This window comes from Helicoverpa zea, chromosome 18 (genome assembly GCF_022581195.2).
Source record: "Helicoverpa zea isolate HzStark_Cry1AcR chromosome 18, ilHelZeax1.1, whole genome shotgun sequence".
NCBI lineage: Eukaryota > Metazoa > Arthropoda > Insecta > Lepidoptera > Noctuidae > Helicoverpa > Helicoverpa zea.
Genome location: NC_061469.1, coordinates 4088921 through 4377278, shown reverse-complemented (window position 1 = coordinate 4377278; position 288358 = coordinate 4088921). Strand labels below are relative to the sequence as shown.

Here is a 288358-nt window from a genome sequence, read left to right as displayed (position 1 = left end):
ACTTACATTTGTAGGAACTTTTCTACTTTCCCACCTATATCTATGCCATTCATTATAATCGGGTTAGCCATTTAAGAGTCACAGACAAGTTTATAGTTTCATTTATAGCTATAGTTATCGGCACGGATATTGAGCTCTCGGCGGACGAGTGAGCCGTTTTAGTTAGGTTGATCGCTGTGATGTGTCATAACGAATATTTTTCTTTCTACTCTCTTTTCATTTAACTATATTTTTTCATGAACCAAAAAGCCTCCTTGATCAAAAAAATTCTAATTCACCTACACAACGTTCCATTCAACTAATAACAAATATTTTATTCGTCTGTCAGGAGTTACAATCGATATATCTAACCCGTCCGCGATGGATTACTAACGCAATGTAGTTTAAGTCGCTCTTGATAGATGAGCCTATTTCCTTTCTGAACGATATATACTTACTAAGTTAGGTATTTACTATCTGGAGTAATATAAGTTTGTATTTGAAATATAGTATTCCGATTATAGCATATTTTGATATCCTGCTAATGTGGAGTATTATAAATGCGAAAGTTTGTTTGTGACGATATTTATTTCTCTTTCTATATGGCTTTTTGTATCCTTGTGTAGGCAGTCATTCCATCGAGATGAAGCCGCGTTATGCTAGTAGACTATATTTTATATGGTCGTAGTTTCTACGGGATATACGTAAAATCGTGGAAAACCACAACTAATTCACATTTAAAGTTTAACTATTTTATCATATTGACACACCCTGTTAAGAAAACGCAAATTTTTAACGAGACCTACATCAAAACTTGGTCCCTGTTCATTTCCCAAAAAGCGAAGTTTCCTCATAACTTGACATTGTGCATCATGATAACGCAATCCCACCAAAAACATTAAATGTAAAAAAAAGCCAATCCTCTACGCAATTCCTCCACCGTAAAAAGTTTTGAGATCGCAGAAGCCAAGTCCTGTTCTACTTTATTTGTAATAATAAATCAATATTTTGTGACTATATCAATAGTTTCGTTCACTTTACAATAATATTGACTTGGCCATGAGCACAATAAACTACAAATATAATACAGCATATCTTGGAGAGGTGAAAGTCAAACATGAAGTTTAATATCACAGAATTAAATACTTTTAGTTTATTCAATTGTTACTAAATGACCGACAGTCAGTATCATCCAACATCAATGAACTGCACATGTACTATGGCGCATGTTTAGTCCATGGTGATCTCAAATTCCAATCAGTCCATAATCAGTCCAGTCGTAAAATCATGTCCATATAGAATTTATCAATTCAATGGTATTTACACATTATTACAAGGAGCGACTTTTAACTTGTGCTCATGGCCAAGACAGTATTATTGTAATGTGAACAAAACTATTGATATAGTCACAAAATATTGATTTATTATTACAAATAAAGTAGAACAGGACTTGGCTTCTGCGATCTCAAAACTTTTTACGGTGGAGGAATTGCGTAGAGGATTGGCTTTTTTTTACATTTAATGTTTTTGGTGGGATCTAATTTATTTTTTGTAGGTCTCTTTCTTCTCTAAGTATATAGAAAATTAAATTAACTTACATGCAACTAACTAAATATATAACAAACTAAATATGTACACCTAAAGTAGCACGTAAACAATATTTTTTTTAACCTAAAAAATTTCGAAATTGTCGATTTTTTTAATCGAATATCTTTTAGAATAAAAGAGATTTATTTCAGAGGTAGATGACGCTATCACATCAAATTATTTGATTTTTTTAAGTACTACTTATACTAAGCTATGTAACGAAACCATAGCGCGATTTAGACCAGGACAACGCCATCTATCGAGCGAGCATGCAGTGTTTATCGCACTGCATTAATATGAAAGATTTTATCATTATTCATTTCATTTAAACCTAGCTTTTTTATTCATATGTTGTATATTTAATACATAATAACAATATACCACTACGTAACAATAAGACAAATAGTAACATTTTGTACATAAATAAATAACAAAGTTATCAATGCAGTCAAGATTCATACACAATGTTCTTGAAAAACCGCAAATATAAATTTGTTTCCTATTTTTTTATTAAGTTTTAAGTTTTTTATAATTTTCCCTTTATGTGTAGCTAATAACCTATCTGGGTGCCAAATTTGAAGGTTCTAAGTTTGCTAGAAGTACCTTAGACTTTTGATGATCGGTCAGTGAGTGAGTCAGTGACAAAATGGTGTAACTTTGATCGCTCATAACTCGTAAACTATTTATTCAAATGTCTTGTAATTTTGAGACTGAGCTTGTTCTAATACTTACTCTTGGTCATCGAAAACCTAAACTCCTAGCTTTGTTCACATGGAAGATACAGGGAGCTGAAATAGCCGCGAAACGCTTCGAGAAAAGATGGTACGGCCGTGCCCGCTTTGCTCGAGTCTTGGCTGGGGCACTGCCGTGCCCTCAGATTTCTGATACATTTTTTCTCGAAGTTTCGATGGCAAATTAAACTTTCTTACGTAAAGCAACCTTAATATTGGGTGAAGAATATCAGTCTCATGGGACCATATATTTTTACCGTGTAATTAATTTTCTGCTAGAGTAATTTACGTGGGTTTTCCCTTTCAACATAATTGTGGTAATATACCTTCTTAGAAAAATGTGACTGCTATTAATACAAGCTGTTGATTTGCATCCGTGCCATATTCAAGGAGGTAATTATGCTAATGATTCTCGACCCAAATCAATAAAAAAATTGGTACGTAAATTTTTTTCTTTAATTTTTTTTCGGAATTCCGTAAATGTCATCTAGCCTTATTTAAACTTGGCGCGTATGTTACTGGCGTTAAAACCGTGCTGCACCCTCACACAAACGCAAACACAAAGCATACGCAACGATCACTCATAAATTTCATTCATAAAATTGGATTACTTCGGAAATACCATGACATTACAATGACAAAAAAAGCAGTGCATATTAGTTATTTCCCATCTACTGTAATTCCAATCGATTATTTACGTATTGTATGTCCTCCTCCTGAACTATGGCACGAATGCAAATCAACACCTTGTATAAACAAGGAAGAGAATTTTATTAAGTGAAGGTAACTGAAAAAATACATAGATATGTGTAAGATAAGATAAAATAATACATACATATGTGTAAGATAAAATATCTGTGATTGTGTTTCTGAAAATTTGTATCCCACAAAGTTTCTTTTATAATGGCGTCCACGGCCGATTTCGGCCACGGCGGCTGTTCTCATTTAAGGAGATCAGCCAGCTGCGCAGGACATATTATAGTGCACGAGCATTTGGGCAGACACAAGTGCACTCCCTATTCCTTCACTCTCATAGCCCGATGGGACGGCAATCCGACACGACCGGAAAGAGATCAGGCGCAGGACCGATATTTACGTGCTCTCCGATGCACGGGTGAATCAATCACCAACTTCCAGACTACGGGCTGCTTTGTGAAAGTTCAAGAAAACCCACAAAGCGATTTCGGCCCGACTCGGGAATCGAACCCGAGACCTCGGGAACAGCAGCCGCGCTTGCGACCACTAGACCAACGAGGCAGTTAACAGCCTGAACTTATCAACTTCTTTTATATTCAGGACCTTATAAGTAGGGTATGTAAAATTCAAGGCAATAATATATGTAAAACTAATTATGCACACTCTTATAATCTTTCTCAAACTGTCAAAATAGTCTATGTAGCTTTGTTTAACAGCAGTTAAGCGAAAATAATATACAACGACATTTTAGGGATACTTTGGTTTCTTAGAAATTATCTTGTATTTTTTTTCTAATCAAATATTGTGTTTTGTCTTGTTACTGTAGCTACTCAAATACATGAGTTGTTCAATTAGGACTAGCCCGGGGCTAGTTTCATGTTCAGTTAATACCAAACATGTTCTTGAAATCAATGTTCTAAATACTAATACTGTTAGAAACCCACACCTACATGACTCTTGGGATTCTTTAATATAATAGGAAAAAAGTTTCAAAGTGGCTTCAGTAACAGAAAAGATACTAGGCTATATAGGCGTGTAAAGAGGAGAGATGACAAAGGTAAGTATATGTCACCAGGATATCAAATTATATGTTCAGATATGGAGAAAGTCACGTTAACTGTTACCTATACCATCATTCCTTTTGCATTCCCGGAACGCGATCACTCTTCCGTTCATCTTCCCTTCCTTAACAGATCCTAGTAGAGCATTGACCCCAATTGTAACGAACGAAAATGCTATTTATAACAGGCTTTCGTCTTAAACCAGCATTGTAAATCCAATGTTTTATAAATTTTGAATCTGGTTTAATTAAAACTGTGCCGTAACAAACGAGGTGCAAGGTAAGGTAGCCGTCCGTTAATTCATTCTATTTTAATCTAATAATTACTCACTAAGCGGCTTTGTGAACTTCAGAAGTAAGGTAAGTTGGATTTCACTCATTTATCATTCTCCGTTTTCGTATCAAAACGACTTATTTAACTTTTTCTTTTGACTGCGAAATCTCCTGAGCATTTACTTTTCTATCTTTACGGGTTTTATTGAAAAAATGATAAGTACTATCTTTAGGTACCTAATAGATTAATTTGGTATTCTATTTGAATACAGGATATTTTTGTTTTTTTCATTAAAAGATTACCTGTCTTTTTTGTTACATGTGAAGGTTTCGTACTATATGGATACACTACATTTATCAAAGCTTTGTTAACTCGCTATCTGATAAAAAATGATAGCAACATGTATAATTATTTAAAGAAAGAATGTCAACAAAATCTGACATTCACTAACAAACAAACAGTTTTATTGAAAAAAGTACTTGAAAATTCGTCGTATTTTTTTTATGCAATTCTGAGTTTCAATACTAAATCACCGTTGACGTCAGTGATAATAATAGGAACAAACCTTTTTCTATGATTTTATTTATTTATGGATCTTTATTTTTCATTCTAATTTTAGCGCCCCTTTCCGAAGATCGTTCAAACATGATTATCTTAATCTATACTAATATTATAAAGCTGAAGAGTTTGTTTGTTTGAACGCGCTAATCTCAGGAACTACTGGTCCGATTTGAAAAATTCTTTCAGTGTTAGATAGCCCATTTATCGAGGAAGGCTATAGGCTACTTTTTATCCGGGTTCGTGCAGAGGTTTCCACTGGCAGAAGCTAGTTGTATATAAAAATTAAACAGACTTCATTGATCACTTAATATTTTTACAAAAGAGTGCGAAAATATAAAACATTTTCATAAGTTTTATTACTTTTTGGGTCGGAAAACAAACTCGAGAAAACTAATGTTCTCGGCCTATACCAACACTGCTTAAACAACTTCATAAACTCTGAATAAAGAAATGTTACGAAAATAGAAACGACGTGGGCGGTAGACCGATATAATCCAATTATATTCTCTCTTAGGTATTCTATTTTAGTAATACAATCTGAAGTTCTGGTAACTAGGCCCCAAATTACTTCATAGTCAAAAGTTTTACCTAAGTGTGTCAGCAAATCCAATTATCACACCATTGCTTAAAAAGCTAGCCTGAATATTGCCTTGCCAAGCAGCAGGATTCTTCGAAAGAGACACAGATGCTTCAAAAATTACCAAAGGTGGGTTTTACAGACTAAATTCAATAAAATCAACTTAGCAAAACCATCTAGCTGGAACAAAATAAAATCACCATTAAGTAAATACTATTAAACACGATTATACCTATATATTTCTGGTACATATAGGTAGTATGCGTACCTATATAAGAAGGCGACTCAGTAAACCAAGCAATTTATTTACCCATATCATACCCTAGGAAATCTAACATAGCTACTACAACATTACCAATAACCTTCGGAAAACCCGATAAATCCAACCCACCCCACAAAGATAACTACTATTATCGATAAAAAAAACAGCCACAACATCAAATCGAAACTCATATTGTATCGATATCGAAATGTAGAGACGTAATCGCTTTGAACTTATCTGTCAGACGGTATATAAGAAAAATCTGGGATATGTAGGTCAACCAGCGTATGAGGAACGAACCCGAGATAAACCCTTAGGGCTTGTTTACGGGGTATTTATAATATACTTTTTATAAGATAACTAGATTTTGCCAGCGGTTTTACTCGCTCCCTGAGGGAATCATCAGCTGGACCCAGATAAAAATACCAAAAGTTTCATAAAAATCCGTTCAGACGTTTGCGATTGAAGAATTTACACACATACCTAAACACAATTATAAACTTCCGCCTTCGTAATATACTAATATTTTAGCTACACTATTTCCAAGTTTCATAAAAATCCGTTGAGCCGTAACACGCAATTAATTTGTCGCTTTTATTATAATAGCGTGATGATTTTTTGGGAATAAGTTTGCAACAGTTGGTATCTTCATTGAATCTGTTCACGTATTTTTTACTCTAAATGAAGATTTCATTATAAGAGCTCATTCTTCAACAACAACAAAAAAAATAAAGATACCTACGAAACAGACACCTAAAATTGGGATAAAGCTCGGGAGATGAATTACTTTAATGTCCTTATTAACAGTTTATAAGGAGACCCGTAACTTTTAAGATTAGATTTTTGAAGCATACGCCATTATGATCGTAGCTTTACGTGTACAGATACCACAATATTGGAACAAAAAGTTGGGATTCAAGGGTTGTGTATAATGTTATTGATCTTCTGAGCAGTAGATAACTGTCAATTATAATCTGGAATATAATAATATCTGTACTTTATTAGCAAATTCCGTTTATTAAGGTTAAAATTTACAAACCTTAGCAAGTTTAATACAGAAGATATGAAAGCTTTATTGGCTTTATTGGTTAGTAAATAATCCAAATATTTGATATTCTAACTTTCTTTACCTATGTTAACAAATAAATAAATGATTATGATTGATTGATTATGAAAATTAAGATCAACAATTCCTACAATCATATCTTTTTTTGTGTGCTGGCTGTTATTACCTCATTATTATCAAACATGAAATATCACAATTAGGTTCGATTTTCGATGTTAAAATTCATATGGCTTAGCCATTTTACCTAGCATCACACTTTTCCCGTCTAAAACCCACCTATTTGTTACACCTAGAGCACCTGTGTACCGCAGTAACTCTTTCGGACAATCCCGCAGTCCAGACAGGAATATGGCCACCCTACAGTACACAGCAACAAAGCACAACATTGCATGACGATTCACATCACGTCCTTCCTATAGAATACAAATTGTTTTGCCGCTAACAATATCAGTGTTGACGCGAGAACTTTCAGTCTGTGTACGTTGATGTATTTTATGCAGAACTTTTTGTACCTCTACATACAATCCAATTGGTATGTTATCAACTTCATATTTTTGGAAAGAATGACGTTGACGTAAAATATTCTCCTTGGTCTTTATTACTATACCCATTATACCTCTAGGCAATGACAATTGGGTGGCCCGGGTAACTGGGTTGAGGAAGTCAGATAGGCAGTCGCTCTTTGTAAAACACTGGTACTCAGCTGCTTAGACTGGGAGCCGAAACCAACGTGGTTGAGAAAAGGCTAGGCAGATTACGATGTAAACAATGTCAATATAGGCAATAGGTCTCTAAGATTACGAGAACATTGTCAATCAAAATATAATTAATGTCTATTCCGTAACCGTTCTCCAGCAGTATATTACTTCTAGTACAATATTTTCAACAACTAATCAAACTTGTTTTAATTTACATAGATTCACGTACATGTAGGTACAACCATTTGTAATATTAGTAATATTTCTATATAACCCCAATCGCGAATTTAGCTCATAAATCAATACACAACACATCAAACACTGCCCTAAATAAACAGAACAGTTCTAAACACTTTAGATTCTACTAATCACCTAGTTCCGAACTCCACCAATAGAGATTAGGGTCAATATTATAAGTGATACATATTAAAACTTCGACCATTTACCAGCTTTACGGTCTCAGCTGACAATAAGGACCTTTAAGTCGACTTAGTGAGTCACAAATCTATGGGCATCCTTTAAGTTGTTTGTTTGTTTGTTTGTCAACAACTTGTTATTGAATTTAAAGAGTAAAAATAATTTATTTATTAACTGTAATACTATGTATTACATGACCTAAAAATAAACTTATTTATATACATATACAACTAAAAATGTTTATTACGTGGCATCAAAAAACTTCTCATCGTTGCCCACCGGGAGTGTACTCAAGAGGCTGGCAGGATTACCTACCTTTTAAAAAGAGGTGGTGGTGGTTTCATTATTTTACTGTGATTGAGAACAAAAACAATTTTAGTATAACTCTCGTTAAAAATATCGTTGTTTTCACAGCCTCCAAATGAAATTACACAATATGTATTTACCGGTCAGAATACACAGAAAATTATTACGTAACTACAAAAATCCAGTTCTATTGAGATCCAGTTTATGAAAAATAATTGACATTGTCAATATCTACGAAGATCTCTTCCGGGACAAACAAAGCGAACATTTTGCTTTTATTCTGTTAATTAATTCAAGATTCTTGCAACCCGTGGTACTGTTAATTATTTATTTTCCATTTCCCAGTATACGGTTAGCCATTCAGGAAAGATTGTAATAGCTCTCACCAAACTTTTTGTCCTCACGGTTCCGTAGAAACCATTTTTAGGTATCAAAGAGTGGAGTTGGTGCCAACTTTCGACCACAATAAATGCTGAAAGATAGCCTAATCTTTCTCGCATTGAAATACTTTTTGAAGACCCTAGATCCCAATCACATTCATTTCAGCTAAACTAAGTAAGAACTATTTACAAGAATACCAGACTTAGATAGTTTTCTGTCTGCCCTCTAAATAGTGCCTTTGTCTAAACACATGTGCTACTGAAGCACGTTTGCGGACCACTAAAGGTCAAAAATAAATTACTGGTTCCCTTTTCTTTGTTTTTTCGTTAGGGGAGAAAAAAATAAATATCTGCAAGTTTCCGTTCTTATCTCATTAAGTAGAAGTGTTTCAAAAATGTTGATGGGACAATAATGGTGTTTGGATTTCGAGTGGAATGGTGGGCTAGGAAAATTATTTTGTAATACTTTTTGATACATTTATGGTGTATACGGATATAGGTATATTTTTAAATGAACTCAGATACGGGTGAATGAAAAACTGATTACTATGAGTTCTTCAATAAGTTTTCCTTATAATAAAAATCAATTTACACTGAAATCCAATATTTGAGGACGCTTCAAAGAGAATCGTCCACCACAATCAGACCTCTTGAAATATAGAACTACTTTAAATAAGAATTGATAACGAATCTTGATTGTGAAAATGCAGAAATGAATTGAAGGCGAATGTCATAGCTGTCTTTTGTTGACTCTCAAAGATACTCTTTTTAAAGCATTTTAGAGATCCACCGAGCAATCTGCTTAGATCAGCACTGACTTTGATTTTGATGTTGCCATTTTAAGACATTTGCTGCGAACGAGGGTGAAAATCAAGGAATTGTTTTTAAGTGTGTCTTCAATACTCCTCAAGTTATGGCACATCCACAGATTTGTTACTTTTTGTGGCACAGCGTAGGAATTTAACAAAATGTTAGGCATATATATGTATATATATTTTTTTAATGAATAAAACCTCTCTTTAACTATGAGTGATTGAATTTCCCGCAGAAAATGTTAAGTTTGTTTAGCCTAGCTTCTCTTGTACATTATTCAAAACAAACAATAAGTACGTAGATCGAATCCTCATTTTCAAATTCTGTCTAATAACCAAAAAATAATGATATTCTTCTAATAATTGCAAACTTTGATCACATTACTGAACTTTGCTCCTGAAAGTGGCTGATAACTAGTTAAAAGTTTTCTTATCTTGTTCTGCGTGATCGATATTGCGTGAAACTTTCACATCTTGCGTATTTACCTGAAACAAAATAAAACAACATTAGTAAGAGATAGATAGATATATAATTTATTATGCACACCAATTAAAAATCAACAAGAACAAAACAAAAAAATTAAGTCGATGACACAATGGGCGGTCTTATCGCTAAAAGTGATCTCTTACAGACAACTTTTCAAGAGTGTCGTTTAAATATACAAACATATTTATTTTATTGCCCTTAACTATATCTCGCAGTTTCATCTGTAAAATCTAGGAAAAAACATCTAAGAATTGTATTTATTTCGATACCCGAACACACCTTACACCGAAACAACAAGATATCAACAGAATTTTTAAGTCCAAAAAAGGTAACCTACTCACACTATGACCACAAAATCAAAACAACATGCAAGCAAAATAACATAAGCCATACTTTGTCACAAACTGCTGACAAAGCCAACTTCCATTGTTACGCCAAGAAAAGAATCTTCAACATCATAACCGAAGTATAGAGTAACACAAAATGCAGAGTTACAAAGCTTCACAGGTGACCCAGAGAGCGTGTGAAATCGTTAAACCGCCCTACATATCACAGAAGGCACTTCAAAATGGCCAATTCGGGTCCCGGCCGAATAGATCCTTAAAGTCCTGGGAGCTATACGTATGTAGATAGTCAAATCCAAATTGAATCCCTTCTGTTGTTAAAGTTGAAAGCTTGAAAATCAAATTGATAGGATATGTTTTGTTTTAAAAACAAAACGCGATATCTTTATCATTAATGTATGTGTTTATGTAAGATTTTTTTTTTTCATTTTACAATTATGTTTACATTTACATATTTACAAAAAAAGGGGGGAGAAATTAAAGCTAAGTATCAAAATATTCATCCACATCGCTATCAGTGGGGATCGCGCCCGAAAGGTAAGAGCCATCAGACTATGATTTCAAAGTGTAATTCTATGCTTAATAATTGCTGAAATGTTGCAGACAATTGGCAATTTGTTGGCTCTCTAGCAATTTAAATATAATTGGCCTATTATAAGTACACTTCAATATTCATGATACTGAATTCAATCATTTAGTAACTCAAACAGCTGTTAACAATACCGAAGTCGTTTTTTTAAATTCAGCACTAAAAATTATACCTTTAATTTCAATTGATACAAAATGAAATATTTGTGCAATTAATTACGCATGACAATACACAATTAGTCGTAAAATTTTCGATTAAGAGTACCAAAATAAAGGTAACAAATTAACGTTTTAATTTCGTGCGTGATGTTTTAATTATGTGTCAATTATGATGGACTTGCCACTCAACTGACGTGTCGACTGGTTGAGCGACTGGTACAATTATTGTTCAATACAATATACATACATATAGCAACCTGGCATGCAGCAGTCTAACACCAAAAATCTTTGTCATTTCGCAAGCTTAATCATATACTGCCATAACTAAAAAAAGATGTTTTTCAAGAAATCGCTAAAAACGATTTAGCAAACCTGACTTACCTTACAAAATGGCTTATTACTCATAGAAAATAACTTTATATAATGAAATAATGTATTATAGGGATAGTTGATAAAGTGAGTTATTGTATTTGAATATAATTTTAAAGAAATATAGATTTTTTTACTATAAATTAATCGGTTAAAAAAATTGTTCCTCAAGATGCGTCAGTTTAATATAAAATATATAGTTACATTGATTTAATACTGGTGACACATTTTGAAATGAGTCCGTGTTTTATTTAATACATAACTAAAGAATATTCATTCTTAAGGTATGGGTCCTTATACTATGAAGTATGATTTGATACTGGTGACATATTTTGAAATGAGTCCGTGTTTTGTTCAATGTATGTTCTTATTATTATGATAATGAGTCATAAACTGATATCTGTCTCTGTCTCGTAAAAAAGTTTTCCGAAACGATTGAGTGTGAAAGGGACAGATATGGGTTTAACTCCGCCTAGAAAATAGATATCGAAAAAATTCCGTGATCGGCCGAAAGAAGGCGTTAAAATAAACTTCTTGGTACACTTATTTAAACTTTGACCGAAACACTAATCGGTCACTATATGATTAAGCGTGCGATTTATTAACTGCAAAAAAGCGTTATTTAGTTAACACTTCGTAACAATTTTAATAAATAAATTACATAATATGCCATCATATATACGTGATGTCAGCTTAAATATCTAATCAATAAAGCTGCATCTGATAGTTTCAAGAATTTCTTGTTATGTACACTTTGTCAGTACTCAATTATCGTCGTTAGGTTTCGCTACACAAACCACACTAATTCGATCTATCGGCATCGAAAACAACACCAAAAAGGTGACCTCATCACTTTTTCTAAGTGCCAGTATCTTTTGTCAGCTACTCCAAAGAGCCGCCATAAAACAGATTTAAATTTTGAATGCAGTGTGAATTCAAAATGGCGTAGTGAACACGAGGTGTTGTGGTGAGTGCACGGGTTGAGAATCAGAAGCATCCTTCGAATGCAGAAAGGCTTGTACAATAGATAAATCGGTATTGTACTTTGGGTGTTGGCTTAGAAATGTTGCAGACTGTTAGCTTCTAGTGCACTGGCAGTAAAAGTATTTTACATTTACATGTTACCTACGTACTTAAACATTCGTGGCTTCTCTGCTATTTTAAAGATGAATTTTGGCTTACTTTTCACTGATTCTTTGTCTGTATTTCTTCTGAAAATGCAAACAAACAAGCTATTACTTATCGATGACGGTGAAAACCTATCACTATCGGGTTTCAAATCCAGACATTGCGTTCTAAAGCTGAGCTCAAACAAAATACCTTATACCTCACCTAGGTGACACTTGCTTCTTGAAGAAAGTCATTTTTTGATTGATTTCATTCATCGCCTTAATACCTTAGTCTCAAAGTCACATCAGGACTAACACGATACTTTCCTTCACCCACAATGTCCATGACACTACTCAAGTTTATGATCCGCTATAATCTTCGATCAGAATAAATTATAGGTTAGTGAGATGACATAAAGGGTCATACGGGGTCGTTTGGTCCCCGCTGTCCCTAAATCCGGGGTTGACCACATCTGGGCTAGCGGGCTTGCGGTTAAGTGTCGCACTGCGTAATTATGTGTGCCTACCGTCAAATTCTAAATTTCATGTACTTTGTTATTAATTTTTGAGTAATGAGGGTAGTTGGCGATGTTTTGTAGTTTGAATCTGGTACGGTAGTAAGCGAAAATTTGTTTTTTTTGTGAATGAAAGTAGGGGTACTTAAAATTCTTGCTGTTACATCATCAGTTTTACGTAGATTAAAAACTAACGTGCTCATGCTACATAATCAGCCGTAAAAATATTATTTTATATCAATACTAGCCGTTTTCCCGCGGTTTCACCCGCGTCCCGTGGGAACTACTGCCCGCGTCGCAGCATTACTCGCAGATAATATAGCTTTCTAATGGTGAAAGAATATTTAAAATCGGTCCAGTAGTTTTTGAGTTTATCCATTACAACCAAACAAACAAACAAAGTTTTCCTCTTTATAAGATTAGTATAGATTTTCATCCCAATTTATGCCAACACAATATTATAGAAAACTATACATTTAAATCTGAGCCTGAGCAACACTATATGGACTAAACAGGAGTCATATTAAGTACCTTATCCAGTATACAAGCGTATACGTAGGACCTATATATACGTGGTATGTACGTAACTTATGTAAACAAGTAGTCATCAAATAATTATTAGGTAAATGCTTCTACAATAAGCCTCAAATACAGACGGTACAATGTTACATTTATGTAGCTTTAACCCTATAATATAATGAGAAAAACGTGTTGTGTAAACTTTGACGCAAACGACGTGAGCGTGTTGGAATAGAATAATAGACGACTTATAACGGCCTGAGAGACCGACGTCAGTTTGAAAAAGTTGTTTTGACTTTACAATTTTGGGAGTAGGTACCAACACTCATAGGAGACTTAGCTCATTGTGTACGTAGGAGATGACAATGTATTATATAGTTAATGCTTCATAGTTTCCGTTCTTTAATTTCATTTTTTATCAGAACCTTAACTGTCGGAAGGATTATTTTTATTCAAGCTTTAACGTGGAAGTAGATTTTCAAGTGATTCCTGTGAAATAATGATTATTTTCCAGTCACCACGATCACGATGAAACTAAAAATACATTGTAATTTTTAACTTAAAAATACCAAATTAAATATTTCCTCTCAGAATTCATCCGACTATATCAAGAACTCGACTTACTTCAACATTTAAACTACCAAATTCTATCGAAAGTAAGGAAATAGACAGAAATTTCCCGAAACGGCTGCCAGAAATGTCCAAACCTTTATATAGGAGAAACTACCCACTGGAACTACCTTCTGGTCCAAATTGGTGTTACGAACCAGCATAACATAGTTTTATGTTCATAGAGAACCAAATGACTAGCGGAGGTGCCATAACGGAAAATCTCCTAGAGAAAGTAACGCACCAAAATGTGAGTGAGCGGGGGACTAGGAACGTTACTGTTTCCACCTTTATGCGCCTTCTTTGGATCCGACTATTTTTTATACTACCAAAAATCGTTGACAGATATCGCAAAGAACCCGAACCCCTCGTGAGTTCACTCTTAACTAATCGTTTTGGTCATGCGTCACCGTACGTTTTTGACCTAGAAGAAGGCGTCTGACCTACCTGCATTATGGGATCTCCGGTCATCTTTCACTACTCCATGGTTATACTATATCTGTGCTCTTCTAGCACGTGGACGGTGTCCCTCTCGCACGGTCTAGTTCCAAATTTAAATTCGTTATGCTAACGTAGTTAGCACTTTATAGTCAGATTAATTTGAAAGTCAGTTGATATTTTTGATGTTTAAGTGCTCGTTGATTTGTTCTAAATTGAGTTAAAATCCTTGTTTCATTTGTCTTTGTACTTAGTTTAGTAACGTGGTTTAAGTGAATTGTAAGTTGTGGTGTGAAACCTCGGCAGCGGTGGTTTCAAGACAATACACCCATCAAATCTTAAAGAAAAGGGTGTTAACGCAGTTGCAAATGCCCTAGGTATAGGTTGGCGATAGTCATTTTCTGTTGAAAAGGGCTCTATTAGCTCTTTTGCCTTTAACACCAAGAAAACTGATTTTATTTTAGTAGTTTGAAATTGAAAGAATTTTCCAAAACGGTTCACTAGTTCCTGAGAATACCACGTTAAAATAAACAAACACTTCTGCTACTCTTTTCACGGCCATAAAACTTGATACCCCAACAAAATAATATTCAAAGCCAAAAAATAAGATAAAACAAGGAACTTTGTTTGTTATAATAATATTTTCGAGAGAACCTTACACGTGCGAAGTATTAACATCACCGCGACGGCATTATAGGATTAAAACGAATCCACTCGGTAATTGATTCGATATAAGCATGGAAAACAAAATGACTAGCGGAGGTGTCATAACGGAAAATCTCCTAAGAAAGTAGCCCGCTTAAATGCAGGCCTGCTGGAGACGAGGAACGTCTTCGCTCTTCTTTGAACCCGACCATTAGTCAACTATTTTTGTAACACCAAAAATAGTTGGCAGATGTCCCAAACAATCCGAACGTAACTGAAGATTGTAGTCATGCCCACCGTACCTAGTACCGTCGACCTAGAATCCACCTGACCTACCTGCATTATGGCACCTCCGCTCATCTTTCCTTACTCCGTGGATATAATATTATTATATTTATCAACACGAAAATGAGTGTATATGTATGGTTGGTTTTCACCACTTGTGTTACAAATCGAGTTTGTTTTTATGCAGGAAAAAATATAACTGTAATTACTAGTACCTGAATACTTATGATATGTAGTCAATATTATTCAAATACAATACCTTATTCTGGTGAATAAGCTTCTTCATAAGGTCTTTTATGTGCCAGGGCCGCGGTATCTCTTTCGAACAACCCGCAGCCCCGGCAGACAGAAATATACCTGACATTCAGTTTTATAAAATAACGGTAACTATACATCGATATTTCAACTGTAACAAAGAATACACATCTCAAAGGTTAGTAAATCTCAAACCTACCTAAAATATGTTAGAAAACGCGTAATAAACACAGAAATAACACTACTATAATCGTAGCACATTCGTAGGTAATGTTGGTAGGGTATTTATGTGCTACGTGCGTAGCAATCTAGCGTAGCCGTAGGATTGAGTAATGGTGCTCAGATTGTCTTAACTGTTGCTATATTATTGAGCGGAAAGTTCAATACTGGCATGAGTATGATTAAAAATGTTTAGGTTTCAGTTTATAGTACTTATCCTGCAAAATGACAATAAAACTAACAGGTTTTTTTTTCTAACAAAGTAACTGATAGAAAATTACAAACATTGATCGTTCGAACAATTTTCAATCAAATTCTGGCTACTGATAAAGAACTATCAAGTATCCTTAGCACGTAGCAGTCCTTTTCTCAACAAAATTTTTAAATGGCACATGCTACCTCAAACCTCTATTCAATTTCAGCTAGCTTGTAAGAGCAACAATAGAATATTTTGTAAACATTACTTGATTTGGCCGAACATTCTTCTTATTGAAAATAATTTTGAAGTAATATACAACAACTATACATCTTGCGTTAGATAGACAGGAAATACTTAAATTATATATTTTTCTTGGGTAAATGGTTAGCAAAATTTCTTTGACTAACTATTTATTTAGATTTAAAATTCCCTTTTCTTTGTTTCGCAACTTTTCTTTGACGGCTTAGAGGTCTTTTTTGAGAATACAACACGCCTGTAAAAATCTAATTATGAACTTCTAACACATCATTAATAACTACCTAAGTTATTACCTACTTATTACCAACCAACCCGTGACCTCTATGTAACTTAAACTCGGATCAAATAGGGTCCAATCAATGAACCGACACCCGCAACGGAATATAATAATTGTATTACTGATTATAACCGACACTGTGGCACTTGTGTGGTTATCTGGTTGAGTTACTGGTTTTCGGTAAACTGTGTACGTCGGTAAATTGTATTAGGTAAATAGGAAGTTTGGGCGATTAATACATAAATTAAATTACAATATATTAGAATAAAAAAGGATGGATTTTTAAATGTCAATTTCATATAATTTAAGATTAAAATGAGTTGATTTTCTGCTCGATTTTAGGTTCATATTTTTAAGATATAATTTTGTCCTGATTATTAAGAAATGCGTGGATCAAAAAAAGATCATCATTAATTTAAGAGCCCAGCTTTTGTCGGTGCAGCTCCTTCCATTTACACCTATCTAGCGCCAACTCCTGAACTTCCTTATACGTCACGACCTTCACCTTTTCTTTAATTTGCTTGATGTAGCTATATCTTGGACGACCCCCTTCCTCTCTTTCCTTCGACCTTCCCTTCCACGATGTTTTTTATAAAATCGTCGTGACGTATAAGGTGTCCTATCATTCTTCCTCTCCTATTCTCTATATTTTGCAATAGTTGCCTCTTAGTTCCTACTCTGTTTAGTACTTCCTCGTTAGTAACTCTTTCCGTCCAGCTAATTCTCTCCATCCTCCTCCAGCACCACATCTCAAAAGCCTCCAGTCTGCTAATATCCTGCTTAGTTAGCGTCCAAGTTTCACAACCATATAACGCAATGCTCCAGATGTATGTCCTTATGAAATTTTTGCGAAAATCTCAAAAAAAGATAAGATCAATGAAATTGTAGTTACCGAGGTCAGTAATTATTTTATTTTTATTTTTCATTCTTAAATAATATAATCTTTGGCAATCATCGAGATATTAAAATTATCGCGCCTCTGTTCGTATTATCCACATTTAGAACAAGCTATGTTCAAATTGCATTTTCCACAGTAGGTACTAATTGTATCACAGTACAATTAAACGTATTAATTGTCACGAACTAATATGCGAACGTAGAACATAATGCTATTGTTTCACGAATGTATCTATTATTCTGCAAACTGGTAGCTTTGAACGGAATTGCTTTCGTCATTGAATTAATCTATACATATAATAAAATGATAGGAAAGTCAAAACTGTACATTGAATATTTTTTTAAAAGAATACTTGCGGGGTGATCTATTATCGATTCTGAACCCAAATATATAGTTTTTAGAATTTTTGTCTGTTTGTCTGTTTGTCTGTATGTTTGGTCTCACTGAACTCGAAAAGTACTGCATAGATTTAAATCAAATTTTGCATGAATATTACCTGGGAACCGGTTCAACATATAGGATATATATTATCACGCTATCACCTACGGGGGATGAGCAATGAACGATAATTTCTGTTAACGTTTCTGCAACAGCGGGTGCAATAATGACACATATTTGAATGTTGAACTTTGTAAGTTTATCGGCCTATTATCAATCTTTACATAGAAAATAACGCATTTATAAGTAACTTGAGCAAAAAACTGAATTTAAAGAAATGATATCCTAAAATTATAGATGAAGAAAATCATGCAGAAACAGATGTGCCATAAAACAGGTAGTAGGTAAAATATCAATGAAAACAGACTTCACTTTGTCATGGTATGTTCTTACTTTCAAGAAAAAATTATATGACAACGTGTGTATTTCGCTACTATAAAAACACTACAAGAAATATCAGCGCATCATCAGGGACATTTTTATAATTCTTTCACCATTAGAAAGCTACATTATCTGCGAGTAACATAGGGTATATTTTATACCGGTGCGGGCAGTAGTTCCCATGGGAAGTGGCACCCACGTTCCGAAGAAATTATGAACTTCCCCACATTCTTAAAAAGTCTACATATGTTGTTCTGACATAATATAAGCAATACCTCTCATAAACATGAATATCCATTGATTTCATCCAATAACAAACATGCATCACACTGAAAGTGCATTGCGAGTCTAAGATTTTATTATTATAAAAAAAACATTGTAATTAATATTCAAACATCCTTAAAAATAAGTTCCTGGTTTTAATATATTACATTATTTTGAATTCACTTACATATAAATAGAAGGTCCTTATTAATATACTTTTTGAGTAATGAAGAATGTAGGCAAAATACGACCGAAAACATTGTGTCACTTCTAAAATTAACATCAATGGGAATAACTACCTGTCACAATACGTCAACAAGATGTCAACAGAAGACAAGAGTTCGTTCGTTCTGAAAACGTACAAATTACGCGTCGCAGGCCAGATACATACTTGCTTTCAACTTCTGATCACAAATCATCGAGCTAAGAATTATATCACAAATACACCGTTTACAATTACGAACAGTCACAGTCAGACCCACGGACTGAGTAAAAAAAAACATCTTTTATATAGCTACGTTTATATCATTTATATTATTCAGTTACTAAGACAGAATTACTATCAAACGTGTTTTTGCTAAATGTTCTATTAGTTTTTGCAAACTTACATTGCCAACTCTGATCTCATGGAGGTGGCGCCTGGGTGTCACCACTGTGCGGACTGTGCGACCTATCGCACCCGGCCCCGGTTTAAACCATGATCTGAAGCGAGAAGAAATGGGATGACAAAGAATGAGGCGGCGGAGCGACTGAAAATTCCCAACTCTCATCCCAGCCACTGCGGTAAGACACCACGAAAGCCGGATGTCGAGAGACGACTCCCGGCCACCGTAGGCGTGAGCGATTAGTTTTGAGTGGGTCATCGACCTTCCGGCTTCTGGGAGACCCGTTATTTCACGCGCCCCTCAAGGAGATTCAGTAAACCCCTGTGAGGCCCACTAGGGCCAAAGCCTGGCACTCCCTCACGCTGCTCAAACTGATGGCTGAGAATTACGTAACTTTCCAGGATGCCATGCAACGTGTTGCAAATGCCCAGGCCTTTGGGAGCTTGGTAATCCTTTTCTCCACCTTAACTTGAGTTTTGTGGTACATGAACAAATTAGAATAGTAATGAATTAGGTCATCTTCATCACGTATTTACCAACTCTTAATGTTCATCATGCACACCCGCTTCTCTAACTTTATTGAAGGATCACTAAAATTGTTTCAGTTAGTTTAACTACGCTACTATAGCCCGTTGTCAAACCTTTTAATATCAATTCTGTAGAAGTGTGAATATCGAATGTGTAATGTATAGAATTTCCGTTTGTGCATTGCACAAAAACCAACGTTATGATTTTCGAAAAGTCAAAAGAGTCGGCCGGCTAAGAATTATATTCATCGTTGGTTAATTGAATACATTTTCAGAAACCACAATAACAGTAGGAACCAAAGCGAATGATCGCTTCATAGAGCTCTGATTTTCTCGAGGCGATCAAGTCAGTTCTGGTCTGTTCGCTCATCAGATCTTTGAAAGCGGTTCGATGATAATATACTGTTGTCCTGTTTACCTACGTGTGACACATAATATGGTATTTAAATGTCCTCCGCAAGAGAGCGAACCTTTGTGCTATTTATAAAGACGAAATTTTACCGTTGTGCAGTAGTGACGCACAGTATACACAGCACTTATGTTTCTTCTGATCTGCTGGCTCCACCAAGAAATGACAATTTGCGAGCGTACATTTTGAAAATCTTGGAAGAACTGCAGGCTTCAAGTGCCAACACACGAATTGGACTTACTCTCTCGGACGTATACTTTACCTGATCGTGAACTAATGCAAACATTTCGGTGGAATTCCAACATAACATAGTGAGTGAGTGCACAGAAAATCACCGAAATACAAGTAGTGAAACTATGCGCTTGCCTGATGACTCAGTCATCATCCACCCAGCTCCTCAATTGTGTGGGTGTTGGCTTCCAGTCAAACCGAATCTTTTTGAGTACCATATTTACTTGGAGTGCCTATCTGATCTCTTCAACCCAGTGAACTAGACACCGCGTTATCCGTAGTAAGTAAAACTGTTTGACAGACTTTCTTTCTGGCTCCTGATTTGTCGCAGCTGCTGCAGAAAATGTACAAATGACAACTTTGTCAGACCTTTGTTTTATGTGAGAATTACGTAATAATTTTCCAAATCGGTTGATTAGATCCAGAGATTTCCTCAACGTCACAAACTTTACTTCTTTTGTTTAGATAAATAGTCACACGTCGTCAACACCACCTTGATTGATCAACCCGTGCTGCTGCTAAGTGGTAATCCTAATTATATTGTTATGTAAAAGAATACACCTACGCTACGGCATAAGTAGTATTTTGACAATTCCAAATTGCCCACGCAGACGAAGTCGCGGGCAACAGCTAGTATGTTATATTGATTTTGGTCTCAGTCTTCAATAGTAAATTGTTTTATTTAAAATTAAAATCTTTATCATCATCTGTCTAGCAATTACCCTACACTAGACAGATAGAGAGATAGGTATTATTTATTGTGCACTAAGATAAATTAACAACACAGGAAATAACAAGACACAAAAAAGTAGTTAATAGTCGCTAAACAGCTATTTCTTTCAGACAACCTTTGGATGGAATTTATCTGTAGAATATGTTGAAAACGGGCAGTGTAGGGCGTTCCTACATCTAGATTATTTATCAGTGATAAGCATACAATAAATACCAAAAATATATATTAAAAAAAATATTCTTCAATGTTCTTGTCCGAACAGATGCAACTAGGACCACATACTACCCAGAATATTATTAAGAACTTACAACTTTACAGGCCGAGGAGATCAGACAGGTAACAAATAGGTAGCTCGTTTAAGAGGAAATAACGCGCTCCATTACTGCAGTTATGCATTGCTTGTGTGCATAAATGGTGTGTCACAGTTTAAGGAGGGAATTATTTACACAGACAACATAATAGTAGGAATATAGGCAGGCTATGGCTAAGGCATAAAACGTTTACTTCCTTATACCTGTTGTTTCCGCAGAAGGAACTACCTATCTAACAAATCACTAAATTTCAATAACATTTCCAAATTCAAACGAACCTTCAACTAGAACCTACCCCAACAAGCTTTAAACTAGTACCAACACATCCAACTAGTGCCAACAGTTTTTCAAAAAAGGAACCTTGACAGGCGGAGAGGCTCTGGGCATCTACATCAGACAGATCAATGAATGCTGACGTCAGCTGTCTGGCAAGCATTGAACAGCGCTAGTTGGAAATCCTGGATGTTAGAAGAGAGGTAGTTCCTGGATATGGGAAAATGTTCTTAGGTAGGGTTCACGCCAGTTAACTATGGATTTCTGAAATAATTTGACCCCTCACAAACAAATCCCTAATGCAGACTTGCAGTAGGGATTTGTTGATACATTTTTGATAATTATATTGTGAAGTAAATAGTTACCTTCTTCAGACAAACACAGATTTGACAAGATTTGTACTAACAATGCGCAAGGTTTCAAATGGCAATGTTAACTCCTACAAAACATCGCACATAGTCTTCTCTAATTTCTAATTGTATATAAAACTAATTTTTATAATGTAAATAAACTTAGTTTTTCACAGTTAGACTATCACTCATGCTATCGCTGTTCTATTAAGACATTTACAAACTCCCATTATTCGTGTAACGCAAATGTCTAGTCCAAAAAGTAACACAATAATTCCTTCTATGCTCCGAAACAGTTTTCTGCACGCCTGTACAGGCAAACGTGACGTGCTTCGTATGAAGAATCAGAGTGAATAGTAGATTCTCTTTTGTTAGCGCAAGAAATTTATTCTCTGTATTTTTGTAAGACACTGTTGTAATGAGGTGGCAAAGTTATAGTGTATAGGTTTATTTTATGAACAGAGTAGGTATATTTAAAGTTATAAATATACAGAATTAATGTTATATTGTGCTATTGATTTTGTAATTTGGATATAACAAAATCAATTACCCTATTTAAAGATTGCTCTAAGCGGCCGGTTGACGCTTATCGTGACCAAAAGCCTGGCTATTACCTCGGACAAAGGATTCAGCATGGCCATCCAACAAGGTAATGCCAACCTCTTGGGCACACTCCCAGTCTACAGTGATGGGGATGATTTTTTAATGCTTTTTAGTTTTTGTTGCTTTTGTTTTTATTACTAGGATAGTTTTTTACCTTCACTGTAAATATGTAAATAAAAAATACATCACACATTTAAAATGTTAATATTAGTAAAGAAAATATGGTCTTTATAACAGAGAACTTAAATGTATAATAAGAAACACGTCGTGAGGAAGGACATAGGTAAAGGGATGGATAAGATGAAGGGGACGACTAAGGGACAACCAATGGACTGTGTGAAAAGCAATATAGCTACTTAGATCTTTCTTAACTGACTATAAATTAACCTCTTCAAATATGTTCATCTAGCGATAATATTAGCAAATTCCATTTTGAATTTCGGCAGAAATCTAATACTATTATCCCCAGATTTCATAGTGAGCTTAAATAATTCCAGCACCTCTATATTGGTGCTCATGTTTAATATAGAAACGATTAATTTTAGTCTCTTGCGATAACCTCAGTTTTATAGGTCAAGTTACGTATTATCTTGTTTAGTTTATAGACTTTTGTTGCCTGCAGATTTTAGTGGTAAAATGACTTTCTATTAGACCTGTATTTTTTTGGTCATTGTTTTTGTTATTAAGAGTTTTGATATTGCTTCATTCTTTTCTGGCTTTTTATCTACTGTTTTTGTAATAAAGAGTATATATTGCTTCATTTTTTTTGCAAAACTAATGTTGTCATCGTTCATGAGCCTTGACCAATATAGAAATTGTAAAAATATACATTAAACAATTATACATATATTTTTTCCAAAAACTATTTTTTGTCTATAGCCCATACTGTCTTAATATAGCCTAAAGGCCTCTTTTCATCTATCTCTATCCCTATTAAATCGGCCTAAAACTGTAACTATTACTGACAAAGTATTTCGTCCCTAGTTAACGGCAGTGCTACAATAATAAGACAGAATCCCCTTTGTAATTTACGTCAAATGAAACATATTCCGGAATTGGAATATAAATAAATTGCATTTCGTCTGGCGTTCGTTTTAACTACGAGGATTCTTACAAAGATTTGAGTTCCAGAGAGTCTCTCTCTCTTTCTAGCTATTTATCCCACATGGTGGTGGGGTCAGCTTTCCTAATTTTTCTTCTCCACTTCGCTCTATCTACGACATCGTTCTCGGACACCTGGCACTCCTTCATATCTTTTGACACCACGTCCCGCCATCTGGTCTTTGGGCGGCCTCGTGATCTTCGACCGGGGACAGAAAGTTGCAGCGCCAAATTTCCCACGTAGTCTGGTGGTCTTCTCTTTACGTGGCCATACCACCGTAATCGGCTCTCCTGCAACTTATCCGCTACATCCCGAGTTCCAGAGTTCCAGAGAGTTCCAGAGAGTGGCAATACGAAATACTGATATTAATTTTAATATTGTGCCTTGCTGTGAGAGATAAAATAGGTGAAGTATACATACAGACTATAATATTATGTATGCTAGGGAAATCTTCAAAGGTCATATCTTCTTTGTATCATTTCTTATCAGGTAAACTATAGTCTAATACAAAAATCCAATTTCTTAGCAATACCTGTCCTTGTGGCCCACAAAACGTCCTCATTTTTATTCAAACTACCCTACTTGAACCAACAAAGGACCACAAAGATAAATAAAAGTAATCGAATCTTTCCATCCCTCTGAGCTCTTTACCTTTACTCAAAAGATGTTAAAAGGTTCTTTCTAGACAGAAAATAAGGGCGCTTTATTCAGAAATTTTGGAACAATATTTTCATTGAAATTCGAATTGAATCAAAACTGAAAGTTGAACCCTTTGTCAATCCGCTAAATGCAGAGAAAAGATAAGAAAACTAAGGGGATTTGTCACTTCAAGAAACTGCTTTGATTTTCTTAGAAAACTTTTTTCAGAATAGCTTGTGACTAAAACATGATCAATACCACCACATTTTATAATAATATAGGCGAACTCGGTGACTTGGAATTGCCTAAGAGCTCGCAACATGGCGGTTTTAAGCGACAAATAAAAATATAATTCTATGAAAATTAAGTTTATAACTGTCTGAAGTACAAAAAAAAATTGACATAGTCTATTTATCTATTAGGAACACTTCATCTTCAAATAACATTGTTTTGTTTTAACTCAAAAATATTAACTAGAAAATAAACAAATTCTGTTTCAAAACTTCTTCAGTTTGCTGCAACAAACAATTATGTAAGTTTCAGAATAACTTAACACAATTAAGTTCTGACCGCTAACTTAAGCAACATTCCTGCTACGGACAGCTTTCAGCAAGAAACATCAACGAATTTACAAGAAACATCCATATTCAACGAAGCTAGATTTTGGGAAAGCGCTGTAAAGGTGCTTGCTCAAAACACCAATAGGTACCTAACATTTTCTTTTAAAGAATCGACTTTCTCCTAACTATGGGTAGTAAAAAGACCGCTAATCAAAAAAGCCTCGATATTCACATGTGGTGTCAAGGTGAAGGACAGAAGAAAGCCCGTTTCAATATGGCCAAGGTGAGTATGTCACCCATGCCAACATTGGCGAATAAATTCACTTACAAGTCTACAGATGACGCTGCTACATCTTCCAACAAATAAATATTATGCAACAAATTGTTTTATATTACATATTAACTGCAGATGACGGATACATCATCAGAGATTGTTTGACATAATGTATATGAGGCTAATCAAAGTTCAATCTCCAGTCACAAAACAGCGGAAGTATCAGTTATTGTAATCTACAATTAGTAACCAAAAACTGTCCACTGCTCGTTTCCTAGTTCAAATCTCTAACGATACATTACGTCTAAATGTTCCCAGTGTGACAGCAACCCAACGCAAAGACACTGCATACATAAATTTTGTCACGTCACTCGCACCGTTTGCGAACAACACTTAAACGTCCAGTTAGACCATTAACCTCGACCTTAACTGCTTTGCCGAATATTCCTGTACTGTAACCTACATATTTAATACACGATATGAACAGAAGACAGAAATTCTCGCCTTTTTCTAGAGGTAGAAAGTAAAGGACTTCTGATACTATTGTTATACATAATAAGTGCTTACATTCATTTGTTTTGCCAAAGTTTTATACAAGGTATTCGTCATTTGTTTAAGGAGCCAATTATTTGATCTTTTATTTTGGTGCTTTTTCGGTGAGGTTGGTAAAATGTAGCCATATACAAAACTCCGTGTAAGTATCATACTGATTATAATTATCACAATTTGTTTCGAATCTCATGATTGCACTGGTAAAACGGAAAAAAAAGTGTCATTTACAATTTATTTATATAACTAGTGATCTCAATATGTCTTCAGTTTCGTAACTTACTTCACTAGAGCACCACAACATTCATAGTATAACTTGTTTCAAGCTACCTTAGTAAACAGCCGCGGTCTATAGACACAACAATAGATACATAGGGACTTGCGACTGATGACATGTAGGCGTTCTATTGCACATCTGTCAACACTAGATGCAGCAAACAGGCTAGATGCACGCTACTAATGAGGACAAAGCAATCGAAACAAAACTTCATCGGCCAACTCCCACACATTTTCAATCATTTCCTTGGTGACAATCAATCAAGCTTGATACAATGCATTCAAGTGACTTTCAAAAAGTAAGTACCCCAAACCCGGAAAGGGACCGTATTTTCTTATATTACTTTTCAAAGGCAAATTATTTTATATTCAGGCCTTCACAAGTACAACAAGTACTTAAGAATGACAATAGTCAATAATGTAAATTAGTTTGATTCTAGTTGCCCATGCCAAAAGTAGTTTCTTATAAAGAAGAACGGTCAAGAAATTCCATGGTTACTCTCATGGATATTTAAAAGTGCTGACGTGCCCTACATCCATGACTAACTTTCAAGCAGGTTAGAAATACTATAAGTAGTATTACTACTACTACAGGCTCACACAATAACAAGATATGAAATCTATACGCTAAAATATCAAAGACTGGAACAATAGAATGGATATTCTTACGAGTGTTGTTGTTGTTAATGCACTAAAGAATGTAGCTACTACGCTTTCTCCAGACGAAGATGAGTCTATTGTACTAAAATCAGTCAGAAAACAACAAACAACTTGTTTTGTTCTTCGATTCGCATGGAGTTATGAACACAAGGAGATATCAGTATCGTATTAACTTACTACGATAGAGAGTGAACGCGAACGATAAATCTTAAGGTGATCTTGCCTCAAAAGCTACAAAACTAATAATATAATTTCATTTCTGATTTCCCTTCGTTTTCTACCATAAATTCAAATTCAAATATTTTATTTCGGATTTCTCCATATATTTAGTGTTAGCAATAAAGCAAACGTCTCGAGAATTTCATTACTATTGTTATATTATTGTTTAGCTTAATAGCTAAACAATTGCATTTTATTCACCTTACACACAGGGAATGTATTTAATTATTTTTGCAACAAATGTTTTTGTTCTGGATTTCCAAGATCGTCTCTCATTGATACGCTGGCCTTAATTGTATGCACTCCATTTGTTGCAACAGCCGTGTCTATTGGGTTTTAGTCAGTTTGCATCAAATAGACGTATTGTGCACATTGTCGATCTCGGATTTGTCCAACAACTAGCAGAAACGAATCGCGGAATTCAATAACGATTGTTTTAGTATGGTTGATATCATTAATATGTGCGCACGAAGAGTTTGGATTGTCAAAATTGTGATTATATTTTTTGGTGAGCATTTTTTTATACTTCTGTAATTTTTTTTTCGTGTTTTAAACATCATCATCAAATTTTGTTCTCAAAACAACGAGTGGCAATATGTGCAGTTGATAAGTGCAGTTAAATTACAGAAAGTGTGATTACCAGTTTTGCATTGATATCGGTTCACCCAGTTCACCGGGATAACAGGATTAAGGAAGTCAGATAGGCAGTCGATCTATGTAAAACAATTGTACTCAGTTACATGTGAGTAAGACTGGAAGCCGACCCGTAACAAAAGGAAAAGGCTATTCAGATGATGTTAGACTTTTTTTTTTTCAGAGCGTTCGTTGGCAACCAATGTGTGTGACATGGAGACAGGCATATTCCTGGATGAGGGGAACATGGGCCAAAGTGAGGACTTTAACTGGCTCGGAATACTGAAAGTTTATTTAGGTCAGTTGTGCTTATTATATAATAGTGTAATCGTTAAGAATATTTTCAAAACCTCTCAGGTTCTAATTTTCATGTTTTAGTGCTCTTGAGTTGTGAAAACCTGACTTTCGAAATTGTTTTTCGTAATGGTTGTGGTTTTTTAGTGTTCTATCTCAATTCCTATATATTTACTGTGTTCTCCGCAGACGACGGTGATGGAGTGCAAGTAGCAGTCACAGGTATTGTGCTGGTCAAGCCTAAGTATGCCGTCGCCAGCGCCGACGATGTTGTCAGGATACCTCGCAGTGTCTTCCAGTGAGTACACTTTCTTGTACCTTTGCCTCTGTTGTGGCGTTGCGGTAATGGAATATTTTTGGCGGTTGAATAGGAACAGAGAGGTTTTTTGACAGTTCGAAAATCTTTGAGAGATGATCAACAAAGATTTCAGCCCAAAGCTTGGCAAGCACGTTAGTGATATCCCCATGGTCCACGCTGATGTATAGGGCAGGCTACGATAGATACAATAACGATGGCATAGAGAGAGAGTAATTCTGAGTACTTCCTAAACAGTGATTCAAAACTCCAAACTCTAACTAGGTAACTACTAAAGGTGTTATTTCTTTAAATTCTTCTAGAACTGAGACACAGGCGATGTTCATCGCGTCAGGCGATACAATTGTACACTTTACGCCTCTGCAGTATATTACACATCCAGAGTATGAGCTAGCTACGTACAACACCATCGCCCTTGTAGAGCTTGATGTTGGAGAAAAGAGTGAGTATATTTTATCATTGTTATAAGGGTGCGTCTAGCTAGAGCAAGTTAACATGCGCAAGTGACCCGAACGCACGCAACAGAGCACGCGGGATTTTATGTACTCTGGTGCAAACGCGACCGCTGGACCCGCACGTTTTTAAAATGCACTGTGTAGATGCACCCTAAGCTTTTGTAACTTGCCTTCTTAGTTTTTTAACCATGAAGGAACCTCTGCCTCTCTGTTTTGTTTTATCTGTTGTTGTCTCATACTTCGATTGCTTTTGAACTACATAGTCCTACTTCCTACTTATATTATAAATGTGAAAGTTTGTGAGAATGTATCGATGTATGTTTGTTATTCAATCACGCAAAAACGGCTGGACCGATTTGATTGAAATTTGGTATGTAGATAGCTGATACCCTGGATTAACACATAAGCTACTTTTCATCAACACACCACGCGGGCGAAGCCGCTGGCGGAAGCTAGTTATAAATAAAGATAGGATTGGCAGATTTACTTCAATGTAAATGATCTGAAACGCCACCCACACTCTAAAAGACTTCTCTTCCACTGCTTCAGGGTAGTTCATAGAGGTGACTAAGGACTAGGTACTCTCAGAAATAGAAAGCTTCAAAAAGCAAAGGCATGAGAACAACATTACTTTGTACTGGACTTCTTTTTCAGATCCATTAATTCCAATATGCTTCCCGGCCAGCGCGTATGACTCAAGTTACCTTTATTTTGTCGGGTACACAGATGGTAATATTTTTTTCTATAAATTAACCTTATTTAAAAATAATGCATAAAATATGTAACAATTATTTCTGTTTTTCCAGAAAACAAAATTGTGGAAAAAGTTATTTACCGAATAGAATACGTAGGAAAACCAGATTGTGAGGACTTTTATGCAAGAGAAGGTGTAAGTATTAAACTAGAACTGAAATCGCTTATTTTTATTGAAAATATATAAAATGCTCAAGACAAGAAAGCGTAACATTCGCTCAGGAACGACAAACATTTATTAGAGGGAAGTCTATTATACTTCGGCCGTTCAGAGAATGCGTTCCTGACACCTATCAGTTAGTCACGACTAGTGATGGGCACAACATAACACTGAGTTCGTTACCGTTCCTTCAAAATGAACCGCCGCATTATTTTAAGATTATTTTCGTTTTAAATTGGCGGAATCATTTGTTTTATATTTTAGTTATTTAAGTGGAAACCAAAAAAAGGTAATATTCATATAATAAAATTGTTTTATTTATTCTTTGTTACAAGTACATTGAATTGAATGTGCGAACAGAATATTAATCAGACTCCGATTTGCTTGAGGAGGTGGTGTCTTCATCATCATCTTCGCCTACATGTATAATTATATTATTATCAATAACAGAATCAATCCTGATATCTCGGTCTAACAAAAGCCGGGTAATCAAATAAAAACAGATCGAAAACACTTGAAAAACGTGGTCTATGCGCACGAAACGACAACGGACGACTGTTTTAGCGTCACAAAATGGCGGCCCATAACGCCATTTGGGGTTACCATTTTTAATCTAAGTATAAAAATGCGGTTTGGTCATAGTTTTATTTTTATATTTCATAAAAGTTATAATTAAGTCTTATAGTCCATTATTTTCCAATTCTTAAAAAGAAAATCAAAACGTATTATTTTATATTATAACTGTATAAGAACAGATTACGATACTTGCCTGTTATTTTTAGCACAGCACTACAAAATATAAACCGCTGACATAACCTTGTAATAGCGCAGTATAGATTTAGAAAAATATTGTTTACCAAGTTATTTGACACTCAGTTTGGCACAAAATTATAACATTCATTGATTATTGATATAATAATGTTGTTTTAATGCTCCTCAATTGTTAAAACGGTAAACAACCAGCAAAAATATTTTTATCGTAACTGCAACGCCATTGCAAAGTTACGTCGTCAGTTCAATCGCGACGTGTTAGGAACGCATTCTCTGAATGGCCGAACTATAGGCTCACTAATTTGGTAGTGTCAGACGGGGCTTGGTCCATATAAAACACCGACACTCAACAGCATGCAGTTAGATTGGAACCCGATTCCAACACACATGGGAAAATACTAGGCAGATGATGATGTGTTCTGGTTTCCAGCTGCGCGACGTGTCCCGGGAGCCAACGTCCTACGTATGCGGTGCATGGCGTAACGCGAGCGAAAACTGCGTTTGGGACACAGGCATGGCTCTTGTATCCAACAACTCCGGCTGGTTCACTTTGGTACACTTGTTCTTCTTTATTTGGCAGTGGCTTCATTGCTTGATCTATGAAATTATGTAGATGACTTTCTCACAAACTAAGTATCAACTGCCAGAATTTGCTTGGTTGGTCCCATGTGACAGGTTACATCAATCAATCAATCAATCAATCCTACTTCCTACTAATATTATAAATGTGAATGTTTGTGAATGAATGTATGGATGTTATGTCTGTTATTCTTTCACGCAAAAACCACTTGGCTGGACCAATTTAGTTGAAATTTGGTATGTAGATAGGCAACACCCTGGATTAACACATGGGCTACTTTTTACCAACACACCAAGCGGGCGAAGCCGCGAGCGGAAGCTAGTAGGTGTATAAATTACTCATGTGATGAAACTGGTGCGTCTGTACTAAACCTTCTAACAAACTACAAGGCTCACCAAGTCAGATTTTTTATAACATACTTTTTCAGTAATAATCCCGCTATTAATTCAACTTTGCTACATAAATAGTCCAGACTACCCACATTCTCACTCAAAATTCTTCGATTTTGGACATGACATGGCCATCTTTACTTAGTGCTCTTTTAATGTTCAGATTGGTCTAAGTGTCCATGGGCCAGGCTGCGCTGCCCCAGCTCGCTTCATCAACATACCGAACTATATCACCTGGATCAATCAAGTCACTAAAGAAAAAAATGAGGAAGATGAAATGGAAGACAGCCACTACGATCTAAGAAGTGAATGGGATATGGACAATATTCCTATGCACAAGACATTTACGTAAGTTTTGTAATGTATTATTTTTGAAGCTGAACTCAAAGATGGTGATTGATACACCCGTGAGTCTGATCTCACTCCAGCTATCGCCTCCAGCCATCCAATTGGGCTATGAGAGTGAAAGAATAGAGAGTAGCACCTGTGTCCTACGCAAATGCTTGTGCACCATATGTCCTGCCATATGAAAACAGCTGCCGGGGCCGACAATCGAACGCCATTACATATTTATTATATTATTTCTTCGATAAAATTATTCTGCATCTTTGTACAGTTTCTAACGTGTGATAATTTCTAGAGGAAGAAAAGCCCTACCAAAGACATGGCCGATTGGTGGCGTAACAAAACACGACTACATAATGTATCCCTTCGATACGTCGGGGGCGAGACAAATATCTCACTTCAACATTGAACCCCACTGGGATGAGGAAGGGGTCATAGCTATCTTCCCTTGTAAGTTGTGATTCCCTTGTAATTTGTACCTGGCACGTAAAGTCTGTCCCGATACTCTAATCTGTTCCGATACTCAGTAGTAGTAATTCTTATATTTTCACGTGAGAGGTCGTCAGGCAGTTTAGAGAAAACTCTGACACCAGAGTTCGTTAGGTTAAACCTGCAGTTCATTCAGTAAGAAGAAGTTATCATTGCAATTTAGATATTTTGAGTCTTGAATTATTTTTCACTGAAAATAAAATATGTGACTGTTGTAATAATAGGGAGAATAAGGCATTTTAAGAGTAACTCGGGCGAGTTAGATTAATAATGGGATAATGTTTTTAACCTCTACTGTAATTTTAATTTTATTAGTATCAATTTAAGTTGTGAATAAAGAGAATGTATTTAAGTTCCTAAATTAACAATGTAGTAAAAGGCATCAAGGAATAGGACAAGAATTTATATAGAAATTATGTCATTCGTATTTTTCAGTCAACCAGACAAAAGAGATGTTCTTGCACGCATGCAAGAAAGCAAGAGTACTAATGTACCGAGAGTACTTGGAATTAAATGCGCAGCATGTCTTTGGATCAGCGACTTATAAGGTAACACTTTATCACAGCTGATAAAAAGGTGAAGGAAAACATCTTGAAGAAACCTGGACTATAAAGTCTGAAATCACCAACCCGCATTGAGCAAGCGTAGTGATTAACGCTCAATCCTTCTCCGTGTGAGAGAAGGCCTGTGCCCAGTAGTGGGATCAGAGAAAGGCTGTAACTGTAGCTTATCGTACGAATCGTATTGCTAAATCAGCATTTGTTTATCGTTATCAATGCATGTGTTATGAAAGATTGTTTGATTTCAGATTTCAATGTACGACTTGCTTTTAATAGCATGCTCCTGTGTTACCATTGAGGTAAATTCCATTTTAACAGAGAGCAATCTTTGCACGTAAATTGGTACAGTTATAGGAGCTGACAAAACTAGAACTATAGTAGCATTATTAAACAACTAGCTTCCGCCCGCGGCTTCGCCCGCGTAGAGTTCGGTTATATCGCGTTTCCAAGAAAATTCTTCAAATGTCCGTGATAAAAACTATCCTATGTTCTTCCTCAAGGTCAACTCTATCTCTGTACCACTTTTTATTAAAATCAGTTCAGTGATTTAGACGTGAAAACGTAACAGACAGACAGATAGAGTTACTTTCGCATTTATAATACTAAGTAGGGATTTCCAATGGGATTGCTGATTTTAATGCTATTTATTTCCAGGTAGAATGTGTCGACCGCTCAGAAGCATTACTTTCATTTAAAGAAACATTTGCGTTCTCTGGAGATGGAAAAGAATCAGTCACGACACCTCCAGATTTATTGAGATACTACCGTCTTAACGAAAGAGCTGAGGAACCATCTAACCGAACAACTCCAGATCTAAAGCCTTCAATAATATCACTACATCACACAAAAGGAAGCGTGTTAAACTACGATTTGTACATCAAATTCACTTTTCGCAACACTGCCAAATTAAAAGTTAAAATGTTTGGGGAGCCCAGACAGCATACTAGCCCAACAATGCCATTACATAGGCTGCCGGAAGCTGCTCGGAAGCAATTTGAAAAGACTAGGAAAAGCAGACGTCGTAAGCCTCAGGGACCATACTGGGGATTGTCGCAAAATGTCGTGGACAAGTCTATCAAAGGAGTTACTTTAGAAGCTGAACATACGATGGCCGCTGAAATAGAAGACGCTGAGGTAGTACAACTGACTGTCAGTAAAGGAAACCATGTCAAGCCTACTTATATACCTATGTTCCTCTTTGTAATGTTAACTTCTATACTTTTATTGTCTAGTGGTAAATGTATGATTCCTAAACGTAGGAGTCTCAGATAGGTGCGTTAGTCGAGATAAGGGTTATTATACAGAGTACCATAGATAAATTGATGAGTATTGGTCCATTTCTACATATTATTTGATGCTCAAGTGTACTTTTGTTTGTGTAACATGATTCGAGCAACAATAGCGCTAAAATCTATGTTTATTTTAAAAGGCGTTTGTTTGAATGTATAAACTTCTAACATTTTAAATTCTCATACAAAGATAGATAGTAAGATTTGGTTTACTCACAATAGGAATTGTTGATACATGTTTTGCATAATAAAAGGCGTATTTAACTAGTCTTTTTATTTTACCATTAGGTAGCACCCAGTATTTGGCACAACAAACTAGTGTAGGTACAACTATCCTTTTAAAGTAAATATGTCTCGAAGAAACATGAACGTTCAAAATATTTGGGAATTAGCAGTGTGCAAAAATTCATCATCAATTTAAGAGCCTGACTTTTGTCGGTGCAGCTCCTCCTAGTCTTAGTTTTTACACTTTTTACCCACATTGCTAGCCATAGCCCATGTCGGTGTATATTTTGTACGTTCAAACAGCAAAGTCACAATAACTTCAGTATTTTTCTTACTAACCTGGGCTCAAAGCAACCAATTCAACAATAGCTAATTCACTAGAGGCAATAACTAACATTCTCGAATCGAAAAGATAAACGAAAGCAATTTATAACGACAATACATCATGCCACGATATCCCTCCCTCTTTATTATCATGAAATATGGCAGAGAAATCGAACCTACGCCGTAATATGGGCATTTCAAACAATGGAAGGAATTCCTAATTCTTCTTTTATATAAGAAAAACTCCAGTTAATCATGTGGGTGCGCAACATATTTCATTTGAGGAACTTAATATAAACTGCTGAAAACTACTAGTTCAAGATAGGTATAACTTAACTTGCTACGATCCCTCCTATTTGAGCATGATGATCATTTCACTCGAAGAACCTTCAATGGCCACAGCTTGATTCAATCCAACGACTTCGTCATGCGACTTTGTTAGGGTCGGTTTCCAGTGTAACTGGCTGCAGCTGAGTACCAGTGTTTTACATGGAGCAATCGCCTACCTAAATACCTCAACCTAGTTACCGGAGCATCCACGACGTATTTAGTAATATTGGTTTTCAGACTTTCTGACTTTTGACTACGCGTAACGACTGCCAAAGATTTATATAGAATCCTTTACACACTCGAGTTCCTTAGAAAACGATAACAATATCTTAGACCCAAAATTTATCTTTCCAGCTACAGACTTCAGATAAATACTCCAAGTGACACTAAGTCATTATTTTAAAGTTTCTTATCCACTACTGAAGCCGTGAAATGGACCGAAATGTTTATTGTTTCAGTCTAGACTAGATTTAGATCGCTATTTAGATGATAATAAAATTCTAACTGCGTAATTTGAGCAGCCGACTTTGTTTATCGCTCGTTATTTTTACTGTGATGACCATTTAAACGGAAAATACTGAATATTTTTTTGAGAAAATTAAGTTAGGTAAAAAAACTGTTGATCAAAGTTTATTTAACAAGCTTTCTGTATACAGACTATCAAAGCATTCCCTTTATTTAACTGCTTCAAAAATGTACTTTATCACTGTAGATATAAAAGTCATTATGAATAAATGTGCCCAGCAATTTAGATGGCACGTACGACGTTTTAAAAGCGTCACTATGCGCCATCTCGGTAATGTGCTATCGTTTCAACTAATGTTGGTTAGGTATGCATGTATACCTACTACCTATGTATATACAATACTATGTATTGTAAACTAACGTACCTGTATTGACCAAATTCTAATGTTCTTAACGAAATAGAAATCTTAGAAAGCCACCGCCTTCAGAATACATATTTATTGAGTAGCCAAGCCAGTTTCGTTTAAATTATGAAATCATCTGTACGAAATCAAAGAAAGCGTAAATCCTGGACTACTATTTTCTGGCTACATTTTATGTAGCTTATCATAAAACACAAATAACAAAGTACAAAGATTGTAAAGAACACCTCCTACCCTTACACAGTTATTTCCACGAAAAAGATGCTGAAATTCGATATAAATATGCACGGCTGTAATTCAGAACTCACGTACGCCTTAAGAGCGCTATTACGAGTCATCTTGCTAATGTCTACCATTATTCTGTATGCCTTTTTATTTTATCTTACGTCTACTGTAATCATAAGGAATGACTTTTATATTCTACGTGAAGATATTTTAAAATTTCCGTGGTTTTATGAAAGGCGTTTGTACTTTAAGAAAGTTAGGTATCTTGTAACAAAATCGTCATAGAAACTATCATATTATCGAAGATTGACGATGACGTCGGGAAGTCACTATGTAAGGACGTAATAACGATGGCCTTAATAATTTTATAGAGGTAAAGTGGAAATAGCCCTATTTGTCAGTTCAGCTTTATCGAAAAACTACTGAACTGATTTATCTGAAACTCAGTAACACCGATATTCTGGAACTTGAAAATGGATATGAGCTGCTTTATATCTAGGTATACCTACATAGGACGCAGGTGGCACTGGGGGAGTAAATAGTATAGTTAAATAAGTTTCATAGGTACGTATATTTTTATTTTGTCGTGTTTTAGTGCAAAAAAGAAGAGTTATTGATATCGAAAGATGTTTATTTTGTAACCGATTGTACGGTCACAGTCGTCATAGTAGGCACGGTGGCAACGCGAAACCGGTTTACTGACGCGAGCGCTGCTCCAAGCGCGTAAGAATAGTTGGTATGCATATTTTGCTGATTTTAGGGCGGACAAAAGAATGAAATATTTTTTTTTGCTGATCATGCAGATATGTTCTGTTAATGACTGGTCTACCAGTTTTTTTTGTGCACTACTTAAAATTCATTCCTGTATCTTATTTTGTAAAAGATTAAAGGCAAATTTGAAGAACAATTTCAGGTCTATTTCGATTTTTTGTGTATCTAGACCGCTAACGAAAGGGTCAGACCGTAACTAAACCCTTTTGTGGGTTGGAGTGTACGTAACGGGACACTGAAGAAAATTTTTGCAAAAATTTATTTTTTTGTATTTTGTTTATTTTCTCGATTCTATCGTATAGAACACCAAAAAATAAGGCGAAACGCATCTGGGTGATTTTTGTCTCCGACCAACCGTTTGTCGTAAAAACGATGGCGAAAAGCATCTGGGTGATTTTTATTTTTTTGAGTCGCTGCAAATCCGACCCCACGTGGTCTAGTTTGTCCCAACCCTAGAGAGCAATTCAAAAGCGCGTAGGCGCGTAGGGGCGAGGCGGCCCGCGAGCTGAGGAGCAGGTGGTTATCACGCTTGTGGCCGCAGCTAAGGCTGGCCGGCGGAGCCGGCCAGCAAGCCAAAGCTGCGGCGGTAAGCGTAGTAACCATCTGCGACGACAAGCTCGCGTGGGACCGCCGGAGCACCGCAGCGCCGGAGCCGTCACAGAAAACCTTTGGATTGCATGTCCCTTTTTTGACATATACAATTTTTTTAACCCTCGACTACGCTTACGTATGTATGGCTTTCACAGGGGAAGACACACACACACACGCTTCCTTGTCTATTCAAGGAAATCACGGATCTTGCTTTTCGGAATTTCAACCTTGTCTCAAGGTCAATGACTATGAGGACAAGGTCAGTGACATAATTAGAATCGCGGATGTTACTTAAAAAATTTTGACCTTGACTTCAAGGTCATTGATCTTGACCTCAAGATCAAGGACTATGAAGACAAGGTCAGTGACCTTAATAGAATCGTGGATTTTACTTAAAAATTTTGTCCTTGACCTCAAGGTCAAGGACCACGAGGACAAGGTCAGTTACCTTACTAGAATCGCGGATTATACATAAAAAATGACCTTGACCTCAAGTCATTGACCTTGACCTCAAGGTCAAGGACCATAAGGACAAGGTCAGTGACCTAACTAGAATCGGGGATTTTACATAAAAAATTGACCTTGATGTCAAGGTCACTGACCTTGAATGACCTTGAGGTGCACCATGGTGTTTCCCCACCCTTCTACTCCCACATCCCACCGGGTCCCGAAGGCTTGATTAGGCGATAGATTTTGGTGACATTTTTCTAAGTCTTTTTTTCATAGTGTCCCGTTTCGTATCCACTGACCCTTTTGTGTGTAAACCCCATAGACATAATATTAGTAAACAGGACTGCGCATATAAACCCAAAAAACGAGCCGAGTGAAACAGTTAGTACGGAGGCTGTCTGTCCCTTTCTAATAGGGTGACTATGAGATTAAGCTATGTGAGACAAATCCGAATTTGCTAAGATTATTAAACACAGATTAGTATTGAAGTTTTAACTTACGCAGTTTGTGACCTTAAGATACTAATAAAGGCTTTTAATAATTAGCGGAAATTAGCAGTATAAAAGCAGGAAGATTCGAAGTGAAGACTGTTTTTTTTGTATTTCTACTTCATATATAGACTGCTGAGCCATTTATGTCGCCTTTCTTCATTTTTTGGGAAGCTATAACAATAGTACAACAGTTTTAAAATCCATCACCCATATTTTGACTCATTACAAGAATTCATGGGCACCCTAGTTGTTTGATTTACGAAAATGTTATTATTAGCTAACCTGTGGAACGATATATTGCAACCACCATAGGATTCACTTTTGCAAGTAGAAACGCAACACCTTTTCACCATTTTAATAGTTTAAATTGATTTAATACAAAAAAATATAAACAAAATTTTAAATGCTGATTACGCGCCAAGAATGTTCAGGGTTACCGCTAGAAAATAAAAAAAAAGCAAAATAAAAATTTATGTTGTTTATGTTTTAATAATAAATACGAATAAATTAATGCGATTGTTATTTATTTGTTGACTTACAATTGTTAAAATAAGATAAAAATATAAGTGATTCAATTGTTTTTGGGAAGACAAAACTTTTGATCACAACATTTTTTTATGCTGGCAAGGTGTTAGAAAGAGACAAACAGCCTCCGTTCGAACTATCCCTCTCGGCTCGGATTTGCCTCTGTGTATTATGCAACCAATTTAGTACCTTATTGCGTTAGAATAGAGTTCATTTTCGTAAATATATATTTTGAGCGTGCGCAATCTTGTTTAGTAATATTATATCTATGGTAAACCCTTAATTTTTACCTATTGTTCAGAAAACATTTTATTTTTATTTTCATATACCTAAGGTTTTAGTCTAAAAGGATAAACCAGAGCTAGTAAGGTTAACCTGCTTGCACTCTGTAAAAACGTAGGGAACTTTTTTCCAAGAAAAAATAATTGTTAGGTAAGTAAACAAGTAAAACCAAATTTCAGTTATAACACAATTTTGTCCCGGTCTTACTTTGTACATTTGCAATAAAAGGAGCAACCTTTCTCGATAAAGTAAATGGGCTATCCGAATTGCAATAATTCTTCAAAGCACACCAGTAGTTCTTGAGATACGCATATTCAACCTAACAAACTTTCAGCATTAAAATATTGGTATCGCTAACTCTAGCTTTATTTGTCTAAAAGGGTTTTTTTATCTCAGCCATGTTTTAAAAGTAGGCTCACCAACCCTTAACTTACCTGAAAAAATATTCTGTATCCCGAGTAGGTTTAATTTATTTATATTAGTTTGTAATTATATTTTTCTATACATGCATCACTGGTTATCTTAATAAAAAGTTTTAGTATTTTTATAATATTTTTTCGATCCAAACACTATATAAAAAGCTCCTTATTTCATTGAAACAGGGCAGCTGAAATCGACAGGCGAGAAAGCGAATCGGAGTCTTTGTAATATTTCACGACAGTAACACAAAAAAAACTTTTTTTCTTATTTATTGCCTGACCAGGGAAATAAAGTGCTTCAGCATTTGAAACCGAAGGTTTTCACAAGTTATGGTGATAGGATATTTTTTTGGAAGTGAAATAATGAAATAACTTCCATGTGTTATTGGAAAGAGACTTTCTTTGACGACCTCGATGACGCAATGCCGGACTGCCGAACCTTTTTTTTTTTTTTTTTTTTTCCGACGTTAAAAATCATCAAATGACCCCTCCCACTGTGGGTGAGCAGCGGTGAGGGAGTGTCAGACTCTTACTGACTAAAAACTGTCGTGTTCCGTCATAGGCCTTTTATGTACCAGGGCCGCGGTATCTCTTTCGAACAACCCGCAGCCCCGGCAGGCCTTGGCCCTGCTGGGCCCCGCTGGGGTTGCTGACATCTCTTTGAGGAGCGCGTGGAACAACGCGCGCCGTCGACACGGGTCTGTCGTCTAAGTAGACAGAGGGACGATGAGCCACCCGAACTCACCGCCCACAGACCCACGCCTACGGTGGCCGGGAGTCATCTCGCGACACCCGGCGCCCATGGTGTCTACCTGGTCCAGCGCGGCGGCCGGGATGAGAGGTGCGAACTCTCTGGCGTTCCGCCTCCTCCTTCTCGAGCATGACCGCTTCTCAGAAGGAGGCGACGGCATCCCATTCCCTCTCGCCCCGGACCATGGCCTGAACCAGGGCCGGACGCGAGAGGTCGCCGCCGCCCAAAGCCTCGACGAGGACCCGGCGGTGCCCTTCCCATGCGGGGCACACCTGGACTGTGTGGTCCACCGTGTCCTCGGGGCTGTTCGCACAATGGTGACACCCGGGCGCCTCCTCACGACCGATGCGGTGCAGGTACCTCCCGAAACAACCGTGTCCGGTGAGGACCTGCGTCATGCGGTACGTGAGGGCGCCGTGACTCCTACCGAGCCACTCCTCAAAGAGGGGACTTACCGCCACGATGGTGGCGTGCCCTGGACTGCCGAACCTGAGGTCCCAGGTTCGATTCCCGGTTCGGTCGACATTTGTGTGATGAGCATGCTTGTTGCCCGTGGTCTGGGTGTTACAATATGTATTTATAAATATGTACTAGCTTTCGCCCGTGGTTTCACCCGCGTCCCGTAGCCGGATGGTGACAAAAAGTATCCTAAAACCTTTTCCCGGGTCTAAGTTACCTCTCCTCTAATTCTCAGCCAAATCGGTCAAGCCGTTTTCATGTTATGTCGTGACAACGGAAAGCGGGTTTCATTTTTATATATTTTTTTTATTTTAGATATGTGTATCTATATGTAGTTTATCAGTTGTGTTGGCACTCATAACACAAGTTAAAAACTTACCATGGGGCTAACCGACAGTGTGTCCTAACATTATTTATTTGTCCTAACATTATCTTTGAGCCGATGTAAAATAAACTATCAAAGTACCCAATAATTTAGTATATATAAGCTCGTAATCCTCAAAGTTATTCTAATTAACACAAACATTGCTCAAGTAAACATGATAAGGTATTAATTAGTTATATTAGAAACTAAATGGAATTATGTACATTCCAATTTCTATAACTAGTTCAAAATCTGAATTTAACTATTAAAACAAGAGATTTCAAACAAAATGTAATTTGCAATTTAATGGAATATTTATTTTTGATTGTGACTGATTTTGCATAAGAAAATATCGTTCGGTTTGTATGAAAACAACCGAAAATTCTCCATGTTTTGAATTTTGAGTTAATTTGCGATGCAATTTAATGCGGATGCATAATGTTGAATATTATATCAGACGTACGTTATTTTATGCGTGGCAATACAGCAATTTCTGATTTATATTTTTTGGGTGAATATATTTTAAGCCGACCCCAACATAGTTGGTAAAAGGCTCGGAAGATGATGGGTGAATACATTTTAAATAATACCTACTTTTTCAATTACTTCACTTATTTTTAGGGTTCCGTACCTCGAAAGGAAAAAACTTCGACGATCACTTTGTTGTCCGTCTGTCTGTCTGTCTGTCTGTCTGTCTGTCTGTCTGTCTGTCAAGACCCTTTATCTTAAGAACGCGTGAACGTATCAAGCTGAAATTCACATGAAATACTCGGGTCTATTGTCCCTTTAAGCTGTGAAAATATCAAACTTCTAAGCCAAGCCAATCAAAAGATACAACCGATTATGTCGGTATTTTCAACAAATTTTCGACACTCGCAAAGGAATCAAAACCTACAGGGTACTTCCCGTAAACTCAGAATCTTGAAATTTGGCATGAAGCATTGTCATATAATGCAAATATAGGAAAAATTGCGAAAATCACATTTCTTTTGTTATATAATATAATAAAAATATTTTAATAAAATGAAACTTACTACCTTATTTCTCACGACCGAATAAAGGTACCAAATTGAAATTTATACCAAATACCTAGGTCTATTGTCCCTTTAAGCAATGAAAAAATCAAACTTCTAAGTTAACGCGATCAAGATACAGCAGTTTTACCGACACCTTAGACGAATTTCCGTCACACGCTAGGGAATCAAAACCTACAAGGTACTTCCCGTGAACTCAGAATCTTAAAATTCGGCACGAAGCAACGTTATATAGTACAGATAAAGGAAAAATTGCGAAAATGATAAATTTGAAGTTACATAAAATATTAAAATATTATTTTTGCTTACATTACATAAAATATTTTTTTAATAATTATAAACTTACTACCTACCCTTTTTCACATGAACGCGTAGAGATATTAAAGTTTTGAATAAAAAGTGAAATTCATATCAAATACTTCTTAAATATAATGGCCTCTAAACTGTGAAAAATTTTAAATCATTCAAAGGTTACGGCCGGTTCACACATGTCTCCGTTTTACTGTCCCGTTTTATCGTGTACGTTTTTTTTTCGTCGATGGCGTATGCAGTTGTATACAGAATACTGTGCCATGTGTGAAGTCACTCATATAACTACATACGCCATCGACGTAAAAAAAACGTACACGATAAAACGGAACAGTAAAACGGAGACATGTGTGAACCGGCCGTCATTAGGCACCTCAGTATGAAAACCATACCCACGGCGGATACGAACGAAATATAGCACAGTATAATGATAAAGGCTCTGATTTACTATGGCATTAGTCGCATCAATGTGAACCATGGGAATCTAGTGAAAATCAGGTGTAAACATCAAATATTTTCCTCATTTCAACGGGGAATTTAAACGACCACGTTTGACGGATTTGAGAAATCATTTCTTTGTAGTGAAAGAGTATACTCGCCGTTTATTTCCATTGTCATCAGGTCAGGATCTGATGATGGAAATCCTGAGAAATCGAGGGCAACTATCAGAAATTGTAGGCATGCATAGGATTTAAACTTGATTCTCAGATGTATGTCTGGTGATACTATCAAACAGTGAAGGTTTAGAGCTTACCTGATGATGGAGACGTGAGAAAGTCGAGAGAACTCCTTAACGGTATGTTTTTAGTTACGTCGTGTTTATATTATTCGTATTGACGAGAACTTTTTACAAAAGTTAAAAATAAAAACTTTTTACAAAAAAAAAAAAAACAACTTCTAAAAACAACAAGAAAACTGTTTATATGCATCGGTCTAGATCTCGGTGGTTAAATAAATATAGATGCATCCTCTAGACACCGACTTCTAGACCGATGCACCTAACATCTTTTTCATTTCTTTCTTGCTTTTGTTTTCTTGTTGCTTTTTTATATGTTTGAAGTTGGATTTGTTTGTAAAATGCTACAAAATAAAATAATGCCGACTTTATAAAACAAAGAAAGAGACAGAATTACACTTTTGTCAAGGCTCTAGAAACGTAAAGCCAGCAGCCCCGAATCCTACTCTCTAGAGGGCGTTGTTACAATTCGACAGCTACAAGTCGTCAGGCGGTTTCGAAAAAAACCTGAAACTGGGGCTCGTTAGGTGATTAATCCCTCAAAAATAAAAGATCCCATTCCTGCAATGGCTGCTTTAACCCAAGTTAGTAGTGAATTCTCGTCACCTAAAATAAAATAAGCTCCAACACAAGGTTACGTTATAAATTGTAAAGGAGTTCCCATAACTATATCCGATCTTTGCTATCGATCCCACAATGGCAGTCAAACCTATCTATGTGGAAAGTCTTCGCCAATACGAATAAAATAAACCTAAACACGTGGTAGTTGCAACATACCGTTCAGGAGTTCCCTCGACTCTCTGTAGTCTCCATAATCAAATCAGCTCCAAACCTTCACTGTTTACCAGTACCCTCAAAAATACACTCACATGTCTGGTTATGACTCGATGCGTGCCTACAATATTCAAGAGTTGCCCTCGATTTCTCAGGGTTTCCAGATCCTCATCAGATCCTGGTCATCCGAACACTTTTTTCAAAGCGGGTCAGATATGCCCAATGACCTTTAAGACATAATTAGTTATTTTCAATCAAATTTCTGAATGATGACTATAAAATGTTGTATATAAATAACTTTAATAAAATAACTTTTACAAGGTACTGGCCTACTATTTTAGTTATATTATAAAATAAAAAATATTAACTACTTGACTCTCACGAAATTACCATAACTAAGATTGTTCTAAACTTAACGGTTGGCGCGAAACTCACTTTTTATCTATACAGGATTTGTACGGAACCCTCGCTGCGCGAGTCCGACTCGCACTTGGCCGGTTTTTTAAATTGAGCAACAAAATGAGCAGACAAATACTTGACCTACCAAAATGTAATCATATTCAAAGGTCAAGACCGAAATTAACTCATAATAATTTAAATCTTAAACCTATTTTTTGTTTGAAACTAACCGTAATAACTCTTCTTGAGTTGATAATCTTTTTAACATAAAACTTTTTGTGAAAACGCAATTAAGAAATTATATTTCTTTTTCTGAGTCAAAATGCCTATTTACATCTATTACGTAAAATACAAAAAATATAACGAAAAAGTATAACTCATCAAGTTTTTACTCTGCTTTTAGAAAATAGAAAAGCTAGACTACAAGAAAATATATGTAAACTGTCAAATAAACAAAACTACAAGATGACCACATTTCTTGAGAAAATCCCGCCATCCATTGTTGTAACTTACAGAATTCATGTACATCCTAGTTTAAATTAAAGGATAAACTAAACGCAACTTCACCGACAGTTAATCAACCTACGTTTAGGTACCTATACCTCTAGAGGTATCTTTGTTAGGGTGGTACTACTTAAAACTTAACGGACTTATACACTGATCTTAGGTCCAAGGAAACTTTATTTTTTTTTTACGAGCATTTGTTAATCATTTAGGTCTAAGCATGTACCTACACTGACTACAGAAACGTCAGTTTTCTGATTACTACGGATTTTCACGTCATATTTTCAAAGAGAACGATTTTTGTTTAAAGAAAAACGCACGTTTTTGCTCTCGGTGAACTTATTTGAATTTATTATTCATTTTTATCAGTATTTTTGTGGATCGATCAAATGTATAAGGTAGTGGATCAAGGAATATAATAAATGCTAATCCACCTTAAGGCCCTAGTCACACCGGAATGGCAGCGGCCAGCAGTGACACGGCGAGCACTTTCAGTGTGAAATAATTTTAAACTTAACTTTATTTCACTCTGAATGTGCTCGCTTCGTCGCTGCCGGCGGCTGCCATTCCGATGTGACTCGGGCCTTAGATGCAATACATATCTAGGTATTTGCTAAATAAACTAGTTTAACTAGGTAGACAGTAACTACATGTGGTTTCCGTGGAATGCCTATGTTAGCCTAGGAAATACCTCGGTGGTAGGGTTGAATGCATAGTGATGCTCAGTTATTTCAAGGTTAGATTATATGCAACATCTTGGTCATTATTCTGTACAAATAAATGTTTTTTTCTCTCTTACACTTTTGAGTGTGCTCTTTTGAAACCTTATATGATATGAAGGAAAAATAAAAAAAACACATAAAATTTCAATAAACAACAATATTTTTAACAATAGGTATTCAGTTTAGAGGAGATTATCATAGAGATAACGAGTAAAAGACGAGTTAAATACTACCTTAATCCGAAATAAAATGTTACAAGGCAGAAAATTCAAACATTCAACAATATTTACACCTTCTAATCTGTAACACTTCATTAAGAGGCTCTCTTAGACGAAGCTAATTTTAAACCACAGTTCAACAGCAATAAGAAAACATCATAACAATTTGGGCTCAACAATAATCCTCTCTTTGTCAAGATCTACTTAATGAGCGTTACATAAACTTTACTTACGAAACGACTTAAAATCCTCTAAAGTATGCTCACTTCGAAACGTCAGTTTATTACGCACCATAAAAGTGACTTAAGGGATGTCTGAAAGCCTCTTACGCCTATTTTGAACTGCGACGATCAATTTCGAGATCAACATTTAATCAAATGAATTCACGCTGTTTTGTAAGAGAAGGTAATTCGATATTTGCAGTGTTTATTTATGTATTGGTTCAACAACAACGTTAACACTTTTCGAGTAAAAAACGGTATAAAAAGAATTAGCGTGTGTGACGGGCGCTTATAAATATCTTCTTTTTGGAGCACTTTGTGTCTTGTCAAGTGTGGGCGATAATTGGTAATTAAGTATTTTATTGTCAATCATAATTAAAGCAAAACAAACAATGCGGCACCTTCCAGGCTGCCCAATGTGCCCCAACACGTGCATAGCAAAGATCTACATACCGCCATTGACAATACAGCGTGCGTTCGGAACCACTAAAATATGTGTGATTGCCATCGACTCGCCAAGAAGAATACATAAAAAATAAGCAATTTGTGTATTTTTTATAACTTCAAATTGCATGTTCTGGATACTTTGGCGAACGGACGGGCTTTCCTCTTTGACGAAGGAATACATAGGTTAGCATAATCTCTTGGGAAATTATAGCAGCCTATAGTCTGTTTTTTAATCTCGTAGACTAAACTGACGTTACAAGTGTGGTCAGTTTAACCGTCAAATCCGTAGCGGACCCCAATCGGGGTCTGAACATCAATGTCACCGTAAGCTCGGTTTAGACCCCAATTGGGGTCTGCGAATCAGTCATACACTTTCCTAATTATTTACGCTCATATTTATTTTCTTTCCAATCAAACCACATTTGTGAGTACTAAATAAAATAACTAAATAAATTTAAATTATTATTACGCATTCAAACCTTTCATATTTAGCATCCCGTTAGAAATATACCTTTTTAAAATTCAATCGTAATTACCGGGAATTCTGATCGAACTCGCCATGTTTGTTTACATTAGTTGTTTTTTTAAATTTGAAGACGCATAGACAAGATGGCGACGGTGATAGAAGTTTTGCATCGAATGATCCGATTCGTTAAAATAAAGAATCGATTTAATAATTTTATATTATTTTATATTACTAAATTGCACTTTTGTATACTTACCATAATCTGAAAATAAATTAGGAAAAGTAAAATGACTTAATTTATTTTGAAAAAAATGCTAGAAAATCAGTGGTAGAAAATACGTTGTAGCCGGAATAAAAAAAAAATCTTCGGTTTTTAGGGTTTCTGAAGACGGCAAATGAAGACTTATTCTTCGGGTGTTTTATGTGCAGGATTCCTGTAGATCTGCCAAACTTAATGGCGATTCGTTACTTCCAACTTTTTAACTGAGCGGCAAAGCTATTTGACGAGAGCCGTAGTTAGGTGTAGTTATCGCAAAATTTTATGACGATTTTATTGTTTGAAGGGGCAAATAGTTCGCTGTTCATCGAAAGCTGGTCCAAGATGGAAAGATGGCCGCCGCCGACTTATTTTTAACCGACTTCCCAAAAAGCGGAGGTTCTCAATTCGACCGTTTTTTTTTGCATGTTTGTTACGCGATTACTCAGCCATTTATTTATCGATTTTGATGATTCTTTTTTTGTTTGATAGCGTGTACTTCCGAGGTGGTCCCATTATCATTAGGTCAGGATCTGATGATGGAACCTTGAGAAATCGAGGGCGACTTTCGAAAGTTGCAGAAATACATAGGTTGAAATCTTATCACTCAGGTGTTTGCCTGGTAGCACTATTCAACAGTGAAGGCTTTGAGCTGACCTGATGATGGAGACCAGTGAAGGTCGAGGGAACTCGACAACTGAATATTTAAACTTTCTCGTGTTTGTGCTTATATTATTCGTATTTACGAGGCCTCTGCAACAGTGAAGGAGATGGAGACGAGAGAAGTACGGTTGTCGAGTTCCCTCGACCTTCTCTGGTCTCCATCATCAGGTCAGCTCCAAACCTTTACTGTCTCATAGTGTTATCAGATATACATCTGAGTGTCAAGTTATAACCTTATCTATGCTTACAATTTTCGAGAGCTGCCCTCGATTTCTCAAGGTTTCCATCATCAGATCCTGGACCTAATAACAAATATGGGGAATATACCCTTTCGACCAAAAACAAACATCCAAATTGAGAACCACCTCCTTTTTGGGATTCGGTTAAAAATATTTGGTGACTTTAAAATCAATCAATTATTATGTCTCTAACCGACCACGGGACTACAGAGTCCCGGATTTTTGGAAGGCGAACGTGGGGCCGAAGCCAACACGCTGAAGCCCTTTTGAGACAACTTTAATGAAATGGTGACACAAAACCGACGATTATCCCTGTATACACTATAGAAATGTACCCAAGGACAATGCCCGGTTCTGTGCTAAACTATTGCTAACTATGGATGAAAACTACTTGGGTTATTGTGATGGGATGCTAGTGGACTAGGAATGGGGAAACTACGGGAACTATGGCACCTGCCGATAACAATGTAATAAATACACGTAAAAATGGCAGGTGGAGACTCGCCAACTCACTTATTGGGCCCCCGGGAATCAGTCGCTAAATCGCAACAAGAGGGCAACAGGTACATGAGCGGCTGAAGGGTAAGGATACCTCGGCGGACTTTAAACGCAGATCACGCGCTCCCTGTGGGTCCAGCATCACCGGCCCACTCGCCACTTACCACGAGGCACCTACCCTCCGAGCGGGCTGCTAACCCTACTCTAGCGACTGCACTCTGACCGGCCGGTGAAGGCAAGCCAAGAGGCGGGAGACCTTTTTTTTTTTTTTAGCGACGTATAATCATCAAATGACCCCTCCCGCTGTGGGTTAGCAGCGGTGAGGGAGTGTCAGACTCTTACTGACTAAAATCGTCGTGTTCCGTCATAGGCCTTTTATGTACCAGGGCCGCGGTATCTCTTTCGAACAACCCGCAGCCCCGGAGAGGCGGGAGACCTCTCCCCCGTCATGCTTCACTCAACAAGCCGGAGATGGGGGACAGTATACTCTCCCTGGAGCACTCGGATATATAGCCCCGCGGGGTCGCTACTCCCCGTCATCCGCCTCAGATGCCCTGCGGGGCAAATCAATCAATTATTATTATTGTTTCTCATCATCAAATAAGTACATACCTTTGGTAGTTACAAATTGCATTATATTTCAGAACACCCGCATACCCTCCGCCGAAACAAAAATGTTAGAATTGTTGAGAAATAATATAAGAATAAATTAAAATTCCGTAATAGGTAATAAAAATTCAATTAAAGTTAAAAATTATTACGAATGACGCAACACCAAAATAAATAATACATATAAAAATTTAATGCTAAAAACTTAAATATCTTTTTTCTTAACAACAAAAACAAATTGAACCTATAATTTAAAATTAATAAATAAAATTGAAATAAGTTGCTATTAAAAAATAGGTATATATAAAATTGGTATTCGATTATTTATAATAAATTTCCGATTTAGGTATCGAATGCACACCGCTGATTGAAAAAAAAAAATACTCCATTCCAAACTCTACTTGTCTGTGACTTGACTGATCTTGTAAATTGTTCATTTTTATTGTGTATTTTATGTGCTGATTTTTTAGTTATTGAACATAAATAAGTGCACGAAATGTATTGCAACGGATTGAAAATGTTATAAATATGACGTTTGTGTTGTGTTTGAGAAAGTGATGCGATTACTTATTGGTAAGTTTTCACCAAATTTGAAATGCCTAACTTTTCGATAGACTTATAAACACCGTAATTATTATCTTTTTCTGAATTAACTGACCCCATTTGACCTTTGCACGTTGTTGTCAAATAAGTGAGCTCTAAAGTTATAGTTAAAATACTTCTGATCAGGCATTACGGACTTAGAATTCATGTGTTGAAAGTTAGTACAAATTTTTGACTTCCATGTCGCGATTCAAAATATCCCGCCGAATCAACGGTAAAGTCATATGTCAAAATCTTGTCGAGCAGAGGGGTTAATGCAAATTCTTAAATAGTGATGTGGCACGACCGAAACTTTGCGTTAATAAAATCAAGTATCATTTTTTTACAATAAGTCATCCTGAAATAATGGGCTTATTCTTATATATAGATAAAAAGTTACGATTCAACAAACCGGTATTGTAAGTACAACACTGCACAAAAAAGCTAGCAACATTATTTGTAAGTTTGACATTTTGCAAGTGTCAATTTAGTCTACGAGATTAAAAAACAGGCTATAGTCTTTTTAGAGATGTGACAACAAAATATAGTTTGTCTGAACAAGATGCGCAAGTCATCACTCCACCGTGCCTGAGGACGACGTCCTACACTACGTTTGCCGAGGCGTGGTCTCCACTCTAGAACTCGTTTACCCCAACGGTTATCGGTTCTTCGGCTAATATGGCCAGCCCACTGCCACTTCAGCTTGCTGATTCGGTAGGCTATGTCGATGACCTTGGTTCTCTGACGGATTACCTCATTTCTGATGCGATCCCTCAGAGAAATGCCGACCATAGCCCGCTGAGCGACTTTAAACTTGTGAACCAGCCGTACCGACAGTGTCCACGTTTCGGCTCCGTAAGTCATGACAGGTAGGACGCACTGATTGAAGACTTTTATCTTCAATCATTGTTCATCATCATCATCCCTTCAATCAGCTATAGGCTGATGATGATGATGATGATGATGAACAAGATGCGTTTGACAGCTTTTTTAAAGAAAGAACAAAGGATGTTAGTTGTATCCTGGTTTACCACTTGCCATTTTTAGAATTATTCGTTCAACGTTTCATTAAAATCGACTCAGCTCTTTTAAAATTGTTAGGTATATATTTATATATGAAGGTTTTAACACCCATTTTGTATGATTAATCTTCACACGCATTTAACCATCAAATCAAGTTTTCATGGACCTATAAAAACATCGTGAATATAAAGATTTTAATGTGGTAAGGTTAACTCGTATTATGTTCTATCTGGATTATGGGAGTTTGTAATAATGTTAAAGCTTATAAACTAAGGGTTAATGGTTCAGTGTAATGTGTGCCATAAAAAGTTCCTTACTTAGTATTGTAAATGCCTAAGTTAGTCTGTTCACTACGCTCTTCTAGTTTAATCACTATTGAGGATGACAAGAACTTCGAAGATATCCTGATGGCCTAGTGGGTAAAGGACCAACCTCTCAAGTATGAGGGCGCGGGTTCGATCCCAGGTCAGGCAGTACCAATGCAACTTTTCTAAGTTTGTATGTACTTTCTCAGTGTATCTTAGACACCATGGACTGTGTTTCAAATGGCACGTTAAACTGTAGGTCCCGGCTGTCATTGAACATCCTTGGCAGTCGTTACGGGTAGTCAGAATCCAATAAGTCAGACACCAGTCTAACTAAAGGCTATTTGGGTTGCCCGGGTAACTGGGTTGAGGAGGTTAGGTCTGTATCACTGGTACTCAGCTGAATCCGGTTAGAGTGGAAGCCGACCCCAACATGGTTGGGAAAAAGGCTCGGAGGATGGATGAGGATGACAAAAACTTCTTTCCTTCTTATTAAGTGAGCTGCAGTTTTAATCACTTAATAAGGGATACAGCTTTTTCTTATCTCCTGACGTATAATTTGTCACGACCCAGGAATCGAAGCCCAGATCCTGCGCTCAATAGTTGCGTTTGTAATTTAACTAAACCTCGGTCGGTCCTTTAATTACCTTAGTTATCCAGTTTCTGGGGACCTTTCCTTTTGAGGATTTTTGAAGAAAACTGAATAGAAATTGGCGCGAAAACTGGTAATTGATAACAATCTTTTTAAAACAATTAATTAAAACGAAACATTTAACTTAGTAATTAAATAACTTTAACAATAGTTACTCAATTCCTCAGTCAAGAACCACTTCAAATTCATAATTATTTTTCAATCAAATTATGAATAATACGATATACATTTCAGTACCCTAAATATTTATACAAAACATTTCAAACTGAAGACGTAAACAAATTTTCATCTCAAAATTTCATTTGAAATACAATAGAAGCTTAGAAATATTAGGCTATTAAAATTATGATATAACTGTAAGTAAGAAGAGTCAAAGGTATCACAATTATAATTGTTATTATTATAAATGCCTGTTTATATATCGCGAGTTTATGACAAAACTGCTGAACCAATATTGCCAAAATTTACTTACATAGGTAAGTACACAGATAGTCCAGCTAGAGCCTGAGCAAAGACATGGCAAGGCTACATTTTATCCAAGGTAGGCATGGGGATAAAACAGTGGGGAGCAGACAATTCAGAATACTTAAGATCACACTGCAAACTTTACTTTAGTCGGCCGATAGTTTATTTATGCTCGTAAATCAGTTAGAGATGGATGGCAGAATACACGATGTGGACCCGTGCACCCAACTCTTAGACTTAGCGATTTTTAATACTCATGGATTAATGAAACACAATTCAATCTTGCTTAAACACTAACACAACTTTTTTTAAATAAATAAATATTAATGGATAAGAAAAGCCTTTAATCTTATCAACGTTTCATTATCTCTTGTACAAAAAATCTGAATTGAAAAAATCCATTGCATTGAGAATTGAGAGCTATCAGAATATTAATTCTACAATGTGAGCATTAAAGATGTTCAATTGGGCTGTCATTGTATGCCCGATTCACCCTCTATGGGTCAAATGAGACGTTCTATCCAAAAGTTTACCTACTAATATTATATACGTGATTGTGGACTTGTCTGTTAATAATAGACAGTGTTTAAATGGCTATAGCGTCTTTATGTAGGTAAGTTAAGCTCTTGCGATTTCACGTGCGTTTTGAGGAGACTAATTTATGAACCAAGACAGACAGAGTTATATGTCACGATTTTACATGTTATACGGCGATGCTAGGATATTTGGCTCTATTTTCAACATTTTATATCGATTAGTTTATGCGTTTTCTCTTCAGAACATTACGAACATAGACACGAATAAACAAAGTAACATGTAGATATTATGATTGAATATTAATGAATATAAAAGGATTGGATATTGATGGGACCCTGGTTAAGCATTTTAATTGTTTTTTTTATTTCGTTAGCACAATTTTATAACGAATAATTTTACTAAACACTGCCAGCGGTTTCACCCGCATCCCGTGGAAACCTCTGCACGAACCCGGATAAAAAGTAGCCTATACCCTTCCTCGATAAATGGGCTATCTAACACCGAAATAATTGTTCAAATCGCACCAGTAGTTCCTGAGATTAGCGCGTTCAAACAAACAAACAAACTCTTCAGCTTTATAATATTAGTATAGATTTATGAGCACATTCATTGAAAGTAAGATCTTTATACGATTTCTATACAGCAGCACAAGTTAGGCAGAGCCACGAGAAAAAGCTAGCTACCAGATGAATTTATGCTAGATGGCGAAGTTTGATAGTTTTATGTAAAAAACTTGTTTTGTTCTAAGCGATGAACGTTACATATCGGTTAATTCTCATGCGAGGAAAGTTCTATTATTTGAACGTGTTTCGAATTAAATTATATTGTTCAGCTAAAACTCTTAGTGAAAGCAATTTCAGTAATTTCAGTTTCATTTTATGTTACAAGCATGTTTATTTTACAAGCTGTATCTAGATAATCTTCTAAATGAATGCTTGCTAATAAAACTAGATAAGTATATATTTATGCATGAATAACTTTGTATGTACGTACGTATTTAAATTGGTGTAGCGATTTGGAAAACATAGGTGCTGATAAAATGTTTTAATCCGATTGTACTAAATTGTTTTCTCACATCACCTCTACTTATATAGGTTTATCAGCGTATATATAACACGTTCATAAGTGCTTGTAAATGCCTAAATGAAATAGATAAATGATTTGACTTTGACTTTAACATAGGCATTGTATAGATTTGTGTATTATTCATTACTTTTTGTACACTCTAGAATTCTGTTTCAAAACTTACTTTAACGCATAATACACAGAAGATTATCTAGACATACCTTTCTTTAACTATATTCTAGAAAGCCAACTCAGCGATCCCTGTAAGAACTCCTGGAACCAGTCGTCTGATGAAGCGAAAGTTAAACTCGCCGAAGAAAAATCAACATTGCACTCCTTTATTTTAAGTCGAAAGTAAATAAACTTGACTGGTAACTTTCTACTTTGAGGCTTCCTTAGACTGTGACGAAGTTAGAGTTAAAATATATTCTAGTAGCACACGTACGTATGTTTTATTCGGAACTAGCTTTCGCCCGCGGTTTCACCCATGTTCAGAGCTAACTGCTTCACGTAGCCGGATGGTGACGAAAACTATCCTTTGTACGTCTCCCGGGACTAAGCAACCTTCCTGATTTTCAGCATATAAGGTTCAGCCATTCTTGAGTTATAAGTAGTGTAACTAACACGACTTTCTTTTACCTATATAAAAGATTTATTGTGCCTAAAAGATAAAGAAAACGTCCTAATAATTTACTCACCCATCGATTTCTGAAGCCCTATATCAAGATCAACCCAAAAAATATTGGTAAATCGCACCACTACCCAAATCACAATTCATACGGGCGTTCAACCCAAAATACGATAACAGGCTTCCATTCCATGAAATGTTTCCCAAATTTATATTCGTTTCGGACCGAATGTGCCCTAAATCGTAATGACTTAGAACCGTTTGGGGATTGCCGTGTGGTGTTCATGAAACATGAGTCTATTGTCACTGCTAACAAATCCTTTAGTTAGACGTTCGTTTTGGATAGGTATTGCTATCTATATTATATTTTTGTCCTTCTCCGTGTGAGAGGAGGCCTGTGCCCATCAGTGGGACGGAAAAAAGGCTGTTACAGTACAGTATCACTTAGTGGATTTTTTATGTAGGTAGTAGCTTCCACCAGCGGTTTCACTCGTATACTGATCTAAGTAAATAGCCTTCGTCAATAAATAGGCTACACTATTATTAATTTTTAAATTGGTCCATAACCTAGATCCAGAGATTCCAGAGAAAGGATACAAGCAAAGTAAGCAAGTAGGCATAAATTAAAGATCTATATTTACAATCTACCTAAGGTAATGCTTATAAGTACAAACTCCGTGACATTTATTCAAAAACTCAATCCCATAGACAGAGCAGATATATTGAGAAGGTTAATTTTTTTCAACACTAAAAGCAAAAGTTGAACTTAGGATGTGCAGTATTTTTTGAAAAAACAAAAAAAAATGGTTTTTGAAGAAAGTGTGTAGTAATGACTGTGTAGTTGCTCTGTTCATTTTTTATTGTTAATATTTGTTATAATAAAAAACTAGCTATGAATAATTGTATTATCACTTGATACTTCTCTAATATCTTCAACCTACGACAAATATTTACATTGAATCCCTAGACGCTCGGTCTAGACGCAATTCAGCTAATACACAAATTACTACTATTTAAATCAGTTAGCCTTCTATTTTACCTACTCAGTGATTTCAACTCATCGTGCTGAACTTTATACCTTCACTATTTGGCAAGCTATGCCGATAGGGACGAACTTCATACAAGTTATATTGACTTTAAAAGGTGGTATTTACTTAAGTTACCTATGGTTTACGTTCAGAGTTTGCTTTGCTATGTTCACTCAAAGTTACTTAGTCCTATGAATAAGTTACAGTTTTGGAGTCCCCTAGGTACGAGAATAAGCTATAGAGGAGCTCGTGGTTACCAAGCCTAAGTTATCAAGCAGTTCAATTGATGAAATAGTTGAACAACGCTTGGCATGGTTCGAATAGTGGATCAATGACCATTCGTGCCATAATGAGTTCAGCCGTTGTTTGGAGGTCTCGTTAAATTGTGGGGCCCAGTTGTCCTTTATACATCTTTAAGTTGACCACAAAGTCAGATAGACAGTCATTGGTTGTACCATGTAAAATACTGATAGTGCTCGGGTACTAGAGTGGTAACTATTTTTTTTAAGCATTCTACCTCATAATCAAACTAAACTAAGTACCTATTAATAAACCTAATCAGAAAATCTACCAGAGACTCCATTCTATTTTCTTCTACACAATAGCTAAACCTTTATTGTCGTCTCCTGTGTGGAAACCTACATTTACTTGTTCCAAAATAGTCGGCCTTCGCAACTATAACCCGCTTAATTCCCTTTGTCCCCTTAAAGCACGTTAAGCCAACTAATACTAAGGGCTCCCATTTTCATCGTACGACTCTATTTTCGTTGGGCACCCCACGGAGGAAGAAAAGATGGGCGGAGAAGCCACAAGGACAGTGGGTCAGGCGCCTTCTTGTAGGTCACGTACAGTCTGTCAAAGATTGGTCTTGATTGATGGGTGATTTTATTTTCTAAATAATGGGCGGGTCCCAAAGAAGGCGTGTAAGGTCCTAGGAACGTTCCTCATTCCCCGAACATCCGCATTTTGGCACGCTACTTTCTGAGGAGATTTTGCGAAATGACATATCTGTAGTCATTTTGTTCTCCATGGAGCACCCCTACTTCCCGGGATTCAAAGATCCGAATCCCGTGGGTCGTCGAATTTCTCGAATTTTCGATTCCAACTGTCAGTGCCTCTCAACTACATTGCTTCCAATTTAATAAACATTAAATTGAGGCGTGCTGTGCTGGAAAATCGAACTATTACCTAGGAATAGGAAAAGTTTTGTGTAGTTAACTTTACAACCAACTTAAATATATTTACTTACATTAACTCTTCAACAAATTAAACGTATCATATGAAACTACACAAAAAATATTCATCATCATCCTCTGAGCCTTTTCCCAACTATGTTGGGGTCGGCTTCCAGTCTAACCGGATTCAACTGAGTACCAGTGCTTTATAAGAAGCGACTGCCTATTTGACCTCCTCAACCCAGTTACCCAGGCAACCCGATACCCCTTGATTAGACTGGTGTCAGACTTACTGGCTTCTGACTACCCGTAACGACTGCCAAGGATGTTCAATGACAGCCGGACCTACAGTTTAACGTGCCATCCGAAACACAGTCATTTGGTGTCTAAGATATACTTAGAAAGTACATACAAACTTAGAAAAGTTGCATTGGTACTTGCCTGACTTGGAATCGAACCCGCGCCCTCATACTCGAGAGGTTGGTTCTTTGCCCACTAGGCCACCACGACACAAAAAATATTAAAGATATAAATTACATTAACACACACTAGTGACATAAGCCACACAAAATTACCAAAAAGATCTTTCAACTCCATTTAATCGAAACCTCAAAACTCCTTTCCTTCTACAGAATGCAGGATTTTAAGTTCTCAAACCTAACCCTTTCAGCCAATATTAACCTAGAATTTTGCAAATTGACCTAGATTAGTGTTAATACAAAGAATATTCCAACGCTCAAAGTTTCCCGTGGAGCGTGGAACTTGCCTGTAAATAGGTCAATTGGTCAGTCAAAGGACACATTCCCTAACAGGCAGTGATGTGATTGACCTCACTGGCCATAGGGGATACTGGGGAGAGCTTGTGTGTGTACTAGGTAGTTATACTTGTGTTGTAGTGGGAAAAGTATTGGGTAGTCACTAATTAATTGTTAAAGTAAGTAGTATAGTTTTTAGTTAATCAAATAAACATACAAACATCGTAATTGAGTATCTCCTGCTTTTTGGGTAGTCGGTCAAAAAGTAAAACAATTGTGCACACGAAATACGAGCAAAATGTAAAAAACTAATTAGGTAATGTAAGAAGTACCTATCGAAAACTTTTATTTTACCGATAGTCGTATTATTGCGTTTGAAAATGTTATTTTAAAATATTTAACAGTAAATTAGGAATGCAGTACACTAAAACTTCATTACCTACATTATAAACAATGATTAACAGCCGTACTAAAAACAATTGACTACCATTTATAAACAACCCAATACGTGGTTTGTGGCAACGGAAATCTGAACAGGCTACAATACTATTTTAATTGATTAAATTCTCTGTGGAAGCACGCACTGGGTGACCTAATTAAATAATAAACATGCAATTAGTTTGCATTGTGTTACAAATAAATCAGATTCTAAAATGTTAATGTAAAATATAATAAACTGCACTCGCCATATTAAATTTGTTGTTGGCAAATGGTAGTTAGATTCGCATTCCTAGTTTTTAGGATTCTGTATATAAAGAATTAAGACCCTCCGTACGTTCACCAATACCCATGAATTGTTCACAGATGATGAATTTCTATTGCCGCTTTATGCTCATTATTATGGAACCCGAAACCCACGCCTTTTCACAAGTCCATAGGTATTGTTTTGTTCTAACTTCTGTGCTTGTAAAACATGAAAAACAAATACCAACAAAACTACACGCAGTTTACAAACTCTAAGTAAGTATACACTTATCTAAATAAGTATTCTTCGTTATAAAATGTACACAGCCTACACGTTACGCAAAACTGAAAGCAAACAAAATAAATAGAAAACCCAAAACAAATGTTACCCTTTAAGTAAACACATATGCATAAAAGTTAGTTATGGGTAATTTTACTAGTTTAATTAATACTGCTTTCACAAGTACATACAAGCTGTTGATTTGCATCCGTGCCATATTCAAGGAGGTAATTATGCTATTTTTTTTCTTTAATTTTTTTTTGGAATTCCGTAAATGTCATCTAGCCTTATTTAAACTTGGCGCGTGTGTTACTGGCGTTAAAACCGTGCTGCACCCTCACACAAACGCAAACACAAAGCATACGCAACGATCACTCATAAAGAAGACGGATCACAATCCATACAAAATTGCCCCACGTCCTATAACAATGTGACGTATCTCAAAAAAAAGATAAAAATGTTTAAAAAAATATGGCATACTCTCTAATTCATTTTTTTTACACCTTCATACGAAAAAAATGCTTTAAAAATTGTTCAGGCGCTGTTATGAAAACATCGTTCATAGAACTATTAATGGACTATTTTATTAAATTATTTTTTTGTTTGATAGGGTATACCTCACAGGTGGTCCCATAGTCATCAGGTCAGGATCTGATGATGGAAACCCTGAGAAATTCAGGGCAACTTTTGAAAGTTGTAGGCATGCGCAGGATAAAAACTTGACTATAAGATGTATGTCTCATAACACTATGCAACAGTGAAGATTCGGAGCTAACCTGATGATGGAGACGAAAGAAGGTCGAGGGAACTCGACAACTGAATATGTAAACTACCTCGTGTTTGGGCTTGTATTATTTGTATTGAATAGACCTTTGCAACAGTGAAGGTTTGGAGCTGATCCGATGATGAAGACCAGAGAAGGTCGGGGGGACTCGACAACAAAATATGTAAACTACCTCAGAAGTCGGTGTCTAATGGACGTGCCTAAGTTTATATCCCCACCGACTTCTAGGCCGATGCTCCTAAGAATAGTTTTTTTTGGGAGTCTGTTTTATTTTATTGTAAAAAGTTTTTTTTTTATTTTTGGCTTTTCAGTGACAAGCACAGTTGTCACTATCCGCATAAGTGGAAAGTTCTCATCAATACGAATAATTTAAGCCCAAACACGAGGTAGTTCACATATTCAGTTGTCGAGTTCCCTCGCCCTTCTCTGGTCTCCATCATCAGATCAGCTCCAAACCTTCACTGTTGCAAAGGTCTATTCAATACAAATAATACAAGCCCAAATACGAGGTAGTTTACATATTCAGTTGTCGAGTTCCCTCGACCTTCTTTCGTCTCCATCATCAGGTTAGCTCCGAATCTTCACTGTTGCATAGTGTTATGAGACATACATCTTATAGTCAAGTTTTTATCCTGCGCATGCCTACAACTTTCAAAAGTTGCCCTGAATTTCTCAGGGTTTCCATCATCAGATCCTGACCTGATGATTATGGGACCACCTGTGAGGTATACTCTATCAAACAAAAAAACAATTTAATAAAATAGTCCATTAATAGTTCTATGAACGACGTTTTCATAACAGCGCCTGAACAATTTTTAAAGCATTTTTTTCGTGTGAAGGTGTAAAAAAAATGAATTAGAGAGTATGCCATATTTTTTAAAACATTTTTATCTTTTTTTTGAGATACGTCACATTGTTATAGGACGTGGGGCAATTTTGATCCATCTTCTTTAATTCATAAAATTGGATTACTTCGGAAATAAAACGACATTACAATGACAAAAAAAGCAGTGCATATTAGTTATTTCCCATCTACTGTAATTAAAATCGATTATTTATGTATTGTATGTCCTCCTCCTGAACTATGGCACAAATGCAAATCAACACCTTGTATAAATTTTGTAAGTAGGTATTTCTGCTTCTATCTATCCTATAATATCCTAAAGCACAGATAACTAGTTGCTCAGTAACCTAAAGGCTCCGAAATTACTTTAAAAAATATTTCACTATTCAGAACCTACACTTCCCTTAAATCTATATTTTATCTGGGTACGGGAAATTGTTTCAAAGGAACACTACATGAAAATATATTAAAATCTTTCTTGTTCAAACAAGACAACGAACTCATTCAAAGGTTTTTAATATTCTGAGCCAAAACTTAATTACTTGAGCGTCGCGGCGACATACCTTACTGACGCCATCTAGTGAAGGGCGCTCGAATTAGGTACTAAGGGAAAATAAAGAGTACCATGTTCTTTTTTCTAGGAATAAGTTTTATAAGATTATCGTGAAAAAGGTCTTATCCTTTCATATTAGGTAGGTATTATGACCAGCAGAATAACTATGTAAAGTTTCGTATCCATACTTCTAACCGTCGCATCGTTGAGGAGTGTTCCTATAAGGAACCACTTCTGGCTACAGTATTAGATTATTTCTGAATTACTCATGTATTTTTATCGGGACTGTACCTATGCCTATGAAAAATTTCAAAGTCCTAAGTCGAGAGGAAATGGTTTAAATGAAGCTGACAAGATTGTCCCCTCACTAACAAAAGAAGTTAAACTAAAGATTTTTTAAATAATTTATTATTATTAAACAAGAAGCCTCCAATATACTCACGTCGGTATTTATATTTATTAACGCAAAATATACAGCACGAGTTTTCAGTATGTTTGAAAAAGCAATTAAAACAAAGTTTGTTTTTATACACCAGTATATTTTGCCTTGTTCATAAATGCTTGCAAAAGGTCATTTTCTGACACGAGGCGGCTTCGAAACTGAGTTTTCGCACGAGTATATTTTCGTGCATATCACTAAAGGACTGAATTTCACTATGTTATTTTGAGACATGCTGTTTCTCATGGTTTCGCCGGAATCCCGAGGGAATTTCTTCACGTACCTGGATAAAATATAGCCCATCTCATCGAGGGATACTACAGCTTCCTAATAGCGATAGAATAAAATGTTTCAAACGCGTTCAGTAGTTCCGAAGCCTCGCGCTTTGGGACAAACAAACAAAAAATATTTTATTATTAATTTAGAACTTTGAAAGTGTTTATTTGCAAACCAAACAATCTATCTTACAGTCAATAAATACAATTTTGATAGAACATTATTGCACCAATTTTTATAAACTGTGACGTCACAACCAAGCAATGGCCTGATTTTTTAAGCTCTGAATCTCTATCCTGCTTCCTAAGCCTTCATTAGTTCATCCAAGTTCCAATAAATAATAAGTCCCATCGGGCTACAATAAAAAGGTAACCTTAAGCGATTGAATTAAGGCATCAAATTGCGCGGACATGATTTATTATTATTGCACTTCAGTAACATAAGCCCGGCCTTGTTTTTACGTGATGTAATTTATCTTCATTTTTTGCTTCAGTATTTCATAAATTATTTAACGATTGCCTTCTTTGAAGTCTATTGTGATGCTTAAGACTTCATTTGGCTAACAAAGTTCTAGTATTTTCTAAACATACTGTATATCCTAATATAACCTTTGAAATAATTTGTATGTAAAGTTTCATTTGCTTGATTGCAATGATTAATTAATGTCTTCTTATATGACCAAACTCCTTTAATAGTGTCATTCCTAGTGTCATTCCTTTGATAAGTTTTGGTTTCCAAACGACCCTGGTTTTTAACGTTGATTCTACTAAAAACAAAAGCGTCAGTTGTTCAAAATTGGTTGCAAACCAAATACCTATTTGTACCTCTTTATCTTTGTCTAACGAAACCAAAGAAAATTGATACAAGTTGAAGCGGTAAGCTCTTTCCATTTGTAAACAGGACAAATTGGCCGCCCCGTTTTGTTTCTTATCTTTCACTAGGCTTACGACGGAGTATGAATAAGGCAAGTTATAAATGATACGTTTTCAGATTATATACTCTGTAATACAGTATAGAATTATGAAATAAATCATGAGGTTGTGAAAGTATATGGTGACATTTACAATTTTATCAATATTATAAAAATGTTTTTTTTTTGGTTTGCTTGCAGGCAAAAACCTCAGAAACTTCTGCACCAAATTGAATTGTTTTTAGTGTGTGATAGCCCATTTATTGAGAAAGGCTTTACTTTCTATTCAATAGGCATGATGACAAATTTTTAAATTCCTTTGCATGATGTAGGTATACGTCTATTTTATATGAAAAATTATTAATTTTAAGAAAATGCGAAGTTTTTTTATCAAATAATTGCATTTTTCTCTGTCCACTTTGAATCCGGCGCGAAAACGCTTGTCAGTGTCATGTCGTCACGACTGAAATTACAAGACGCAAGTAAACAACGCTCGTGCAATAATTAAGTTTTTTGTGTTATTAAATATGAATTCGAAAGTGCATAGGTGTTGTGGGGTCCCCCAGTGTAAGAACACATCCAAAACAACTCTTGATAAGTTATTTGTGTACGTTCCTCACAATAAAAAAATACGAAACAAGTGGCTTAAGCTTGCAAGGCGAGATTCAAAAGCAATATTGCCCAGGGTACAACTTTTTTTTTGTGAAGATCACTTTGATGTAAGTTATTACATAGTTCTCTAGATTCTAGCATAGTTTATAATGTAAATAACTATTTCGAGGTTAGGTTTCATCTCTCATTGTTTTTTAATTAAACTAGTATACTTACATGGAAGTTTTAACATTTCTAAATTCAGCTGAACAAAAATCTTTATTTGATGCCAAAAACTTTCCCAGCATTATGATATCAATTCTAGGCAAATTAGCGCTGTTTGCCTTGATAAATCCGGGCTCCATAACTCGTGTTATAAACAATTAATTAATTAAAAACAAAGATCGCAGTGGAAGTTCACAATAACGAAATGTGACGTTCGCGCGCTTTCGCGCGAGTTGTTTTGAGAAATGACGTCACGAGCTCTGATTGGTGTTCAAGATATCATGGCGGATTGCCTTATTTCGTAATTTTATTTTATAAAAATACATATTAATCACATTATTAACAAAGAAAACAATGCGCGTTTTATATTCCAAGCTTCAAGTTTAATTTAATAAATATATTATTTTAATGATTTTTGATTAGTGTCATCATGCCTATTCCGAGGTGTAGTTCCCACGGTACGCGGGTGAAACCGCTGTTGTACGCTTCAAAAATATGAAGTAGAATCGAAGTTCTTGGTTTAGCTTGTGACATTAGATAAATTGCAACAATACCACAAAATTGCCACCGATAAATGTGCGTTCACCGTTCTCACGTTAACGTGTCTTAGGGTGCGTTTAAACCAAACAATTAAAATCTTGAGGTACCAATTCGATATTCTACTACTATAGGTACATAGAATTTAGGAAACTAGTGAACAATGTTCTTTAACAACAAAATTCTCCGCGTCCTCTAACATTAAAATAATTGATAGGGTACGGATAGAATAAACATTCGCGCCGTAACAGAATTACTACGAGCAACTAAGGGAAAGTTTTTATTGTGTACTATAAAATGTAGGTAGTACTTTATAGAGTGTAAACGAGCCATTGCGTTAAGAATTTATATTGGTTACCTTCATGAGGAGGTCTGATTGAGCTTTATCGACGTTTTTATAGTGTATGGTAAAGTGTGTGATTGGAATGTGTACTATGTAGCAAAACTATTTTTATACAAAATAATAAGAGTTTATTTTCTTTATTAGTTCCACCTTCTTTGATGTGTAATTCTTGTTTTACTTGTAACAATAACTATATTATAACTTCTACTTCTATCTTATGAGTTTGTTATGTATATAGACATTGTATGTTACATACTTTTTTATGAACCTTCGGAAGTTTACTATAAAGGAAAATATCTTTAGGTAACCGTATCAAGCTCGTTTCACATATTTCACTTTCGGACTAATATTTTTAAATAGTATAAACACCATGTTTGTACACACCATAGAATGAAATAAAATGCTCTTCAAGAGTGTTTATTGCTGTTGAACAATATTAAAAATGGGTCCAAAATTACACTTTCTCCTTTCAGATGAACACATAGCTAGCACATATATCTTCTAAATAAAAGCACACAACCTGTACATATCTACACAAAAGACTTCTCGTCAGACGTATCTTTATAATAATATTAGATTTAAAAGTCGATGACCGCGTCTAGTCTAGGAATAACATCGGGGTACAGAGTTATTTTCAAACTTGAGAAGGGTTCGCATATTTTTACAGCAAAAATAAAAAGATAAATGTCATGTTTTACTTTTGCAATTTTACGAATTTTTCACTAAGTACGTTGACGTCCGACCGAAAATAAAATGCAAAATATAATCTGCGTTTTTTTACCTTTTATAGGATGGTGTTTCATTTCGCTTACAGTTTTCGTCGCTTACCTGAAACAAAAAATGAAATTGATTAGAAAACTGCTACTTAGCTGCTAGTGCTCAGTTTGACAGGAAGCCAACCCTAGCATAGTTAGGAAAGGGCTAGGCATATAAAACGTTAGGTTAAATTAGGACCAGTTTCTGTTGAGATAATATCAAAATATCTTGTTATTAATCTGTCTAGTGCCATAAGCAATAAGTTGTCTTAATAGTAACTCTATGAAAATAAATATTTAGTCTATGGAAAACGCCACTGTGTCTATCATTTACAGGTTATGGGCGTGCGCGAAAAATAATTAGTTTTTTCGATAGATTCTAACGCATAGTACTGTTTGGTTTCATTAAAAATGACGACGAACTATATCGCTAACATTCCAAAGTTAAAAGGGCGCGAGAACTATGAGGATTGGTGTTTTGCGGTGAAAAATGGGTTGGTGTTAGAAAACATGGCGTCCGCCATCGCCGAAAAGCTGCCGGCTACACCTACAGCAACCCAAATAAATGACGATGATAAAGCTAAGGCGAAGTTGGTGTTGACGATAGATCCTTCACTTTATGTCCATATTAAGCAACATGAAAAAAAAACTTCACAATTACACATATCTCCACTTAGATAAATAATTTCATACCATTAACGTAGACTGATCTCAATACTACAACTTTCATGTTACCGTGAACTCATTTCTCCTTTTCCCTACCACACACGAGGTAGCTACCTCGCAACCTCATCAACAACAACGCACCATCAACAAACAACAATTCAATGTACATCAACAACAATTTCGAAAAAAGAAAACGCCACAAAAGCAAAACTGAAAACGAAATTCACGAACCGTAAAACAAATTACATTGTTCAAATTGTAATAACTTTTTTTATTTACTTTTAACGCGCACCGAATATGGCCGAATTGTTTGTGAGTCGACCCTTTTTTTTCTTTATCCAGTCAATCCAAATAAATACGAAAAAATACGTCGGTAAACCTGAATCATCGGCTGAAAACCTTTTAGTGGTTATTGAGGTTAGGACAATTGGACAAAGGCGATCATATTAAATAAAACAAGATTAAAATCGTCTAGGGTTGCAAGTACATAGAACCACTACAAAAAGGCCAGTTTTACTTAGATTATTTTCATGTTAAAGTAATTAAACTAATCATGATGTTATAAGATCAAAAAGCTTGAATATCAATCAAAGAAGAATTTTATTTTATCACAGCGCAAGTCATAGAATTATCACAAAAATCTGTCACTAAAATGGACCCCTATCATCATTCACGGCATACTTTATCAGAACAAAAAATATTTCCAGCGCCCACAGGCCGAAATACCGTGCGAAATTTGGGACAAGCGTGCAAAAAGGCCTACGGTATAGCGACGCATAAAAGGTTTCAGCTGACCGCACTAAGTACCCGAATCCGACGGTCTGATAGCCAGGCCTACGTATCGCCATCTGTGGCTAACCGGCCCTTTCAAGGAGACAATGACGATATCTTAAACCCTTTAATGTGCGATATCATTTAGGAAAATCCTTGGAAAAGCACCGAATAATACGTATGTGATGTTTAGCTTTCGATGTTTATAGGGACGTGGTACTTTTTAGTGCCTTAGTTATAGTCAACAACTTTTCTTAATGAAGGCGATGTTTAAAATCTATAATTACTTGGGACGTTCTGGCTGAGAAGAAAGTAAAATGTATTTATTAATTGATATAAATAGCTTTCCCGGTGAGACCCTGAATCTATTATTATGAAGAAGGTTATTTGGAAATAGTTAACGCTACATTTTACCTGTGTTTATAGTCGTTTTGCAATAAATAGATTATTATTTAAATTGTTTTATTCATTTATATTTTTATTTATTCTCAAAATTGAAACGTCTCAAATAGTCCCCAGGCCGGCGAACAAATTTTTTTTTTGATACATACACATTTAAGACTTTGTGAGTGTCTTCCTTACGATGAGTTCGACAAACTTTTAGAATGCGCAAATTTTGGTGCCGCTGCGTTTTTTAATGCTTGACTCCTGAAATTGTCGATATGACGTCACTATGGCTCTTCGTACATACACGTTTCATTTTTTGAGATTCGTTTAATAAAATTAACTAGAGAATGGTGGTCAACTTGTCCGATAAAGATCGTGCTGCGTTTGGAGTGTCCACCATCCTGAAAATGTCGATATGACGTCACTACGACTCTTCGTACATACACGTTTCATTTTTTGAGGTTTGTTTAATAAAGTTAACTAGAAAATTGTGGTCAACTTGTCCGATAAAGATCATGCTGCGTTTGGAGTGTCCACCATCCGAAACATGTCGATATGACGTCACTGTGTCTCCCCATACATACATGTCGGTCAAATACAACAACGATAGATAATACTATTCTTATTGCAAATATCGACTTGTCCGACAAATGTAGTAAGGCAAATAGTCAGTTCGACAAGAAAATGAGAAAAAAATATTACAATTGGAAGAAGTTTATTCTTTTTGTCAATTTCTGACTTAAATATTCACGTGCATTATTTAAGTATATTAAATTGGCATACTACTTACCAATTTTAATTACTATTTTAGAAAAAGTAGCCTGACTAAGACGTATTGTTGATAGTTTATATTATGTTAAGGAATAATATCCCACATCTATTAATGGACTATATATCAATCAAAAGGTTTTTTTAAGTGCAACATTTTGTCTCAACATACCACTTATCAATTCTTAGTATTTTAGAAGATATAGCCCAAATAAGGCGTATTATCGATAGGTTTTACTATGTTAGGGAATAATGTCCCACCTCTAGGTATGAACCATATGTCAATCGAAAGATCTTTTTAAGCGCTATATTCCGTCTTAACGTACCACTTACCGATTCTTAGTATTTTGGAAGACATAACTGACCTAAGGCATATTATTGATACTTTACATTGTGTTAAGGAATAACTTCTCACTTGAAGTTATGAGCCATATTTCAATCAAAAGATCTTTTTAAGCGCAAGGTTGTATTAGCATAACTCCGACAAATTGTTAGTACTTTAAAAGCTAGAGCTTTTCTAAGAATATATTATCGGTAGGTTCTGTCAAGCTAATCCATTACTTCTTTAGTAACAAATTATAATTATATTATTTGAAAAACCTTTCCAAATGAAACATTTCGTGTTAACATACTTCCGACAATTTGTTAGTAGTTTAGAAGCTAGAGCTTATTTAAAATTATAATTATTGATAGATGTTTTCAATTAAATAAATCCCATCTCTAGTAATGAGTTATACATCATTCAAAAGACGTTTTTAAATGCAACATTTCATATTAAAAAAACTTCGGCGAATTGTTAGTATTTCAGAAGCTAGAGCTTACATAAGATTATTTTATCGATAGGTGTTTTCGAGTTAATAAATCCTTCCTGTAGTAATGATACATCATTTGAAACGACTTTCTAAATGCAACATTTACTATTAACATACTTTACACCAATTGTCAGTACTTTATACCAAATCTTAAAATATATCTATATTTTCCGGACGGTGGACACTCCATATGCAGCATGATCTTTGTCGGACAAGCTTACCACAATTTTCTAGTTAACTTTATTAAACAAATCTCAAAAAATGAAACTTGTATGTACGAAGAGTCGTAGTGACGTCATACCGACATTTTCAGGATGGTGGACACTCCAAACGCAGCACGATCTTTATCGGACAAGTTGACCACCATTTTCTAGTTAACTTTGTTAAACGAATCTCAAAAAATGAAACAGGTATGTACGAAGAGTCATAGTGACGTCATATCGACATTTTCAGGATGGTGGACACTCCAAACGCAGCACGATCTTTATCGGGCAAGTTGACCACCATTCTCTAGTTAACTTTATTAAACGAATCTCAAAAGATGAAACGTGTATGTACGAAGAGCCATAGTGACGTCATATCGACAATTTCAGGAGTCAAGCATTAAAAAACGCAGCGGCACCAAAATTTGCGCATTCGAAAAGTTTGTCGGACTCATCGTAAGGAAGGCACTCACAAAGTCTTAAATATATATGTATCAAAAAAAAATTTGTTCGCCGGCCTGGGGACTAAAAACCCTATTTCGCAGTCACAAAGCGACCATTCAAACATACAAGACTTATATTTATAGGCATACACCTATTTGATCCCTCAACAAACAGCAAATAGGAATGGGGTATTCTTACACATCAATGGGAAAGGTGGCACCAAAATGGGAAAATCCGAAAAAAGTACCACCCGACCTGAACAAATACCGCCAATGTAAATAAATCCTAGGTATTGGCATTTAATCTAGGTCAAACCGATATTTGGGTATTTGCGGGCCAATAGATATTTGGGCCATCCAGAATTTATAAATTGGGAATTATTTGTTCATTCCTATTTCGATTTAATTGGTTCTCTATTGTATTTTATTTGCTGTTGTCTGTTATAAAATTGTGGATGTTTGAGTGCTTTGGGGTGAGAAATTGTTCTTGGTCGTTTATACGACTTGTCTTATGGTTTCCTTATGGAATAAATAAATTGAGAATGATTGGTAATATTCTTCTTCGTCTTGTTTACTATATAATTAAGGTTCTCCTTAGTTATAGCAGAATAGTTCTTGATCTCATCCATCAACAGTTTTTAAGTAATACTTTTACTATATTTAATTGGTCGTAGGTAATAAGGATTACCCTCAAATATTGTAAAAAGTTCGATATTCCATTGTTTTTCTTTCATTCCATTTAGGACTATGACAAATCAATTTTGTAAGAGTAAATGATATTAGGACGCAGCGTAGGACGTCCACCAACAAGATGGACAAACGACCTTATAAAGGTCGCCGGAAGACGCTGGATGCAGGTCGCCTCCAACAGGTATCAGGGGAGATCTAAGGGGGAGGCCTCTGTTCAGCAGTGGACATCCTATGGCTGACATGATGATGATGATGAAATGATATAACATATGACAAGCATAATATCTAAGTTGTTTCATAAAATGTAGTAACATTCTCTACTTTTACCTCGCTAACACATGTTCCACAAACAAAATATACATCATTATGTACCAGTATCACGTATAATTTCAACTAAGTTGTTTTTGTATCTATCTCACGTCTATGCCCTAGGCTCCGTAACTCGCGAACAGTGTTCAGACCAGACGCTTCTCAAGTACGTACAAAGTTTTGTTGTGGAAATAAAATATACTTGATGTAATGTATGGTAAGATATCTACATTCTATATACAGAATCTAAAGTGCTTTTATTATACATAAAATATGTACTACTTTGCGAGTGTTAGACTCTGATATCATCAGTTTCTTACCGTCGTAAAACATGTTTCCTTCTCTGTCTGATCATTATCTACACTAATGTATTAGAGAGGAAACGTTTGTTTGTTTGTGTACCCTAAAGGCTCCGAAACTACTGAACCGACACTTTTCCGGAGTAACGTAGCCTATATTTAATCACGATATGGACAGTAGTTTTCACTGAATAGGATGAAAGTTAACAATAAAATAAATGATTCATAATAAAGGGCCTCCTTATATACTGAGAAGGTACAATACCCCAAAATGCATCAAAAACTTAATCGCGAACTTATCGTCATCAATGTCAATTCATTTGTTCATAAATTTCCTTCGTTGCTATGGCAACCAGTAACATGAACCTAGTACAAATAGATACCGAATACGAGGACAGTTACCTAACACACAGCAATTAAGAAACAATGTCCACACCGTGAAGGAACGAAAGATAGCGGAGATACCATAAAGAAGGTAGGTCAAGCGACCTCTTGTAAGTCAAGCAACGTATGGTAGGCGTGATCAGTTTGGAGAACTAGCCAGGCGTTCGAGTTCCTTGCCAAATCAAAACCAATCTGTCAAATATAGGTCTTGATTGATTGGTTATTTTATTTTGAAAGTAATGGGCATGTAAAGGCGGAGCTAGTAACGTTCCTCGTCCCTCAAAACTGGCATTTTGGCGCGCTACTATCTTAGGAGATTTTGCGTTATGACATCTCCGTTAGTCATTTTGTTCTCCATGGTACAAACTGTATCCACGAAATGGACCATAGTAGAAAGTATAGGCTTTCACTCGCCCCCGCAAAAACCCGGTAACTGGCTTCAAGGATCGGGAATCGCTAAAAACATTGAACGCCAGTTTTTCAAGTGTTGAGGTCACTTCGTTTTCGCGATTGACAGTGATGAAGTGGTTTAGGGTTTTTGGTGAATGTGTTCACTTACAGCCTTTCAGTGGAAGTATCGCTTTTAGGTTTACTAATATAATATGTAACTTCAGACTGGGTTTCAATAGTCAAGATTTCTGTGTCGATGACCTTACTTACCTACATAATTTTTAACTGGACAGATATTTACGCTAAATATTTTAGCGATCCTCATACTCAACATTAACAAGACTGCAATGAATCCCTACTTCATTTAATTATCACCAACATTGAATTGTGCATTTAAAATGAACATACTCATTCTAAAATTAGTACCACTCCCGACAATATAACTCCACTACAATAATTTATCTCCGAAAAGGTGTATAATAACACGTGCATTTATCACAGCGTAGCGCGTAGCACGCTACGCGGCTACGGGCTACGCCGCTACGGTCCACTGATCAGTGGCAATTAATAACGTAGCAACCGTCTGGACGGCAACCATTTTGTAACGCTGTGAGTCGCGTTACGTATCATTAATTTAATGGAGAAAAATGTTGTAATTAGCTAGGAAATATTAGGCGGAGTTGTGGAAGGGTGGGTACATAAAAATAATGATTAGAATGTAGATTTTGAAACCTGGCAACAATATATTACGTGTTCAATTTTTTTGCAGCCATAACATGATTGATTAGTACTTAGTAAAGATCATATAATATATACCAGCACCAAGATTAAGCAGGGTGGTGAATGTCCATACTTAGTATAAAAGACATCCTTTTATACCATGCAAAAACATTTTTTCAATTTTGATCGCTATTGAAAACCAAAACAAAAGTGGTTTTCGATAATTATGCTGACAATGATAATAAATGTCTGTATTTATTCATAAAATTCTTTCTCGGAATAATATGGTTGTACTATAGGCGTAGAAAATGTTTATTTTATTTTCTACTTTGACATTTCCGTGACGAATACAATGCTGACAAGAAAGAAGAAGTAAGCTATATTAAATAACTTACACCGTCACAATTTTCCTCATAGCTAATATAAACTAAAGCACAAGCATGGCTGGTAAAATGAAAGTTTATTTCCTAACCGTAGATACTTCATTTAAGTTTGAAACATTTCGAAACACCTGCTAGGAAAATTATAAGACATATGTTTCCATATAAAATATGTGAAATAATCTTTCTCTGGTTTAGGTTCTTATCTTTGCCTAAAGGTGTAACCTTATAGTGAGTAATTTTCATACAATTTTGAGAACCTTATAAAACATTTGAATAACGTAGGTTTCTGAATACCTATAGTCTTTTTAATTCAATCAATCAACCAAATTTTTCTCTTTACCAATAAAACCATTTTACGATAATTAGGTATATGTAAATCAGTACATACACATATTTGTGCGTCATAAGGAATCTAATTCGGATAAACGGGACATAAGTTTCATTCTGGCAACATAAAACAGTGATTGACATGATTAAAATTGTAGAACAAAACGAAAAATCTATTCACATTTAACTAGTCATAGTTACAACAATAACTCATATCAAACAAACAATAATTATATCCCACAAAATATTGACATTGAGCAGAGCGCTAATACAATTTCATTGCAAAATTCTCGCTAATATTTACTTTCCAATTAATTGTTTGTTCGCTAGAACAGAGCTAATAAACAATTATGTGAATTCCAATAACTAATATTCACAAATAATGAGTAATGACACAAATAATGAAGTTTGTTTGTTTGTTAAGCTAACAATACTCGAAGTCGCTGAACAGGCTTGTTTGGTTTTAACAGAGAGAAGAGTTATTGGGTATTTATGTACGTTTATTTTTTCCATTATGTTCCATTTAATATTTTGTTTAAACCATTATTTTATTTGTATGTCACATTTTTACGATACAACGGAAATAGTTTTACTGTGATAAAGAATTTTAAATGAGTAATAAATTCATATTCGCATATTTAGAATCCTGAATCGTACAAATACATAAACATTTTCTCGTTTCCAATATGAGGTAAGAAGTTCCTTCACATGTTTTCAAAGCTGAAAGACATCTTTCTCACTAACACTTAAAAAAACAATTATTAGATAAAAAAAACTGCTATTTTATTTTATTAGGGAAAACAAACAGTAGTATATTATTGGTACACAAAATCTTTTTAAAACTAAACTTAAAAAAATATACTACCCACTACATTTTCCACAAATTACAAAAAAAAGTGATACTAAACAAAAAAAGTGATACTAAACCTATGGCTATAGTAACTTATAGAAAATTATTTTGGAATACTCGCCTTAGAAGAAAATTACTCATGGCTTGGTCAACGCGTCAACTTATCGTATGATAAGTGTTACCAGATTACTTTTAACGAGTAGAAGGAATGCTTTAGGTTCTACATAATATATTACCTAAAACAAAGTTGTCCCAAATTGGTTGCAATTATGTTGCAACTTTGACTACATATGCATATTATATGCAGGGTTAGTATCGCAATAAAGACAAGTAATACCACGTAGGACGTAAACGTTACGTTTATTGCTTACGGTTTGCACAGCAATTATTTTTTTAATTTGAATTGAAATTAAAATGGTGAGAGAAATATTCAAAAATGCACCCTTGTTTTGTACAGTTATAGGTATTATAAAATTGGTCTGGAAAGTAAAGAACAATTAAATGATCATGGATAGTTACAAAGCAGTAGAAGAGTAGTGAAAGTATTTGCAGCTTAAAATATATGATATTATACGTAGGAATATTATACAAACTAAGATCAGAAATTACTGGTCTGCTACATTATATCGCCAATGTAGAGTATACAATGACAAAAAAAGCAGTGCATATTAGCTATTTCCCGTCTACTGTAATTCCAATCGATTATTAACGTATTGTATGTCCTCATCCTGAAGTATGGCACAAATGCAAATCAACAGCTTGTATTTAAAGAGCAATACTTAGCAGCCATATTTGAATGATATTTTCCGGATGGCAGCAGAGTCGTTCAAATGAGCTATGAGACCATTTATTCCTATTTTCTTGTTTTTCGTCACAATAGAAGCACTTTCTAACGTAATCTCAGCGGCTGCTCAACTCCAGGACGTTGTTACCATTCCACTTTATTTTCCCGCATTCCCAACAATTTTCAACAACATAAAAAATAATTACACCCTCGTTGACAAATAATAAAAGAAACTGAAACATTGTAGGGTCGCAATTTTGAGGAAATCATTTTGCCTTCTATTTGTGTTAGTCCCATGGAGAACAAAATGACTAAAGGAGGTGCTATAACGAAAAATCTCCTAAGAAAGTAGCGCACCAAAGTGCAGGTGAGCGGGAGTCGAGGAACGTTACTGTTTCCGCCCTTTAACGCCTTCTTTAGACCCGATCATAATTTGTAATATCAAAAATCGTTGACAGATGTCTCAAAGAACCTGAACGCCTCGTTAGTTCACTCGTAACTGCTCGTTTTGATTATGCGCACCATACAAATTTGACCTAGAAGAAAGCACCTGACCTACCTGCATTATGGCATCTCCGTTCATTTTTCCTTACTCCGTGGTTAGTCCTCTATTGCCTGTTACATTTCTTTGCTTTTTTATTTTAATTTCGAAGATCGTGGCGACGAAAATTAATTTTGGATTGGAAGTGTAAATGACACGGTTGGATGATTTTCGACAGCGAAGGTGTTTCTTTTTTGTTACCTAAATTGAATAGGGTCATTTAAACAATGTGTTTTGTTTTTGGTGATATTTTCCGATACTGTTTTTTTTTTTTTTTTTGTTGTTTATTGCCTTTAGATAAATATATTCCAACGCTGAAGAGTTTGTTTGAACGCGCTGATCTCAGGTAACGCTAGAACAATTTTGAAAAATTGCGAGTTTTTCAATGTCAGATAGCCCGTTTATCGAGGATGCTCTGCCAATGCGGGTGTGGTAAGAAAATTCCATGAAACGAGGGTTAAACTATAAGAATAGATAGAAGGCTATAAAAGAATACCATAATTTTAAACGAGGTTAGAATTTTAAAATATAAAATGTCGTGAAATACATTGAAGCAATCGAAGCAAAGATGGTACACAAAACATATATTATTATCACCTTACATAAAAATAAAGCACAATATAAACTAGACGACATAATATGTACAAGGAGCTGTTACTAAAACTGCTAACAAAATCGAACTACCAAAGCTAACAGCCGCACAAACAAACACACAAATTCTCCCCATTCAAGTACCTTTCAAATGTAAACCCGACATGCACTTACATAACTTCAGACTTCTACCAGTGAAAGCCTGGGTGGTCAACAAGACTAGCTCTAACTAAACTTGGCAAATGTAAATGTTCTCAGCCACGGAGAAAAGAAAAAGAACAGAAATATCATAAGATAGGTCAGGCGCCTTCTTGTAGGTCAAGCAACGTACGGTAGGCGTGATCAGTTGCAAGACGTTCGGGTTTCTAGTCAAATCATAACCAATGTGTCAAAGATTGGTGTTAACAATGCCTCTGACAGGGTTTCAAGTAAAAGTGAATTATCTTCTTGCATACCTTTAATCACAATAAAATTAGAATAACAATTTCTTAGATCACGACATTTTTTACGTCTGACATTACGAAACAAAAGTGAGAACAATAAAGAAAAGCAAAAATAGTTCCATTACACATTCCACGTAGTTCTATGTTAAACAATTGGTCTTGATTGATTTACGATTTTATTTTAAAAATAATGGGGGTGTTCCATAACCCCCATTATTTTTGCTTTTCTTTATTGTTCTCACTTTTGTTTCGTCGGAGGCGTTTAAGGACGGAATTTGTAACATTACTCGCCCTTTGAACAGCCGCATTACCCGTGCTACTTTTTTAGGAGATTTTGCGCTATGAAATCTCCGATAGTCATTTTATTCTCCATGTTTCTATTTCTAGCACTCTAACCTCGCACTGTAATGCACATATGCACACAAATTGTATGTGTTAAGTAATAGTACTACTAACTTTAACAATTAAATTGTAGTGGACAAGTTAAACAACGTATTTCTTTATAGAGGTATTTCTCTGAAACTTTAATTAAAAGCGAAGGTAAATCTTGCTGAAGGGAGGTTAGTTTTGTGACGAAAACTACTAAAAATGGAGTCTTTACTTTCGCTAAATCAAAGTTGGGTAGGCCACTACAAAATTGCCTATGATTGTTACAGAATTCAAATAAGAGAATAGTTCCGTTGGCAAACTTTTACAATGCAACACGATTGTATCATGTGATAAAATGACCAATGTACCTGCCTCAAAATATTCATACATTACTTTCATCATCAGCCTATCGCAGTCCACTGCTGGACATAGGCCTCTCCAAGTGCACGCCACTGAGATCGATTTTCGGCTTCTCGCATCCAGCTCCTGCCAGCCGTCTTGCGCAAGTCATCACTCCACCGTGTCTGAGGACGTCCTACACTACGTTTGCCGAGGCGTGGTCTCCACTCTAGAACTCGAACAAACGTTACTTAACTTTGAGTTTGATTTCAAAACATTCATTTTTTTGGAAACGTAAGTGTCCTCAACATTGTGAAGTGTGTCAATAATAGAATAATGAAGATCTAATTTTAAATGTACCTTCAAAAAAATAAAAAGTAGAAACAACAGAAACAATAACAAGAGGCTTTCAACAATTTTGAACATCATGTGGGCGTCAAATATATCAGGCCCAAAAAAACAAGCAATAAATAAATTAGGTACTCACTAAAAATAGATACACACACACACACTACATCAATATCAGAATCTCATCTAATTTCCAATATCTATTTCCATTTTCAATCAATCTAGCTAGGACCGTCTGTGCCAACATCTCTGGAAGTTGTAATAAAAGTAGGGTGGGTATTTATAGGCAGGCGGAACGGGGCGATAAAATAGCTCTTTGCTAAATAGCTACAAAATGTCGCTCCGATCTATGTTTGCCTGGTAGCTGTAGAATTGGTTTTGGTTATTTATTTATTGGGAAGGTACTGAATGGGTTGTTTAGTCGCAACACTTTAATGATAGGTATTTAGAAGACTGTCTTTAGCCTGCGGTGTACCGTGAAAATTATTCCGCGCACTTAGATAAAAAGTAACCTGTTGTACCGGGCACCTAGAATCATAAGAGCCTGCAACGGCCTTTTTTGGATGATAATACATTTGTTCCAAAATGTGGTGAATCATAGTGCAATATACAAATATTTTCACTGTAGCATGTTAAATAAGCAACATACTTAATACAAGTATAATATGTACCTACTATATTGTATATAATATCTTTGAGGCAAAAATATATGAAATTACCATGTTATGGAAATTGCTACTAAGTTACTAACACATTTCTCAGTGAGAAAACTAAGTACTAGCTGAAGTAAAACACCGCGATACTATTTTGTCGACGTCAAAACTTTAACGTGCTTTTGAAAATATTTCCAACTAAGTATCTTTTGTTTCATTTTCCTACGTTAAAGTGACTTCACGTATAAAGTGTTGTTTTCCTTTTATCACAGTACTAGCTTCTGCCAGGGGTTTCACCCGCATCCCGTGGGAACCTCTGCACGAACCCGGATAAAAATAATAGCCTATAGCCTTCCTCGATAAATGGGCTATCTAACACCGAAAGAATTGTTCAAATCGAACCAATAGTTCCTGAGATTAGCGCGTTCAAACAAACAAACTCTTCAGCTTTATAATATTAGTATAGATAAATTACTTGAGAAAGAGCAGTTTAATATACAAATGAGCGTATTATGTAGATATCTATTTATTATTATTTATTTATTTATTTATTTAGGCACACCAACAACTTATTTACAAATACTTTCACATATATAAGTTTATAATTGTAATAAGTCCTGCGTAAATATGTTAATTACAGGTGCGCACAACATTCAAATTAAAAATAACTTAAATTAAACTAAACCAAACTATGCATAACAAAAATAATAATAAAAAAAAAGAAGAAGAATCGATAGAGGCAAATGACAAGGTACTATTCAAATTGGTCAATTTTGTGCAAAATTTAATTTATAGGAGGCATTTACATTGCGCTTAAATTTATTATAGGGATCATGGAAAATGTCAAAATTGTCCGAGCTCCCGCACAAAGAGTTATATTCACTGCAAATTCGTGCTATAGGCGAGCGTTTACCAACATTGGTTCTGTAAAATGGAATGTGGAATGGTTTGGTGATTGGGTATCGCGGTATTCTGGTGGGAACAGCAAGTTTAATGTGATGAACTAATTCGCTACAATCTGTCTTTCCATTAATGAGTTTGTGTAAGAATTGAATGTCATGAATTTTGCGACGATTATGGAGAGTATTCATTTTAAAGAAATTTAGTCTTTGATAGTATGGGACCCTATGTGAAATTCCGGACGAGATATACGCCAGATGTCTGGTAAACGCTCGTTGGATACTCTCAATCCTCTGAGATTGCACAGCATATATGGGACTCCACACTTCAGAAGCAAATTCCAGATGACTTTGTACAAGACTATAATATAATATTTTTTTTGTCCGTATAAGACGAAACTCTTTGGTATTTCTTTTTATGAATCCTAACATCCGAGCTCCTTTTTTTGCTGCCGCGTTAATATGTGAGGAAAAGGTTAATTTACTGTCTATAATAACACCCAGATCTCTAATTTCATTGACTTCTTGCAATATTGTTCCGTCAATATTGTAATTCGAGTGTATAGGAGCTCTTCTTTTTGTGTACTTGATGTGGTAACATTTAGATGCGTTGAGAGTTTATCTATTGCCTACATCTGAAGAAGCATATTAAAATTTAACTATAGGACGTCAACTAACTGAAAATAGGCCACAACAAAAAACCCAGATGAAGTGAAAACTACAGAATAATGAACGCAGAGTGAGACAACCACCAATTGGGTAATCAGATGAACTCAGAGAGATCGCGGGAAAGCGTCGCAGCCTAAGACATCCACTGCTGGACAAAGGCCTCACCCAAGCTGGGTGAGGCCTTTGTCCAGCATGGTGGGTCTTGCGAGTTGGTTCGTAACCATACAACATCTAATACCTACAAAAATATGAAGCAACAAAATTGAAAGCTACTGAAATTCGGTGCCAAGTCAATCGCAACGGAAACAAAATAGACGTTTGACTGCCAAAAGGAGTTCAGATACGCTTTTAAAAATGTATGCTTTATTTTAGGGAAATGCGAAAGGGAAAGAATAATTTAGCCTTTTTTAAAGTAGAAAAAGGTGTCAAGTTGTTGACATAGAAATGTACTTTGATGCGTCGTGACATCAAAACACGCAACGTCTTTTTCATTGCGAAAGTGGATCAACTATTAATGTTTAAGCAGTCGTTTTTGTTCGCGTTTCTGTTTATTTAGCTTCTGTATTAATTTATAATAGCTTTGAACTTAAAATATAGCAGCACAAATTAAAGAGGTGATAGATCATAGCGTCATCTTCAACGTCATATTAGTTTCTTGAAAGTAATAACGCAAATTTCAGTGGTGAAAATAAATAAAATATTTTACTTTATCATTACTACGAACCTGGTCTATTTATTAAACATTTTTTTATAACAATATGACCTAATTCGAACATTGACCTAAAATAATGCAGGTTAAAAGGACACTTACAAGACTTTTGTGAATAAAATGTTAATGTATTTTGTGTGTAAGCCATAAACCACCACTAAAGAGAGTGGCTTTAGTAATTCTTTACTTATAATGCAAAAAACAATGAACTCTGCAAAAGTAATATTATGTAATAGATGAAATTTTACAAAAAACCTTTTAAGGGGTCTTCACTGAGCATTAAAAGTAACTGAATAAAATAGTCTGACAAGTTAAATGTAATCTTAAATATATAAAAAAATAAATAAGTGGAGGTACCTAAATCAAAATTGAAAATCCCCTTTTGGTTATAAAAAGTACCAACAATTAATTAGAAACAACGATCAACAACCCAGTATTTCAAAAACAAATTACCCATTTAGGTACACAGCGGTTTATCTAGACCTGCGTTCCACGCCTGCTCGTAAAAGAGAGTATAAAATTTTCTCCAAAGCACCCTTCGGGATGCTAATAATTTCAGTGATGGGCTTTGCCAAAGGAAATTAACAGCTTGTCATTTTTACACGAAAAGATGGTAGCGCTTCGATGTTATGTTGAATGAATAGGTTTAGTAAATATTTAGCACTGCAGTAACTGCAGTGATATAGGTTTAATGGGTTCAATGAATATTTCACAACAGTGTGGTCAATTCAGTTTAATTGATGATGATGGCGTCCACGGCCGATTCCGGCCACGGCGGCTGTTCTCGTTTTAAGGGGATCAGCCAGCTGCGCAGGACATATTATAGTGCACGAGCATTTGCGCAGACACAAGTGCACTCCCTATTCCTTCACTCTCATAGCCCGATGGGACGGCAATCCGACACGACCGGAAAGAGATCAGGCGCAGGACCGACATTTACGTGCTCTCCGATGCACGGGTGAATCAATCACCAACTTCCAGACTACGGGCTGCTTTGTGAAAGCTTAAGAAAACCCACAAAGCGATTTCGGCCCGACCCGGGAATCGAACCCGAGACCTCGAGTACAGCAGCCGCGCTTGCGACCACTAGACCAACGAGGCAGTCAGTTTAATTACTGCTCTGCGAAAGAACATAGGGTTATAGAATATGTTATTAGTCATAAATGGTAAACATTAATAGTGACTAGTAACAGGCGTGCTGATCGATTGATCATAAAGTTAAGCATTAAGCATTAAGAGACACTTTGCGCGGTTGGTCCGTGGATTGCTAACCATCTTGTCACCGTGATCTTGTCATGTCGACTACCTCCGTGTTATGGAAGGGAGCTTAAACTAGTGGGTCTTGGCTGTCATTTGTACATCTTTCGAAGTCGTTACGGGTAGTCAGAAGCCAAAAAGTCTTACCAAGGAGTCGCCAGCATGCGTCGGATATAGTTTATTTTTATCTGTTAATAGTATATTAAAGATGATAATTTTTATGTGAATATCATTCCAATACCCGTGTTTCCATTGCTTTTTACACACTGTCTACTGGTCTACATCTCTTTTATTCTCATTTTCCTTTCGCAGGTATGCTGGAAGAGATTTCTTGAGAAATAAGCATTACCTTTATAAATTATTTCTTTCCTGTCTTCTTTCTTTATTATGTGTACAAAAATTGAAAATAAATAAATACCCAAAACAAGTCGCATCTAAAATCTAGTATGTACATCGTTTGAAATAAGGTCACATGTAAGCACTGAACTCCTAAGTGACCTATATTATATACTCAATTTAACACTTCAGTGTAAGTTTCTAACGTTTTTGTACGTTTTCTTTCTCCCACTAAGTTATTTGAGGCCAGTTTTACCTGACTCTAGATTACACTTGGATACAATTCGAGTCAGTTGCGAATATATTGATATTTTTGAAGTTTAGGTTGCTGGTCTGTCTAGTTTAAAATAAGAAAATCGTTAACTTATTTAAAAGCTAAATGACACACAAACAGTCAGTCACATACTGAACTGTTTCTTTGCACACTATTTTTGATTTCACTCAATTTCATCATTTTCCTTAAAACAATTCATTGAAAAACTTTATATTAAAAAACATCAAGTCGTTTATAATATTCCACAATGATGATTTTAGTCAACTCACCCTTTTTCTGCACTCAAGTATACATAATAAACTGTTTACCTACCCAGGAGTTGTGTAAAAACTAGCAGCCTATTGGAACTGATTCTTAGAAACCAGGAATAGAATTGAAACCTAAAAAACTTCATTGGAAACTTTATGTTCGGTTTTCTTTATGATTTTCAATGTAATTTTCTGAGGCGGGACTTTGTTTTTCATGCAATCGCCATTCCTGGAATCTGACCCAGAAATTATTTATGTCGGTTCTTGGAGCTGCTCATTTGAAATGTGTTTATATTAAATATGTAAATTTTTAACTGCCTCGTTGGTCTAGCTGTCGCAAGTGCGGCTGCTGAGCACGAGGTCTCGGGTTCGATTCCCGAGTCGGGCCAAAATCGCTTTGTGGGTTTTAGAAGACTTTCACAAAGCAGCCCGGAGCCTGGAAGCTGGTGATTGATACACCCGTGCATCGGAGAGCACGTAAATGTCGGTCCTGCGCCTGATCTCTCTCCGGTCGTGTCGGATTACCGTCCCATCGGGCTATGAGAGTTAAGGAATAGTGAGTGCACCTGTGTCTGCGCAAATGCTCGTGCACTATAATAATGTCCTGCGTAGTTGGCTAATCTCCTTACATGAGAACAGCCGCCGTAGCCGATAATCGGCTAGGAGGACATCATCATCATCATCATCATATTAAATATTTATATAGTTTATATAGTACATAAGCAGTTTGTGTACTTCTTTAACTACAACAGAGTGAATTGGATGTACGAACATATTGGTACTAAACTGTAATCGGTTAGACTAGAAGCTGACCCTAACATAATTGGAAAAAAGCTAGGCAAATGAGATGGTTTGGCGATTTATTTTTACGATTAGGCCTTATGTATTTACACATACAGTTTTAATTTAGAACGTGCACTATGCTTTTAAGTGATATAAAATATTTTAAGTAGTCCACACTCTATGCAAAAATACTTACTTACTACATTTATCAGTATTATTATAGGCATAATTTAAAATATCGAATTAGTACTTTTGCGACCATTAAAATGCAGGTACCCTTAGCAGGTACAAATATTCCCATCCTTGCAACACTAATCCCTCCGAACCACACACAATGCGTCAATACGCAATTAGCCCCGTTACCATGGCAACCAGTTAAACTGGCAGCTCGTTAGAACTGCACGCAGATTAGCCCTCCTACATAGGTACATAATGTATGTATGGAAAAGGTTTTATTTTATTTCTTTTAGTTTCACGTTTTATCGTAATGCCCATACGTATGCCTATATACATAATCTTCGATGTAACAATTTAAAAAAATACCTACTTACTTTTCACAAAACTATAAATTGAGTTTGAACTTCAATAATTATTGTTTGGGGGAATTAATCCTAGTTCCCTGATAAAAATGTAGCTTATCAAAATCATTATGCTGAGCGAGGGCCGTATTGCGCGCTTTAAGACGCATATTTTCCCCTTCTATCATTATTTCTGTATAATGTGCCTAATTTTAAGTGTGTGTATGCGTCTATTGTTGCGCAATAAAAATTATTTTCTTTCTTTCTTCTTTCTTTCTTTCTTATCACTTCATCAAAATCTATTCAGTAGTTTTTGTACACACACATAAAATAACTGTTACATTAATTAAAAAGAACTCCTTTCTTATCTTATTCTAAACAGTTAAATAGCTATTTACCCACTCATTCTCCAGTATTCAGCACGAAAATAAACAATAACACTTGAGTTTCTGACCAGCTCCTTATCCCTAACGAGCGCTGTAACACTAAAACGAAACAGTTCATAAATACTAACAGGTTATACCGACTACGACGGAGAGGTTCCTTTAAATTACTTCATACAATGTTAAGAAGTTTCCAGAATGGAGTACGGTAGTTTTCTTTTCTGGTTTAAGAAAAATGTTTGAAAGAGCGTGAGATTTTAGTTACGTTGCGAAGACTTTACAAAATATTGTCAACGGCGTTACTTGCTAATGGCCTATACTAATCTATGAAAAATCCTTCTTTGATAAATGCATTAACTAACACCTAAATAATTTTGAAACTTAAAATTTAACAGTAGTAACTGAAGTTATCATGTTCAAAAAAACAAATAGGTATGTATACTAAGTCTTTACCATTCTCTCTACATCTATTTACTCTCTAATTTGATGACATTTAAACATAAGCAGATTTTAACTTACATACAACTGCGTTCTGCGTTCTGAGAGAATTACCTCCCACACATTTAGACGTAAAAGCCCGACTGACAGACCGACAGTCAAAGTTAGTTTTGCATTTATAATGTCAGTAAGGACTCGCTGTTGCACCTACATCCCGTAGGATTTACTTCAAGTGTTTTATGCTGTTCTGGTACATGATGAGCAGTGGCGGCGACCATCGGTTATTGGTATACTCTCATATAAGTTATGCTGTCCTGGTACTTGGAAAGCAGTTGAGTTGGCCGTTGGGTGACATTATTAGTGAGGATTAAAAATAACTTATGTAATTAATCAATGTTTCTATTTTTGCATGCCTAAGTTAAGGTAGAATGTACAAGGATCTCCAATTGCATTTTTGTAACATCTGTATTTATATTGTACCTACATTCCGTTGCAAATAAACTATTATTCTATTCTATTCTATTCAAGACCATATTAACACAGCAATAGCCACCTTCCACTGACCCAAACACGCTGACAACCATGCTCATTCAAAGTCACAGCCACGTTTGTCAATCAAACTTAACTACGGCTACACGTAACCACGCTACAAGCAACGCTCCGAATCAAGGAGAACAAAATGACTAGCGGAGATGCCATAACTCAAAATCTCCTAAGAAAGTAGAGCGCCAAAATGCAGTTGAGGAACGAAGAACATTATTAGCTCCGCCCTTACACACCTTCTATGGAACCCACCCGTTATTTTCAAAATTACCAATCGATCTTTTGATTTGTCAAGGAACCCTAACGCCCCGTTAGTTCTAGTAAGTGATCACGCCCACCGTACCTACGTTACTTGACCTACAAGCAGCCGCCTGACGTATCCTTGTGACATCTCCGCTATCTTTCCTTCCTCCGTGCTCCGTACATTGCATTAGCTGAAATCTGAGCGTGGCGTGCTGGCAACTGATTTAGCTAATGCGTGAGTAATCATATAGTGGTGAGATAATGTTTTAGGTAAGTTATTACTGCTAATGTTTTAACGTCTTAGATATTTTCTTGAATAATATCTTCTATCAATAAATAATTTGAGGGGAGTTTATGGATGCATTGTCTTAAATTTCTCAGAAAGCAAGAATGAGGCTATAAAATGGCAAAGGTTTGACATTTACTTGTCTATGCATATGTCGCAAAATTGACCTTTTCAAATGCATCCCATAATTTTATTAATCTTCTCGCACAAAACCGCCAACATGGCCTTTTGGCAATAAAATTGCGCAGAAAACCAAAAGAGATTAAATTATAATTATAATCAGTATTAAAACAATACGCGACTCTCACCCATTAAAATCCCATTGTTACCCCACACATATCTCAACCATAAATTCATTAAAATAATTCAGATCTTCCCTTAAGCCGCTTATGAAATTAATTTTCGCGCACAAAACAATTATGTTCTTATATGTTTTACAGTGGCTTGGCTTAAATAATTCTACAAATATATTCTCGTATCGTTATTACACCGATACCGCAAGGGTGGCCTAATGAAGCTCTGAAAACGCATTATATCATGCCAGTGGTAACCAACCTTTTTTGAAATAGGACCCTTTGTATTTTTAGCCAGCGTCCAGCTTGGACAAAGAAAGTTTGGGAACAGGAATACCAATTAGTACTTGCTTTTGAAATATTCTGAAGAGTTTTCAGTTACATAGAAGTTTTTTTTTATATTGGAGCGACGTACAATGTTAGTTATATGGAAAATGTACATTGTACATTATTCGTGAAATTGAGACGTAACAGTATGCTTGTGTTGCAAATTATAAGTCGAAAAGAAACATATTTTAATTAATTTACAACAAACAGACTTCAATTGAATCTTAATTACGATATTCAACCGAACACAGAAAGATAAAACAAATAATTTATTTCACGATTCGCTGACCTAATTTCGGTTTTCGCGGCCCACCAGTTGGGAACCACTGTATTCCAAGGACTGAGTAATAACACAACCATTGCACGTATGAAAAAAACCGCAAACACATTTCAATGAATGGCCGAAATATGAATCGATATTATCTGTTACAATGATGAAAGTCGTGGTGGCCTAGTGGGTAAAGTACCAATCTCTCAAGTATGAGGGCGCGGGTTCGATCCCAGGTCAGGCAAGTACCAATGCAACTTTTCTAAGTTTGTATGTACTTTCTAAGAATATCTTAGACAGCATTGACTGTGGTCCCGGCTGTCATTGAACATCCTTGGCAGTCGTTACGGGTAGTCAGAAGCCAGTAAGTCTGACACCAATCTAATCAAGGGGTTATTGGGTTGCCCGAGTAACTGGGTTGAGGAGGTCAGATAGGCAGTCGCTTCTTGTAAAGCACTGGTACTCGGTACTAAAGTACCAACATGATTGGGAAAAGGCTCGGAGGATGATGATCTGTTACAATGATGCTCTGCATATACGAATATTAGCATGTTTTTAGCTAAATATAAGGCTGTCTACCTATAATTTTCAATCAATATAAATGCTTGACTTTCGAGGCTCAGCTCAAAGCAGCTTTGCAGGAACAGATAATTGTAGAATAGTAGGTCTTATTTTGTTTGTTTTCTCTTTAGCTCGGTACGATACAGATTCAGTATTGGTTTGGATCATAAAGCTTCAAAAATATGAACTGTTGTATGTCGCTAATTATAACACAATAGAAAGTCAATTGCGTCTCGCTTATATCTGCGCTAAGGTACACAACGGGTTAAACAAGTCTTCTATCTCTGTAGTTTCCTGAAAAACGGAGATCACAATGACAAGATAACAATACCCTACAAGCCTCTACAACATGATATTTTTCTTAAAAGTACATTATCCAGAAGCAGGGGTGTAAAATTAATGACATCATAATTTCCGACTCACCAAGCACCCCTGGCTAAGCGTGAACGGTCACCGGACCATCGCAGAGATGACGTCACACGGCTTTAAAAAAAAAAACTTGACGCATTGTTCCCTATGGCTTTAATGAGATTACGGAGTTCTAAAAAGAGAGTTTCGTACGCGAATTTATTTTTAGAAGCTTTCAGGTGTTTTTTGAAAAGTTGTCGGCTTCAATTTTGTTGACACGTTAAGTTATATAATTAAGTTAATACATCATGTACATATTTTCGAAAGTACATTAGTATTAGTATTAGACAGTACATGATATTAACATATAAGTTAAATTATATCAGTAAATAGAAAGGAAAAAAAGTGGATTGATAAATCTCTGTTGGAGGTGTGCAAACAATGATTTTGATGAAAAATCTATAGCGTGACAAAACCAGAAAATATTTGATGGTGTTCTCCGAAACAAAAATGATTTCAAAGGACAAACAGAAATAAATGTAGGTGGTACCTAACAGACAAAACTTTGTAGTCGTCAGCTGCCTCTCGAAAGTTCTTTTATCAGAATTTTAAAGTTCAAAGAACGAGTCGACTTGTTAAAACTTAAGCTGCGAAAATTTTAAATCTTTACGATTTTAATGTCAAAAATGACTGTTTTAAATAAGTTTTTGGGACCAAAACCACTGGTTTTGAAGTAGATATCTTTCAAGTCGAATAATTATAATAAGAAGGCTCTATTTCGTCGTACAAGACAGTGTTATTCGGTTAGAAGATAATTTATTTGAGAAATTCATGTTACTCATTTCGTATCATATTTTCAGTTGCCATATGAGAATAGGTTTTTGTCTCATTATTTAGGCAAATGATATTCTTATGTTGTCTTGAGTTTTGTCTTTTAGGTACCTACAGCAATAATGTTAAAACAATATCTAGAACGTAATACAAGTTGTATGTTAGAATACTCATTTTACTACGGCGTAGATCGAATTCTATGTCTTCATGTCCACCCTCCCCGGCTTCGCACGGGATAACAGTATTTCCCCACTATTTAATGTACGTTATTATACATATAAACATTCCTCTTTAATCACTCTATCTATTGAAAAAAAAACCCATCAAAATCCGTTGCGCAGTTTTGAAGATTTAAGCGTACAAAGGGACAGAAAAAGCGACTTTGTTTTATACTATGTAGTGATGATAAATATCAATTTTCTGCAGACAAAAATCTAAATAGTTAGGTAATTCACTTTTCGCTTATTTTTAGCAGTTCAATGTAGGTATAAAACTACCTACTACTCTATTAAATCGGAAGCATAGAGCAGTCAATTATTTACCCAAATCATTACAAATACTGCCAACCTTCCGTTTGAATGCCTCAGTCGTACAGCTCAACAAACCGAAAACCTCATACATTGGCAACGATTTTTCCACATCAATATATTACGCGGAAATTTATGTCATTGTACTCGTGATACATTTAAAAGTACCCACAGACTTCAAACTAAACAGTCGGCCGACAGTTAGCCCAGTGATTGGAAATTTATTTTTTAAGAAAATCTTGATTCCAATCTAAGTTTTTAGTCGGTCTGACACCGTCCAAATCAGGGCTGCGTGATTGTTCGGTAGAGTTGGTACATAAAAGGCCTACGGAGGAACACAGTAGATTTTGAATAAGTAAAAGTCTGACACTCCCTTACCGCTACTAACCCGCAGCGGGAGAGGTCATTTGATAATTTTTGCCACCGCAAGAAAAAAAATATCGGCCAAACACCTGATCGTTGTTATATGCGTGCCATTCATTCATTTTTAATACTGATTCATGAGCCCAAAAATATTGTCGGCCGACTAAAGTTTGCAGTGTGCTCTCTTAGGGAGACTGTTCAAATAAAAAGCCATGCATGAGTGTAAATGGGGCCTTTTATTTTTTCATCTCTTTTTGTGGCTGTTTGAAAAAGCCCACAGATTTATAAGGACGCAGCTTTTTCATTTGCGTTACAACACATTTTACTTAGTTTAAATTGCTGGTGAGGGGTAAATCAAGATGTTTTTTGGGACAGACGTTTAGCTCCTAAGTGAGACTTTTTTTAATTTAAGCTTTATCTGTCATTAATGTATGTAGAATACTTTGGGCTTAAAATATCCAGAGTAATAATAATACTACCTCCTTTCAACGTTATAAGACTATTTCCGTAACAAGTTTCATCTCAGTAAGTAAAACTGTGTAATTGATTCAAAATAGTGAAAATACGCGTATCTTATCTGTAGTATTCATTATGTAAATGATTTAGAATGTCTTTAAATTAAATTAAATTCCATTATCCTTCGTAGTAATATAAAAGAAATGAGCTAACATTGCATTTCATTGAAGTCGTCCTTAAAGAAACGTTTTCCTCACTAAAAGTACTTTCAGCTGACGCAGATGTTGATTCGACAAACAAGGCTCTTCCTGTAGCTTCCTGTTGTGTAAGTAATAAGTAGAAATTTTTTCGACTGTTCTGTTTTAAATTAAATTGAAATCATTATGTATTTTGCAAGAAAAACTCATCTAAACACAGAGGTGAATCATAAAATTCTTCACTTTACAAGCAGTCACTGAACAACAAACAAATGCACTGTTTTATGAATATTTTAATTAATATGAAAATTTATTTTATAACTAATTAGAAATTATAACTTACTCTAATGTTATGTGACAATGATGTTTTCTTTTAATATTTATTTAATGGATTCTTTATATCCAGCTTTACTATTACTATTTGGATAACAAATTAGCCATTTCAAAATTGATTGATTGACAAAAATCGATTCACAATATCTCGTCAATATCGGCTAAAGTTGATCAATGAACACGAGAACAAAATGTGCACTCGATATAAGTCGCTCTTTGATCAGTGTCGCCCTTGTCACGTCGCTGTCCTCAACGCTGAAGGGTAGGATCTTCGTAAGATACATTTAGTAAGGAAAAAGTTGTACTTGAAAATGGTAAAAGGTACATTTTATATGCCTAGGTTCCTAAATTCTAACTAATTAAATATTTTGTTGATGAAGAAATTTTGGACTCTTTATATTTGTAGGTCACCGTTGTTTTATTTATACGAGAGCAAGAGTCTTGACAGAAAATAAGAGTTAGCATAACATTTAGTGTCCTTTTCCCAACTATGTTCGGATCGGCTTCCAATCCCAATGAAAGCCGATATTTAGAGTTTGAAAAAAATATTATGTATGTCGGAGATAGTCAATAGTACGGTCACTGAACGAGACGCAAGCGCGCCCTCTGGTGGTGTATCCGGTGAAACAACATTTTGGCGCGCTTGGCAGAGTCGTGGTGTTCAGCGTGGCGTCCGCGGAGCTCAGTCTCGGTTGAGTCTTGGTTCAGTCTTGGTCGAGGCTTCGTCGAGTCTTCGTGTTGTCGCGTTACTGCCTTTCGTTACGTGTAGTGTACCTAGTGTTATTGCCTAGCGTTTTAGTACCGTTGTAGATCCAAATGTAGTGTCTTGTGAACTTAAATTGTAACGGTTCTTCTAACCTAACAGACAGACATGTGTTGCTGGGGAGTTTGTTCCGCCACTTCTTCTTCCCAGCCAAAACACATAGGAAGTGGCGAAGGGCGGGCGTTTTGGGGGCTGTCTTTTGTTCTTAGTAATTTTAATAAACGTTTTTGAGTTTTGAGTTCTTTTTGAGTTATCTCTTTGGACGATTACCCTAACTGATGTCGGATGATAGTGCCATCCTGATGACGCCTCCGACATGTATATTTTGTCTTTAAAAATATCCATGTTGCGGTGTCGTGTCTTGGAAATTGTCTAATAAGCCCTTATTTAACCCATTCCCTGGGACGGGGGACTTATTAACATAAACATACCTAACTGAACAAATATGGGTTAAGCAATGTTAGCAGTTAACTCCGACCTTCGCCTAACCTTTCCACATTTCATATTCATAAAGGCAAAAATTCAACAAATCTACATATTTAACATTCAATACAGAAAATAATAAATCAAATAACGAAAGAGCGTTGGAAGCCATCAAAACACGGCACGAAATAATTTCCAGTCATTTTGTATCGTCAATTGAGCGTCCTTTCACTGAAAGTATTTGAAATTTCCGATCTTCAGTCTTCTTATTGTTCGTCACTCTTATCGTCGCTTTAAATAAAGTGTGAAGAAAGGATTCTCCTTACACCGTATAATACATTATCACCAATTTTATAATACCTTCCTTATTTAAAATTCAGTATGTAGTAGTTATGCTGTAGTTTGATTTTTATGATTCACAGCATTATAAGTAGGTAAGTATATATTTTTATTTGGTGATTGAAATATATTTTTCAAAGTGTTGTAATTGTTCCAGACGATTAATATTTACATTCAAAAATGCACTCAATAGTAACTCATAATTTGAAAGGTTACATTAAAACGCGCAAACAAACAAAAATTTTAAAACAAGCCTGAATATTAATGGTCTCTTGTTTGACTAACTTAATTACGAGCACAACCAACAAAGTTACGCTTCGGTGTGACAGCAGGCGAGGCCTCTATAATCAAATTACGGGTACCCGTCATCACGCTATCGCAGGCGACAAATTAGTTGCCGAGTGTAATGTTTGCCGAAGTCGGCCGAGTTTCTAATTAAGGACGCTAGGTTTGTGATAAAATTGACACAATTGAGTGAGAATATTTAGCGATAAAGGTGTTAGCACATGGGACGTTGTGCAAAGTTAGGGATGGTTTCTTAATGGAAAGTTGGCGATTGATGTCGCTTTATGCGTAGTTGTCTGTTGAAAATCAGCTAAAGGTAATTGTAGGGCTATTCTATAAAAGTAAATGCAAATAAGTTAAAGTGAGATTACATGCAGTAATGTGAGTAGTACAAGATTTCTATGATGTCTATCCCTATTATTGCAATGGGGCTTATGGCATTGTCACCATAAGTTTGTATTAGGCTATATTCTGTTATCAAAGAACCCCTTAACCTTCTACTTTATCACTTTTTGTAATTTAAATCTATCATAAGGTATATTACATACCACTGTTTTGCTCATTTTCCAAAACTTAACAGTACATTTTTTTTTCTCATTTTACCACTGAATCCAAGGCTCATAACATCAGTTCTGCTAACCTGGCACCACCATACAAAGACTAATAAACAAACAGAAACAGAAAACAGCACACCACAACTCCTTGAATTATAGCTCGCGTAACACTTATGTCATTGTTACAGCTGTAATTACCCGTTCTACTTCGGTGTGAGCGGCAGTCGCGGCACTTAATTAATTAAAGGAAATATATTTACCGCACAACTTGTAGGAAATGGTTTACATCATGTGTGCTGTAAATTATTGTTTTTATTGCTGTTACAAATTTATAAAGAAATATTAATATTTACAAGGAGCTGTGGTTAAATCTACTCTAATATAAATATATAAATAAGCTTGTAATAAAGAATTTGCCGGTGCTGAACTTTATTTGTTAGCTTTACACTTAATAGTACTAAAAATCATTGTTATTTTTTATTTTTAACATTTACTTTAACACTCGCAACTCCTTGAATTATTGCTCGCGTAACAGTTACGTCATTGTTACCCGTTCTACTTCGGTGTGAGCGGCAGTCGCGCACTTAATTAATTAAAGGAAATATATTTACCGCACAACTTGTAGGAAATGGTTTACATCAGTGTTGCGTGTGTTGGATACTTTTGCTGTGAATTTATTGGTTTCATTGCTGTTACAAACTTATATAGTAATATTTACAAGAAGCAGTAGTAACTTAAAGCAATAAGACACATTTAAGACTAAATAAACTATTGTTTAAGCTCGAAATTTTTATATAAAGTTTCCACTTATCTTCGATTTTGATACTGTAATATTAAAATCGTATTCGCGAGCTTTAATAAACAAATGACCTATGTTTTTTTATTATTTTTATTTAATCTATGAACCAATGCTGAACTTTATTCTTTAGCTTTGTTATATTTTACATTTACTGTCCTAAATTCACAATTTGAATGGTGATTGTAGCTGAATAAAAGTTATTTAAAACGAAAATCATAATAACATCAAATATCTTGTCAAATTAACAATAAAATAACGGTGTCTGTCAGACTAAATAATAAATGATTACCACCAAATGATTTGTTGAATTAACGTCACTGAAAAACAAATTAAAGATAGATTGACGAAAATGAAATTGTTTTGCTTGGTTTGATTCTTATTATTATTGCATTTTGGCCAAATTATTAAAACAAAAACCAATCTACTTTTTGTAAACGCTTTGTGAGTGGTTCGCTTTATTAAACAAATATAATTGCCTTCTTGGTTTTCCATCCAAATTACGCAAAGATTTGTTTTTAAAAAACGTCAGAATTTCTATTTTCTCTTTAAATACATCCTCTGCGTTTCTCCCTTTTGCCAGTTAAGTTATCTTTACTTTTTTTATTTCGCAGCGAAAGAAAAAACATAAAAAGTAGCAGCTGCTCATTTCGCGTAAGTCGTAAAGTCCACTGAGCGAAAGGTTTATTATTGTATCTACCAGCAGGGTAGAATCGTTTGTTTGGGTAATGGCATAAAAATAACCCATTTTATTCATAAAATAGATGCTATATTTTTACAAACCTACATAATTATTATCACACATAAGTATCCCATACCAAGAATGTCAAAAAGTTTGCACATTTGCAAGATATCTAAGACCAGTATAAAAGTGCTTATTCAACGGTTAAAATAATGCCTACTGTTTTAAAAACGTTTAATTTGTAAGAGTGGTAGGTAATACTTACTCGTATTAACACGCATTAAGCCATTTACCAGTATTTTTCCAATAACGCAAGCGTACCCATACTTTATCATATCTTTTAGCTTTAGGTAGTATACAGAATTCACTTTCACATTTGCTAGGCTTCAGTTCCAAAGACAATGCATCGACAAAAAAATATAAACCTTCTCGCTCCAACAGTTTCATTCAGTGCAACTCACATCTGAAAGGTTTCAAAGCACTGAACATCTCTATTTTTGGCACAAAATACACTGGGGACCACTGAAACTGGGTCAGTTATAAAATTCTTATTATCTTCGAAATTTTGTTCTCGAGTTTGAATTGAAGGAATTTATTATGTATTTTATTTAATTAAAGTCAACTTCTGTGACGATTTTTTTTATATTTTATATTCAGAAATTCTTCAAAATCTTCAGATAATGCAAGCATGTGAGAATGACAAAGACATAATTAAAACAACATAATTATACCTACTCTTATTGTTTCAGATTATTTGTCCGCAAGTGTACATCTGAAGAAATTTACGAGCAAACTGAACGAGGCTGCAAATATTTCGTCGAAAATTCTAATTTAAGGTGCTCTAAACAAAACATGAAAACAGTTGGAAATGTTCGAGCAAGTTAATTAATCAGTCGGAATGTTCGTGAAAATGTCTTGGGGGCTGTTTCTAACTATACCTACTGGGGGTTTTGGTGGTTGAAATACGAAACGTTTTCTCACACTTCCTACGAAGAAGTAAAGGAGTAAGTTAGACAAGCATTGTAATGGGAAAGCTCCAATTAAAAAACATCCGACAATCTTAAAACTAGTATTAAAAAGGGTCTTTATGCAGACATATCAGGACTTCATATTAACAATAGACTTGCGTGGTGAGTATGGGCAAATCCCACCAGCATTAGGCAGGCTTTGTCCAGTAATTGTAGGCTGTGATGACCAACGATTGATGGAAAGAATTTTCTTATTGAACTGACAGTCACACTAAATAAAATAACAAGCCAAACTTCAGCCATATTTCTCCAATTCTTCTCATGAATCAGTCAAACACAGTTACGAAACTTGTTTTGCTAAGACGGAGTACGCATAATGGCTGCCTTCGGAAACATTTTGTATCGAAATTGGTTTCCATTCACCGTTTAGATGTTTGTCGTTCCCAATTGTAAGGCACTGGGGTTAGGCGTATGATTGATTTATTTGAGAACGCCGAATTTGTTTTGGAATTTGTACCACGATATTTAACTGTAACCTTGTGATTTTGCTATTTGGCAAAAAAAAAACAATATTCTTTTTTTAAATACCTAACCTAATGCTGTAACCTCATATGATTGGCCAGTTTTAAATAACAGTTGGTATCCCCATTCGAAGAGTGAACGAAAGGGAAAATAAAGTTATACTTAACACATTGAGACCCTTCCATTTCTCAGAGAGGTCGTAAAACATTCGGACCCAGTTTGTACTTGTTCGATGTTATTGTAGGAAGTATATTCGATCCTTCTTTTTGTTAAGGTTCTCAACGCAGCGGCCTTTCAAACTTACCTACTATAAAATCGTTTATGTATTTTTTTATTACAATCTCTCTAAATATGCTCATTTATCTGATCTACAACGAGGACGACCACTGTTCGACAATTACTACAACGAAATGGATTGTAAGGTGCTCCCTTACAATCCATTTCGCCTATTCCAACCATTTTGAACGTCCCTAAATCAATTAGAAAGCCACAATTGTTCCTAACACCGTATTGATTGATTCCTGTGGTGAAGGGGGTAATATGATATCTACTGAAAATCTTGTGTTCAGTAATCGAGGGTTCATATCGACTGCCAATCAAGCTTTTGATGTTGGTATACAATGAATTTACAGCTAAGGTATGGAGGGCACTGGATATTGGCATTTTAGAAACATAGGTTGGGTTTTAGTGGAATTAGAGATTTGGAGTACCTATTCATAGAATCTGCGCCGATTCTCATTCGGAGAACAAGAACTTACCTGATGAATGATTAATGAACAGATATTGTGTGTTGAATATATTTTTATCGTTATCATATTAGCACACAAATCCTTACTAATATATATTAGGAATACGAAAACAATTGTGTATTTGTCGGTCTGTCAAGTTTACAGGCCAAAGTTTCTGAACTGATTTAAATGTTTAGTAGGTACACATTCTAGATCCTAAAAAAGGACATAAGCTACTTTTTATCTTATGTGGGAAGTATTTTCCTTAGGACGTAGTATTTCCTGCTAAAACGGCAGGACAGATAACACAAATTACAGCTATCACAAATATAAATTACGATAAAAATAAAATAACAAAGCAGAAAATACCAATAACAGCCATGCTTAACAAAAGGAAGAACGATTATAAGAAATATAAGATCCTCTGGATTTCCCATAAAAACTATAGCCGGCAATAAAAGTTAACGGCTTGAACTTGCGAAGGAAAAATAAATAAAATCAAGTGGCTCACAAGGTCAACTGGACCTTCTATTATTATGAGACAACTGGAGCAAGTTGGCAGAGACGTGACTTTTAAAACAGGGGTATAAAACATTGGGGTGGAAAAATGCGGTTATTTGGATACGTTCGTCCAGATTACAAATAGCGGTGAACTTTTTTTATATTATGGCTCAAGAGTTCAGAGATTTAGTCGCTCCATTTAAAACACTGGTTCTCAGCTGTATAGGCTGGAAAGGTTAGACAGATGATAAAAAGGTCAACTGGACCTTCCATTATTATAAGACAACTGGAGCGAGTTGGCAGAGACGTGACTTTCAGAACAGCGGTATAAAACATTGGGGTGGAAAATGCGGTTATTTGGATACGTTCGTTCATATTTTTCTGTTACGAAATGGGGTTTAATATTTATATTTGTACTCAGAAATGGATATCGACTTTAAGAAGCGAACTTGCTGTTAATGGAAATGAAATAACCCAAACTCTAGAACTATTACAAAAATACTATGGTCTGAACATTCACCACAGTTTATTTAGAATTTGCACAAGATCTGAGCTACGCTCAATGCTCTGTATTTCTAAAGTGAAGCGCAGTTTTCTTTATGTTTTAGTGTTATGTTCGTAAATGTATTTTTATGTATTGAATCATTATTTTTAACTCCCGACGCATAAAGAAGGGTGTGGCGCCGTATCTCTTAATTAAAGAAATGAACCAATTTGGTACGGTTCTTTTTAAAATCAAAATTAAAAAGAATTTTAAATAATACATACATATTTGGAAATACCAACTGTTGCATAACTAGGTATAACAAAAAACCCATTCTTAATGAAAACAAATCACATTTCTAAAATATTTTCGTATTTCATTAAAACCATTTCAGTTTCCAGACACGCCCAGTTTCACTGGCCCGAAGTGTAAACAGTGCTAGTACCCGGATTAACTTCATACACATACTTACGTATACTTTTGTTTCATTGCCAGATTTGCCGTCAAGTTGGCGCCCGACGTCGCCGCTCGGACGTCAAGCTATTAAAACGAATAATGAGAAAACGTATTAGTGCAGAAAGGCTACAAGTAAATATGTGTACCAAAGCTAGATGTACATATGTAGATATGATGAACACCAAGTTTGGTTTAAAAAATGTTTGCTATTGAAATGGTTCTACCACTTGATAGGAAGGACGATTTATCTAATACATGTTAATTTTCTAATACCCAACTTTCTGCTTTTTAATATTATATACAGAGTCCTTCCACAATTCATTATCCGAGCCTTTTTCCCAAACATGTTGGGGTCGGTTTCCAGTCTAACCGGATTCAGCATCACCTCCCAATATAACTAAAAACAGTCCATAAGTATGGAATTATTAGCTTCTGCCAGTGGTTTCACCAGTGTCCCATATGACTAGTGGGTAATACTGAAAGAATTTTTCAACACTAAACAAAAGTCAAATCGTTCCAGAATTTCCTGCAGTACACGCAATCAAACAAACAAACTCTTCAGCTTCAAAATATTAGTATAAGATATTCGTAAACAAATATAATAAATTTATATGAAAACATCATATTATTGGCAGAGAGCGACACGTTTCACGTATCACGGCAGTTGCGTATAAACGGTTCAGCTCAAATGTAATGTGAAATGATGTGTGATATACATGTCAGTGTTTTCCTGTTGAATGGTGGCATGTATTTATTTTATATTTTTGGGTATTTATTCGGGATATTTTATATTTTCGGGATCTGTAGTTGGTACGTTTTTATATTGTCTACAAAAATAAGGATATAATTTACAAACAAAATTGGTGTTTTTAATTGTTTTAAAAAAATATGCCCTTGCATTTTTTCGACAAACTAAAAGAATAAGGTCTTAACCTTTGAGTCTAATTTACTATAAACCATTAAAAAGGTATATGTAGGTACATAAATTTGTCTTAAACAACAGAAAATTACCTATCTTAATCTGTCATTTAAAAAATGCAAGCATGTTTCACTTCACTGACGTAGAAAATATCTCTAAATAAAATTGCAGCAATTTCATCAATTGACGTTCTAGTATATTAGCAACACGAATACGAACTTAACTCTACCAACATTTATTGGTTAAATAAAATAAAAGTGTCAATGTTCGTTTCCAAGTTATACTGGCAGGCAACGAAACCGACCCCAAATATTTTGTGTTCACGACCCACGGAGTAAGGAAAGATGAACGGAGATGTTATAATGCAGGTAGGTCAGACGCCTTCTTCCAGGTCAAATAGGTATGGTGGGCATGACCAAAACGATCAGGTACAAGCGACTAACCAGGTTTCTTTGATACAGCTGTCACCTGGGGCTGCGGAATTGTTCGAAAGAGTTACCGCGGCCCTGGAATATAAAAGGCCTACGACGGAACACGACGGTTTTTAGTCAGTGAGAGTCTGACACTCCCTCACCGCTGCTAACCCACAACGGAAGGGATCATTTGATGATTTTTGACGTCGTTAAAAAAAATACAGCTGTCAACGATTTTTGGTTGTACGAAAAATGGTATAGTCTAAACTAAAGAGTGCGTATAAGGGCGCAGACAGTACCGAACATTCCCCGTCCCCCGCACACCCGCGTTTTGGCGCGCTACTTAGAAGATTTTCCGTTATGGCACCTCCGCTAGTCATTTTATTCTCCATGTCACGTTCGCATTTCGACGGGTACTGACTGCTGACTTTGGTATCGGTGAACGCAATATCTGTCTTAAGTGACAGCTTAGCCATAGATGTAAGTGATTTTATTTGGAGGTGTAATATTGGTGAAAAAGTAGAGAAGTTTATTGGCAGTTCTCTATAACTCATTTTAGTATTGTACAATGCCCTACCTACGTATACAGGAAAGATTATAATCAAGGGTAGACGAGGTTATGGTTGACATGATGCTGATTAAAAAACTGTTAAAAGATATTTTAAAAAGTATATTAGAGATTTTATTTATTTGTAATTTCTATAAAAGATACAGAATAATATTATATCAAGCCAATAATAGTAAAATATCACAAATAATACTTATTGTACGTTCGAATGCCGTCATTTCTTTAAGTACCTTTCGCATTCACTTTGAGTAATCTTACATGTACAGTTTTACACCCTGCTGTTTTTAACTAAGAAATATATAAATACTTAAAGGCTCACCACCGTGCGTAATGAAAATTTTCTATGTCAAATATCAAATACCTTCTCGAACCCAATTCCTAACTAATTTCCGATCTTTTCAAGGTCACATCGCAATCGCCAAGAACAGAAACTGTATTTACTTTTAAAAGCCTCAACCTTTGTTCCACTAATCCAACAATTACTCAGTTGGTTTCACATCAATTGTGCGAATCTTGTCAGTCCGTACACCCTTGTCCGAAAGTGTCCGGATATCCAACGTATTTCATTCGACCTGTCAATTCTACGTCCCTTTTAATTTTCCGAATCTTGGCCCGATCAAATAATAGTGGACGAAAATATTTCCCTTTTTTTTCATCTGTGCGATTGAGGAAAGGACGGTTGACAGCTGGTTCTTAGCTGCAGGAAAAATGGGGGATCAAATATTTTATTCTGGTTATGTAGAGAGTGCTATGAGAAGGTTTGGTTAACAGAGTATAACAGAGAGGGTACAAGTATCAAGTATAACAATAATATGTTGGTTTCATTCAAGCATCTCGTTATCTTAATCCAACTTTGTCTACCAGTGCAGTTAGTGTGCATTCTATCAGAATTTTGGACTACTATTTGCAACCTAACTGCATTTATTTATTCTTCTTATATTCAAAGCAGTCGCAAGTACTACAACTAAGCAAATTGAATTGGTATCTTGAAAATAGATTTCTTGTGAAGATTTTTTCATTAGCACCCAAGCTTGATTAGCAGCCCTATTATCACAACTCACTTCTTACCCAACCCACACCAAAAATAGGTGTGTAAATCCTTATTACGTAACTCTAAACCTCATAAGTACGCAAACAAAGAGAATTCACACTAATAAGGTCGCATGCTCTTTCAAAAATAATCCTCATTATGTACCGAGGACCGTGCTATGGTATAATGTCGAGTCATGGTTATATGCATATGCATAATTATGAGCGTACCTGGCTGGTTTGTTTTCTTAAGGACGATCTTAGCTGGGAGCAAGGAGAACAAAATGAGTAGCGGAGATGTCGTAACGCAAACTCTCCTAAGAAAGTAGCGCGCCAAAATAAGGGTGTTCGGGGGACGAGGAACGCTACTGGCCACCCTTACACGCTTTCTACGGAGCGCCCACTTACTATTTTCAAAATAAAACCACCAGTTAGTCAAGACCCATCTTTGACAGATTGATTTTAATTTGACAAGGAACCCGAACACCTCGGTAATTCTAGTAACTGGTCACGCCTAAGGTTCGTTACTTGACCTACAAGAAGGCGTCTGATCCACCTTCCTTAATGCGTCTCCATTCATCTTTCCTTCCTCCGTGGCTGAGAGTAAGTACAATGTAATATGCTGTTTGTATTTCGGCAGTGTTTTGGTTTATGATTAATTAGGTTAGAGTTATGCTAATATAACGGACGTATTATGATATATAGTAGGCTGCTTTTAGAATTTCAATGGAAAGGTCCAGATGAATGACTCAAGCAAAATCTGAGTTTAGAAACATCATCTTGCCTAAATACAAAATGTAAATATTATTCACACTACCTTTATTATTACCACACAATTTGATGATCTCATTTCATGCCTAAGGTAAAAGCTATTTAAACTTAAATTATTATTCAAGTAGACAGTAACAAATATTATGTAGAAAACATTCTTTCAAAAACAACAAACAGATATTAACCAACTACACAAACAATATTTCAAAGCAATAATTCAAAAAACGAGATAACAGAAAAATCTCGCAGCACTAAAAAATTTGCGTCACAAACTATCAGTTTTATAACAAACAAAAAAACAAAACAGTTCGAGTAACTTCCTCAAACAAACGTGAAACAAGCAACATCGATCAAAAATAAAACAAAGAAAAAACTACGAAATTATCCACACAGTTTCACATCAATTACCCTTGTCCTATATACCACTGTTACGCTGAAATATTAGTATACTATGTTGTTCCCCGTGGTTTCACCCGCGATCTGTGGGAACTACTACTTAACAATCGGATAAAGCCTATGGCCTGTCTCAGGCTTTAGTTCGACTATCTTGGCCTTACTACAAAAACTTTAACAACTGTTTTACACTTGTCTAAAAAAAAATGTGGCTCCAAAATGAACCTTATGTCAACGTCATAATTTGACATTTTTTTAGACAAGACTTAAACTGGCGTTAAAAAGTTTTTGTGGTAAGACGGTCTGTGTTCTAAAAAAAAGTCGTGGTGGCCTAGTGGGTAAAGGACCAATCTCTCAAGTATGAGGGCGCGGGTTCGATCCCAGGTCAGGCAAGTACCAATGCAACTTTTCTAAGTCTGTATGTACTTTCTAAGTATATCTTAGACACCATTGGCTGTGTTTCGGATGGCACGTTAAACTGTAGGTCCCGGCTGTCATTGAACATCCTTGGCAGTCGTTACGGGTAGTCAGAAGCCAGTAAGTCTGACACCAGTCTAACCTAGGGGTATCGGGTTGCCCGGGTAACTGGGTTGAGGAGGTCAGATAGGCAGTCGCTTCTTGTAAAGCACTGGTACTCAGCTGAATCCGGTTAGACTGGAAGCCGACCCCAACATGATTGGGAAAAAGGCTCGGAGGATGATGATGGTCTGTGTTCTAAATTTCAGTATACTCGGTCCATTACTTTTGGCAAGACAGTCGAACAGACGGACACAGTTGCTTGTGCATTTATAATATTGGTGCGTATTTTAGTATTGAGTGACTTTTTTTATATTATATTTATTATTTTTGAATTATTTGTAGCTTATGTCTTAATCTTCATGCTGAATTGTTCAATACTAAACAAGATTTCAATGCGATGCTCTAATCACATTTTGAATTTAATGTTTATTTGTTTGTAAAACTGCGTAAAAAAATATACCTTTCTGTACATAAGTTTTGTTCCTTCCCTTCCATTTTATATCTAGTTTCATCTTACTATACAAGTATTCCGTGATGTATAGAGTGACTTCATCCGTCCATTCCGCTAAAACATCGGGCCTAATGCAAGTCAAGTAGTGCTCATTTACACGGAAAAATCTTTAATCATGGCACTTCTACCGTACTCTAATAAATGGACGAGCGTGTTTTGTTACATTTCACCATTTGTGGCTGTACCCATATAATGTGTGTAGATTGGTAAATAGTATACTAAGAATATCTATGTAGCGTAGTTGCCTATCTGTTTTATAAAAAATCTTCTAAAAAGCAAAAATACGAATTGAGAACTTGTTTGGGAAATCAGTTAAAAATGAAAATATAAGTTGCACTGGTCACCTATCCTGGAATCGAACTCTCTTCTTTGGTACGAAAGCGCTTAAATACACGGGTCCCGCGAATCAATGAGAAAAACAGGCGTAATTTAATGAACATATGTATGTATCTATAGATAGACGGGGTTCTATTATGTAAGATATTCGCATTTCATTCCAAACTTACAAAGAAAACGTGTTTTTATTTGCTTCACCCATCCTTTATTCTGCACGTAACTGTAAATACATGTGAGGTATTCTAGCAAACATGCTGAAAGTTTGTTTAAGTGGCCCCATTCAGCGATTCGTTCAAAAGAAAATCACGTACATTCCTTCTTTTTCGTTTCTTCAAGTACTTTCAAGTTTTTCCAGTCTTTTAATACCTAAACTTGACCTGACCTGAAACTCTTTGGAATCTTTTCAATCAAAAGAAAAGAGCATCTGTATTGATACCGTCTTTTGAACTTGGAATTTTAAAGCTTTGCCTAATTAATCGAATTCATATATGCTCAATAGCATTTTTAGAATATTTGTAAAGATCTTATTAACCACATTTACCTTGGAAAAGTTAAAAAGACTTTTTAAATACCCTCCTAAAAATATGGAGATAAAAAATTAATTCTATAGACTAAAAATGGAGGTCAAAAATTAATTCTATAAGGCCTTTCCCCTATTGACTCGCATTATCTATTCAACATTAACTTAAATAGGGGTAAAAGGCTCAGTACAAAAGTTTGTTTAACACAATATAATTTAGGTTCTATTTAGGTACCGTTAAATTGAAGCTTAAAGTTTTTAGGCTTGTATAGAATTAGGTATTGCGTTGCCTAAGAATAAATCTTTTTGCTGAATCATAAACATCTTGTGAATTGGTTTTTATTATATTGAAAACTCACATGAAATGGTCGCATAATCTCGAATTACCTTGAATATCTCTAAAAAGCTATAAAATGTAGTACGTCACAAAACTGGTCACCTTATTTTTTATGGAAAACAAAACTGCAATTTAACGTTGAAATTACAATACAAGACAAAAGTAAAAATGGAATCTTCCAAAATGGGTCGCGATCTTATGCCAAAAACCGACCGGTCATTTTCAACTAGGGGTCGCTAATTCCGACATTACCCAAGAGGTAACTTTAAGAAAAATGTTTGCAAATGTAATTAATTAGGTTAAACAGACGTGGGGCGTTTAAATAAGGTCGCATTCTGACTTAGGAGTAATGGAAACGAGTTACTGTGACCTTTTTAGCAGTGGGATTAATCTTGTACTTTTAATTTCGGGACCCTGATTGCTTGAGGTTATTGACCTTTTCTGTAATACGGATTTTCTTGGCCTAAGGATACAAACTTATTATTAAGTACACTGGTAACTTGAACTGGAATTGGTGGTGAGCAAAGTTATTAAAGAATTTAAAACTTTTATTGGTCAGAATTTTATTAAACACTCAATTCATTTTGGAGCGTAAATTTTTTTGTGTATTAAAATATACTGATTGAGAAACCTTTGAACAGAACTACCAAAATCATTCAGATGAAAATACTGAACGCAAACTTTCAGATGGAAATCACAAACTTTTAAGGAATTAGACATAAAATTACCTACTAAGAAAAGCTTCACCGAAAATAATTAATCAGTGACTCGCAATTTCAGGGCCAAGAATCAGGAAGGAGGCCGAGAAGAAGGATAAGTCAAGATCTAAACGCTGCAGGACCTCTTTAGAAGGGTCCAAAGTAAATTTCCCTGTTCTAATGAAATAAGAACGATGAAAAAGGTATCAAATATTAAAGTGGGAAGGAAGGAGTCAAAATACCATATTGCGAGGAGGTTGCATGGAGAATAAAATGACTATCGGAGGTGCCATACGGAAAATATCCTAAGAAAGGAAGCGCACCAAAATGCTGAGGATCGGGGGACGAGGAACGTTACTATCTGCGCCCATAAACGCCTCCTTTGGGCCCGACCATTTTTTGTAATACCAAAAATCGTTGATAAATCTCAAAGAACCCGCACGCCTCGTTAGTTTATTCATAACTGATCCTTTTAGTCATACCCACCGCAGGTACCAATTTGAAGAAGAAGAAGATACCTGACCTATCTGCATTATGGTATCTCTGCTCATCTTTCCTTACTCCGTGGTTGGAAGGCTATAGGTATCGGCGACCACAATCTAAACGAGATCTGGGTTGCAAGTAAATAGCCTATTTATGTGGGATGACCCTTTAGAGGGTTTGTTAGAGGTGATAAGGGATTATCTTACGTGTGGTCATATGTGGTGCTAGATAGTGATAATGGCGATCTAAAATAACAATTTTCGGAGTTTGCAGGAGAACCAATGATTTGAGAAGGACGTAGTGCGAAATTTCTGTAAGCCGAACAATTTATGGCTGTGGTTGCGAAAGCTAAACATAAAACGATTTAAAATAACGAGGTACCTACAGACTAAATAAAAAATGTTGATAAAATAAATATCTGCTTAAATCTTTTCCAATAAGTAAAAGGACAGGTTTACCAGACGCATTTACTTTTCCCTAAACAAAAAACTGTAGGTATCATCTCAGATGAAAATAAGAAGAAATAAAACTCAAGTAACATTTGAACCTAAATCGACTGGTTAATCAAGAAATCAGCAACAATTATTGATAAGCGATATACTAAAGTGCTTCAGTACTCCAAGTTTGACTTAGAACAACCTCAAATAACCTTGCAAGCCAATACACGATGCTGGAGGGTAGCCAAGTGGGTGATTACTCACGTGAAGCTAAATAAATGTATGTTGTATTGTCAAAACGTATTTGTACGAGAAATTCTGCGGATTGATAATTTTACTGTTGGTGGTTTTAGAGAGACTGATGAAGTTCGTGCTATTTTGTTTGGCTTTTGCAAAAGCAGGTTGGAGAGAATAAAATGGGTAGAAAAACAATGAAAAAAAATTTTGTTTGCGTTTGAATGGCTTAAACTGGCTAGCTGAAATAAATACCTTTCTCAGTGCACAGGTTTTATGTAATTATGCGAAACTGGAAATCTGGATGTCTAGTAGATAGGCTTTGTTAGTCACTGGAGAGCACATCAGCGAAGCTCTCAAAATTAAGCGCAGATCCAAGTCGCTGTGGCCGAAATCGGCCAAGATCAATATATAAGACCATAACAAACAATCAAAGATTGAAATAAATCTGAACAATGACAAGAGCATTTCTTCTTTTATAGGTCAGTCAGTAGTGAGTAACCCTCAAAGCAATGGTTTACGTCTTTCTAATAAAACATACGACTATCCTATAACAGCGAGGGCTTAGGCACAGATGTGCTATCGTAAAGCCGCAGTGAAACGTTGCTGACGGCGCGGCGTTAGATCTCAATCTGTAAGGGCATATCTTATCGGGCACGTTTCTAAACCGGTTAAATATATCTACCCGGATTTTTTGAACAAAAATTTCCAATTACAAATTCGCTTCAATTTGGTGGTTCTAGAAATATTTGAAGTTCACCGAAAGCCTAAGGGCATTCAGTAAAGTTCTGGTAATTGTTTGATATTTTTTGGATTTTTGGGGTTTCAAGATTCTCTGTAGTTATAAACTGACGCGAAAATAATACAAGATTAATTTTATGTGTCTTTTTATTTACAGCTGAATAGCAGTTGCAGTTACAATTATTTGTTTTTGATAACCAGACCTGAAGAAGCTTATCATTAAAACAATTGTAGAAAACGAATTGAAAAATGATCAAATACACAGAATTTGCTAAGCCTTAATTACGCTAGACAAAATGCTCAACTTTAGTCAAAGTTACTTTATCACATTCTAAAATGCCAAAATATAATGCAGCTTTAATATTTTATACTCGACATGTGGTGTACAAAATAACTTATTACCTCAAAAGCGAGAAGGATAGTAAAAATTCCTGTGGTAGAGCATTCTTCAGACCTTTTCAAGGCTGAATACATGTACCTCTTGAATTGTGAGAAGCCGCCTTGTATGCATAGTCGGGTAAACTTACTCAGAAATTGTTTTTCTGTGTACTTAGGAAGGAGAAAATAATTGTAAAGTTAACTTTGCGTGTGTTGCGTACATGATTTTTGGAATTTTCAATCTACATATGTATATCAATCTATGAGTAGTCATTTTTGCCTCAAAATATTAGATTTAACTTTGATATCAAAAGAACCACTCGACTTTCGCTCGACACGATCGAGATCCAAGCATGATTATTAGTTACCACTATTGACGAAATAGCACCTCTCGATTTTACATCGTAGCAATTGAAAGCATTCAAAACCCTGAAAAGCATATTTAGTTGCATTATTTCAAACGCGGGAGTATAGTAGCAATCCACTTTTAAGATTCATATAAAATACTCTCCACAAACAAAAATCAACCAATAAACAAAACAACAATCTATCTTCGAACTCCAACCACTTTTGGCTTCGTTTCCTAACCAATGAGAGCAAATAGTAACTCTCAAAGTGACATCTGTCGTCACAAGGTCAAACTAACAGACTCAGGTTACTGAGTGCTCCTAGTGAAACCTTACCAAAGTCTTTGTTCTGGCCGTAGTACAAAGAAATGGTTCTGTATTGGAACCTATAAGTGGTTCAGGAAATTCTAAGAGAAATTACTTTGACATTTTGCTAAGAGTATAATTAATTTAATGTGAGCTTTTTTGAATTCTATAGGTACTGTTTCGGTAGATGCCTCTTGTAGAACTTGTAGAACCTCTTGCCTTTATATTTTTTTTCTTTAAAAAAATGGATTATAAATACCAGTTCTAATGTTGCCTTTACCTAATCTATGGATGCAAAGACTTTGTTATTTTAGAGTGGCTTAAAGAAGTAGTATTGTAGCTTTAAAATAGTCCTGAAAATCTTAGAAAGAACCTAATTAGAGTTTTATATATGTTTTATGATCATATATGTTTTATGATTATATATGTTTTGTATATAGTATTTTATTTTTTCTAGAGTTCTAGAGTGGAGACCACGCCTCGGCAAACGTAGTGTAGGACGTCCTCAGGCACGGTGGAGTGATGACTTGCGCAAGACGGCTGGCAGGAGCTGGATGCGAGAAGCCGAAAATCGATCTCAGTGGCGTGCACTTGGAGAGGCCTATGTCCAGCAGTGGACTGCGATAGGCCGATGATGATGATGATGATGATTTTATTTTTAGTTTTGTATAAACATAAGTCGTTTAAGTTTGTATATATAGTGTGTACATATTGAACGCAAAATTAGAGTGTTTGTCATAAAGATTGAATTTGTTTCTTACTTTTCTTTCATGAAGTAAGTCTTAATGAATTATCGCCTTATAATGAAAGGCATATTCTATTTTCATTTTTAATCAGAATGCGAGTATAGGAATGCACATACGTTTGGATAAACAGATTCCTCGAGCATTCCACGAACGTTGGTAATTCGTGAAATTCTAATTAAGCCTTGCGTATTGTATTAGTGTACCGGAACTGTCTAAATATTTGGAATAGGTAGTGATGCTCTAACGTTCACTTTACTATCGATATTTAATAGTTCGCGGTAATTTATTATTATAGCATGTTATGCATTAAAATAGGAATCATATATATTGGAATTGTTGTATATACAACATGAATGTTTCACCGTCTTTGCTTGTAATGTTTCGGATTGAAGACTCGCTTCTGTAATATTAATCTGGGTATAAAGATAACATTACTTATAAATTATTATTTATCAGCAAAATGCTAGCTAGCAGACTTCGCTGGCAAATTGATTACTCCATATTATTAAAACTAAGTCTAATAAGTTTCTAATAACATCCAGCAAACTACATTAACATAGCTATACAAAGCCTTACAATAAAGAAGTTAGGAAAATAACTACAAAGCCAATTTTAATTTACGATCAGCTTCATCGAAGAAAAACCGCGCGGAAGCCACAGCTTTGTAATTAATTCCGCGCGTGTAATGCCTTTGATGGCAATCTGATTGCTGTCAGGAGCTGCAGGACTCATGCAAACTGATGCTGGTTTTAAATACGTACAAAAGGGCCGATAGTAATATGACAAAATATTTTGAAGTTTCGAAATGACAGAATATTTGGATATACTGTGTAGATAGACAAATTAAAAAACTTTTTTTGAAAGAAGGCTTATTAGATTAGAACTTCTTCGCGTCAAAATGACCTTTTACCACTTCCTAATGGCTGGAGAGAAGAAGTCGTGGAGAACAAACTTCCCAGCAACACAGCTGTCAATTACTTACGATTTGATAACCAGTTAGTGTAATTTAAGCATATAATATAATATTGTTTAAACACTCTATGCAGATATGTAGAGATTTTTATTGTTTGATGATTTTATATGGAGGGTATATCTGCGTAAATAAATTTATTTATTTATTTAAAATACTTCTTGAACATTGTACAAGGGCGGACTTAACGCTTAAGCTTTCTCTGCCAGTCTACCTTAGGTCTAAATCAGTTTTAGCCTAGCCTATTCCCAAGTAATAAGTCTGTCAGAGACAGAGTCAACAAAGGAAGCTTAGTCAGTAGCTTTAAACATTTCATAGTGCTATAAATGGAAAAAAAATAATAAGACTTTTATGAGATGTATTCTCAAAAATAGAATTTAATGTGCCTCCTTCCGTACATATTTGAACTTCGTTTGAGAAAATTTAATATATTTAACGTGATGCTTACTTAAGGTAGGTACACTCCAATTTTTATTATTGACGATTCTTACCTTCTTCCTTGAACGTTAACGTGTTTATAATAACGTCTTTGGATCCAATTTTGTGTAAAATTCCGCTCAGTTCGAGGAAAACATGTTGATCGCGGAATTTATAAATACAAAGCGGGATTTATAAATACAAAGCGCAATTTATAAAAACAAAGCGGAATTTATAAAAACAAAGCGGAATTTATAAAGCGACTATATCAAATTGTAACAACAAAGCTATATAATAAAAACAAAAAAGAGCAGATTAAGTTTCAAATTCAAATGCATTCGATGATATACGGCTAAGCGCTTATAGCTTATACACATCATGACGTCGCGAGCAAATGTTCCATTAATTTAGGAATTTGGATAGAATAGGTAAATTGGTGCTACCTGACCGTTGGCTACGAGTCTAATTTACTTTATGTTAGAATCTAGACGGCCAATGAAACAATTGATAGACTTTTAGAGACCGTTGTAGATTGGTTCTCTTTTTTGAGATTTAGCTGAAAAGTTGACAAGCTAGGCAAAAATAATTAATGATGTATGGCGTTGCCTACGTCATACATCATGAGAACGATATACTTTTTAAAATTATATATTCTTTTTAAAGTAATAATTCCGTAAAGAGTACAAATAGTAACAAAACACAATCTTGAAGATAACGAAAACATAACAACTCCAGTGTGAGATTGTTATTATTCCACTTACCAAATTGTATAACCCCGCCAAGTTTAGTAGGTCACACACAATGCGGCAACTCCACTATGACGTACATTGTTATCCACTTTTCGTTGGAAATGCAAATTTTGCCGCGTAATCTTGCGGAGAGTGATTCGAATAATGGAATTTGATAGCTTTTATGATAATAAATTACGTTTATGACAAAAAAAAAACATTTTACTGTACCTATATACCTAACTATTGAATTGAAAATTGAAAGGAACTTAGATCGCATCCCCGTTATTATCCATATTACGAGTAATATTATAAATGCCTAAGTAACTCTGTCTGTCTGTCTGTCTGTTACGCTTTCACGTCTTAACCACTGAACTGATTTTAATAAAATTTGGTACAGAGATAGAGTTGACCTTGAGAAAGAACATAAGATAGTTGTTATCCCGGACTTTGGAAGAATTCTTTTGGAAACGCGATATAACGAAAGTCTACGCGGGCGGGCGAAAGCTGGTAAGTAATCAAGTTATAATTAAAATAAAACATATATAAAAATGTAGGTAAGGTTGTAATTACTGTTGTCATGATTAATTAAGTCTCATGGTCATTAGGTGAAATCTTTTGTGATCTATCGTCGCGTCTTTGAACTTTGACCACTAAAAGCGGAAATGTAAAAAGGTGAGGTTCCTCAGAATTTTTCTGCCTTTGTAAAATAATTTGCCAGCATTTTTTTTTTATATTGTAAGCCTTCACTAGTACCTTTGAAATAATATATAACCATGTATAACCCTCTTATATCAGTATTCATCTCACGCTCAATAAAAATACGTGAAACGAAACTATAAATAAAAAAACCTATTCACGAAAATAAGATGTGAAAGAAACACATAATACTATTTCATATTACATTGTAGCTGAATAAGCGAATATATAATACTAGCTTCCGCCAGCGGTTTCACCTGCGTCTATTTTTTCTCTCACTCTCAAAGAAAGAGCCTATTCTTCTCCCCTTCCTCGATAAATAGTCTGTCTAACATTGTCAATTTTGCCATATTGAATCATCAGCATTTCCTGAGATTAGCGCATTCTTACAGAAAAATAAACAAACTCTTCAGCTTTATAAACATCAGCATAGATATCTATAAATGGGCTATCTAACACTGAAAACAATTTTCAAATTGGACTAGTATTTGCTAATATTAACGCCTCAAACACACATACTATTCAGTTTATCTTGTATCAGGACTGTACCTATAGTAAAATGCTGACTAGTTCTTTAGGTTAGTAATACAACGTAGCCTAGACTAATCCAGTTGGAGGTATGTGTCAGGTTTCCTAGAAAGTCTGAGACGAAATCGGATTTTAAATCCTGAGCTTTTCTTGGAAGAAAATGTAACACGCCCTCTTGTTGGATTACGTGTCACAGTGTGTAAAAGTTCAATGAAACAAAATAGTACACAATAGGTTCTCAAGAGAGACTAGGCAGGTGTGTGCCAATTATCATCTTGTTGGCAGTTACCGGGGACTAAATGAACAGCAACCATATTAGTGAATCGCCTTCGGGTAGCTGTTGAGGAAGGCAACGCCGGAACCAAAGGATAACAAAGAAAGATATACATAGTGGCATTGATTCCAATATTGTATTATTATTTTTGGGGATCGTGGATACTTTGCCTTATCCATAACACTTAGTTTTTATAAGCAAATGAATAGAAAAACAACATAACCGGTAAGACCAAAATGATTTACTAAGACATGGGAAAAACAAACCTTGAACAAAATTCCTATCACCAGCTTTATCAATAAACTAAGAGATGTCTGACAGAGGCATAGAACCTAGATTGTGACGTCACGAGGTTGGAGTCAGGATGGTGTTTACGAAGAAAACTATAGCCAATGATATGTGAAGTTGGTTTTATATTATAGAAGGTTAAACTTAGTATAGAATATTGGGTTTTTGGAAAATCAAGGGAAAAATCTTTGAACAGGTACTACTAAACTATTCTTTGCCGTGGATCAACATACTTATTTGTCGAAAGGCGGCGAAACATCAGGATGGCACTATTGTCCGACATCAGTTAGGGTAATTGTACAAAGAGATAACTCAAAAGAACTCAAAACTCAAAAACGTTTATTCAAATTAGTCAGAACAAAAGACAGCCCCCAAAACGCCCGCCCTTCGCCACTTCCTATGTGTTTTGGCTGGGGGGAAGAAGTGGCAGAACAAACTCCCCAGCAACACATGTCTGTCTGTTAGGTTAGAAGAACCTTTACACTTTAATTTCAAAAGACACTTTACACACTTTACAATAATGATCTACAACGGTACTACAACACTAGACAATAACACTAGGTACACTAGACGTGACGTAGGGCAGTTTCGAGATGTGCGCAACACGACGACTCAACGAAGACTGAGCTCCGTCGACGCCACGCTGACCACCACGACTCTGCCAAGCGCGCAAAATGTTGTTTCACCGGAAACGCCACCAGATGGCGCGCTTGCGTCTCGTTTAGTGTCCGTACTATTGATCATCTCCGACATATTAATAAAACTAACTATGACTTCGTCCAAGAAAAAAATACCTATCCATTTTAAGGTGATCTTCACACTGCCCCGCATCACGCTGCATCTTGCGTGTCGACGCACCTACGCGCGTTCCTGCGGGAGTGCAGATCTGCATCATCGTGCGGGTTTTTCACGCACTCACGCGCGTAGGTGCGTTTTGTAAATTCACGCACAGCGAGTTCCATTTTCAAATATACACGTCACGCCCATTCAAAATCACGCGCGGCATTGCGGGATTCAGTGTGTCATACCTTGCGTCTCGCCCCGCACCTACGCGCGGGGGTGCGTGTTTCTCCGCATGTATGTGCGTGATCCGCATGAACGCGCGTGGATGCATTTTCAGTGTGTTGGACTATGCGTGTTTTCCATACAAACGGAGATATTTCCATACAACGGAAAAAAACGCATCCACGCACTACGCTGCATCATGCGGGGCAGTGTGATAATCGCCTAAGATTGTTTCGAAAGAATTGCGAACTTGTAATGAAGCTATTTATATTTGAATGTACCTATCTACATTAATCATACATGGACTTGCAAAAAAGTTGGTCGTATAACATACATTTCTAAAGCCTTAAAACGTGTCTCGTAGTTATAATGATAAGAGACATGATGTATCCCCAAGTAGGTACTTCTTACATGATTGATTCTTTAATAAATGTCACGTACGATATTAGGCTTTAATTTCTTTTTTCGTGTAACCTTTATTCTAACATTTTGAACTCCTCTAATTTCTCTGTTATGTAATTGATACCCGGCTTTTTTGCCACTTCCAGACATCCAGAAAATCTGCCAAAAAATGCTTTTACAAAACCGTCACCTGAAACCAAGTTCCATTAAACTATCTCAGGAAAAATCACCTTCCAATATCCCATTACATTCTCCAATAGGTGCCATTGGTGTTCCCCTAAAGGTCACATTTCGGGGAAAGATTTGATAAAATATCGAACCTTTCAATTTATATTTCCCATCTATCGGAGACGAAGTTGGAAAACGGGCATCGTTTAGAAGACACGGATATTTTCAGTGAACGGCATTTTTTTCCTTTGGAATTCTAACGGGGCTTGATGAAGGAATTTTAATGTCTTTGCTGCTATTAGGTTTTATCTGCACTTTTATTTTATAGGGGAGTTTCTAAATTACTTAATAGATAGGTGAACCCTGGAACGCCTGAATCAAAAAATCCTTGACTTGAAATGTTACGACTTTTCTGTTTTCTAATTACGTATGGTAACGCTTCAAATATGTTTTTGGAAGGAATTGGTATAAAGTTATCTTTTATAATTTATAGTCGGTTGGAAGTTTTTTTAACCCCCGACGCAAAAACGACGGGGTGTTATAAGTTTGACGTGTCTGTGTGTGTGTGTGTGTGTGTATGTGGCATCGTAGCTCCCAAACGGATGATCCGATCGTAATGCGGTTTTTTTTGTTTGAAAGAAATGTCATTCGGGAGTGTTCTTAGCTATGTTTGGTGGAAATCGGTTCAGGTCTTCAAGGTCATCAGCTCGTTTGTTAGGTGTGATAGGAATGTTACACGCTCAGTTTACTTGCAAGCATATGTGGGATCTAAAATTTGAAATACTAATGTCTTCTGGAACCACTGAGCTGGTCTGCTGTTAGGCCACGAAGATAGGAGACGTAACCCTGAACTGCCTTTTAGTAAACCCATCGAGTTTGGGCTCGTTTAATTTGTCTTAACTAGTTCATTTCATGTTTCTAATTGACGAGAACCTAATGCTGGAAATGGGATGTGGCGGATGAAACCCTAGAATGGTATATAACCCTGGATCACCAAAAGTTAATCTTTATTGTTTCTCACTCTGTGCAATTCTCCCAGAGCCAGTTTGTCATGAGGATTGTTAAACAGCTTCCTTTGGCTGAGATCGCATATAGCGAACCCATCATAAAAAGAAGGAAAAATTAAGGAGCTCCTTTAAAAAACCATGAAATAAAATTAAATTATAAATTTAAAAAAACCCCCGACCCAAAAAAGTACGCAATTATTATGACAAAATGTTATAAACGATAAACCCTATAAAAAGCAAAAAATAACTTTAAACACTACGTAAGTACCAACTAAAGCATGTCAGACTAAACTAAATTTTGACGTGTCGGGGGACCGCTTTTTACCTTCAAAAATACTTACATAAATCAAATGAAAACTACCTAATTACAACATTCGTATAAAAAAAACATGTATCTAAACAAAATTATATAAAAAGTTATAAGAAGGAATGTAGTAGGTAGTATATAATTACTTCTAACGTTAGGCTAATAAATTAGAGCGGTCCCCCGACACGTCAAAATTTAGTTTAGTCTGACATGCTTTAGTTGGTACTTACGTAGTGTTTAAAGTTATTTTTTGCTTTTTATAGGGTTTATCGTTTATAACATTTTGTCATAATAATTGCGTACTTTTTTGGGTCGGGGGTTTTTTTAAATTTATAATTTAATTTCGGATGATTAACAGCAAGAACTAGAAACTCTCCGGACAAACTATTATTTCAGTACTTGAACGTTACAAAAGGCTGACAAAACAAAAGCCCCGTATATTTCAGGCCTTATCCAGACAATTTATCTCAATGAATAACATAATCAGTCTATAAATGTTTCTGCTGTCTTAAAGAAAAAAAAGGTTTCGTTTTCTTTGGCTGTGGAAGTAAATAGGCCATAGGCGAAAACACGTTTCTGAGGCTAGTTTGACGGACATCACATTTTTTTGGGTTTTACAACTAGACCGTTTCCACGCGATGTTTTTGTTCACATTCTTGAGTGAAAGTTCACTTTCTTTTAGAAAGACAGGGGACGGAACGAAAATTAAATTAAATTAAATTAATAGTACCTAGCTAGTGAAATACTTAGTGAAGCAAGCTCTTCCTTATAGGTAGGTCTTTATTAGGGTCTCATGTTCATTCAAGAAAGAATAAGTAAAGATTTTGTTGATTCCTTTAAAAAAAAACTAAACAGCACAGAAGAACAACAAGTATATATAATCGCTAGCTTCTGCCACCGCTTTCGCCCGTGTCGTGAGAACTACTTCCCTCACATGAATTAAAAGTAGCTTCAAGCTCTATTAATGCCAAGTTAGTTCAAAATCCGTCCTTTAGTTTAGAGGTAATATAAAAGAGTAACAAACATAAAGACGCACATGGAGATGCCATGTCTATAGGATTATCTGACAAGTACTTATCACACATAATCTCCAATCGTCTGCTTATTGAATAGACGAATTAACCAAAACCCTTCAACCGTAAGCTTGCAGATATCTTAAACTAAACATTTACAGTTTCCACCCCATAACAGATCATCCATTAAGATAGGCGTGACGTCACGAGTCTGAACTCAGTCGGCTTGATTCTGTACGTATCATTTGTAGGAAGCCATTAGGAAAGGGAACATGGATTTCGCTTTGTACAGAGCGCGCAATTTTAATACAACGCTCTTTAGATGGCTTTTACTAAGAACTGATGTTTATTTGAGTGTGATGTACCTATATTGTTACTTATATTTATTTAAGTGTTCCATCTATAATCTAAAGGCTAAAACATAAAGCTTCTTCTAAAAAGTTGTTTCACCTAAAATTGTATGACCTATACCTACTCCATTTGAGTAGGCACGAACTAAAGATTTCTGTAGTGTCTTAAACATAATATAACCCCAATCTATTTATGTAATAGTTCATGTACACAGATACACACACAGAATACAGAAAAGAAGAAAAATAGAAAACAGTACATAGGCGCAACTTATTTCATGAGAAATTTCTTCCAGCAGGCCCGTTATGGGAGAGTTAGAATAAGAAGAGATGCAGATAGTCTGTAAAAAAGAAAGAAGCTATAACTAAAATATAATTACTAACCTATCAATCATTGTAATCTATCATTGTTCGCTTATTAATTATTTATTAATAAGCTAACAATGATATAATGATAATATTATTTATTAAAAACATCTGCCAAAACGCACCTACCAACCTGTCACGTATTGAAACGTACCTACGATGATGACCCTAATTTCCATGCAAATCTCCATCAGCATTAACTTAATGTCCATACAAAAAAATCATTCGCTTCACTGATTCCATTTGTATAATTGCTTTCAGCCGAACCATTGAATTTTAATCGAACTTTCATCAGGAGGAAAAAAGAAGCTATAGATATGTACTACCATAATAAAGATAAGCCATACGACTCGAAAAAACCGGCCAAGTGCGAGTCAGACTCGCGCACGGAGGGTTCCGTACCCATTATTCAAAATCACGTGTGTTGTGCCCCTCAAAAAATTTTATTTTATTCTAGTTTTCAGTATTTGTTGTTATAGCGGCAACAGAAATGCATCACCTGTAAAAATTTCAACTCTCTAACTATCACGGTTCATGAGATACAGCCTGGTGACAGACGGACGGACGGACGGACGGACAGAGGAGCGAAAACAATATTGTCCCGTTTTACCCTTTGGGTACGGAACCCTAAAAAGTTCGGAGGAAAATACTACAAAGAGTGAAATGAGCAGAAACAATTCACACCAATAAATATAAGAGGTACCCAAACTGCGAGGAAGATTTCCTATTCAGTAACTTTCCTGGAAACTGACCAAGTCCTCCTACCTTTTTCACAAAGTTTATTACTTAATTGCTTATAAAAAATCTGATTAACACTTTCACCAAGTTTCGCAAATTATAATGTTCTCGAATCATGGTTATTGTGATAAACTTCTCTATGGGGTTATTGTGACGTAAAGTTTATGGTTCTATTGTGCTTGCCAAGTTATTGGTCTCCGTCCTTGAATGAGGTCGGCGGTTTGTCCTTAGTGAAGGACGGGGTGGCGTGTGTATGCTTTTAACACATTTCTTAGATAAATCTGTTAAATGTTTTTTTCTTCATAAATCGCATGAAAGTAATGCTTGGAAAAAGCTTATTTTTTATTCCAGGCCTTTTTTTGTTTTTTTTTTTTTTTTTAATTTATTTAATTTATCAAGAGCAATATTGTTAAAATTGTCTAACCATGACGCAATCGCAAGGCACATTCTCCATAGCGAGATTTCAAACTGATTTATTCTTACAAGAAACCTATTTACTTCAACACGTTGTTAAACCCAGGTTGGGGGAATTTGCCCATAGTCACTGGGCTGGGCATGCATTTTAGTGACTTCTACTCAAATACCATAAAGTAACTATTCCTAGAACTTTACAAATTACATAATAATCCCTCTATTGTCCCCAATGACTAGGAAATACAAAGCTAAAGGCACACACATACAAACATCTCGCCTACTTCAGTATGTATGGAACTGCATCTATGATGCACTCACTCACACATTCACATATTGTTAGTACACAGTGGAGTGCGCAGATTTGTGCAAAGCTACGCAAGTAATTGTATACAAATACCAGGAGTGTTATACATTGTTGGGGGTGTACTGAATTATACAGGGAGCTAGTGGAGAAGGTTCAATGGAAATTGGGCTATGTTCATATTTGTTTTAAAGCAAATATCAAGGCCACAATATACCTATGTATATAGGCAAAGTCAGTAGAGCATGTATATTAGTGCTTACTGTTCTTAATTTAGTCTCCTATCGAGCTTCCATGTCAATATTTTTGGTGCGCAGATAGCCTAGGGAATCTGATAAAGATTAAAGGCTACTTTTCATCTGGGCAGTAGTTTACTCGGGACGCGAGAGGAAATATACTGAACAGCACTTTCCAAAGCAAAATTACAAAACAGCACTATCCAAAGCAGAATTACAAAAGAGTAAAAATCTTCCACATATTCAATTATAGCATTAAGCAAGTTAAGAGGCCCCAGGTTTATAAACTTCAATTGAATTCATCACTACAAAGTCATCATTACATAAAGACAGTACCTACAGTGCCTTCGTACACATACTGTATGTCATTTATCATACCTACATCAACATTGCTACATAATGACATCCAATCCCATTATACATTCTCAAATACTCCAAATCCTACAGACATTTGCATGTGTCTCCAAATATGGTGAGCACAAAGTTAGAACCCGTAACTTCAGCTGTAAAGGAGCTTTATCGCTTTTCAAACATTACAAGTTCCCGAGCCAGGATTGAGTCTTCGAATAAAATGGCTCCGCCATTTGTGTCATCGTAATTAATTTATTAGTATAGTTTGCGTACTTAATTTTGGAGGGTCTTTGTAATAAACGCTGGGTATCGATTAAGCTTCAATGTCAAGTTGCATTTGGTTGGCAATTTTGTGGATGGGTGGCCTAAGTTATGATACTTTTCAATATTGATTTGGAAGTGATATCTTTTGAGTTTTATGCAAGACTAGTGGCCTCTGCCGTCGCTGCGCTTCGGTAACCTTTAAAAAATATTAGTGTTTCTCTACTGTATTATGCATGTGGTATGTTCTATGCTATACTATATTATACACACAAACCTTCCTCTTGAAACTCTCTATCTAATAAAAAAACTGCATGAAAATCTGTCGGTTGTGTACTTTTGAAGATTTAAGCGTACAAATGGACATAGAGATTAAGAGGGACAGAAAAAATATTTGATGTGGACACAAAGAAAAGTACAGAACTACAGAATAAAACAAAAACTATATTCTCTAAAGTAACTTAAAAGGAAACCAATGTTTTCTTCCAGTAAAGTTGGATCACAGTGTGTCACTGTACCGTACTGTACTGTAAACCTATTTCAGACCATCCATTACTCTTGAGCCATCAATAATACAGGGGATTTAAAAACTGCATTAGTGCAAGAAACGATCGTCTTCTGCAATATCCTTTAACCTAGTTTTAAAACAAGATTCTTGTCTCGTGTCTTATTTAAGTTACATTGTAAATTGATTTTCTTGGTTTATAGCTGATTTTTGTTTTGAATGATATACCTATTTAGTAGAAATCGTAACTGTAGACTATGGTTTATTAAATGTCTATCATTGCAAATGGGATGCGTAGACTGAGGAGTAGGTATGTTGTGAGAAAGAACATGAATGAATATCGAAGAAGAGAATGACCAAAGATGCGGTAAAACAAAAATTGAGTGAAATGGCAGGTGTAATTAAATGTTTGGGGGGAAGTTTGATCGCAAGTCTTGTCTGATGGTTGTATCAGACCTCAGATTTCCCAGTATACCTAAAACTATAGAGAAGGATAGATTAAATGAAGCCTTGTCTCAAACCTTTGTGAATTCAACTGTCAAATAATTTGAGGGGAACTCACTCTGAGGTGGTGAAACGGACGCTTAACTTTCTGGATCTGAAGGACTCCGCAAACTAACAATGGATTCATAAAAGTATTAAGAGTACAAGGTAAAATGATTAGGTATACATTCTTTTTAAGCCAAACCCATTGTAAATATTCTACAGCATCTTTTATCATTCATTTTACACCATCATCATCAATTTAAGAGCCCAGCTCTTGTCGGTGCAGCTCCTTCCATTTACGCCTAGCGCCAACTCCTGAACTTCCTTATATGTCACTACATTCACCTTCTCTTTAATTTGCTTGATGTAGCATTTTACACCGACTTCCCAAAAAAGAAGGAGGTTCTTAATTTAGATTTTTGTATTATTATGATACCTAAATAGATATTTAATTCAAAAATATATACTGAGCCGCATATAGGTTACACAACAAAACAAAACAAAAAAAACCGGCCAAGTGCGAGTCGGACTCGTGCACGAAGGGTTCCGTAAATTACAGTTAAATCAACCTATCTCAAAAACTATAAGAGATACTTTGATCAAACCAAAAATCGTTGAAAGAGTTAATTAGCATGCATCACCTCTATTTTTTTTAGAATTTTATACCCCGTAGTTATAAAAATAGAGGGGGGGGGGACATACTTTTTACGACTTTGAGAGCTGATATCTCAAAAACCGTTCACTTTAAGAAAAATGTTTTTTAGAAAACTTTATATCATTTTAAAAGACCTTTCCATTGATACCCCACACGGGTATGTACATCGAAAAAAAAAATTTCATCCCTCAGTTACATGTATGGGGGGCCCCACCCCCAATTCTTTTTTTTACTATTTAGTGTCATATTTTTGTAGCGGTTCATACAACACATATTCCCATCAAATTTCATCACTGTAGTACTTATAGTTTCCGAGTAAATCGGCTGTGACAGACGGACAGACGGACAGACGGACAGACGGACATGACGAAACTATAAGGGTTCCGTTTTTGCCATTTTGGCTACGGAACCCTAAAAAGGAGAATTGGTAGTTGACGTCAGTAGGTATTACAATTGATGCAGTGACCAAGCAATCGGCTAACACGCTGCGTATGGCAGGATCGATTCCCATCGGACGTACGTTTTTCCTGAATCTATACATATATGTATGTTTACATAGGTAATACACATATATATGCATACATGCAGTTGTTTTTTCATGCAGCAAAAGTCCTCCGGGAAGGTCGATCATAGTTCAAGAAAATATAGTGCGTAGATAATTGGTAAAACCTAATCAATTTTGTCATGTTTAATTGTTACCTACATATTTTATTATTTCACATAATGCAAAATGTATTCGTTTTCATTATTAAGTATATTCCTGAATAATAGTAGAAACGTAAACTAAATAGGAAAATACAAATATAATTAGCAATTCAAATTATAGTAGGTAGCATTGCTAATCTCTCAACTGTACTTAAAATTCAACTCTAAAGTCATATACATAAGGCATACTTTCCAACAGTCCTATCCCATTCAATACCGAAAGAAATACAAAGAGAAAAACCTTCTAAAAATAATACGAACCTTTTTGTAACAAAAGATTTGCATAAGGTATTTTACAAATACCTGGTATAGTTTACCTTTAAATCCAACAATAAAGCTGTTACGAAGATAAAAAGGACAGGGTCCTGAAGCCCTGAAAAGCCCTAGGGAGGTTCCTGAAAAATCCTGTCGTACACACTCAAGGTTGGTGGTCTCTCCACTAGAGAATTACATAACGTTATTTAGCCAGTTTAATAATGAAAACAGCTGGTTTTACGAAACTGGGTCACCCCTGATTAGATGATTGCTAATTTGGTAACGTTGAATATGAAGTGAGTTTTGTTTTCAACCCTCATTGTCTTTTGGATAAACAATTGTACAGATCTAATTGAAAGATAACCCCTTTTGACGTCATGCAGCATCTCCAAGTCTCATTTTTCAGCAAAGAGCAAATGTACGCGCTTATCAGTAACATGAACTGCAGTTTATTGATTGCCACGTGTTCTCACACTATCCTTGCACAAATATGATCCATTTTCACGGCCGACATAGTTTAATAAAGTCAAGCCATGCTGCATTACTTTTATTTTCACTTACATCGAACGTCCCGTCTACATTGCACATGCCTGAAAGTTGTAATGCTTGCATAACGGACAATCAAAAATCGTCCTTAAGGAAGTGCCGTTTGCGCTTGAAATTCCTGAAAAGCTTACCTGATCTCAATTCGAAAGGCATGATCAGGCGTGAAAATCGCCCCTCCCGTGCAGCTGCCCCGGTCACAGACACGTCCCACCACCCCTCAACATTGCACGCAAACTAATGCATCGCACACACTCACACACTCTCAACACACGTGGAACACCACAAGTTTCGTTGTAAACAGCACAACAAGGTAGGTTAGTCGTCAAATGAGTATATCATTACGCACGGTGTATTCCCGTTTCGTGAAAAAAACGTTTTTGACTGATAGAGGCGACGCGGCGAACACGGCGAATGCTAGGTCACTTCTGCCGTCGTACCGCGGCGCGCGCCGCCAGCACCCCCCGTTTCCATGACTACAGTCCCGGGCGATATCTGCCCCGGTCCTCTTTTGCGTACAAAAACAAAAATAGCAAATTAATTGCGTAATCGTGTACCGTGAACATTTTTGCTAAGGTTAATTAGTACATCAAAGGGGTGCAAGTTATATGTGGATGCTGGCAATCACCCATGACGAGGCCCGAGGTACGTTTTCGCTTTTACTTTCGCTTCACCTTTCAGCGGACACGTTTCGACACCAAAATTAGCTTTGGCTTCGGTCTAAATACTTATTTTCTAAACTTTATCGCTATTCAACCATTATATTTTGGCAACGGTTGTAAACAAAATTTTGCCTGAAAGGTTTTCCTGTCAGAATCGACAAGTTATTCAAAAGTTATGTAATGAGGACTGAAAATTGGCTTCAATTCACAATGGCAAAAGCTAACAATAAATATTATTTATTAGCCCAAAAATCGGAAAATTTTATTCTTGGAAGACCATTTGTTTCCATTCACAGCTACCCTTGGATTTCCAGCCACTAATAATTCGAAGTTTTGATAGCGATTGACTCTTAATAGCAACTGCATATGGTTCTTTTTTCTCTATCATAATGCGGTCCTCTATTGAATTCTCTTTGTTTTCTTAAAGTAGCAAAAGCTTCTTTTACGATTTTCGCTGTAGTAAGCCTTAAGCTCGTAAACAAATATGCATCAAGCTCGAGACGTTTTAAACGAAAATGGCTCTTTGTTTTTGCTGAATAAACTACTTTCTTAATAGAATGACTTTCAGTTTATAAATAGGAGTATTATTAGCTTCATAAATATATTTTTATAGTTCGTTGATCTTTATATTAAAAATGTGAAAGTTAATCTTTGGGTCTGTGAATAATACCGAACTGATATTACGATACTCGCTCTTTTTGAGGTTTCACCCGTGTCACGGGAGAAGTACTTGCCAAACTTGCATAAAATATGGCCTATGAAAGAAATTATCAAATTGGTCCTGTAACACTAGTCAACAAAATTTTCCTTTTTTATTGTATCCAAAGTGAAACATATAAATTTTTGCAGAATATCTATCACAGAATCGAAGTCTAGAACACAGGACTGCTCTAGCAGTTCTAGTTTTGGAGAAAATCCAATCTGAAAATGCCTAAAAACGCTTTTCAACGATATTTAAAGCCATTTTTCTACAGACACTATTTTTTTTTCGTATTTTCTAACTAAAGAATCATTTAGTACTGCTCTTCTCAATTCAAATCCAGTTTACTTTACATCAATACGAGTTTCCATTCTCGAGATATTTTTTTTCAGCTACGTCGTACGATTTTCCTTACATTACTAATTGACATATTAGTATGGACAAAATACACCGTAAATGTAAAATGGTATATCTTGAGAAAGAGAACTCGTAATGATGTAAAGTAAACTGGATTTGAATTGAGAAGAGCAGTACTAAATGATTCTTTAGTTAGAAAATATGAAAAAAAAATAGTGTCTGTAGAAAAATGGCTTGAAATATCGTAAAAAAAGCGTTTTTAGGCATTTTCAGATTGATTTTTCTCCAAAAGTAGACGTGCTAGAGCAGTCCGGTGTTCTAGACTTCGATTCTGTGATAGATAATCTGCAAAAATTTATATGTTTCACCTTGGATACGAAAATGCTGTTGACTATAATTTTTAAGTAAATTCGTTGCAAAATGTACATGAAAATCTTTTCTCCTTAAAACAATAGTCAAGATGAAAGAGTGTCGATAGTGTATATACTAATTGAATTTAACAATCATTTAAGGTTCTAACCAAACACTACGAAGCCTAAAGACATCTAATTTTCCTGCCTAGAACATCAGACATCGCCATAGGTATTCCGACAGACTATTACCAACGAAAAGGGCCCGACATTAGAATCTCGACTATACATAGTCATACACTCCATTTCCTATTGTACATTAGGGTCCATTTTTCATTTGGCCCGAAGCCTGAATAACTCGGAATCCGATAGATCCGTTTTGATGAAAATATCATAGGGAGAAATGCTTTCAGAGAGGCAGCTTTCAATGAGAAGAAAAAGTAATGTCGTTGGATTTATGATTCTGTATGAAGTAACTATGATATGCTTTTTGTTCTTTTTGGCCTTTTTAGGCTAATGTAGTGAGGGCATAAAGAACTTGTGAAAGTAAAAGGTTTTTAATGTTTTTAATAAGCTTACTAATATTGTAAATGTGAAAGTTTGTGTGAATGTGTGGATGTATGTTTGTTATTCTTTTACGCAAAAACGGCTATTTCGATTTGGTTGAAAATTGGTATGTAGATAGGCGACACCCTGGATTAACACATAGTCTAGCTTTTTATCAACACACCACGCGGGCGAAGCCGCGAGCGGAAGCTAGTAAGCTTATAATACATTGCAAAATATTCGTTGAATCTTGCGGTTTTACTTGCATTCATACCCTTGACAAAATACTAAATAAAAGATTTCTCATTTGTTTTATTAACGTTAACGGTTTTACTCCTTTTATAAAATTTTTACCTGGTGTTTTAGATACACATCTAGGCTCAGGTACCTATCATCAACCTGTTTCACGTATTAAAATGAACATGATACTGGGTGTTAGTCGCCTTTTGTTACCTCTTTCGTGGCACGCAGTGTACCGTGATAAGTGGGAGCTCTAGGGACCCGTATAGCCAAAATTTTAGACCTATAATTAAAAGAGTATAATGGAGTTTAATAAACATTTTAATTTACAATATCAGTAATGAGAACGCAGTTTTTTTGCGTTATGAGGTCTTTCAGAGGAACATGTGGCTAAGTAATGCAGGTCGATCGATTATAAATTATAAGGTTACATTGACGAGTTCCTCCGTTTTTCCGAAGGCACTTTGACAGTGTCTACGGTTATTCAGAAGCCTATTGCTACACTATGTTATGAATAATTGAGTCTACAATTTAGACATGTATATACAACATGTAACGTAATTAACGCACACCCTCAAACACCCTAATTAGAATATTATGTTATAATCATAATACATACACTGAATTATATGCATTGTTATTTACTAAATTAGTTATACCAATTCTTGGAAAACTTTTTGGTCATACTACTACGCACGCAAATATCGAGCCGACAATACACGAAGTCTTCTTACTTTGAGTTACTATCTATTTGAATTTTTTTTGACTGTACAAGGTTAATATGACAATAATTTCCGTAGTTTTAATTATTTTTGGGATAAAAAATTACCTATATTAAAAATTATATAAATCGATTCAGTAAACGATTCTGAACAAACTAATTTCAGGATGTGCGTTAATTATGTTACATGTTGTAGACTTAAATAGACAGAATATGGCATATTACTACGGGATAACAATATTGAAAGCCGCTGTTATTTATGCTTATGTGTCAATAAATGTAATCTAAAAAAATATCCAATATTCATGGACTTTGCAGCCAACTTTGGCATTCAGAATTTCAAATATCGCTTGACCAAATATTGTCTTCGATCGTTTATTTCATATGACTGAGCTGTATCAAAATGCAATTCAGCATTAGTGCTAGGTCACGTACTTCAAATATATTCCTTGATCAAATTCAATCCAGCAATTTTCTTCTATCCGATTCCATTCAACAAATCGGTATACAATCCCGAATAATATATTCTAATCCGGCAACAAACTTTTGGGAACCGATTCTCGATTCTATTCGGAGTCAATCAAGAGAGAATCACTCGAGTACTCATCACAATCAACTTTAATATTAATATAGAATCTTCGTTTGTCCAATAAACAAGGTTCTGAAGTTCCACTGGCTTTCTACGAAGTCATTTTATGCGGAACTCGGAAATTACTTAGAAAGTTTTCAACTTTATTAATTAGACACTCCATCTCCATACATTTGTTGGCTTTGTTTGGTGAATTTGTATTTGGTTGGTTTTTCTTAATGAACAGCCTTCTAATATTGCTGAAAGTAAGGACGTTTTTCCCCTAAAAACTAGCTGTTTATTCGATTTCCAAAATTGTCAAGACTTTTAGAACCTGAGAAAAAACATAAGCTTCTTTATAACAATACGGCTGCCTTCAGTAGGTATGCGGGTGGACTCGCGGGGTGCAGCTAGTTTTAAAATATTTTTCATCCCACCGTCTCGGAAAGAGTAGTTTTACCCTTTGATATCTGAGCGCAAAAGCCGTTTTTATCCTCTAGAGCGGCAAAGTGATTTGAATTTAGAACATCGTGTGTAATACTCCATTTGTGACAATCTTGAAAAGACTTTTCAAACAGATACATATTAAACAAATAAAATACTGTTTAAAATAATTAATTAAGTAATTTTTATTATTGTTTTACATAGATTTTTAACCTCATTTCATTTTTAAACTGAGTTTTGAAATAAATGAACTTTAATAGGTACCTACTTCTTTTTAATTGATACTCATATGTGCGCGCCATTTTGTTTTTTGAGTTTAGAAATTTCCTCGATGAGGTGGGATGAAAAGTTACGTGTTGCACTCGAGTGCAAAGATTTTTCACCTTGTGCTCTTTTGATTCCCTCGCTATCGCTCAGGATTCTAATTATTGAAACACTCGCTACGCTCGTGTTTCAATTTTAGAATCCTTCGCTTGCTCGGTCATCAAAATTGAGCCCGCGGTTAAAAAGCAACTTTGCACTCTTGTATAACAAGTAACTATAACTAGTTTAACCTGTCATTGATGCGAGTGATATTTGAATAAAGAATTATGGAATAATGATATTACTTGTGGATTGCAAAATTCCACAAAAATCACATAAAGTTCAAAATTTCCTTAAACCTAAAAATTTTCACAAAATCTCTCCAAAAAATCCTTTTCTATTACGTACATATATGGCTTGACTGAAACAAAGCTTGGTTCTAACTAAAAATGTCGGATGCGGTATACTGCAGTCCCAAACTAACTTTAGTCCAAATAAACGATGGTCTCGTATAGCTAGGTTAATAAACTGCGTTGCACTGGCGGTGCTTGAAAAGTACGTAGGAATAGTAGATACAATCTTGTTGAAAAAATCGTGACTGATTCTGTACCATCCCAATATATAGTGTTTGTTGCTACAGAGCCGTCTTAAATAGGATTTATTTTCATTTGTTTTTAGAAAAAAATTACAACTGTTTAGCTCACGAAATGCAGCCTGGTTACAGACACAAGAACGTCGGGTAATAGTAATCACCATCTCCCGAGCCTTTATCCAACTATGTTGGAGTCGGCTTCCAGTCTCACCGGATTCAGCGGAGTACCTACCAGAGTTTTACAAAGTGTGACTGCCCTATCATACCAAAAACTCATAGTAATAATAAGCTGTGGTTTGAGTGCATTAGGTACAGAACCCTAAAAAATATGAATTTTACTTAAATTTTTTACTAGAAAGTGTTGCAAGGTTATTATAATTACAGCTTTGTTAGTGTTCCCAGCTCGGCGAGGACTTGTAATTTATAAAAATTAGAAGCATCATAATCCGCTCTCTGAAAATGCACACTGCATAAAAAGGAGCTATGGAAATGACCGTGTAATTAAGTTTCTACGTAGATACTAAAAGTAACTGAAGTATATAATGCAATATTATTTATTTATTTTCTATATTCTTGCTCAATTTATTATTGAATTACATCAGCTTACTGAATATGCCAATATTCTCAATATTATTATATTTGACAAAGAAACCGTAACCTTTGGCTGATCTTCTTTCTACTTAAAGGCAGCGGTATAAGACATCTACGGTAGATACTTACTTGATCATATTATTATAAGCCAATATCGTGGGTGCTTTTGACGATTTTACATACAAATAGAATATTTTATTAAAATGTTTTGGTATACACGTTTCTGCCATTCACATACCCTCGTTCCTGCTCCCGCACACATTTAATTCCAGCCTGTATAGCCTATTACCGTTCATTTCCGCGAACGCGTAACTTTAGTTAGGATTGATTGGTACTGGAAAACTTAATTTTGTCCTACAGATATAAGCATATTAATGCTTGATCCAATTTTCCAACTTTAAATGTCACGACACTAACTACTCTTTGAAAAAATTTTCCTTCTCAAAATATTGAGCGTCGGCGTTAACCTTTTGACGAAATGTTGACAAAGAGTATGGTAATATAATAAACGTATAATGCGTACACACAACACACAATATATATACTATTTAATACTAGGGAGCTTAAGCACCGGCACGCGAGCGACGCGGGCGTCCGTCAACAACGGAGCGCACGCGTCGTGCTTCGCGGTTAGTCGGGCACTCTCGACTGCTCTCGACTCTCCGCGCGCGCCGCAAAAGCTGCGCGGCTGTTCCACTTTTAATTTCGGTAACGAGCCGGCGCGCGTCTTAGCCTAGAGGGGCGCGGAGGGGCAATAGATGAAGTCCGCGCTACAAAATCCGCTTTAGCTGAAAACGTACGTGTGTGTGTGTATTCCAGAATTTTACACTATGTAAACATGCATTTTGCGTAGGTACCATCTTTAGGCCGAGTTCCACTGATAGACCAGCGGCGCTCAGCGGTCGATAATATCGTTTTTTTCCCAAGATTTATGTAAAACAGTCTTCTAATATTTTCATGATCCGAAAATAAATAAAAGGTGATGATGCCATAGACCGAAAAATCTGACAAATAATTGTTGCACTGAATAGAAGCCTAGCAACAAAGCTGCACGATTGTCCACAGGAATCATTTTTCGCCCACCATTTTGCCGCTGCGCCTCGCTTTTATTACAGTATGAATTGACCCTTACACTGCACATGCGGGAACAAGTTTCAAAACATAATTTTGTAAGAAAAGTATCCATGAAACAGAAGTTTGGCCCCTCAATGTATGCGAAACAGCGAAGAGTGAAGCATATTCGTGTAAACCTTAAACTTTTCAAATATTTGATGGATTTAAACTTCTCAAGTTTAAAGGAATTGGCTTGTTGGTGAGATGAGCTCGTGTTTATGCAAAGCTGGGTGTAAGTTACTAGGTATAATAATAAGAATGTAGCTTATTAAAGAGGTCTGCAGTTTGTAAGAGTAACCATAGCTCATAGAGCATAGGACAAGGACGCCTGTCTTTTTGCTTTACGCTGATAAATTTTTCCACATAATCTTCTATACATATAATAAATCTGTAGAAAAGTAATTTTTGTACATTGAAGAAATTGACAAAAAAAATAGCCAGCATTTTAAAGGATAACTAACAGAACCCATTTCCATTATTTTTGTCATTTTTGTCTGTTTGTCTGTTTATCTGTTTGTCTGTTTGTCTGTTTATCTGTTTGTTTGTTCGCGATTCAAGTAAAATCTACGAATTAAATGCAGACAATGCTTATATACAAAAATTCTACGTAACTTGGGGTATTACTTAGTTTTTGTTTCATCGAAATCGATTCACTCTATCAAAAGATATGATTAATTTTGTGAATTCAAGATGTAAAATATTACGACACGCAATCTATTTGTCAAAACTGTACATTTGAATTTTGTACTTATATTAGTTGATCGGCCTATTATTATCAATCTTTACACAGAAAATCACACCTTTATAAGTAACTTCGGAAGAAAAAAAATATGAAAATTTTGTTTAGCCAAGGTTAAAGTAGCTCCATCTGTGGTAAATAAAATACATCATCAATTTGTCTAAGGTGATCTTCACACTGCCCCGCATCACGCTGCATCTTGCGTGTCGACGCACCTACGCGCGTTCCTGCGGGATTGCAGATCTGCATCATCGTGCGGGTTTTTCACGCACTCACGCGCGTAGGTGCGTTTTGTAAATTCACGCACAGCGAGTTCCATTTTCAAATATACACGTCACGCCCATTCAAAATCACGCGCGGCATTGCGGGATTCAGTGTGCCATACCTTGCGTCTCGCCCCGCACCTACGCGCGGGGGTGCGTGTTTCTCCGCATGTATGTGCGTGATCCGCATGAACGCGCGTGGATGCATTTTCAGTGTGTTGGACTATGCGTGTTTTCCATACAAACGGAGATATTTCCATACAACGGAAAAAAACGCATCCACGCACTACGCTGCATCATGCGGGGCAGTGTGATAATCGCCAAAGGAGCGAAGTGGTAAATGACAATATTACCATACATTCTTTATAGAGGATTATTATTTCAACAGATGGAGTTGTGTATTTTCCGTAATTCACCATATTTTAACACGTAGTGTAATTTTTCGATAGACATTTCAATAGTGTTTGTCAGTTTGCCGTGCCACATCAAAATCCAACTATAATTATTACCTTGATGAAAGGAAAATTAATAGTTCTCAGCCAAATTTAAAACGGTGCCATCTAAATTATTTTTTGAACATTATGTCAAAAATGATGACTTTAGTGGAACAATTAATTATCATTTAAAGTTACAGATGGAGTTCATATCAGGATTTTTTCATAAACATAGTTTAGCTTATCTTCCACTAATGTGGTGGCCTTAAAACAAATTACTTTGAGTGAGTAGTATTAAGTAGACCTTAATTATTTTTTCTGATGCAAAATATGTAAACTTAATCCTAGAAGAAATGAGGATCTATCTCTCGCAAGCGCTGCTAAGCGTGAGGTAGGTAATGTAGGATTCTGTAGCTTTAAAAACAAGCCCAGATACAAAGTGCAGAAAAGAAATGGGAGCTCTCTCTATTTAATACCATACACACGTAAAATGCTTTATGCGTCTGAAAACGTACAAATTACGCGCCGCATACCAGAGACATGCTTACTTTCAACTTCTGATCGCAAATACACTGTTCACGATTACGAACAGTCTCAGTAAGACCCGAGCCAAGTCTAAAAAAACACCTTTTATATAAAACTACGTTTGATGTCATTTAATCACAAAGACAGAATTGTTCTCTGTTGCAAATCCTATCCACCTATATCCTATCCTAATCCAGAATGCATTGCAGGTGTGCATTGCACAAAAACCAATGGTATCCTATTCGAGAAGTCAAAAGAGTTGACCTGCCAACGTCAGCTTCTGCGCTAAGCAAGTGTTCTTAATAGTACCATCAGAATTACATTCATCGTTGAATGAGGTGAATACATTTTCAGAAACCACAATAAGAGTAGGAGCCAAAGCGTATGATCGCTTCATAGAGCTCTGATTGGCCCCAGGTGACCAAGTCAGGTCTGATTTGTTCGTTCATCAGATCTTTGAAAGTGTTTCGATGGATACTTACTGTCGTCCTGTTTACGTGTGACACAAAATATGGGATATAAACGTCCTCCGCAAGAGCGAAATTTTCCCGGTGTGCGGTAGTGACGCACAGTATACAACACTTATGTTTCTTTTGATTTGCTGGCTCCACCAAGAAATGACAAATTGCGAGCGTACATTTTGAAAATCTTGGCAAAACTGCAGGTTTCAAGTACGAACACATGAAGTGGACTCTCGCAGATACGTACATTTTGCCTATTCGTGAACTAATGCAAACATTTCGGTGGAGTCCCGGCTTAGGCCTCCCCCACATTAGGCGTGCGCGATCCTCGGGCGTGTGAGTAGGGCGGGCGCCGCGCGTTCGTCGCGAGCGCGCTGCGTGAGCGTCGCGTTTTGCTGCCCTGCGGCATTTGCAGCGCGCTCGCGGCGCGCACGCGCCGCTCTCCTTGACGTTTAACTACTAAGGCGTTTAGCGGGCGGCGGGGATAGCGGGCGAAGGGGTAAGAACGCAACTCGAGCGCCGCGTGCTCGCCGCGAGCGCGTCGCTTGCACTCATCACACATGCCGCAGGGCAGCAAAACGCGACGTTCACGCAGCGCGCTCGCGACGCCCGCGCTACTCACACGCCCGAGGATCGCGCACGCCTAATGTGGGGTCAGCCTTACCATAGTGAGTAAGAGCCCTCGCACATTACGGCCACCAGTCGCCGCCACTAAACGCGACCACCAGTAGTTCGGCTAGACCACTACACGCCGCCACCAGTGGCAGCCACTAGTGGCCGCATCAAGCCACCAGTGGCTGCCACTTGCGTCAGACACTAGCTGCAAGTATCTCGACAGAGGTAGACGTGTGTTGCCCAAGAATGGACGCACTCTTGATTTCGCTATTGTTGCTTATTATTCTAAAACGTAGAAAACGGCGCCGAATTCAGAACCATCGACGACCAATTCATCGGCGTCACTGGGTACATCCAATTCTGACATCACGCAATAAAAATGGACAGCACAAATTGCTGTTCGAAGAGTTAAAATGTTATCCAGATAAGTTCTTCAAGTATTTTAGAATGAGCGTGAACTCATTCAATGAATTACTTAGCGTTTTGCACGATGACCTCAAACATCAAGATACACGCATGAGAAAAAGCATCTCTCCAACAGAAAGGCTGGCTATAACTTTAAGGTAAGTATCATTCATTCGTATCATTTTGCTTCTATTAGTTTGCGACTCACGTGGATTCTAGAACGTAAAACAAACAATTAAAAAAGCCAAATTGAAATAGAAATTATTTATTAATGAGAATTGAAAAATCGCAAACTAAATCAAGTTACATATCGCAGATATACAGTTTTTATAACAAATACACATTTACTTTTACATAGTCAGTTGTCAAAAAGATGTTCATTTATATCATCTGACAAAACAGAATTCATAGTATTATCAGATGCAGATGGCGAGCTAACGGAAAAGTCATGCTCAAAATTTGATTGATATCCCATAGAAGGTGGACGCGAAGCCGATTGATATCCCAAAGCAGATGGACGCGGAGTCGGTTGATAACCCGAAGTAGATGGTTGCATAGTATGGTATGAGCGTGGTTCCTGAAATGATGATGTGAAATATCCATGTTGTTGATTCTGTGATGTTCGCATATACTGTTTATATTTTTTTAGTACCATCAATACATCGGTTTGAGCATCCAATTTAAATTCATTGGGTATTTGTTTAAAGTGCGGGACCAAGGACAAAGCAAAGTTATGGTCAGCGTCTTCTTCATGCTTGTTAGAATGACGAGATTGTAATTGTTCTGAAATACTAACAAGTATATCAGTTTCTGCTTGAATGTCTTCATTATTTGTCTTGTTCTTTTTTGGCCTTTTTCTCTCAGTCGCATCGTGTACCTCGTTCGGTAATGGGCTGGGATCACGTCGTGTGTCAGCCAAGTTTTTTAAAAAAGATAGTTGTTGATAATATATATACGGCTTGCGACTCGATGATGCAGATCCACTTTTAACGCTCATTTGTTTAGAGTGTTCTCTTTTGAAACAGTCACGAAGGCTTTTCCATTTTCGCTGCAACTGGGATGCTGAAACATAAAAATAACATAATCAAAGGTTTCTAATCTGTTCTTTTTGTTGCAGGTACCTTGCTACTGGTTGTTCATTTGGTGATTTTGAATTAGTATATCGATGTGGTGCGTCAACTGCGAGATTGATTGTAAAAGAAACATGTAAATTGATCTATGCATCACTTCAAGATATCTGCGTACCACAACCAACTGAAGAGATGTGGAGTAAAATAGCTAAGGGGTTTGAAGAATATGCTAACTTTCCAAATTGCTGTGGTGCAATTGATGGAAAACATATAAGGATTATTAAGCCTCAAGATAGCGGATCCTTATATTATAATTATAAACACTATTTTTCCATCGTACTTCTAGCTATCTGTGACGTGAATTATAAGTTCACATTTATTGATGTCGGCTCTTATGAGAAAGCTTCAGATTCGACTATCTACAAAGAATCGAAATTATTCAAAAAATTGGAAGACCAATCCCTGAATTTACCTGCACCAAAAGCAATTTCTAGTAGTTCTGGTCCTGTAAACTACTGTTTTGTTGGTGATGAAGCTTTTGGTCTTGCAGAACACATGTTGAGACCTTATTCAGGAAAACACTTGAATATTGAAAAAAGAATTTTCAACTATAGGCTTTCTCGAGCCAGGCGTCATATCGAGTGTGCCTTTGGGATATTAGTGAATAAGTGGAGAATACTACATCGACCATTGAATGTGTCAATAGATTTCGCCGAAGACATCGTGAAGGCCTGTTGTATACTACACAACTTTGTTCGTCAGAGAGATGGATTTAATTTCCATCATACATTGACTGTACCAGGACTTCACGATATCGATAACGCCCACGTGCAATCTCGTCGTTCATTAAACACCAGAGATATATTGAAAGATTATTTTATTAGCAACGAGGGAGCTGTACCTTGGCAAAATAATAAAATATAATAAATATATAATAATAATGTAAAATAAAATTGTCCAAAAACTTACCTGCTTTGTTTTTTTCCGCTACATTTTTTTCACTAAAATTTGGAATAAATTTTAGGCACAATTCCTCCCAAGCTTCAGTTTTCTTACCCCTGTCGCTATACAAATCTGACTTTAAATCCCAAATAGCGGGTCGCTCTTCGACATCGGAAATAAAAGCGTCTACATCAAAATGAGGAATCGGATCCGTGGACATCATGCACGTGCATTCAGTACGCAGCTTACAACAAGACTAGACCCGGGAGACGGGATTGGGGAGCGGCGCGCAGGGGTGGGAAGAAGCCGGCAACTGTGGCCGTGTATGCGCACGAGTCGAACGACAAAACGCAGCCACAAGTAGCGAGCGCGCTCGACTCTCGCAGCTTGTGGCTCGGACGCGGCCACTCAAGCGCTCAGTGTGCGCCGATTCTATATAAAATGTATGAAGAAACGCGTCCGCAGGTTGTGGCGGCCACTAGTGGCTGAAGCGTGGCCGCCACTAAGTGGCCAGTGTGCGGGGGCTCTAAGTGAAACTATCCTACCCTATGCACCTGCTGATGATGATGACTCATTTTATCATCCATCCAGCTATTCCCCAACTATGTTAGTGTTGGCTTCCAGTCACCGAATCTGTTTGAATACCAATATTTTGCTTGGAGCGACTACCTATCTACAATCCAGTCAAATACACAAGACGATATCTTTGGTAAGACTGACAGACTTTCTGGCTTCTGATTAGTCGCAGCAGCTGCAGAAAATGTACAAATGACAGCTTTGTCAGACTCAAAGCATGTAGACATAGATTATAGCTGTTTCCTGTGAAAATTACTTACGCACCATACGTAATAATTTTCCAAATTGGCTGAACAACGTCACAAACTTTACTTCTTTTGTTTAGATAAATGGTCACATCCACAACACAACCCTGATCATTGAATCTATGCGACTGCTAAGTGCTAATCCTAATTATACTGTCACGTGAAAGAATGCACCTACGGGATAAGTAGTATTTTGACGATTCTATATTGCCCACGCAGACGAAGTTGCGGGCAACAGCTAGTCTAAAAAATAAAATTCTGCACCTAAATCATTTAGGTATCCTTGTTACCATCTACGTAGGTACTTTCGTATTCAGAAATCGTTTAGCTTTTTATGCGTCTGTATATTTCAAATTAGTATTCGTGTCTGAAATAACAATCCCACAGTACCTACCGTTTATTGATTTGAACATTTAGTTTTCTTGCAAAATATTGAAAAGTACTGAGGTCGTCGACCTTACATGCTCAGAATTCAATTAGTAGTTACAACGAGACATCTCCGTTCAGAGTCTGAACTTCAGACTGTAGTTATGTATTTTCTGTCTCGTCTTGTATCTTTTGTGTGTTGAACTACCGCTATTATTTTATTGTATTTCACCGAAAAAGGTTCTAAAGGAAACATGAAATAGTATAGGTATATTTACTTTATTTTGTGGTCTAACTTATTAACTGCAGTATAACAGCATATATGCATTGTAAGGCTGTTTGTAACCACCCTTATACATGATGCATCTATATATATTTCTAAGGAAATTAATAATTAAACTGCTGATTAGGGTAGAAACCGGCCAGAAAGGGTAGAACCGGGCCCAGAAACCGGCCATGAATCAGCTAATTCCTTCGAATTAACGTGAACACGGGTTGTGGCTGTTACCCATAAGTATGTTAAACTCAAAAAGAGGTGGCAATCAAAGGATTTATCTAAACCAAAATTGGTCCAAATATAAAATACAGCTACAAAAAATATACTAGGTAGGTACAACGCGATGTAATTGAGCGTTCGATCGATCTGGCCCGGCTTTTCTAGGGTCGTTATTATTCAAAAAACGTAGGCATGACGCCACGCAACGAATCAGGCTGAAACCACAGAAAGCCCACATTTTATCTAAATTGGTGGGCTTGATGAAGTTCATATTGATATGGATGGATAGGCATCTATGCTGTGTATATCGGACTCGGAGAAAAAATAAAAATGGTGACTCTAAATTCGGATCTAGGAAAAACTACCGATACAAAACGGTGAAATTAAAGAAAATAGTGTGGTTTTCGTATATAAAAAAAAAACTTAAATTTGCCTACCAATGGGACAAGTTTACCTTTTACTGTCTCAGACAAAAGTGCCTGCACTTTTTGGACTCGAATGTGCGTTCGTGCGTTGTTGCTCCATTAATTTTAATAGGTGCTAAAACTTTTTATATAAAATTTTATTAAATTTGTTCTTTCTAAAGTATTACGATAAGTAAATCAAATTTAAATCATTTATTACAAAATACTGTATGTAAAATAATATGTAACTAGCACCATCACTCTTTATTTATTATTATTCTAGACAGGTATTAATTTCATTTTTCACAAATTCATATTATCTAGCTTTAAATAAACAAAATATTACCTCATTTAACTCTAGTCTATTTAGATACAAACCAAATTATATTAACCATGATAAAACCTTTTACATTACATCAAAAATTAAAACAGAGCCTGAGCCCATTCAACTCCTTCATCCTAACCTTTTGTTTTTTTTTTTTTAACTTTCAAACGTACAAAAACTTGACACCTCAAAGCTCGTTCTTACCTACTCAAAATGTTCTTCAAAACACCGTAATACGGAAATACACAGCAGGGTGCCGGATATCTTTGCAAGCCATTGTCCGTGTGTACAAAAGAGTCTCTGATACTCATTATATGTATTGTAAAACAAACAATACAAGAACACTTTGTTACTGTTTTCTGAAATTATTTAGAAATGTGTACAAGGTGTAAGTAAGAAGCTGTTATGTTTCGTCTTTGTCGAAGTGTCGATAGATCTTGAGGTATTGTTTTTGTGTTAGGTCTCAGTAAAGAAATTGTAGGCACACTTCCACTTTACATTACTACATTTTTTTTAGGTAATGCCTAACCTAGGAATATCTGTCTACTTCTTCAAGTGTTCTTGAGTACCTATATGCTTTCTGTATATGCTGTTTGTTAACCTACATACAAAGTCTAATAATGTCTTTAGTGATCTTTTTCAATTTTATTGTAACTGGAACATTATTTACCAAAGAACGATTCTTAGATACAAATGATCATTCTTTAGTTAGAATTATCAAAATGAATAACTTAAAAAACAAAGATACATATTATGTTCTCTTTTTAATGGTTATAAATTTATCAATTATGCACATTCGTATCTGCTAATGACTCAAAATAATTACGTGCCTGCCGACAGTACAGTGCCGGTTGTCATGTGAATCATTTTAGTGAGTCATACAAAGTTTGCTGTAAATTATGCGAATTAGGTGTTAATTGTAATATTGCTCTTTAAATACATACATTAAAATGTATACCTATGTATTTATAGAAAGTGCATCTTTACATAGGTCTTTTCTTTACTATTTGGTTTAAAATTGAGATCCAGTTTGTTGCCTTTCATGTAAGTATGTATTTGAACGATTTTGAAGCTACCGAAGGTACTAAACCAATTTGAGAACTAAAATAGATAGGTAAGTAAGTATTCCGCCAAGCATGACGAGATTATTTTCAGTACTCGCCCACGGTAATTTTATTAAAACATAATACATATTTTTTTATTCAGAAATAAATAAACCCATCTACTATATTTCTGAATTTTATTAAAATGCGTGGTAAAGCTGTAAACTATCTCAATAGCTATGTACATAGGTAAAACGAAATTCCGAAAAAGAGTCTTGAGGTCTGAAAAAACGAATATAGATATTTGGTACCTGTCTACCTAATAGAAAATAGAAAAGATGTGACACTGTGAAAGGAATTTCCCAATTTACTCGGAGGCAATTTGCTTGGGATTTATGTAGGTACTTACCTACACCCTAGTTTTAGGTCATACCTTTCTAGAAATGTCATGTCACACTCTTGTACAAATTGTTTGTCTAGTCGTCAGATAGGTACCTTACCTAAGTACGTAAAGGCTTTCCTCGCGTTTAATGCCCGGGTATTCTTGAGTATTTTATTCAGTAGGCCGCAACAGATCTAGTTTTCTTAACTGAATGGCAAATCAAATTACGTTTGTCTTTCGGAAACTAGCCGATCTGATACACTGCCTCTTTGACAGTCTGTACCTACCTCAGAAATGTAGCTGTAGGCCAAGGCACAGATTACTAAGTAGTCACTGTGCAGTACAAATGTCTAGAACCCACATAACCTAAAAAGGGCTAACGAGATCATTTCTATGAGTGTCAGTAACAGTTCTATGATCGTGACTTGTCTCCTCATCCTTATAGGTGATTTACTGGTCCAAGAGCTACTTTTATGATGGTAATATTTTATTAAGCTTCTGCACAAACTTTATCTGTGTATAAGCCGTATATCTGTGAGTTTGAGACGGGGCTATCCTTGGGGACCTAAGTGAAGATGGCGACTGAAGATTTAAAGCCCAACGTTCATGCGTTCAGGGACAAAGAGTGAAGTAAAAGATAATAAAGTGTATACATAGTAAGGTTTTGTTACCGACTACAAAATGTAGCTAGGGATGTTGCTAAAGTATGAAGTAGAAGCTTCCGCCAGCTGTTTTACTCGCGTGACGTGGGAATTACATCGCCCGGATAAAGGGTAGTCTATGAATTTTACCAGGCTCTAGCAAGATTATTTGTGTGTCAATTTTTATTTAAATCAGTCCAGCAGTTTTGGTGTTAAGGCCGGACAAATAGGCAGATAGACACATACTTAGCTATTTTTGCGTTTCTAACTTTCTTAAGTTTATTTTTGTTATGTTTTATTTAAAAAGTTTAGGTAAGTAATTATTGTAAAAATACCTACAACTTGTGGCCTGATACAAGTTTGAACAAATTCAATCTACCGGCTTAAATCCAAAGTAATTATTTCAAGCCTGCACAAGAGTACCATAGAATAAGCACCGCTTATTCACAAAAAGTACCACTACAAACAACAAAGAAGTTTTTCTATTCAAGTGTTAAGTACCATTGAGACAAAACCGAGTACTCTAGTGAAATGGTAATTTATGACCACCCCAGTCTATTTATTTATGTCCATTCAACATTTTTTTTTTGACGTTAGCTTCGTAAATGCGTAATGACGTTACGTTGCAATAATGTATCTAAGTTTTTCTATGAAATCTTATAAAATACACAAGTATATTGACCTACTTTACCAACATGACCTAATAGGCATGGAAGTATAGATCTGCTCTCAAAGGCAATCCAGACCAATAGAGATTCAAGTCGCATAAAGATTCGGTATCAAAAGCTTGCCAAATTGGTCACCAGGCAATTTAAATTTCAATGTTGGTAGTTTAGGTATATAGCCAAGTCTTCTCCTGTGACAACTGAATATTCTTTTTGTACTTTTAGTATTTTCATACGTTTATTTGAGGTTTATTTATTGATTCTTATTGAACAATGTAGGGTAAAGGCGGGATAGATGCCCCACTTTTTGAAATATGCTTATAATTTAATAAATATTGGTTCTACATTAATAACACCTATGAATGTAACTAGTTTAATCCTTTATGTTTATTTGTGATTTGTCTTTTTGGACCTATATACTAAACGTTTTGCAGATTTTAGCTTTTTGTAGACCTCGATTTTTGGGGATAGATGCCTACCCCTATGGATAGTTGCCCCACCTTGAAAATACTAGCGAGGATAGACGCCTACGGTGCGGGATAGCTGCCCTTCATACTGTTTAAGTATAAAGGGGTGACATAAATTAAAGTAAAGTGCCCTTCATACTTAAACAGTATGAAGGGCATTTTACTTTAATTTATTTGAAATGAAAAGTATTTTGCAGTTTTTTAAATCTTTTTATATTCATTATCAGATTAATTAAAATTAACACAATAAAATTCTAAAAGTATTTGTTCAACAAAAATAATGTATTTTATACATATTTTAAACCCTTATTATAAAATATTAATTATTTAGTTTCAACATACAAAATCATAAAAATAATTCTTTCTTAAAAACTAAAATAACACAATATACTTAGCATCATAATATTTAACCGGACAGTGCTTTAAGTTTTCTACAACTCGAGCAAAAATTTCTGAAAAGTCTACAGGTTTCATGTAACCAACACTGACACATTACACATTGAATCCAGTCGGATTTAGACTTTGTTTGTTCATAGTTTTCAAAGCATTCTATGCAGTTATTTTTATTTGTATCTTTAGGCTCATCCTGTCCATCTCTTTTAGTCTTCACCGGCAAACCTTTGGTTTTCTATTCCTTAACTTTGTTCTTAGGTGAATCGTCTTCATCTTCACTGTTTGAACTGTAATTCATTCGTTATCAATAAAAAGTGTAAATACCTATACATGAAAAATATAAAAAATATATATTCAAAGCACTTATAATACATTCAGGGTACACGTGGTGTATGGAGGGATAGATGCCCCTAGGGGCACCTATACCGTAAAAAATCAGGGCAACTATCCTTTTTGACAGGGTTAGATGCCCTAATATTTTTTTAAATAAATAAATACAATAGAGCAACTATTTACATCAAAATGTGTACTTCATGAAACAATATACATACGTAATAAAAAATTTTATGGAATTAATATCTACTTATAAAGTTATACAACAGCAAATACTCACCTTTAAAAATTTTACGCTCGCTGTAAGTTCGCCGCGGAGATGAATTCACACACGAGCGAAACGCGACCTCACCCCTCGATGGCGCGTGGCTAATTTAGGTGCGGGGTGCTTGTGGCTTCTAGTTAAACGGTTGTTTCTTAATCGCGAGCATGGGAAGTTAGGTTTTTTAAAAATGGGGCATCTATCCCACTGCGGCATCTATCCCGCCTTTACCCTACAATGGACACCCAAGGCCTGCCGGGGCTGCGGGTTGTTCGAAAGAGATACCGCGGCCCTGGTACATAAACGGCCTATGACGGAACACGACGGTTTTTAGTCAGTAAGAGTCTGACACTCCCTCACTGCTGCTAACCCACAGCGGGAGGGGTCATTTGATGATTTTTGACGTCGGAAAAAAAAAAGGACATTACACCTTATGCGTTCTCTACCAATCTATCTTAAGGTGGTGGTGAAATAAGTGGTTTAGTTGCTAAGATACTCTCGTTGAAATCGACTGTTTCATTAAAAATCTGAATACATAAATATACCAAATATGTACACAATCATAGAATTTACGGCTTAGTACATACAGCCACCGCTCAGTGCACCCAAAACAGAAACACGCTGACATTACTATGTAAAGTGTAGATCCTACTTTATCTGCGCCTGTCACAAAATATCCTTATACGAATACATTTTCAGTTCGTGAATAGTTTACGCGAAGCTTAAAACACTTTGCGAATGTAATAGTAACTATTCGGCCTGTAATCCTACTAGTGAGGCCACGAAATACGCGATTTTTGGAAATACATGGTATTTAAATCCTATGTTTTCCTAAATAAATTATTATTTCATATGTGTATACAAGCTCGAATATATTGTACAGTGTTTAACCCTAAAGTTCCAAATCCTAAACTTAACCACGATTGATAAAACAATACAAGGTGTTGATTTGCATTTGTGCCATAGTTCAGGAGGAGGACATACAATACGTAAATAATCGATTGGAATTACAGTAGATGGGAAATAACTAATATGCACTGCTTTTTTTGTCATTGTAATGTCGTGGTATTTCCGAAGTAATCCAATTTTATGAATGAAATTTATGACTGATCGTTGCGTATGCTTTGTGTTTGCGTTTGTGTGAGGGTGCAGCACGGTTTTAACACCAGTAACATACGCGCCAAGTCTAAATAAGGCTAGATGAAATTTACGGAATTCCGAAAAAAAATTAAAGAAAAAAAATTACGTACCAATTTTTTTATTGATTTGGGTCGAGAATCATTAGCATAATTACCTCCTTGAATATGGCACGGATGCAAATCAACAGCTTGTAGAGTTTGAAAGAAACAACATTATGAACAACGCCCTAAGTATTTTAAAGGAAAAATACAAAAGTTACATAAATACCTACAGCCTCGTCATTAACCGGGTCATCATCACGGCTATGAATTCTAGTCTTTACGAAGAAATCATCGACACATTCTGCTGAAAAGACCATTTTTAGTGAGAAACAATGACTGCTACATCAGCTGCGTGAAACAATCATGAATGAATTCAACAGGAACAATGCATTACGTTTACGGAAAACCACTAGTTACTTTAGTCGTAATACTTACTATGGGAATGTCCATTATTCATTCATGAATTTATACCGATAAGTTAATGAATTTATTTTATTTTAAATTTATTTTCAATACCTATTTTTCCTGTACGAAGGTATTTATACCCACACTTACTGAGAGCTGTCACGTACCTTCAGTAATTGTAAACTACCTATTATTTTCACAAAAAAATACACAGAAAAAAAATTAAGCAATGTCAAATGTTTTTATTTCAAATAGGCCTTTATTTATGCCCCTATCAGCCCCTATGAAATGTCACACTAGTTGCACGGTTCCAAAATGTTCAATTCTTACACATACACGCTATCGCTGACTCTTCGCACGAACCGCTGACTTCCACGCGTGCCACCGCGACGATACAAATTACACAGACGCGCCACCTACTCTGTTAGTATTATGCCTATAGATTAAAGGTAACAGTTTGAATACGTATAAACGTGTATTTATGGCTTTCATTAACATGTTTGTAATTACCTACGAGTAGGTACAGCTACCTCCTTTTTAACCGACTTCCCAAAAAGGAGGAGGTTCTCAATTCGTCGGGATCTTTTTTTTTTTTATTATTTTTTTTTTTTATTTTTTATGTATGTTCACCGATTACTCAGAGACGCCTCGACCGATTTGCAAAATTTTTTTTTTGTTTGATAGGGTTTACCTCCCAGGTGGTCCCATAGTCACCAGGTCAGGATCTGATGATGGAAACCCTGAGAAATCGAGGGCAACTTTCGAAAATCGTAGGCATACGTAGGGTAAAAACTTGACACTAAGGCGCATGTCTGATAACACTATGCAATGGTGAAGGCTTGGAGCTGACCTGATGATGAAGACCAGAGAAGGTCGAGGGAACTTGAACAATGAATGTGTAAAAATCTACCTCGTGTTTGGGCTTATTTTGTTCGTATTGACGAGACCTTTGCAACAGTGAAGGTTTGAAGCTGACCTGATGATGGAGACCAGCGAAGGTCGAGGGAACTCGACAATTGAATATGTAAACTACCTCGTGCTTGGGCTTATATTGTTCGTATTGATGAGAACTTTCCACTGCGGATATGACATGCGGATAGTGACAACTATGCTTGTCACTGAAAAGCTAAAAATAAAAAACTTTTTACAAAAAAATAAAACCGACTCCCAAAAACATTGAAAAGCAAAAAAAAAACTATTCTTAGGTGCATCGGCCTAGAAGTCGGTGGCGTTATAAACTTAGTTACATCCATTAGACACCGACTTCTAGGCCGATGCACCTAAGAATAGTTTTTTTTTGCTTTTCAGTGTTTTTGGGAGTCGGTTTTATTTTTTTGTAAAAAGTTTTAGCGAATAAAGTAGTTACACACCTACATACTTACCTTTTAAAATGGTTAGGTATAGTTACCTGCTGGATCATTTTCAAAATCAGCATGATTTGTGCGTCCTAGGCGACTCTAAGTATGCAGAGTAGAAGGAGGAGTAGGTATGTTCCCGTTCAACTTTCTCGTAGACTAAGTTTAGGGGTATGGTAGGTCCCTAACTATTAAGTAATCTGTGATTTAGGTACTACGTGAATCTCACGTGAATAATGCTTTTGCGGAATCAGCGAAATGTATAGGTGGATATGGGTACCGAATCACTATATAGGTATGTATATAGAGTAGCTATATTGGCCAATACAAAAGAAACAGCATTAGCATAAGAACGTTGTTCATGTGGCTAATTATTTACTTAGTTGGCTAATTATTAAAATCGAATTTTGCAAGATCGCCAATGTGTTTTTTTTTATTTATTTTTTAAATTAGGTAAGTATATTCTTCATAATATCGCGTCTTCAATAAAGTTCTTAGTTAGGTAGGTAGGACGTCGAGCCACTAAGATTCTGAACAATAATGAATTGCTTGCGCAGCCTTCGTACATGATAGATCACTTATTACACAATACCGACACCCAACAATTTCAATCGAGAGAATATGAAGAGAAATTTCCAAGAAATGTTCGCCTGACCTCCCGCCAAGGAATTTCTGAATGAAGGGTGCGAAACCAAGATGGCGACCGGTACAGGTAAATACTTTTATAATAGTAAAGTACGAATACTGAATAGAATCGCGCAATGTTTTTTTTTATATCGCGTCTTTGTTATTCAGTGATCCGAATATTTTGCCGGCAAAGAGAAAATAGGTACAAAAATGTTGTAAGATGGCGTCTGCCTTTGCGTCGAGTGGAACGCAACGAAAGTTTGAATTTTATAGTTACTATCAAATAATATTAGGGATATACCCTTACTCGACGTCGCTCTGGAATACCGAAATTACTTTGTCTATGGAGTGGGTAGGTACTTTAGCTGGAGCTCCGCCACAGTATCGGTTCCTTTGTCTTCTACTAAATGAAGCTCTTCATGAACTTCCAAACTTTGTATTCATTCTTTCGGGTCGATTGATGGTAAAATTATAAAAATCTAACTTATTTCCTATTTCAACGTTCAATACTTCAATCACTGTCCGTTTGATTGAGATAAAGCCTCCACAGTAGGTACCTATCTATTAGAAAGATCATAAACCTACTGATTACGGTAGACCAAGTGATCATTTTGTATTCATTTTAATTGTCAACCGACTCTAAAAAAGAGGTTCCCAATTCGACCGCGTGTATCTATACCTTGCCTGAAATAATCACATCAGTGACCACCATTCCAGACATACAAATTACAAGCATGTTGTAACCAAGTACTTACTAAGGACCCAGCTACTAAACAATTTTATTCACATACGTTTTCTGGAACGACAATGATTAATGAACCACTTCGTTGGAAATGTAATTTCGTTTTGAGCAAAAATATTAACGAAATTCAGTAGGTTCAAAATATTATTTCGTCGGTCTGGATTCTTAGGTTGTGGTCTATTGCAAGCGTTATCTAATTTAGATCCAAAAATTAACTATGTTCAGATAAGAGAACAGAAAATAAGAAAACCTATAAAATATTTTTTCTCGCCCTCCGGAGGAACTACTTTACGCACTCGGATAAAATCATATGGGTCTGCAGGATACAATGTCACGACTAATCCATTTTAACACCTACCCATGCCAAAATTAAGTAAAAAACCTACCGTATGTGGACAAAACGTATTGTTTTATTTAGTAGGAATCCGGCATGTATCAGTAAGGCTATTTACCGTGAAAGATTCACAAACATCCATACTTCCAAACGAACTCTCGAGTTTATTATATTTTCACCACCTCTAAACAGTCTAGAACAATGACTTCTATGTTTTATATTTAACATCTGTGATAATTTTGACTCGTTAGTGCGTTATAGTAGTTACAAGTGTGAAATGCCATTCACCCGTAAGCCTAATTGTCTATTTCAATTTACATAATTCGCGGCTACAAAGCGTTACAGTAATTTAGATGGCCTTGACAAGTTCATTTACTTTCAGAACGAACCGACCGATGACAGTAGTAATGAGATAATGTTCCCATTTGTCTCTCTAAGGGGTGAAGTTTCATTGCAGAATCCAGTAAAGGTCATAATGGAGAGATAAAGTGGAAAACTTTAACTATTACTTTGTTAAAACGGTATGTACTGTAACATTTATTTTTATGACATGATTCTTAAAATGTGTCTAAACGAGCAAAACTTCAGTTTATTGTAAAAGGTGCTCGCAGAAAAAAAGATAAGGCATCAGCTGCTTGCTCGATGCTCGCTTCCAGTCCGATGAGTATGGTATAGTCAGCTGATGCAAATCAAACTACATTCCCAATTCAAATATTTCAGTTATTTATTTTTTGTTTACGTGTCAACCAGTATATAAAAAATAAACAAAGAAATAATAGGTATGTTGTTATTGTCTGCGCCAGACAGATTTAGGATAGGATTTACAAAGTTTAATCTAGTAATATTTTACAAAACAAATTAATGTTATTTATAGTTTAATCAGAACTTAAACAAGGATTCTAAAATTACAATACCAGCAACGCAATTATAAAGCTACTTTATTTCATTTTATTCAGAAGCTCTACAGAAGTAAGTGCTTACACACGAATCCCATTAGATAACTAATAATTGCGTTTAGTTTCAAGTAGACGAACCCAAGGGTTGTTTTTTTTTGTTGTGAAACAATTTTGAGTGGGTGTAGACGCTCTTTGTTTACACACTTCAAAGATAAGAGCCATTCTTTGAGGGAGCTGATTCGTTTGTTATTGGTCATTGGGGTGGTATTTTTTGTGTTGATTTGTCACTCGCGGATGGAAAATATTTTTATTCTATTTATTTAACTAGGTGACCTTTTTTGTTAAGAATCTAATATCTAGTTCGTGTTTTATTTTAGACGTATACGTTGGGTATAGTTTCATGAACAGATCGTCTCTTATGGGTCATATAAGCAATACCGTGAAAAATAGATAAAAGCGCTCTCTATTCTTAAACAAAGAAAAATGAGCGATGTGAGAGAGAATTCCGCAAATGAACAAGGCTCAACCATTTGCAAGAGAAAAGGGACAAAAAGCTACTAAACTTCAAAAACTCCGCTCAATTCATAGAGGCTTTATGCATCATACACACAGCTGTTTTTGTTTTTCAACCCCACTTGTCTAACTACACGTGCTACGGGTAAAGCTTTTTTTATAGAGCCGTCACTCCTTAATGAACCGTATGCTCGGAAACGGCCGCCAGGACGCCCTAGCCAGGATATCCTGTTTAAAAAATAAAAGAGGCACCCTCACACCTTTGCACTAGTATATGAAGTTCAAGTAAAAGACGATTTTGGTTACTATCACCAAGTAGTAAGGTCGAAAATAGATTTAAGCCTTCCAAAGGGTTTAAATGCCGAGCAAGACGGGTATGTGTATTGCATGTGTGTGTGTGAACAGCCGCTCCCAAATAGCCATCGCTTTACGCTAACTATGCGTTTTGAAGTTAGGTATACTTGAACTTTTATTTTTCATCTTCTAGAGAAATGCTATTATTTTTAACGTGAAGTTAATTTACTCTATCCGAATCTTTATTTAATTAGGTAGTTTGTTAGAATTTTTATTAATAAGTACAATTAATTCAATATCATATTTTTATAGTACTAAATGCATGCTACCTACATAACTAATTATTGCAATACAATCAGATGTCTAAATCCGGATTGTGTGTACATTATTTACATTGTATTACGCATTCACTATGTACTCGCGTACCCATAAATATATTTTTTTTTCTATTCGAAACTTCTCTTGCAGTCACGAGAAATAAAACGTGGCAACCATTTGAATTTACCGCGATTGATTTTTGGTACAAATGGAGCAACCCCGACGCAATGATCTCAAATCTAATCTCATACATCTTCTGAGACAATCTTCCCAAACAGTGTCTACCCCACCTTATCCATATAATGCTTTCGTCTGTCTAGTCAATGGCGCGCTCACGCTCGCACATTCATTAATGTTATATTCCCATCTCTGTCTACGCGAGTCGAGAAAGAAAACGTTCGGCATTCGTTCGTTCATCAGTCAGTTTGCGCCGGCAGCCGTGGCAGGGAGTGTCGTACTGCGCATGCGTGGTAACCTCGACGATTGTCAAAATTCGAACGAACGTAAATAAACAAGTGAAAATTTAATTTGTGCCAAAACTATACGATTTTGTATTTAGTTATTTATACGGACATATTGATAGTGACATTTTATTGTGAGATATTGTGCAACGAATTTGCGAGTGAGTATACTTTTTGTTTTTTTTCGCGTGCCTGTTTGGAGCCGGCAACCGGCACTGATTTTATCCAGTAGGAATTGTATAAATTCTTACTGTTGATAAGTATCTGCAACAGTGGAGTAGGTATTGTACGGATAATAATCGTGGGATATTATTGTCTGAATGCTTTTGTCTTTATTGAGATTCTCTTCTCGTACGTGAGGACGCGTCGTAATACCTACTACACTTCCTAGCCCAATATTCGTATTTAGAACTGAATTTTAGGTCAAGAATTGACGTAAATATTTATAGTACATGAATGTAGAATTATTAGGTAATTAAATACATACAAAAAGGTCTGTCGTTTATTCAAAATTCGTTTCGGGATCCCAGTTCCACGGACCAGTAATTTCGCTCATCCGTGCCCAGTTCTAATTGTTTGTTTTTCGGTTTTTGACCACATATCTAGGTACCTAAACCTTTCCAAAATAACCTTGCTTCCTAATTCTTTATTACCTACGTAATTAACTTAAGTAAGTAAATTACTGTGTGCTGTAAAGCAACTCATTAACTTTCCAATGCGGAGGATAATGTGCGATCTTCATTTGTTTTCCGTTTCCTTAGTAATTATACCTAACTGCCTGTGACGTATTGCAAAGGTCATTGAACTCGTGATGTCGGTAATTAATATTACATTACAAGCAGTTAGACTCGTTTTCAGATAGGTATGTGCAGATTTTTATTTAGGTGCATTAGAGGACAGCCTAAGTGAATGCAACTTTATTACTTCGATAACCTGACGATAAACCGTGGATTTTTGACCAGCAAAAATTTTAAAGCTGGTCAATTTCAATTTCGTCGCGCATCGCAAAGATTAACCCCGGTGCTTATCATATCAGACTAATAAATGTTCTTGGATTTTATTAAGACATTTTTTTATTCAGCGAGATACCTAAAAGTATAAATAGATACATTCTAAGTCGCCAATGTTATCGAAGTCACTTTGAACATAATTAGGTAAGGTGGTACCTACACAAGATTACATATAATTATCATCTTATCAAATGTTTCACCTGTAGTTACCTACATAGCGTAGCAATAGGTATCTGGATAGGTACATCCTTCCTTTCCCGCTAATCTGCGTTGATTCAATCGCATGTCCAAGGAAAATAACATCAAATAACCAAGTGTTACTGTATTGCACGTAAACTTTAAAAACCGGTGTAAAAATTAGTCTCATGGGCTTGTAACTGAGTCATTGCATGTTCCCCAAGATTTAACGGAAAATTAATGACCGTATCGCTGCTAAATGTTGCCGTGTGTTAGGGCTTTAGCTTTAAAAGTACAGTTTCTGTTACGCCCATTGTTTTTTAAAAGGGGTATCATATTTGAATTTACGGTATCTACAGCTGTTGAAAAAAAAATTTGGGTGATCAATTGATCATCTGCCTTTCCTAAACTTTTTTACTGGGGTCGGTTTTCAGTCTATAGATGCAGCTGAGTACCAGTGCTTTTCATGGATCCACTGCCTGACCTCCTTACCCGGTTACCCTTGGCAAGAATGGGAGTCAGACATTTTGGCTTCTAAATTCCCGTAACGATTGCCAAAGAGTTCGAATGACGGCCGAGACCTACAAAGCCTTCCACAAAACGGGTCGTTACCAAAGCAGAAAGTCCAATTTGTTCTCTATACAAAATACTGGTACAGATTCGATTCTTCTGTCGTTCCCTTATCGTATACAAGCACCGGGAATCGCGATTCCGGCTTTAACCGGATCGCCCGACGTTCCAACTTAAATCTGGAATCAAATGGACTAATTCCAACTAATGAACATCGTATCCAGTTTCTAACTTATTAGAATTGAATCGTCTAAGTATTAATGAGTTCTTTGTTTGGGGATAAACTGATAGTTTGCTTAAATAAATGTACCTACAAAAGTAACATTCCATTTGAGTGGCTGGGTTCAATGACCTAAGAGAAGTTGTAGGTATTATCTTCGCAATCATTTGATCTGTGATACCGATTACACTTCTCAGTACCTACTAAGTGCCTGTATAAATAGGGTTGCCAACTATACTGTTTTAAACAGTATTCTACTGTTTTTCACTAAATTATACTTTTTACTGTTTAACAAAAAAAAAGTATACAAAATACTGTTTTCAGCATCAAAATGCAGACACATTATTATGTGTTACATTTAGACGCTCACAAATATATTTTTACAAAAATAATAAATAAATACTGTTTGTTTTGCTAAAATACTGTTTAATCATCTTCATAGACCTGAATATACTTTATTTCTTGTAAAAAAAGTTGGTAACCCTATGTATAAATACTACTCAGGTGATTAAGATAGGTAACCATTTAAAATTACTCAACGCTGAAACTCTGAATCATTGTTTCTTCCTACTCACCGTAACTGACGAACTGCCAATGATAACTCACCTATACCTACGTAAAATTATAGGAAATCTCTTACTTCATTATCATGATTTACAAATCTTACTCTAGAAACATAACACTGCTAAATAACGCAGTTGTCTTGCCGCAAATAAATAGCAATATTTAGGTACCTACTTGTATACGGGTATAATATTTTCCTCATTAGGCTACATCTTCATTACGAAGCTAAGCAAGGAGTATTCAATACTCATTCCTATTCTAGAGTCTTAGGAAGTATTTGTTCGTCTGAGCTCATTACTGAAATCACATTGGTTTATTTTATTGAATCGCTGCCAAAGATAGAACACAGCTGATGGGCTGACTGTATTTATTTGTATTATTTTGTAAGTTCAACATACTTTAAAGTATAGAGTTTACATTTTACATGGTGAAGTAGATAGTTCGTCTGATGAGTCTATCTGTATCTGTGGAAATATTGACGTCAGCTGTGTGATGTCATTGTGAAATAAGTAGAAGGTACGCAGAGTTCTTAATTTGAAACACAAATTGTAACCTTCTTATTAAGTTTTTCTTTTCTGAATGCTGGCACGAAATATAAGAAAACAGTTTTCCTTTCGCAGCCAAGTTTTCAGATAACATTCGACCCCTTAACTTTAACAAGACTGCTCTAATTAGGAACTTCCATTTTCAAAACAGTGTTGCGAGCCAAACTAATGTTACATTTTACGTCAAGTTTGTATTTAAGCTTATAAAGTTTAAATATTACCTAATAGCTTAATTTTAATTACTATCATATTTAACAAAAATAAAATTCTTGACAGTTGGCATCTTTCGGAGGTAGAAATCATCCGTAGGGTGACCATGCATTATGATAATAATTTTATTTAACGCCTAACGAAACAGTTAAACCAGGTAAACGAGCGCTGGGTACTCAACGTGCCATCCAGATAAGCTAAACAGTGACTTCCTGTGAACTAGAGTAACCATGCCCTCTCTAATTAATGCGGGACAAACAACATTTTCAAATACGTAACGATACTTAAATATACACCAAAAAATACGTAATAATTGTTGTGGTTTCTTAGTTAGAGGGCAGCAACTTGTATGCAAATAGACTCGGATTTCCTGTCTTTGAATTTTGACCTTTGGCAAGACATTAATATTAATACTTTGTTTGTTATTGAACTGCAAACAACACTAAATAGTAGGTATGTATTAAAGAAGTTTAACTTTAAAGATAGAGTTATATTTATTGCTGTTCGGTATTTCATTCATCCGTGACTTCAGTAATAAAGGCCCCTATGGAAATTTAGACGTTTGACATGTCGTCGACGGCTTCCATTTGCCGATTCACCTCACGCGAGTGGATTACGACTGAGCATTTGTGGGGACAATCGGCATGACTAGCCAAAATAGCCAAAGGATGTAATTCGTAGTTTGAGGTTTGAATACGTTTGGTTTTAAGTGTGAGAACTGTTTTTATGAGAGAATTTATTTGATTTGTTAATAATACAAGGTTTGCATTTTTAAGTGTTTTGTTACAATTGCTCCAAAACACGAGTCATTGGTGCTTTCTTTATTGTTTACCACTTATAACAACTTATTTCGGACGTTTTTGTATTATTTTTCCGGACATTGCCAAGTTCACGGGTCATTCTGGAGTTTCTAGTGTAGTGGCGTTGACTCTGCTCTCGGCCTCGACCCTGCGACTCTGAAACGCAGTATTTTTAGTTTCTCTGCATACCTCACAGAACGTGAGTCGCGGTGACTCAGTAGGCATTTGTTTTTATTGTGTGCGAATATCTACGTGTTAACAGCCTAAAGTTAAGTAGTAGCGATTAGGGCTATGATATATTGTGCAATGAAAGGTTGAAATTTATTGTAAGTAAGTATACGTATGTAATGCTTTTGCACTGTTACTATCTTCGCACCAACAGTCATCATGCTGATGATTTATGTCATAGCTCCATTCTAATGAATCTTTCTCCACATATTTCTTAGTACAAATAATGTTAAATATATTTGCAAACATCTTATTATAACAAGCAACTAAATTCGCAAAACATAAAGAAAGACCCTTACTGTTTTCATTTTGTACTAACTAAACGATTTCCGCTGTAAGACGGCTCGGATCAAAGGACTCGAGTGCAAACAGAAAACATTTTCGTATCGTTTGTAAGTCGTATGTATGTCATTTGTAACGTTTACGCCTGGCCTTAGGGTTTCTTGTTTATAATTTATTAACTAACAGTGCTGAGTGAGATAAATAGAACTCCGTACGCAACTGATTTAGAAACACCCACTGTGAAAGTTCAAAGAACCATTCCGCTTGTTTAAAAAAAATAGCAGCCCAAAACTGTCAGTATCGAAACAGAATCGATCTATCGAATAAAACCTATTTTATGACAAAAGATGATTTCGAATGCAGGCCGTGTATTAGTTTCATTATCTCCTTGTTTAATAGTGCTTGTAAATACAGCTCTGGAATAACTATTGCTTCAAGCGTAGGTACAATATAAATATCAAGTAGGCAATAAAGTGGATATCGGGTGCGATTGTCGCATTGACCCTTCCTTAAGTTGACATTTGCAAAATAAATATGATAAAGACTTGAGTATTGTATTAATCTTCCTTTTACAATAGTAGTGGGAATTTGTTTCTTACCTATGAAGTACCTGGTAATAATTTATGAGTGAAGTAAGATCAAGCCATGCATTGAAATGGATAATCTACAGTCAAACAGGTACACAGATCCTCTAGCCTGATAATATTGTTTATTTGCCTCTTACGACATCCACAGGAAGCGATGAGTACATAAATATTAAAGATAGGCACTGAGAAGTACTTACAAATGCATTATGTTCTATCATTGATCTGTGAATCAATTACGAATGGGCGTTGTTCCTGTATGAACGCATAAATTTTATTCCTGAGGACGTCTTTACCGACTCTTAGGTATTTTTCAATTACTGCACATAAGTGAGGGAACATATTATATTAATCGCTTAAATGTTCACTAGATTAAAAGGTTATAAATGTGCTATTTTGCTGGCTTCAAAACGTTTTTTGCGAAGATAATTATTAAGATAACTGGCAATTAAATTGTATTTAGTGTTTGAACTTCAGTCTTAATGCTAAAGGCAAAGTTTCCTACCGACACAGATCAGTGACTAATTTAATGTTAATTCCGATGGCAATTTTTTTGACAATGTTTAGTGCGTTGTTGAGTGCGTTGCGTGATCGCGAAAACTTACACATACAAGTATTACGCAGGAAAATACCCTCGAATGGAAATACTTAACAGGTCAAGTTACTCCAAAAAAAGTGTCGATACTTACATTATGCATCAACGTCCTTATTTCACTTTTTATAAACAAAACCATCCAGTAAATACGGCTTGTATAAAAACAAGAACAGGTTTATTTTTAAATTAACCCCAACGTAGTGGTCAGCTGCGCGAGCGCAAGGGTTGCCTTCCGACAGCCCCGTTTCCGTTGTTAAAACTAACTAAATTGTAATTTAAAAGTTCTTAAAATAACTACAAAGTATTAATAGAAAAATCAACTTTCTTGTTACGTGCCGAAGGTCGAAAATTGTTTAACATAATTTCGGCGTAGTCCATCTAGTATTTAGGAAGTAGGTCACTCGGAAACATTAATTTTACTAGCTTGAGTCATCAGATCTATCAAAATTTGAGTGGCTTTTGTTTTGATACAAACTATATAAGGACTGTTTTCTGTGAACTTGTAGCGGAATCCGGATTTTATGATTATTTTTTATGGTCACCATAATTAATTGATTGCTTGTAGAAACTTCAAAAGAATAGGTAGTTGTTCTCTACAACTTAAAAATAAATTGTAAAAAATGTTTTTGGAATTATTTTTCATAAGCAGTTGCGGCTTGTCATGAAAAATCTGATATCCTACAAAATCATCGTGAGATGCAAATTCAAATTCACAGCACGAAAAATTCTAATGGACACTTATAAATTAAAATTATGTTAAGTACCAATAATTTCCGAGGACCAAAATACAATGAGGTTTAGCATGCTAAGGATATTATTTCCATATTCATTTTTTACTGTCTCACATATTAATAAGCTCTAATTGATATAAATATTGATAGAATTTAATTTTCAATTCGTTTCTTTGTGTTCTTAATACACGAACATCTGCCCTTTTGTACACGAATTTCCTCAAGCGCCATCATTTCTTTGTTCCTTTGGCACATTCAAATTCAGAAGTTCGTTATTTACATATTTGATTCGCGAACAATAAGTACCTCTACAAACGTATGTAAGAGCCCGCATTGTCTTTGTTGTGTCAATTGAACATTTTGTTATCGTAATTGTTCATGTGAACCAGAAAAAACGTAATCTTTCCAATGTTTTATATCCCTTAGTACCTACCTACGAGTACCTTCCCAATAATTGACGACCTCGATGGCGCAATGGTCACCATGCCGGACTGCCGAACCTGAGGTCCGGATTCGATTCCCGGTTCGGTCGTCATTTGTGTGATGATCATGCGTGTTGGCCGTGGTCTGGGTCTTGTTACAATATGTATTTATAAATAAGTATTATGTAGTTATATGTAGTTTATCAGTTGTGTTAGCACCCACGACACAAGTTAATTAATAACTTACCATGGGGCTAACCGACCGTGTGTGAAAAAGGTATCCCGACATTATAATTTTGTATCAATTTAAAAACCCAAGTGATTCCAGCCTGCACGATTCGATTTTTCTGTTACATATTTCCTAGGTACCTATGCAGCATAATAGGCGTTTCGTTTTTGTTTTGTTATTCTCATTTGTCATGACATTTCAATGCATAACTTGTTCTTTGTGTTATAAAATTCTTGATTTTATGTCACCCATTATGGAAGTAAAGCAGCGTAGGTTTTTACGTTGTTTCGTCGTTTGGTATTTGCAAATTCTTGTTATTCCATTCATAAGTTTGAATCAATTTCTTAGAGATCCATCTTCCTATTCCGGTATTTACAGTATTTTATTAAATCTTGACATCTTTTAATTTATTTTTTGTTCCACATCTTTCAATCCCAAAATTAAAACGACATTAGTTGATTACGCAAATTCCTGTTGCTTCGACTTGGAAGATAAAAAAATGAAACACATGGCATGTGAAACACGAAGTAGATCAAACATAACATTTCCCATACATATTTGGTAACGTGGGAGTGGCGAGGTGCTAATGATAACAAGGATACCTTTTACTACGCCCAACTTATGAATGAAAGACCAGTTTCGAGTTTAGGACCACATTTTTGTAACTTGCATTTTATTCTTGGCTTTTATGTTCTTTTGCCATCACACTTAATTTAGTAGGATTAACCTAATTTGTAATGGCTGTGAAATTTAATATTTTGATTACTGGTTTAAGGGTTTTGGTTCAGTGATCTTTGATATTGACCTTCGGCCATTTATTGGTGGCTATAGGTATCATATTTTATTACCGTCTACGTTGTTACAAAAATAGTTTCGTCGGCTTTGAGTACAGGGATACATTTTAGATTTATTTTTAAGTCCCAACTATATAAGTGCTAAGACAAAAGACGTGGTTGTAAAGCATGGCAATGAAAGCTCGTTCTAGAGTAGTTTTTATTATTACAAGCTATAAAAACCGATGAGTACTATTGTTTTATATACTCTGAAAGTATTTCCACACAATGTTTCTGGGTATAGAGCAACAATGTTTCTATTTTCTGTCAATGACGTGGGATGTGTGGGAATCGTGAACAATATGGAACACCCACCTTTACTAATAAATACGAGTCCAATCATAGCTTTTCCATATTGGACAATTGTATCTTGCCTCGTTTTGGACTAACGAGAGTCCTAGATATTTATTATATTGATAGAAGTACATTTTCAGGTCAAGATACTGATTGCTTTCTAATTATTCAAAGCAATGAGTAAATTGAGAAACATTTTCTCTTTTTCGAATGTCCACGTTACTTGAATGAACTCTTTAGTTCTTCTCTTTTCTACAAAACTTGGACTAGAGAACTGCTTATTGAAAACAGGTGCATTCTACATCCTTTAGAACACTCAAATCGAAAATTCTTAGAAAGCTCGCTGCCAGGCTTTACCAGAACATAATATCGGCAAGATCATTCGATTGGCCCATTTAGGTAGCACACATATAAATTATAAATTTAATACGAAGCCAGACGGGGTCAGAATGGCGAAATTGCAACCGTTCTCCGTCCGTTAAGTGTGGGTCCCTAAATTCGAAGCTTAGAAAAAGCCAGACGTTAATGTCAGAAATGAGGGGTTTCGAGGGTCCTTTTAACATTTCGGGTACTTATTTCGGCAAATGCTGACACGGAGCCCCAATATTACGTAGGTAACTTGGTGTTTTGGCCAGGTTTTCTGGCAAGCACATCCAGTTTTGTAATTAGGATTCGAAAATTAAATCCTGTTTTTGTAATGAGATTTGACCAATTTATAAAGGAGGATAAAAGAGGTTGTTCAGTTTCAGAGTGTTTTTAAGCTTTTAATACTTTTTCGTTTTAGCATAATAGGATATAATTTTCTTATAAAATACTATAAAATTAAGCAATAAAAGACGAACTTGTACCGCTCTGTTGTTCAAATCTTAGATTTTGAACTTTAATGGCCTACTTGGAATTCTTATAATCTTAAGAGAATTAAAATAAAAGGAGGCAGGTAAGTATCTTATTACTTTGCGAGAGTCAAATCTCTCGGGATTTTAATTTTAGGAGATTTACTTAATGACTGAATATTCTTAATTATTTCCTGAGGAAATATAAAAAAAAAGTATACCATAGACTATAATTTCGGCAACTTTAAAGAGGTTATTGAGGAAGCTGGTCATTATAGGTGTCGAGTTAATAACTTGTCACCGTTTGTTGTAAAGAAATCCAAATTCCAACACGTTTTTATTGTGAGCTGCATTCATTGACGGCAATGGTTGGCTTAACCGGTAAAATTGTGGATTCCAACTGTTTTTTATATCCAGAAGATCGATTTTGGCATTGTTTTGCCACTACATTTGATGATAATGTAGGCAGAAATATTCATACCGAAGAGCATTCTAGATTAAATAATGGCGTGAACCAGGCTATCTCCAACACTAATGTCATCTAGGTCACCTTTATCTAACTTTTCTGTAACTACAACCGATTGATTTATGTAAATACAGACAGTCATTCATGTTTAAGCATGCTGCACATCTGCTGTGCCATCCATATATCTCCGTACGCAATTCATAAATTCTATCCTAATGTGCCTTCATTACCCTCAATGAGTCATATGTTTAATTTCATAACATGTTGTCGGTACAAGTCGTGACCAGTTGAGACGTGTCGTGAACTTGACTGATCTTAAACATTAGTCCCCTCTATTAGATTGTATGGATTGAAGTAATTACTTTAATTAACCGTTGACAAAAGTGTGAAGTGATATTAACGATGCGAGATGATGGAGCGTGTGAACGGCATGTTGAATTGTTACTGTTTGTTGTTTTTAGTGAGGGTTTAATTGATAGAACGTGGTCTGAATATTTCATGAACCTTTTTGGACCAGATCAAGTCGTTAGCAAAAATAAATCGTATGAACATAGTTTTCAAGCAATTTTGGCAAGATTTTCATCAGTAGCGTAAGAAATAAAGACTTAGGCTATTATAAAAAAAATACACGATTAACTACGTATTGTTGCTCAAGTTTATCTAAGCCACTGTCTTTGGATAAAACGACCCATTTCCCAGCTTTGACAAACCGCTCTCAAGTTAAGATAAGTACTTTTGTCACATTCTGTAGCTTAATCGTTCCCATAAAAGCATGGAAATATTACTTACATTGATTTAAAGTCAGAAGTCGTTGACAGCTAAGAATCTCGTTTCTCTAATGTATCCAGTTTTGGAATTATTCGAACCAATTACTTGTTTTGTACATGTTTAATCTTTTCCAGAGGAAGTCACTGATTAACAAGTTTTTTTATCTTTACGAGTGGTCGCAACTGAATTTTTTTACTTACTGAACTGGTGTGTATCTATTTGTCCAAGTTTCTTTTAGTTTCTGAGGTAATTGCTACAGAGACAAGTTTCTTAATTTATTTCATGGGACAAATGAATAAATGAGGCCTTGGATTTGTTTGTGTCACGAATCGTCAAAAGGCTTGGAAAATTATTCCGTTATTGGGAAACTTATTTCCTCTCACAAATTGGGCATAACAATGAGGATTTTGTTTTAATTATTTCTGTTTTTTTCTCTACGAGTCTTTGTAGGTACGAGCGGTTATTAATAACCTACAAATCTGAACGAAAATCAGCGCATGCAATTTACATCTATGTGACCCCAATATGACGTCAGTAATTAATGATCAATACGTCCTCTTTACAATAAATCTAGTATCTGCGAACTAGGTACTAATACTAATAGAATGAAATCAGGGGATCATTAATCACGCTTAGTGCGAACTTAGGCTTTAGGTTATCCATATGTATATAATTTAGAATAAGATTTATCACCTGTGAAGGGAAGGGAATCATTGGGAGGACCACTCGTTACTAATATATTCTAAACGTGCGTAATTCCCTGGGAACTGGAACGACATCTGCGTAGGACATAAATTACAGACGCAAAGCCAATCACCATGTAGATTGACATCGATTTGTCTCTGGTTACCACGCAAGGGTAATAGACAGCAAAATTCGTCTTTTTCTTTAGCATAAACAAAATATGCGCGTGATTCATTACTGACATATTCCGGAATTGCGTTTTGGGACGTTAAACATTCCCAGGGCTCGGCTGAATGATCGAGTGAACAACAGTTTAATCTAAGAGTTGTATTGTTTTTCTTCGCTAATAAGGATGACAAAACGAAATTATTGTGTAGTACACAAAATGTCCGTTATATTTACGTGAATGACATTGCGTATCCGTTTAGTTAGTAGCCCATGCGTGTTCTTTAGCCCGACTTAAATTCTCTACACTTATTAAACGTATCAAACTATAATTTTCTGCATCCGTACATCCAACGGTTTATTTTTTCGACACACCTGATAATTTTAAGATCAAGTAAACAGCTTTATGTTCATAAAGAGTTGAACAAAAAATATGGATTGCAAACGTGTAATGACCCCTTGCGGGGTCTTCAACGGATATCCTTTACGTATGTTCATGTGTTTTAGAGAAAATAAAAAGGCTATCCATGCTAATATCTGCTACCGTTTACGGTTTTCTTTCATCATTTTTTGCCCCAAAGGTGTTTGCGTGCCGAAAGTTATTTGAAGAAATGTTAAGAGAAGAGTAAGATTTTCATAATAATGAGTCGATTTGTTATGTAAATTGAACCTCGCTACTCGTTGGCGTTTAAACAGTGGATCAGAGGAATTAAGGTGAATGGTTTGAAGTGGGCTGTTCAAAATTTGAAGTCGGATGTCTGCATGAGGGCTCAATACGCAGGAAGTTAAAGAAGTCTGGGTATCGGTTTCACTTCCTTCTACTTGCCTGATTCCTTTTCGAAAGGCAACATGGCAACTCAATTTAAATAAGGATCGAAATTGAGTTTACGAATATTAAAAAACTTTTTATCAGAAACGTAATTTAGATGAACCTTGAAGCCTACTTTCTGAAATTCGAACATTACAACTTCAGAAACCTACAAAAATCAATACACAAACGAAACAGATCTTGTTATTAAAGGCATCAGAATTTGAAGGCGTTTTTTTCACTCAATGACTACCTTGGGAGCTCTGCCTGTGGCGGGTAAACCGCTGGTCAAATCACCGTTGATGATGAATGATTACTGAGATTTTATTTAATGATGGACTCGGACACCGGCTTCCAACTGACAGCACAAAAAGACAGCCTCAAATTGTCCGAACAGTTTTTTATACACTTTGTACTTTGTAATGAAATGTGTAATCTTTCTTTGTAGAATAATGATGGATGGACCTATTACAATATATTGAAGGTATGCTTTAGTTTTGATCGGGCCAATTTAGTAAAATAGACGCTACTAGATTGATTGATTTTGATAACGAATTTTAGAAGATATTATTTTTCATAATTGCATCCAAATTTTAATCAGGCAGCGTTTTATATTGCGTCGCTTATTTCCCTCATGTAATTTAATCCCGACTTTAATTAACCACGAAATTACCTTTCAATTACAAACAAACCCTAAAGACGACCTTGATCACCTGATCCAATTTCAAGAAAACATCTCATTTGTGTAATCCCGGCTAAAACGTTTCAGTGAACACCAAAACCAGTTTTATCCGAAATCCTTTAATAAGTTATTCAGTAACTTTAGCTTCTACGTAAACTTGATTGTGTAGGTAGTATATCAAATTCATATTCAAGCCAAGTCGTAGGTAATCCTAAAGTCGTAATAAGGCAGAAACTGATTATAGATTCCTTCCTTCTCTCCTAAGGTAAGCCTTATGTAAATAATATGATACTACCGAGTGCTGTAGTCTGAATATAGTGGGCGATATTAAGGCTGCTTTTAGACCAATTTTATTAAGTAGTCCAGTCAGGTATTAGGCTGTGTGAACTTGGAAGCCTGATCGATTTTCAATGTTAGTTTAGGTTCGTACTTAGTTGGATGCTGTTTCTGTGCCAGTAATGGTCAATTTGACTAATTTATGATGTTGACTTTATTGTCCGTCGACATTCTTTATTGACTTCTGTTTCCATGTAGTCCAATTTTGGTTGCACTATAAACATATCTTCTGCATCCATTTTTACACGTTATAAGTGTGTAAAAATATATTTATGTAAGCTACTACATCGTTACACCTTCCCGGGTTTCTCCATGCAAACACCTCGCCCAAATTATGTAAATACGGCATAATATTTATGATAATGCAGCGATCCTCGATCATGAAGGTGGACCCGAACATCACCCCGACATATGTATGTGATTAGGACGCATTGTTCAATACCGAACCGTATTGTTCCATCATATTTTGATTATGCATGACTGATGAAAAAACAATAGGGTTTATCTCAGCACTTTGTATGATGAAATGTTTGCCTGTTTATTAATGTTCGTTGATTAGTGGGCCATTTCTGATTTATTAAGGATGTTGCGAAGGTGCGTCCTGGGTGACATTGACCGTGTTCGTTAAGTTTGTCCTTGGAAAAGGTCAGGTAGATCGCGGTACCGTGGATCCGTGGCGCGTACGCATGAGAGAATGCATAATTTTTATGACAGTTCAGAAAAAGAACACTAATTTATTATAATCTTGTGGACACTTAGCTACAAAATGAAGTTCAAAATATAAAAATAAATGCTAGAAGCTGAAGAAAGAACTATCTTTGTACTAGGCTTGTAAGTCATATAAGGTACCGAAGCTTCAATCCAATATACAGACTGCAGTTTACATGTATTCATAAAATGTAAATGGCGCTTAAATTCATAGTTGCTATGCAAGTTGTAGGTAAATCAGGCTCTGCACAAAAATACAAGTTGACATTGTATTTCCATACTCTTCTCACGCAAAAACTAGGCCGTTGGCCTCAATCCTTATAAGATTTTTATTTAGATTAAAGTTAGCTAGACTTAATTTAATTACAGCATTGTGTGCAATTTGTCTGTGTATGTATTTACATTGTATCGTTTAGTCTGGGATCAGCTAGACAAACTAGTGTAGATAGTGCTTCAAGATTATGTCCTAACATTCCACAATGATTAAACAAAAGAGTATTGTTACAATAACTTCTTATCTGCACATACGACCTTTTGAATCTAAGCTTTAAAATAAATAGCGCAAAGTCAGCTCTAAAAATCCATAATTTATAAATCCAAAAAGTATTAAATCACATTTCGAGTTAGGAACGCGGCCGTGGGCGAATGAATGGTGCGCAGGAGTTTGTTGACTGATCTGTCACTGGACGAGTTATGATGTAACTTTGTGTTGGGAACTAGACGTGTTATGTGTGGCATTTCAACTTAATCGCCTATTTCTTGTTTCCAAGTTATGAAGCTGTAAAATTTTAAATAACTTCGCGAAACACTTAAATGTCTTCCAAGATAGCTAAAGAACTAAAAGTACCGTCGTAAAGCTTAAATGCAAAGAGAATGATCTTGTTTTCGAGTATTTAAATTTTGGATCGAAACCTATAATCCCCGTAATAGGCATCGCTTAACTCATTTATCTGTTCCACAGGCCCATTATTATAAAAGGCCGCGCAAACAAACAGAATAAAATTAATATTGAACTAAAGCTAAATTCTAATCTCGGTCTCTAAAGACAAATAAAATCATGGTATTATTAACTGGAAGGGTCGCACCGCTTAACCGCTAAAACCGCTTAACAATCTGTCAAAAAGATTCGCGATCTGACATGAGTGAGGACCATACTCAAAAAAGTTATCCAAATTCAAAAATCCTCTGCCATTGTACGTATAGTCGCCATTCACTGGTTCTCATCAAAAACTGGCAACACCGCAGACAGGTGTGTTCCCGTCGTGCCCCTTTTTTTCAACGTCCGTTCCCGTACGTAACTCTTCAAACAAAGAAGTAACCGCCATAGCACGTCAAGATAAAATTGATACCTTATTTCAAGCTACATAAAGCTGAAAATCGTCTAAAGCAACGAAGAAGCTGTACAAGAGTTACAATGAATGGATCGTTTCCCTTACAATGTGCTGCAACGGTTAAAATTTTGTGGCCAACGTAAAATCAGATTTAAGTGTACGGGACAAGTTTTATATTGACTTGCATAAGATAAGAGTATCACGTATCCTCTATAATTGTGTTATTTTAATTTATTTTGGGATTCTCCAAATCTGGGCCCTTATTTTGGTTATTGTTGCCGAGACTGTTAATCAAATTCGTCTGAAATGCCCCTGTTTAGTGTGTAGTGTGCTATTATTATTTTTATCGCAGGTCGACAACCTTTACGTTTTTGACAAAAAAAGTAATAGGACAATGATAGATAGATAGATAGATAGATAGATATAACATTTATTCAGACAAACGACAAGACACCATAAAGATACACAATAAGAAATAAAACAAAACAAGAAAAAAATGGAAGCTGGAAAGAGATTGGTTCGAAACAAAAACGGCTAAAGAGCTACAAATCTTAGAAAACTGATGTAGAAAGCGTGTCATCTTCGTGTTCTGTATGCAATAGTGTGAATATTAACAGTAACAAAAGAACTAAGATTATCAACAGTACACAGATCTCAAGATTTCCAACGATACAAGTTCTTCACGGCGAAATCCGTTAACGATATCAATTTCTATGCTTCACACACGTTAATTAATTGCCATCTTCCTCGTGATTGGAAAATTCTCACGATTCAATGAAAAAGACGCTTTGTTAGTTTCAATTTTTTACATTTAATTTAATCTTGGTACAATCGTAGATTACACCAGCTATAAATAGCATGCGCATAAAGCATTTAGGCAGGTTACTCTCTAAACAAGTAAGATTCAAAACATATATTGATCTTTGGTTTTATGCCGGTCGTCAGTATTTCGGATAAGATGAAACCTTTAATGATGCTCCGGATGTGAAAGTTAATTAGCCCGAATATCTTACGAAAATTTCTAATTATGAACTGTTGAAGCAATCGCCTGTCGATAGCCAAAGATTGACAGTCAAAGCTTCTTCATTAACTACTGTTGAAATTAGAAAGAAATAGTGAAATATTGGACGTTTTGATACCAAATATAAATTGCGGGGAGCATTGAATTATGAAACTATCATTAACGTGGGATGAACATTAGCCATTTGCATTAGTTATGCGAACAAAAAAAGAAAGGATACGAAGCCTCGTGGCCGATAGAGATGAATCTCGCATGAGTCAAAAACCAGTCATCGATTCGTAAAAATAAAAAGTAACTGCTTTTAGATAATAAAAATAACTAGTGTTATGACACCCACTGGGAATGTAGAATGTAGATGGATAGGTTTTCTGCACTTCCTATTATAAAATTTGTAAACAATCTCACAGCTAATCCAATGTTTATGATCTTGGCAATAGATTGACGATATCTACCTACTTCGCCTCTTCACTTCTTTACATTACACACCTAGGCAGATAATTAGTTATTCTCAGTTTCGGCCATGTATGCTAAGAGCAAAAAGTCATGAATTTTTTATGCGTCTGACTGTTTAAAATTAAATGTAGTTTCGTCCATGATAGATGGCCAATTACATTAAAATTCTAATGAATGCTCCTGACTGTGTTCTGTCTTGAGTCGTAATTGAAAATGCAGGTAAAATACGGAATGGAATATTTATAATCCTTAATATTGTTGGAACATTATCTCTGGTCTCCTGAGACTCGATGAATGGAAGGAGCTAAGAATTTTAGATTAGGCAAATAAGTGTGTTCCGTACAATCACAATTTGGATCGTTTCAAGGAAATTCCCTTTAGGATCACAAACAAATATCGCACCGTTATAAATTACGCCTTTAGATGTGCCGGTAACTCTTGATGGTGCTACTTCCGTTTATATTTTACTTGAAAGGGTTGAGTTGAGTGTATTTGTTGGTAAAATATAACCATTGTCATCTGAAGTGATTTGTAGTCTCGTTGTTTATAGCCGAACTCTTAAGTACTCTCGACACAATACGGGAATACGGGTGGTTGTTCATCTATTGAAATTACAATGTCTTGTTTTTGTTACGATGCGTATGCAGGTGTAACATAAAATAATATGTGTGATTTGTGTGGTTTTACTTACGTTTTCGGACTCCATTTACAGTTCATAGACATTTCAGTTCTAAATGTTAACAAGACTTGTTATTTCAGCAAAATAAACATCTCAGTTAGAAGCACCTGAAAAATCTGTACAACATTCAGTCTCACCTGCCCATTAACCCTTTGAATAATTTCTGTGATGCTAAACGATTTACGATAGCGTAGCATGCCGAATTGAAAACAAGGTCGTCTTGGAAGAGTGGCGTGCTCCGAATAGTATTAATTACGGAATCATTGTAGCCGTTTGGCCACGGAACCTCCGTTAACGGTGCCGGCGTGAACGAAGAGGGATTACAAGCATGCGCCGGCGCAGCTGCCGCACGCACGGACTACTTACTTCGTAAAATCGATCAATAAAACCTCTTTTTACAAGTGTCATCGCCTTCAGAGCTTGGCTCGTCACAATGTGCTCGTGACCATTGCTTAGCAAATTAATCTTTTGCGCACTCGGAATTCAGTGTTAAGAATACTTTTTTGCTGAACTTATACGTGCATTTGGAATTAGCTTTGGTAAATTGTTGCCTTTACAATTGTTGGAATTTGGCCTAGTTTTTTGCTGTTGTTGTCGAGAAGATCGGTTATTGACATAGGTAATGAATGAAAAGTCGTTTGCATTCTAGACAAAACAAGTAAACAATGAGAACAAATACAAATAAATCCAGTCTAAACTATTCTTCCGAAGTCTAACTGACTCAATATGTTAAGAATCGTCTATCTAGGTAAGCTACATCAGTAATACTTTCATCATTTTCTCTCAAACCGTAATATCCAACTTTCTCGACAATCCCTCATATTTTAAATTCCTGTTACTCTGACAAAAGTATGGCGTTGATGTTTTTGTCTGTTCCAGTTTGCTCATGCTCAGTAGCCGGTGGAATGTTCACGGTCCGTGGCTTCTTTCGAAACAGTCTTGGCTGTGCTAGTGCAAATGTTTTTTTTTATAGATATGGTTAAATGGATTTGTGTCGGCGTCGACGTGTTTGATCGTTTGATGCCGATCCAATTTTACCTACACCCTTTTTTAGGTTCGCATATTTTTTCTCACAAGTGTTTGTTGAAGAAAGTGGAGCGTCTGTTTGTTTAGTTTCCTCATACGATTTGAGAGCGAAAGTGTGAATTAACAAGTTGAGTGTAATTAGCACGTGTCTATGATTCGAATAGAATTTGCTCATGATTTCCGTTTCGGATTAGTTTGTTTACTTTATTTATATCGAGTTTTCATTTACATGGTAACATGATACAAGTATGTAGAAAAGGGTTTGCAATCGTACGATTTCTTTTTCTGTTTGTATCTCCTGGAATGTCAGGTCATGATACTGCAGGTGTAGGGGCGTTGCTCCCTTCACGGTGCTCGTGCTCACTTCGGGGGCATTCGGTCGCCGTGACTCTCGAATTAAGACTGAGCTTGTGATTGGTCATCATTATCGACGATTCATTCAATATAATTTGGAAGCTTTATTCAAGTTTTTGAATGAAGCGTGTATTTATTAGTCATTAGATGAAGTTTATTACGCCATTTGCGTTCCAAAGTACATTTCAATGAAATTATTTCCGTCGGAAAAGGACCTTCAACAGTCATTATCGTAAGTCTAAACTCTATTATCCTGGATAGTAAACCGTCAGCTTTAAGTGCAGTTTAGCATAATTTTATTCATCAATTATGTATGATATGCCAGAATCTCTAAGCCGGCTTGCAAGTGCTTTAACTATTTAATTGAAAATGAACTGGCTTAGAATTCACGATCAAAGTTGAACCTTAGCTTAATGGTTTTGAAGGCTAATTTATAGCAATTTCCATTGTTCGTCGTTTTCTCACCGTCTTATTATTCTCGTGTATAATTACGCTTCTGTTACTTGAGCTTTTAAGCGAATTCCCATTGTATCCTAAGTTTCCGCAGTGTCAGCGGCAACAGTGATGTAATTTTATATTTACAGTCCAGTCCTGGTGACTCATTGTCTTAGCTTTGTAATATTTATACAATGTATGTGGCTTTAATTACTTTGAAACAAAAAATGCTGTTGTGAGAAGAAACTGACTCAGTACTTAAGTTGGTAATCAGATTACATATGGCTGTGTCTTAAATGGCGGCACCTTTATAACTAAGTTAAGATAAAGACTTCATAGTATTACTTAAAGGTAGTTAGACCATTTATTACAAATCGAAAATCGAAAGATAATATTGGAGTTTTAATCTAATCCCAGAATCACATGATATTTTAATGTAATAACTTTAAATTACTTGAACTTCTAAATACCCTTTCGGTCAACCTTTTTGGTTTGACATTACCCAACTAGGTCGACTCTATAATAAAACGAATAGTTTTGAAATTTATAATATTCCAGACATCTAAGCCAGTGACTTCGCAAATATTTCCAAGCTTGCCTTAATTTGGTTCTGTTTAAGAAATTAATTTTATTGGAACATCTTTTATTGATCGTTAGCCTTTTTATGTCTATCACATGCATTTTCATGGTAGTGTTTACTATAGCGGAACTTAAAGAATTTTTATTAATTCACCGCGTTCTATCCGCACATATTAAAATCGAACAGGCTTGATTGAGCAGATGCTGCAGCAAAAACACTAGGGTCTTTACTTGAACGTAAACAGATTCGTAGCAGCATTCTCTACATGCATATCTCATCTCAAGAGGATTCTTCAAGCTACGAAGTTTCCTTCTTTAAAAGTTCCCATATGCAAGGTTCTCATTACCTGTGCTCACGTCTGTAATACCTCATACTTTTATTCATCTCAGCTGCTTAAGTCCCAACTTGCGCTAGATTGGTTCCATTCCTTTGTTGCAAGAATTTCTCAAAGGTGGAATGCAAAATTCTACACTTCGTTTATTTGCGCTTGTATGTTGTATGTATAAACCTGAGGTTTTGTTAGAGTATCTGTTTAAAGGAATTTGTGTACTCGTTTTATAGTTAAATACTCACTTTTGTTGAATAAGACCACAATAGTATCTGTCTTTCCTAGTTGAACATAATGAAAATATGCACTTGACAGCTGTTTAAACTTAGAAAATTGGACTTCGCTAATAAAATCCTCAGTTCCATTGTTTGACTCAGATATATTTAAATGATCGCAAAAAGCAAACAATCGACATCTATGCCTGTATAAGTCTTATCAAATGGAAGTTTACGAGTCTGTATGACCGTAACAAATTCACAATCGGTTTGTGACTATTAAATAAATCTGCAGCTCGAATTAAAAATTAGCTTCGTTTATCATTTCCGTGAGAGCGTGCTTTTTTATTCATTTTTAGGGTTCCGTAGCCAAAATGGCAAAAACGGAACCCTTATAGTTTCGTCATGTCCGTCTGTCCGTCTGTCCGTCTGTCCGTCTGTCACAGCCGATTTACTCGGAAACTATAAGTACTACAGTGATGAAATTTGATGGGAATATGTGTTGTATGAACCGCTACAAAAATATGACACTAAATAGTAAAAAAAAGAATTGGGGGTGGGGCCCCCCATACATGTAACTGAGGGATGAAATTTTTTTTTTCGATGTACATACCCGTGTGGGGTATCAATGGAAAGGTCTTTTAAAATGATATAAAGTTTTCTAAAAAACATTTTTCTTAAAGTGAACGGTTTTTGAGATATCAGCTCTCAAAGTCGTAAAAAGTATGTCCCCCCCCCTCTATTTTTATAACTACGGGGTATAAAATTCTAAAAAAAATAGAGGTGATGCATGCTAATTAACTCTTTCAACGATTTTTGGTTTGATCAAAGTATCTCTTATAGTTTTTGAGATAGGTTGATTTAACTGTAATTTACGGAACCCTTCGTGCACGAGTCCGACTCGCACTTGGCCGGTTTTCCATTATTGATATTGATTGCATTTATTTTGATGTAACGGTTTGTTGTTTGTTCTCTCACGGAATTATCTTGTTTGTGAACCAGTGGTATTTCTGTTTAACACATGTTTCTGTCAAATCTATAATGGTTCATGTTTTACAGTATATCATTTATTGTGTTAGAGACAAACTTAATTGTAAACAAAACAAATGAACTGCGAACTGCTGTTACTGGCTATAAGTACTTAATAAGGCAAACAAAAGAGGTAATTTCAATGTTCTCAAGAATGCAAAAGTAGTATCAAAGTATCTTGAAAAGTCTCATGAAGATTCCGATCTAGAGCAAAATAAACATAAATTAATTAACTTAATGTTCGGAAACAAACACGAGAAGATATTTAAGGCTCTAGTTCCATTTGAAACCCACGCAACATTAATCAAGAAAGCTTACCGTGCTCCCGGGGGATCTAGTGTTAAGCGCAAATTGATTGGTTATTCATTTGCAGGGGACGTTGTAAACATTGGTAATCCGTGTATTGATCAAGGGACAATATAGATTGATATTGAATCCAGGTATATTGAAATTTACATGTAGGACAACCAAAACATTTCCATATTTCCTATGGTGTGGAACTTTCCTGTCGATCGTCTTGTATGTGATTTTTATTCGTAGTCGTCATCCATGTTTGTCAAACACATTTTTATTCAACGCAAGTCTGCAATACTTGACAGCTATTGCACATTGTGTTACAAAAGTACAACATCTGCATTACCACTTATAAGGCAATCATAAAACTGTGACGTCAAAAGTTCACGTCAGTTGATTTCGTGGGACTCAATACTTTTCTAATAAGAAGTTCTTTATTTGCGGAGCAGAACCTTAACAACTATTTCGTACATCTTACCATGTCTTTGACAGAACTCCCAACTTCTCAGCAGAAAGTGTACAGGATATTAATTAAAGCCGTTCCTCTGAAATACCAAAATATAGTGACATTTCCAACTAATTCCCGGTTGTATTTTATACTACACAATTTCTGTGTAACGAACTAATTTCCTGCGGTAACTGCAAACGATTTTAGCAAAGCCATTACGGGAGCAATTTACGTTGTCTTGCACTATTACTGACGATATACCACTTTCTATCATCTCTGTAATGTCTATTGTATATCGATGATTATCTTTATAGTAGGTGAGGCCTTGTCTAAGTAGTTGAGGGTCAATGATACTGAAGGTAATGTTAAGGACAATGTATTGTTGTGAATGTGTCTTATTAAACTTAAAGATGGATTGGACTCTAAAATGCAATTAATTGACTTCACAAACGTTTGCTGTCTACGACGTATGCTCCGTCTCTAGGGGTCCAAACTCCTAGAATGTTGTGAAATTAAATCTCTGACTTTTGTTCTGGTATAGTGAATTTAATTGAAATTATCTATACATATAATAAAATGATAGGAAAGTCAAAACTGTACATTGAATATTTTTTAAAAAGAATACTTGGGGGGTGATCTATTATCGATTCTGAACCCAAATATATAGTTTTTAGAATTTTTGTCTGTTTGTCTGTTTGTCTGTTTGTCTGTATGTTTGGTCTCACTGAACTCGAAAAGTACTGCATAGATTTAAATCAAATTTTGCATGAATATTACCTGGGAGCCTGTTCAACATATAGGATATATATTATCACGCTATCACCTACGGGGGATGAGCAATGAACGATAATTTCTGTTAACGTTTCTGCAACAGCGGGTGCAATAATGACACATATTTGAATGTTGAACTTTGTAAGTTTATCGGCCTATTATCTATCTTTACATAGAAAATAACGCTTTTATAAGTAACTTGAGCAAAAAACTGAATTTAAAGAAATGATATCCTAAAATTATAGATGAAGAAAATCATGCAGAAACAGATGTGCCATAAAACTGGTAGTAGGTAAAATATCAATGAAAACAGACTTCACTTTGTCATGGTATGTTCTTAATTTCAAGAAAAAAATATATGACAACTTGTGTATTTTGCTACTATAAAAACACTACAAGAAATATCAGCGCATCATCAGGGACATTTTTATAATTCTTTCACCATTAGAAAGCTACATTATCTGCGAGTAACATAGGGTATATTTTATCCCGGTGCGGGCAGTAGTTCCCATGGGAAGCGGTACCCACGTCCCAAAGAAATTATGAACTTCCCCACATTCTTAAAAAGTCTACATATGTTGTTCTGACATAATATAAGCTATACCTCTCATAAACATGAATATCCATTCATTTCATCCAATAACAAACATGCATCACACTGAAAGTGCATTGCGAGTCTAAGATTTTATTATTATAAAAAAAACATTGTAATTAATATTCAAACATCCTTAAAAATAAGTTCCTGGTTTTAATATATTACATTATTTTGAATTCACTTACATATAAATAGAAGGTCCTTATTAATATACTTTTTGAGTAATAAAGAATGTAGGCAAAATACGACCGAAAACATTGTGTCACTTCTAAAATTAACATCAATGGGAATAACTACCTGTCACAATACGTCAACAAGATGTCAACAGAAGACAAGAGTTCGTTCGTTCTGAAAACGTACAAATTACGCGTCGCAGGCCAGAGACATACTTGCTTTCAACTCCTGATCACAAATCATCGAGCTAAGAATTATATCACAAATACACCGTTTACAATTACGAACAGTCACAGTCAGACCCACGGACTGAGTCTAAAAAAACATCTTTTATATAGCTACGTTTATATCATTTATATTATTCAGTTACTAAGACAGAATTACTATCAAACGTGTTTTTGCTAAATGTTCTATTAGTTTTTGCAAACATACATTCCCAACTCTGATCTCATGGAGGTGGCGCCCGGATCTCACCACTGTGCGGACTGTGCGACCTATCGCACCCTGCCCCGGTTTAAACCATGATCTGGAGCGAGAAGAAATGGGATGACAAAGAATGAGGCGGCGGAGCGACTGAAAATTCCCAACTCTCATTCCAGCCACTGCGGTAAGACACCACGAAAGCCGGATGTCGAGAGACGACTCCCGGCCACCGTAGGCGTGAGCGATTAGTTTTGAGTGGGTCATCGACCTTCCGGCTTCTGAGAGACCCGTTATTTCACGCGCCCCTCGAGGAGATTCAGCAAACCCCTGTGAGGCCCACTAGGGCCAAAGCCTGACACTCCCTCACACTGCTCAAACTGATGGCTGAGAATTACGTAACTTTCCAGGATGCCATGCAACGTGTTTCAAATGCCCAGGCCTTTGGGAGCTTGGTAATCCTTTTCTCCACCTTAACTTGAGTTTTGTGGTACATGAACAAATTAGAATAGTAATGAATTAGGTCATCATCATCACGTATTTACCAACTCTTAATGTTCATCATGCACACCCGCTTCTCTAACTTTATTGAAGGATCACTAAAATTGTTTCAGTTAGTTTAACTACGCTACTATAGCCCGTTGTCAAACCTTTTAATATCAATTCTGTAGAAGTGTGAATATCGAATGTGTAGTATATCGAATTTCCGTTTGTGCATTGCACAAAAACCATCGTTATGATTTTCGAGAAGTCAAAAGAGTCGGCTGGCTAAGAATTATATTCATCGTTGGTTAATTGAATACATTTTCAGAAACCACAATAGCAGTAGGAATCAAAGCGAACGATCGCTTCACTCTATGAAGATTCTCTGATTTTCTCGAGGCGATCAAGTCAGTTCATATTCATATTCATATTCATATTTATTTGCATACCATAAAGTTATAAAGATGTTACAAGGGGCTTAAAGCTAGGTACATATTATGGACCCTGTTAGGGCACAGCAAAAGAAGGCTAGAAAGTCTAATTACAGTAGTAGATGCAATAGTAGATTAGGAAAACACAAGTTATTCATTCGACTATCTTTTTATCGTCAAGGTATTCTTTGACGCTATAGTAGCATTTGCTTAGGAGAAGTTTTTTCAATTTGTTTGCAAATATATGTGTCTTTTTTTTTCTTCTGGTTCTGGTCTGTTCGCTCATCAGATCTTTGAAAGCGGTTCGATGATAATATACTGTTGTCCTGTTTACCTACGTGTGACACATAATATGGTATTTAAACGTCCTCCGCAAGAGAGCGAACGTTTGTGCTATTTATAAAGACGAAATTTTACCGTTGTGCAGTAGTGACGCACAGTATACACAGCACTTATGTTTCTTCTGATCTGCTGGCTCCACCAAGAAATGACAAATTGCGAGCGTACATTTTGAAAATCTTGGAAGAACTGCAGGCTTCAAGTGCCAACACACGAATTGGACTTACTCTCTCGGACGTATACTTTACCTGATCGTGAACTAATGCAAACATTTCGGTGGAATTCCAACATAACATAGTGAGTGAGTGCACAGAAAATCCCCAAAATACAAGTAGTGAAACTATGCGCTTGCCTGATGACTCAGTCATCAACCACCCAGCTATTCCTCAATTGTGTGGGTGTTGGCTTCCAGTCAAACCGAATCTTTTTGAGTACCAATGTTTACTTGGAGTGCCTATCTGATCTCTTCAACCCAGTGAACTAGACACCGCGTTATCCGTGGTAAGTAAAACTGTTTGACAGACTTTCTGGCTCCTGATTTGTCGCAGCTGCTGCAGAAAATGTACAAATGACAACTTTGTCAGACCTTTGTTTTATGTGAGAATTACGTAATAATTTTCCAAATCGGTTGACTAGATCCAGAGATTTCCTCAACGTCACAAACTTTACTTCTTTTGTTTAGTTTAGATAAATAGTCACACACCGTCGACACCACCTTGATTGATCAACCCGTGCTGCTGCTAAGTGGTAATCCTAATTATATTGTTATGTAAAAGAATACACCTACGCTACGGCATAAGTAGTATTTTGACAATTCCAAATTGCCCACGCAGACGAAGTCGCGGGCAACAGCTAGTATAATTTATATTATGATTATATTTGGTGTCAGCTGCGTTCCTTATGTTGTCTTTGATTTTTGCTGGCAATTGGTTTTTACCTCCGGCAATTTCTCCTGTTCTCCAAATAGCTTTATTTTACGCCCAACTTGGCAGGATTAGGTGCTTTCTACTTAGTTTCTGTTTTCATTTATTTCTTGGCTTAGGTAGGTATGTTTCTTGTTTGTTAGTTTTGTTTACTTTGTGATATCACTTCGATTTGTTAGGCCTATGAAATCACGGTTTATGATGATGAAATAACTAGTCATAGTAATAAAAAATCAAGTGCTAGAAACGGCATCAATCTCGCATGTTCCTAGCCTTGAGATAATATCTTTGAGAATGACTCATTTGTCAGTATTATTATTCTCTGTTGCAACAGTGTAAGTAGCTATAAAAATTTTACGTCACTATAATTTAAGTTACTTTACGAAGTGTTCTTTAGAATTTAATGTATGAACGTGCCTGCATTCTGGCATCTATCTGTACATTCATCTTGCTGGAAAATTGACGAATTTACCGAATGAACCCTTGAGTTTGTTTCGGCGTTTCTTCTCAGGGATCAGTCATTAGGAAATGCCGACCTCAGCGTTCTTAAAATGACGTGTAAAAGTGATTTAATGTCCAACTTGCAAAATAAACGATTTCTTTTCATTTCAATGAAAAATAAAATATTTTGGTTATCGACTCGAATTATTGCAATATAAAAACAACTTGTTATCACATGCACAAATTGAAAATCAATTTGGCTGAACATAAAAAGTCGAGTGTTACTAATTTATATTGTCAATATTTTCCCTGTATTTTGTTGCTTATTCCTTATTAATATCTCAGAGCTGTCGGTATTATTTCAACCTCTACACACGTCCACATGTAATTAATACTTGCTATCGATTTCACATCACGTTCATAAAGCTTCGTATTCACAAGACAGATCGCGTATATGGCCGCAATATCGAATATCACAGGGTGTTTTTATCTTACAAAAACATCGATATGTTTTCTCAAGTCCACAACGTTTATTTTCTTTGTGTTACCAACGTAAACACTCGGTTAGACTAGTTATTTGGCTGTCCGTATTTTTGTTTCGTTAATTGTTATTTGTTCGCCTTTTTAGATGTTATTCTAGGTAATATTAGGAGCTGTTTCTAGATTATCTTGCATTTTGTTTTATACTTAATGGTTTGGTAAAATGTCAAATGATATAGGAAGAATACCTTGGCATTTATTGGTTTTGGGTATTTTCCAACTCAGCAGACTGTTTCGTAGTTTTTAATCTGTCTTATATTTATCAATTTCTACATAACCAGAGGTCTTCAAAGATTTATACTGAAACCCTTTTCTATAGTTACGATGTTAATTATGATTTCTAATCCTAGTTGTGTACCGGTTATTGCAACCCCGTGTTCTATTAATCTCTATAGCATTCCCAAGGGATGAACCCTCGTCTCACAATTGCTACGACATCACAACTCGATGTCAATTGTACGTAATAACTTAATAACGATTATGTACAGGCTGTGAACTTGAATGTTAATTATGTATTGTAACTTGAATAACCCGTTAGGTAGGCAATTAACTTACATTACAACACAATGCTTGAAGATCAAAAACTTAGAACAAAAAGACAATGATGGTCGGACGAAAAATTTAACAAAATTTATTCATGAACGTGTAAAAAATGTAACTTGCGCACATAGTTTTATCTTTGTGAACAATCGCATCTTTTGACGTAAGCTTCTAAAATTGCAAAATTAACTCCATGAATTTGGTATCTAGGAGGCTTTTAATGAGAAAAATTTTTGTGCAGCTCGACATTGGCGCAGTGCCCAATTTGCGATGTAAAGAAGTGCAAATAGGGTCGTTTGAAGTTGTTGGGAGCGTAGTTAGAACCGTCGTTTCGCTTAGTTGTACTGTTTCTCCATTAGAAAACGATTGGTCTTCGAAAGTGCACCTATTTAAACTGAACCTTTAAATGCAAATTCTAGTATATTTTTTGATTGCCCATAAGACTATTTTTATGTTTCGTCAAAGAAAAGCATAGTTTCTTTCGCCTTTTCTGCCGAAAAATTTACTTTGCGCAGACAAAAAATATCTAAACATCAACTTATGTCAGACCCTGTAATAAAACCAAGGTCCTAGATTTACTGAAGGTTATTCCAGAAATACAAATTGTGCTAACAACCCTTTCAACTAAATAGATGCCAAATTATGTTTTTGCTACGTAAATTCATGCGTCTCTTGATATTTGAACTCATAAATTCCGTCTCTAGGGTAATTAGTGTTATTAATACTTTAACCATTTTGCTGATAGAAGCTTTACTACTTATTTTTTTTTTTTTTTTTTTTAATTTATTTATTTATTTATTTATTTATTTAGGCACATCAACAACTTATTTACAAATACTTTCACATATATAAGTTTATAATTGTAATAAGTCCTGCGTAAATATGTTAATTACAGGTGCGCACAACGTTCAAATTAAAAATAACTTAAATTAAACTAAACCAAACTATGCATAACAAAAATAATAATAAAAAAAAAAGAAGAAGAATCGATAGAGGCAAATGATAACTTACTTATAGGTTATTTAAATACTTACATCCGTTGGCTCTACAACCCTTTGTGGGTCTTGGCCTCCTCGACAATCATCCTCCAGTTATCACAAAGCTTGGCTGCTCTTCTCCAGTTGGTGAGGTTATTAAAATATTTAATTCATAACTACTCATATACTACATATGTTCCTCGTATTCTGATCACATTAATTCTTTAGTACTTGCCATTTGCAGTTAAACCAGATCTTATCTACATCATGTGTAAAGGTTACTTATTCCGTTTTAACTTATATGACTTTATATTTTACCCTTGCTATACATTAAAAGCCAGTACAAAGATAGGCAAAAACATTACCGCTATTAATCTCCCCGACCGTTTGCCGTTTGCATAAAATGCAAGCTACGGATGGCTGGGCATAACGTAAATTGTGTTTTGCGCGAAGAAAAACCATACGTCTTTTTTGCTTACCTTTAAGAGGGTTCGAAGGATAAAAACATGTATGAAGTAGAAATTACCGTTGCTATGCACATTGCTGGATAAAGTAGATCCAAAAAAGTACCTGTTTACTAAAGCGCTGTCATGTAAATTAGTTTTCGCTGGATCTTAGTGTAGCATTTGAAATTCAATACAAAATAAGAAAAATCAACTAGTTTTCCCCACCTCAGAAAGACATTCATTGAAGAAGAAATAACATAGAAAATAAATAGTATATCTTGAAATGCCAACCCTATTGTTTCTTCCGACACCTTCAATGTTTACAAACAACAGTAATCCAATTATATCAAGGTAGGTAAGCCGTTTGTTTATCACCATAATAGTTCCGATTAACCTTTGAATTATTAATACCGCGTCAATGAATATGCTAATAGCATCTTTGTCTTATAATAATCAGATTTTTATAAACACGGATAAGATACATGAGATTAGTTAGAAGAAGAATAGAGCATGAACGTGGAGGGATAACGAGGAACGGGGAGACGAAAGAAACTATAGATGAACTTAGTGTATAGGTAAAGCTCGAAGTATTGTCTGAGAGGCCTATATTTGTGAGAAGCCATCAGGCAGAAAATGTGAAGAGAAGAAAATTATAAGTAAAATTACTTCAATAGATTTGGGTCTAGGTCTAATAACCATGGTAACAAAGTAAAAGTTTGAAGTAACAGCTTTGTTAAAATCTAGACTTCGCTTTTTATAGGTCAAGGCTAATTTCCTTACGAAATGTTCAAGAATTTAGTTTGTAATTTTAGGCCGTATTTTTACAATATCTCAGGTCTCTGAAGCCCTAATGGCCTTTGAAGTTCTGTTTTAATTTTCTTTCAAGATAGGAATCTTTGTGAACGCGGTACGCGGTGTTCTGAAGTTTCAAATCATTTAGCGGTTTGTTTTCGTAAATAAAAGTTCTGTTAAATAATCGCAATGTAAATTAAATGATTTTTTTGTCAAAAAGTTTATCGTTACCTATACTGTCTTGAGATTATGTGTGTGTAGGTACTTCAGGTATATGATTAAAGTACTGTGTTGTTTGTTTAATTACAAATATTCAATTTTGCAATTTACAAATTTGTGAAAACATAATTTCATTTAACATGCTCTCCCAAATTCGACAGTCCAGTAATCTTTCTATAGCTTAGCACACAAATTGTTCTAGAATCCGTTTGAAATTACAATCCGTGCTAGTTTAGCTATGCAGTCAATTTATGCCCTGCAATCTGGCTGGTCATTTGCATTCCCCAATATTGAATAAACACTGTTCTATCCAGATTCCCTGTTGTATTTGTTCAAGCGTGATTCCGTGATTGCTCTCTATAAACAAACTTGTTTTGAGTGTACTGTTGGCATTTCTTCAATAGACGTTATTTTTTGATGATTTTTCATTTGTGTTTCTATGATACTCGATATTGTAGATGGGCAGAAAATATTTTTTATTGATACCTGGATATGGACTCTTAATATCGTTTAAGAATCTCTTAAAAACAAGTTCTGTTAATTTAAATCATGCATTTATTACTCGTGGGATTAATGAATCAGATGCAACTTTTTTCTCCGCTACACCGGAACTAATACATATACGTTTACTATCGTTAATCAGAAGGTTATTAGCTCAGATAACTGCTAATTACACGGATGCTAATAATTACACCAATTAACTACACGGTATCGTTAATTATTACGAGATTAATGTACACTTTGTGTGGCTCGCTTTTGTTTGTTCAGGGACCATTGTCTCGTATTTAGATAACATAGATATACATACATACATATTATAAACTCCAGCTTCGTCTCAAAGGACCAAATAAATTGTGTTCGCTACCGGAACGAAGTCCTTCGTTCGAATACGCTACAGAAGAAGATGGGAGTATAAATTGTCTTTCTAACTTTCAAGTTCTTGATAAAGGAAGTCATCAAAATAGCTCTTAGCATTAACAAGATGTTAGATAGAAGAAAAGAGGTAAATTACAACATTCTAGACCCGAAAGCAACGCTCCCTTTTACATGTAAGTACAACCGTATGAGTAACATGAATGAACATTAACAGTAAAGTAACCAGTTAGATCAGATTATAAAACTCACGATTGGGATATCACTGCTCCAATTACGAAGGAAAAATGTAGAAATAGATTTCTAGATCACTTTGAGACCCCTTTCAAGCTTTACCATCAATGAATCTACAAGTTTTTTCAATCAACAGTGGCTTTACCACAGAGTTTCTTATCAGAGCCACAAATAGCAACGGAAATTGGTATCTTCGATAAATGAAAGTTAGGAATCTGGATGACTGCATTCGATTGAATTAATGAATGTTTTTTAATGCATAGTAAACATACGTTGGATGTTGTCATGGCCTTTAATGGAATGTGTTCGAGTGTAGTTGATGAGGCTTCGGTTGTCAATGATATAGTTTTTTTTTCAAGACGCGTAAGCTTTTTGAATAACCGATTTTTCTGATAAAAATGACTGAAACGTTTCTCTTTAGTCAAATAACCCAAAATGAAGTTTCCCGGGAATCGCTAGATTTTTCACAGACCCCAATAAAATGTCGCAGCAAATGAAATAAATCAGCGAAATACTCGAGAGGGCGTCATAATGTTCGCCGAGGGAACAATTCACAACTTATGTCAGAGATATCGGAGCAAAAATGATTTTATTTTATGTCAATAGTCATTTCGTGTAAGCCGGATGACAAAAATGTTATGTTATAACGGTATCCCATATTGATTTCGTTTATTACCTAACATTAAATTGGCCTTCACGACTTGTTTAATGATCATGTTGCCTCGTTTAACCATGGACTTATATGATATTTTGTAAAGCAATTACACGAGGAAATTTCACGATATCCGCAGCAAAAAAAGCAACTTTCACACAAGAATGAAACAATGCAGATATTAAAAATACTTCTCGTTCTGTTGAATAACTGCTTTTCATGTGCACGACACTCGTAGGACAAGTTGGAACAATAAATTTCTGCTCACATGTGGAAGTGCAACAAAATGGTTCATTGCCGGCACACTCTACAACTCTGCTTGTTATAAACTGCTGTACCTAGCCTAGGGTATAAATGTAACTAGCCACATAAAATGTGCACTTGGATAGATTGCTGCCTAGTTTAGTGTATTTATTTTATTTTTTTGTGAGAATTTTCGTGAATCTCTATTATATTTGCAAAAACTTCGATGCTTGTGTTTCAGAGTTTCATATCTAAAACTGGTAAAGTTGAAGTTGTTCCTCCAATCGTAAGATCTAGGCAAAAGTGCGTATGTTTTAAAAATATCCAACTGCCCAATTGCAAATAGCATTAATATTACATAGGTATAGTTACCGGCTCGGATATTGAGCTCTTGGCGGAAGAGTGGGGATCGCTTTGCGCACTGTACACATAAGGCAATAAACCAATAAATCGCTTTTGCGCAGGTGAAGGTCATGGCTCGATATCCGTGCCGATAACTATACATGTTACTAATTTGAGATAAAGTAACATCTAACGTAGGTTCCTAGGTACGACTACTTTGAAATATTTATCCGTGTTAACAAAATGCTCATTTTATTAAATTGCGTTTCTCAGAGCTTGTGTTATTTCTACACAGCACTTCAAAGTCAAGCCTTTTGATACATTATACAGGAACTTTTTTTTCTATCGTTTCCATTATGTGAACGGGCAAGTTTCTCAGGATTAGCTGCGTCTCTTTATTCTGGTCTTCAATGTGCGAGTAGTTGTGAATCGCAGTTTTTTGCACATATTTTGAGATCACTGATTTCGAAGCTGTATTCTCTTGATGGGTATAAAGTTACCTGGTTTTCATGGTAAAAACTGGCGCCGCGATGTTAAATATATTTTAAGCACTTTGTTGTTCATTCACAATTTTTTATTATACAATACATTGTCTGCCAATATTAGTTATGGAAATAAAAGTATAAACCTATAATACCAGTCTTTCTTTTACTTACTGCTTTATATTTACATGCAAAAATGCTTGCACGCCATAAAAAAACCGGTTCAACGATTAAAAGTTCCGGTATACATCGAATATTCATATGCAACGCTAATAATATTGATATTGCATTCTCAAGAGTTCAATTTGTAAAAAATACAGTCTGCACACTTGAAAACTCTCGCAATAAATTTCCGAATATGCTTTACAAAATACAGGATTGATCAATGAATTACTAAAATAAACGAAACAGATCGATATGTGAATGAACTTGATCAACAAGCCTTTGAACAAAGATTCCTTCTTCCTCTCAAACAGGATGTATCTCAAGCAGATTAGATAAAAGTATCAAACTGGCCTCTTGTGCTGCGGTTTCTTAAGTATTACTGGTATTACCAACGAAAATATCGCTCCATTTGTTTATAACGACTATGGACAAAGCGGTTTCGACTTCCTTTCAATAAGTGGATAATGATCTGTTATCTCGTTTTGCTCGAACACCGCAATTGGTATTTTTTGTACGGTGCCTTTCCGTTCTGTTTCATAGTTGCCAAGAAAAATAGAAAATTAGATTTTTCTAACTGCTATTCCAGTTTTTGCTTGTTATGGTGTGCCCGTATTATCATTGATATTGTACAACTGATACACTTTAATAGAAAAATTGTTGTTACTCACCGTTGATTTAAGTGTTCTAGAAATTAATACGTCTATTTCTAGAGCTATTGCTTCCTTTAATTATAAATTGATCGCTGTCTAGATTGTATGATTAAAGTTAATTGTAATTCGACCGACAAATGAGTTATGTCTTGAATAATATTGATATATTATGTTTATATTTAGCCAATGGCTCGTGTTATGATAAAATCTTGAAGGCGTCGAGACATTTAAATCAACGTTCATTGACCGATGATGATTAAATTTTGAATATCTTAGACACCTCTTAATAGAGAAAAACCCTGTTTTTTTCTTTCGACTGGTAATCTTATTTAATTTGTCTAGAAAACATACTAATGATATCTGAAATGTTGGCAATGGTGATAAAGATTTATCTGTATACGCGATAAATATGCAAATATTTGCTCACGATAGTTATGGCGCGTGTTGTTTGATTTATTTTGTCAAACATTGCTAAAATATTTGATCTCAGTTTGTTACTATAGTACCATTTAAAATCCACAATGGTTTTAGCAGACCAAATATTTTGCCTAAATAATATTTTTAACCAGAGTCCAGACCGACGCTGTGCTGACACAGCGTCGGTCTGGACTCGTAATGAGATTCTGAATGCCGACCCCTTTTTCATTTCAGTTCGAGTCATTACTAATTCTAGGTAATTTCCTTGTGTTCTCCATTTTGTCGAAAGAGGCCTTACAACGATTCCCCTGTAAGTACTTAAAGGCTCCGTCCCAAATAATTTCAGAGGTTTTTGCCATAATTTGGCCATTGTTTTGACTTTAAACCTTCTAAGTTTTCAACCATTTCGTCTTAAGCAGTGGACGATTGCCGTATAATGCCTGGTCTGTGCAGGAATTATTAGGTCTTTAATCCGGAAGATTTGGCGTGGACGTGACTGCGTTCCTATTAGGAATTTCTTGGTACCTAAATGAGTAGCCTCGGAGCTTCTAGTCACGTTTGCAATTAACGCTGGAGGAGTTTGCGGATGACATTAATTTGTAAATAGATGCGGCTGTATTATATGCACAGGGACCTCGTTATTCATGTTTTTTGAGCCGTCTTTTGCTTTGCTTTTGTCCTAAGCTATGACACCTAAATTGGAAATATTTTTGCTTTAATCCCTTAAATGAGTTAATGTTTATTATATTAAATAAGTATGTATCCTTATTCCTGCTTCAGAGACTGTCATACTCCTTACAAAATAATTTAAAGCAGCGGCAAATTTCGGGCAATTTGCGCTGATTATATCAAGTCTCCTTATTATCCTTAATTCAAGATACATCATACGAACATTGTGTGTTCCCATTATTTATTCTCAGATTTGCTCGTAAGCGATTCGGGACACCTCGGCTAACAGATGGCATATCCGAGTTTTTGTTACAACTGGATTTCTCACGATACGTTCTTTTTTTCGCGGTTCCCAGTTGCGGGGAAGTAGGCAACTTTTTTTGTTGTATCGTTAATTAGGGTCAAAGCTTTTGTTGACGTTTCCACTTTTTTACTAATCAAGGGTCTTCCAATCAATAATTTCCCATCATTATGGGCATACAAATGGGAATATTGAATTTGGTACCAAAGCGCTTGACCTTGGGCCCAGCTCTATGCATACTGACTAAACCGATTACAATGTTGCCGCTTTATGATAATTTATTCATTAATTAAATGACGAATTTGCATTGAAATGGTTTTTATCATTGTTTTTTGTCTTCCCCTATGTTATTGGCCTCGTTATGTTTTATTTATTGTTTGATCTGATCTTTCTTTTTTTCTCTTATATTAGATTAACCAGTTTTTCTCGAATGTGGAGGTGGCACGCTAATTTAAGTAATATGTATAATTTGTCTTGTATCAAGTAAAAACTTGTCCAGGAGTTCATTGTTGGTCTCGGTAGCTAACGTAGAAAATATCAAATTATTAAGAAAGCACACCTTACGTGTTTTCCTTTTCAGCTCCCTTTTGGGTCTCGCCAATTCTTTCGAATACTCCCGAAGCCTTATTTCCTATCCCTATAAGTAATACATTAGATAATAACCAAACGCCCACAATAGTATCGCCTGAGTGCTAAGTTCTATGACCGTATAAAACTGAAACGTCCATATAATTGAATTTCTTTTGAATTGTGAGACACAATTCTAAGACTCAAAGATTGTCAGATAAGGCTTTCAATAAAATATTTTGATATGAACCTTAAACCTAATCTATTAAGAGAGTTATTTCTCCTTATTTTTTTAATTTAGTCGTATTATGAGATTCTAAATTCTCTTGATCTTTATCTGCTTATGTAATAGCATCCTACGCACATTTTTGGGTCGAAGTTTAAAGAAAAAAAAAAAAAAAAAAAAAAAAAAAAAAAGACAAGAACAAACAGTTGCTCAACTTCGAACTTTCTTACAACTTTTATCCTTCATTAACAACCGAATGCAACTTCGGCTATAAATCGAATTACCTTCATTATCACAATGAGTGTTTCACTAAACTCACTGATCGTGTGCTACCAAATTGCTCAGACCGTAAAATCGATTACAGAAAATCATTTCTAGGTATCGATCAAATCCAGATCGACACCTGCAAAAAGTAGATAGATAACGCAAAAAAGATTCTAATACCTAGGTGTTTGCGAATAGCACCTAATAGGGCAATTTTATTAATAACTCGATTTTATGGGACCGTTGACTCATTCGGCGGCGCCAAACTGTGACTAGTAGGTATGTTAATAAGGTGAATACCACTACTATGAGTTCGCGGTGAATTTCCCAAACACCGGAACGAGTTATGACAGTCCGGCTCGTTATCTCGGCTTGTTTTTGTTACGTCACTGCCAGTGGTTATTACACCGGAAATCGTACCTGTTTATTGGCCGCATCCTTGTTACGACATCTTTGTCTTTTTTTTCCTGTTTCGTTAATATATGGCTCTCGTGTTCTTTTTTCGAATCAAAACTGCATTGTCCATCTTACGGTACGTATGTGATATTAATATCAATGTTTCTTATTGTTTCAGATTTTATAAAGTGATGAACAAACGACATTGAACAAAAATGCATCTGCAAATAGTTTTTGCTTTAAGCGCTATTTTACTCTGTGATGCTAAACTGCCAAGATTCAAGCCACAGGCTCAGCCCAATGAACTGCCAGCAAATCCTTTATATTCACAAGCTTTAGGGCAGCTACAAGCTCAATCAAAAACAGAAAAGACTAGTCGAATAGTTGATCAGTATCGAGTGCGGCATCGGAGAGAGACGTTCGATTCGAAATCGTATGAATCGAGTTTGACTTGGGCTCACTCGGAGAGGCTAGACCAGAACGGTGATGTGATCCTCCGATGGGTGAATACAGACACGAGTATTACGTTCAGACTGGAGGCGAGGACTCGTGGTTACGTCGGTTTGGGTTTCAATTCGGCGAGGAACATGAGAGGAGCTGATTTGGTAGTCGCTTGGGTGGATGACAGGAATGGCAACGCGCAAGTTTTGGTAAGTTTTATCAAGATAACTAACAGCTGTTGCCCTTTCTCACGGTCAGGGTGGTCTTGTTTGTAAAACATGGAAATTATAAGACGGTCGCGTGTGAATTAATTAAATTGGAAGAATTTGATGACGACTGTAGATTGCGACAAAATGTGTTCGAAAATAAATATTTTGTAATTTTTAATGAGATTGAGATTCAAGTCGATAAGGTTTGTTTGGGATGTTAGTCAAACCCACATGGTGTAAGCTGTGTTGATTGAAGTGTGTTAATCTACCGTCATGTTCATTAGACGGAATATTTCAAGTGTGAACCAAAGATCTTCAAAGATCGTGTAATTCGCCTGAAGCCTTTATATGCCAAACTAATTACAATTTCTGACAATATTAATTTCCAATTAATCTTTTCCACAAGCCTCTGATATACTTTTAATTAAAATCCCCCCACGCGTGTTATAAGATCAGAACACAATTTCAAAGTACTTCTAATTGGTACCAAATAATGTTGATAAGTTTTCTAAGATGATCACGCTACACCATAATTTACTTACTACTTGCTTTTTATTTTGCACTAACTTTCGCTGGTGGTTTTATCCGTGTCCCGTGGGAATTACTCAGCGCATCGGGATAAAAAGAAGGTTATAGCCGTTCTCCATAAAGAGGCTATCTAAAACTCATGTCCGTGACATTGCAGACAAACTGCAAGAGTGTCGCTTACGCTGGTACGGACACGTTTTACGGAAACCGGCCACTTACGTGGGGAACAAATGTCTAGCCATGGCGCCTCCGCCCGGCCGGGGCAGACTGGGTAGACCCAGTAAATGCTGGCTTGACGTTGTAAGGGATGACATGCGTGCCAATGGACTAACCACCAGGGATGCCGAAGACCGAGCGAAGTGGAGGAGAAGTAGCAGGAAAGCGGACCCCGGGCCCGGAAGGGCAACCGGGACAACGCTAGGATGATGATGATGAGGCTATCTAAAACTTGAAGAATTTCCCAAATCGATCCAGTATTTCTTAATAAACGTGTTCAAGCAAACAAACTCTTCAGCTTTACAATATTAGTACAGATTTATTTATTATGAGACCTGTGTACGTTAATTAATAAGCTCATAATATTTCATTTTCTTCTTAGTAAAATAAGCTATATTTTAGGTTTATTCTGAGAATTTGATTGATACACGACCTCGCCTTGATTAGAGTTCTAAAGTAATTGATTTATGCGTCTGAAAACTTTGCGAAATGTAATCAAATATTAAATTCTAGTTTGATTTTTTGAAATATAGGTATTTTAAGTTTTCGCTTGTGAAATAAAATAAATAAAAATAGAAATGATCAAAAATATGAATTTGTGGGCTCAAGAGAATCGACCCTTGAGGTCATTTCTTATAATCTGTAGGTTGTTCTGAATATTCGAAGTGAGGTTGTCGCAGCCACTTTTATGTAAGTTAATACACAAAAGTAAACGTAATGTTCTTATACGTATCAGGTTTCCTGAAATCGGTTTAGGTATACATAAATACGCGATTTTGAACTAACACTCTTATCATCATCCTCCGAGCCTTTTCCCAATCATGTTGGGGTCGGCTTCCAGTCTAACCGGATTCAGCTGAATACCAGTGCTTTACAAGAAGCGACTGCCTATCTGACCTCCTCAACCCAGTTACCCGGGCAACCCGATACCCCTTGGTTAGACTGGTGTCAGACTTACTGGCTTCTGACTACCCGTAACGACTGCCAAGGATGTTTAATGACAGCCGGGACCTACAGTTTAACGTGCCATCCGAAACACAGTCAATGGTGTCTAAGATATACTTAGAAAGTACATACAAACTTAGAAAAGTTGCATTGGTACTTGCCTGACCTGGGATCGAACCCGCGCCCTCATACTTGAGAGGTTGGTCTTTTACCCACTAGGCCACCACGAACTAACACTCTTATGACGGGTTTAAATAACAGCCTTAGCTCTGACACTTAAATCTTCAGTTGATAAATTAAATACAAAATTAAACTTTCTTATTTGATCAAACTTGCGAGTACCTATATATTTAATTGATTGTATAGTGTTCTCAGATTTAAGTTTTCTCTACACAAACATACGTTACCGATTGTCAATACTGAACCTAGAAATACTAACGCTCGCACCAGATTATAAGAACAGTGCACAACATTAGGTACATCAAATAATTTCCGTTGCAACATCTTTACTCGATATGTTACTACTGTACTTAACTTGTCATATTACTGGTATTTCTAACATAACTGTGTGTTGGTTGCAACGGAAAAAAGCATTTTACTTTTCCATTTTACGTGTAACGGAATGTATTGAATGATTTCAAGCGGTTGCGGTGGTGGCGTGGTAAATATAAACAAAGCGAGCGATTTGCGATCGTCATTTGTTGGGTGATCGGCACGCAAGGGTAAGATCAATTTCAGTTAAGCGTGTGAAAACGGTAGTCTGATTGGTATCGCATATTTTCTTTTACTATGATGTCCAAAAACGTTTGTAAGATGGAATAATACTAGATGTTTTCCGCAATTTCACTCATGTCTCGAGAGGACAACTCTCCGCAACCGTGTAAATTGTCCATGTCTTATTTCAGGCTCAGGTATAAGTTCTGCGTATCAAACATTTTTTTATGTAGTGCGACAGACACAAAGACATTCCTTCTTTGCATTTATGAGTCAGGATCATTTGATAAGAAGGGGATTATTCACAGAGATCCAATTTTCAATTTGACGATCGATAAACGATCAGCAATTTTCTGTAGTCTCGATATTTTTTCAAATATTATTATTGACCAGATAAAAACCAAACAAGACGACCGCAAAAAACTTAAAATTACCATCACAAAAACATGTACATTTTCCAAAGCAATATCAACAACGTGCAGCGAAAACTAAACGCGAAATAGACACGTTTTTCTGTAGAGACAATGGGTTGCGGTTTTCGATAGACGTGTCAACGTCCTGATCAGCAACCATGACGGTTGCCATCTCTTCGGCCAAACGTGAGATAATTCTAATCTAATAGTTAAGAATTAAAGTTAAAAGTTTAAGCTTTCAAACCTTTTAGGCACTTAACGTGATTGGCCGATCGCGGCCGAATTTTGAATAATTAATTCTTTACTTTATCGAAATTGAGAGTGATATCAAGTTTGGAGAATTGGTCAATTGGATGACTAATCGAGGTTTAAAGTTGGATGTTACTCTTTTGATTCTTAATGTGATGTTTCCTTTATTTTATACATCATATTAATAACACTTGAACCGCTCATTATCGTGATTAACGTTGCGTTCATGAAACCGCAAGGCTTATATTTTAATATCATGAAAAAATAAGAAAAATCTATGCCTACTCTTTTCTCTTTCCATTATAATGCAACTATTACAGTAACTTTCTTTCCTGATTATCTGATTCGGACTCATCACTCATAGTCTTTTAATTTTAGTAGAAATGATGATCTTTAGCGCAATCAATTGCATCTAAACAATTCTATCTACTTTCTCATACAATCGGCCTTATTTCGACGTGCAATGAATTTTTCATGCACATGGTGTAAGCCAAGTTCTTATGGTGTAAACCAAGCCAAGTTCTTAGCATTGAATCGAATACCTACTTTTACTAAACAACTAGCCGTTTTCCCGCGGTTTCACCCGCGTCCCGTGGTAACTACTGCCCGTACCGGGATAAAATATAGCCTATGTTACTCGTGGATAATGTAGCTTTCGAATGGTGAAAGAATTTTTAAAAACTGTCCAGTAGTTTTTGAGCCTATTCATTACAACCAAACAAACAAACAAAGTTTTCCTCTTTATAATATTAGTATAGATATTTTGTTACAACGATGCGTTGTTCGAACCACAAAGTTAATTTGCATAGAAAATTAAATGTAACTTAGATATAACAGCAGGAGATGTGAAATGTTTATATTTGTGTAAATTTGAGGAACATTTAGCCTATGTTAGAGGAGGCCTACTTTCAGCATTGGACGGCAATTGGCTGATATGACGATGATGAAAATTTGAAACACTGAAGCAGATATCAGTATATTTCTTTAAATTGTGAAGCATTATATTATTGCTGGATTGCTTCTTAAACACTGCAATTCAATAAAATACAATTATATTTATTACTTTTATTACTCTTATTACATTTATATACTCTTATTACTTTTTTGCCCAAACAAACTTACTTTCATCCCTGTTTTACCCTTTTTAACACTTTTTTGTACAGATATTTTACGTAGAATTACTAGTCTGAATATTAAGGAAGGCAGTAAAACCTTCTGACCCTCATTTTTAGTCTTGATGAGGATTTGTTTTAAACCGACCTATATTGAAAGGGAAGGGGTTTAATTCGCCTTTTGTAAGAACAATATTTTGGAAGGAACGTTATTTTAAGTGTTCCAGAATTTGGTGGTTACAGTTTTCTTTAAAATATCCATACTTTCTTCTTTCAGGTTTATTTTTATTATGTGATTCCTTCATTAAACTATGTGAAATTATTTCGTATGACCTTGCTACCATTGACAGAAAATACTCTCCTTAATTACAATAAACAATTAATGTTTTCACATATTATACACTCAAGTATTAACACAGTGGCATATAATCATAGGGTCTATTGTTCTTTGTGTACGGGAGGAACATTGTGTCCCCTCCCCCTACCCTTTGTTTCGTAATAGGACAGGCATTTATAAGGATCTAGCTGTGTCCTGCGGTTTCACCCGCGTCCCGAGGGAAATTCGTCCTTGGGGTAAAAAGTATCTTATAATAGTCAGGAGGTCCTACTTATATCAATATTTTGAATTCATACGATTCAGTTTTGTCGTAAAATCGAAACAAACACAAAAAAAAAAAAAATACAAAAGATTTTTTTCTTTCCCTAATTATTATAGAACAACATCAGAAGGTAAATTGCTGTCTTAATTAACTACCTTAATCTTGAATTATAACTGAAATTAATCATGCATGCCAGTAAGCAAGTAATAAAATCGTATTTTTCCACGTTGCACATTTTACCAGGGGTTCGTTACGAACCACACAAGCTTTGAGTTCACCCCCTCCCCTGGGGGTTAACGTTACAAATGGTTAACCACTCCTGCCTACAATCCCCGCTTATTTAGCCACGGTACATTCACGTAGAAAGGTTAAAAGAAAATTAGAAAAAGAGTAGGTAAGTATTCTTCCTTCTTACCAAAGTAATTTAATTTTCTAACATAAGACGTGCTCATTCCCCTAGATTATTATGTGTAAAGACGTGTAGAAAAAAATATCCGTGACTTTTTATGGTCTTGGTTATTAAATTGGTCTTCTAAGCCGCAAGAATTGTAAGAACTCCACGATAAAACAGCGCATAAAAAAGCCACAAAAACTATAAAGTTTTATGTCTTACGCAAAATAATCCTGCGATCACACATTTTACTAGGAACAACGCTGAATATTCAACGTGTGTCATGCATGTTATACCTTGATTCGCCTTCCAAATCACATAAAGAACTTAAAATATTCCCCAGTTATCGAAACAAACGGATTGTTACATGTTAGTTATTGCTATTCAAAACGTATACTTCAGTCACTTTACTACACACGATCTGTCATCAGCCTGAATTAAAAACAACTAAATAAAAAAAAAAAAACATTATTTAAATTAGTATTCCATAAAACGAGGCTTGGATATTGTACTTTTGGGAATTCCGTACTTAATCGATTCCGTGCGCGAATGTACCGAAGGATAGTGTCGCACGCATTACAGATTAGAAGGTGTAAACGAAGTACAGTCACGTACAATGACTCACCTGGCTCCTACGAGCGTATGCAGTTGTTTCCTGAAATACTCGATAAGGATCTACGACCAGTGTTGCCATATCAATGTCAATGAAATTGTTTTGATAATGTTTATAAATAAACATGAAAACAACATTAATAGATAGATATTTTCTTTATTTGACATCAATTTATATTAAAAAAAAAAATACAATTACAGACAACCTTTAAATGGATTTGACGAAAGGAAATAAGCAAACCTATAGCAATTAGTCTATGGTGTAATATACATATTTCCTGTATATTATGATAGGTAAAATATCTATACGTATAATACTAGCTACTAGTTTATGTTGGACTAGCTTCTGCCAGAGGTTTCACCCGCATCCCGTGGGAACCTCTGCACGAACCCGGATAAAAAGCCTATAGCCTTCCTCGATAAATGGGCTATCTAACACCGAAAGAATTGTTCAAATCGGATCAGTAGTTCCTGAGATTAGCGCGTTCAAACAAACAAACTCTTCAGCTTTATAATATTAGTATAGATACATACAAGTAGGTAGTTTTGGCAATGTGATCCCCGCTAATCATTTGTCTTTAATGTTGCTTCCCCCATTAATATTAAACGAGCTATCAACAGTATTATTGGATACACCATCAGCATTATTGGATTAATCAGGTCAAATGTACATATAATATGAAGAGACTCCGACTGTAGCATTTATGTAGGTACTTACACTATTTTATTCCGTACTTTCAAAACTCAACGTAATTCTTCAGTCGATTGATGTTACTTAAATATGTTTCTTTGAGCCTTTATTTTTTTAATATTATGATGAAAATATAATATTATTAGTATCTCAAAATCTTTATTAGTAGGTACCTCAAAATCTTTATTAGCACCTCAAATTATAGGTAAATTATCTATAGGTATATCACTAATATTAAATCCCTTGTAATCTCTGTTTTACGACCCCTGGCCCCAGAAACAAAGTCAAAAACAATTAAAATGCACCAACAACACCTCCCACTGTGTTGCAACCAACGCTCACAGCATTCCAGCATATTTACCTCTATATAAGTACACGAATTCTCATAACTAAGACTTTGAAACAGTTAAAAGTCAATCAGACCCAATATAACACGTTTATCTTTGAACCCACTCGCACCCCAAAAATTTAAAGTACCAATTTCAAGTCCAGAATGAGCCTTAATTGAATCAAAGACTTGTAATTGGTGAATCAGTTTATTTCGCAAAATTAAGCAACGTTTGATGTGTTTCGAAATGACGGAAAGACGTACTTAGTTGATGTGTGATTCATAAAGTGCAGTTGCACAATATTTGTTTTTGTTGCACGTTGCACAGTCGATAATTGCGTAGGAACATCGACTATACGACTTTTTATACAATAAAATTATGGCCCTCTGAATGGCTCTGAATGTCTCTACGAAGAAATACAAATCTACCTCTATACATCGAAGTAAATGGACCATTCTAGTCATTTATTTATGAAAGTAAAGCTTTCCGTGCCATTCAAAAATAACCATATTCATATCATTAGCACATCGATCAAAACAATATTAATAACCACACAACTACAATCCCTATACACCACGTGACTGCTTTATGCATGCAAGTCCCACAGTCCCCTTCCGGCTTTCCAACCTACATTTATGTCAAGCACGATATAATCGCATCAAAATCCATGCCCTATTGACGGCCCATTAGCCAGGAAGTGTATCAAATTGGTAATCGAAACCCTAAAGGTGATTATACAGGGTGATCTATTTAATTTCCTTAAAACCCTCCGGGCTTAATCATGAGCCATCAGCCGTCCAATTTAATGGGTTAACGAAATTCCTTTGAAGCCATTCGTCATAGGAAAGATTTATTATTCTGTGTTATGTATGAGGGTTTGTTTTATGGCGGGTAGCTTAGGGTTGGCACGAGTTTTTACGGAGAAAATAAAATAGTTTGTCTTGTGAGGTTCTAGATTTATTTATTAGGTCTAGGGTTATGCTTTGGACTAAATCCTTTTTAAAGAACATGCTGACTCATATTTAGTTTTTATTAAGTTAGAAAATACATTTGACTCACTATGCTAACCTATTGGTAGACCATAAAAATATATTGACTCGCATAAATAATCGAAATGGCTACATACTCAATTTAGCAAATTAAACTACTGCCACTACGCCATCCGTCTCAAAACGTCTCCAAATGAAAACTACTCAAACAAATTCAGCAATAATTTATCATTTGAAAAGTAAACTAGGAACTGCGACAAAGTTTACGCGTCCCCTAACGTAAGCAGAGATACAAATAGAACATGAACTTACAGAATCTCGTTTCAACTTTACTGCGAACACCAACAGTTCTACGTAAAAGTCAAACCTCGTCACATCTATGTATGGATAGAGTGCATTACAGAGCAAAGAATAAGGGTTAGATGCCCATAATAATTATTCATTTTGTCAAGGAATAAAATACTTAGTTTTTCCTACAGTTGGCATTATGAGGAAATGTTTACTAAATGAGAAATTATTTCGCACGGTACGGATGGTAAAAGACCGTGAAAGTCTACCAGATAAATAGAAAGATAGGTAAAAAGATAGACTATTTCTTATGTTTATTCAATAAAAAGAAAACTTTTTTTTTTCAAGTTACAAATCGACATACACTTCATTATTTCATGATACAAAAACATTTTCAAATCCATTGATCCTGGTGTTAATACTTGACCAAAACTAACAATGTGCCAACCCTACGGGGGTAGTGTCTTCATTCACAGTGATTGGAAAAGTTAAGTTTTTCTCACAAAAGGCAAATACATTTGGGAAATCAGTATGTACGTAGGTAGCTGTGAATCGTAAAGAATTCAGAGACGAGCCCTGAAAGCACTACTTTCAGGCACTTACTTAATAATGAATGTTCTTTACAAAAAAGTTCACTTAAAAGAAAGTAAGTAACTTTGTTTATTTGTTGCTTGAGATCTGTGCTGTAATTAAGTAATAAGATACTTTCCTATAAAAAGAAAATTGAAGATAATAATAAAATTTCTGTGACATAAGTTAATTTGTTTAGGTAGCCTACCTAAATAAATTAAAAATGCAGAATCTTTATTGCCAGTTGCTTTCGACTTTTTGCCAGCTTTTTCTGCATCTTTGTTTTTGTTAAATGCATCATTCGATGAATAAATGGTTAAATCTTTAACAGCCAAGTCGCTTTCCACGCAATACTCCATCTATGACGTCACTTGGCAGTTGCATAACTACCCTCGAAGTTTTATTAAAGGCAGACTTGAGTGCTTCGGTATAGCCTAGTGAAGATGAAGTCAAAGGAAATGTCCGCCTCAATTTCCCCTTTGCTCCATTTCTACACACAAGACTTCTTACTTTGTTTGATTAATACCCGGTTCTTATATCCTGAGTGAGAATAGTTTTGCGTACCGTTTTAATTTTCTTTAAACTGCTTGGTGTGTAAACATGAATTACCTGCAATTAATGTATCTTACCTCGCATTTTTATTAACTCATTCGAGATCTAAAAATAAAGCGTATCATCCTTAAAACCTTCTAATTTTTCGACTGTAAAGCGAAAAGTAACAAAACTTCAGTAAGTTAATCCAAAAGGGTATCTTTACGATGTCAACAGAATCACAGTTCAAATACCAATAAAAGCAACCTTGATAAGCCATAAATAACAACCATCCCTACTATCCCTAACTTGTGTAATGTGTCTAAGGCAGGCATGGAGAACAAAGAAGCACAAAATCTCCTAAGAAAGTAGCGCGCCAAAATGCAGGTGTGCGGAGGATGAGGAACGTTACTATCTTTGCTCTTATACGTTCGACGATTCTTTGGACCCGCCAATTTTATTTAATACAAAAATTGTTGACAGATGTCCCAAAGAATCCAAACGCCCCGATACTTCACTCGTAACTGATCGTTTTGGCCATGTCCGCAGTACCTATTCGACTTAGAAGAAGGCGCTGACCTACCTGAATTTTGGCATCTTCGGTAATTTTTCCTTACTCCGTAGTCTAAGGTGACCCAACGTACATCCCCGAACTCATAAGATGCCCCTAAGGTGACTGAATTGTCATTTGAACATCCTTACACAAGTCACGTGCGTTTCGGTCGAGATACTTAAAATTCCCTTACTGATGTAGCATTCAAAATGAAGGCAGTTACACCTTCGAATACTTTGAATATAGATGTCACATGGAGAAGTGTGAAGTGTGTTAGTGACACTAATTGTTTGAGCGTTTGTTGTTTTTATGGTAATTTGTTGATCTGTCTGTGCGTTGTTGTGTCTGTGGTTTTAGAGGAGGTTCTGTCGCTTTCTGAGTTCTGTAGCATCACGTCTTTACTTTTTTATCCCTGAAACTTATTTCACTTTTTATCGTTTATGTCTCGCCTAGCTATGTCAGTATCTCTTTAGGCTTATTTTGTATATCACTGGGTAAGATAAAATATTTTTGGGTTTTTACATCTTCAGCGTTAAGATTCATACTCGTATATTAGATTGTGTTATTCGTTTCCTTTTAGCACGTATCCAGAAGATCTTGATGTTACTACAGTAAGTAATCTAGTTTTTGTCACGATACATACTCTGGGCGCGAACGTGGGCTTAAATATTTTATTATACCTACATTATGTACCTCTAGATTGTAGTGATTTTTGTTCATTCCAAAAAGAGCTCAGTCTTTTAAAATCACAAAAACCACTCACGTATCACTAAACAAATAAACTTTAAATTCAAACCACAGCAATCAAATTTTCTCACCAATCATTAAAAAGCAATGAATGGAACACGCCCAAAATGTTAACCGAATAAAATTAATGTTAACTAGCTAACACTTTCTTTATAATTGAAGGCGTAACGATAAATCGAGACAAAATCAAAACAGTATTTAACATATCGATAAATAAAGAAGCCCGAACTAAACTACCTTATCTTTTCTAAACCATCAGTGTATCCAAGCTTTATCTAAGAAACTTTACCTCCCATCTTCTAGTCGTAATTAACCGTATCGACTCCAAAATGGAAATCGTTTTTTTAACTATTTCTGTAAACGAACGTAAGCTTCACACTTTCTAATAATTAATTAGTAAAATTGAACTGTAAAGTGTCTGATTACTAAGATTTTAACACTCCCACACTGATGGTAGATTAGTGGATTTTAATGTTTCGTCGACACATAAATTTGAAGCCAGTGGTTCCTATGTAGGAACAAAGGCGACAATATTATTTTGATCGTAAATTTTCTTTTGTCAATCATTTGTTTTAAATAAAATAATAAATATTCAAGGCGAACTTTAAAATAAGGTTGCAAATAATTGCAGTGCAAGTTCAAATAAATATGTTGATGATAATATCTGTCACAAATAGTTCAGTACTTCACACTTATCAATTGTGTCAAGAGTCAAGTTGGTTAAATATCCATTGAATGATTCAATAAAATATAGCGAATTTATGTGAACTTATTCTGAACTTTAAGCAAGAATGTCTTAGAAAATACGAAGGTTGGTTTCACAAGTTGTCCTTAGCGTCATTTATTTAATAGTTAATAATTGTACTTAAAACAAGTTATAGAAAGGAAATGCACTCCATTAGAAATAATTATTTCTAGGAAGATGTTACTGAGCTGCAGGAAGCCACAAAGTTTTCTGCTTTCTACAGCATGCACTTTCTTATTGCTCTTTATTGTTTGTATCCTTTTGAACTGTGGATTGAAAGCGGTGAATTAATTTAATTCTCCTATTAATGTATTTGCAATGGCAGTAGACATGAACCTCATGGTTGACACACATAATCTCCAATGTGTTTTTGTTTAAAAAAGTCACACTCATAATGGGCTAATTATTTATTTTGTATGTCCCAAAGATTTGTTACCTCACACAAAAGAACCTATCAGCAGTATTTCACCACCACAGCAAACTTTAGCAATAATGTACTAAGATCTCCCCATTTCAAAACATTTAATGTTAACTAAATACATTTCTATCGAGACTGCATGTCTCTGAATATTCTATAAATCTTTATCACCTGTCCATTGCATATTAAGTGCCTGACATTTAGAATCTATAAATTACTGAGACCTCAGATTTAGAAAATGCAAGAGCTGTGCTAATGTGGATAATTGCTGGCAGCCTCGTATATATTTTATACAGGTACTGCACGAGAAGTATCTTCGTCTTCTCAATATTCATTGCATTAGAGAACCTGTGAATCATTCATCATGAGACTTTCATCACGACACCAATTAGACGTCCCATAAATTTTGTAATATACATAGTTACCTATCGATGCAGGCGTGATATTTTGCCTTTTTCGCGATTTTCGAGAATGTATTCTTTGCTTATGTTTTATTAACCAGGACACAGCCCTTTCCAATATCATTTGTTTAAAAGCTTGATCCAAATTCTTCATTGGATCGCCATGGATGCCATTTTCCTCTTACATTTTTGGGGGACTCAGTAGTCTACCATATAACCGTACTGCAGTCGTGTTACATGCAAAATACTTGAAATCAGAAATAACAAGCATCCACCATTCACTCCAAGAAACGTATTCACAAAATCCTTTAACGATGTAAACGCAATTACTTTTGAAACATAAGTTATGGGCACACATGGAGGCAAGGTGCGATCGTACACCTGCACGTATTTACGCACCAGAGAGGTATTAATGGTGCTTTTAGGAATACTAAGTTGTACCAATAATAGCCTTAGCTATGTGAACTTTGGACCTAAATGTTTTATGTCAGACAGGCTGCCTTTTATGGAGTTCTGTCATTGATGTATGAGAGAACTAAAGATATTTATTGTTAAACTGTAGAATATCTATAGTACCTATATAGGACACTACTGCCTTTATTGCCTTGAGAAAGTTTTGTACCGCTCTAAAGATCTCAGCAGAAATAGCCACTTAATTAAAATTTGTGTAGAGCCCGCAAAGGTATTTCCAATCTTGCTAGCTATCGAAGATAAAGGCCCGGTACAGCCAGTTTTGTTGTCGAACCAAGATCAGCTGTGAAAGATTAAAGCCAGCCTCCATCCATATAATACACCCTTTTGAACCTGCCGCTAGCAGGTATATCAAATTCCCAAACACTTGAATAAGCATAGAAATCAAAACAGTTACAGGTATTGCGAATTCTTCCCACAGAGATTCGAATCGCAAACCAGTCATAGATGCAATTCTATCGTACCTATTGCGCAAAACACGACACGCCAAAATCGCATTCCAACCAGGTAGTTAGCTCATTGATGCACTATTTAATCCTTATTGCTAATAACGAAAGCTGAGAATCGAGTGGCGTATCGATTTACAATGAGATTTGCGAATGTTCAGTTCTACGTTGACATTTTAAATAAGGCTGTCATGTGAATTTTAAGCAGGGATGTGGGATTAAGCGCATCCATAAAGAATACAGTGATGTTTACTGGTAAAATACTCTTCTCTGTTGTGTCCTTAACTAAAAACATAAATACTTCCTGAGAAGTTTCGATTTAAATGATACCAAAGCCTTTCTATGTATTTGAACTATTTCGTAGCGATGAATGGAATTCGATAGATCAAAAGACCAAATTGTATGTTATGATACGAGCGTGACAATAGATTTATCCCACGACAAGACTATATAGAAGTAATACAAACCAAAGCATTGTCTGCAGTTCCTGCTCCTAAAGAAAAATAACGGCTTACTGACGTTAAATTTTGGATCAAAACTCCATAAAAAGGAATGTCATTTACTCGCGGCAGCTGGATCTAAGTGAATGATTGCAAGTTGTACAGATAACTGGCAGCCCTACGTTGCTCCTATTGTGTTTCGATTCTCATGCGCGAACATCAGGTCGATTCTCAAAACTTATTCTTTTGTGTGAACGTAGAAAGAATTTTAATGCTTCCGTTTGAACTTGGTATAAAATCTCACAATAGAATAGCACTTTATTGCGTAATGCCGACCCATTTGATAGTCGACGATCATTTTCTTGGCTCATTTAAGTTTCTGTCCATGTAACGTGTGTTGTCGTGTTATTCCTATTTGCATAGTAGGACTCAATGTGTTGTCACATGTCACATTTACTGTTTGATAAAAGCACGATTCTAGGAAGAGCGGTGTTTATTATGCTTTACAAAGAACAGCTAGTGAAATAAAAATGAAGTAGCTAGCCACGTTTATGACTGCGGCAGAATAGCTACAGAAAATACAGATACCGTATCTGTATTTTCTGTAGCAATTCAATTCAGAATCTAATGAAATAGTTAAACACATTTAATCTAGCTGCAGTTAAATATCATCAGAGGAAAACCGGTTATGCAAATGCCTCAAGGAGTAGGTTATACAATCTGTAAAGGCTGATTTACATTGAGTCAGTAACTGACGTCAGTGTAGGCGCCGAAAACTGACGCGTGCTATTTACACGAAGTCAGTGTTTCGTCAGTAGTCGAGGATATTTCTTTTGGTGTACACACGTTCGTAAAGTCAGTGCGGAAAAATGAATTCTCGAAAACAGCAAAAAATAAAAGTTAATAATTTGTTAAGAAAATGTACCTCAGTAATGATGCAAGAACTAAGTGATATGTGTGAAGAAGAGAAAATGGATAGAGGACAGAGACATAACTGGGGGTTCTCTGTTGTTAACCCAGTTGAGAACTGAAGATCCTAAAGAATACAAACTGGCTTTAAGAATGACGCCAAAAAACTTTGACGATTTGCTTATGTTATTATCAGGCTCTGTTCAGCGTCAAGACACATTTATGAGAGACGCCTTGCCAGCCAAAGTGAAACTCGAAATTACGCTGACATTTTTAGCTTCTGGAATGTCCTTTCGAAATGAGGAAGCGTGGTCCTTATTCAATAGAGCGGCAGCGACTGACTTCACTGACTTGGGCGTATTTACACGCGGTCAGTAGCACTGGCGCGGGTGGAGGGGGAGCGAACTCGTATATTGAAGTCAGTACTGACGTGTCAGTACTGTACTGACTATGGCAGTGCCGGGTCAGCACTGACTTGTCAGTGGACTGACGTCAGTTACTGACTCAATGTAAATCAGCCATTACAACCACCGCACCTGTATTATTGAAAGCACCTTTACAATGACACAATATGAACCACTGGACACATTATAACTTGTATCAAGTAAGAGCGACAATCAAAGGCGTACAATAAAAATCTCTACAATTAAACACGTTTATGTATGTAGGTATAGCGGACCGTGGGAACGTGCGCCGGAGTCGAATCGGCGAATCCATGCAAAATCCTGTTTCGCTCCAACATTCACTACCTGTTGTAAAATAGGATAGCGAAGTTTATGCGGTGCTTTATAGCTATTAAAGTTTTATTTTTGTGGTGTATGTGAAGTACTGTCTGCAGTGTCTGTTGTTAAGAAAGATTGTGAGGGGAAAGGTGTCGAAGTTCCGTAAGCAATTTGAAGCGTTGTTGGCAGATATGTTTTCATTAGAACCTTAGAGACTCATTGTTGTATGTGTGATTGAGCATCACGTGTTCGACTTCTACTAAACTTTTCACATTCTCCTTGAAGATTTGTTGTAATAACTGTATCCCGCTTTTGATCCTGAAACCTTGTAACCTAACCTTGAATCTCCCAAGTACATCGACCACTCGTTTAACAAGAGACCAATACCTAGCTCGGGCATTAACTTATCGATAACTGTGCACTAATGTGTCATAGGGTCTCTATTAGAATTCTCAACCCGTGAACTTTAGGATGACTCACCGTACAATGCAACTGTATTGCACAAACGCACATTGTATAGCTTAACGCGAATATCAGTAGGCTGTTGGCTCATAACAACTTAATTTGGTTGTATTGAACCTGTTCCGAAGCTAGTTGCTGGCAGTTGAGTAAATTGCATTGATATTATAGAAATTATTAGCTTCATACGATTTAGTTTGGCTTGTTAGCTTCTGGTTTTGACAGGCGTAACCTCTTTTGTAGGCTGACATCTGTATGTAGCTATTGCTAATTCATTGTCAGTTGATTTAGCTTGTAATACTGTTTGCAACTTATAATAAATTTTCCACTAACGTTTGTGTTGAAATAAGACTGATATTAGGGTCTTATAATTGAATACCATTACATTGAACAGCTTCTGTAATCGTGATATGAATAGTTCAATGTAGAATTTGACGTCTTAGTAAATTACGCATTCGTTTCAAATGTTCTGTAATTTGTATGTACGTTGTATGCCTTAATTATTTATATATTCAAGGATATGACACAAAATAGATGTTATTAAGTGAAGTACAAAGTTTGTATCAGTCTCCCAAAATCCACAATTTAACCCAAAGATCAGACATTACAACAGAATATTTAAAGCGGTTTTCTATTACCATAGTTCAAACGATAACTCATGCCATAGGTCTTACAGTAAGAGCTAGGATTCTAGGCTGACAATTATTTATGCGATCCTTGGCCGAGTATGCGAATTCTTAAGCGAAAGACCCGAATATTCCACGAAGAGAATTGCGTATTTGTTTTGGAATGTCTCTTTAGCTTTATGATCATTAGAAGCGAATACTGATTTTCTTTTTGTTTCCGAAGTTCTCCTTAAGAAGTTGGGTTCTTTTGTTTTTGATTGTAAATGGCGATTGTCTTTGTTTATTTTATTGCTGTTAGTATGATACTTGAGCCATCGGGAATAATTCTGTTATTGGATAATTTGAATATCTTACTCAAAATTAATTAAGTCTCTTATAATAAGTTGTTATTTGGGATACAATTTCAAAGATAACTACTTTTTTTTTTGTACCAAAACCACAGAAGCAAGCATCTACAAAAGGTCAAAACGATCGTTCAAAAAGCAAAAAAAGGACATTCCTGACATTTGGCATGTGTAACGTCCCCCCTATCATTACGAGCAAAGCCAGGTGCTCGAACATCAGGCATGGCACGTGCACGCGACATCTGCCAAACAAAAAAGAACTTATAATAGTATACTATTTTATTTACTTACTTTTATACCTTGAAGACATCTGTTTTGAATGCAATAGAAAGGATATCTCGTGTATATGTCTTAGGATGCGGCTTAAAAGCGATCCTCAGCTGTTTTACACAAAGAGTTTTTAAAGTCCCGATCAGCTGTTTCTAATTTAAACGGGATTTTTTTTATTTCATGCCAGTTTTATTGGTTCAGTAATAAGGTTGAGCAAAAGGTGTTACCTTTTATTAGCCAACCAATCACTATCCAATCTTGTGTTGCCTTTTTATTCTTGTTAAGTCTGGGTAAGCTTTTGTTTTTATCAATTGTCCCTGTTTTCTGCATTTTGTACTGTCAAAAACAAACCAGATGGCAAAGCGATTTACTTATTAATAGACTCTCAAATTAAGCTTAACCTTTCTGCTTCCATAGGGAAATAAATGCTATTTTTGAAAATATATTTTTGGGATCGAAAAAAATGGCCAGATGTTTCTTATTTTTGCGGCAGGCGCGGTTTTAATAAAGGGTCTGCCGTATGTTGGTTATGGTCCATTTTGAACTTGGATCAACTAATTCCCTTACACAGTTAATTCTATGTCTGTTTGGGGTACTTGTACTACGCAGACCTACAGCAGCTACTTATTCTCAACCACATATACTTGCCCAGCACATATACTTACTTTTTGTACATATATTTAGGTATTTTAGATATTTTTGCACTAAAACGAAAGTAGCAAGGAAACTTTTAGCTAAATCATTTTTTGAGAATGAAGCACTGTCTGGTGGTACTCAAATACACACGTAGCAAATAAATAATATTAATAATTAAAAAAAAAAAAAAAAACACATTCAGGCATTACAATAGTTCATCGTTAATATTATATATCTGTGGAGGCTTGTTATTAGCAACTGGAAAATATATTTTTGTTACATATTATGTTATTAGTCTGTAAGCCTTCTTAAAATAAAATAAAATAAAATATTTAGATATTTTGTCATTCAATCCATCAGAGACATTTTACTACTCTGAAATGTTTACCAATATATAAAACTTTTTACTGCCTATATTCCACTACATATAAAATAACTTGGACATTTTAGGTTTTACTACACGCATTAACAAAATTAGTTTTAAAACTGCAATTAATCTAAAATAGTTCTTAGTTTTATGTTTAAAGTTCAGTAATTTGGCTGCTGTAAACGACTTTTACCGAAATGGTGGTATTATTTATTTAATTAAGCTCAAATAGCTAATAAGGGCAATAAAAATCTAAATGCGTACTCCTGAATTCCTTTTACGTTTTAATTGCTTGCCATAAAACTCAAGTTTAAGGCCACTAGGCTTAGAAAAACCTTTGTGGGTGGGAGCTAGTTTCTTGATTAAGTACAGCTCATGTACTTGTTCGACACTCATGTTCTGATAAAACTACAAATTAACTACCAGTTTCAGACCGTAAGTTAAGACACAAACCTTTAATCTATCAGACGAGAAAATAGAGTTATGAGGCTGAGAGAGAATATAAATATAACTATAGTAAATAATATAAATATAATAAATATAACCGTAAATACAAACTATTTTTCGAAAATTTAACAACGTAATAGTCAGGTCACCTACGATTCATTTAAGAACACCATTAATGACCGTTCTTCTTTATCAGTACCTTGTCACTTAAGTAATCCTCCATATTTTATCTCAAGCATCTCTTTAACAACCTCTTCGATTGTTCCAGGACTGTTACGGCTCAGAGTTCGAAGATCGAGCGATAGCAGATGACGTGAAGAACTATGAGCTCATATCTGGATACCAGAATGATACCCACACTACTGTGGAATTCAGGAGACAGTTGGACACGTGTGATAAACAGGACTTTGTTATTGGGGTAAGTAGATCAAAACAAAATAGAGAAACAGTCTTCTAATTCGGTTAGTAAGTGATAGGATTGCCCAAGTAACTGGGTTGAGGGGATCAGATAGGCAGTCGCTTCATGTAAAACACTGGTACTTCAGCTTCATCTCATAAAGACAACCGAGCTGATCCCAACATAGCTGTAGCTAGACAGATGAATCTTCTACTTCCGTTAGATGATCTTATGTGCCACTTCTAGTTCGAATTTCCATTAAGGTGGACTTATAGCAGACTCTTATGATCTTGCTGATTATCGAAGTTTTTTGGTCCTTCAAGAATTACTAATCCGATTTTTTTGATATTATCAAGCAGTGGTTTAATCGTAATCACTTAAAATTCAAAAGAGTTTTTTCCAAAATTGGAGTAAGATGGCCCTTCGTTTATTTAGATAGGAAGCCTATTTCTCTACCTTCCGAAAGTTCTAACAATAATCTATTTTCTAGGACGAGACAACACAAATCCTTTGGGCGTTAGGACCGGACGGTTCTGATGGGCAGTTACCCAAGCACGTGAAGAGTGGAGCCAGGCCGTTGAGACTGCTGCAGCCGGTCTCGAAGCCTGAGTCCATACCACTCAGCCATTGGGATGTTAGACTTACTAATGTGAGTATGGAGCCTAATCATAGATTAATACTAAAAGTAAAAAAAGTAGTAGTTGCTCAAAAATGTCCTCAAAGAAATGTTAGGCTATGGAGAAGCCACTGAGGACCTTTGATTGCACGTGTATGCTGTCCTGTAGCTTTGTCAACCGTCATGAAAAATGATCTTGTCCACCCTTGAAACACAAAAATATTCAAATTGGGTGTTCGATTTGTCACAAATTCTGAAAATCGAATAAATATATACCTGACCTACCTTCCTAAGCGTACCTATATCCATGAATTAATACCACTTACCGCACACCACAATATTAATTAAAAAAAAATCATCATTATAACTCTTTCCAGCTCACAATCCCCTACGTAATGGCAACATTATTCTGGTGCAAAATCTTCAAAGTTCCTGACCTACCCAGAAAGCATCATATCGTTGGATACGAACCCTTAATCGACAGCCGGCCTATCAGAAACAATGTACCCGTGTTAGAACCTAACAGCATGTCTCCGGTCCATCATATGGTGTTATATGAATGTGCTGATGATGATGATAAGCATCTGTGGAACGGATGGGCTGAAGGTGATGGGTATTTTGGACCGAATAAGCCGAGCGCTTGGGCTACTTGTGCTACTCCCATTGCGGCGTGGGCGATTGGTTCTCAAGGTATGATTTTCTTTAGTAATCCTATTTACAGAACAAAAATGTAAACTTCGAGATGAAAGACAGAATTAAAATCAGTATCTATAGTAATAGTATTATACTATAAAATTTAGATGTAAAATGGAGGCATACTAAATAATAAAATAAATTTGTTTATTTCACAAAAATTGGACATACACTATATATAACATAAGAATACTGCAGTTCATTTTGTATCTGGCTTAAGTTAATATGGATTTAATTACTGAAAAGATTGCCATGCAAATCACCGCTTTGCTCAGCAATTTATCTGTACAATCTAAAAGGAATATAGGAGATAACCCGCAAAAAATGTCCTCAGAAACTGGTAATAAGTACTTAAATTAATAGAAAATTGTCTCATCTACAACCTCAAAGAAACACCATCTAATTAACTCCCACAGCAGTCAGACCTTCACAATAAAGCCAAATCTTCATAAACATCTTACAAATGGCAAGTTAATTAATTATCTGAACAATTTTCAGGTGAATTCCTTCCTGAAAACGTCGGCATACCGCTGGGCGCGAAAGGGGGCGTTTCCTACTACATGCTCGAAGTTCATTATGATAACCAGGCACTTCATAATGGTGAGTTTTCTTGTTATTTTTGTAAGGTTTTTGTAGTCATGGGTTTGCCTGTGTTTCTGTGATTTCAACACAATACCTAGATAAGAAGTTTTCCTGTATGGTTTTTAATATAAGAACCGACATAATATTATAATGTCGTGCTGGAAGGGTTCAGTTTCAATGACTGAAAGAGAAAAAGAAATAATTAAACTTAACTAAAATGGGTAGGTCTCTGTGATCTCTATTGTATTTTCTTTTAATTTAGATTTTTAGTTCAAAGAAGACCGTCATGTGCACACACAAATCAGCACTCATTCAAGTGAATTGCAAATCACAATAGTTTTTTTCTGTATCCAAGGATAAATAAAACCTAGCAGGATGGGAGTTATATAAGTACTTACTGGAAAATTATTAGAGCACCTACCTATGTATATACTTGAATCTTAGCAACAGAATAATATGTTTGTCATCACATCCCAATAAAACTCCACAATTTTCTTCCCAGTACTGGACAGTTCAGGCATCCGCGTCCACTACACACCTACACTGCGTGAACACGATGGCGCTCTCCTAGTCTCTGGTATCGGAGTATCAGCATTACACGCGATCCCGCCAAAACAGAAGCAGTATAGAACCGTCGGGATATGCAGCACTGAATGTACTAAAGAGGTTGGTACCTACAAAATTTTCACGTAATCATATATCGTGTGTTATGATAGTTTTTTTTTACCGATTTCAAAAAAAGGAGGTTCTCAGTTTGAACTGTATATTTGTAAGCGATTATGTCACGTTTGGCTGAAGGAACCTTACAATTAGGAGAAGGTGAATATTGAAGATGGTTGTATTTCTTTTTAAAAAAGTACAGTGATTTCACATCAATTGCTATAAAAGTCTCATTATATTTCATTAAAAAAATACAAATACTTAATGTACTTACTTGCAATTTATGCAGATAAATGCAGTCTGTTCTTAGACAATACGAGGGCTTGTATCTAGGAATTCTATGCCCATTTATTTATTGTCTATGCAACTACTGTTCTCAGCATTAATCATTGTCATTGTTAATGATAATTTAATGTCTGGCTGGCCTATTAGTTACAAACAACGTGGAAAATGTACTATGTATGTGCCTTTAGATATATTGCAATGAGTACCTAGCTAATTCATTAATAAACAGGTAAATTGTCAGCGTCTTATGTACTCACTGAAAATATGGTTAAGTTGTATGAACAGGCACTACGCAGCTTTACAAATGAACATAAATATTTTAAATTACAGATGTTACCAGAAGAAGGTGTGAATATCGTGTCAGTACTGCTTCACGCTCACTCAACTGCGAGGAAAATATCTTTGAAACATATCAGAGGCACACAAGAACTTCCCAGGATATCAGAGGTAAGGAAATCAAAACTTGATTTAGCGCCATGTAGCGCGTAAATGGTGTACCACTTCTACTTTCAACTTTGTTCATGGTACGAATGGTTACTCTGCTACCTCTCATGATAGTTTGCATTCGTGTCGATAGATGGCGCTGTACTAAATTTTTATATCTTATTTCCAGGAGAATTTCTACGATTCACATTACCAACAATCCCGTATTGTTCCCCGTGGAAGGAAGTTTATGAAGGGAGACAGCTTGATCACAGAATGTACTTATGATAGTACTTCAAAAGATAAACCCATATTGGGAGGCTATTCGGCTAAGCAGGTAAATAATTCTTCCCTACTTTAATAAGCTTGTGTTAGCTACTTATCTGAGCATTCTGAATTGATGTTATACTATATGAAACAAGCTTTAAGGTAGAAACATGCTTATATATAACGTGGGGGATAGTGTAAATCCACGTAACTAGCATTGGATAATACCGCGTATCAAGTACGCGTATTTGCACTATTTCCGACGATACGTATCTTTTCATCTTTACACATAGTAGCTTTTTTAACATTTTGTTACTATTTGTTTTTTTAACATTTTGTTACTATTTGTTTTGGGCAATAATGAAGGTATTCTGTTATTCCGCTATATTACCCTTTATATTACATTCCCTAAAAATGTCTAACTTTCAAATACTTATTTCTTCCAGGAAATGTGTCTATCCTTCATCCTATACTATCCAAGAACAGAGTTAGCTGGTTGTTACTCCATGGCGCCCGTCAAGGAATTCTTCGAAACATTTGGAGTGAAAGAGTTTTATGGACTGACGTTCGATCAAATTGAGAACATCTTTTTGTCTTCAGGGTAAGTTGAACTTTCTATTTGAAAAAGTATTTAAAATATTAGGATTTGTGGAAAGGTAGATTGTGCCCTCTGTTGAATACTTTGGCAAACTTTCATAAAATTGTGTCCACGGGTTTACTATAGTTCGGCCATTCAGAGAATGCGTTCCTGACACGTCGCGATTGAACTGACGACGTAACTTTGCAATGGCGTTGCAGTTACGATAAAAATATTTTTGCTGGTTGTTTACCGTTTTAACAATTGAGGAGCATTAAAACAACATTATTATATCAATAATCAATGAATGTTATAATTCAGTCAGTTCAATCGCGACGTGTCAGGAACGCATTCTCTGAATGGCCGAACTATAGCATCTTCGAATAGCATGAGGTTAAAAATAGACAAAAAGTAAAGTCGGCAAAGAATAAAAAAATTGTATTGCTTGGCCAAAAGTATATTAAAATAAAGCATATTCTTTGCAAAATAAACGATTTGATTTTGAGTATTTCATCAATAAAATAGAATTAGCGTGAGGTGTCAAACACTTTACTGACCCATGTTCATTCTTAGGCCCTTAATGTACCAAGGCCGCGGTAACTCTCGAGCAACCCCGCAGCTATACCTTAAAATATACTAAAGCTATTTACACTTCAATCACCATACTTACAAACCTCTACACATTCCAGAAGCTTCGAGAACCTTCCACCCATGCCGCTAACAGAACTGGAAGTACAGAAACAAATGAACAACGATACTGGTGAAGAACAAGGAGTACAGGGTGACGACCAAGGCGTTGGCTTGATGAGTAAGTATTTTTGTGTACTATGGTTGTCGCCAAACTTTTTGTCGCCATCAACATGGTCCGAGTCGCTTTACAGAAACCAATTTTTTGGTATCAGTAGGTGACAATTCTTTATCATGGCTTCACTCGTAATAATTAAGCCAAAATAAAAAAAAGCCAGTAATTTTCTGTATAAAAAAAGCCAGACAATGTTTTATATAAGTTGGTTCAGCCGTCTTATTGTGAAAGCTGGTAAAGTACAGTCTTTTTCGGATTTGTAACATTTGTAACCCTTCAACCTACTGCTGTTTGCTTATCTTTAAAAATAAGCTTATATCATAGTGTTGGTTGAAACTAACAAAAGGTTTATTTCACGTTCATCTACATGAAGCATCCTTTTAGGCACTCCATCAAGTACTCCATGTATTTCGTCAACAGCACGTATTTTAATTCCTAATTTCATTATTTTCAGAGGAGCTAGTAATCTGGGAACCTCCGGAATTCCGCAACAAATCATTCATGGCGCATCTGAATGAGATGCCGTGGGCTGAACCATTGCTGACGGAACAAATCGAGAAGACTTTATACAAAGGAATGCACATGACTTTCTGTAAGAAGAGGGACGATTCGTGGGCTGTGGTGAGTAAATACATAATTATATACTATCTGTTTCCTTGGTTCCACTCGCGTCTTTAAGAAACTACATACCGTAAAATAATAAAAAGTAGCTTATGTGCCATCACCATCATTATCAGCCTTTTTATAGTAGGTATCACTGTTACAGTCGCAACTCACAGTTATTTAAGCTATATTATTGCCGAGTTTCATCAAAATGCATAATTGTGTAATTTTAGCCTCAAATATAAACTCACTCACTCACCATAATTAATATTGAATAGTACTTATTAGTATTTTTCAACCATTTTTTGGAAATTACCTTAGTAAGAATGTGTAATACGGTTAGTCTCACTCACCTTATTCTCGCCATTATACAATTTTAATTTAGTTCTATACTAAAGTTTACCCTTTTTCTTTCAGCCAATGCAAATCCAAAGCTACCCCAACTACACAGAAGTGATGAGCAACGAAACAGCCGAGAAGTCCTGCCATTATAAAAGCGTAAGGTTGCCCTCAGTAACCAAGACTTCTGGTTCAACAACCAGCCTAGCCAGTTGGTTGGTTGTCGCGATATGTGCTGTGTTGGTTGTCGCCCGGTAATACTGATGTTGTTTTTTTCGAAAGATGGGTATAGACATGAGATTTTTGCCTTTTTTTTATTTGGCATTTAACTGTCTAGTGCTGTTTTTTCCATTTTTATAATTATTTATGTAATTTTGGTTTTGTTTCTTATTCTTCTGTCGCTATTTTTGTTTTCAATCATTCTTCATAAATTATTAAATGGCAATACTTATTAATAGTGCCTTAAATTTTTCCGTGCCTTACAATCATGTCATCCTTTGTCCATAATTGAGATTTTTTACTAACTTTTTCGCATGTCTATACCCATCTTTATCTGAGCCAATGATTTCGTTGTTTTTTTTATTTATTATTATTTTTACTTTTTAAATGTTTTCGACCTACAAATAAAATAGTATTATTCAGCCAAATTATGTATCATAATTTGCGAATACATGTACAGTTATTTTTTATGTATGTATTGTTAGGTCAAACTGTGTAACGGTTATATTTTATAACTTAATTAAGTACATCGAGTGAATGTTTTTTTTTTTATTTTTTATAATGTGATGATTATTGTACTTATGTGTGTTGCTCGAATCTCGAGTTGTACCAAGAAGGTATATTTTGTTTTTGGTAATAAGTTAATGTCATCTAAACCCAGTGAAGCAATAATATTATTAATTGAAATTATGATACCTGCTTTTGTGTTGGACTTTCTGGTCCTTAGGCAGCTATAATAATTCTAAAAGGAATTGAGAGAAAGCAGTAGACTCCAGTCTAAGAAATGAGTCTTTTAGACACCACATATTAAGTCTTTCTGGCTATAATTTTGTCGTACACCATTGTGCAAATAAATAGACCCAGTGGGTTATCTATGGTGACCAGATTTGTTTGTGGTTCATTCAAGTCATGTTTACTCGCCGTGTATTAAATATACCTACTACAATTTATATGCAATACAGTGTAGGGAGTACGTATTTATAAATAAAATATGTGTGTCCGTTATAATTGCTGTATAATGTGCTTTAATTTTTTAATAATTATTATTGCATTTTGTTTCTTCTATGTATTCGTTGAGAAGTTTTGTTCAAACATTCATTTATTGGAAATTTCTTTCAACGAACCAAATAAATTGTCCTATTATTGTAACATTCACATATTACAGTAAACAATGATTATCTAAATTATTCTTCTTATGTATAGGCATTTATTGTGAATTCCTATTACTCTATTTTATAATAATTTCCACAAGTTAGTTAACACATTTAGGGCTGTGCTTACTTAGCTCTGTAGTGCCTTGATGTCTATACAGTCAAAGCCTTATAAAGTAGACTAGGAATATACATGTCACGTCATTAGTATGACGTCATCATTTTATACAAAGTGAAATTACTGATTAGGCAACACCATTACCAAATATCGTTCGATATTTGAATTATGATATTTTTGTACAATAATTAATAATTATTATACTTTTATAAAAATATTTTTAAACATCTCAGTACGGATGTCAAGTTATCGAGTCAAATAAAATGAACAATTGATTGCATTTTACTATTTTTATTTATATTCAATCTTATGAGGTTTTAGTAATAAGGTTACGCTTAGTAATTAAGTTTTATTTATTTAAAAAAGTCAATAAACATGTTTTATTAAATTAAATGCTTGTTTTTGTTCAATAAATAATTACTTATACAATTATTAGTGGCCAGTGTTCTTAGTGTTGGCCCTTTGAGTATTATATTCGGGATATCTGTTAAACTGTGAGTTTGTTGACGTGAAAGCATTCCACGGGTATCTTTGTGTTGTTTGCACTAACTGACCATTTTTGTTCCCCGACCCAGCATTGGAATTGAAATTGTTACTGGGTTGATATGGCACAATGGGTGGCGTTTGAATATACTGACCACTAATATCATAGAAACCATGATTTGAATCAAAATTGGGATTGTAAGAACTGGCTAGAGTTGGTGAAACAACCGTAGTTTGTGCAACTTGGTTGTTCTTGTCATTTGAACCGAAATTGGGATTAAAACTTGGTTGATTGGGGATACTTGGTGCCGCTGGGGCAATTTGCCCAAAGCCACCAAATCCAGGGTTAGAATTGAAATTATTACTGGATTGACTGGATGCACTCGCTGACGCTTGACTAAACTGTCCACTGCCAAACCCGACATTGGAATTTGAATTCCCATTGTTATTAGATTGACTGGAAACTGGTGGATTAACATTAGAAGTGAGTCCTGTGTCAGAGAATCGATCACCAAGACCGTTGCCGCTTGAAGGTACGGGGTCCACAAAAACACTAGGTCTCTGTGGGTAGGTTTGAGGGTCCTTCCTATTGGCTTCTAAGGCTTGCCAGTTGATGAACCAGAAGGGCTGCTTGTCTATGGGTAGTTTGCTCAGTCTGTCAATGAGGTCGCGGTCGCCATTTGCTTCTATAGGCAGTCTTTGGGTTGTGCCTTCGCCGAAACTGTAAAGAAAGAACATTTATGAAGATGTAATCTTTTTTATATACATCATATTTGCTTCCAGACAGTATATAGTGTCAAGACCTTACTTAGTTTTGATGTGACCAAATGTCAGGTGAATTTTGCAATTAGGTTGTATATTTTTTTATATTCGAATTTGTTGTCTATGTAAATCCATTAGCAGAAGATAAATAAGTCGATGAAGTACCTACTTTTAATTTTAAATTGGTTGTTATGCACTTATAGGCAGTTTTTTTGCAATTAACGTAAACTTTTTACACGTAACCTTTTTAGAAAATCAAACTGGGAAAACCCAATACATGTAGGTACCTTTATGTATATTTTTGCAACAGGTAGGTATATAAATAGTCATTATTTCAAACCACATACTGTATACCTAAAATAAGCTTAAGTTTTTTACCTGTCATCTGTTTCTTGTAAAGTGAACGTCAATCTCAATTGTTAGGTATCAACTGTGTTGTTTTAATTTGGACTAGGGAAGTCCGGTAATACGTTTAGATTATAGATTATAATGAGTCATATCAATTAACAAGATTAGCTAGTGAACTTAGTTTTTAAGTAGGTAGGATATAGCAGGTTTTAAATATTTGTGGAAATAAAATGATTTATGTGATAGCATGTGCCGTCATCGTCGACACATCCCAAAAACGTCCACTCCTGGACAAAAGGAATTTATTCATACTCACTGGGCATGCGTGGTGGTGAGCAGCTCAGTAGGTATATGCAATTATTATTAAAGAATTTTAAGGCGCCGGTTCTTTTTTAGAATAAATATTTTGAAAGCTTAGATTCAATGTTCATTTAAGAAGATGTAACATCATAAAAAAGTATACTTTGTTACCGATTATCAAGAGGATCAGGTGTCGTAGTAGTCCTGTTAGGAGTCTCAGGGAATCCAATGGGTTTGGAGCCCGCGAAGAAAGGTCGTTGACCCGCCACGATTGCTGACGTCATCAACACCACGGCTGACACTGATATCTGTTGATAAGTGGGTTAATGGAAATTGTCATTAATATAAATGGATAATCACAACTTTATTCATTGAAATGTAGATCAATTACAAAAACAATAAGTTTAAGTAACAAATCAATTAAATAAATCTAGGTTATAAGACACAAATGAAACTTAACTGCTGACCCGATTTAAATGATATTTGAAAACAAGTGGAGTTTGGGAACTGACATAGTCTACTATGTATCCAGCTAAACTATGTACCTACTCCCAGAAGGTGCATTTTCCCTAGGGATGTAAAAGCAATATTTTGTTTCTCTGCGTCTAAGCACGCAATCTAAACGTTTATTTACATTTTGTTATACTTAGCTCAACTATCGACTATGTGGGTGCCTAAATTAATTTTAAAATAATAATTTTAGTAACAATTGGTACCAATTAATTATTCTGCTTTGCGGACTTTTAAAACGTTTTTGCACATCGTCCTTTACAAATGACTTAATGTATTTCTTATCAAAAGCTTGACATTTATAAATAGCGATGTAGGTACTTATTTATTTGTATGAGTTGTTTATAAATAGTGCACATCTGAACCGGTCTGAGCATTGGGTAGGTCACTCAGTACTATGTCAATGACAATGTGAAAAATAGTAGATAAATAAACTTTATTCGTATGGAATTTAACTATAGAATGAAAAAAAAGTTCCAGGCTAAGTATTATACGTATATATTTAAAAAGTGAAGTCACACTAAATTTCTTATAGCGAAAGATACTGAGAAAACTTAGGTAGGTAATATGTTTGGCACTTCTGAATGTGCAAAAGGCGGATCAGATTTTGATAATTTATATAAGGTTTATTTATCAATAATACATTAGAATAACTTAGAGGCTGCTTTATATCTGATTACGAGAAGTAGGTACTTAGTTCCCTCAAATGTGAAACGGTGGGTGGTTTTATGTTGTAAAAAAGTGGAGGTAGTGTGAGTTCCTGAATATTTTCTAGCCCGAGGGTTGAGAAAACGGGACCGCAATAATCATTTTAATTATAAGAACCGAGCAACCAAGTTTTACAAGTAAATAAAGCACACACTTTATATACGGTTGACTTCACTTGCTATGTCCTCGAGATTCCGTCTAAACCATGACTAACATGAGCAATTATTTCACCATAACGTTATCTTTAATTAAAGATCTTACTTATAAAAGACAATTATTAAAAGTCGCTAAAATACATTTAACAAAGAACTGACTAACAAAACACAATCTTGTACATAAGAAAAAAAGACATTTTTTAAAGTTCGAACAACAATTTGAAAAGGGATTCTTATTTTAAAATGATTTTAAATAAAAGACTACGTAGGTACTCACCAAAGTCTTCATTCTTGTGTACAAATTCCGTTTTTAAATTTCGAAAAAAACGAGCACTCCGTTCCACGACACAAAAGCGACTGGTTTTGCCGACAACTTGACGCACGAAAAAAATAACAAAAAACTCTGCTTGTTGAGGAAAACTTGGTGCCTATATGAGCACCTGTGGTAAGTTCACACCGGTTTGTTGTTATACAAAATACATGTGTTTATGTTTAATTATGGATTTCATTTACCGTTTAGCGATACATTTACCCACTTTTTGTGTGTTGCTGTGGGTACTCTTGCGCACTTTCTTAATTGACTTGGAGTTATTAATGACCCACTTCGGAAAAGAGGTTCCCTGATTCATTTACGTCTTTACGGTTTGTTTTTCTTATACACTTTTATGTTAGGGTTGCTATTTAAGGATAATTTTATATTAAAGGTGCAAAATGAGAAAAAAGTCGAATAGTAGGTAATTCACTTTTTCTGGGATTTCCAACCATTACAATGATTTATGTTATGATCTAGCTGACCTGATAGACTTTGCTTTGGTCTGTTGTGCTTTTTTACTACGATGTTTTTTTTTATGCGGTTATTTTATATTGGGGCGGAGACAAATTAAAGATTGTAAGTAATAGGTAAATCGGTTCAACCATTTGTGATTTATAGGTTTAAAGTTGATGTTAATCATGTAAACAGGTTTTTTTTCATTTTCATCCTCTGCTTAGCCTTTTTCAAACTTGGGGCAGGTTACCAGTTACCAGACATATTGTATTACTGTTAAGTAAGTCAATAAAATAAGTAAAAAATAATCAAAATTGTACCGGTGCAGTCCGAACGAGAAAACACCATCGTTACGGTAAAGTTTGATTTATGTACCAGTTTGCTTAATTTATGTACCGATAACAGTAAATGACTTCCGTGTACATAGTGTCATTTTTAGTATACACAAGCATTATGAATAAATTGCTAAATCCGGTTTTTTATCTGATGCCATGACAGTAAATTGTCGATCAAATATTTTGTAATAAACCTCATTTTGATTGGCGTGACAATTTTAAGTAAGCTTTTAGTATAACAGGATGCCTCGTTGGTCTCGTAGTCGCATAGCGGGACTGATGTGCATGAGGACTACCCGGAGGGTCTACCCAGAGGGTCTACCCAGAGGGTCTACCCAGAGGGTCTACCCAGAAGGTCTTACCGGCAAAGCAGCCCGGAGCCTGGAAGTTGGTGATTGATACGCCCGTCCATCGGAGAGCATGTAAATGTCATTCCTGTACCTGTATTGAGTATGGAAAAGGGGAATCCTACGCTATTGTCAAGATTCGTCACTACATACTTCGACATAGTGCTTTATTGGTCCAAGTGACGTCTCCAATCCATCAATCTAGGATTTTTCCTCGGCTGACTCAACATTACTACCTAGTCATTCAATAAATAAAGTCCTACTAGTTTGCATACCTATTAGTAAATAGCAATAAAACAGATTAACACCTGTGCTTGGGAAATAAATCTGCAGTGACGTCTGCATTACTAATGTTTTGGCCTTACTACAAAAACTTAAACAGCTATTGAACACTTGTCTAAAAAAATGTGGCTGCAAAACGGACCTTATTTCAACGTCGTACTATGACATTTTTTTAGACAAGTGTTCAACAGACGCTTAACAGTTTTTGTGGTACGACGGTGTTTGTCGCTTTTTCACGCTAGAACTGACTTTGTGGCCCTAAAGTACTAAATAAACGAAACCCTGGAAATGATTGCAGACAATTTTTTATCCATGTGCGAGAAGTACTGTAACTATAACTCAATAAGTTCATGATTAGATGGAGAAGATACCTACTTTAACAGTTGATAACTTAAGTTTCCTACTCAACTCTTGCCATCTAGTGCATTCAAATACACTTCTGAAGGTATTGTAGGTACCTCGTAGGTACGTTATCCTTTTGACACTTAACTTATGAGGCTATTATAAGTTCAAGGTAAGATAAGATAAATAAATCTTGTGTCCCCGTTTCCTACTAATCTGATTGCTTTTAGAGTGCAATTAAGAGGTGGTTTTACCGGCGCATTCAATACCTACCAGTAATTCAATCTACAAACTTAATATGCTTATATATTTGTGGTTGCAACACACAATAATTTGGTATGTAAGGATGATAAGTCCATCATTTTGTCTGATTTCAATAGCTTCATCCTCTTTTAACCAACATTATTTCAAGCAATTTTTTACGATTATCTGCTTCTAAAAAGTTCTAAAGAAATCTTTAAAAACGCGGGAAATAATAATACTGTTAGACTGAATAAAGAAAGTTTGAATTCTCTGAATAATAATAAATATCGGGTGTGCCATACCTAATCACATTAAATCCTATCACATATAGCCATACCTATAGGTACATCAAGGTATTTTATGACGAATTCCAAAAAAAAAATCAAATCCATTCAGTGTTTTAGCCACAGGAATTCCATAGTTCTGGTGACTAATTACTTCTTTTGTGAAATTGGAAATTAAAATAAAACACTTTAACGATGTCATCAGTATATTCGCAGGAGGGTTTTCTTTGAAGAATTGCTTTGGGATCGAGGTGTGTCTGAGATCTGCCATTTATAACATCCTTTGGATAAAAGCATGGATAGCCTTTGATTTATTTATTAATGAGAATGGATCATCTTACGTGATAAGTATTATATATTTTATTAATAGGTTTAAGATTTGTTTAGTAATTTATTGATTAGGTATCAAAGAAGGTTTGAGATTTATGCGTAAAGACTTGAATCGGACAATACGTAAGGCTTTTTCTGAATATGTTTTTATACATCGCCATCAGGCTATTTAATAAAGTTCATTATTATAAAAAGGTCTTCCTGAAGAGCATATCAATAGGTCATTAGCTTGAGATATCTATTTTCCTTTTATTCTGTTATAGATATTTAGAAAACTTCTCTGGACATCCAGTTCGGAGGAAACTGCCAAAACCATACTCCTTCCAAAGGCTCAGCCTGGGCCATACAATTAAAGATTGCCCACGCCGCATTCCTTCCATTCCTTCTTGAGGAAGCCATGCATTTATCAAGCAGTTCAATCGCATTATCCTTTTCAATACCAAGCGTAGATACAAGTTTTAGTGCTGCATCTGGATTAAAATTTCCTTCTGAATCTGTAACTCCGGTTTGGTCGAAAACACACTGATTGATACCCTTTGCTATAAGCTCTACTTGCTTCTGTGTCGAAATAGGTTTGTCTTCACTAATTTCTTCAAATTCCTTCTCTGCTAGCTTCAAACATATTTCGACGTATTCCTCAAATTCATTTCGATCTTTATCTTTATTTGCCCTTCGGAGATTTCTTGCCTAAAGAAAGATTTTTGGTTGAATTTACACAGATCAATGTTAGTGTTAACCCCCGACTTAAAAAGGGGTGTTATTTTGACTGTTATGTGAGTCGGCATGTGGCACAAGTCGTGGTCGCCTAGTGGGTAAAGAACCAATCCCTCAAGTATATATAATGAGTGCTTGAGTTTGATTCCAGGTCACTGCAATTTTTCAATATTTTAGACACATGTTTCAGAGGGCACGTTAAACTGTAGGTCCCGGCTGTCATTGAACATCCTTGGCAGTCAGAAGCTAGTAAGACACCAGTCTTACCATGGGGTATTGGGTCGCCCAGGTAATTGGGTCGAAGAGGTCAGATAGGCAGTCGCTCCTTCTAACACTCTACAAAATAGCAGAAATGTACGTGGTCTTTCGTTTTGTTCCCATTAGGTACATTTTTGAATTAATTAACGCTATCAATCAAGGAATCATTTTTTTTTGCAATGGCGCGCGCAGCTCGCAGGCAGCTCGCAATCGGCTCGCGTGCTGCACATTTGCGGCACATTCGCCAGATGTGGACGCACCCTAATAAAATGAGTTTCAAATACTTACATACGACCCAATAGCTCTATCGCTGACGATGAACACAATACAAAGTAATATTAGTATTCTCATCTTACATTACAGATTCAGTACTTAACAGTAACTCATTTGCTGATGCTGTAACTCTATTTATACTGCGCTCAAAACAGTCAATTCATTAATGTTAACACTATTGCATTTGACTTCACTTTATTATTTAGTATAATGTAAGGTAAAGACAGATGCGTATGCGTACGGGTCCTTAGAATTCATGACTACTTTTGAGGTAACTAAAGTAAGATACGTCTATACTAATATAATAAAAACGAGGATCTTTTTCAGTTGGTTTGTACCACAAACATTTGATACTACTGAAGCGATTTGAAAATTTATTTAACATAACATAGGCTATGTTCTGTCATGGTACGGAAAGCATAACCAACAAACATACTTATTTTTATACTATTAGTAGTATTGTACAGAGCAACATTCACGCCTCTTGCGTTTGACACTTCACAATCAATCATTTTTATGTATATAAAATTAACATCACACTAAAATTACTCATTGTTTATGTGTTTATAGTTTACGATGCGTGTATTTCAATCTAATATTCATTATAATACAGAGAAATTGCCCATGTTCGAAGAAAATTCAATTAAAATAGCTGTCGATTGTTACAGCGGTTTCACACTAGCAATTGTTTATAAGCGTGACAAAGTGCGCAGCAAATCAGTGATAGACAACGAATGTCCTCGCGACGACGGGCGTTTTGTCGTCTCGATAGTCCCGCGCGTAAAAAAATCGAGCGGAAAATCCGCTGGTGTGAAAGCACTGCACGATCGATTTCGACATACTTTTGGAATAAATAAATGATTATAAATACATATATATATATATATATGTATTATATAATGAATGTTTTTTAAGAATTAAAGCAACAATATTCAAGACTTATGGAGTGCAGAAATATTATCCAAATGCTATTCCACAGTTTATCGCAGCGGTTGACGTTTGAACGTTACGAGCGTTCGTAAGTTTAGTGACTAATGGTTTCCAAGCACGAAAACGATTGTTTAGAAATAGGTTATGTACTTGTACAATTTATTTTTCCAATAAAATTTTAGTTAGCTTCGCTTTTGTACTGGAACAATGCCATGAACAAAAGTGATAGATGCATTTGGTTGATTAGGTCTTTCGTGAGCAAGTTTCAAATATGGAATGCAAATAATGGTAGGTAATAAGTTATATTTCTTCTAGTTTTTAAGCTGGCATAATAAACTAGTTACTATTTGACTTTCAGTCCATAAAAAATCTAGCCTTACTAAGCCAGTACGACATTATTCCAAAGTGCAGTTTTCCTTCAACGTTTCAAAAACTTATTGGTTTTAACTGCAGTTACCAAGAATTCTGTATGACCAGTCCGATAAAGCGATGACGTATAAACAGTATTATAATGTCGGCGTACTTCAACAAAATCAGTTGGTTGAAATCTCGCGTGTTTATGTTCGTAGTAGACCACAAACGTTGCCATCATGTTGTGACAAATTCTAATGCTTGGCATGAACTTTCAACATTTCTGTCCACTACTATGACAATATCAGACATTGAACCTACACTGACCCTCAAGGACAAAGAAAACGCCAACATTTCAAAGATATTTATTTGCACAAGTTACTCTGGAAGGTAAATATTTCATTTGGTACAGATTTTAATACTACTTTACTTAAAATACATCTTTCAATAGACTATACAAAAATAATCGTGATTTAACATTCCTTCCTTCGTTATGACAGTAGAAATAAACTAGAATAAAATAATAATATACTGTGTACATTTCTGTATGAGAAAATGGAACTCGCGCCTGAATCATCCGATATTTCCTTGCAACACTTTGTCCCAATTTCAACAACTTTTGGGTAAAAGTCCGTCCAAAACTCAAAAGCTTTGTAATTAACCGTTGCCGGGGTGCTCATCGTAAAATTTGCTCTGTCAATGATCAAATAACCTGGCCGTTCTAATTCATAAGATTGCCAATCTATAATTACCCCTGAATTAGTGGGGTTTGAGTACCAAGCGAAATTGGACCACATTCGCATTATGATTTCCGAGATGCTTTTGTCTCGATAGTCCCATTTACTAAGATCCTCAGGTAGTGCTAAATAGGGCATCCCAAAAGTGTAAATCAAATCGAAATTGTGCGGAACGCCGATCCAATCTGGCAGACCTTCATTAGCTATGTCCGAAAAGGGTTTGAGATCGAATCGGTAAAGAAAAACGGGCGCGTGCGGGCAAATATGTCTTGCTAGCTGATACGTCGTGGCGCCGTGAGTTTTATCCGTGTAAAAGTCCACAAAAAGCTTTCTTAAAACCGTCTCATTTGTAGTATGTGGTATGGGCTTATAAAAGAACGCTACTGCGTCTTGTATGTGATGCTGATTGGTGAAACACGAACTGTTGTCTATAGTGATGTCAGAAAGGATAATTTCTTCTCTCATAGAATCGAATTCTCTTTGACTGATACCAGAATCTCCATTTTCATCTTTTTCTAATAACAGCCCATCTTCCATATTCGTGTAGCCTGCTAAGAGTGGCACTGGTGAAAAGACCTCTTCTTTGAACGAAACCGCTGGCATTTCTGGTAGGAAAGGACTGGTTATGTTACTGAAACCGCCATCTACAATAGGTTTCCATTCAGCCAGTGGCCCTGCGATATCTAGCAGCGCTTGATCGGGAACTCTTCTTAAACAATCCAGTAATTGGTAAGTTGGATTTCGGAAACAACTGAATGCGACTGCTACTTTGTCGACTGTCACTTTTTCTTTCCTTGCTATGTTGACGGAGTCTGATGATAATGCGTTTCCACTCATTGCAATAGCCTTTTGGAAGAGTCCGGCAGAGTACGAAGATATTAAATGGAGGGTGACGCTCACAGCTCCAGCGTCATGACCCATGATGCAGACGTTTTCGGGATCTCCTCCGAAATTTTCTATGTTGTTCTTGACCCATGTCAGTGATGCTACCTGGTCGAGAAGACCGAAGTTGCCCGAAGCCTCGTTATCAAGGGTTGAGAAGAATCCGAATATGTTCAGCCGGTATGCCACTGACACGAATATGACCTGTAAATAGAAAATGAATAGTTATAACCACTTCACTGTTCCCGAAGCAGACATAATAGTTAAAGAATAGGTATGTATCACATCATGTGACAGGGAAGTTATTAAGAAATATATTGTCTTAGTTTACTTTGCTACATTGATTAAGGCTTTGCTATACAATGAAAACTTATTGTAAACAGACTTAATAAACCCCACCAGTAATCGCCTGATGTTTCCATTTAAACTGTATCAAATCTCTTCGCATCAATCTTTGAGCCAATTCGGCACAACCCCGAAACTTCTTAAACTGGGTCATTCTAAGTAAAGTTGTGATAAATTAGTAGATAAGTTAAACAAGTAACAAGTATTACCCTTTGTTTTAGCACCATTTGGAAGGGATTGACACTGTTGGGGCTGCCGCGCACGAAGTCTCCGCCGTGGAACCAAACGATGACTGGATAGTCTTCCACTTTGAAATCTGGGAAAAACAATGTTTTATGTAAATATTTTCAAATTAGATGAACAAAGAGTATATAGGTATATTTTATTATGAAAACCGATTCAATAAAATGATACGAATCAAAGTTCCATACCTAATATTGGCATCAGTTGTTTAAGTACAAGCTTTGTTTATATTATCTAGTTCAAAATAAATTGAAGCAATAGTTGTTCCAGATTGTCAACCTAGTTGCTTTTACGAGTCAGTGCGAACGATAAATATCATGACTATTAATCGTACCTATGATTGATTAGCAAATCTAACCAGACGAGTAAACTGAATAATTTAACCGAAATGAATTATTAAATTCGAATTCAAACAACTTATTGATACTTCATATCTGAGAAAAATATAAAGACACCTATAAAATAACCTAACATTATTCAACTTAAATCAAAAGACATTTATTACAGACATTCTTGGAAAAGCCAATAATTACGATCATTCATTCAAGCTTGACACAGTCGATTCGAAGTATCAAGAAACTTTAACAACTAAATAAAACAAAAGCACTCCAAAACATAATTTCCTCTATCCATCCAAAGAACAATTGCTGATTCAGAAACAAATACAAAACCGGCCAAGTGCGAGTCGGACTCGCGCACGAAGTGTTCCGTACCATCTATACTAATATTATAAAGAGTAAAACTTTGTTTGTTTGGTTGTAATGAATAGGCTCAAAAACTACTGGACCGTTTTTTAAAATTCTTTCATTATTCGAAAGCTACATTATCCACGAGTAACATAGGCTATATTTTATCCCGGTACGGGCAGTAGTTACCACGGGACGCGGGTAAAACCGCGGGAAAACGGCTAGTTATTCATAAAACGGACAAAAAAATATCACGTTTGTTGTATGGGAACCCCCTAAAATATTTATTTTATTCTAGTTTTCAGTATTTGTTGTTATAACGGCAACAAAAATAATAGTCAAACGGCAATAAAAACATCTGTGAACATTTCAGCTCTCCAACTATCACGGTTCATGAGATACAGCCTGGTGACAGACGGACGGACGGACGGACGGACAGAGGAGCGAAAAAAATAGGGTCCCGTTTTACCCTTTGGGTACGGAACCCTAACAAGAAATGTTCAAAGAATTTTTAGTGTAGTGTTATTCGGGTCACCAATAAAATTAAGGTTAGGCGCCCTGGTAGACGGCGGCCGATTGGCACGGCAAACTTGCATTAATGGTTGCTCACCTACTTACAACTCTATGACTACCCTACATACTAATTTGAGGGTGTTTGCTCAGCCACTTAAAAGTTAATGTCGTTTTAATACCTGCACCTAAGTATAGGCCTTTGGTATTGCCATCATCACCTTATAAGACCTTTCTAATAAGCACCTATTTGCAATATTGCATGCATTTAAAAAAAAAAACAGAGGTCATCGATTATAATTTCTAATCGATTTTATTCTAATCTTGTGATAAAGTTTAACGATTAATATGATGACTCTTCTATATTTGCGGATGATACGTACTTGAAGTCGTGAATGAATGTATTTCATATGAGGAGAACGCCATTTGTTAACATCCCTATTAACACTTGTGACATCGTCCTCATGCAAACGTTACCTATTTCAATATTTTAGTTTAGAAAATATGCCAAATATTATTTAGTTACAACATACAATACCTAATATTGTATCTACAATAGAACATAGTTAAGCTTAAGACATAGCCTTTTATACTTCTGACTGAATTTACTCGAATCCAGTTAATACTTTGTAATGACTAGATTATCCAAAAACGTTTTAAGGATGAGTATGAATGTGGATAGATGTAGTAAGACGGAGCAAAAAAACGACGAATAGATTGTGTAAAAGTCGACATGGCTAGAAAAAATGTTCCTCGTAAGATTACGGCTCATAGAAAACTATGAAAGAAGAAAACATACAGACGCTATATAAAATTGGAAAACGGCAGGAGGATGACGATGATAGATTATTATCCAAGCATGGCAAAACATGGTGCAACAAAAGAACCAAACATTGGCACAAACAAACCAACATTGGTGCAAGCCGTTGCATTGTAATGATTCATTGGTCATCGTGCCCCACAAATGACACATTGAATAATGGGTCACCTCGAGCATAAACTTTATTTATTACTTACAAAGTCACCGTTAACTTTTAATTGCCACACCGATAAAACTATGACACGGTTATGAGTATATAAAAACTATACTTCTTTGAGTACTTTTTCAATTTAAATTATGATTTATATCGGAAAATGAAAGGAAAATGTATGCGTGTGTGTTAAGAGTATTAGAGTAGTACATTGCAGAGTGAATAGTCGGCCGACAGTCGGCCCGATGGTTGGAAATAATATATTTTAAAGGTAGAATTCCGTGGGTCGCGGCTGACGCAGCCGCGCGCGGCCTACGACAGTCGTCGGCCGCGCGCGACAATAGTCAACCTATGAAAATGTATGGCGCCGCTGCCGAGGTCCGCGACAGTCGCGCGCGGCCGACGAATTTCGTGAGCCGCGCGCGGCCGTACGCTTCTCAACATGGTCTAGCGCTTAATAACATCTATAGAATCTTAGTAAAACCAGAATTTAATTGTTTTTTATTTAGTCGGCAAAACTTCTTTTTGTTTTCATTACAATACAAATGCTTTTGAATCAGTATTTGGTAGTATCCTTCTTCATTTCTACTTTTTAAAGATAGGGTCGATTGGTAATCTATTTACATAAAAATTAATAATAGTGTGAATAAAAAAAAATATTTTATTTTAAAAAAGCGTGGGGTGCATCGTGTCAATAGTTATAAATATTTTAGTGACAGATATGAGTAGAGTGATTATCATTTCGAGAATATATCTTAATAAGCACCCCACGCTTTTTTTTAATAAAATATTTTTTTTTATTCACACTATTATTAATTTATATTCATTGAAATTTTTAACACTATTTTCTTAATTTAAATTCATTAAAATTTATTTTCTATTTTTTAGTTCGGTTTTCTATAAAAAGCGTGTTTTTTAGTTTTTTTTTTAAACTATTATTTATTTTCTACTTTTTAGTTTGTTTTTTTATAAAAGCGTAATTTTTTAATTTTTTAAAACTATTATTTGTTTTGTAGAATTAAAATTCTCTTTGGTATACAAAAATTTGTCAATATTAGAGAAAACGGCTAAAGATAATTTATTGGAAATAAAAATTAACAACGAGTCCTGCCTTATCGACTGTAGAGAAAAATTATAGAAAATTTAAATTATTTTCTTACCTTATCGACTATATATGAAAATTATATAAATTAACAAAAATCATATTTTGCAAATTGAAAAACTTTTTTTCAAAAAAATTAAACCGACTTCCAAAAACACTAAAAAGTTTTTTATTTACAGCTTTTCAGTGATACGAATAGTTGTCTATTGGTGAGAGCTTCTTCCCACCCCAGAGAGTAACACACAATAGAATTCACAATAATATTTATTTAGGCGAAAATTATAAAAACATTTTCATGAAAGCACAATGACATGACACAACACAGACAACCCATTTTTATATATTATTCTTTTTAAGTACTCCAAATTCAAAATTGGTTAATAGGCCAGTAGGCCGACAAGTAGTAAGAATTGAAACTTTAACACGCCCCCTCAATTTTACTATACTAGCCCCAAGCCACAGATTATATAATAGTTACTACGTAACAGATAAATCACTCCATACAAAAAAGTGCATACCTACTGTTATAAGCACCTACAAGTTCCCCGACTACCTACAAATTCATAGCTGCGTTAGAAAATGAACCTTAAAAGCTCCAGCGCTCGATTGTTATTTCAATGCGATAGCGCACAGTTCAGTGACCGCGACCGTGCCGACAGCGAGCGTAGGGTTGCCTCTTACAATTAAATAGGGGAGCAAAGTTACGCTTATTTGTAACTGACTCCCCAAATCAATGGAGGTGCCCAACTACTTTTCGAGCACAGAACACGCAAGTATCCTATACTTACCTATTACCCCTGGCACAACACCGCTGACCGCTGATACATACCTACTTAGGTACCCAAAATTGGTTTCTGCGCAGCGATATATGCAATGTTCCAAGCCACCATTTAGTTGGACGAGAACTACACCTACTTATACTCAAAATGTTTTTAGCTACAAAACTCGGTAATCATTGTATGTATAAGTGTAGGTAAGGTATAAGTATCTATAATTTAAGTATCTAAAGTAAGTTGCTTATTTTTAAAATGACAAAGAAGTATTTTTACTTTAAAAAATAGAAACCTATGTATATTCATACATAGGTATAAAATATTTCTAAATGCCTATACATATATAATAGGAAACCTTTATATTTTCCTACAATAATCACATATACACCTACACAAATCAAAATAGTTCTTCAGTTTATTAGATAATTTTAAAAACCAAATAAAAAATTAACAATAACTGACCTGTCTACATCTATAGGTAAATGGAAAAACGTAAGCTTTATATTTTTTCTTTTACTTGATCTGCAACCAAGCACAGCACATAACTGGCCAGAGGTCGTCATGTTCACAAATAAAAATAATAAACATAAAACGCGCGCGTCGCGAGCGGCTGTTGAAAGCCCTGTGCCGCGTGGGGCTACCGGTAACCCAGCGAGCGGTAGGCATTTATCGCGCGCAAGTACGTCGAGTGACAGAGGCCTGCCCAAGCCTGAAGTACACTTATAGTGTTTAATCGCGGGTAAAGCTTTGGTTAATACATCGGCTAACATCAAATCTGTCGGCAGATGCTTCAACTCTACAACATCACCCTTCAATACATCCCTAATAAAATGATACCTTATATAGATAGTTCAACTCAGATTTGCGCGCGGCCCTATGTGTGCGTCGGCTTGTAAATATACAACTTTCATTCGTGTGACAGTGACGTCGTCCGAGCATGACGTGTTCGCATCGCTTTTTGTTATGGGTACAGTCGTTTACGAAAATGTCTAGTTCTTCACGGAGAAAATGTTTTAAGGAGTCAGGTAGCGTTTCAAAAAAATGTAACAACATTCAAAGCTTTTTATTATTACATTTTACAGTTTATCATTATTTTCTCATACGGCTTTTCAAATTGACATTGACAGTATCTAAGAAATAAATGAAGTGAAATATCTAAGATGAATTAAATACTCCTTACATATTTTCTAGCTCGGGGTACGCGGACAATAAATAAATGTGTGGACTAAGAATGTAAAAGACCTATAATTTAGTATAATAATGGAAACAAAATGTGTGGGGAATTTTAAAAAATTATATTGCTTCGCATAATGTCGACCAAAATAAGACGGAAATAATGAAACTCATAAATGAACGTTTAAGTCAAATTGATGAAGGGATGTTGGGTAATACTTGTCGACATGTACAAAAGAAAAAAGAAGAATACTATAGACATTTTGACATGGAGTCAGAATTTATAATTAACATTGGTGAAAGTAGCGAATCCGAAAATTCATCATTTGATTTTTCAAGTAGCGATACAGAATCATTATAAATAAATAAACTAAATTACGTAATAACTGTACTTTAAACAGCCGTATACAACCCCTAAATAACTGTATTTGTACCCGACTGTACCTCTTGTCACGCACACAAAGTCACTGTATATGTACAAGGGTTACCCACACATAGGGCCGCGCGCACGACTGAGTTGAACTTACTATATCTATATGTTTGCTACGGGCATGGTAGCCGGTATCGTTTGCAATATATATCGCCCCCTGGTTGTCAGCATAAATCGTAGTTTTTGATAAGTTTAACAGACCTATTTCTTTCAACAAACTACTGAGGTAAAGGGCCTCTTTCATAGCTTCGCTAAGACTTATATACTCAGCCTCGGTTGAGGATGTAGCCACTGATCTTTGCTTTTGCGATCGCCATGAAATTGTAGCTCCTCCTAATATAAAAGCGTAACCAGAGTATGATTTCCGATCAATTAATGAGTTACCCCAATCAGCGTCTGAGTAACCCGTTAACGACTTTCCTGTTTTTCTAAATGTTAATCGGTAGTCAATAGTCTTCTTTAGATATCGAAGAACTCGTTTAGCGGAAATCCAATGAGTATGATTTGGACAAGTTGCAAATTGAGCTAACTTTGAAACTGTATTAGCAATGTCAGGCCTTGTGGCAACACTCAAATACATCAATGTTCCTATGAGTTCGCGATATGGCCACGATTCCTTTTCCTTGTATTCTTCGTGACGCTTTGGAGCTGCAAAATTTAGTCCCACCTCAAAAGGCGTCGATACGGTTTTGCAGTCCGTCATTCCAAACTTCTTTAATGTGTCTTGGATATATTTACGCTGTGATAGACTTATTACACCGTCTTCCTTCACTATCTCTATACCCAAACAATATTTGGCTGGTCCAAAATCCTTTAACTCAAAATCATCAGCTAATTTCTTCTTAAATTCTTGTATCAAAGTAAGATCATCACAAGCAACTAAAATGTCATCAACATATATAACAACTATCAAAACTGTTCCATCCTTCCTCCGCTGATAATATAGACACGGTTCATTTTTGCTTGGTTTCAGATTCATTCGACGAAGTGTTTCATCTAATCTAATATACCACTGTCGTCCCGCTTGCTTTAAACCATACAATGAACGCTTTAAGAGACAGGCATCTCCTCCAGTTTGAAGATCCACTAACATTTTATTAGCACGCTTTCCAATTTCTGAGCCCTCTCCCTCTCTCTGGATCAGCGTATGAAGGTTTTCTTCTAACATCTTTGGTATCTGCATATATACCTTTTCGTCGATTTTGCCGTTTAAATAAGCAGTATTGATATCTAGTTGATGGACTTCTAAATTCAATTCTACCGCTAGTGCCATTAAAAGTCTGATAGTTTCAAGTCTCGCTACTGGGGCATAAGTTTGGTGATAATCTACACCATAACGTTGACTATAACCCCTTGCTACTAGACGAGCTTTCTTCTTTGTTGTCATATCGACATTCAGTTTAGTTGTCAAGATATAGCGACAGCCCACAATCTCTCGATCTTTTGGTTTCTTAACAATATCCCAGGTTTCGTTCTTCACTAAACTTTTGATCTCAGATAAAATTGCTTCTTGCCATTTTTCACTCTCATCGCTTGATAAAGCCTGTTCAAGTGATATTTCAGCCATCGCTGAGAAAAACTCTTCATCATCTACATTTTGATTAATATCACCCTGTATACCTTCTACAGGTTCCATTGAGTCCGGGTGCATTTCTTCATGCTGTTCAGTTTCTTGTTCTTGAACTTCTACCATATTATATACTTTTCTTGGGCGACCACGTTCTCCCTTTACAAGTTTCGGTCTTCCAGCGGCTCTTTTCAGGATAACTTGTTGCGTATTATTTCCCTCATTAGCTGGCTCGACCTCTGAATGTACATCACCAGGACAACTATCTCCATTGCCGTGACAATCAATCTCAGGGGCACAACGTACAACATCCGTATGAATTCTTTCATTGGATTGATCACCAGCGCCTGTCAATGTCTCATGCGTGGCAGGTAAATAAGTATAGAATTCAGTAGTAACTGGACTTTTCGCATTTGAATGTGTATCTTCAACTTCCAGTTCAACCTTCTGATGAAATTGTTTTGGTTCCTCTTTGGGAACAAATTTAACATCACGAGCTTCAACGACTTTATGTTCACCTGGTATCCAAATTCGGTATCCTTTCGTACATCTCGGATACCCGACAAAAACTCCCTCCTTAGCACGAGCATCGAATTTGTCTTTCGTTGGTGTCTTGTCTAAAATATAGGCTTTTGCTCCAAAACTTCTTATGTTGGATAAGTCGACTTTAGTTCCAGTCCATTTTTCAAATGGAATACCACCATTTAGACTACTCGTTGGACAACGATTGCGTATGTAGCACGCAGTCAAAACAGCATCCGCCCAAAATCCTACGGACAAACGCCATTTCAAGTAAAGTTCTGTTCATTCGTTCACTGACTCCGTTCATTTGAGGTGATCGCGAAATACTCAGCCTTCTTTGAATGCCTTCTTGATTTAAAAATTCATCAAATTCACGACAAAGATAAAGATAAAGATAAAGATAGATTTATTTGTCAGAATACAGTACATTAAGGTGTTACAAAGTATTAGTCTCTTGTATTCTACCATTACTGGTGTACAAATATTAAACTTATAAACTAACAAAGTTATATAATGCGATAGTAAATAAATTGCTTGCAAAACATTATCATTACGTTTATAACATTCATTTTACATTGCATCATTTAAATAATCCTTTACACTGTAGTAACATTTATCAATAAGCATGGCAAATAATTGTTTTTTAAACAAATTCAATGTTTCATTTTTTAGGTAATTAGGTAATTTGTTATAAATTCTAATAGCCATGCAATATGAGTTTTTACTGAACATTACTGTGCGTTGTTTAGGTATATTAAGTTTATTTTTATTTCTACTATTTCTATTGTTGATATTACAGGATTTTTCAAATAAGTATTGATTTTTATAAACAAATACACATATTTCATAAATATACAGGCATGGTAGCGGTAGAATATTATATTTTTTGAATAATGGTACACAACTGTCTAGATAGTCAGCTCCACATACAGACCTAACACATTTTTTTTGGGCTCTGAAAGCTCTTATTTGATCAACAGAGTTACCCCAAATCACTATTCCATAGCGTAAAATGGAAGAAACGTAACCATGATAAGCCCATAGCGTCGCCTTAATTGTAGCTACCTGTCTAAGTCTGTTTAATACATATACATAACTGTCTAATTTATTGCAAATTTTATTTATGTGTTGTTTCCAAGTACAATATTGATCAATAGTTATACCTAAAAATGTTGTTGACTCAACCTTGTCTACAATTGTATTGTTTTGCGTAATATTTATTTTCGGTGGATGACTATTATATGTTTTAAATTGAATAATTTTTGTTTTATTTATGTTAATATTTAGATTATTATCATCAAGCCATTTTATTACATTATTTAAACTTTCATTTATTTCATTATTGTAGGTATTTATGTTTTCACAATTAATCAAGAGAGTGGTGTCATCTGCATATAGCACACATTTATACTTTGTAGAGTCCGGTAAATCATTGATATATAGTAAAAACAGTAGAGGGCCCAGAACACTGCCTTGTGGTACACCACAGCTGTTCTGTTTATAGTCAGATTGCCTTGCCGTTTTTTGATTTTTTGTAGTATGTGTTATTTCTACACATTGATATCTATTCGACAGGTAGCTCTCGTACTGCAGTATTCACCGCCGTTGTCAGATTGAAGGAATTTAATTTTCTTTCCTGTGAGTCTTTCAGCATGACTTTTGTATAGCTTAAATGCGCTAAACACTGCACTTTTCTTTCCAAGTAAATATACTTCACACCAACGGGTACTGTCGTCAATAAAAGTTACAAAATATTTCGCTCCGCCAATTGACTGTGTTTTTAAAGGACCTACTATATCGGAATGAACAATACGTAATAATTCATTACATGGACCACCCGATCTCAAAAAAGGTAACGAACTCATTTTTCCCTTAGCACAAACATCACAATTCGATATTTTACGTAAATCTGCCTCCTTAGTATTATATCCGCAATGGTTCAACAACTTTAAGAGATCTTTACCATTTAAGTGACCTATGCGACTATGCCACTCTACTATGTCGATTGGATCAGCAATAAAATATGCTTGTTCATCCAATCTCTTAAAAACGTAAAGATTTCCTACACGTTCGGCTGTCACTACAGTATTTCCGTTTGACGAATTAATACAGGCCCTATCTTTATGAAATTGAACTTCATACCCATTGTCTGCAATCCTCGCTACAGATAATAAATTACTACGAAGATCTGGTACATACAGGGTATTCTTCAAAGTAAGCCTCCTGCCTGATGCTGACAACCTTACGTCACCTTTGCCCTTTACATCCGTCGACAGATTTGATGCTAAGTTCAGTTTATCCTGTAAAATACAAAAATTATCTGTAAATTTATATAAATCGTTACATAAATGCGATGTACAGCCACTATCAAGGATCCAGTCATTCTTTTTAATTTGTAAATTATTAGAAAAGTTCGTACAATTAAAAAGAATATCAAAAATACTGTCCTCCTTATTGTATTCTGTTGCACATCTCGCGTCATCATTCTTTTGATTCATTTTACATTCTGAATATTTATGTCCAGCTCCATGACACTTATAACATTTATATATTTTACTCTTTGTATTTTGTTCTTTACGGTTCGAGTTCTTTTTAAATCCTTTATTCTTCGCATACATGGCTCCTTCAATACTTTTCATTTCAGTACAAGTCGAGCTATTTGCCTTCTCCAAGATCTTAATCTTTAGTACCTCTATGTTTGGTAGTTCGTCTCTGCTCTCCATAGAACATCTAAAATTTTCGTAACTCTCTGGCAAGCTATACAGTAATAAGATAGACATCAAGTCTTCGTGTATTTCTACACCCATATCACTTCACATATTCGCAGCTTCGAAGAAATTATTCAGGTGACTCTGTACGTCATCTCCTTCCTTCATGCGGCTCAACGTTAACTTCTTTAACAGACTTGCCTTTCTTACGGGACCTTTAGATGCATACGTTTTCTCCAATTTTCTCCATATCTCGTGCGACGTTTCACACCCTCTTATGTGTTTAAGCTCACTTGGACACATTGCCATTATCAAATCAGCCTTTGCCATATCGTCTTTATCAGACCATGCGCACGACTCCACTGCTGAGTCCGGCTTAGGTATAGTTCCATTTACGTATTTCCATACCTGATTTCTCGTGAGCAACGCCTGCACTTGAACCTTCCAGGTTTCATAATTTGTACCATTCAAATTCTCAATTTTCGATGTAAACGTCGTCTGGGCCATAACCTATTGGTGAGAGCTTCTTCCCACCCCAGAGAGTAACACACAATAGAATTCACAATAATATTTATTTAGGAGAAAATTATAAAAACATTTTCATGAAAGCACAATGACATGACACAACACAGACAACCCATTTTTATATATTATTCTTTTTAAGTACTCCAAATTCAAAATTGGTTAATAGGCCAGTAGGCCGACAAGTAGTAAGAATTGAAACTTTAACATTGTCACTATCCATATAAGTCGAAAGTTCTCATCAATACAAAGAATATAAGCCCAAATACGAGGTATTTTACATATTCAGTTGTCGAGTTCCCTCGACCCTCTCTGGTCTCCATCATCAGGTCAGCTCCAAACCTTCACTGTTGAATAAATAAATATATAACCAACCGGCAGCTATTCCGCGTCGAACAAAAAAAGAATCACGTAAATCGGTCTATAAACCTCGGAGTAATCGATGTAAATACATAGAAAAAAAAACACTGGCCGAATTGAGAACCTCCTCCTTTTTGGGAAGTCGGTTAAAAATGGAATAATTTTATCAAATTAGTGTATTGTCATCGGTCCTCAATAAATCTACAAAGTTTGAACGAAATCTGGCCGTTTAAAGTGGGTCAAAATCGCACCCAAAGAAGTCGGTTACAAACAAACATACAAACCTACAAACATACAAACATACAGGTGAAGCTAATAAAAAGCGTGTAAAAAGGACACAGCAGCACTTCATCCTCCTCTTCTTCAAGGATATCGATTAGCACTTTGACTAGAGGGAACGGACGAACAAAATCTACTTATTTCAAGACAATGCCGCGCGCGGCTGACGAAATTCGTCAGCCGCGCGCGACTGTCGCGGACCTCGGCAACGGTGCCATACATTTTCATAGCTTGACTATTGTCGCGCGCGGCCGACGATAGTCGTAAGCCGCGCGCGTCCTACGATGTCGCGATGGACGGAATTCTACCTTTAAGAAAATCATGAATTCAATAAAAGTTTTTAGTTGGTCCGATACCGACCGTTGTTATGTGCGTACTACCATTCATTTTGACTGCCTCGTTGGCCTAGTGGTCGCAAGCGCGGCTGCTGAACTCGAGGTCTCGGGTTCGATTCCCGGGTCGGGTTGAAATCGCTTTGTGGGTTTTCTTAAACTTTCACAAAGCAGCCCGTAGTCTGGAAGTTGGTGATTGATTCACCCGTGCATCGGAGAGCACGTAAATGTCGGTCCTGCACCTGATCTCTTTCCGGTCGTGTCGGATTGCCGTCCCATCGGGCTATGAGAGTGAAGGAATAGGGAGTGCACCTGTGTCTGCGCAAATGCTCGTGCACTATAATATGTCCTGCGCAGCTGGCTGATCTCCTTAAATGAGAACAGCCGCCGTGGCCGAAATCGGCCGTGGACGCCATTATTATTATTTATTATTACTATTATTCATTTTAATATCTACTGACTAGCGACCTGCCCCGGCTTCGCACGGGAAAACAGTATTTCTCTTCTATTTAATGGATGTTATTATACATGTAAACCATCCTCTTTAATCACTGTATAAAAAAAAACTCATCTAAATTCGTTGCGCAGTTTTGAAGATTTAAGCGTACAAAGGGAAATAGGTACATAGTGATATAAGGATATAGGGACAGAATAAATAATAGTTTAAAAAAAAACGCTTTTTATAGAAAACCGAACTAAAAAATAGAAAATAAATTTTAATGAATTTAAATTAAGAAAATAGTGTTAAAAATTTCAATGAATATAAATTAATAATAGTGTGAATAAAAAAAAATATTTTATTTTAAAAAAGCGTGGGGTGCATCGTGTCAATAGTTATAAATATTTTAGTGACAGATATGAGTAGAGTGATTATCATTTCGAGAATATATCTTAATAAGCACCCCACGCTTTTTTTTAATAAAATATTTTTTTTTATTCACACTATTATTAATTTATATTCATTGAAATTTTTAACACTATTTTCTTAATTTAAATTCATTAAAATTTATTTTCTATTTTTTAGTTCGGTTTTCTATAAAAAGCGTGTTTTTTAGTTTTTTTTTTAAACTATTATTTATTTTCTACTTTTTAGTTTGTTTTTTTATAAAAGCGTAATTTTTTAATTTTTTAAAACTATTATTTGTTTTGTAGAATTAAAATTCTCTTTGGTATACAAAAATTTGTCAATATTAGAGAAAACGGCTAAAGATAATTTATTGGAAATAAAAATTAACAACGAGTCCTGCCTTATCGACTGTAGAGAAAAATTATAGAAAATTTAAATTATTTTCTTACCTTATCGACTATATATGAAAATTATATAAATTAACAAAAATCATATTTTGCAAATTGAAAAACTTTTTTTCAAAAAAATTAAACCGACTTCCAAAAACACTAAAAAGTTTTTTATTTACAGCTTTTCAGTGATACGAATAGTTGTCTATTGGTGAGAGCTTCTTCCCACCCCAGAGAGTAACACACAATAGAATTCACAATAATATTTATTTAGGCGAAAATTATAAAAACATTTTCATGAAAGCACAATGACATGACACAACACAGACAACCCATTTTTATATATTATTCTTTTTAAGTACTCCAAATTCAAAATTGGTTAATAGGCCAGTAGGCCGACAAGTAGTAAGAATTGAAACTTTAACACGCCCCCTCAATTTTACTATACTAGCCCCAAGCCACAGATTATATAATAGTTACTACGTAACAGATAAATCACTCCATACAAAAAAGTGCATACCTACTGTTATAAGCACCTACAAGTTCCCCGACTACCTACAAATTCATAGCTGCGTTAGAAAATGAACCTTAAAAGCTCCAGCGCTCGATTGTTATTTCAATGCGATAGCGCACAGTTCAGTGACCGCGACCGTGCCGACAGCGAGCGTAGGGTTGCCTCTTACAATTAAATAGGGGAGCAAAGTTACGCTTATTTGTAACTGACTCCCCAAATCAATGGAGGTGCCCAACTACTTTTCGAGCACAGAACACGCAAGTATCCTATACTTACCTATTACCCCTGGCACAACACCGCTGACCGCTGATACATACCTACTTAGGTACCCAAAATTGGTTTCTGCGCAGCGATATATGCAATGTTCCAAGCCACCATTTAGTTGGACGAGAACTACACCTACTTATACTCAAAATGTTTTTAGCTACAAAACTCGGTAATCATTGTATGTATAAGTGTAGGTAAGGTATAAGTATCTATAATTTAAGTATCTAAAGTAAGTTGCTTATTTTTAAAATGACAAAGAAGTATTTTTACTTTAAAAAATAGAAACCTATGTATATTCATACATAGGTATAAAATATTTCTAAATGCCTATACATATATAATAGGAAACCTTTATATTTTCCTACAATAATCACATATACACCTACACAAATCAAAATAGTTCTTCAGTTTATTAGATAATTTTAAAAACCAAATAAAAAATTAACAATAACTGACCTGTCTACATCTATAGGTAAATGGAAAAACGTAAGCTTTATATTTTTTCTTTTACTTGATCTGCAACCAAGCACAGCACATAACTGGCCAGAGGTCGTCATGTTCACAAATAAAAATAATAAACATAAAACGCGCGCGTCGCGAGCGGCTGTTGAAAGCCCTGTGCCGCGTGGGGCTACCGGTAACCCAGCGAGCGGTAGGCATTTATCGCGCGCAAGTACGTCGAGTGACAGAGGCCTGCCCAAGCCTGAAGTACACTTATAGTGTTTAATCGCGGGTAAAGCTTTGGTTAATACATCGGCTAACATCAAATCTGTCGGCAGATGCTTCAACTCTACAACATCACCCTTCAATACATCCCTAATAAAATGATACCTTATATAGATAGTTCAACTCAGATTTGCGCGCGGCCCTATGTGTGCGTCGGCTTGTAAATATACAACTTTCATTCGTGTGACAGTGACGTCGTCCGAGCATGACGTGTTCGCATCGCTTTTTGTTATGGGTACAGTCGTTTACGAAAATGTCTAGTTCTTCACGGAGAAAATGTTTTAAGGAGTCAGGTAGCGTTTCAAAAAAATGTAACAACATTCAAAGCTTTTTATTATTACATTTTACAGTTTATCATTATTTTCTCATACGGCTTTTCAAATTGACATTGACAGTATCTAAGAAATAAATGAAGTGAAATATCTAAGATGAATTAAATACTCCTTACATATTTTCTAGCTCGGGGTACGCGGACAATAAATAAATGTGTGGACTAAGAATGTAAAAGACCTATAATTTAGTATAATAATGGAAACAAAATGTGTGGGGAATTTTAAAAAATTATATTGCTTCGCATAATGTCGACCAAAATAAGACGGAAATAATGAAACTCATAAATGAACGTTTAAGTCAAATTGATGAAGGGATGTTGGGTAATACTTGTCGACATGTACAAAAGAAAAAAGAAGAATACTATAGACATTTTGACATGGAGTCAGAATTTATAATTAACATTGGTGAAAGTAGCGAATCCGAAAATTCATCATTTGATTTTTCAAGTAGCGATACAGAATCATTATAAATAAATAAACTAAATTACGTAATAACTGTACTTTAAACAGCCGTATACAACCCCTAAATAACTGTATTTGTACCCGACTGTACCTCTTGTCACGCACACAAAGTCACTGTATATGTACAAGGGTTACCCACACATAGGGCCGCGCGCACGACTGAGTTGAACTTACTATATCTATATGTTTGCTACGGGCATGGTAGCCGGTATCGTTTGCAATATATATCGCCCCCTGGTTGTCAGCATAAATCGTAGTTTTTGATAAGTTTAACAGACCTATTTCTTTCAACAAACTACTGAGGTAAAGGGCCTCTTTCATAGCTTCGCTAAGACTTATATACTCAGCCTCGGTTGAGGATGTAGCCACTGATCTTTGCTTTTGCGATCGCCATGAAATTGTAGCTCCTCCTAATATAAAAGCGTAACCAGAGTATGATTTCCGATCAATTAATGAGTTACCCCAATCAGCGTCTGAGTAACCCGTTAACGACTTTCCTGTTTTTCTAAATGTTAATCGGTAGTCAATAGTCTTCTTTAGATATCGAAGAACTCGTTTAGCGGAAATCCAATGAGTATGATTTGGACAAGTTGCAAATTGAGCTAACTTTGAAACTGTATTAGCAATGTCAGGCCTTGTGGCAACACTCAAATACATCAATGTTCCTATGAGTTCGCGATATGGCCACGATTCCTTTTCCTTGTATTCTTCGTGACGCTTTGGAGCTGCAAAATTTAGTCCCACCTCAAAAGGCGTCGATACGGTTTTGCAGTCCGTCATTCCAAACTTCTTTAATGTGTCTTGGATATATTTACGCTGTGATAGACTTATTACACCGTCTTCCTTCACTATCTCTATACCCAAACAATATTTGGCTGGTCCAAAATCCTTTAACTCAAAATCATCAGCTAATTTCTTCTTAAATTCTTGTATCAAAGTAAGATCATCACAAGCAACTAAAATGTCATCAACATATATAACAACTATCAAAACTGTTCCATCCTTCCTCCGCTGATAATATAGACACGGTTCATTTTTGCTTGGTTTCAGATTCATTCGACGAAGTGTTTCATCTAATCTAATATACCACTGTCGTCCCGCTTGCTTTAAACCATACAATGAACGCTTTAAGAGACAGGCATCTCCTCCAGTTTGAAGATCCACTAACATTTTATTAGCACGCTTTCCAATTTCTGAGCCCTCTCCCTCTCTCTGGATCAGCGTATGAAGGTTTTCTTCTAACATCTTTGGTATCTGCATATATACCTTTTCGTCGATTTTGCCGTTTAAATAAGCAGTATTGATATCTAGTTGATGGACTTCTAAATTCAATTCTACCGCTAGTGCCATTAAAAGTCTGATAGTTTCAAGTCTCGCTACTGGGGCATAAGTTTGGTGATAATCTACACCATAACGTTGACTATAACCCCTTGCTACTAGACGAGCTTTCTTCTTTGTTGTCATATCGACATTCAGTTTAGTTGTCAAGATATAGCGACAGCCCACAATCTCTCGATCTTTTGGTTTCTTAACAATATCCCAGGTTTCGTTCTTCACTAAACTTTTGATCTCAGATAAAATTGCTTCTTGCCATTTTTCACTCTCATCGCTTGATAAAGCCTGTTCAAGTGATATTTCAGCCATCGCTGAGAAAAACTCTTCATCATCTACATTTTGATTAATATCACCCTGTATACCTTCTACAGGTTCCATTGAGTCCGGGTGCATTTCTTCATGCTGTTCAGTTTCTTGTTCTTGAACTTCTACCATATTATATACTTTTCTTGGGCGACCACGTTCTCCCTTTACAAGTTTCGGTCTTCCAGCGGCTCTTTTCAGGATAACTTGTTGCGTATTATTTCCCTCATTAGCTGGCTCGACCTCTGAATGTACATCACCAGGACAACTATCTCCATTGCCGTGACAATCAATCTCAGGGGCACAACGTACAACATCCGTATGAATTCTTTCATTGGATTGATCACCAGCGCCTGTCAATGTCTCATGCGTGGCAGGTAAATAAGTATAGAATTCAGTAGTAACTGGACTTTTCGCATTTGAATGTGTATCTTCAACTTCCAGTTCAACCTTCTGATGAAATTGTTTTGGTTCCTCTTTGGGAACAAATTTAACATCACGAGCTTCAACGACTTTATGTTCACCTGGTATCCAAATTCGGTATCCTTTCGTACATCTCGGATACCCGACAAAAACTCCCTCCTTAGCACGAGCATCGAATTTGTCTTTCGTTGGTGTCTTGTCTAAAATATAGGCTTTTGCTCCAAAACTTCTTATGTTGGATAAGTCGACTTTAGTTCCAGTCCATTTTTCAAATGGAATACCACCATTTAGACTACTCGTTGGACAACGATTGCGTATGTAGCACGCAGTCAAAACAGCATCCGCCCAAAATCCTACGGACAAACGCCATTTCAAGTAAAGTTCTGTTCATTCGTTCACTGACTCCGTTCATTTGAGGTGATCGCGAAATACTCAGCCTTCTTTGAATGCCTTCTTGATTTAAAAATTCATCAAATTCACGACAAAGATAAAGATAAAGATAAAGATAGATTTATTTGTCAGAATACAGTACATTAAGGTGTTACAAAGTATTAGTCTCTTGTATTCTACCATTACTGGTGTACAAATATTAAACTTATAAACTAACAAAGTTATATAATGCGATAGTAAATAAATTGCTTGCAAAACATTATCATTACGTTTATAACATTCATTTTACATTGCATCATTTAAATAATCCTTTACACTGTAGTAACATTTATCAATAAGCATGGCAAATAATTGTTTTTTAAACAAATTCAATGTTTCATTTTTTAGGTAATTAGGTAATTTGTTATAAATTCTAATAGCCATGCAATATGAGTTTTTACTGAACATTACTGTGCGTTGTTTAGGTATATTAAGTTTATTTTTATTTCTACTATTTCTATTGTTGATATTACAGGATTTTTCAAATAAGTATTGATTTTTATAAACAAATACACATATTTCATAAATATACAGGCATGGTAGCGGTAGAATATTATATTTTTTGAATAATGGTACACAACTGTCTAGATAGTCAGCTCCACATACAGACCTAACACATTTTTTTTGGGCTCTGAAAGCTCTTATTTGATCAACAGAGTTACCCCAAATCACTATTCCATAGCGTAAAATGGAAGAAACGTAACCATGATAAGCCCATAGCGTCGCCTTAATTGTAGCTACCTGTCTAAGTCTGTTTAATACATATACATAACTGTCTAATTTATTGCAAATTTTATTTATGTGTTGTTTCCAAGTACAATATTGATCAATAGTTATACCTAAAAATGTTGTTGACTCAACCTTGTCTACAATTGTATTGTTTTGCGTAATATTTATTTTCGGTGGATGACTATTATATGTTTTAAATTGAATAATTTTTGTTTTATTTATGTTAATATTTAGATTATTATCATCAAGCCATTTTATTACATTATTTAAACTTTCATTTATTTCATTATTGTAGGTATTTATGTTTTCACAATTAATCAAGAGAGTGGTGTCATCTGCATATAGCACACATTTATACTTTGTAGAGTCCGGTAAATCATTGATATATAGTAAAAACAGTAGAGGGCCCAGAACACTGCCTTGTGGTACACCACAGCTGTTCTGTTTATAGTCAGATTGCCTTGCCGTTTTTTGATTTTTTGTAGTATGTGTTATTTCTACACATTGATATCTATTCGACAGGTAGCTCTCGTACTGCAGTATTCACCGCCGTTGTCAGATTGAAGGAATTTAATTTTCTTTCCTGTGAGTCTTTCAGCATGACTTTTGTATAGCTTAAATGCGCTAAACACTGCACTTTTCTTTCCAAGTAAATATACTTCACACCAACGGGTACTGTCGTCAATAAAAGTTACAAAATATTTCGCTCCGCCAATTGACTGTGTTTTTAAAGGACCTACTATATCGGAATGAACAATACGTAATAATTCATTACATGGACCACCCGATCTCAAAAAAGGTAACGAACTCATTTTTCCCTTAGCACAAACATCACAATTCGATATTTTACGTAAATCTGCCTCCTTAGTATTATATCCGCAATGGTTCAACAACTTTAAGAGATCTTTACCATTTAAGTGACCTATGCGACTATGCCACTCTACTATGTCGATTGGATCAGCAATAAAATATGCTTGTTCATCCAATCTCTTAAAAACGTAAAGATTTCCTACACGTTCGGCTGTCACTACAGTATTTCCGTTTGACGAATTAATACAGGCCCTATCTTTATGAAATTGAACTTCATACCCATTGTCTGCAATCCTCGCTACAGATAATAAATTACTACGAAGATCTGGTACATACAGGGTATTCTTCAAAGTAAGCCTCCTGCCTGATGCTGACAACCTTACGTCACCTTTGCCCTTTACATCCGTCGACAGATTTGATGCTAAGTTCAGTTTATCCTGTAAAATACAAAAATTATCTGTAAATTTATATAAATCGTTACATAAATGCGATGTACAGCCACTATCAAGGATCCAGTCATTCTTTTTAATTTGTAAATTATTAGAAAAGTTCGTACAATTAAAAAGAATATCAAAAATACTGTCCTCCTTATTGTATTCTGTTGCACATCTCGCGTCATCATTCTTTTGATTCATTTTACATTCTGAATATTTATGTCCAGCTCCATGACACTTATAACATTTATATATTTTACTCTTTGTATTTTGTTCTTTACGGTTCGAGTTCTTTTTAAATCCTTTATTCTTCGCATACATGGCTCCTTCAATACTTTTCATTTCAGTACAAGTCGAGCTATTTGCCTTCTCCAAGATCTTAATCTTTAGTACCTCTATGTTTGGTAGTTCGTCTCTGCTCTCCATAGAACATCTAAAATTTTCGTAACTCTCTGGCAAGCTATACAGTAATAAGATAGACATCAAGTCTTCGTGTATTTCTACACCCATATCACTTCACATATTCGCAGCTTCGAAGAAATTATTCAGGTGACTCTGTACGTCATCTCCTTCCTTCATGCGGCTCAACGTTAACTTCTTTAACAGACTTGCCTTTCTTACGGGACCTTTAGATGCATACGTTTTCTCCAATTTTCTCCATATCTCGTGCGACGTTTCACACCCTCTTATGTGTTTAAGCTCACTTGGACACATTGCCATTATCAAATCAGCCTTTGCCATATCGTCTTTATCAGACCATGCGCACGACTCCACTGCTGAGTCCGGCTTAGGTATAGTTCCATTTACGTATTTCCATACCTGATTTCTCGTGAGCAACGCCTGCACTTGAACCTTCCAGGTTTCATAATTTGTACCATTCAAATTCTCAATTTTCGATGTAAACGTCGTCTGGGCCATAACCTATTGGTGAGAGCTTCTTCCCACCCCAGAGAGTAACACACAATAGAATTCACAATAATATTTATTTAGGAGAAAATTATAAAAACATTTTCATGAAAGCACAATGACATGACACAACACAGACAACCCATTTTTATATATTATTCTTTTTAAGTACTCCAAATTCAAAATTGGTTAATAGGCCAGTAGGCCGACAAGTAGTAAGAATTGAAACTTTAACATTGTCACTATCCATATAAGTCGAAAGTTCTCATCAATACAAAGAATATAAGCCCAAATACGAGGTATTTTACATATTCAGTTGTCGAGTTCCCTCGACCCTCTCTGGTCTCCATCATCAGGTCAGCTCCAAACCTTCACTGTTGAATAAATAAATATATAACCAACCGGCAGCTATTCCGCGTCGAACAAAAAAAGAATCACGTAAATCGGTCTATAAACCTCGGAGTAATCGATGTAAATACATAGAAAAAAAAACACTGGCCGAATTGAGAACCTCCTCCTTTTTGGGAAGTCGGTTAAAAATGGAATAATTTTATCAAATTAGTGTATTGTCATCGGTCCTCAATAAATCTACAAAGTTTGAACGAAATCTGGCCGTTTAAAGTGGGTCAAAATCGCACCCAAAGAAGTCGGTTACAAACAAACATACAAACCTACAAACATACAAACATACAGGTGAAGCTAATAAAAAGCGTGTAAAAAGCGACTTTGTTTTATACTATGTAGTGATGTACGAGGCGATCAAAATGTCGGCCGACTAAAAGTTTCCAGTGTGCCCACTTGAAGAAAGTTGTGATTCAAAGGGGAATTTATTTTTAATGGCGCATACTTAGGCTTAATGTGGTCTATGTTAGTAGAGTATTGCATGCACAGTCGCGATTTTTATGGACATATTTTTTTAAAATAAAAATACTTGGAATATATGCTGCATGTTCTTTTATAAAGCTGTTTGCTTATTAACTCGTTTATTTATATTTTTCCTAAGAATTGGTAAATTGACATGTAAATTGTTAGAAACGAAAGCGAAATTGGTACTTAAAGTGTGATTATTTTTGACTTTAATTGGTTTAATTAGTTGTGATTGCAAAGTAGCCATTAATGTTTATTCAAGGCTGTCACAAAACCTAGGACGTGTTATTAGAGTTTGCAATCAGGAATTTATCGGTAAATGGGCGTAGTCTATATTTAAGTCCGGTTAATGATAAAAAGCAAGTACGCGTGTGTTATTGTTACAATTAACTTTGTCCAGCAGGTATGGGAAATATTCCTCCTATGCAAAATATGACAATAACTGTAGTATAAATGAAGATTTTATGTTTGTTCAGGACTCACTGTTTTACTTTAAACACAAAGTTGCAAAAAAACCAGCTCAGTTTCAAAATAAATTATTTCTAACAAAACTTGTTTCCTAAAAAATATTCTCCTTGAACTCATGCGTTCTAATTAATAAACTGAATACGTAAACAAAGCCTAATTAAAAGGCTACTTGCTTCCATTGTCTGAGATTATCATGTTAATGAGAATCGTGAGACGTTATGATGTAAATCTTATATCCATGAAGTCTTATAAATCCTTGTTTGAAGAAAATTTAGTGCTGTATATGGAGTACAATAGAGTGTAGAGAAATAGGGTCAGTTGTGACATCATTGTAGATGTAACAGGATATGAAATAGTATTTTTTAGATTTTGCACCCAGAGCAATAAATACTTAGGTAAATGTTTTTTTAGGCATATTCCAATGTATTTTTTTCAGTGATAGATTGTATTTCTTATCGGCTTATGTTCAGGTGTTTTCCAAAGCATGCAATAATAATTCAAAAAGCCTACGTTTGCTTTAAGACAGGTGACAAAGAGTTCACAGCTTATGCATTTTTTAAACATGATACGACAATTTTGCATTCGGCGTGTGTAATTTTTTTGCACGTCATGTCAGTGTAATGTTGATATTTTTATTTTTATGTTTAATAGTCAAATATGTAAAATCGATTGTTATTTAGTTAAACTGCGGATTGTAAATTAGCATAATTTATATGGATGTCACGTCAGAATTCGATCTCTAATCGCAAACAGTGGATAGACAGATTTCAGAAATCTATAATCTATATCTACCGTAAGTTCGATTCCCAAAAAATATAAAATCAATTGAAGTATTTTTTCCGGCAACTAATTAAAAATAATTTTCAATAAACTCATTACAAATAAACGATATTTTAATCAATCATTTTGGCAATTCCCGAAACAGTTTTAATTATTACACAATAATTGTTTTGTCGAAAACGTCTATTAATTGAGGGCAAAAAGTCAATCAAAATAATAAAATTGGTCAGCTGTTCTACTTCCCACGTACGCCATATAAATTAAAGAAGAAAATAATGATTAATTACTACAAAGCGATGATTGGGCAACTTTGTTTTTGTTTGGTACTAGCCGTTTTCCCGCGGTTTCCCTCGCGTCTCGTCGTCACTACTGCACGTACCAGGGTAAAATTAAGCCTATGTTAGTCGGGAAGAAGAGTGTAGCTTTTCAACAGTGAAAGAATCTTTCAAATCGGTTCATTAGTTTCGTAGCCTCCAGGTTACAAACAGACAAAAAAAAAATTCCCCTTTATAATATTTGTATAGAAAAGCTAATTTTCTTGGCAATATTTTTTTTCGGTAATGGATCCTTATCTACTTTACAGTTTACAGGCCTTCTAAAGTAGTATCTACTAAAGTGCTTTCAGAAGAAATAAAAATAGAAAAAAAGGTTTCTTAAAAGTAATTCTGAACTAATAGATGCAGAACACTCAATGACACTTTTAAAAGAAATTAGCGCGCTTTTCATTAAAAGTTATTTAAAGAAAGCGTTTTATGTAGTTTTTCTTCCAAGTATCTTCGCAGTAATATACCTAATAGAAATATATTTATTTTAAGATATGGACGCGCTATTCGTACCTACTTATTATTGAATATAGGTCGTTGCAAATTGACATGAGCATAAAATGAACACACTGGGAGGTAACATTCTTGTATACAGGCTGTAGCTAAATAGTTCCGTAAAATGATACAATATTTTCATCTTTATTATTTTTATATTTCTTTTGGTTAAGGAAAATTGTACGTATTGAGAAACATAGTTTGCCGAAAGACATCGTAGAAGGGAAAAAAACATTTTTGTGTACAAAATTGAGATAATAATGCAATCAATCAAAGTCGGTTGAGAGGGAAACGAAACATTTTGTATTTAATATGAATGATAGTTTTCCCATTTCGTGTCTTTCCTTGTTTGGCAAACTGAAAATAGTTTTATGTTGTACTCAAGTTAGAAAAAAATCAAAAACATTATCTTTCGCAACTTCTTTCTTTTCAAAAACTAAACCACTTATTTAATATTAAGAAACGGGCTTAAGCTGAAATGTATGTTGTGTCTATTGCTTTTAAAGCAAACCCTGAGCTATCACTGTTTTTACTTCGTTAGTTTATAGTTAGGACAAAAGTAAAGAAAATATGACAAACTATTAAATAAAAAGTATGTGCTACTTTTAAACAATTCGCTCCAACTTAGCTATACTTACTTGTAAATAAACTCGTAATGATTTCAAACCACATGCGTTTCCCACACTTGTCATGTATGGTCTATCTATTGTAACACCATAAGCTATAGAATGCATTCGTTTACAATATCTATTAATAATTTCTATCGATCGGCAGTTCTAAGGTAGCATACTAACATAGACACGTGTCTTTTCTCATGTTCGCGTTCGTGTCAATATTTCATTCGCGTTGAAAGTTTGCCAATGTAAACCGTTTTAATTATGTTATTTTTTCATACTTTTGGCAGTTGCAGTATTGGAAGATAGGTTTTGTTTATTAAAATATAGAAAAAATAAATAGTCTGTTCGTTGATTTTAGCAAAAAAATATCTATCTATGGATTTTTTTTTACCTTTGAAAATAAAACTCATTTTTTTCAAATACTTTGTTTAAATTTTTACAACTAAATAAAGGCACGTTTTTCCATTTTTCCGAGGCTACATCTGTGATTGAAAAAAATATTGAAATAGTGATACAATCTGAAAAAAATATTTTTATTTCAACTGTGATACCTACCAGTTTTTTTGTGCTCTTTTTCATACCAAACGTATGAAACCGTCCTTTTTCACTTTTAGCGTTTTGTCGATTTGTATGTACATAGTTTAAATTATTTTTTCTTTAAAATACAGTGTTATTTTCGTTGAATATTCAAAAGAGCAGCTCTCTATGATGGCCGTCAACTGTATTTCAGTTTTCAAAATACTCAACTAATAGACCACTAAGTACGTAATAGCACGAAGCGACATCCTACATGTAATAAAAAAAATCAATTCAATGGAAATCCTAAACATACTTGCTTATTTATTAGAGTTCTTTCCCGATTTGTACAAAAAACGGCGTCAATAGTGTCAAAAGTCCATACATCTTATAATGGACCCTAAAAGTATTGGGGTGTGAAAATGTGTATAGGAAAAAATATTTTTATCTATAGATTTTTCTTCCAAAGAAATAACGTAGGAAAAATATATAAAATTGAGAGTTTTTCCATTTTCCTTAAGGTGCTATTTGGAACCGTGCTGCGACTACATAAAATCGATCGACAGCTGAAGGCAACTGCACATTACATGAACCATACATACAATTTAAATCTGGTTTTGCAGTTGCAGTTGGCAGCTCGGTTCCAAATGTCACTTTTATAGAAGTCTAAAATCAGACATCACATTTTGAACAAAAAAGTGTTATCGAAACTAATGAATTTAAATACCAATTTGATTTTATTTCAATTTAAACAAATTCAAACTAAAATACTTTTAAAATAAATCATTGATTACTATTTTTCTGTCATTCTACAGTCCCATTTGGTCGTCAACACCAATTCCACTGTCTCATTCATATTTTCATTTTGTATTCAGAATCTCACCCTCGAGTCATTTGTCATTGGTGTCGACACTTTCTTTGTCGACAAGGCGTCAATCACCGCTCCGGTCAGCTCGTCGAGTGATCACGAAGATAGATAATGATGAGAAAAGTGTGGACCAGATTGCTAAAGTTAGTTTAAAATGTAAAAGGGATAGGCTAAGGGGATTGAATAAGTTATCTATGAATGTTTAAGACGAAGAACCGCTAAACAAATAAGAGCTAATCATAACTTCGATATATGTATGTAATGGTATTGGGTTCGATTATATGACGGAGATTGTTTTTAAGCGACTTCCCAAAGACGGTTTCCAATTAGGATGTTTGTATTTTTAAAGATTTATCGATATTCTTACTTTCATCTTACAAAACACTTTGGGTTTTGCAATCCTCAGTGTATTTGTGGTCTATGTAGAAAGTTTATAAGAAAACACTCTTTTCTTTGTTTCATTTTTTTCTCTATGATAAATATTCCTGCAGAAGCACATTCGTTGTAATAAGCACAACTATGATTCATTAAATATGTATATTTTTCTTTTTATTGCCGTGTCAGCGTGGAATAAATTATAAAGTAAATAATACCTTTGCCAGGCCTTACTTTTTTTGTCTAAAAGTAAAGCCTTGAAGTCACGTAAGTTACATAGTTGAGCTCAAATAATCAGGTTTAAACAATAATTGTTTGCTTTCCATTGCATGTCGGCACGTCCATTTTATATTGACACCTGTGATGCATGCTTAACTTACTTTGTAAAGCTTTGTATACAGTAGGTACGAAAGTTTATATACCGATATCAATGACTATTGAAATAGACTGGATTTGGATAAGACATGTTTCAACACTTGACGCTCGATTTCAGTTTCGTATTCTTAAACCAATTTATTATATTTCCCGAGTAAGTTTAATTTATTTATATTTGTTTGTAATTTTTACATGTTTTAGAGATTTTTTGAGATGTTTTTCATATCTATTTATTTCATCGTTGAAACAGTCTTTATTTACAAAAGAAATCTATGATGAATGATAAATGAGGAAAGAGCTAGGGAGAGGATAAATAGTTTGTCATTTTTATCGTCCCATTCAAAATGTCAAATGTAAGTACTTGACCTTTTGTCCAGGGGCCCGATTCTCCTAAGTTAATAATGTCAAAATCGAATAGAAATCGAATCGCAATATGATCGCAATAGCAGTTTTAACCATATCGGGCATTCTGCTACTAATAAAAGACCAATCGTATTCGATTGACATTTGATAGGTGTGCGATTGGTCTGCTATTTTGGTGATTTTGGTCTGTACGGTAGTTTGCTGTACAATCATTTTGCAATCGTAAATCATTTGCAGACAAAATGATTCATTATTGAATGACAGAAAAGTATAAAAACGTTTATTTCTAAGAAAAATAGCGGAATGCCACATACGCTTCAATCGTAATCGAGTCGGGATTGGATCTCAGTCGAATCGAGTCGAACGTGAATCGAATGGCGCTTAAGTAAAATTAGGAGAATCGGGCCCCAGGATTTCAAGCTTGTACTTCAATTGACACTCAAGTATAGTTTACTCAAAATTCGGTTGGAATTGTAAGTTACTTTCGATCATTTTAAATATATAGCTTAAATATATTTAAATATATTTTTTATTAAATATAAATATTTTTTTACCGAATTTGCATTATAGATGTTGCAACATTGTACCTACACGTTGCTTTTAGTGATACATGTAAGTATCTAACATTTATAAGTACGATTCAAACTAATGAACATCAGCATTTCCACTGGCATCCCCAAAATAAAAATTCATTTCATAAATGTACTTTCATACTCATAGACAGAATGTACCAATCTAACCTTGCGCAAAATACTGGTCACATAAATGTCTATCCTTTAGATATTTTAACCCTTACAAAACCTACCTGAGTACTTTACAAGCGGCCCAAAGTATTCGAACATTTCAACCACTTATTTCGTCCCACATTGTCTAGCAGCACTTTTACACTAACGGATTTTGCGCTTATATTTTCCACAGCAAATGTAGCAATCTACAAGGCCTACTACATGAACAAATGATGACACTCTTGAAACCGAGCGAAATGTATGGCGTATAAAATGGAGCGTATACGCAAGACAAAATACACTAGTATGAACTGACAGAAAGAGCGCTCACAAAATTAGCGGATTACCGGATTTTTCGCTCTTTTGTCGCGCATATACAGGTGATAACTTTACAGATAAAAACAAATGACAACTACCATCGAACGATGACGCCCGAACACACGCGTAAACGGGGCCGATTTTTATGCAGCTCGAAACAACCTAAACGTGCGGCGTAATTCACTAGTGCGAAAGCACTCTAAAGGGGTACGTATCAAGATATGCTGGTTATTTCAAGAAATGTTTGAAGCATGTTGGCATTTTGCTGTAAAATTCTTTGTAACTGGCAACTGGCTGGAATATGATCGATTTTAAATGGACGTAATTTTATTTAATGACTGAAACAACGGCCGGCGGTCCGTGGAATGCTTGGTATGATTTTTATTAAGCGATTCTAATTACATTATGTAGTTGAAGTATATGATAAGGAAGACTATAAAAATATAATTTTTTAGCCATTTATTTTAACAAAAAAATAAAGAAATTATGTTTGTTCAAAATGGGATATTTCTTATTTTCTTATGAATGTTTACGATTTCTGAAATCAGGCCATTATTTAGACCTTTTTAAAGCAATATCGTAAGTTTAAGTAGACGAACCTAGAATACCTAATTTTAGACCCTCATTACGGACGGCTTAACCGATTTTATAAGAGATATAAGTAGAGGAATATTTACAGAGTATTTTGGTTTACTTGTATTCCTTTAGAGAACTTGTTTCATTAAAATATCATTTATTAGTGTGTCCTGCGTTAAGCTGTTTTTTTTTAAATCTTTACTTATAATATACTTAAATGCAAAAGTACTATACTTACATTACTTTAGTCAATTTCAATTTTTTTATTTCAAAATACCTAATGAGTTTCAGACTGAGAAAGAATATTATTACATTCTTGAAATTATATTTCTGGAACGTTCCTAATACATACATGAAATATGCGTGTTTAATTATGTCGTAGAATAAATTAAGACTTTCCTTGGCGAAGATTTCAATCACGATGTGACTGTCAAAATGTTTCTTACGTAAATATTTTAATAATCCTCGCATATATTAAATCGTGTATTTTCATAAGGCGCTTAGGTATTTATAAATAGTGTTATACCCATGTTATTACTAGCTTCCGCCAGTGGTTTACCCACGTCCCGTGAGCCCAAGAAACTACTCTTTGCACTTGGATAAAACCCAGGGAAAAGTGGTAGTAAAAAGCTGTTATTTTTCAAAAGTCTATAGTAATACGAGATGCTATATATTTGATCGGTGCTATACCTATTTTTTACGTTGGGTTGAAAGGACTGGTTGAAGGTTTTAAAATGAGAACTTTTTGTTACTCCTTTTCCCTATAATCTTGAATTGTGTGTATGTTCATTTTTTTTTACAATTAGGTAACTTATACAGCGGATCACATAAAAATGTTTAGAAAATGCCAAAGAAAACGAAAGAATATAATCTTTAATTTATATTGAAATCACGAAGTTCAGTTTTGATGAATTTTCTTACGCATCCTAAGCTGTTTCACGTTGGAAGAATATAAATTAGACTCACGTAAAGACTTATGTCCTTTCCAAGGTTATCATAGTCAAGGTAGCGATTTAACCATAAAATCGAAAGTAAAAGATTTCAGCTCAATTCAGTGGTTTCAGGTACTGTAAAAACGCTAAAAACACACTTGAGATTATATTTCGTTTGACTTTAAAATAATATGTCTGCACGCATATGAACGCTTAAAAAGTTGCATCTATATTTTGCGAACCAGCGTGTCTTCAACTTATTCACCACGTTCCTCTTATTTTCTTCCCTAATTAATTAAATTAATTACAACTGCATTGTAAGTTTCCCAGACAATTGAATTAGTTAGTTGAGACGGGAGGCGCATAGCATGGTCCCTATTTATTTTAAAGTAGGTACGGAGAATCTTCAGTAAAGCGAATTTCATCAGTTTGAAAATTAAACCCCGGACCTTCGGTTGGACCCTGGTTCATCTTTCTCAATTTATTGTTGAAGAGTAAAAAATATCCTATCTAAATAAATCTTTACTAATTGAAGCACATATCTACGCGTTGGGTTTTCACGGTGGGCAGTTATTTTTTATTTTTTGTGAAATCTGTCTATTTTGCTAGTAAACAAAATTGAGAAAAGAAATAGGAAGCATTACACAAAGAAGTGCATTGACAGTCCTCTCTTCGTGCTTCAAGCAGTGTCATAAAAAATATATTTAAGAATGTCAAGCATAACGATTAGTATCTTCAGTATTTCATTTAGAAGCACATATTCCAAGAATTAGTCTTCCTAGTAAACATTACTGATGGACTGAGGTCAAACATTACTGAGGTCCTCTATCATAACAGTAGGTCCGGGGCGAGAGGGAATGGGATGCCGTCGCCTCCTTCTGCGAAGCGGTCATGCTCGAGAAGGAGAAGGCGGAACGCCAGAGAGTGCGCACCTCTCATCCCGGCCGCCGCGCTGGGCCAGGAAGACACCACGGGCGCCGGGTGTCGCGAGATGACTCCCCCCGGCCATCGTAGGCTTGGGTCTGTGGGCGGTGAGTTCGGGTGGCTCATCGTCCCTCTGTCTACTTAGACGACAGACCCGTGTCGACGGCGCGCGTTGTTCCATGCGCTCCTCAAAGAGATATCAGCAACCCCAGCGGGGCCCAGTAAGGCCAAGGCCTGCCGGGGCTGCGGGTTGTTCGAAAGAGGTACCACGGCCCGGGTACGTAAAAGGCCTATGACGGAACACGACGGTTTTTAGTCAGTAAGAGTCTGACACTCCCTCACCGCTGCTAACCTACAGCGGGAGGGGACATTTGATGATTTTTGACGTCCTTAAAAAAAAATATATATTCACTCAACACAAGTATATAAGACAGTATATTTAGCAAGGCGCCGGACATTCGGGCCACAAGAGTGAGGATGCATGTCACGTACAGAGGAAATTATGCTATTTGTTACTGCAAGGAGTCGTTTTAACTATATTAATTGTTTTATGCCAAGTAACAGTGGGCAGGTTAAGGTAAAAATTGAAGAAAAAAATGTGATTACAGTGTTAGAAGAGTTTATATTTTTTTACGTCGCTGAAAATCTTATTGATTCGTTTTCTACAAAGTAAACATAAGCTGAATTTACAAATTGTTAAAATCGCAGTTTATAGTGAAAATAAAATGCCATTTATGTATATGGTAGATTGAAACACCATTTTTTTTTTTGACAAATATACATGATACAGGCTGGAAAATGCATATTAATTTGAAAAAATAAAAATGCTTTTGCAGAATTTTGAATTTGGAATGTTTTTTGTTTTGTTAAATAATGTAAAAAGGTTCAATTACCATATGCTAAAAGTTTTAAATATGTTTTCAAGCTGTTTAATATAAAAGTGAAATCAAATACTTTCAGTAGATTCAAATTAATGTAGAAAATTTAATGAAAGGCAATTGGATTATATTGGAACAGTAAAAGGTTAAACAATTTTAATAAAGTAAATAGTAATTATTTTTAGTACTTTGAATACAATTCGTAATTTAAAAAAAGTCGTGGTGGCCTAGTGGGTAAAGGACCAACCTCTCAAGTATGAGGGCGAGGGTTCGATCCCAGGTCAGGCAAGTACCAATGCAACTTTTCTGCTGTGTTTCGGATGGCACGTTAAACTGTAGGTCCCGGCTGTCATTGAACATCCTTGGCAGTCGTTACGGGTAGTCAGAAGCCAGTAAGTCTGACACCAGTCTAACCAAGGGGTATCGGGTTGCCCGGGTAACTGGGTTGAGGAGGTCAGATAGGCAGTCGCTTCTTGTAAAGCACTGGTACTCAGCTGAATCCGGTTAGACTGGAAGCCGACCCCAACATGATTGGGAAAAGGCTCGGAGGATGGAATACAATTCGTAATTGGGTTTTCAATAGAACGAAAACATATTAACCTGTAATGTTTTAATTTTGGATCATGGCAACTTATAAGTATTTCTTGTTTATAAAGTAGGGAGTTGGTTACGATAAAAATTTTATCTTGTACATATGAAAGGTTTTTTATTTATTCTTCTTTTATTTGTCCTATGTATTCTTATGGAGTTATGCCCAATTCGTCATTTTAGTGATTTGGCATCCATAAATAACGTGTCCCAGTTTGTCATTCGATAAAATATTTTATTTTCCTTAGTCTCAATTCGTCATCCATACTTTATTTTGTAAAAAGTACTGTCAACAAGAAAAGCTTTACAAGGTTAGGTTAGGTTTAAATAAATAAATAAATAGTAAGAACAAGAAGTTTAAGAAGATAATTGAACTGAAACGTTCTGTTTATACGAACAAGGTCCAATAAAAAAAAAAACTGCAGTATGTGCAACACAACTGTGAATAGATTCAAATTATTTTTGTTAATTAAATTTGATATTTATTTTCTTGTTTGTGAATTTTTTTATGTATACAATCTCTTTGCTAGTTATGGGCTCCTGGTACTTTGTTACCGGTACAAAAAGTATCGAGTCACATTTTCGGGTTTATCAAATGCCCATGTTGTCTTCACCTGTTTTTTAATGTAAATTTTATTATTTTATTATATTTATATGAGAGCTATTAAAACCTCTTCCTACATCGCAGATTTTCATTTGAAATTTTGACACTTTTATTTCTGACGGTACTCTGCTACGTGAAATTTTATGCGGGTGACGAAACGAAACTCAAAATGTAAATATTAAATTATTTATTTTGCTCGAATGACCAATTGGGATTTGATGTATGGAAAAAATAGTTGGTGACCAATCGGTACTAATGACAAATTGGGAATAACTCTTCTTATGTAGCCTTTAACCACATCATCACTTACATATAATCAAAATATATTCCTTCACAATTACACTTAAGTACCCATTATTTTTATACGATATTTTCAAACAACAATTTACTTACAACTTTGATTTACAGCCGGAAAAGTCTAGAACTAATGGTATTCCGACCAATTGTAGGGCAGAAACGCGTCTAGCACACGTGCCTTCGAAAGCCCCCTTATCAGATCGTTGGGGGAACTGTGGATCCCCCAAACTGGGTTAATGAAGGACTTTTATGCCCTTTTTTCGTAAATACTGAGACGCGGAACGCGCCCCGAGCCTCTCAGTCGTGTTTTTGATACCTTGTCTCGAAAAATTGATTTTTCGGTTGACATTACGCTTGTGCGAAAACTGTAGAAATAGTGCTACACTCCTACACCATCCACAATTACGGAATAAGTGTTTCTTGTGCCTGTAAACTGTTAAAAGTGAAATATTAACTAAATAACAAAATCTCTAAAAGTGCCGCATCATAGTGCTAAATCCTTCGACCGCAAGGAATACTCACGGTTGTGCATTCAACATAACGGCTAAATTCCTGCGACTGCGCAACTATCACAATACTACCAACCTAATCACATAGTAGTAGGTGAAAGCGTTCCAGCGACAAATAAAGTTCGGATACGTACATTGCGTCTCCACGCAACTAGTGGCGCCACCCCAGGATATTTTAAGAACTAATCCACAACCTAATCTTACTTTAGTAGGTGAAAGCGTTCCAGCGACAAACAAATATTGGATACGTAACATTGCGTCTCCACGCAACTAGTGGCGCCACCCCAGGCTGTTTTAAGAACTAATCCTCAACCTAATCTTATTTTATTAGGTGAAAGCGTTCCAGCGACAAACAAAGTTTCGGATCCGTTACATTGCGTCTCCACGCAACTAGTGGCGCCACCCCAGGCTGTTCGTAGAACTAATACGCAAATTGTTTACTAATATATGAAACATGGCTAATGTGCAGCGCACCCCACCGAAAACCACGAAATCTCAGAATACGAATCTAAGTCAAAGCCAGACCCAATCAGAACCGGACATCAACTCTGCATTAATGATGAGTGACTACGTCAACACAAATAGGAACAACAAAAGACCTCGCCAGGACAACTCACCTCGAAGCTCGCAAGAATCCCACATTAATCCAGAGCAGCGGAAAGACAACCAAAGCGATACTATCACCAAATTGCTACGCGACCAAACAGAAATTATTTCTAAATTATCTACAGACATAGGAGAAATAAAAACTCAAAATTCACAAATACATTCATCTAACGTGGAATTACGTAAATCCAACGAGGAGATAGTGAAATCGATGGTGTTTATAAATAAACAATTTGAAGACCTTAAAAAAGAGGTCGAAGACCTTAGGAAGGAGAGGCAAGAACAAAAGCAATACATAGAACAGTTAGAAAGCAAAGTACTTGATCTCCAGTATAAATCTAGATCATCTGGTATCGAAATCCGAAATATCCCACTATTAAGCAAGGAATCCAGTGCCAGTCTCCTAAATACAGTATGCAGTATTGGTGAAACTGTTGGAATAGATATATCGGAAACTGAGGTGCGGGATATATACCGCATTCCCGGGAAACCCTCTGCCCATGACACCATACGCCCCATCATAGCGGAATTTTCTTCAGTTCAGAAAAAGGAAGTCTTTGTATCTGCTGTTCGGTCGTTTAACAAGAATAAAAATAAAGATGAGAAATTAAACACCTCGATCATCGGTATTCCAGGAGAGAGTCAACCAGTATACGTCGCGGAACAACTTCCTCCAAACACCAAGAAGCTCTTCTACATGGCTAGAAATTTTGCCAAAAATAATGCATACAAATATTGCTGGATCTCTAATGGCAACATCTTCCTGCGTAAACTGGAAGGTGACAAACAAATACTAATTCGTACAGAAAAATGTTTAAATGATGTCAAGAATTTACAGATCTGACTATTAGATTTAGTTATTACTACTGTTACGTTAACCCTAAAATATAATATTACCATTTTAATTAACTCACACACACATACTCTTGCAGACATCAAATTCGCTCCAGAGCTTGCCAAAAACAACACACATATTGACAAAAGCCACCCATACTTAATTATTCAACAGGTATTGTTATCACTTATACAACAAATAATCACTAGTCTTCTCCGTTTCTCTCACTTCGTCCGCGCAACCCTCTTATTCTACTCACATAATCTAGCCATATATAGGAATATACGTTACATTTAAATGGCTGCAATAAACAATATAAATACAGAACTGGACTCGCTTAACGTAGGCAACTCACATACCTGTAGTCCTGAAGACTGTTTGACATATATAAACAACTTAGATAGTAATGTAAAGCTCTTACACTTAAATATACGCAGCATAAATAAAAATTTTGATCAGCTACAAGCACTGTTACAACTCACTGAAATGTACTTTGATGTCATAATCCTTACTGAATGTTGGCTCAGCAAGGTTACAAATGTCCCTGTGCTACAGGGATTTCAATCTTATTCCACCAAAGTAAACTCAAACCAAAATGACGGGATCGTAATCTACATAAAACTAGGTCTTCAAGCGACTGTGTGGGAACCTAACTTCTTAGGGGGTAACTGTCTTGTTTGTCAAATAGACAAGCAACAATTTACATTTATAGGGATATACCGCTCCCCATCGTATTCTTCGAAGGAGTATTTCGATAAGTTTCTAGACAGTTTAAATAGCGTCTACTCCAATATCTCACCGTGTCGAAACATCGCCTTAGTTGGGGATATGAACATAGACATAAGACTTTGTAATAGAAATGATCGGAGTCTCAATTACCTTGTGCTTAATACCTCACACGGACTGCTTCCATCTCATCTCTTCCCGACTCGGCTTGAAAACTGTTTAGATCATGCGTTCGTAAAAACAAACCTACCCGTTATTACTCTGGTCCTAGATTCGCATATTACGGACCACAAACCTGTCCTTGTCACTATTAATAATGCAAATCCTAAGCGTAAATCCGGCTTCCTGTCTTCGACCATAGATTACGATGCTGTCAAATTGCAGATTGATAACACTGATTTTTCAATCATACACAAAATAGTTGACCCAAATACAGCGCTGAATACTTTTATATCAATGGTAACGTCTGCTATTACCGTACACACAAAAACTACTCAAATCCCTCGGAAATTAAGAACTATCAAGCCCTGGATAACACCAGGACTTCTGAAGTGCATCAAAAATCGTGACAGATTACACAGTCGCTCAAAAAAAGACCCGCACAATATTATACTTAAGACTACATACACGCGGTATCGTAATTTCTGTAATTCTCTACTTCGGAAACTAAAAATTGCTTACGAAAAAAATGAACTCGAAAAAGCCAGAAACAACCCAAAAGCCCTTTGGAACACTATAAAAAATATTACTAACACAAATAAAGCCATAACAAGCCCTGTTGAACTCCTGAAAATTCACGAAAGCCCCAAATCTTCAATAAATGAGGTGTGCAAATTCTTTACTAATGTAGGAAAAACATTAGCGAATAATATTTTATCACAAAGTCACATAGTGTCTCCTAGCCAGGCACGTACGCATATTGACCATTCCAAATCTTTTTCCCCCATTAACTCGCTTGCACTACTTGAGGTAGACGAGTCTGAAGTCGAATCGCTTATAGTGCAACTGCGCAACGACTGTGCAATCGGCTGGGATGGTATACCTCCCAAGGTGCTAAAACAATGCCGACAGACACTTACACGACCGTTAACTTACATATTTAACGGCTGTCTACGAAACGGTATTTTTCCAGCTGCACTGAAGAAGGCTATCCTTCATCCAATCCACAAAGGTGGGAGCAGAAGCTGTGTCAATAACTATAGACCAATCTCGGTTCTAACCGCACTCTCCAAGGTCTTGGAAAGGATCCTAAGTAGTCGTCTTAAGAAATTCCTGGACAGACATCACATCATATCGGATAATCAGTACGGTTTCCGTACTGGTGTATCAACTGAAGACGCAGTGCTCGATATGACACAGCTGGTCGCCAGGAACCTTGACAATAATATCAAAAGCCTGGGGATCTTTCTCGATCTTTCTAAGGCATTCGACACAGTTTCTGTTCCCTTACTTCTTGCCAAAATGGAACTACTAGGAATTAGAGGAATCGCTCTTCAGATCTTCAAAGACTATCTGAATGAGCGTACCCAAAGAACCAAAATTGACAGGTACCTAAGTGACGAAGAATCCGTATCTTACGGAGTACCCCAGGGAAGCATCTTGGGTCCCATTCTTTTTCAGATTTATGTTAACGACCTTTGTCATATGTCGCTTCCTAATTCCAAGATTTTCGCATATGCTGATGACACGGCGATTATCGTAAGTGGTTCGACTTGGGATGATATTAAAACCAGTGCAGAATCAGCCCTGTCAATGGTGATAAAATGGCTCAAATCAAATCTGCTAACCTTAAATTTTGACAAAACTGCCTACATCCCCTTCCATATCCGCCAAAACTCGGCTCCTCACAAGACCTTCTCCATTACAGCACACACTTGCTTTTCTTTAACTTCCCCCTGCTCCTGTCCATCCCTGACAAGAGCTGATAATATCAAGTATCTTGGGGTGCAAATTGACACGGGTCTACGGTGGGATAAACAAATTAACGCCCTAACAAACCGAATTTTGAGACTGATACACGTATTTAAATCGCTTAGGGAGTCGGCAGATACAGACACCCTTAAAATGGTCTTTTATGCTCTCTGCCAATCAGTAATTGGCTATTGTATTACTGTTTGGGGAGGCGCATCTAAAACCAGTCTGATTAGAGTTGAAAGGGCTCAAAGAGCTATCCTAAAGGTGATGTTACGGAGGCCTTTTCGATATGAAACTACACAACTCTATGCAGACTGTCAAATTCTAACAGTCCGACAACTGTTTGTTCTCCGGACTATTCTCAGAAGACACACAAGTATTTTACCGTCAAATACTAAGACTCGTACCACTATTATATCAGGCGCTCGACATAAAACTTCGTTTGCTAGACACCACTATTACACATTAAGTACACACATCTACAAAAAAGCAAATAAATATCTTAATATTATCGACCTGAACAAACATAACGTAAAAGCTAAGCTTACTGAATGGCTTCTTCTACAAGATTATTCCCAAACGGAGGCACTGCTCACATATATTAACTAACAATATCTTATTAGTAATCACACATACATAACTAACAACCCAAACACACCCACCCACACACCCTCACACACTCTCTCTCACACACACACACACACACATAACACTCACACACAACACGCACAGTCACATAAGGAGCTCTATTTTGTTTATTTAATTTTTTTTTTTTTATTTTTATTTTTTTTTATGTACTCATCTCTTTTTGTTATATCAAAAAAAAAAAAAAAACTCAATTTAATTACATACATTCTGCTGTTTTTCGCTATACAATAAGACGATTAGCTACAATTGTCAACCAATATCAGTTACGCTGTATAAATCTGAATTTGTATAAATGTTCCGCTGAAAACTGCCTCCTAAGATACAGGTGACCCTAGTTTAGGAGGCAGGGTTCTTATATTTTGGTACACAGATTTTCTTCTGATGTTTTGCATAATAAGTGTACTATGTCTCTGCTTAACTCTACAATGATTCTTATTTAGCTAAGGCCGAATCTGTAAACTTTTGAATAAATAAATTTTATTATTATTATACCAAATTTAAATGTAAGCAGGTCATATATTTACAAGCGACATTATTTCTATTCGCGTTCAGCCATTTTTGTTGCACGTAAGTGTAATGTAAAATGTACTGAATTTCAGATGGCATCTATTGCCTTATCAAAAATGGGTTGTGTAAATTTTTAGATAATGTTGATATTTATGGCAATTTTTTTCGCTCCAAAAATCATTACATATCACGGAACACACATTTTTGTTTATTTTCATTCATTTATTATAATATACCTACGTACTATATCCAAACTTACTATCTAAAATTAAACAACGCTGCACACCGGGATTGTACCCAAGAGCCTGACAGCCACGTTGGATGGCAATGCTCAATTTTTAACTTCAAATGGAACACATACAGCAATATTTAGGCTTATAATATAGGGTTTTCGTGTGCCCTAAGATGAAGAGTTATCTAGGTTTTGCGATTTAAGGCCACTTATGGACCAGTCTGTATATAATGAAATCAAAATGACGTAACTACAAAAATCATACAAACTTAAAATACGTCTTCAAAAAGTAAACATTTCTATTGAAATTTCTGTTGAATCAGCGTGTTCAAAACGATCTAATTCTATAGAAGTTGCAACGTCAAGAATAGCTATTTGATTGTAGGGCACGATAATTATAGACTAGGAGCTATTCTTAGCTCTTATACTATCGATTCAGTTTCTAAAGTTCAGTGTCGGATTGCAGAATGCTTGTACTGAAAAGAGAACACAACTTTGAAAATCCTCGAATGACTAAACGAATGACCCCATCGCAGTTCAAAACCGATCAAGAAGCCACAGCGACATTTAAATAGTGCTCCAAATACATCGTAACAAAATAAATGAAACATCTTACTCTTGTCGACGAGGAAGATATTTCAAATGAAGAAAGCTGGAGAACATTTCCTTCTAAGAAAATCTAGAGACGTCCGTATCGTGGGAACGCAAACGTCGAAATGATCGATGAAATATAATTTGTCACAGCTTATCCCCTTGTCTGAAGACGCGATTGAAGACGGAAATTTGTCGTCAGGACGTTTTCATTGATGGTAACACTTAAAATAGAATGAAATATGACATGATTGTACTTTTAAACGGGGAGAACAAAAAGCCTTTAAGACACGAGAGGAACGTGAGCTAAATAATATTTTAAGTAGTCAAATTTCTTAAAAGTTACAACTAAAACAAATACCTAATAGAAACATTCGAAATACCTTGGCAAACAAGTGGCATACATTCTAAAATTTTGGCTCCAATTTCACGACATAAATGTAATTCATACACGATAAGAAAACTGTAGTCCGGAAAGGAAATATAGTATTCAAATTCTATTGCCACTGATACATAGTTGAACAAGTTTAGGAGAATAAGTACTTACCGTCAGGCACATACACGTTCAGAAACAGACAATCCTCAGAGTATTCCTTCTTCCTCTTATCCTCCATTTGAGATTCCAGAAGCTTCATGAACAAATCATCATGTTTCTTCAAAGGGTATTGCACATCTTCCTTCTTAGGGTCACTTTGCATACAGTCCGGTGCAAATATGGTAGCATTCCTCACACCTTCCCACTGAGGCAGAGAAGTATATTCAGGGGGCAAAAACCTTCTGAACTCAATTGGGGGCTGCGCGTAAGGTATTCCAACGTACGCCGCTATTCTTTTCGTCCGGAATCTCGTGATATACATTCCCGATATCGTCCCTTGATTTGCTAAAGTAATTTGCTTAGGCTCCCTCGCCGACAAAACTAGAGTCATTTGCAGCAACAACACTAATAAACGAATCATTTTTATTTGAAAATAGTACACACTTTATTTTACAGTAACTGGCAGCACAGATTTGAATTTGAATTCCATTTTATTTTAAAAAAAGGAACGGCTGTTCGGAGTCGTTAAAATTAAAATGGCGGTCCATTTCGAAATTTGAAATTGTATAAATTGACGGTTATTTTGTCACGTTTTGATTAGTTTCGTTTGATTTTATAACTGGTTGTATTGTGCTAGTATCGGGTGTTCGTGTTCGAAGGTGGTGCGTTACTGTTTCTCGTGCAGACTTCGGGTCGTAAACAGTGGGGTTGTCCGTCGTTATAGCGACGAAGGAACTGGTATTGTGAACTGTGTTTGTTTTAGAATTGGCCTTTGGAATATTTGTTTTCAGTTTTGTAAAATGCTATTGGCGTTTTTGTAAAATGTTTTTGGTGAAATTATATAGTTTGCAAATCGACTTAAGCTTGTATTTATATCTAAACTTTTATGATTCCACAGATAATAAAGGAAAAGATTTTCCACGATTTTATTTAGGCAATTTCAGGACAGTGTCCCAGTTTACAAAACATGTTTTTTTTCTGTTCGCATAAATTGTCAATTTAATTTGGGCCTCGATTGTGTTTGTTTTTGGTTCCAATCTCTGGAACCTCAGGGGATCCGTTTCGGGTTGGAACCTCTCCCAAACGATGGTCCAATAAACTAATCAAAATATACATGCAAATCTGCTTTCTAACTTCGCCTCATACATAAACAAATATGGATTGTTAGAACTATAAAACGTCTGAACCAACTTGGTTGAAATTCAATAAAAAAATTTATAGATTTCTTATTCTGTTGCATAAAGAATGCTGATAAAGCGGAGAACAAATGCAAAAAGGAAGGAAAATATACCTATTATTTGTGTATCTGTTTTTCTGGTTCTTCTTTTAATGGTTGTGATACTTAACTTTGAAGAGAAAAAAGCACTTCCTCTTTAAAGAGAACAAACGTATAAGAAGCATTTTCTTTGTCGCTTATATTATTTACTCCGCTAAGGGGCAATTAGTATATATTTACTTACACAATATTTATTTAGGACCACGTTTTTCCTGTACATGCCTCGATCAGGCTGTAAGCTTGCTGCAAACTTCCGCGACAAATTAATTGCAGAAAAAACATCACTAGTATCTTAAGACATGTACAGGTTGTTGTTATTTTGTTCATTGCAAAAAATTTTTTTTTTGTTTATTTTTTTCAGATTTTTTTTTAGTTTTTTTTTTTTGTGTTTGTCATGTCTAAAGTTTACTTAAGGCAACAAATAACTGGCGGTAAGCTTGCGACGCGACGGATCGCGTGACGACCAGGCAGGAGTCATTGCATTTGGCCACCGTCGGCTTGTTTTCGCCTCATCTCCCCCTATGTGGGTCATTGCGACTTAAATATTGATCGATATTAGTATTTGTGTTATGTTTTATGTTCTGTTTCAGGCTTATGTGATTTTGAAGTGCTGCATGTCTCATTTTGAGTATGGTTTATACTTCGGCCGTTCAGAGAATGCGTTCCTGACACCTATCAGTTAGTCACGACTAGTGATGGGCACAACATAACACTGAGTTCGTTACCGTTCCTTCAAAATGAACCGCCGCATTATTTTAAGATTATTTTCGTTTTAAATTGGCGGAATCATTTGTTTTATATTTTAGTTATTTAAGTGGAAACCAAAAAAAGGTAATATTCATATAATAAAATTGTTTTATTTATTCTTTGTTACAAGTACATTGAATTGAATGTGCGAACAGAATATTAATCAGACTCCGATTTGCTTGAGGAGGTGGTGTCTTCATCATCATCTTCGCCTACATGTATAATTATATTATTATCAATAACAGAATCAATCCTGATATCTCGGTCTAACAAAAGCCGGGTAATCAAATAAAAACAGATCGAAAACACTTGAAAAACGTGGTCTATGCGCACGAAACGACAACGGACGACTGTTTTAGCGTCACAAAATGGCGGCCCATAACGCCATTTGGGGTTACCATTTTTAATCTAAGTATAAAAATGCGGTTTGGTCATAGTTTTATTTTTATATTTCATAAACGTTATAATTAAGTCTTATAGTCCATTATTTTCCAATTCTTAAAAAGAAAATCAAAACGTATTATTTTATATTATAACTGTATAAGAACAGATTACGATACTTGCCTGTTATTTTTAGCACAGCACTACAAAATATAAACCGCTGACATAACCTTGTAATAGCGCAGTATAGATTTAGAAAAATATTGTTTACCAAGTTATTTGACACTCAGTTTGGCACAAAATTATAACATTCATTGATTATTGATATAATAATGTTGTTTTAATGCTCCTCAATTGTTAAAACGGTAAACAACCAGCAAAAATATTTTTATCGTAACTGCAACGCCATTGCAAAGTTACGTCGTCAGTTCAATCGCGACGTGTCAGGAACGCATTCTCTGAATGGCCGAACTATAAATGGTAAGTTCCTCTTCGGAGTGAACGCTACGATATGGGTATCGGATGAAGCCTGATACAACAGGTCATGTGTAAATCATAAATATCAGACAATGTAAATTAAAATTAGAAGGTACAGAAACAAACGATAAAGTTTCTTAAATTGTTCTGTGTTGCTAGGTTACTATGGGTATCGGAGTAATGAACTCTGGTTGTCGTAAGTACAATTGCTTACAGACATTGACTTTACATTATTAGATAAGAAATACACTTCATCACAAAAACAATGATTTCTGTTTATGGGTTATTGTTTATTATGAAAAATAATCTTTGCAACAGGGATTCGAATTAAAATTTTCACCTTTATCAATACTGTAATCTGATTTTCTTTCCTATACAAGACTTACACTTAGTAGTTCTTAGATTTTCCTTTAAAAACTTGAGGTATCAATAGATTACTTAGTTCTAACTTTAGCACAGTTTTTGATCTATATCTCAGAACGGACAAACATTTCAGCAAAGCTGTCATAGTAAATCTTGTCCTACATAAAAAGGCCTATCCAATGATATATATGACATTCCTATTGGTGGGGTATACCAGGTCCCATATATTTGTGCCCATTGTCCTTTCTAATGAGGGTCCCGTGTTCTGTACTGAATCGGAATAAGCTGGGTTAATACGGTTTTTTGGTTTACATATTACTTCAAAGAAGTTATGTGGGTTTTTAAGAAAAAAAACGTATTTTATTTACAAAATTTAGGACATAAAACAATTTTCACTCACAATTACAGACGTGTGAGTCATCATCCTCCGAGCCTTTATTCCAACTATGTTGGGGTCGGCATCCAGTGTAACCAGATTACAGACATGTGAGTGAAAAATCGAAAAAAATGTGGTGGTTAATATTTTTTTATCAATAGGTATTCAAAGGACTGTTCAAGTTGCTTTATCCAAGTCATCATTTGCTTAACCTTATTCCAATACATTGGGGTGCACGCTTTGCCTGTTCCTTATTATACAGGGTAAAAAGAGCCTCTATTTAAGAACAGTTATCCAAGTTTGTAGCTTTAGATTACTCGTTGTGACTGTCAAGGATCATCATCATCTTCCTGCCCTGTTCCCAAGTCATTTGGGGTCGGCGCAACATGTCTTTTTCTTCCATTCCTCTCTGTCAGACGTCATACTTACATCCACTCCCTTCTGCTTCATGTCCTCTTTCAGGCAATTAATCCATCTTTTCCTCGGTCTACCTCTGCCTCTCCATCCTTCCACATTCATACTTAGCACACTCTTTGTAGCATGCGTTTCACACCGTCTCATCACATACCACGACAAACTATCAAGTACTATCAAGGATTCAAGGATCTACACACAAAACGCTCTGCATTTTAATGTCCTTTTTATAGGACATGAAATAATTCTGCCGGACACAGGTGGACTGAGCGTAGTTAAGCCATTGATTGATCGACTTATGCGCCTGTTTTGTATTGAGAATAAATAATTTTATGGGCTTCTCCGTAAAACGTAATGTATTTTGCACATGGGAAAAATATGATGGAATACCTCCCTAATAATGGTCTTCTGGGAACAAAACCACATAAGAGGAAAATATTAATTTCCTACTTTCTTAGTTAACGAAATGGAATATGTTTCAATTGTTACAAGCAAGGAACAACGCAGGTTACCAAATAGGGCAATGGTGATTATCATTCCAGTAAACATTAGTTGCTGTTTTCTGCGGTTTCACCCGCGTCCACTGGGAACCATTTCCCGTAACTGGACAAAATATACTCTACGATTTTCGTGGAAAGTGAAGCTGCCCAACGAACAGAACCGTTTTCAAACCGTTCTAGGGTTTCGGATACTTTTGTGTAGGTACAAATAGAATAAACCGGCCAAGTGCGAGTCGGACTCGCGCACCGAGGGTTCCGTACAAATGATAGTTAAAAAGTGAGTTTCGCGCCAACCGTTCAGTTTAGAACAATCATAGTTATGGTAATTTCGTGAGAGTCAAAATAGTTAATATTTTTTATTTTATAATATAACTAAAATAGTAGGCCAGTACCTTGTAAAAGTTATTTTATTGAAGTTATTTATTTACAACATTTTATAGTCATCATTCAGAAATCTGATTGAAAATAACTAATTATGTCTTAAAGGTCATGGGGCATATCTGACCCGCTTTGTAAAAAGTGGCGGACATGAACCAAAGTAGTTTTAAATCGTGGAGAATGGTATGACGTTTCTTTGAATATAAATATTTTATTAAAATTCCATGGAGACGAATGTCCAGGATCGTTTGAAAAATATAAAAGACAAGCAGTTTCAGAGGATTGTACAGGTTGCAATGCTAGTTTTTATTGTTAAAGACATTTCATAAAGAAGGAAGGTGCCAATCCGGATGACCAGGATCCCTTTCTTTGTTTTATAAAGTCGGCATTATTTTATTTTGTAGCATTTTACAAACAAATCCAACTTCAAACATATAAAAAAGCAACAAGAAAACAAAAGCAAGAAAGAAATTAAAAAGATATTAGGTGCATCGGTCTAGAAGTCGGTGTCTAGAGGATGCATCTATATTTATTTAACCACCGAGATCTAGACCGATGCATATAAACAGTTTTCTTGTTGTTTTAGAAGTTGTTTTTTTTTTTTTGTAAAAAGTTTTTTTTTTATATAATTTTGCGGGAAATATGGTGTTACATTAGATCTTATTATGTGTAAGTTTGTGTACAGAAACATATTTCACCCTTATTACGGGTATGCAAAATACAAATACTTAAAACTAATCGAAAGCTAATATTTAAAACTAAAACAATATATTTAAAATAAGTTAAATTAAAATAGCAACTCTTAAATTACGATAACAAAAGAAGAATATGAACAGTACGGCGTTAAGTGGGCACCAAAACGACATTTACTTTTACTTTTGTTGAGGAACTCTTTAACACTATAAAAACTCTCTTGAATTAGCCACTTTCGTAGGGCTCTACAGAATTTACTGTACGGCAAGTCAGTCAGTTTTATTTTAACTTTTGTGAAAAGTTCTCGTCAATACGAATAATATAAGCCCAAACACGACGTAACTAAAACATACTGTTGAGGAGTTCTCTCGACTTTCTCACGTCTCCATCATCAGATAAGCTCTAAACCTTCACTGTTTGATAGTATCACCAGACATACATCTGAGAATCAAGTTTTAATCCTATGCATGCCTACAATTTCTGATAGTTGCCCTCGATTTCTCAGGATTTCCATCATCAGATCCTGACCTGATGACAATGGAAATAAACGGCGAGTATACTGTTTCACTACAAAGAAATGATTTCTCAAATCCGTCAAACTTGGTCGTTTAAATTCCCCATTGAAATGAGGAAAATATTTGATGTTTACACCTGATTTTCTCAAGATTCCCATGGTTCACATTGATGCGACTAATGCCATAGTAAATCAGAGCCTTTATCATTATACTGTGCTATATTTCGTTCGTATCCGCCGTGGGTATGGTTTTCATACTAAGATGCCCAATGACCTTTGAATGATTTAAAATTTTTCACAGTTTAGAGGCCATTATATTTAAGAAGTGTTTGATATGAATTTCACTTTTTATTCAAAACTTTAATATCTCTACGCGTTCATGTGAAAAAGGGTAGGTAGTAAGTTTATAATTATTAAAAAAATATTTTATGTCATGTAAGCAAAAATAATATTTTAATATTTTATGTAACTTCAAATTTATCATTTTCGCAATTTTTCCTTTATCTGTACTATATAACGTTGCTTCGTGCCGAATTTTAAGATTCTGAGTTCACGGGAAGTACCTTGTAGGTTTTGATTCCCTAGCGTGTGACGGAAATTCGTCTAAGGTGTCGGTAAAACTGCTGTATCTTTTGATCGCATTAACTTAGAAGTTTGATTTTTTCATTGCTTAAAGGGACAATAGACCTAGGTATTTGGTATAAATTTCAATTTGGTACCTTTATTCGTTCGTGAGAAATAAGGTAGTAAGTTTCATTTTATTAAAATATTTTTATTATATTATATAACAAAAAAAAATGAGATTTTCGCAATTTTTCCTATATTTGCATTATATAACAATGCTTCATGCCAAATTTCAAGATTCTGAGTTTACGGGAAGTACCCTGTAGGTTTTGATTCCTTTGCGAGTGTCGAGAATTTGTTGAAAATATCGACATAATCGGTTGTATCTTTTGATTGGCTTGGCTTAGAAGCTTGATATTTTCACAGCCTAAAGGGACAATAGACCCGAATATTTCATGTGAATTTCAGCTTGATACGTCCACGCGTTCTTAAGATAAAGGGTCTTGACAGACAGACAGACAGACAGACAGACAGACAGACAGACAGACAGACAGACGGACAACAAAGTGATCCTATAAGGGTTCCGTTTTTTCCTTTCGAGGTACGGAACCCTAAAAAGATAATTTCATAATAGAACCAGATCGTACAAAACAAACGAAAGAACAGCCCACAAAAGGCGAACCACAGAAATGAATACATACTTATTAACATGCGAAAATGTATTTTCGATTTTAAATTAAAATCGGTAGAATTGCTAATCAATCATATTCGTTAATTACTTTAGCGTCAACGGCGAGCTTTATTTAAAACATGTATGGCACTCAATTAAAAATTGTAATGTTTTATTTTTGTAATGATGGTGTGGTCTTATGAAATTTAAATAAGTCAATATGAACGATATAGGTATTTTTGGGAATATGATAAGTATGTTATTTTAACATTGGATAAGTAATTGTCATCTGTCGGTATATAAAAGTAATGGGCAGTTAGTATTCAGTGCCAGTTGGTAAATTATATGCATGCCAAGTTGGGCAGAATATAGCTAGAACTTTTCGCCTTTGTAAAAACTGGTACCACCTATATTCTAAGCAAATAAATGTTTTCTTGCTTTCTTGCTTTCTTTAGTGTAAGTAAATAATTTGTCAGTGAGTATAGATAATTAAAAGAAAAACATTAATCACTACTTCAAGCCAATTTTTCGTACAACTTATCCTAATATCTTGTAAAGTTAATTCAATAAAAAATACTCTAGCAGACAAATACTTCAAATCTTTAGTTTTGTTAAGTTATACAGTAAAATTGTGAAGTACGTAGGTACTCTTAGAGAAAAATATTTCTAAACTTTTCTTCATTACTATGCAAACATTCAGGTACCTATAAATTAAATTAAACAACGTTAAAAATAAAATGGCGTCCGTTTGTAAAACAAACAAAAATACGAGTTTGCAACGTGTGATGCCATAGTGGTCCCATTTGCATCTAAACTCGGATTTGCATAGATTACTATCGTGCGAGTCCCACATGGGAATAGGGTGACCAGACTATTGTGACTGAATGGTTTTTCCCGTTTGAGGTGCAACATTAAATGGAATGGGATGCCGTTGCCTCCTTCTGCGAAGCGGTCATGTTCGAGAAGGAGGAGGCGGAACGCCAGAGAGTATGCACCTCTCATCCCGGCCGCCGCGTTGGACCAGGTAGACACCATGGGCGCCGGGTGTCGCGTGATGACTCCCGGCCACCGTAGGCGTGGGTCTGTGGGCGGTGAGTTCGAGTGGCTCATCGTCCCTCTGTCTGCTTAGACGACAGACCCGTGTCGACGGCGCGCGTTGTTCCACGCGCTCCTCAAAGAGATGTCAGCAACCCCAGCGGGGCCCAGCAGGGCCAAGGCCTGCCGGGGCTGCGGGTTGTTCGAAAGAGATACCGCGGCCCTGGCACATAAAAGGCCTATGACGGAACACGACGGTTTTTAGTCAGTAAGAGTCTGACACTCCCTCACCGCTGCTAACCCACAGCGGGAGGGGTCATTTGATGATTTTTGACGTCTTTAAAAAAAAAAGGTGCAACATTAAATCAAATCAAATCATTTATTTCATTTAGATCTTTACAAGCACGTATGAGCGTCAAAATTATATTATACTAACTTCTGGTCGCGGCTTTGCCCGCATGGTGTGTTGATAAAAACTAGCCTATGTTTTAATTCAGAGTATCATCTATCAACCAAATAGGTTCAGCTGTTTTTGCGTGAAAGAATAACAAACATACATCCATACATTGTCACAAACTTTCACATTTGGAATATTAGTAGGATATGTTATGACTGTTATTCTTTTATATCAAAAGTCTTTCTGGTTAAGATTTGAAGACAGTCATGCTTGTATGTCGATATTGTTTATCAGGTTTATCATTTGCTCATTATGGTGATTATGAAAGTAATGGTAAGTAGCTATTGCAAATTCAAGTACTTATACTGTTATTAGCGCAAATTAGGTATATACCGACGAATATATGAAGCTACGGTTGCCAATAATGTCGGCGTTATTTGGACATTCCTCTATGTGATAACAGTTATTTTCTATGATGTGGCTCTGAAAAAATATTGAAGAAATAAGATAAGTCATTTCATGTTGTAAAGTTATTTAAAAGTTAATTTATTCTGAAGTTATTTTACTAAAGAAATGTAAGTATGTGTCAAAACTTCAATCAATCTCTTCTAATAATTGGAAACAGTTACATATTTTTACAGTATGAACACAGAAACCACTTATTTATCCACTTAAATATCTATAACCATCAACTTTTGCACCTGTTCAAACGTCCCGACCTATTACCAACCGGACTACTTCATGGTCACCCTACTAACAACGCACGGCGCGGCGTGAAGGGCGTGCTTTCAATATTGTTCAATTTTACTGCGAACGGTCACGTGACCCAACCAGTATACTACCACACTACATGAGTTCGCGACATCCTGTATGTATGTAATTATTTCAGCAATTTTATATGTGGGCAAATTGTGTAGGTTTCGTGAAAAAAAAAGGTTGAATATTTGTATATTTTTGTTTGGGAAAATAGGTGGGTGAGGGGTTAAATGTCATGTGATATGAGAACTTTTGTTACAGATATTTATGATTAACTGAGTCTGTCTTTTGATTTGATTTTGATTACTTACGTTATAGAGCACTTAAAATGAATTATAGTTCGGCCATTCAGAGAATGCGTTCCTGACACGTCGCGATTGAACTGACGACGTAATAACATTCATTGATTATTGATATAATAATGTTGTTTTAATGCTCCTCAATTGTTAAAACGGTAAACAACCAGCAAAAATATTTTTATCGTAACTGCAACGCCATTGCAAAGTTACGTCGTCAGTTCAATCGCGACGTGTCAGGAACGCATTCTCTGAATGGCCGAACTATAAGTACTTTAATTTAATTCGATACTGTCACTCGTCCCCGGATATTAGTAGGAACCTATAAACCAATAGTTTGTAGTAAAGATATCTCCATGACTCAGATCACTTCAAAGTCTTGAGCTTAAGCTAGCCAAAAAAAAACTAATCCAGGACTACCATTACCTATAATATCCAAAAATGCAAATTTCCAACTACAGAAATTATAGGAATCGCTTGGAAATTTTCCAATAACGAAATAATTTACTTGGCAATACTTACCTGCAATCATATAAAATATAACCCGTATTCAACCCCCGTTATTATCACCGATTACGTGGCCGTTTTAACCCTAAACCGCTTGGGTTATGGTCGAAATGACCTTCTGTTCTGACAGCTTGATAACTATATATTAGTATTGATTAAAGTACGTTAAGTGTTGGTCGTTTTGAGGGTTAATATACAGTTGTAAGTTATATATATAGCTTTTGTTTTACGTTTGTAAGAATTAAAACTGCAAGTCCTTGGCGGTTTTACGAACATAGCTTAATTGATGTTTAAACCAGAGAATTGCAATAAAATACGGCTTTTATAATTCGACGTTTAACTTCTGCCAATGATGGCAAAAACCAGGCAACTTATTTACGGGGGCTAACAAGTCTACTTTAATGTGTGCAGCTTGTTGTTATTATTAAAAAACCTAATGAATCAAACAATATTCATTTAACTGTTGCGAATTAAATATTTAATGTAGTGAGTTATCTTTCCTTATCTCTATAATCCTATACACTGATTACGCTAATCTTGTACATTTGTAAAACTCCATTTTATTTGACTTGACATGCCTTTGTACTTAATTCAACATACTTAGCGACTTACTGCAGCATTACGTTGTACAGCCTTTTTATCGTCCCACTGCTGGGCACAGGCCTCCTCTCACACGGAGAAGGATTGAGCATTGATCACCACGCTTGCTCAATGCGGGTTGGTGATTTCAGACTTTATAGTCCAGGTTTACTGCGGCATTGCTCAGTTATAAATGATTTCTAAGCATTCCTAATTGTATCTATTGGAAAGTTTTTTTTGAGTTTACTGCTAACAGACAGAAATTAGTTTTGGCTATGCATGGTTTTCAATATGAGAATCTTTCAGTTTAAAGAAAAATAAGGACTGCTGAAAGTCTTGTTTTCCCACGAAAATACTTTTTCTAGAAATAACCTACCTACATATGTTTTCTCGCATGTATTTTTCTTGAGAAGCAATTAAATATAGCTGAATTCATATTTACACATAGTAAAGTACACCCACGTATCGAAAGTTTTTCCTACAAAATATTATTATAAATCTCAGTTAAAAGGCATGTTATTTTATAATGAATTGCCTATTTTATCTGACATTTACTTAAGCCTAAATGTTATTCCCACGCTAAGAACATGTTTATGATATGTTTGTTCAAAATTCATTTTCATGATTAATACAGACTTAATAGTTCTTGTGTAGATTCAACTTTTCGAGTGACTATCTTATAACACTCTTTAATAAGTAAAATTATACAAGTCCTTTGTTCAATGTAAATTCAAAAACTAATGCAGGGATTTTCATGTCATTTCAGTTAAGAGATAGAGTAATTTATGAGGATGGTTTAAGTACGTACATAAACAATAAATAGGTACTTTATATAATATAAATAATGATAAATGAATTATGTGATTGATCAAGTTCGTCGCTTCGTCTAAAACAACAACAACAATTCGCAATAAACTAAAACCGATTCCGACCTACTTAGAAAAAAGGCGTTGTTCATGAAACTCTTTTAAAACACGCCTTTTCCCAGTTTTTGTACAAGACACATCAATTTTTAATAGTTACGTAAGTAACAGGCGTTTTGCGAGCGCAATTTAGGCAAATCAATCAAAATTTACGTAGAAATGGATCGTCTATTCTCTAGTATTTTTGGTTAATAAGTCATGCGAAAGTTGACCTTGGGTTTAAGGGAGCGAGTGACCGGTAGCCGGCTTACGATAGGAATGGTTCAAGGTCACATTTTGTTATTCATGAGTTCCAATAGGTCTTATCTGATTGACTGAAACGTATAGTTAAAGTCGAACGCTCGCCTCAATGGCCTATTTCGGCTGCTTTTACGATAGGTACTGACGAATTCTGATTATTCTTGATGTTTAATTCATCACCATGTTACAAGAAAGTAAGTTTGTGAAGAATTGAGAATCGCCTCCTATTTGGAAGTCGGCTCAAATTAATGTATTGAGATCAATCAATATGCCACTACCCGTAAAACAGACCCGTGAAATGTCAGTCAAGTAATTTGCAGTCAAGATTATTGCGGTAACAAGACAAAAAGGCAAATAAAAAGCTCGTAGTAACTGGTATATCTTTCATAGGAGTATTCATTGAATATCCGAAATTTTCAGAGCTCGTCAAAAATTCGCTTCACGGTTTTTAACGTTGAATAAAAATACAATAAAATATAATAAAAGATTATTTGCTATCACGCAACGTGAACACGCACCGAGGCTTACACTGCGTACAATACGATCAATGCTAATTTGTATGCTTTTCTTTCATTTCGTGAGGGTAATGAACTTAAAAACTTTTATTTGTGTGGTATTTTATCGAGCTGGTTAGCTAATGTGAATCAACTGAACGACATTTTACTACAGACAGAATCATTTAGGAACCTAAAAGTGTTAAAAAAGATTTACCCTTCAGAAAGTAAAATGAATTTAGTCATCGGTTTCTAGTTGAACCTCTTATAAGGTATTTTTTAGAAGAATGGACTCCGCCTTAAAATTAATAATTGAATGTTATTATTTAGCTGGTCAAATAGACTAAAAATTAGTATTGAGTGCATTAATCACTCAGGTGTTTGTAATTAATCAAGTACTTAAGTAGCCCAACTTAGGTAGTTACTTTGATAGTGCCGCATGCACTTAATAGTGCAAACTTAATAACTTGGGCTGGAGTTATTATTAATAGTTAAAATTATTTGGCTTATGCAGGTAGTTAAGCTCTTCTTAAAAGACTTTGAGATGCAAAGTTAAATCAAGCATTTGTTTAAGAACGAGTAATCTTGCTTCCAAGAAAGTCTTGCTTGCAAAATTAAAAATAAAAAGTACATATTTATAAGCGCTCATTTCTCAAAATCACACCCATAATTACCCGAATATCCTTTACAAATCAAAACATTTCCTTTCGAAAAAAACCGTTTGTTATTCATTTACGAAACCTTTTTAAAAACGAGCGGAAGTAATTTGCTTTGCCTTAGAACCTTAATAAAGACGCAAAAAGGGTCTATTCTGCGGTTCATTTTCAAAAATGCCTTTTATTTACTCTTTCTACCTTCAAACTCTTTCCTCAATTAAAGTCATTACTAAGAGCACCCGAATACTGCAGACTTAATAGTCGGCCGACAGTTGCCTCGATGGTGTGTAATTTTTTTTAAAGAAAATTCCGTCAAAGTTTTCAGTTGGTCTAATACCGGAAAAATATTAAATGTGCTTACTACCATTCGTCTTCATACTGATGTATATCCCCAAACAAATAATCGGCCGACTAAAAGTTTGACGACGGGATGTCTTATGTACCTTTTGAATAGTTTTCTGCGGTTATTTTTCCTAGGTTGGTTAAAATTCAAAATACGTATTCAAATTGTATGATGATGATGATGATGATGTCCTCCTAGCCGATTATCGGCTACGGCGGCTGTTCTCATGTAAGGAGATTAGCCAACTACGCAGGACATATTATAGTGCACGAGCATTTGCGCAGACACAGGTGCACTCACTATTCCTTAACTCTCATAGCCCGATGGGACGGTAATCCGACACGACCGGAGAGAGATCAGGCGCAGGACCGACATTTACGTGCTCTCCGATGCACGGGTGTATCAATCACCAGCTTCCAGGCTCCGGGCTGCTTTGTGAAAGTCTTCTAAAACCCACAAGGCGATTTCGGCCCGACTCGGGAATCGAACCCGAGACCTCGTGCTTAGCAGCCGCACTTGCGACAGCTAGACCAACGAGGCAGTTATTCAAATTGTATACGTATGTATTAAACTACATTTACCTCTAGAAAAGCTTACAAAGTTCATTCATTGAAAAGGGTTTAGTACTTTATCGACATTCATGATGTACTGTAATAAAAGTATCCAGAGGTTCTAAATTGTACAATATAAATCAAAGGATTTACTTTTAAACGTTGTATTTGAAATAAATCATCATTAAATAAATAGATAAGATCTCACTTAGTTTTGTCGTGAGTAAAAATCACCGGCAATAGTGTACCGTCCCAACAGAAATAAACTAAAACACTCTTCAAAATATATGTAAGTATAGCAGTAGGTATAGATAAAGTATAATCTAAAGTGGAAAAACACCAGATCAATATGGCTCGAAAACCTTCGGATTATCAACATCTGTTCTCAGAACGCGTGAGACAAATATTTGCCAAACTTGTTTACTTAGAGTTCGGATGAATGAGAGCAATTTTACTCCAAATTCAAGGAATTTGTAGGAGTAAAGGTTAAAAAATAATAATACATATTAGTGGGTAATTAAATACCCGGTAGGCGGTAAATATGACATTTTAAATAGTAGTAGTAGATACGTATCTTCGCTACCTTATTTCGAACCTATCATTTGAACATCTTTGGCAGTCGTTACGGATAGTTAGAAGTCAGTGAGTCTGGCAACCAGTCTTAATTAGGGGTATAGGGTTGGGAGACTATTGATTAGAGCTGGGTTAAGGAGGCAGTCGCTTCTTGTTAAAACACTGGTACTGAGCTGCATCCTGTTAGACTGGAAGCCGACCCCAACATAGTTAGGAAAAAGCTTGGCAGATGATGATGATTTCGTACCTATCGCCATTTAGAAATATAACTCGACTTCCATTCCATTATAAAGATTATATAGGAATAATGATTTTTAACCCTATGTGGGAGTTTTTACCAGGATAAGAAACGTAGGTAATAATCTCTATACAAAACAGCTTTAAAAAGCATTATTCTCAATTTAGCCCTTTCATATTTTCGTTAGCGTTCTACTGTTATTTATTTGGACAGGATCAAGATAAACGCTTTTTTGTAAAAAAGGGACGTAGAACGAAAGTAATTTTCTTTTTGAATTTTATTATTATGTGTGGGTTTTTATCATGTCATCTTAAATTTAGGCGTAATGAAATCAAATTAATAATGAAAAAGTTGGAAAAAGCTGTTTGTTTTTCTGTCTATTTACTGTCCACCCATAAAATCAGCTAGTGTGGTGTAAAATAGATATCCCACTTTTTAATTTTTGTTTCCTTCTATTATTTATTTATTTATTGTTAGCCCATAATGTCCCACTGCTGGGCAAAAGCCTTCCATCTTGCTTCCACATTTCTCGATCTTTCGACCGAGCCCAACAGTCTCGACAATAGGCGTCCAGGTCGTCACGCCATTTCTTCCGGGGCCAGCCGGGGCTTACCCCGCCTGCGGTGTCCATCCTGTTTCTTTCTGCACCGTTAAAAAAATCCATGTTTTTAAATAGACAAACTGTGCTAATTATTTTAGGAATTATTAATGTAAGTCAGAAAAGGACATACAATTGAAGAGTTGACCGCTTCATATCTGCCTATTTACCAAAAATGGCAGTTGCAAGAAAACTCTAATATGACTGAGTATTTAAACATTTCTCTGAAACATACCTTTTTAGACATCAGGGCTGCCTTCTTTCAATATAAATGGAATCCAGAAATAAAGCCGCCACGTCAGCAGGTTGGACAAAGGTATTGATATTAATGGCAGTTCTCGTTTTATTAAAGAGAATTCCGTTACTTTTATTACTTTGAGTCAATTTCTGGATGTTCTACTTTTTTTTTATCCTGCTGGTCGGTTTATTAAAAGCTATTCGCCTGAAAAAAGGTTAAGTTAGGAGATTTTGAAAGCATTTTTGGCTTAGGAAGTAATAGGCACAATATCATTTTAAATATGCAAAAATGACTTGATTATAAGTATGTAGACGGCTCACTTAAATCGATTATTCTTCTATGAAAAATAGCATCGTCTTATGTAATATAATGCCGTTCACAATATTCTATCTTGACATTACATTTATGGGGCTGATGCCAAAATTATATTTCTATTACGCAAATCAATAGATACCTACATTACATTGAATATTAGGAGCAGTCCTACACAATAAATCCACACAATAATAAGCAATCAATCTATTTGTAGACTCAGTGCCTACGTCAGACGGAAATAAATAATAAAATCCGATATATCTTCGGAAAAGGTTGTGTATCCAAGCTTTCACGTAACAATTTCGTCTAGACATCAAAATAAACAAACATTTTAGGTATATACAAGCTGTTGATTTGCATCCGTGCCATATTCAAGGAGGTAATTATGCTAATGATTCTCGACCCAAATCAATAAAAAAATGTGTATGTCATTTTTTTTTTCGGAATCCGTAAATGTCATCTAGCCTTATTTAAACTTGGCGCGTATGTTACTGGCCTTAAAATCGTGCTGCACCCTCACACAAACGCAAACACAAAGCATACGCAACGATCACTCATAAATTTCATTCATAAAATTGGATTACTTCTGAAATACCACGACATTACAATGACAAAAAAAGCAGTGCATATTAGTTATTTCCCAACTACTGTAATTCCAATCGATTATTTACGTATTGTTTGTCCTCCTCCTGAACTATGGCACAAATGCAAATCAACACCTTGTATATTGACTCTAAGTATAAATCCAGGCGTTAACCTGAGTTAGTCTTTACAAAGTTTAGTTTAAAACTATTATTTTAGATGCACAAGATGTTTACAAAACAACTAAATGTCTAGACATAAAAATAAATAAACTTGTTTTTCTTTTAAAGGAAAGCTCTTGAACTGCAGTAACAACCCTTTAGTTCTTGAATCAAAGGAATACAAAACTAAATGAATTAAGATAAGAAATTGTTGTGAATACCAACATACAATACGATGGTAAAGTAGTTCAAGGTTCTTTTAGCCAGTATTAGACCATGTAAAAAGTGTAAAAGCAAAAGTTGTAGATCTTTTTATATCCTGCAATTTTGCCAGTCAACATTTTTACGTGGGACGTGGGTGTTAGATTTACCGGAAATCGTGATAAACCAATTTAAACATAAAAAAGTCCCCTCTTCCCCTCCCCTTCTTCCAGCCCTCAGATCGCCTGTAAATTGTTTCCCAATAATTTTTGACGTATTTTCTTCCCTTTGGTATTGGGTTTCAACCTACTTTTAATTACTTAAAAAAAAAAAGGTTTCTACCCACCCTGTCTTTTGAAAATAAAATTAAAATAATTGGTCACTTCAAAACTGTTGTAGTATTAATGTAAAGTAGTTATTAAGTGAATGTGTGTGAAACTTGGCTTATGACACTGCCACGACCTCTGACGAAAAGTGCAGCTAAAGTAACATAGAAGCTGTCTTGAAATAGAGCCAGATGGCGTTAGTATGCTCGTTTAACTGAAGTTTGCATTGGTAGGTACACAAGACAGACTTACTATCGACTTACTTTATTTTAGTTGTAGACAGTGACTCGGCGTAGTCCAAATATTATTTCTTCCACTATTTTTGCAGAATCCGGAACGAATGTTTACCAGTCTGATCCCATTAACACGAAACATTTTATATAGCGTATTATAGTGGAATAAAGGCAATTTTGGCTTCATTTAGTTGATTTCTATCCGTTGATTAACTTATTCAATAAATTACAATTATGGCTGACTAATTTGTCTACGAATGTATACTGTTAGATAGCATTAATATAGAAATTACATGAATATGGCAATATTTTGCACAAAATTGTTAAACCCATCCTCGAAAATAGAGTCGTTAAATAATTTTTATCATTTTGTTTCAGGTGTTATTATATGTATTTACAAATGTATACATATACATACGTAGTTTATCATTCGTGTTAGCACTCATAACATAACAGTAACTTACCAGTTATTAATTAACTAGGGCTAACCAACGGTGTGTGAAAGACGCACATTTGACGAAGTTTATGGCAAAATAAGTTAATACTAAGAAGTAAACGAAGAACTTAAAAATATCTGAGGGCACGGCAGTGCCCTCGCCAAGACTCGAGCAAAGCGGGCACGGCCGTATCATCTTTTCTCGAAGCATTTCGCGGCTATTTCACCCCCCTGTATCTTCCATGTGGACAAAGCTAGGAGTTTAGGTTTTCGATGACCAAGAGTAAGTATTAGAACAAGCTCAGTCTCAAAATTACAAGACATTTGAATAAATAGTTTACGAGTTATGAGCGATCAAAATTACACCATTTTGTCACTCACTGACCGATCATCAAAAATCTAAGGTACTTCTAGCAAAATTAGAACCTTCAAATTTGGCATCAAGGTAAGTTATTAGCTACATATAAAGGGAAAATTATAAGAACCTTAAAACTTAAAAAAATTAGGAAACAAATTTATATTTGCGGTTTTTCAATAACATTGTGTATGAATTTTGACTGCATTGATAGCTTTGTTATTTATTTATGTACAAAATGTTACTATTTGTTTTATTGTTACATAGTGTGGTATATTGTTATTATGTATTAAATACATATGAATAAAAAAGCTAGGTTAAAATGAAATGAATAATGATAAAATCTTTCATATAAATGCAGTGCGATAAATAGTCCATGCTCGCTCGATAGAAGTCGTTGTACTGGTCTAAATAGCGCCATGGTTTTGTTACATAGCTTAGTATAAGTAGTACTTAAAAAAAAACAAATAATTTCATGTGATAGCGCCATCTACCTCTGAAATAAATCTCTTTTATTCTAAAAGATATTCGATTCAAAAATTCGACGATTTCGAAAAGTTTTTAGTTTATTTAAAAAAAAATGATTTTTTCGTGCTACTTTAGGTGTACATATTTAGTTTGTCATATACTTAGTTCTATTATAAAATTAATAAGCATGTAAGCTAATTATTTTTTTATATATTTAGAAAAGAAAGATACCTACAAAAAATAAATTAGATCCCACCAAAAACATTAAATGTAAAAAAAAACCAAGCCTCTACGCAATTCTTCCACCGTAAAAAGTTTTGAGATCGCATAGAAGCCAAGTCCTGTTCAACTTTATTTGTAATAATAAATTAATATTTTGTGACTATATCAATAGTTTTGTTCACATTACAATAATATTGTCTTGGCCATGAGCACAAGTTAAAAGTCGCTCCTTGTGTGTCCCCGTGTAAATACCGTTGGATTGATAAATTTATATATGGACATGATTTTACGATTGGACTGATTATGGACTGATTGGAATTTGAGATCACCATGGACTAAACATGCGCCATAGTACATGTACAGTTCATTGATCTTGCCTGTCTGACTGTCGGTCATTTAGTAACAATAAACTATAAGTTTAATACTTTCTGTGATATTAAACTTTGTTTGACTTTCACCTCTCCAAGATATGCTGTATTATATTTGTAGTTTATTGTGCTCATGGCCAAGACAATATTATTGTAATGTGAACAAAACTATTGATATAGTCACAAAATATTAATTTATTATTACAAATAAAGTTGAACAGGACTTGGCTTCTATGCGATCTCAAAACTTTTGTACGGTGGAAGAATTGCGTAGAGGCTTGTTTTTTTTTACATTTAATGTTATTGGTGGGATATTTCTTTATGTTAACAATTTAATTTAAATAATCATTTATTTTCATGTTTTTTCTGAGTATTCTTCGCAAATTAATTATTCTCAGAATATACCTTTAAACATTAATTTTAAATTGAAAATTCATGTGAATGCTTAATTAATAAATACGACATAAATATTCCATACTATGTTACCACTTTTATGTACACATTTTGTATTTATTTTTATCCAATAGTATTCGTTTCATGACGTATGTATTTCATATGAAATTCATAATGTAAGTAATTGCTAGTAGTGTCCCAGATTTATTTTGAAAACCATTAATTGAAATAATGACTTCATATGAAAACCACGGTGAACAAACATTAAAACAAAACCTCGACCGGTTTTTTAAATAGGTTTTTAGGGTTCCATACCAAAGGGTCAAATGTGAATGTGAATCTAGTACTAAGACTTCGCTGTCCGTTTGTTCGTCCCTTCATCTGTCACCAGACTGTATCGCATAAACCATGACAGTTAGAAAGCTGTTTTCATTACATATGATGTGTTCTGTTACCGTTATAACAATAAATACTGAGAACTAAGACATAATAAATATTTTAGGGCGTACAGAACCCTTCTCGCACTTGGCTGGTTTTTTATATTTTTACGTCTGTTACTCCTGTGGGTATAATTGCAGACACAAATCTCTTATGTAAGAATTCGTTGACACAATGCAGTTTAATGTTGTAACAACATATTTCGACAATGAATTTGAGAATTTGGTTTCAGGTGGAGTTACAATTTCGCGAAGTAAGAATTAAAGTTGGATTTCTTAGTATTTTTCTTTAAACAATGTGCATGGTAATTAATACAAATGGGACCTTAAAATATATATACAATTTATATAAAATTATCAATTACATAATATATTACGGCGAGGCCTGTGCCCAGCAGTGAGGAGTTAAAAAAAGAGTTAATATTTTTATTTTGTATTTACGTTCAATGGATATGGGTAGTCTAAAAGTACTTTTAAGGGTCATACATACTCGTCAGTTAACGTCAATGTCACGTCAAAGTCACGCCGCGAACCACGACACGTCAATTTTAGGGACATGACGTGACGTGGCGTATGTGAATTTTACAATTTATTTCGTAGCAATACTTGGCATTTTACTTACCAATATGTGTGTAAATGACAGAACCATAACTGACGTATCAGAATTTTTCAGTCACTAAATATTTTTGACGTAACTGATTGCCGAGTTGACGTTGACATGACGGATATGTATGTAGCTTTTTCGTCAAATATTTGGTCTTTTTGGTGCATATGTGGAGTTCAATTTGCGGCAAGTAAGTATAGAATATCTTAAAAACTACTAAAACCTTTTGATTAAAACTTACGTGTGCTGCATTTCCTAAAAAGAACGAAACGAATGTTCGAGTGCATTTTAAAAAGTCAGGGTTTAATTAAGTTGACTTAAGAAATTTTTGAAATAAAATAATTGTCTAAATACCTGAGTTTTCAACAGGACAGTTTTCCTTTACTGTAGAAACGGCAAACTTATTAAACAGCGCTGAGGCGTCGCTACCAGTTAGAAAGTTAAATACACTTGGGGTGACTAAATGTACACCAAAAGAGCTAATTTTTCAGCGGCGGGTGTCACCCCGCTAGCGGGCTTTAACGATTGAAAAGTTCATCGAGCAAACGTCCAGCGATGACAAACACAGATATCAGGAATATGACAATATCGTATTGTATTTCATGTTTCAATGTAGCTACCTACTCCTGATATAACTAAGAAGGATTTTACTGCTAAAAAGCTATCCAAAATAAATAATAGTATCACAAGTAGGTAATTAAAGTGAACAGTCATCAAATAGTCAATAGATCAAAATATAAATCGAAAAAGTGCCTGTAACAATAAAAACCTTTAGAATTCTAGCAACAATAAATTATGAAAAACTTAATTACAATTGTTTTCCCTATGTCCTCTTTTTTCGACCTTATATATCTTTCAAGCTTTACCTAAAATCGCTAATCGCTGTCTTTGTAACCTAACCACAAATGTGCGACGCGAGCCAACATCTAAAGTCCAACTAAGTTAAAAGATATAGAGAAGAATAAATTTCAACTCGTTTTAATTTCGCCTTAACCCGGACAAAGTTGGAATGGCGGATGACATGACTTTGGTATCTTAGTATCAAGTTAACTGAGTAAATACTTATTATGACTTAAGTTTTTAGATATGATATTAAGATAAAGTGCACTGTCTGGTTTTTAATAAACATGGTAAGGTCTGGTTGCTAAAATTGACTCTACAATCAAAGCCCGTGTACACCGACAGCCTCATTGGTCTAGTGGTCGCAAGCGCGGCTGTGCTCGAGGTCTCGGGTTCGATTTCCGGGTCGGGCCGAAATCGCTTTGTGGGCTTTCTTAAACTTTAACAAATCAGCCCGTAGTCTGGAAGTTGGTGACTGATAGATCCGTGCATCGGAGAGCACGTAAATGTCGGTCCTGCTCCTGAACTCTTTCCGGTCGTGTCGGATTGCCGTCCCATCGGGATATGAGAGTGAAGGAATAGGAAGTGCACCTGTTTCTGCGCAAATGCTCGTGTACTATAATATATCCTGCGCAGCTGGCTGATCTCCTTACATGCCATTATTATTACACAATGTAATTTATCCTGCTAAGTTTGAATAAAAACATTGTACCTCTATAATATAACTATAATAGAATGGTACTGATTCCATTTTTCAAGTTCAATGTTCCAACCAAAATCAAGCAGCTTGTGGTCTGGATATCACTAAAAACAAAGGCGGGTGTGTTCGAGCGAATAATATATAGTCCCAGATAAGCAAAAACGTATTCCTCCTGGTGTAGTTGGGTAGAAGGGAACATAGCTGTCAAAATGTTGTAAATATTTTTTGCACTGATAAAATGCGTTAATCATATGATAAGAAAATGGTTGCAAGAAATGGATTTTAGCATTACCTACCTATTTAGTTGAGAAACTCAATTTGAAATAATTTAATTATATATGATTTGAAACGGTACCAGAAAGCACTCAAATTCAAAGAAAAATTAAAATAGGTCTCTTTTTTAATTGATTATTTTCGCAGCGAAGTTCCGTTATTTATAAAGTCCAAGATAAAGATATTGAAATTCTATTTTTGAATATAAATCACGTTCTCGTAGTCATATTTATATTCTTGCAAAAGTCGAATGCGGAATTTGGCAAGTCAGCCAAGATGTATGTATGTACCGCAAAATAAGGCAACTGGGAGAATTTATGCTGCGTGGTTATTTATACAATGTTATACTTGTAATATGCAGAATCTCAAAGTGGCTTCACATGAGCCTGAAAACACTGGGTTCTTCTAGATACAACAAAAAATTGCTTTATTGTTTTCCCCAATAAATAGTATCTATATTAGAATTGGACACTGAAATATTTTTACACTCGAGTCGGTAGTTCTTGAGATTAGCGTGTTTTAACAAATAAAAAAACTTCAGCTTTATAATGTAAGTACTTATAGATAAACTATCTTATTCACGACAATATAGTGTTACTCTGGTAAGATCTTTGTCCGTCTACAATATCGCAGGCAGTGAGGAGGCAGCTTTACTAAAGGGTATATTTCACGATTTGTATGAAAATAAGGCATTATTACATTTACATAGAACTTATTTCACTGTAATGTAAGACCTGAAATGTTCAGTGAATTGTAATGCCAAAATTATGATTCTTTTTTTGTCATAATAGTCGTGGTTGTCATTTTAAAAAGATCAAATAATCTAGCTTCTTATATATTATTATTATTTTGTATGTCTCCACCATATCATAATCTGGCTCCTGTAACACAGGTCTCACCTAGCTCAGGAGCCAGGGCTTCCAATATAATTGTACATCATTTTTATGCCAATTAAACATTTATCATTATTATATCACGGGACCATAGAGTCGCGGATTTTTAGTAGGTAAACGTGGGGCCGAAGCCAACACGCTGAAGCCCTTTTGAGACAACTTTAATGAAATTACCAAGGTATAGTTAATTAAGGAGCTTATGATTAAATAACAGTATTACCAATAGCAGTATATCCTATGCGACAAAAGCTCACATGTATGTATTTAATGTCGAAATTCAATGCAGGGGTTGGCTCCTGTACTTCTTTTCTTTTCTATGATAATACCTACTTATTTATAAAGATAATACTCGTCGGTCCTTGTAGCAGCTGGTAATCCAAAGTTACAAAGTTTCATACTTATAAAGGTGTCTTGGGCTATTTTCCGTCTTCTAGTTATAAATTTTCTTAAAAAAGCTCGACTAAGCTAGATAGCCAATAATATTATTTTCTGTTTTCAGAAAGTTGAGTTTTTCAGTTGAAAAGTATTTTGGTTACGTTTCTGTTATGTAGCATATTGTTTTTATAAGTAGCATTGTAAATGTTGAGATTTTAACTATTACCCTTTTTTAACCGACTTCCCAAAAAGGAGGAGGTTAACGTAAACTACAATAAAAAGCAAAAAAAAAAACTAATTTTAGGTGCATCGGCCTAGAAGTAGGTGACAAAATTAACTTAGTAACTTCCACTAGACACCGACTTCTAGGCTTTTTAGTGCTTTTGGAAGTCGGTTTAATTTTTTTTTCCACTATATCTATGATATCTAAGTGGGACAGACTCAGGGCTAACATTTTCCACTCAAGATCTTAAGAGCAATTGAAAACAATTAACAATTAAAAAATCACATTTGCATAGAACTTACTTGCATCTCTAATTATCTTGCATTATTCATTATGACTTCGAAACGCTTAATTTGATCGTCCCACAAAGAAAAAGTTGCTAAGTAAATACCGTTCTTCGTGCTGCGAAAGTTTTCTCATTTCATCTTTATTATTCAGGACTCGATACTCGGGGAATCGATTCTCGGGATGAGACAGGAGCTCGGAACAATGTGGCAAGTTTGCAAGGGCGCGTCTACACGGTGCGAGTAGCTTGCGCATGTTGAGGCACATGCGCAGATAACATGACTACATAGTATAAAACAAAGTCGCTTTTTCTGTCTCTATGTCCCTATGCCCCTATAATGTCGGGATAATGTCGGGATAATGTCGGGACACCTTTTCACACACGGTCGGTTAGCCCCATGGTAAGTTATTTATTAACTTGTGTTATGGGTGCTAACACAACTGATAAACTACATATAGCTACATATATACATATTTATAAATACATATTGTAACACCCAGACCACGGCCAACAAGCATGCTCATCACACAAATATCGACCGAACCAGGAATCGAACCCGGGACCTCGGGTTCGGCGGTCCGGCATGATGACCATTGCGCCATCGAGGATAAAGGATACTTATCCCTATGTCCCGTTGTACGCTTAAATCTTCAAAACTACGCAACCGATTTTCATGGAGTTTTTCTAAATAGAAATAGTGATTAAAGAGGTAAGTTTGTATGTATAATAACTTACATTATAGTTCGGCCATTCAGAGAATGCGTTCCTGACACGTCGCGATTGAACTGACGACGTAACTTTGCAATGGCGTTGCAGTTACGATAAAATATTTTTGCTGGTTGTTTACCGTTTTAACAATTGAGGAGCATTAAAACAACATTATTATATCAATAATCAATGAATGTTATTACGTCGTCAGTTCAATCGCGACGTGTCAGGAACGCATTCTCTGAATGGCCGAACTATAAATAGTGGGGAAATACTTTTATCCCATGTAAAGTCAAACGTGTAAAACGTATAAAACATGCGGATCTAGCGACTTGCGCATGTGCCAAAGCAAAATACCCACATGTTAACTTGCCCCAGCTACATGCACCGTGTAGACGCACCCTAAGAAAATCGAGTCAGAAAAGATCACCGATTCTTGCTGATTTTATAAAATCCTTATACCTAGTATTCTTTATCGTTTGATTTTTGTAGCTCATTTGAATAAGTATCAATGACGAAGGCAGTTCTTTTGAATAAATTGTTTTATGATCCCTTGTGGTTGAAATATCTTGATTTTGAAACGATTTGTGGTTAAAGTGAAGTGTCAGACCTTTGCTGTCTAAAACCCACCTTTATTTCATATGTAGCCCTTTGTGTACCAGGGTCGCGGTAACTGTTTATAAAAGGTCATCCCAGGTTATGTCATAAATGAGTGAAAACGGAAACTATTTGCAGATGAAAATATTTTCTTACACACAAAAATGTCTAATTACCATCACCTTCTATATTTCTATATTATTATTTTTATATTTGCAGAAGATAATTATTTCCATTAACCAACCATTTCAAATAATTCTGATGTCTAGATATAATTTACCCAACTAGCTACACTTGGCTAGATCTAGCTAAATTCCGATCTTTTCTGTAATTAATGTCATGCGCTTTCAACCACGTTGAGAGAATCCAAATAGCTGTGCAATTGGGTCTGGTATGTCCTAATTCATACTTCAGACCAATATATGAGGTTTTGAACATGTAGGGAATACGTGAAGACGGCTATTTAGATTAATGAAATAACTACTCTTAATTTGTAAACGTAGAACGTACCTACTGCATTCTTAGCATTCTTTTGGAAAAACTGAATGCAGGATTAATTGTAAAATCAAAAACTGCTAAAAACTTAGTAACTTACTCTTGGGCCATTATATCAGCTCCCTCCGGATACGTCAAATTACAAGTAACCCTAATACCTATTCATAAGGTCACAACAGGGTCTTGCGGGGCTGCTATGCAGAACATGTCCCACCTCATCACATGTCCACTGTGCCCTGAAACTTGCTCGCGGCAGGACCTCATGAGTGCATCCGGCCGTGCTCTCACTGTGGCGGCATATTGGGCTGACAAAGTGTAGTCTCACTATAAGACATGTCATCGACACGAAAGAAGAAGAACAGGGTTTTCAAATTCTATAAACATTTTACCAAACAAATCTGTCTGTGAGATAATTTCTTTTTTAACCAACTACCTATAATGATATTATAATGGTTTCTAAAAATTAACAAACCGGTAAGAAAATATGCTATATACATTTTAGGTAAATAGCCATAGAAATTAGGCACATATTAC

General features: G+C 35.6%; 5 protein-coding genes across 5 annotated transcripts; 3 read left to right on the top strand and 2 right to left on the bottom strand.

The window, feature by feature from the left end:
- Nucleotides 1-27647: 27647 nt before the first annotated feature.
- Nucleotides 27648-34281, top strand: LOC124638933. Its single transcript, XM_047176090.1, has 11 exons — nucleotides 27648-27914; nucleotides 28100-28208; nucleotides 28529-28668; nucleotides 29336-29410; nucleotides 29488-29570; nucleotides 30796-30918; nucleotides 31498-31682; nucleotides 31975-32129; nucleotides 32604-32716; nucleotides 32977-33027; nucleotides 33383-34281. Exons 1-11 carry the CDS (start codon nucleotides 27830-27832, stop codon nucleotides 33998-34000), a joined length of 1737 nt encoding a protein of 578 aa, XP_047032046.1. The 5' UTR covers nucleotides 27648-27829; the 3' UTR covers nucleotides 34001-34281.
- A 97384-nt stretch (nucleotides 34282-131665) lies between these two features.
- On the top strand, nucleotides 131666-134028 carry LOC124639025 (protein ALP1-like). The gene is made up of 2 exons (XM_047176237.1): nucleotides 131666-132148; nucleotides 133108-134028. The coding sequence occupies exons 1-2, from the start codon at nucleotides 131832-131834 to the stop codon at nucleotides 133982-133984; spliced, it is 1194 nt and encodes a 397-aa protein (XP_047032193.1). The 5' UTR covers nucleotides 131666-131831; the 3' UTR covers nucleotides 133985-134028.
- LOC124639026 lies at nucleotides 132240-134526 on the bottom strand. The gene is made up of 2 exons (XM_047176240.1): nucleotides 134030-134526; nucleotides 132240-133052 (listed from the first exon to the last, which is right to left on the bottom strand). The coding sequence occupies exons 1-2, from the start codon at nucleotides 134223-134225 to the stop codon at nucleotides 132349-132351; spliced, it is 900 nt and encodes a 299-aa protein (XP_047032196.1). The 5' UTR covers nucleotides 134226-134526; the 3' UTR covers nucleotides 132240-132348.
- A 13163-nt stretch (nucleotides 134527-147689) lies between these two features.
- Nucleotides 147690-211188, top strand: LOC124638648 (MOXD1 homolog 1-like). Its single transcript, XM_047175642.1, has 13 exons — nucleotides 147690-147887; nucleotides 184414-184885; nucleotides 203332-203481; nucleotides 203951-204109; nucleotides 204454-204766; nucleotides 205268-205369; nucleotides 205854-206017; nucleotides 206627-206743; nucleotides 206910-207056; nucleotides 207433-207587; nucleotides 208253-208371; nucleotides 208820-208986; nucleotides 209386-211188. Exons 2-13 carry the CDS (start codon nucleotides 184451-184453, stop codon nucleotides 209563-209565), a joined length of 2208 nt encoding a protein of 735 aa, XP_047031598.1. The 5' UTR covers nucleotides 147690-147887; nucleotides 184414-184450; the 3' UTR covers nucleotides 209566-211188.
- On the bottom strand, nucleotides 211071-262144 carry LOC124638649 (carboxylesterase 1E). The gene is made up of 5 exons (XM_047175643.1): nucleotides 261569-262144; nucleotides 221690-221796; nucleotides 220079-221339; nucleotides 212860-212983; nucleotides 211071-211999 (listed from the first exon to the last, which is right to left on the bottom strand). Exons 1-5 carry the CDS (start codon nucleotides 261975-261977, stop codon nucleotides 211228-211230), a joined length of 2673 nt encoding a protein of 890 aa, XP_047031599.1. The 5' UTR covers nucleotides 261978-262144; the 3' UTR covers nucleotides 211071-211227.
- Nucleotides 262145-288358: the final 26214 nt, after the last annotated feature.

What these genes read in the sequence shown, in the direction of transcription:
- LOC124638649 (XM_047175643.1), bottom strand. Translation starts at nt 261,977, where the DNA reads ATGATTCGTTTATTAGTGTTGTTGCTGCAAATGACTCTAGTTTTGTCG. An exon ending in GAACGTGTATGTGCCTGACG is followed by an intron (nt 221,797 to 261,568) that starts GTAAGTACTTAT and finishes TGTTTTTCCCAG; the next exon opens with ATTTCAAAGTGGAAGACTAT. An exon ending in AAATGGTGCTAAAACAAAGG is followed by an intron (nt 221,340 to 221,689) that starts GTAATACTTGTT and finishes TTCTATTTACAG; the next exon opens with GTCATATTCGTGTCAGTGGC.
- LOC124638933 (XM_047176090.1), top strand. Translation starts at nt 27,830, where the DNA reads ATGGAGACAGGCATATTCCTGGATGAGGGGAACATGGGCCAAAGTGAG. An exon ending in GCTTGATGTTGGAGAAAAGA is followed by an intron (nt 28,669 to 29,335) that starts GTGAGTATATTT and finishes CTTCTTTTTCAG; the next exon opens with ATCCATTAATTCCAATATGC. An exon ending in CCTATGCACAAGACATTTAC is followed by an intron (nt 31,683 to 31,974) that starts GTAAGTTTTGTA and finishes GATAATTTCTAG; the next exon opens with AGGAAGAAAAGCCCTACCAA.
- LOC124639026 (XM_047176240.1), bottom strand. Translation starts at nt 134,225, where the DNA reads ATGATGTCCACGGATCCGATTCCTCATTTTGATGTAGACGCTTTTATT. An exon ending in AGCGGAAAAAAACAAAGCAG is followed by an intron (nt 133,053 to 134,029) that starts GTAAGTTTTTGG and finishes TTTATGTTTCAG; the next exon opens with CATCCCAGTTGCAGCGAAAA.
- LOC124638648 (XM_047175642.1), top strand. Translation starts at nt 184,451, where the DNA reads ATGCATCTGCAAATAGTTTTTGCTTTAAGCGCTATTTTACTCTGTGAT. An exon ending in TAACCAGGCACTTCATAATG is followed by an intron (nt 205,370 to 205,853) that starts GTGAGTTTTCTT and finishes TTTTCTTCCCAG; the next exon opens with TACTGGACAGTTCAGGCATC. An exon ending in GCACTGAATGTACTAAAGAG is followed by an intron (nt 206,018 to 206,626) that starts GTTGGTACCTAC and finishes TTTAAATTACAG; the next exon opens with ATGTTACCAGAAGAAGGTGT.
- LOC124639025 (XM_047176237.1), top strand. Translation starts at nt 131,832, where the DNA reads ATGGACGCACTCTTGATTTCGCTATTGTTGCTTATTATTCTAAAACGT. An exon ending in AGGCTGGCTATAACTTTAAG is followed by an intron (nt 132,149 to 133,107) that starts GTAAGTATCATT and finishes TTTTTGTTGCAG; the next exon opens with GTACCTTGCTACTGGTTGTT.